The sequence below is a fragment of the Mastigoproctus giganteus genome, chromosome 8 (assembly GCF_048544385.1).
Source record: "Mastigoproctus giganteus isolate SK-2022 chromosome 8, ASM4854438v1, whole genome shotgun sequence".
Lineage (NCBI taxonomy): Eukaryota > Metazoa > Arthropoda > Arachnida > Uropygi > Thelyphonidae > Mastigoproctus > Mastigoproctus giganteus.
The window spans coordinates 195,925,364-196,213,721 of NC_143582.1; the positions used below are offsets into that span (position 1 = coordinate 195,925,364).

At 37.5% G+C, this 288,358-nt stretch overlaps 2 protein-coding genes across 6 annotated transcripts; one reads left to right on the forward strand and one right to left on the reverse strand.

Moving 5' to 3' along the window:
* Window positions 1-66,836: 66,836 nt before the first annotated feature.
* LOC150082143 (ETS homologous factor-like) lies at window positions 66,837-166,079 on the reverse strand. Of its 4 annotated transcripts, none has more exons than XM_090379129.1 (9): window positions 165,953-166,073; window positions 92,159-92,264; window positions 78,316-78,472; window positions 76,838-77,095; window positions 75,114-75,245; window positions 74,369-74,482; window positions 73,491-73,568; window positions 73,185-73,380; window positions 66,837-70,380 (listed from the first exon to the last, which is right to left on the reverse strand). In XM_090379129.1, exons 1-9 carry the CDS (start codon window positions 166,039-166,041, stop codon window positions 70,287-70,289), a joined length of 1,224 nt encoding a protein of 407 aa, XP_090235255.1. In that variant the 5' UTR covers window positions 166,042-166,073; the 3' UTR covers window positions 66,837-70,286. The 4 variants fall into 4 exon arrangements, with proteins under 4 accessions (XP_090235255.1, XP_090235256.1, XP_090235254.1 ...); XM_090379128.1 differs by lacking the exon at window positions 66,837-70,380 and adding an exon at window positions 71,545-72,065; XM_090379130.1 differs by lacking the exons at window positions 66,837-70,380; window positions 75,114-75,245 and adding an exon at window positions 71,541-72,065 and having other exon boundaries at window positions 165,953-166,079.
* An 83,510-nt stretch (window positions 166,080-249,589) lies between these two features.
* On the forward strand, window positions 249,590-275,177 carry APC4 (anaphase-promoting complex subunit 4). Of its 2 annotated transcripts, none has more exons than XM_090380008.1 (3): window positions 249,590-249,769; window positions 254,100-254,343; window positions 273,009-275,177. In XM_090380008.1, exons 2-3 carry the CDS (start codon window positions 254,106-254,108, stop codon window positions 275,150-275,152), a joined length of 2,382 nt encoding a protein of 793 aa, XP_090236134.1. In that variant the 5' UTR covers window positions 249,590-249,769; window positions 254,100-254,105; the 3' UTR covers window positions 275,153-275,177. The 2 variants fall into 2 exon arrangements, with proteins under 2 accessions (XP_090236134.1, XP_090236135.1); XM_090380009.1 differs by having other exon boundaries at window positions 254,103-254,343.
* The last annotated feature ends 13,181 nt before the right edge of the window (window positions 275,178-288,358 follow it).

Below are 288,358 nucleotides of genomic sequence, written 5' to 3' on the forward strand. Positions count from 1 at the left end.
AGCAGTTCAGCAGTTGTATGCAAATTACCAAATGATGAGCACGATTGTTACGCTGGATTGGTTTCATAGAGTGCAACAGACAACGAAATGGCCAGTAGACAACATCGTGATGATTTTACCCAGGGTCGAATAATTGGGAAGCTCGAGGAAGATCGAAGTACGAGGAGTGTGGCTGCAGAATTCGATATCGCCCATAGCATCGTCTCACGTGCGTGGTCGGCCTTCAAAACGACAGGTACAGCTGTTCGAAGGACCAGTGGTGGTCGTGCATGAAAAAAAACGCCTAATGATGACCGCTATATACTCCTCCAGGCCAAGAGAGACCGACACCAGACAGCAGGATCCACTGCAAACCAGCTGCACAGGGGCAGAGGACACAGGATGCAGCGGTGGTTTCCTGTGGCCAGGCGACTCCAGAAAGGTGGACTGTTTGCCCGAGGGGCAGTACGCGTGTCCCTTTAACACCTGTCCATCGGAGACACCGTTTACAATGGTGCATCGAACAGAAGGACTGGACAACAGCACAATGGGTTAAGGTACTCTCTACTGATGAGAGTAGATTTAGTTTAGCAGCGATTCTGTACGTCAGCTAATCGGGGGAGAGGTTGTCACAAGGTATCACCCTGCAAACATCACTGAAAGTGATGGATCGATATGGCTGTCGAGGTGTTCTCGTCTGGGGAGGCGTTATCTTGAATGGACGTACACAACTCCAGATACTGGAAGGCGATACTGTAACCGGTGCACGCTACTGTACTGAGGTAATCCTTCCCTATGTGGGTCTGTTCCGAGATGGATGATAACGCCAGACCCCATCCCACTGCAGCTATTGATATGCTTTTGGAAAGTGAGGACATTGTTCGTATGGATTGGCCTGCCCGTTCCTCAACACTGATCTAAATCCCATCGAACACATATGGGACAATCTGGGCAGATGCCTAGCGGCACGTCCACACCCACCAGAAAATGCTCACCAGCTGAAGATGGCGCTGACAGAGGAATGGACGATGTCAGCATTAGTAGAGGCATATGATGCAAGAAAGCAAGCTTATACAGCATCAACCAAAAAAAAAAAAAAAAAAACACTTCCACTTCACTCCTCAGTTCGTCCGAAATACCTGACCAGCTGAGTCTTAAATTTATTTAGGCTATCAACTTCCGCTGGCTAAAGGCAAATTTCCGCACATCTAACCTACATCTGTCTTTCCTCAATCTGAATTTATGCTTTCTTAGGTAAATATTCAGAACAAGAGGAAGAGGCCCATTCACATTGAGCATGCTCAAACCATTCAAGGCTTTATACACCTCTATCAGATCACCTCGCCGGTGCCTAGTCTCCAGACACTGTAATTTGCAAAACTTAAGCCTTTCTTCGTAAGAGCAACTCTTTGTTCCATTCACTAATCTTGTTGCCCTTCTCTGTACTCGTTCCAACAGCTCTACATCCTTCTTGAAATGAGGCCTCCAGACCTGTATACAGTACTCGAGGTGTGGCCTGACCATTGCCTTATACAAGGGAATAATAAAGTTCTTATCCCTGCTAGAAAAATTCCTGTATATCATTGACAAGACACCATGAGCTACTCTTGCAGCCCGTCTGCACCGCTCAGAGAACTTCATATCTGCCTGCACAATTACCCCCAGGACCTTTTCATTATCTACCACTGTCAATGTGGTACCACAGAGTTGATATGTCACTCTGGGGCAGCTGTTACCCATATGTTGTACTTTACATTTGTCAATGTTAAACTTCATTTGTCACCTCTCAGCCCATCTGCTCAACTTTTCTAGATCCTGCTGCAGCAGCGTACTGTCATTAGTGTCCTTAACAACCCTACCAACCTTCGTATCGTCTGCAAACTTGGACATTAAGCTTGATATCCGTCATCAATACTCAGGGGCTCATATCTGGTGAGTATGGGCTTGGCACACCCAGGTTCCTGAGCTGGATATCATCACTCTTCTCTTTCTTGGTGATTCCCTTCTCTCTCTCTCTCTCTCTCTCTCTCTCTCTCTCTCTCTCTCTCTCTCTCTCTCTCTCTCTCTCTCTCTCTCTCAGGGTAATTCAGAAATTTTTTTGGCTGGAGCAGCATAAGCCTCAGGCTTCCTTGCACCATGTAGCTAATAATAATAATAATAATAATAATAATAATAATAATAATAATATCATTTATAAATACAGAAAACAACAATGGGCCAAACACTGAACAATGAGGGACTCCACTAATAACATTAGTCCACGATTAGCAGTGTCCATTCATTACCACTCTCTGTCTTCTCCCCCCGAACCACCACTTTATCCATAGCAGCAATTTGCCTCCAATGCCACACTGCTCCAATGCAGCAGTCTTCCATGTGCAACAGTATCAAAAGCCTTTCTAAGATCCAAATATATAATATCAAAGTTATTCCCTGCATCCAGTTCTTTTATGACTGCATCAGAGTATCCAATCAAATTGGCAAGCAAGACTTTCCCTTAAAAAAAACCAGGCTGTGTCCGAGCTATAACTGAAGTCTTGTCTAGATGATCCTGCAGTGCTTCTTTAACCAGTGCCTCCATTAATTTTCCTGGAACAGAAGTTAAACTCACAGGTCTATAATTAATTGTGAGCCTTTGATCCCCCTTTGTGAATCGGGGTCACATTTGCACGTCTCCAGTCCATGGGTACCTCCCCTGAGTCCAAGGAAGCTCTCATAATTATGGCTAAGGGTTTGCTTACTTCCTTTGCTGCCTTCTTTAATATAACAGGATAGATCCCATCCACCCTAGGTGCCTTTCTTCTGTTTATCTTCAACAATTTCTCCTCCACTTTACTCTCAATTATTACAAAATTATCTAGCATAGTGACAGAGTTGAATATACCTCTGGCATTTCCCTCGCAGAATAACTCCTCATGTGTGAATGTCGATGCAAAATATTCATTTAGTTTGTTAGCTACCTGAGCAGGATCATCAACAGTTGAACCATCGATATCACGTGGACCAATCTGATTCATCCCCTTTCACCTAGAGTTTATATAAGTAAAGAAATCTTTGCTGTTTTTCTTTGCTTCCTTTGCCAAAGATTACTCGTAATCTGCCTTCGCTTGCCTAACCTCCTTTGTAACTTGGTTACAGATCAACTTATATCTATCATAGGCTTCTGTGTCACATGTGAATTTATATGTATCCCATGCATTTTTCTTCTCCGCCATATTTCTCATTAGTTCATCTGACATCCATTTAGGCTAAACCTTGAACAATATTTCTTAGTTGGTATGTAAAGCCTAGTAGCTTCCAAGATAAGTGCTTTGAATGCTTCCCATTTTGAATTTGCTATTGGTAACACATCAGTTGGTCCCACTGTATAGAATTTAAATACTGTCTCAGACTATCGTAGTTGCCTTTACGAAAGCAAAAACTCTTCCCTTTACCCCTGATGGTAGTTACCTCTTTGAGTAAATCCCACTTCAGCACACTGTGATCATTGCCACCTAGTGGATCCTTTATCTGCAGATTCTTAATGCGTGAAGAATCACTACTGATAATCAGATCAAGAGGATTACTCCCTCTAGTTGCCTCCCGAACATGCTGATGTAGAAAGTAATCATCCAATAAATCCACAAAAGCTTTGCTAGTGTGTGAGTAACCAACCCACAAATTCCAGTCAATATCTGTGAAATTAAAATCCCCCATTATACGACTCTCTGATTTACTGGCCCACTCTATTTCCCTGTACAGTTTCTTATTATACTCATCAGAGCCATTAGGCCTATATAACACACTCCTACTGTCAATTTTGATCTCCCAATGCTTATGTTACACCAAACTGACTCGACACTGCACTGTCCAGCGATGTCGACTGGCTTCACTTCCTTGGATTTCATGTGTTTCTTAACTAATAGCATAACCCCTCCTCCCTTCCTATCCTGTCTATCCTTTCTGTACACATTGTACTCTCCAAATTCCAGTTCTGCATTCCTTATATCTGTGTGACACCACGTCTCTGATATCTCAACAATATCTGCCTTTGGTGTTTTGAGCAATATTCAAATTCATCAAATTTATTTACCAAACTCCTAGCATTGGTGTACACGCAAGTATACATGCATCTGTTCCTATTCTTAGCTACCCTAACACAACCCATTTGTTTACTTGTATCGCAATGACTCCTAGCAGTCTCTGAAATATTCTGCATCTGAAATATCCTGCCTTCCAGGCTGCTGCTCATTCCAATAGAAGCAGTGCAAGAATCACTTTCAGCTCTGCCAGTGGCTACTGTTAATGTATTAGTCCTTGTTTGACCCCCAAACTAGCAGTTTTCCCACCTAACACTGCCTCGATATCATCAGCAAATATTCTTACACCTTTCTCTTTAAGTGTATCCCATCCCTGTAGAAGCAGTCTCTCCTCTTAACATGTTACCGCAAGAACCTATCACTAACATTGTTCTAAGTATGGATAGACGGTTTAAAGTCTGCATCGACATTAGGGCTAGCCATATCTGCTACTGAGGACCACCTCTTCCCTTTGTTCCATATTTGGCAGTGATGCATCTGTATCATGGCAGCCAGTGCTATGTTGCCATTTTTGAATAAAGTCCCTCTGTACCGTTTTGTTTCCATTGTTGTGTCGGTGTTGGTTCCTTCATCATTTCTGTACCTCACGACGTTTCTTTGTTATGCCTTTTCCATATCCAGGCCACTCCAATGAGAAGCTACAGATGAAAACCTGACTGGTCCTTAAGTTTTGCACACCAGTGTATATCAAATTTTTCGATATTGGGAAACAAGCAATTATTGGATCTATCAATATATATGGTGCCTGCAAAATGCGTATATCGACACCTGAGGAGAGATGCTTAATGGCGCTTTGAATACTTAAATTGATACCTAGCTTCGAAATTTTGTCTTCAACTCTTAATTAGGTACATAACTATAGTAAACGATATTTAGCACTTGTGGTAATAGAGTAAGTATAAGCATCATTCTCCCCACATCGGGTAGAAATAGCTCAGGTTCGAATCTTGACATTGTCACCAAAAATTTTATGGACATTTTTTGTAATGTGGCTGAGTTAGTCGAGCTCCCAGAAACTCCGATTTTTCGTCCAGAAAACAATTAAATCGGTTACAGAACACACAATTCCCTCGTGGGTAGAACAGTTGGTAGAATTGCTGTCCTCCCCATTCCGGGTGGAAAAGACCCGAGTTCGAATCCTGTCAATGATGCGAATAATTTTTGTCTTTTTCACAACGTGACTGAGTTGGTCGATCTCAGGCAACTGTAGCATGGTTTTCTCTCTCCGGTAGACTCGGGTTTTTTATCCCGCAAACAGCAAATCTACTGCGGAACCCACCAATTTACAAACATATTATACGGCTCAATATGGCCTCAGTTGCTTTTGCGCCTAAAACCCTACAACAACTAGCACCGGAGCGAAAAGTTCATCCGCACATGATTTCTCAAGTCTATACTCTATAAGGTACATTTAATCTCTTAGCGACATCCGACTGCTTGATAAAAAAAATCAGACTTTACCAGATATTACTGCCTCAGCCATGTTGTGAAACAAAGCCCACAAAAATTCTTTGTGTTGGTCTTGACTCGAACTTAGGTCTTTTCTACCCAGTGTGAGGAGGATGTTGATTCTACCAAATGTACTCTATGCACGAGGGGCCCTGATTTTGAGCCAAGTTCTGACAATCCTTTTTTCTTGAAACATAAAACCCTAACTCCACAAATTTTAATATTTTCTTCTCTGTAAAGTGTCTCACATCGCCAGTATGTTGCTCATTGGAGCTGCTGTGACCTTTATTTGAGTCACAAAACAAAAATATTTGTAACACGGTCCTTATCTTGCAAGTATCAGCAAATTTCGACCAAGCCCAATCTTCAAGGTCCACTTCTATTTTATTTCCTTTGTTTTCTGGTTCAGTACAAACAGACGGAAGTTTGTTCCAGCAATCAGCTACCCGCTGGCTAAAGGCAGCGGGTAGAAGTTTTCAGCGCTTCTTTGTGCCAATGCAGATGGAACTCATCGGCTAAAGTGTTGTGATCACAAAACTAAGAATCCAAGCGCATTAAAAGACTGTATGCACATATTGCCTGTTGTCTACTACAACTCACAAAATGCTTGGTTCACACTAGAAGTTACACAGAATTGGTTCCATAACCACTTCGTACTCAAAGTCAAGAGGTACCAGAAAGAAGTGTTGAAATTTTCAGATTATCAGTTTAAAGCACTTCTAATCTTTGACAATGCCCTGCACATCCAGATATTGAAAATATATCCAGTAACGAAATATTTCCGCCAAACACAACTGTCTTAATACAACCCATGGACCAAGGCATAATTATGGCCTGCGAGAGGCTCTACAAGCACAAGTTCCTTGATGAAGTGATTGTGGAAGACAGAACTGGTGAAGGTAACAATACAAGAGGAAGAAGAACTCTGGAAAATATCAAATCATAGAATATCAAATCTGCTATCTTCAACTGGGCCAATGCAGGGAGGGACACTAAAAAGGAAACTTTAGTGAACAGCTGGGAAAAAAACTGTTGCAAAATACAAATGGTGATATTGACTTTAAAGGATTAGAGCCAGAGTACTTTCAGACTTTATTGAGGGCAACTGGAGAGATTAAAATAACGCAAGAAAATATCCAAAATTGGCTTGAACTGGAAGATCCTGGATTTCAGCTTCTGATAGAGGAAGAAATTGCTGCAGATGTTATTAAGGATTCTGCTGTGGAAAAAGAATCAGATAATGGACTAGATGAACTACAAGAATCTACAATTAGTAAGAAACTTCTTAGCTCCGCAAGAGATGGCATTGATGCAGTAATCAATTATGCGGGCCCTCTAGAAAATAAAAAATTACAGGGGTATTATGAACACCTGAAAAGTAAGGGAGAGCCTAATTAAAAAATAGCAGCAGTGGTCTGTTCAGGCAAAACTTTACAGTTTTTTCATACCTGCATCGTTACGTCCAAAAACAAGTACAACTTCTGAGTCTTCTATCGATAGATGAATGTATTGTCTTTTTAGTTTTTAAATAAAGACTCTACAATGATATTTTTTATTTATTTTCATCAGCACTACCTATATCATTAAATTTTCCTTTTATTTGTGTTCTAAGTTTTTTTGTGTTTTAGGGCTTCTGTTTTGTTTCACTAATCCGGACTATTGCTCATTCCGGATGACCTCTCCCCCAATTAATCCGGATTAGCGAGGGTTTATTGTAAATTAATATAATTAACTCAAAGCACACAGACTTTTCATATAAAAATTCTTACATTATTAACATAACGGTTCATATGAAAATCGACATTATACAGTAGATTTATTTCGCGTTCGAGACCCAGCAACTTCCATCGACTATATTTAAATGACGATTTATCTCAGTTCTGTATATGTCAGATATTTGCACTTGGGGTTCCCGATCAGCGGTTCACAAAATTCAATCAGACAGTTATTGAATGATCAGGTGATTTGAATAGAAACCCAACATCACAAATGACATCCATTCTGTCAACTTAAAGTGCAATAATAAAATCATTAATTGAAGAAGAAGATTGACTATCATCATAAAACTCATTACAGTATATAGGAGCTCTCCTTATTTCTGTTATATTTGTCACTGGAGGATTACACATTAGAGTCTTTGCCTACTTCTGTAAAAAATTCAATAGGCTCCACCTATACTGCTTGTATTTCTTTCCACCAGCATGCTTGAGAAGTCCAGGACATGGATGCAGATATTCATCGATTTATCTGGTAGAAGAAGTATAGCGATGACTTGCGAAAGCAAGCCATCGCAAGCATAACCACTACAGAGCTGGGGATTTGCATCACCATGTGATTAACATTAACTTGATGTGATTTTATTTCTAACTTCTTTGTATAATTTCTATTTTATTGTTAACCTTTCTAAATCATGTAAACAGAAGGTTCACTGTAACGTTTACTAATAATACATACTCTTATTTCCTAGAGGTCTAGAGACTCGACATTTATGCGATCCCCTCTAACCATTATTATTTTATTTTTTTATTATGTTTTCTTTTTTTCGATATAACATCGCCCATCACTGGCCACTGACCATGAAGGGTGGTGGTATTGCTTTTCAATAAAGGCTTATTTGTTTAAAATTAAGTATAATATTGTAGCTACAAGAATCCAAAATGACATATAAAAATATAAGTATGATTCAGCGATTCGAAATCTGCATGTAAAAGGCAAAGCAGTGACTTCAGTATAATTGCACTCCAGTCAAGATGGTCCCGCATTACTTCTTTAACCAGTGACGCCATCATTTTCCCTGGAATAGATGTGAAGCTAACAGGTCTGTAAATACTCATGTCTGCCTATGATTCCTCTTTATGAACTGGGAAGATATTTGCACATCTCCAGTCCATAGGGACCACCCCTAAATCCAGGAATGCTCTCATAATCATGGCTAAAGATTTGCTTACCTCTTTTACTGTCAACTTTAATATAACTGGATAGACACATCCCGGGTGCCATTTTTACGTTTAGCTTCAACAATTTCTCCTCCACAGTCCTCTCAGTTACCACAAAATCGTTCAGCTCCCCGCCAAAATTTGACCCACTTCTGGCATCCCTATTCCTAAAAAATTCCTCATGTGTGAATGTGGATGCAAAATTCATCCACATTCACAAGATCAGAGTCATCCACAGTTCAACCATCTCCATCAAGTGGATCAATATGATTTAACGCCTTCCTTCTACTGTTTGCATAAGTAAAGAATTCTCTGCTGCTTTATTTTGCATTCTTTTCCAGAGTTTTATGTAAGTCTTATAAACTTATGTAAGTGAATCACAGATCCAGTTCCCGAATTTCAAACAAGGTCATACGAGAAGAATACTACTCGCCCATATCTCGCTGTTAAAATGAATAAATGAATATAACTGTTATAACTACTAAATATAATATCCAAAAAAGTTTATAATATTAAAAAATATAAAAAAAGTTTATTTCATAATATGTAAGTCATTTTATGCAATGCCTAAATTCTTCCCCTTTGCCAGATACTGAATATTGCAATATAATATTGCAATATTGCCCCTTTAAAAGATGAATATTGCAATATTGCCCCTTTAAAAGATGAATATAAGGAACAAGGATCTCACCGTAATGCCCCTCGGCAGTGAGGAGATCTCTGGCCATCAAAAGGTCGGCATGGCTACTTAGAGTAATTCCAGTCTACAACATTAAATCCCACCTCCAAACATGTCTCCTTTGGTGAAGTTAGCTGAATGGATACTGGTTTCGCCTTGCCTTTAGATGAAAATAATTCTAAAATCCAATTGAAGACTACGTCACGAATCATCAGTGAAGTGCACCATTGCCCATAACTCCAGGATCCAATCAATTATGCTGTCCGCCCCAAATGAAAGGGGCTCTTTTGTGTATAGGGGTCAAAGAAACGTGGACTGTTGGTCATTGTGCATGAAGACTCCTCTTGTAGAGCGAGTTGCCATGCTGTTTCTCTATGACGCCTCTGAGTTCGACTGGCTTTAATTGCTATCAGAATAATAGTTAGAGCCAGACAACGGTCATCATGAGCAAAAGTTACAAGAGAGTGACATGGAACAGGTCTTCGGGACTTACTCGTAGTTTGTTATTTTTTAACTGCTTTCACATTTTGCATTCAATGCAGTAGGTTGTACTCAGCTGTCTAGTCACTTTGGCTTGATTTTGTCCTTCCCCATCTTTCCAGGTGCTCTCCACCTCAAAGAATCATCAAAACGATTTGTGGCAATTTCACAATAATGGCTAATTGAAATTGGGGTAAATACGCACTGTTGTGATTGACAAAAGTAGCCAATTTTTATCTGATTACCCAATTTGCATACTGTAACAGATCGAGCGTAGCTTTGTTTACGGAATCAGACAGGGATTTTTTGTTTCGTAAATGACAAATATTTATTCTATTTTTATTTGTATTTAATTTTTTTGTGCATTTTTGCATTTTTTCCTTTGTTTTCGAATGAGAGCGTATAGGACGCAGAAAGAGTTATGCGACAATCGCGTTATACTTTTATCTTTCTCGCCAAGGGTTTCAGTACTTCTCACAAAGTTGGAATGCATGAATTTTCCTGATGTGATTGGAGACAAGGTAAACATCCTGTTTCCTTGTTTCCAAACACATTAGTGAAAGGTAAAGGGAAAGTAAGGAAAGCGACTTCCTACTAAAAACTGATTAAATACTATTAACTAAATATTATTTCCTCTTTAGGAAGTCAGTATCTTTTGATACCTGGCATAATAAAATCAAACAAGTCAGTTTTGAATGGCCAGTTCCCAGTTTCAAATGGAAATCGCAACTAAGACCTGTCAGATATAGCATTTATATTATCCCGTAACCATAATTCACTTCAAACTTTAAATAAATAAAATTATATTTTAAATATTTATATTTAAAATTTTATCTATTTGAATTATCTGAAACTGCTCATCGATATTTGCACATTCAGCATAAAATAAAATTTTAACTAAAATTTCAATTTAAACCTGCAGTAGTGGCACTCCACCTGTGAGGTCCATCTCGAAAATAATGAGCTCGAGTTAATTAGTATTAATAGTGTAAAATGATGCAAAAAAGCAAGCTATAAGTTCCCTCTAATAATTTGTCTTGTTCTTCCTTGATTTATCTTGTTCTTCCTTTTCTTGTTCTCTGCCACTTCCAAAACAACAGAGGGAAGTTCATTCCAGCAATCAACCACCCGTTGGTTAAAGGCAAATTTCCGCGCATCTACTCTACAACCGTTCTTCTTCAATTCGAATTTATGACCCCTTATATATGTAGTAGTCTGAGCAAATAGGAAGAATCTCATTAGCACTGAGCTTGCTCAATCTGTTCAATGCTTTAAACACCTCAATCAGATCGCCTCAGCAGTGCCTAGACGCCAGACAATGTAATTTGAACAATTGAAACCTTTCTTTGAAAGAGCACCCTTTGTTCCCCTCATCAATCTCGTTGTCCTCTCTACACCCATTCCAGTAGTCTACATTCTTCCTAAAATGAGGCCTCCAGACCTGTATACAGTACTCAAGATGCGGCCTAACCATGGCCTTGTACAAAGGGATAATCCCCTCATTATTATATTCTAAAAGGAATATAGTTATCCAAATAATAATTATGAATTAGAGAGAGACTCCTTTACAAAGTAAAGCAAACTTTTATGTAATTTATGACTGTTCCAGAAATTAATAAATAGGGACGTAATCTTTCAGCGAGACCATTGTTTTCAAGTGCGAGAAAAAGATTTTCTGACACTTATGTTGTGCAGGAAAAGATTTTTATGCTGTTAAGCATAAAGTATAGTACAGTAGACTGTCTATGGTAAATAACTGTACTAGGAGATTAACATACAAACATCAATAATTCTATGGACATTAAGAGTCTTACAAGAGATGTTTTTGAAAGATTCAGTACTATAGTACAGACACAGCATGGGTTTGTTAAAGGGAAGTCTTTTCTGATAAATTTGATTGGATACTATGATGTGGTGACAAAGTAATTGGATGCAAAGAATAATTTTGATATCGTATGCCTGGATTTTAGGAAAGCTTTTGATACCGTGGCACATGAAAGACTACTGTACAAATTGGAGCAGCATGATATTAAGGGCAACTCGCTACAGTGGATGAAAGGATAGTTGAGTGGGAGGAGAGAGAGAGTGGTAATCAATGGACACTGCTCTTCATGGCTAATGTTATTAGTGGAGTCCTCCAGGGTTCGATGTTGAACCCATTGTTGTTTTCGGTATTTCTCAATGATATTGATGAAGGTACATCAGGCTTAATGTACAAGTTTGCAGACGGTGCGAAGGTTAGTAGGGTTGTTAATGACGCTAATGACAGTATGATACTGAAACAGGATCTAGAAAAGTTGCGCAGATGGGCTGAGAGGTGGAAACTGAAGTTTAACATTGACAAATGTAAAGTACTGCATATGGGTATCAGTAACCCCAGAGTACCGTATCAACTGGGTGGTACTACACTCAGGGTAGTGGAGAATGAAAAGGATCTGGGGATAATTGTGCAGTCAGATATGACGTTTTCTGAACAGTACAAAAAGGCTGAAGAGTAGCTCATGGTGTCTCTTGTCAATGATATACAGGACGTTTGCTAGCAGGGATAAGGGGGTGATTGTCCCCTTGTATAAGGCAATGTCAGGTCACACCTTGAGTACTGCGTACAGGTCTTGAGGCCTCATTTTAGGAAGTATATAGAGCTGCTGGAACGAGTACAGAGAAAGGCAACAAGATTAGTGAATGGAACAAAGGGTTGTTCTTACGAAGAAAGGCTTAAGTTCTACAAATTACAGTGTCTATAGACTAGGCATCTGCAAGGGGGATCTGATTGAGGTGTATAAGGAATACTGTAGTTTAAGTGGCAATGTCAGGCCACACCTTGAGTACTGCGTACAGGTCTTGAGGCCTCATTTTAGGAAGTATATAGAGCTGCTGGAACGAGTACAGAGAAGGGCAACAAGATTAGTGAATGGAACAAAGGGTTGTTCTTACGAAGAAAGGCTTAAGTTCTACAAATTACAGTGTCTATAGAATAGGCATCTGCAAGGGGGATCTGATTGAGGTGTATAAGGAATACTGTAGTTTAAGCAAGCTCAATGCCGATGAGATTCTTCCTCTTGCTCAGATTACTCACCTGAGAGGGCCTAAATTCAAATTGAGGAAAGACAATTGTAGAATAGATGTGCGAAAATTCGCCTATAGCCAGCGGGTGGTTGATAGTTGGAACAAATTTCCATGTCGTAGTGGAGATCAGCAACTTAAATAAGTTGAAGGCAGAACTAGACAAACATTTGGAGTGATGGATAGGTGAAATGGGAAGGGTTTTTTTTTTTTTTTCAAAGCTTGTTTTCTTGAATAGAGACTAGACACCTGCTTTCTTGCATCATATGCCCTACTAATGCTAATGCTATATTTTTCGTTAATAGTGTAATAGCAGTGCAACTCGCTATGCAGGAATACATTTTACTGCTGTGAGTATAAAGAATAGTATAATAGGCCATCTTGGTAAAGACCTGTCCCAGGTGAACTGTTAGACTTCAATAATCTTACAAGAGATGTTTTTGAATGATTTATTAATATTGTTTCGTTATTATTTTGAATAATCAAAACGAAAACACAGAAAGCAATATTCACTCAGGAAAGAAGTTTTTGAAATTAAAATTTCGCGAAATTACAGTGTGCCAAATTTTAAATGAATTTTAAAGATATTGAAAAATGTATGTAAATAATTCTTCATAAAACGTTATATAGTTTTAAAAATTTTTTAAACATTTTTTAAGTGTTTTTAAATATATGCGATGTGCTGTGCAAGTTTAAAGTCTCGCGCGATTAACAATTTTTAAATCTGGAAAAGTGGAAGAATCCAACAGCTTCATCTTTGTATTTTATGTCTATAATGTTTTTAATTTAATTTTCAAAAGAATTTTTTTATGTATTTTTGAAAATAAAAGTGCAAAACACCTATTTTTAAAATATTTAAACTCTTTATTAAAAACATAAAACATTCAATAAGTATTGCAAACTATTAAGAAAACATGAAAAATTGGTAAACTCCAAGCAGAATTTAAAAACTCATAAACTCATTCCAGAAATTAAAAATGAAGTTTAGACATATCAAGTGTAGTGCCACTTTTTCAATTAGCGGCTCTAAGAAATATTTCTAATAAATTCTTTAAAATTAAAAGAAGAAAAAAAAAAAAGAAAAAAAAAAAAAATATATATATATATATCATTTTTCTTCAACCATTTCGATCCACTGCAGGATGAAGGCCTCCTCAATGTTTCCGGCAACTGTGGTCTTGTGCTTTTTGTTGCCATTGTACACCAGCAAATTTCACAATTTCATCGATCCAACTCATCTTTGGTGTTTCTTGGGCGTTAAGAGTCAAGTGGTATCCACTCCAAAATTCATTTAGTCCATCTATCGTCAGTTCTTCTTAATATGTGACTTGTCCATTTCAAGTGCTTTGCTCTTTCAGTGATGTCACAGACCTAGGTTTGTTAGCGAACCCATTCGCATGTTTTTCGGTCTCTTTTAGTTATGTTCAAAATTCGGCGCACCATACTTCTTAGTGTGATCCTCAGTCTTGTAAAGCTTTGGAATTCAATGTCCATGTTTCAAAACTATTTGTTAGGACAAACAAACAATTATATTTTAGGGTAACCCAGAATTTCTCCAATATACCTATATATGTATTGTGTCTATAAATTGCGTCTGTTCTCTAGTCGATTTGCCTGTTTCGCTGGACGAAAAAAATCCCAGTTTCTGGGGTAAAAAAACCTTGCTATTTACGCCTGAGACCGACTAACTCAGCCACGGAGTGAAAAAAAAAAAAACCAGTAAAGTTCCTCGCGTCATTGACGGGATTCGAACTGAGGCCTTTTCCACCAAGTGTGCGGAGGACAGTGACGATACCATTGTACTACACGCACAGACCATATGTTAGGACATGGAGAATACGATGATTAAAAACTTTTCGTTTGAGACAGGGGGCAAGTTTGTCTTGAAGAGCTTTCCAAATTAAACTTTCCAATTAAGCTTTCCAAATGCTTATCATCCCAATTTTATGCGCCATTCAGTTTCCATCATTATGTTTCCATTTGTTGAAATTTCTTGTCAAGATAAACATACCTTTCCACTTCTAGTTCTTATCCATCCGTCATGATTTTCTTTTGTCTAATAAATTTGTTGAACATAACCTGTTTTCTTGATAGTCGTCTTCAAACCGACCTTCTTGCTTTCATGCTGCAGTTCTTCAATGTTTTTATACAATTCTTTCGGATCATTGGCAAAGGGAATAATACCATCTGCAAATAGCAAGTGATTCAGGTAATCTCCATTTATCTCGAGTCTATTATACCAATTTAGCATGAAAAAAATTTTTTCTAAACAGGCAGAAAATAGTTTTGGGAAATTGTCTCCTTGTCCAATGCTTTTTCTACGTCGATCTGAACTTTATCATTGTTGACCGGTATTGATGCAGTCGCCTTTTCATATATTGATGTAAGTTCTGTCTAGACCAATTTGATTGGTTATTATGATGTGGTTACAAAGGGACTGGATGCTAAAAATAATTTTGAAGGCTATACATAATGGAAAGTTGTATACATTATGTCGCTCTATAACTTTCTGCACTTTTTGGATGTGATCCATTGTACTAAAACCGCTTCTGAAACCTGCTTCTTTGCGTTGTGTCTATTCTTCTTGAAGGTTTCTTTATTTGTGGGTAGTATTTTAAATCTGCGTTCTTACCTTTCTTGTGCAGTAGGTTGGTTTCTACATTTTTTTCTATGGGACAGGTACTTTGCTAAGTAGAAAGCATTTCGGGTTTCGGGAATAGTTTGGCTAGAGCTTTACATACTGGCTGGCCTCCAGCTTTCACCGTTTCCACAGTAACTTTGTCAGGTCCTGCTGCTTTGCCATTTTCATTGATATTGTAGCATCTTCTACTTTTTCCACCAAAAGTTCTGGTACAACTTCTGCATCTAGTGTTGGATCCAGTCGTTGTCATTTATCCGTATAGAGTTCGATAAAATTCATACACTCGTTTTAGTATTTGTTGTTTGAATTTTGTCGTCTTGCAGCACACAGAAACGAATGGACAGTTCTAGTTCAAAGTTTTGACGATTTTTCAATAGTTGGTTAGTGTCTGTCTGTCTTCTTCACTTTAGTTGACTTGGCCAATTTCTTTCGTTCTTTCTTGCAATCAATTTTGATTTTTGTTCTCAGTAACCGATGATCGTTTCCAACATTAAAATAGTTCAAGTTTGAGGAGTCAGTGAATATTGTTTTATTGTTTGTCATTATGAAGACCACTCCATTAGCACTTCCAAGAGGGCCCTTCCACGTCCACTTTCGTTGGATATTTTTCTTGAAGAATGAGTTCATGATGAACAAATTTTGTTCCTCCGCAAATTCAATTAGTAGACTGCCTCTATCATTTCTTTTCCAATTCCATATGACCCTACAGATTATTAAATATAATAATATAATATACAATTTAATTCTATATTACTAAAATATAAAATTCAAACAATATTCTGTTTATTAAAGATTTTATATAATTTTTATGAATTCTTCTAAAATTAATGTATAGAAATACAAATTTGACTTCATTTAATTAATTAATGTTTTCAGACATATCAAGAGTGGTAAACTTTTTTTTTTATGTAGCGTGCATAAAAATGAGGTCAATATTATTTCTGTATGTCATAAAAAAAATTTATTATTAAAAATATTTATTTAAAATATAATGATACATTTTATTTTAAAATAACATGAAAAACTAAGAACTTGCACAAACTCGTTCAGGTATTAAATACACATTTGCCAATTTTCATAAATTCTAATGCTTTAATTCGTTTTCGTTTTACATTTTATAGTTTTCATATCCATTTCCGGTTTATATTTTATAGTTTTCATACAAAATATAAAACGTTTCCGTTTTATATTTTGTATGTACTACTAATTGAAGTTAATTTTAATGGGTTTTTTTGTGTATTATTTTAGATAAATAATTTTGATAAACAGAAATGTTATTTTGTATTTCTTAATTTCGTTGATGTTTCTCTGAATTTCTGTAAAACAATCTATTATTTATGAAAACACTCTTCATATTTCAGAAAATATTATAATTAAATGACAATTTATTGAGCGTAATTCCATTGCCTTCTCTTTAATGGCCCTACAATTTGTCAAACGTAATTACTAAATTCGGTGATGTTCATGTACTCTCTCTGCATTGTAAACTCTTTTGCTTTTATGTGGTTGTCGTCTTGAAATATAAATTTATTTATTATTTTTTATTTGTCTTTTAGGACATCATTGGGAACGTGGGAGAGAGATGTAGATAATTGTATTACAGGGCCCATATTGCCATTAAGCAACTGAATGGTGTATAGTGGAGTCGAGACATTCGAAGGAAACCAAGATGAATGATACACCGAATGATAGTAGAGAGTGTTTTGACATTTGTTGTTGCTATTGTTGTTGTGGTTTAGGAGCATCAGCGACTAAGGTCATATTACTCGATGTATATTGTCTGTAAATTGCGTGTGTTCTGAGGTCGGCTTTCTGTTTGCTGGACGGGAGAAAAAACTATGCTGCCCTCGACTGAGGCCGACTAACTCAACCACGTTGTGACAAAGGCCCATAAAAATTCCTCCCATCATCGACAGGTCATTTCCACCAGGTGTGGGGAGGACGGCGATCCTACCAACTGTGTTACCCACGAGGACGTTTTGATGAATGATTAGAGAAGGATGGGCATTGAGTGCAAGGCAGAAGACGCGTATAAGAGCTGTGAAGATGGATGGTTTACGATGGAGTCTGCGTGTGTCTCGCCTTAGCATTAGCATTAGCATTAGTAGAGGCATATGATGCAAGAAAGCAAGCTTATTCAGCATCAGCCAAAAAAAAAAAAAAAAAAAACACCACTCCCATTTCACCCCTCCGTTTGCTCGAAATACCTGTCCAGTTGAGCCTTAAATTTTTTTAGGCTATCAACTTCAACAACAAGTGATGGAAGTCGGTTCCACCAACCAACCACCCGCTGGCCAAAGGCAAATTTCCGCACATCTATCCGACATCCGTCCTTCCTCAATTTGAATTTATGCCCTCTGAGCTGATTATTCTGAGCAAGATGAAGGATCCCATTGGCATTGAGCATGCTCAAACCATTCAAAGCCTTATACACCTCTATCAGATCACCTCGCCGGTGCTTAGTCTCCAGACTCTGTAATTTACAAAACTTAAGCCTTTCTTCGTAAGAGCAACCCTTTGTTCCATTCACTAATCTTGTTGCCCTTCTCTGTACCCGTTCCAGCAGCTCTACATCCTTCTTGAAATGAGGCCTCCAGACCTGTATACAGCACTCAAGATGTGGCCTAACCATTGCCTTATACAAGGGAATAATCACCTCCTTATCCATGCTAGAAAAATTCCTGTATATCATTGACAAGACACCATGAGCTACTCTTGCAGCTCGTCTGCACTGCTCAGAGAACTTCATATCTGCCTGCACAATTACCCCCAGGTCCTTTTCATTCTCCACCACTGTCAGTGTAGTACCGCAGAGTTGATACGTTACTCTGGGGTTACTGTTTCCCATATGTAGTACTTTATATTTGTCAATGTTAAACTTCATTTGCCACCTCTCAGCCCATCTGTTCAACCTTTCCAGATCCTGTTGCAGCAGCATAGCGTCAGTGGTGTCCTTAACAACCCTGCCAACCTTTGTATCATCTGCAAACTTGGACATTAAACTTGATATCCCATCGTCAATATCATTCATAAACACTGAAAACAACACCGAACCCAACACTGAACCCTGAGGAACTCCACTAATAACATTAGTTCATGTTGAGCAGTGTCCATTGATTACCACTCTCTGTCTTCTGCCACTCAACCATCCCCTTATCCATAGCAGCAATTTGCCTCCAATGCCACACTGCTCCAATTTGTGCAGCAGTCTTCCATGTGCAACAGTATAAAAAGCCTTTCTAAGATCCAAATATATAATATCAAAGTTATTCCCTGCATCCAGTTCTTTTGTGACTACATCATAGTATCCAATCAAATTGGTCAGGCAAGACCTGCCCTTAACAAAACCATGCTGCGTCTGAGATATAACTGAATTCTTGTCTAGATGATCCTGCAGTGCTTCTTTAACCAGTGCCTCCATTAATTTAAAGAGTTCGGAATGAGACCATCGTGGAGAGATGGAATTTGGAATGTTGATCTTTGCAGTGGTATGGGCACGTCCAACGGATGTTCCAAGAGAAATGGCCAAAGAGAGAGTGATGAATTGCTCGCCGACGGAAGAGGGGACAGCCTCAACTTACGTGGAGAGGAGGAGGAGGACTTATGGAGGCTATCAGAGCGAGAGATTGCATAACAGTTCCTGGGACGGCCGTTCACAAAGGAGAAGTTGATTACAAGGCAACCACTAAGCAGTGGAGATACCTTCAAAAATAAAGGATATCATCGACAGGTTAAAATTATTGCAACGAGGGGTAAATGACTTGTTATTGTGTTCACCATTGTTAAATGAACTGCATTTAGGATGCAGATTGAGATGGTGCTTTTTGAAGATGATTTCTTGTACTCAAAACTTCTAATAGTAAATGCATTTTAAATATTGAGAAGTACAGATATCTGGCAGCTGTACCATAGCGCACAAATTTTAAGGAAAAGTGGATGATGGAGGAGTACTTAACATTCCAAGACAGCTGGATTATTAATTGCAGTACTATGAGTTTCTGATATTGTACTGTGCGCCTCTGATATGGGACGGCAGTACAAGTTATCCGGTTAATTTTTTTATTGATTGGATATGATGATAAATATTAGAAGAAGAAGAACTCTTTATTATATACAAAAGGCATATTGCTGTATACAACTCCCTTCACGGCTACAAGCCAGGGGTTTACATAAAAGAAATTACACAACATAATAAACAAAGATGGAAAAAAAAGTAAATAAAATAAAACAGCATTATGACTCCAGAAAGGTCTAAGCACTGTAGTGATAGATCCATGCAGTGATGGATAGGTCCTCGGGAGCAGATTCTAGTATCCTCTGACGTGGTCCTGGGAAAGAAGTCGACCGAGTACTTTCTGCCTATATTTCTTATCGACTGCGAATTTGTAGGGGTCGCCGTCCAAGGAGTGTATGTCTTGCAGCATTTGCACGGGTAGCCGATCAGATAACTTTATCTGGTTTGGAATGACCTGAAGAATTGGATTAGCCCTCAAGCTTGGGACCGGGATCCTCCAACCGCAGTTAGCCCAGAAATCTGGTACTGAAATAATGCCGACCATCATTTTGATGGCAAAGACGAGTCTTCTCTCGTGAATGATGGCAGGAAGACGCCTGCTGTTGAGAGCTGCCACCATCTGGGTGGTCCTTGGTGCAGGGAAAAGCCGAAATTTCCATAGGCCCACTTCAGTAGCCAAAATTCCCCCTCGAAAATCCGTCTAAGATGGGTTGTAGCAGTTGAAGTCCAGACTTCGATGTGTAGATTGAAAAATCTAAGTTCTTAATCTTAATCTAGATTGAAAAAAACTATGGGATTTCCCTCTTTGGTTCCACATTATGTTTTTCTTAATGTGTCTTTCTTTTATTTTGAAGGAAATCAATGGAAAACCTAAAAACTGAAGAGGTTTTTAAAACGATCCATGCACAGACATCAGAAAAAAAATGAAACCCAACTTGTTAGCTTTGTGCTGCCATCTACAGGTATTCACTTTAACTATTAGTGGTAAAAGCATTTTATTTTTCCCAAGGAATGCAAAAAATCAGTCATGCTGTAGTAAAGTATAATCAGTTATACTACAGTAAAGTAAGGAGACCTATATTCAATGGGTTCTTTCCCTGCGCGCGCAGTATTCAAGATACTGACGTCATCATAGCTCTGTTGGAGATACAGAATGTATGCAGCCCAATAGCTCAGTGGATGCTTTGAAACACCGAAAGATCAAACTGATGTCAATTTGTTCATTTCACGGTGTAACAGCAGGATTAATATCACTGAAGAAGCGGAAGAGAAATCATTAACGAAACGTATGATTTCTAGACTGTCAGTAATACAGTCTAAACTTTACACATCTGAAATACTTTCATATCAATAATTTAGATAAAGATAACTTACGCAACATGCCGTTTAAACATTATATTAGTGAGAAATCATATTAAGTGTAAAACACGAAATCGCATTTAAAACATTCTTTCGATTTTTGATTAAAAAAATTAGTTTCGAAATTAAAATGGCGATATTATATCAAGTTTAAACTAGTAGCATAAAATTACTAAATATAAATTAAAAGAAGACAAATGAAATTTTATTATTTTCTTAAAAATCAGACAAAGAAAGAATCTAATGAAATTTAAGTGTCAAAACTGCAACGCTAACTCACACTGGGTTGCCAAAATTTGATCGAAGCTACAACAGGTCCCGGGTAGCCTTGAGTAACTAGAAATATTTTGATGATTTTATCTTTTGAAAGATCTGACGAAACCAGATGTCGTTTTTTGTCAGAATAATTACTATTAGGTAAAACAGATTTTATGGACAATTTCCAGATTTTATTTTAAACATGCACGGTCGTAAAAACTGAATTAGCCTAGACTTCATTCTGTTTCACAATCAAAAGATTGATAAAGTGATAATTTTTCAATCTATTAGCATTCATAATTCCGATAAGTAAAACAAAAATGGAAAGATCAAATCGAGAAAGAAAGCTACCCAATACAAAGATTGGAATTCTTGGTGAAAAGAATTGGGAAATTTAATTGAAATTAACGTATTTATCACCAAAATAGTGACTAAGATAAATGGTATTTGGTTTCTACAATATACGAGGGTTCTTTGATAATTTTCTAGCTCAAGAGTTATCATCTGATGTTGACTTAACACTATTTTTCGATGTAGTCTCCTTGCAATTCAATGTACCTTTTCTAGCGATGCTCCAGATTCACGATCCCAGTTGACTCGCTGTCAACTCATCATCTGATCCAAATTTCTTTACAGACAAGTTGGTCTTTAGTTTCGAGAATAGGTGGAAATCAGATGAGGCTAGATCTGGAGATTATGGTGAGTGAGATAATAATTCTTAGCCAGCTTGATGAATTGAAGCTATAACAACAGCCCATTTGTATACAAGTGCATTGTTCTAGCCGAACAAAGCACCTTTAATTAGCCTTAATAACCTCTTTGACTTCATTGAGTCTGGTAATTTGGTTACTAAGTTAGCACAGTATTGTTAGTTTATTGCTTGTCCCTTTGGAAGATCATCTACCATTATTGTCCCTTTTGAATCCCAGAAAACAGATGCCATGACTTAGTCTTTAGAAGTTGCAAATCAGCATGCTTCCGTTGTTTTGATTTCATTATGGCTTCATTAGCTCCAAACTAAAGCTTGGAACTTAGCCTGTAGTGATAATAAAGTGATCATCTGCATAAAGTATGTTTGTGACGACCTGTGATGACTTCATGTTGGAAATCGCTAAGCTCAATCCCTCGATCCATCTACTGTACGTAGATGGATCGAGGGATTGATTTAATCTGCATACTTACTTCTATCGTAAATGCAAAACCTATCTCTAACAAGTGGATGGAGCTGAAGATTCATTTTTTATCAAATCCCAGTGGAGGTAAAAGGGGTATGTATACTTTGGCAACATAATCCTGATTTCATATACCATACAGTATATGACACACGACTGATGCAAAAATAAAACAGATTTTATATTTACAAAAACACACCTGCAAAACTGTTGCTGCCGATGTACAACTATTCCATCTTCTCTATACTTAAGCTACAAAAGGTAATTCTTGCTCCTGAGTGCTCGTACACGGGAGTGTTGCCACTACTTTTTAAACAGCCTTCGTGCAGTTAAACGATAAATTTAAAACGTAAACAAATTCTGATAACTTAATGGTCACTACCTCGTATAAATTAACATGATCTCGGAACACTAATCAAGGACCGGCTACCAATTTAAAATATAAATGCGTATTTTAAATAGGTTTGTAGCTCTAACAAAAATTTATTATTAACACCTTTTAGAAGCATTTGGCATATGTGCACTCCCTTTAGAGTTACTCCCTGTTTATATGAAAGGATAAAAAAAATAATTATTCCAAAGCTAATTTATTCAGAGACATGAAACAGAGATAGTTGATAAAAGTTTCGGCAACACCCTAAGGTAGTTAAAAAACACTTGCATGCTAAGGTTGTTACTTAATAATAACAGAATAATGAAAACAGGGGGAAATTTATCGCTTGTTTAACTTAATGCCAAAACGGTCAACATCAGTATTCGTAACGTAACTTTCCACAAGGGCGACTATTCAAAAAAACTCGATTTGTTCGTAATTCAACACGAGCCACAAAGTAACACCTTTCGTAAATCCTTTGATTGCTATGATAAATAAAGCTAATAAATAAAAAATAAAATTTTAAAACTTTGTTTACCATGTAGCAAACCTTCATCTGCTCAGACAAAACGAGACTAACAAGGGGAACTCTGGTGATTAAAAAACACAATACACTCTCGTTACCAGATAGCTATTGAAATGTTAAATTCAATGTTAAATTATAATATAAATAAATATGAATACTATAGAAATGTTAAATTTAAAAAAAAAATAATACAAATACTGTACGATCATTTTAATATATAAAGAAACGTTTTATCACTCTGTTCCTAATAAATATGCCATTTGCATAAACAGTTCGAGTTAAAACTGTTTGAAATTCAGATCTCGTTAATAATTTTTTCATCTGTCCTTTTACTAAAAGGAAAATCTCTTAATTTGTCATTGAAGAATGTTTTTTCCCCAAGCTACTACGTTTGGATAAATAAAAAAATATTATCATCACGAATCGGGCGATTATTATCAAAAAAAATTTGGGAAAACAGTAAATAATAAAAAAAAAAACACTTCCTGAATACATAACTACATTAATGCTAAATAAATATATAGCGCCATCTATCGAAACTTCTATAATATTAAAATAATGTTAGAAATAAAAGGATGTTTAAAAAATATGCATTGAATAACTAATAAAGTTTAAAATGTACACAGTTATTTAACTAAGCCCACATTTTTAATTTTATTTCGGTAAATTCTCTAGAATCCAGCACTCTCGGGGATTGAGACGTGCTTGGTTTTAAAATATCCAAGAAAGGTACTGGACAATTTTAGAGGATAACATTTTAATAAATATTAAAAAAAGAACTAAAATTATTTATATCTGTGAACATTTATAATGACTGTCTTGTTCTTTCATCTGTTTTTTGCAGGCAGTAGGATTTAAATCGCATGATAATTTTCACAGGATAACAAATTTACCTTTATAAAGAGTTGTCCTGGTATTGCACTACTTTCAATAGTTTTTATCTAAGCTCTAGCTTTGAAAACTGATTTCGTATACCGCATGACACACGTCTAACAACTTCTTTACAACTGTTTTGTCTGCGTGTTGGCACTAGAGACCATCTGCTATTTAATGAGGGACCAGTTAGTGCTGGAACAGGCTGTCGTAGTAGTGTCATCTTATAAACAAATAGCCAATTAATCTTTGGAGAGGCTGTTTGAATATAGTGCAATATGAGGGCAACCAATTGCAAATGCAAGTTTTTTTTATTGTAAAAATTAAGACTATCTATGCAGCTACAAATTTTTAAATAAAAAAATATATATTTCAGCTTTCACGATGTGTTGGAAATATGCAATCTTTTGAAAAATATATTATTGGCATTATTATATATTGTAATATAACTAGTACACACAGCGACCCCTGACGGATGAATGAAAAAGTTAACGCAGACGTTATTTTAGATGACATTTCGAATATTGTAAATAAATAATTATTTATTTATTTTATTTATTTACAATGTTTTACGCAGATATTTTATTATGATAAAAACAAATATCCTCATATTAAAATGTATGAATCATTTATATTTTCACGAAGTTAAAATGGACACAATGATACATTAATCCGTCAGAGGTCGCTGTGTGTATTCGTTGGATTCTTTCCTAAAAATCTCTGATACAAATCATTTAAAACAGCAAAAAAAAAAAGACATTACTTTTTTAATTAAAATATTTAAATCAGTTAAAACTTTCAGATAGTAGGCCAACCATTACATAATAAGAAACCACCGAGGGTTATGTGAAAATGTGCAGTAATTATTCTTCAAATAGCTGATCCCCTGTAAACCATCTTTACTTTCTCCATACCTTTTCTTTTTCAGATATTTATAAACGTGCACAATAACTGTCCAGGCCTTTAAATCGATAATCCTCAAGAATCGATAAACCTGGCCGCCGTAATCAATAAGTGCATTCATTACGCATGCGTCAATTGTCTTTCGTGCTGGCTACTATACATTTTTAACGCAAAATTGAAAATTTACTTTCCAACATGATTTTAATCACTTATTATCCGGACATGCCTCTTATTTTATAAATAAATAAATATATGGCATCATTATTACAATCTTTTAACTATTAATTATAACTGATGATTCGAAATGTGAAATGATTCTAAACATGTATTTAGAAATATTAAAATTTAAGACAGACTTAAATATCGTTATTCATAATTAACATAAAAAATTCTATGAAGGGTTCGTCGAGGGTTGTATAAATTGTCTATTAAATGGGCCACCTGAGAATTACCCTCGTTTACTGTGTCTATTATGTCTATACATTGCGTGTGTTCTCTGGTTAGTTTGCCTGTTTTGCTGGATGAAAAACCAGAGTTTACCTTGCTATCTTCGTCTGAAAATCCCTCGTGGGTAACACAGTTGGTATAATCACCGTCCATCCCACACGTGGTTGAAAAGAGCTGAGTTCGAATCCCATCAACGAGGAATTTTTATTGGTCTTTTTCACGACGTGGCCGGGTTAGTCGGTCTCAGGAGAAGGCATCATGGTGTTTTTTTCTCTCAAAAATTAGAGTTTTTTGTCCATCACACAGAACTTATCCTTAACTGCTTTAGGGTTTAGCATGCACCTACCTGAATACCTAATTCCCAGAATTCAAAATAGCCAAATGCATGGAACGAAATCTGTAATAAAGTTTAAACCGCATGACAGACGCCCACCACCTCTGAGTTTGCGTATTAAAAGCCTCTCAATAAACATGAGCAAACGCATAATTAGATGGTGAATCGTGTTTTCCATGGCATCGCCTGAGCAGTTTCAGACCTATTAAAGCCAACACAGAAACCTCGTATACACCTCACTTGCCATAAAATACTTCAGGGTACGGTTAGTATGACGTCATAACTAACTGAGCAACCAACACGTAGGACGAGAAAGGGTTTAGCTGTCATGTATGTACACTGGATAGTGACAAATTCTCTCTGTTCCGCTCGTAGGTGGTAATGACTACTTCCGCTATGCTTACAGTTCCAAACAATACTTAAGGTCAAGGTCTGTTGAACTGTAGTCTCAATGAAAGGACTAATCAAATACAGGAAGCATTAAAAAACGTTAGAAGAAAAAAAAAGTATAAGTGTATATAAATAGGAAAGGAGAAAATCAGTGAAGTGCAATTTCTGAAACAAGATCGGTTTGCTTTTCAAGGGCCAATTTACAACAGACATAAATTCGATTAATACGACGTTACCTCCATTTGACAAAGGTAAGACCTATTAAAGCCAACACAGAAAAAAATGGTTGATTTTCCCAACGGGCTAAATCCTGACAACACACTTCGGATCTGCGCAGATTCAAATCCTACAACGAATACCGAAATATCCTGGTATCCATCCTACTGACATGGCTGTAATTATTTGTAGTCATGAACTACCTCTTGTCAGTAACTGCAGACTCCAACAGTGTTTTCAGTTTATTCTGAAATGTCTCAGCCAGTACATTTTGTATTCCTTGGTTCACATAAATAATAATGTACTGGTTGGCTGTTACAAAATACACTCAGTGATCACTGAATTATGACCATTCCATCCATAATGGACTATACCGTGTAGTTCACGATATAAAAAGCCGACCAGCTTCCTACGATAGAGAAGCGGTAATTTGCATCTTGTACAGATTCGTACTTGTAATACAGTACACTTTCTTTTTGATCAACTGGTATTTTTGCACTAACTTCTGATGTCATTTCCTGTCGACCTGACTCGTCCCCATGAGTGTACTCCGAGTGGGTGACCACCCTGCATCCTGCAATGATGTGCTGGATTGTCTCTGGGGGAAGGTGGAATCTTCGACATGTCTTCTGTCACTCCAGTGTCCTTGGCGATCTATTTTCTATAGTTTTTGGTGTTTTTTTTTACCTGATCTTAAATGGCCTGGAACTAGAAGATTAAAGATTATTACTGTTTTTTTTTTTTTGGAAGTAATCCTACAGGTGTTTAATCACTCTGTCGTGTTGTTTGATAAGGTCTTTCAAACTACTTCCTCCTCCTCCTCCTTCTTTCCGGACTGTGATCAGTCTCTCGACAGCCACCTTAGGCTGGTGTCAGCGGCTCATCGTCATCATTGTCCTAATATGATCGTACTACGCCCTATGATCCTGAAGGACAGTGGGGGATTGAGTAGATGTTCATGGCTTTGACTGTGTTCCTTCCGTTTAGTTTGCTTTTAGTAAGCTTCTGAGTTTCTGATGGCATTTCTCGGTCAGGAAGGCCTTAATCTCGTTGTTTTCTGGATGTTCAGCTTGCATCATTCCCAGATACTTGTAAGTATTTCCCTCTGTCATGGCTTCGATCTGTCTACCGTTCTTCATCTCGTAGTTTGATCCTCTCTGTCAACCAGCTATGGAGCACGGAGCAGAAGGCCTTGCTGTAGTCGATATAAGCCGCGTACAGGTTGGGATGCTTCTTGTAGGCTTGCTCCATAACTGCCGCATCGATGATCATTTGCTCCTTCCATCCTTTCCTCATCTGGTTACATCCCTTCTGCTGCTCAGCCATCATGTTCTCTCTCTCTCCAAGTGGTCTGATATCTTCTTAGTTATGCAGCTAAGAGATTGTGTATGTGTAATATGAGATTGTGTTAAAAAATTGTCATATCAGGCCACCCGAATATTAATTCATCTGCCTTGACGTGTGTCTTATGTCTATAAATTGCATGTGTTCTATGGTCGATTTGCCTGTTTTGCTGGACGAAAAACCCTTGTTTCCATGGAGAAAGACCTTGCGATCTACGCAGACTGACTAACTCAGCCACGGGGTTAAAAAAGCCCATAAAAGTTCCTCGTGTCGTTGACGGGATTCGAACACGGGCCTTTTCCACCCTGTTGGGAAGGGGGAAGAACGGTGACGATACCGGTATGATACCGCTCAGACACTGCCTTATCATCTGGGTGAACTGCTCCACTATATGTCTGGTGTGCAGACTTTTTGTACCAGCAGTTGTGCATGTTATCTATCCCTGGAGTTCGCCAGTTGTCGAAATTCCTGATCGACTGTTGTACTTCTTTCTCCCAAATTTCCCATTCTGTCATCTCTTGTACATTTTGGTTTTCTTCCTTCTTAGATCTATCAAGGGAGGAACTGTCGTTATGGTTGATTTATAGATTTCTTAGGCGCATCGGCAACTATGGCCATAGTGCGCAAGCCGTTATGGCTAACATTCTCTGCTCCACAGGGTTCCATGGAACTCCTCGACTACCTTCTTGTTGGGGAGGGAATTCCGTTGCCTTCCTTCTCCTCTTGTCTGATTTTCCTGTAGAAGGTGCGTTGGTTTTCATCAAATATCCTGCTGTCTGTTTTCTTCTTGGCGCTCTCCCTGTAACGGTGAAGTCTCTTGCTGAGTGCCAAGGGTTTCTGTTATCTCACTAGACATTAAAAAGTTTTCCCTAGTGATATTTATTCCAGCCAATGGGAAAAGAGGGCGCAGCAATTACGTCACTTTTCGAGCCAATGGGAGAAGAGAGGTTGGGGAAATTACGACACTACAAATGCGCGGGTAAATACTTTCATAGGTCATTTCCTGATTAGATTTCGATCAGTTATATTAGTATCTCACATTATATCACATTATAATGTGAGATTGTGGTATATTACATTATATTAGTATAATGTTATTATTATACAAATAATAACATTATACAATACAAAAATAATACGACTATTTACAAAAAAGACATTAATATACAAAAAAAGGTTACAATGGAACGTCAAATGAAGCCGGCGTGGTCATGTGTTAGACAGTGAAGCACGTGCACGAGGTTGGTAAATGTTAAATGGAACACAAATGGGTTACTGGGCAGAATCAGATGCTAGCTCTTGACAATGTAGAGCGCATATGTGGGATGCATGCCAACGTCCTTCCCATTGCAAGACAACTGCCTCCGTAACGTTCACTAACCTCGTGCACATGCTTCACTGTCTGACACATGACCACGACCAGCATCATTTGATGTTCCATTGTAACGAGTTTTTTTTATATTAATGCCAGCTGATGAAGGGACCCGATATAGTTTGAATATTTGTAAATAGTTTAGTATTTTGTAAATATTTAAATATCTGTATAGTTTGTAAATATTCCAGTTCTCAGACGATGAAGAAGCACTGATGGAACGAGATAAAAGAGTGAAAATTACTGATGCCTTGGAAATCATTCAAAGTATAATGAACGAAACCCATACACGAAGATGTTTAAAACTCTTTACAAAGTGTATGAATCTGGCTAAGACGAAGAAGTGAGTTTAGAATTAAGAAGGGGGTTGGCGAACGAAGCTAGCAGGGGGAAAAGCACCCTAGTTATTATTATTATTATTATTATTTTTATTGCTCCTTATATTATTTCTCCCTGATTAGGGTTCCACCTCGTCACGGGTATTGCTACCAAGTACACAGGGTGGGTGTTGTTATGTCTGGTGTTACTGTTGGTCAAGGAACTCTCTGACTATCCTACAGGTGTTCAGGATTGCGACTTTCTGGAATTCCTTGTAGGTGTTCGCTGGGAGACCTATTGCAGCTAGGCTGTTATGTAGGGTCTTTGGCACCATACCTGTGGTTGACACGATGATCGGAATGGTCGTTACTTGTTGCATATGCCACATCTCTTTGATCTCTTGTCTTAGGTTTGTGTACTTCCTGATTTTTTCCCCGTGGGTTTTCTGTAGGTTGCCAGTGTTGAGTACCGCTATGTCAATCAGATAGGTAGCCTTTCCCTTCTTGCCCATAAAGGTTATGTCCGATCCGTTGCGCTGGTTCGTCTTGTCCGTTATTATGGCGCGGTCCCAGTACAGATTGTGGGTTGGGGTCACTAGTACGGCTTCTAATACGGTACACTTTCTTTGATCAAGTGGTATTTCCTCGCTGGCTGCTAATGTATTATCCTGGCTACCTGGTCGTGTCTACGAGTTTACTCCCTCTGGGTGATCACTTTTCATCCTGCGGTGATGTGTTGGATCGTTTCTGTGGCCAGGTAGCATCACCGACATGTGTCAGCAAACACTCCGGGCTCCGTGGCAATGTATTTTCAATAGTTGCTGGTGTTGATTACCTGATCTTGAATGGCAAGCACAAATCCTTCAGTCTTAGAGAAGAGTGTCCCGCTTGTGAGACATGCATTGGAAGAAATTTTATCTATGTAATCTTGAAGGTCACTGTTGTGTCTATCATGGAGTGTCTTCTTTGACCATCTTTCTAGTTTTGTTTGTGCCGTCTGGTTGGGAGGGGGACTGTTCGCTTAGGCTGAGTGAGGTATACCACTTATCTATCTTCCTTATGGTCTGGTGGAGTGCTGCTGTGTTGTTCTCGAAGTAATCCTTCAAGTTAACTATCGCTGTTTTCCGTTGCTCTATCAGGTCTATCAGGCCCCTTCCTCCCTCTTTCCGAGCTATTGTTAGTCTCTCCACTGCTGACTTCGAGTGGTGTTCACGGCTCTTGGTCATCATTGTCCTTGTCTTTCGCATGATATCCTCTAGCTCGGTGTCAGTCCAATCTATGATCCCAAAGGAGTACGTTAGTGCTGGAATTGCTTAGGTGTTTATGGCTTTAACTGTAGATTTGCTTTTGGCAGGTTTCTGAGTCTCCGGTGGTATTTTTCGGTCACGCAAGCCTTAATTTCCTTGTGCTGTAACTGCTGAGCTTGCATCATCCCCAAGTATTTGTAGACCTCTCACCCTGTTATGTCTTCGATCTCTTTACCAGTCTGCAGCTGGTAGTTTCGGCCGACTAATTTCCCCCGATGCAATCCGTGGGTCTCGCATTTGTCAATGCCAAATTCCATCCTTATATCATTGCTGAATTCTTCATTGATCCGAAGTAGTTGCTGGAGTTTCTTCTCGGTTGACGCGTAGAGTTTTATGCCAACCATTTACATTATGTGGGAGAGGATGTACTGGTTCTTCCTTCCTTATTTGAAGTTATATCCATGTTGTTGAGCATTGTGGACAGCTGGTTGAGTGCTAGACAGAACTTATTATTATTATTATTATTTATTGTACGTCTTTTGATGAATAAATTGTATTATTATTAAACATGTTATCCGAAAAGACTGGTAATGAAATATCTATTATGTGAAATTCATAAAAATGGGTAGTTGCTGTGCAAACCTTTATCATTATTTTTGTCTACCGAAGCCTCTGACTATGACAAATTTCATTCCTGTGTTATCTACCAACCGTATTATGATAAACAATTATTCCAAGTTTTTATAATTCAGAATTTCAGTTGCCCACCATTAACTGGTCTACCTTCACTTCGAGTACTTGCATTTCCTTGAATTTATGAGAGAAAGAAAGAAAATTTTAATTAGCTGGCCATTTCACCAACAAACACGAATCAGTTTCAGTGTCATCTCTTTTGGGATCTGATCGATGTAACCAATCTCGACCTTGTATTTCGTATTCAAATTTTATTTCCGTTGATCAAGCTACCATCCTGTTTATTAAACCTTGTACAATCTACATGCCAAAGCAGTTCTTAACTAAGAATGATTTCAGGAAAAGATCCTCTAGTGAATGGTAACCTCCTATCTGGTAGAAATATCGAAAGGGAAAAGCTTCTAAAAGAGCATTAAATGCATCAATTTCATAATATTCTTCCTTGTTATATAATAAACTTGCAGAATTAATTCATTCCAGTTTCATCTTTTCTTATATTCTTGTCAAATTGACGTAATAAGAACGTCAAAAGTGGATTAAACCAGTTATCTTACAGATTTTTGTTGCAGATCTGAACTCACAGCGAAAATTATGACTAATGCAGAGAAGGATAACATTAGGTTTTTAAAAAATAAACACGAACCAGTTAATGTGTCTAAAAATTTCGTATACCAGTTGGCTGGATGAAAAACCTCAGTTTCCAGGAGACAACATATTATTCTATTAAAGATAAAAGACAGTATCAAATATTGTAGAAGTGTATTAGAATTTAGGATAGACTAATACAAGTGTATACACTTACCAGCCAAAAAATTATAAGCCTTAGTTCAGTTTAGTTGTAAAAAGTAAAGTGCAGCCATTATCAACCCACTGCAGGATGGAAGCCTCCTCAACAATTCATGTTGAGGGAAATGGACCATAATCTACCACGCTGGTCCAGTGCGGGTTGGCAGATCGACCGTATTCAGCAGCAGGGGCTTGAACCCCGGTCTACTCAAAGAGTGTGTGCTACTGCACTCCCGCTCCTGCCCACTCGGTACAGTTTAGTTGAATAAACACCAAATGTACTCTCATTTCTACAGATAAGGCATTCAATAAATTCCTCATTTCCGGATCTAATATTCTTAAGAAGTAGTTCAGAAATCTTAAGGATAATCCAGCCAAAAATAATTTATTCTCTTTGTTACAGTATCTATAATCAGTATTTTGCATCATATTTAATAAAAATGAACATGTCTGTGAATACGTAAACCATGTGACTCCATCAATCCATTTATACATTACAATAACAAAAATTTCCATTCGTTGGAAACCATTTATCAAATCTTGCTACAAATGCAATAATATTACTAATCCCCCCCCCCTAACCCCCGGAAAATACTGATACGCTTGTAGTTTGGATCCAAGTATCGTAGCTCGGTTTGCTTATTAGATAAACTTAAATCTCTAAAGAGGTCATTTATTTTGCTTGGGCAACCAAGTGAAGCTAGTTTGACTCAAATGGTTGCAATTCTGGGTCAATATTCGTATTTTCTTCAATATCAATTAAATTATAATCTTCAGTTGATAATAACAGTCAAATTTTCTGTGTTGATAGGGACTCGGGATCACAAACACTGAAGCTCTTGTTGCTAGTGGAAGATTGCGAAAAATCTAAGAAAAATCCAGGATTTTGTGTTATATGAAAAAATAATACGCAGATCTACCTGGCCACTTTATTAGAAACATGATGTTTTGTGCTATAAAAAACGATATAAAGTCATGTGTCTTGAAACGTATCGAATCAATTTACTGGCAATGGGGAAAGAACAGGATCTCTCTGACTTCCAAAGTCAGAGAGATCTTAACAATTCCCTAATGTATACAGGGATGGACACAATAATCGAAACTCCTGTGATAAGAGTTATAGGTATGCACCAATAGTTGGGCCACCTTTTGCTTTTAAAACAGCTTCCATTCTGCGTTGAATAGATTCAAATAAATATTGAACCATTTTCATGGAGGAAGGTTTCAAGTTCCTTCAGCGGTGAAGATGGAGAAAATCTGTTTCTCGCTCTCCTTATTGTTAAAGTCTGGTGATTGTGCAGGCCATCGGAGATGCTTAGCCTCAGTTTCACGCTCCTCAAACCAAGATCAGACACATCTGGCTGGACACGTGTGTATTGGAGCATTATCATCTTGAAACATGGCATCAAATGTGGGAAACAATATTTGCATCATTAGCATTAGCATTAGCATTAGCAGAAGCATATGATGCAAGAAAGCAAGCTTATTCAGCATCAGCCAAAAAAAAAAAAAAAAAAAACCCACTCCCATTTCACCCCTCCGTTCGTTCGAAATACCTGTCCAGTTGAGCTTTAAATTTGTTTAGGCTATCAACTTCAACAACAAGTGATGGAAGTCGGTTCCACCAACCAACCACCCGCTGGCCAAAGGCAAATTTCCGCACATCTATCCGACATCCGTCCTTCCTCAGTTTGAATTTATGCCCTCTGAGGTGATTATTCTGAGAAAGATGAAGAATCCCATTGGCATTGAGCATGCTCAAACCATTCAAAGCCTTATACACCTCTATCAGATCACCTCGCCGGTGCCTAGTCTCCAAACTCTGTAATTTGCAAAATTTAAGCCTTTCTTCGTAAGAGCAACCCTTTGTTCCATTTACTAATCTTGTTGCCCTTCTCTGTACCCGTTCCAGCAGCTCTACATCCTTCTTGAAATGAGGCCTCCAGACCTGTATACAGTACTCAAGATGTGGCCTTACCATTGCCTTATACAAGGGAATAATCACCTCCTTATTCCTGCTAGAAAAATTCCTGTATATCATTGACAAGACACCATGAGCTACTCTTGCAGCTCGTCTGCACTGCTCAGAGAACTTCATATCTGCCTGCACAATTACCCCCAGGTCCTTTTCATTCTCCACCACTGTCAGTGTAGTACCGCAGAGTTGATACGTTGCTCTGGGGTTACTGTTTCCCATATGCAGCACTTTACATTTGTCGATGTTAAACCTCATTTGCCACCTCTCAGCCCATCTGTTCAACCTTTCCAGATCCTGTTGCAGCAGCATAGCGTCAGTATTGTCCTTAACGACCCTGCCAACCTTTGTATCATCTGCAAACTTGGACATTAAACTTGATATCCCATCATCAATATCATTCATAAACACCGAAAACAACAACGGACCCAACACTGAACCTTGAGGAACTCCACTAATAACATTAGTCCACGTTGAGCAGTGTCCATTGATTACCACTCTCTGTCTTCTGCCACTCAACCATCCCCTTATCCATAGCAGCAATTTGCCTCCAATGCCACACTGCTCCAATTTGTGCAGCAGTCTTCCATGTGCAACAGTATCAAAAGCCTTTCTAAGATCCAAATATATAATATCAAAGTTATTCCCTGCATCCAGTTCTTTTGTGACTACATCATAGTATCCAATCAAATTGGTCAGGCAAGACCTGCCCTTAACAAAACCATGCTGCGTCTGAGCTATAACTGAATTCTTGTCTAGATGATCCTGCAGTGCTTCTTTAACCAGTGCCTCCATTAATTTACCTGGGACAGAAGTTAAACTAACAGGTCTATAATTACTTGTGTCAGCCTTTGATCCTCCTTTGTGAATTGGGGTTACATTTGCACATCTCCAGTCTATGGGTACCTCCCCTGAGTCCAAAGAAGCTCTCATAATTATGGCTAGGGGTTTGCATACTTCCTTTGCTGCCTCCTTTAATATAACTGGATAGATCCCATCCACCCCAGGTGCCTTTTTTATGTTTATCCTCAACAATCTCTCCTCCACTTTCCTCTCAGTTATTACAAAATCATCCAGCTCACTGCCAATGTTTACTTTACCTACATCATTCTCCTTCCTGAATAACTCCTCATGCGTGAATGTAGATGCAAAATACTCGTTTAGATTGTTAGCCACCTGAGCAGGATCCTCAACTGTTGAACCATCAATATCCAGTGGACCAATCTGATTCATCCCTTTCCTTTTCGAGTTCAAGTATGTGAAGAACTCTTTTCTGTTTTTCTTTGCATCCTTTGCCAAGGATTTTTCATAGTCTGCCTTTGCCTGCCTAATCTCCTTTGTGACTTGGTTACAGACCAACTTATATCTATCATAGGCTTCCATGTCACCCATTAATTTGTATGTATCCCATGCATTTTTCTTCTCTGCCACATGTCTCATTAGTTCATCTGACAACCATTTAGGCCTAAACCTTGAACAATATTTCTTAGTTGGTATGTAAAGCCTGGTAGCCTCCAAGATTAGTTCCTTGAATGCTTCCCATTTTGAGTTTGCTGTTGGTAACATCATCAGTTGGTCCCACTGTATAGAATTTAAATACTGTCTCAGACCATCATAGTCGCCTTTACGAAAACAAAAACCCTTCCCTTTACCTCTGATGGTAGTTACCTCCTTGAGTAAATCCCACTTCAACACACTGTGATCACTGCCACCTAGTGGTTCATTTATCTGCAGGTTCTTAATGCATGAAGAATCACTACTGATAATCAGATCAAGAGTATTGCTCCCTCTTGTTGCCTCACGAACATGCTGATGTAGAAAACAATCATCCAATAAATCCACAAAAGCCTTGCTAGTGTGCGAGTGACCAATCCACAAATTCCAGTCAATATCTGGGAAATTAAAGTCCCCCATTATAAGACTCTCTGATTTACTGGCCCACTCTATTTCCCTGTACAATATCTTATTATACTCATCAGAGTCATTAGGCCTATAGCACACTCCCACTCTCAATTTTGATTTCCCTATGCTTATGTCACACCAAACTGACTCGACACTGCCCTGTCCATCGATGTCGACTGGCTTCACTTCCTTGGACTTTATGTGTTTCTTAATTAATAGCATAACCCCTCCTCCCCTCCTGTCCTGTCTATCCTTTCTATACACATTGTATTCCCCAAATTCCAGTTCCACATTACTTATATCTGTGTGACACCACGTCTCTGATATCCCAACAATATCTGCCTTTGATGTTTTGAGCAATACCTCAAATTCATCAAATTTATTTACCAAACTCCTAGCATTGGTGTACACGCAGGTATACATGCACCTGTTTCTATTCTTAGCTACTCTAACACAACCCATGTGTTTACTTGTACCGCAATGACTACCAGCAGTCTCTGAAATATCCTGCATCTTGTTTTTCAGACTTCTGCTCATTTCAATAGAAGCAGTGCAAGAATCACTTCCACCTCTGCCACTGGCTACTGTTAATCTATTAGTCCTTGTATCCCCCCCAACTAGCAGTTTTCCGACCCACCTAACACTGCCTCGACAGCATCAGCAAAACTTCTTGCACCCTTTCTATTTAAGTGTATCCCATCCCTGAAGAAGCAATCTCTCCTGTTAACAAGTACAGTCCAGGCTGAAAAAAATTCTACCCCTTGAGCCTTGCACAATCCCTCCAGGGCCGAATTGATCGACAAGGCTCTCATCATATACTCCCTCCTATCGTGTCTGGGCAGAATTGCAGACACTTTCAAGTTCAACCCTAATTCACGGCTTTTTTTCAACAGTGACCTGTACTTGCTAAGTAATTCCGCCGGTCTCCTACTCTTAATATCATTAGTGCCAACGTGTACAACTATATCACCTTTTGTGCCCTTAAAAGATGATATCCGCTCTACAACGTCATCAACCTTTGCCCCTGGCAGACATACCCTGGTCCTATTCCATCATGGGATGAACGTGGTCACTCAGAATGCCAAGGTAATCAGTGGCAGTAATTTTCTGTTCAGGGTGATGATAGGACCTAAATAATACCAAGATATTCCTGTCCAAACCATTGTTGATCCTCCTCCATGTTTACGATGGGCACAAGACATGCCCTGTTACTATTAGGAATTCCGCTCAGTCTACTATTACTTCGGTAAACTATTTCATAAAGTCCAGCTAAACATATGTGTAATAATATTGAGGCCTTTATGTTACTCTTTGGGGCCAGTGCCTAATCTACGAAGTACACTGGGTTAGATCAAAAAGTTCAGTGAATATTGCAAACAAATTAATTTTATTCAATGTTTATATTGTTAATATTCTCCAATATGATATCTTTTTTCAACCACACACTTCTTTCATCGTGCCTGCCCACTGATCAAAACAGAGATTTTCTTTTGTGAATACTTTTAAGGCGCTCCATCGCGTTTGATTGGAGTTTTGGCCCCACTCAAATCGTTTTCCTCTCATTTCCTGTTTTGATTTTTGTCTTTATTGAAAGATATCGCTTACAACAGTTATGATATTTCCTGTTAAGTGAAAGCACTCCTTCAGGATTACTGTTAATGCCAGGATAGAGACATTATCATAAGCTGATTCTGCATTCAAAAAATGACAGTATCTGTAGTTTATTTTTTATAGTCCATCCTCCTGGACCTCTAGAATCCAAATATTCAGGACTGCCTACCAAAGCAGTATGCATCAGTAAGTTTCGCTTTCTTCTGAGCAAAGATTTAATATTTTTCTTTCTCTTTATGTAAAGGTTAAGCTTAATACATAAAGGCCTTGTATTACTTCCAATTCTTATAAAAATTGCAGTTTCTGTGTTTCGCAGTTCTAAATTTAGGTCGCTTAGTAGATTTAGAAACTCCAGCTTCACGAGGATTATATTTAAATACTTGATCATTGCTACAGACTCGGTTAGAAGTACCACGCGTATAATTACGTGAAAGGCAGTGGAAGAAACTCTATTTATGTTAGATTATCTTATACCAGCAATGCACGAAGGTCAGTAGTGTTCGAAAGAGCTGTTATAATTAAAAACTCAAAAATCTTAGAGGAAGACTTTCGGTGCTTGCAGCTGATCAAAAGATAAGTGAAATTGAAATCCTCGGAGTCAAAATTACCCCAACATTTAACTATGATCCAATGTCTAACGGTATAATCAGTGTCTAAATTTAGTTCAAGGTCGAAATGGACGCTGTAATTTGAACGCTTGTGGGCTGGAATATCCTTCGCGCTAAATGACGTCAGGATGTTCCAATCCAGCGTTTCTACGTGGAGGCGAAATGTCTGTCCCACGTTACCAGCCCATTACGCAATTTTTCATGGCGTAAGTGATGTCAAAGGTTAACTTTAGGAAAAAGTAAATAAATAGCGAATGGAGAGGACACATTAAAAAATGTCCGTCTTGTTACCTGGCTTTAACTCTTGCAGAGAACGAACTGGAAAGCTGATTGCGACAGATGCTTTATTGACAAGGTCTGAACAGGTTTTAGACGTAATTGCTTGCTAGGAATATGCCGGTTTGCTGATGAAACACTGCTCTCAGACACGCGATCTATCGCGAGTAATAGAGCTTCGAAATTGTGGGCATGTTTCAATTGATTTAAATGCTTCCTTAATGCTCGTACTCTCTCTCTCTCTCTCTCTCTCTCTCTCTCTCTCTCTCTCTCTCTCTCTCTCTCTGTTTTCGGATTTCCTTGTTTATATATTTTACACGAACTTACCCCAATCGCATTATACTCTGGACCTTGTTAATATAGAAGCTTAGAAGTGGCAAAATCCAGAGGAGAACCCTCGCGGGTGACAAAATTAACACAGACTTTTCCGTGTTTGGAAAGGAGGGTTGGCATTTTATTGTTTGCATCCAGGTGTTTAACATTCTTACACAACTGAAAGAGGTCTCAAGGATATTGGTGAGAATACTTCAAGACGACAATTATAAGCTTTCTTTGGCATAAATTCAATAATGACAGATTACGTTATTTTCCATTTTTGGGATTACAATGCATACAGATGAATCCAATTTGAACTGCAATACCAGAAGGAAAAGTTAAAGTCAACAAGATACAATTCCATATCTTGTTGATTTGTGAAAAAATACAAATAACTGGTACTACAAGATTCTTTTTATTGACATAGGATCTATTTTGGGAATTTTAGGCCACAGTACACCACTTTAATCTACGATTAGCCTACAGTTTATTATTTATATACAAGGGTGTGTTTGTGGGCCGATTTTCAAGTTGTGTGTGCTGAAAAATGAAGGGAAGTCACTCAGAAGGGCTGATTCCAATCCCGACTGAAGAAGCCCTCAAAATTTCTTTCATTTCCGGTGGAATTCGAACCCAGAATTCTCTAGACGACAGAAAAAACATACCGGTCTTCCACATATTTTCTTTACATATAATATCTGTATCGACGTTTTCTATGGCTTCTCAAATTATCCATACTATTAAAATAGGGCAGCAGACTTCAACCCTTCTCCTCCCCCCACCAAAAAAAAAACAATAACCTTCTCTGGAATGAATTCAGAATTTGCTCTCAAAAACTCCGGCTTTTCATCCCACGAAGTCAAACCAACAGAGCTATAGAGCAAATTTTAAAGTATTTTTCTTCTCTAATAAATACAATTATTTACATCTGATAATTCTACTACAAACTCTATTATTTGTAGATGGTCGAATATTTATTGCAAAAACAATAATGGAATAAATGGCTGCCTAAGTTATTAATATTGGGAGTGTGCTGTATACATTTCATAATTGAATATATTTTTATATAAGTCTTGTTATATAAGAAGGTGTTGCGTTTTTAATTAGAAACATTGCACAATCTTGGTATCGAAGTTGGCAAGTCTGACGTAATCATTAATGTATTTCTAGGTTTAGAAGGAAATGTTTATTACGTCTAGCAAAAGTCACTGATTAATACACTCATTAGCATATGTAAATATCTCCATTAGAATATTTTTGTAGCTTTCTTCTGATTCCTAGCTTGTTCTGTGTGCGGTAATTTATAAGATAAGATCAATCGTATCAAAACCCCTCCCTAGGTAAAGGAAAACAGAGAGCGAATATTGGTGTTCCTCTTCAGATTATACTTAATGTAACGTAAATTTTCCTTAAGTTTTTGTGAGATGCTTATATATTATAAACATACAGGAGTGGACAAAATAAGGAATCTTTTTCCACAAACAATCCTTCCAAGTAGAGGTACATGAGGCACTTCAGATCACAACTCAGTGATGGTCTCTTCTTCTCCAATGGAGCCTTCGTCTAGTGGTCATTTTAAGCCTCGCGTTGGCTTGAATTACAAAAATGCAAAATGGGTTGATCTGCGAGATTTTTTATTCTTTTTATCCTTGGTTGTATTACTGTTTCAAATCTTCTGATGTCAATATTTGCTCAGATCGTGTTCATGAAATTGGGATTAAATCCTTCATTTTCACTCCTAAAAATCTCATAAAAAACAAAATCTCGTACTTTACCTAAACCTTGGTGCCCTCGTGGACAGCAGAGTTGGTAGAATCGCCGTCCTCCCCCACACCGTGTAGGAAAGACCTGAGTTCGAGTCTCGTTGATGACGTGACAAATTTTATAGGTCTTTTTCACAACATGGCAGAGGTAGTCGGTCTCAGGCGAGGGTAGCATAGTTTTTTCTCCCAGAAACTCGGGTTTTTCGTCCAGCAAACAGAAAATAGACTTCAGAATACATGGAAATTTAACTCCAGATTTGACCATTCTTCCTCGGGATGTTTGTCAGTTGATGTTTGTATATGTTTGTAAAGCCGAACTGCCTTTTCAACATACCCCAGACATTCTCAGTTGGATTCAGATCTGAAGAAGATCTGAAGAAAATGAATGTTTCTTCCTAAATGAATGTTTCTTCCTCGGAAATGTTTCTAGAATCATTCACATACAACTTTTGCCCTGTGTGTGATTTCATTGTCGTTTGAACGAATCCACTCCAATCTCGGTAAACTTAGCCTATATGACAGAAGGGTGTTTATTAGCGGTAACACGACCTTCTAACGGTATGAGCGGACCCGGTCCGTACCAACAGAACGTAGCCTATACCATGGTACCACCTCCAGTCCCTTGAGTGGTAAACACGAGACAGTCTGAATGTATGGCTTTATGAGGTTTACGCCACACTTTCACTCTACCAAAGTGCAAATCACTCGTGAGACCGTATGATCATTTCCACTGTTCCACAGTCCAGTCATAGAGTTGATTGCACCACTCCAGTCGAATTTTTCGATTTTTTAAAGTAAAAAGTAGTTTTCGTATTGGCATGTGACTACCAGATCCCAGATTCTTCAACTCTCACTGCCTAGTTCGGTTGAAAATGGGTCTTTATTTGCCTGATTTGAATTTTTCAGTCATTTTCTGCACACTAGACCTATTCTGACGCAAAATTCGCTTTAGATTTCTGCAGTGTCTTTCTTGGAAGATGTACTGACTTTCCTCCGCATTTCTTTCTTCAATTCTCATTTTGTCTTTCACTTATTGCATACTTTTAAGATGTTTGCTTTCGACATACCACTGATTCTACCTGTCTCTATATTTTTTGCTAAGCGTGCTCTAACAATAACACCTTTCCGAAAATAGGAACGATCAACTGTCGTCCAGATAACCCGATCGACTAAAAAGCCCCAGGACAACGTACATTGTGGCATAGTGTTTGGGGATAAGGCGCCACCAGTGGTCTCCCACAACTGCGCCATCAGTACTCTTGTGAAGTATACAGAACTGTGTAAATGGCAGAAGTATATGTGTGTGGCATGTGGACATGTGCTGTGTCTTATGTAAGGCGGTCCCTAAACGTTACTTCAACTCCACCATGGTTCTCTGCGATCATATACAAAAGTGTGTTGGGCATGTTGCACATATGTGCAACATGCCCAACACACTTTTGTATATGATCGCAGATATGGGTTCTGTTGTTTGGTGGCAGGCTACGTAGGGTCCCACTAGAGACCCTACGTAGCCTGCCACCACCACTAGGGGGTGAGCCTTGCTGCTCATCATTCTTTGGCTGGTCTCCGCCAGGGTGGCCTGAGCTTTCTAGACGGAGTCCAGAAAAAAAGTGTGAGCAAGAGTGATAGTGGAGGAGTAGGAGTCAAGGCGGGAAGGAATATGGAATGACGAGGAAAGAAGGCGTCCTCTAAATGAGGGAAGCAGAGAAGAAATGGAGGGTTGTACGCCCCTGGTCTGGAAAGCCCACCCAAGCCGAGGGAAAGTAAAATTTTGCAGGACATGTTCAGGTAAACCGTTATAAAAGCCGTATGGCCCAAACTAATGGCGAAATCACTTCACCGTGATAAGAAACCAGCAGGAACCTACATGAATATTACAATATTCTTCGTGTCATTGTTCAGCACCTTGTTGAATCCATGCTATGTAGTAACGGGTGATGATTTGGGCCAAAGAGGGTCCAAGATGCTGTTAGCTTATGGTCCTAATAAAGTGTGTAGTCAGTGTATTTTATGCTTGTTTTTTGTCCAGGTTTTCCCCCTTCTTCCAGCAAGGAAACGTGACAGAGATGTACAGTGCTTATTGTATCACCGTATTACATGCCTCATGGCTAGTCGATAAATTTACAACGCCGTACAATTTTGGTAAGCTTTAACGTCTTCAGTTGACCTTCTGCAGTTGTCACAATGACGTCTTCTTGAATAATGACGCGCTCGACTAGTAAAAACTCTAATTATTGATTTCTCAGAACGCTTTCATAATGGTTGTTATGGCACTACAAGGTACATGCTACACTTGACGACCTTCCTAGCAAACATGTCCATCCCACCGAAAGAAGAAAGCACAGATGAAAAAATAAGTGCTTTAAGAGTCCTTGAATATTGCCAGGCTCTTGTTTTGAGAGATGAAATGTTCAAGATAGAGTAACTACTAATCGAATGGTAGGATAAGTTTGTTTTACGTTCGTTGAAATAGATAATTACATATAAAAGCTGAAGTCTCTTTTTAAATGAAGAGAGCGGGCTCTGTCAAATAGAAAATCCCACCAACTCTGAAATCCAATCTTTGTACCTAGTTTCCGGGATGAAAAACCACGCTACCCTCGCTTGAGACCGACTAACTCAGACACGTTGTGAAAAAGACCAATAAAAATTCCTCGCCTTATTTACGGGATTCGAACGCAGATCTTTTCCAACTGTGCTACCCACGAGGGCATCATTGATTGATAACAGGTTGAATTGCAATGGATTAACAATACCTGCCATAAGACGAGCTAACGTGACTTAAAAATGAATGTTTCTTCCTAAAACCATTCTCCAACAATTGTGCAAGGCCTGAAGTTCTTTTCTTCCATCGATTAAGTAAGAAAAACTTCAAAAGGACCGATATTGAAATCATTCGATGCAGGCAGTCTGGACATTTTGATTGATAAGAGATTGTATATTGATATAATTGTTTGAACACGTGTAGCAAATACAAATACATTATAAATTTGCTTATGGGTTGGATGAGATGGCCTAATTATGTTTTACTTTGCTTTCTCACCGCCAGGAACGCTGTGATAACTTTAGATAAATGAAAACATGCACTCTTGTAATTTGTTGTTTCTTTTCTTTATCTTCGTTTTATCTGATTTTAATGTTTTTTTATTTTATAACAATAAGTCATTTATTGGGTGTGCACTTTTACCCTAAGTGGCCACATTATTAGGTATATCTGCCTGATTTAAATAGTTCCACTTCACCCCTCAGAACGACCTTGATTCGTTGTGACATGAACACAGCGTGGTGTTGAAAGCGTGCCATAATAATGGTAGACCATATTGACTCCACTGATTCCTACAATTGTTGCAAATTGGATAGATGCGGATCTCTACTCAAAAGACCTCGTTTCACCTTATCCGACAGGTGCTCAATTGAATTGAAAACTGGTAACTGGAAGGACATTGTAGTACGATGAATTTCCTGTTGTTGGCATCAGTTCTGTAGAATTCTGGGTCTTGTTACAAGGTGCATTATCCTGTTGAAACACTTTTCTTTTACCTTGCGCAAGTCTTCTGTCTCCGTTCGCCTCTCGCGCCAATGAACTATTTCTGACCATAAGAGCGCCTTTGACTGGATGTTGTTTGATTATTGGACCAATCTGGATACACCCAAAACACAGTCTTACATTGCGAAAAAGCCACAAAAATTCCTCGCGCATTGATGGGATTCAAACTCTGGTCTTTTCAACCTTGTGTGGAAGAACGACAAGAAATTGGATCAAGCGATTATTTGTATGTTTCCTTAGGACTAGTACGGGAGGTGGACCACATATTGTCATTGGCTAACGCTGATCTAAACAAATAAGACAGTTATCCACTTCTGTAAGAACCTATCTATGGATATTTTCTGTAATACCTATGGATTCATAAATCTGCTCCTGCCGGCTAATCTGCAATGTTAGCGACAGTTCTTTATTTAATTATTTTTTTTTAAATCTCAGATTTTACTCTACCCTTGAACCAAACTGAAAGTCGATTGACCTATTTTTTAAGCGTGATATTTCTATGGATAGTTAGATTAATTAGATCACTGACTTCTTTAAAGTATTCGTATCAGCAAAGAGATTAGAACTAAGACTACTAATTTCATTTCTTATTAAGACCCGCCCCATTAGCTGTTCGTGGATAAGGACTAGAGACACAGAGGAGAAACTCTTCTTTCATTCGGAATGAAGACGAACAGTGATCTGTTTAAATTTAACACCCTCTGAAAATATAGCGTTCTGAAAGATGGATGAGAATATCTCTAAGATAAGACGAGCTTCTTATTAACATTTTGATACTGTGCATTTGCTGTAATAATGGAGGCTTATTCAAATCGAAGATGGCAAACAAGCATCTCATGTATGTACATCCCAGATGCAATACATCTAGGAAGCATCCAGATGCATTGCATTTGGGAAGTCCATACATGTCCTAAATCTATTCCTGAAGTGGATCCCGCATGTTGTTGTTATTGTGATTATGCAAACTGCAATGTTGAACTGCAGTTATGCAGTTCAGCATCCCTCTGTGACGTTTAAGTAATATATCAAGAAATATGCTACGTTATTAAATAGTCTGCACAAGTAGCACAATGGTCTTCCCCACACCAGACAGAAAAGGCACTGGTTTAAACCTCGTTAATAATATGAGAAGCGTTTATGGGTTGCCCTCGTGGCTGCACAGTTGGTAGAATCGCCGTCCTCCCCACACTGGCATACCTTCCAGCCTTCTAAAGAAGGCAACTGAGGTGACTTCGAATCGTCTAATTGCCTCCTTATTAAAATAGAAATTATTAAAAATAGAAATATTATTAAAATTAATAATATTTCTATTTTATATTACTTTTTTTATTATTATTAAATTTATTTATTAAAATAGAAATTAAGACAATTCTTGAAGTAGTTCACAGGTGGGAAACAAATTATTCACAGTTGATAACTATAAGATATCAACTATATCTTATAGTTGAGTTTCTCCAAAAACCTCACGAATTCGAAAAGTCAAAAGTATCACAAAATCCTAGGTGTGCTCAGTGATATGGGCTAAGGTACTTGAGGACATGAGAAGTACATCGGGTGTGTACATTGGGTGTGTAATTTTCGCCTGGTCTATTGGTAAATTTTTCGGATGAAAAACTAAATACCGGGAAAAAAATCATCCCAAAATGTCCCAAATATAATATGTAATTTAAATTAGTTTTTTTTTTATTCAATTCATGTGTCTAAGAAAGCTATTCGCCCTTGGTGTTTTTTCCCAAGACCTATCAATTTATGTGATCAGTTGAGTTCCCATGAATAGCAATTCGGATCGCCATAGAGGGTTAATGTTCTTTCATGACCCGATATCGCTCCGAGTGAAAAAGATTAATGAAGTAGACAAACAGCGATGGAAGATATGAAAGGTGGGAGTACCAGGTCATTAATTTTATGCATTTTAAATTCAAGAATCGGTTTGCCACATGTGTGCCTTAGATTACTCGTTGATCTTAGCAATCGGTTCTTATAGTTGAACAACCTTTAAGAATAAGAAAATCTAGTCGCGTCCTGTGGTGGTGATATGAATGTTCATGGATATTGATAATAAAACTCCTTAATTTTAAAATATTTACGTTTCAGGTCTGAAGTTTGTAAACTCCAAGAATTAATATATTAAATTCTTGGTTTGTAGTTGAGATTTTTAGAATGATTTAACTTTCTGGAGGCCACAAACTTTATTTTTTTTCTTTAGCTGAAGCTGCTTTAAGGTCCCCTTCAGCTTATTTCCCCTCCTCCCTGTCCCTTGGACACAACACCACTAATTCCCTCTCCCACTCCGGGCACATTCCTGTCCAGTTTTTACCTCCTCTTGACCTTTTCGGTAAGGTAATACAGTCAACCTTGACCTAAATATGTCATCATCACTAACTAGTCAGGTCACTGCACTGATAAAGACCCTCTGTGAGCGAAGGTGGAGCAGATTTTCTTATAATGGAAAATGGCACGTTCTTTGATGAGTATAAAACAATTTACTGTAAAAAAAATCGGTTTTTCTTGTGAACCTTTGAAGCAGAAAACAAAAGAAACAAATAGCGTCTTAAATCGAATTATACATTTACTTGAAAAAAATGTAAAAAAAAAAAAACTTATTTGGCAACGTATTTCAGCTTAAAGATTCTCTTCAATAAACTTATTTCTGGAACTTTGAGTGCCAAATATGGTAGACAATACACCTTACAGAATCAGAAACATTCCACTCAAAAATGAAACTAATATCACAGAAATTATCACGATATACTGAATAAAGTTAAAATTTAGTTCTATCAAATCAAATAGCCACATTTTATGTTCTCTAAGATGGCTTTCCGAAGAATACCACACAAGGCCATCTCGACAGGAACAGTATCCTTGCTGGATCACAGCATGGGTTCGTGAAGAGGAAGTCCTTCGTTGGATCAGGGGTTGGCTAAAAGAAAGCAGATAGAAAATAGTGGTAAATGGACTTCCTTAGAGTGGACCAGTTTAGAAAGTGGAGTCCCTCATGGATCAGTACTGGGTCCTCTTCTGTTTCTTATCTTCCTTGATGACAATGGCGAGTATCCAAGGGAAGTTTTTTCAAAGTTTTCTGATGATTTTAAGGTAGGTGGTTAACGAGTAACTAGTCCATGTCGCTTCAACATGATTTCAACAAGTTGGTTAATATTAATGTTGTTGTTGTTATTGAGTTTTAGGAACATCGGAGACTAAGGCCATGTTGCTGTGTATATATTATCTGTAAATTGCGTGTGTTCTGAGGTTGGTTTTCTGTTTGCTGGATGAAAAGTCCGAGTTTCCGGGAGAAAAACCATGCTACTCTCACCTGAGGGCTGTTTAACGTAAACACTGCGTTACATTTCAGGCCCATTCGATGTTTATTACTGTTCACCCAATTGCGGACGGACGGACAAAAAGGACACAGCAAAGGCAATAGGTACAGAGTCAGATATACAGTATGAGAAAGTGCCTAAAAAATGGCAATCGAAATTTAATGCTTCTAAATGTAAGAATTTGCAACCCTAGGGGGTGCAAATGCAGATCAAGCCAAGCAGCATACGAGTGATTATTTTTCAGTCATGTTTAAAAAGTCATCTTTGAAAAAGATGGCTTTTCACATATCTTATTAACATATCTTTTCAGAATCAATCTCTCAACGAGAGAAGGCTTACTGGATATTCATGAAAAATAACCCCATTTAACTGCAGCCTCCAGCGTGCTTTGTAAAAATAATCCAAATTGTGTGTTTCTATTTCTAACATCGGTTAATGCTCACAGAGGAAAAGTGAGTGCCCATTACTTTTCCTGAAAATGTTTTGATTAATGCTTCATATTTCGTCATGTTTGTTATTTGAGAAGCTGTAGTGTTTTCGTGATTTGCCCAGGCGAACTTTTGCCCTTGAAACCCTCAGTAAGAAGAAATAACCAAGGTGACAGTGAGCTTTATCAATTATTGAAAAACAAAACAACAAGTAAATATTGACTTCGAATGCGTAACCTGTATTTTTTCTTAACACTCTTATTTCTCAATTAAGCTAAATGTTCGTGGCATCCTTTTATTCTTGCTCAGACAACACACGAAAGGTGGCGAAAATTTAAATTGTGGAAGGATGGCTGCAGGAGAGCTATGTGAAATTTGCTTTCAGCTAGAGGTTGAACGTTCTTAAAAATTACACGACTACGTTAATTCACTTAACTATTATCTTCACTGAGGTCCTCGAACCACTCGTGCACAGTACGGGAGGGGCCGATGACATGGTGCATTATCGTCTTGGAAGATTCCATTTCTCTCTAGGAAAAAAATGCAACATGGCAAGGAGCACACGGTCTCCTAAGAGCTGCCGGTAGGTCTCACCAGAAACGTTGGTCCATGTGCACCAGGAATCCTAGTTCTCGCCAGCAAAACATATCCTTTATTAAGCGACCACTGCCACCTGCCTGGATAGTGGACACCATGAATGATGGGTCCATGAATTCGTGTTGCTTGTGCCACACAAGAAGGCGTACACCGGCGTGTTGCACCAGATATTTGAACTTATCCGACCAGCACACACACACACGTTTCAGTCCTACAATGTCCAACCAGCACGTGCGCATCGTCATTTGGGACGTTCTTGCATCCGTCATATTGTATTGCGATGTCAACTGTCCCACAGTGACCTGCCGTTGGACCTGTACAACGCGGTGCACCCTTCGCTCACCACCTTGCCTAATTCTTTTACAGTTCTGTAAAAAAACTGAGTATAAAAAAACAGTTCCGTTTTTTTATACTCAGGCACTGCCCTAGGAACAGAGGAATTTAAAAAACAGAGAAAATACAAGAACGGCACCGTATTTAGCAGTCATGTGGGAAAGAACCACAATTAAATGAAACGCGTGTACTGTTTTACTCTCGCGTTTCTCGTTTGCAGTGCATCTCTAAAAATATACTTCTTTCATTCTCTTTAGAATATTTCCTAAATAACTTTGGACATTGATGATGAACACGGTGAACGTTTTCAAGATATTGTTATCTTGAAAAAAGGTAACAATATCTTGAATTTTAAACGAATTTTGAACTATCGATTCCAGTAGCTTCTGAATCCGCCCTTGGATGACCCACGATGCATTCCTAACACATGTGGCAAGCTAAGGCTGGCCACCCCTGAATCAGAAAATATTTGCAAGAATCAGGGATTTGTTTACAAAATATCATTGACGTAGAATATAAATTATAATTGTCGTATACTTCTTATAACTTGGTAGTTGTCCCAGACATCGAGGAAGAATACTGATTTTAATCTACGCCATTAGGTCTGTTCAATGTCATTTGTTTCGAAATGCCTGAGGTTGTTTTTTTGTTATTTTGAAAGAATTAAGATTCAGCCCTCTAGATGTGGCTGACGTCAACAAGTGGATTATTCGTTTTTGATAGTCTCATTTTTCACCCGTTTTCCTTAAACCCTTGGTTTGGATTTCCTAATGGCTCTCATTAAAGTTGTGTTTTTCTCTTTTGAGGTAAAATTTATTGGAAAAGTTCACTAATCTATTGTCGTAATGTTTCTGCAGTGTATTAATCTTTATAGACTTATACGAGTACAATACTTGTCAGTTATGTTTTCTTTAAGACATCATTGATTGATGCTACAGTCTTCCTTCTTTTGAAACCTTGAGCCTTCTTAAGTGGTTACGCTACAAAATTCTATTTCTAAAACAGATAATATATTGGAAAGTCCAGGAGTTTATTCATTGTTTGAAAAGGGGTGCCCTAAATCGACTCTATAACGCATGCGCGCGCGCGCACATTCTAGAAATACAAGGTATCCTTGACCTACAATGGACACAGTTGCGCGTAATTAAATAGATCTTATGAAATGAAATTGGAGATCATTTTTAAACTACGAAAGTTGAGGTATTTTGTACTTTCATTACAAACTGGACAACATATTTGGAAATCCATCTGTTGGTGTAATAATAATACAATAAATTGCTTCGTCTTACTATGGGAGGTATTGAGCAATGTTGGATTTACCACCACCATCATCATCAGACCGGTTTCATCTCGAACGTACAGTGGACTCCCTGTGAGCTTAATGTGGCTGAAAGAGCTTCTAATTCCAGTGTGTAGAAACTTAGCGTGGTTGACTTTCTTGCTTGCCGACCTTCATTTTGCCAATACGGAAATATTCACTGACCTTCTCAAGGTTAAAAACCGAACTATTAGTAATGTCAGTCTTTCTAACCCACAAGTATTTCATAACAAGATTGTGCGACTGTAATTGGATGCCTGACTCGAAAAAAAAGTTGGGTTGATTCTCAACAGAAATGTGGCGATAATGATGCTTAAAAATTAAGATTTAAATTATGTGATATTTCTTCTCTCTCATAATCGAGTGCGAAAAATATATTCTATTCATAATACATCACGTCTATAAGAAAATATGATTCTATTTAGGCTACACTTCAATATAAATGATAGTTTTAATGTCTACGTGTTGCCATAGAGGTCAATTACTATTTGATGAGAGACCAGTTAGTCCTGAAACAGGCTGTTTTAGCAGTCTCATCCTTTATATAAATGGCCGATTAACCTTTTGGTGAGGCCAACTGTTTGAAAGAAGTGCAATACATTTTTTTTAATTTTTCTGCTGTGAGAATTAAGACTATTGCATTAACCATACAGTTTAAATCTAGATGAAAAGTTGCTGTTGCCGGACTTTACAGAATTTATTGTATACCGAGTGGGTTTTGCATTAGCAACACTCCCTTTGGTAGGAATGGGTTAATCTGTGACGCTGGTGAAGGCTCAAAGTCGGGAATGGCTCGTATAAGACTGTATTTCCTCAGGTGGCGATCAGATTGTGAGCATCTGCGAGAGAGAATGGATCCGCTTCGAGATCATTCAAACTTCGAAGGTGGAATGAGTGTTGGGACAAAATGTGCAGGTACCAGTATCGCGACAACAGCCAACATGTAAATGTGGACATGTATATATGTCCACATATACACATGGCACTTGGAAAGTCTGTTCAAGTCCACCTCGTGTCTCTGTGAAGAACGGAATCACTGTAAAAGGGCCATAAATGTGATTGGTGTAAGTTTGTGTGTGAGTAGTGTGTATGTTCTGTTGTTGTGTTCTGGCCACTTGGCTACCCAGAAGCATCAGTCGCCAGGAGAGATGATTCTGAGTACTCGTCTACACCACGGGAAGGTGGCCCAGTCCCAGTACAGCACGTATACTGTCTCAAAAAGAGACTCTGACCAACGTGGCATTGCTAGAATATAGGCCAGGATCCTCTGGGGACACACTCCAGAGATGGAAAAAAAAGCCGCTGGTGCTGGTTATATAAAAAAAAAAAAAAAAAAGGAAAGGGAGAGTGGAATAAAAGATATACTTATCATAAGATCAGTTAAATTGTTATATTCACGAACCATTAAAATAGTAAAGTTAGTTTTACCACATTTATGCTTCAACAAAGTTAATAACTTACCCAACACTTATCTTCAATAAGTACTTGCTTTGCCATCCAGGACAATTGAGAAGTCATATTGATGTCCTTTAAGATTAGTCCAATGACTATTTTTCTGTATACGAACCACAGAAGCAAAAATAGCTAATTTTGATACCGTTATGCTTAAATAAATTCATGGGCAAGCCAACATTACATAGAAATAATCCCTGAGTGTCCTCTGAAAGTACATATTTTGCCACCACGATAATTGAAAGGCAAACTGATGTCCCACTCACACGCGTGCGTGTAATGCACTATTTTGGTACCCCACTCCAGTCGATTCTCTTTCTGTGAGCAAAGACCTCGGAGGAAAAGTTCTGAAAAGCTCAAACATGGGGTTTTATTTTGTAGGAGCAACTCCTCGCGCCCAGGAGAGAGAAATATTGAACGTCACTTCGGAGCGTTATCCTAAGATCGTCGTAGATTGCACAGTTAAACAGCAGATGACTCCAGTCTTCTGTATTTCCAAAGCGACAGAAATCTGTGTAATGCAAACCAAGTTGATGGAGTTATTGATTGAGAGAGCCGTGTCCAGTTATCCGAAAGGAAGATTCCATACTTAATGAGCACCTTTTGTGTTACTTCTATCTTTGCGGAACTAAATGTACCATGTGCTCAGTGTTCCCCCCCCCCCTCCATAGACATCCCATGGAAGAGACAGATCTCTCTAATTATTGTTCCTGGAGTAAAACCGATTTCACCAGCGTGATTAGCGCCTCCGAAAACCATAAGAGGAAGTAACCCCGTTTTTCTAGGAGCACTTTCATACCTAGGTGTTTCCACCCCCCACAGCTGACAGACAGAGGGGATAGCCCAAAACTCCCATAACCAACTGTGTACCTTCAAATTAAACCACGGACTTGTGGTGGGCATCATTTGCCATCATTTTCAGTGACCTATCCTACCATACATCCGATAATCCGAACTGTACCGGTTATCGGAATTTCGTGAAATGGAAGGAAGAACAGGAAAACACAATGATCCCCAGGGCCAGAGTGACGACCCTGTTATTGTGGAACCCCATGACGAAGAGGAGGACCCCCGTTCTGGATTCCAACTCACCAAGCAGAAAAATCGCAATCAGCTGATCCCCAAGTTTGGGCGGGAAACACGTTCCCAGACAGAGACTAAAGAACAGCCAGAAATAGCCGCATCACAAAAAGACCCGAAAGAAGACAAACAGCAGGACTCACTCCTCGACCCTGCCATACTAGAGGGTACTATATATGAAAAGACGCTCTTCCTCAAAACCGCACTTGAGAACATTTTCAAAGAAAACTCAAATAGAGTGTCAGCAGCACTCAGATCTGAGATTGTCACAATCTTCCACGAGATGGAGACAATCCTACATGATGAACACCTTGACAAAGAGAGAGAGCAACCACCGAGCTACAGGCCTATATGGAATGCAGGGTTAGTCAAATGCCACAGCGCGCCCCGACATATTCTGATGCGCTGAGGAATCAACCTGCGACAACAATGGCTATCAGAAACACCACCAACACCAAGGAAGACGCTGCTCCCTACATCACATCTTGTGGTTCTTAAACCAATCACTACTGACACTCTTAAAACTAGCGAAGAGGTAAAGAAGAAAGTCATTGACTCTCTGACGCAAGAATTCAAAACAGCCAAGATTAGAGATATCAGGAAAACGCGTAACACTGGGGTAATAATCGAGACGGAAACAAAAGACGATGCCAACTTGATCATAAATAATGCCAAGATACCGAGGCTAGGACTCTCTGCTGAGCTGCCTAGAGAAAAAGGCCCCTCAATTGTTATATTCGGCATAGACAGGGATCTGACCCCCACTTCCATCTGCGAGGAGATATACACAAGAAACCTCCAACAACACCTACCAGACAGAGACCACGCGTCTACTGGCGCCTAAACACCAAACCAAGAGCGGGAATGGCAGCTCAATAAACTGGGTGGTCGGACTGGCCCCCGAGGCATGAAGGGTGATAACAAAACAAGAGAGAATATATATAAACTGGAGCTCTCACCGCTTCAGGAAACACATCGCCGTCCCAAAGTGCTTCCGGTGTTGCCGATTCGGCCACACCACCCACACGTGCGTCCAGCAGGAGCCTATCTGTGGGCACTGTGCTGAGAAGGGGCACAACTACGCAAACTGCCCAAATAAAGAAAGAGACCGAGCCTGTGCAAACTGCAAGTGGCAAAAACTCCCCCACACACACTCAGTCAGAGATAACAAATGCCCGGTATATATTAAAGCAAGACGCGCCCAACAATTAAGAACTCATTATGGGGACTGCCTAAAAGTTAAAACACCACTAGCATTAAATTCCTCTAACTCAACGCTCAACAAGCAATTGCTGTAGCGGGACAGATAAGGCAAAAGGCTGAAGAAGAAAACCTAGACATCCTCCTGCTGCAAGAAACCTAAATCTGCGCCTGGGCTGTCCGGAGGTACCCACTCAGCTATAAGATTATTCAGGTGGACGGAGCAACCCCATGGGCTGCTGTCGTTGTAAGAAACCAGAACATAACCGTCACCAGGATTTCACACCTGTGCCACGAGTGGGCATCTTGTGCACACATCGTTAGTTCCCTAGGAGAACTTTACGTCATCTCCTTGTACTGTCGTCTGGAGGCGGACATCGTCCCATACATCCATTATCTACACAAAGTGCAAACTGAACTAACAGCAACTAAGATCCTCATATCTGCTGACATGAACTGTCGTTCACCTCATGTCTGCGTGTGTAGCACAGTGGTATCGTCACCGTCCTCCCCACACCGGGTGGAAAAGGCTCGGGTTCGAATCCCGTCGATGACGCGAGGAACTTTAGTGGGCTTTTTTCACTCAGTGGCAGAGTTAGTCGGTCTCAGGCGTAGATAGCAAGATTTTTTTCCCTCAGAAACTGAGGTTTTTTCATCCAGCAAAACAGGCAAATGGACCATAGAACACACGCAATTTACAGACACAAATACGGGTTAATGTAATCATTTACGGGTAACCCTAATATAGTAATATAGTAATAATATTAATTGTCGTTCACCTCTGTGGCACAGCGAGACCCAGGAGCGTAGAGGCTCTATAAACGGGCAGCAGATGGAGGAATTCCTAGCCAACATTAGCTTTGTCGTGATCAATTGTGCCAACATTCTTCTCACATTTAGTTCGACATTCTAAGAGGCCACCCTGGATGCCACCATGGCCACTAGGTGTCTAGCTGGTCACCTCGACGATTGGATGGTGCAACAGAATTGGACTACTTCCGACTGCAGGTCCATCACCTTAACTATACATAGGTCACTCCATCGAATCCAGATAATCAGCTACAAGCAGGAAAGACATGCTGTCAATAAAGCAGACTGGGATAAATTCAAAGAGGCGATCATCAGAAGCGCACACAACTTGTCATCCAACCAGCTGCAGAAACAGACCCCTGACCAATATCAATGCGCTGTAACCAATGCCATAGTCAACGCAGCTAATCAATCAATCAGGAGGAGGACCTCCCAGCCTGAAGTTGTCCAGTGGTGGTCGCAAGAGCTCGACCAGCTTAGAAGAGCAATAAACCAGAAGAGACGCGCCTTTCAAAGAGCCAGACGGACCTGGCCACCCCCCTGAGACGGATACTCTCAGGCAACAGTACAGGGAGGCCAAGAACACCTATACTGCGATGATCAGGCAGTGGAAAAAGCTGTCCTGGGAGCATTTGGTCTCTACTGTCGGCAACTCTGGCCCCCTGGAGCATTATCTACCGGATAACCACAAACAAGCTGCCTAGGGGGGAGGTAATCCCTTCCACCGTAACCACACAAGGTGTCATGACCAACAACTGGCATGACACAGTTAATAACATACTAGACACCACTTTCAAAACAATCGAAGGAAACAACACCCCTGAACAGCAACTGCTATGCCAGGCCAATGAAATATACAAATCTCCCAGAACGGAGGAGCCCTTTACCCACCCAGAACTACAAACTGCCATAATCAAGATAAGAAATAGGAAAACCCCAGGGCTAGATATGCTTGAGCCAGAGCTGGTTAGGAAAGTGGCTGAGTACATCCCAGACCTGCTCCTGGACATTTACAACCACTGTCTCCATTCAGGCTGTTTACCTCTGGACTAGAAAGTGGCAAACATCAAATTGATCCTAAAAAATCCATCGAAACCACAGCATAAACCGGACTTCTATCGACCAATTGCCCTACTGTCTGTGCTCAGCAAAGTACTGGAGCAGCTGCTCAGACAGAGCATTGAAGTGCACTACACCACTGCAAGCTTAACAGCAAACAAACAATTTGGATTTAAGCCAGAAATTCCACTGTCGACGCACTGGAATCCATACTTAACATAGCGGAGAGCTGCCGACAAAAATATTTTCTCCTCATCTCTATTGACTTTGTGGGAGCGTTCGACGCACTTCGGTGGCCGAGCGTCCTCGCAAGACTCAGGGCTGCCCAACTGCCGACAAACCTCTGTGATTGCGTAAGAAGCTATTTGACCAACCGACGGGTCCTGGTACAGACCCCCCCCCCTATTGCAAGGTTAACGGACAAATACACCGAGGCTGCCCACAGGGCTCTGTCTTAGGACCTCTCCTGTGGAACTATGTACTGGACGAGTTCCTCTCCCTCGACTTAGGGGGCGTACAGGTATGGCCTATGCAGACGACCTGTCCCTAGCCCTTACTGCAGATTCAAGAGCCCAACTAGAAACTCTCGTGAATGCAGCAGTAACCACACTGCGAGAATGGACGGAAAGGCATCGACTCACCATATCGGCCACCAAGACCAAATCCATAAATAAGATTATTGTAAAGTTCAGCGGTACACGCAGGTACCACGACCCTACAATACCCTTCACAGCATCATGCTGCCAGGCGTTAACAAACGGCAGAGATAACCTCGCCGGGATTATAAAGATTAATTATAGGCAGATTATATATATATAAAAAAAGTTCTTATAGCAGATAACATTGACTTGGAAGGAAAACTAATACAAAATAACAAAAATAATACAAATTGTGATAACAAAAGATATTTTCCTCGAGTCCGGTTTATGAGAGTTTCTTGCCCAGCCAGAACGATCTGAATCAGTTGGTAGTTGTGGAGACGACGTGCAGATCTAGGATGACCCGTCTAAATTTTTTATCATCTATAATTTTAAACAAGTCCGCATCCAGGGATTGAACCAGATGGAGCTTCTGATAAGGGCGGAACCGATTATTAAAATGTAGCCTCGAAGTTGGGTGCTGAGACTCTCCCGGCAATCATTTTTACGGTGAAGATGAGTCTTCTCTCGTGCATTAATGCTGAAAACCTGGTTAAATTCAGTGCTTTAGCCCTCGGTGTTGTGCGCTGCTGTGGCGGGAGATGACACTTCCAGGTTGCCCACTTCAGGAGCCAGTATTCGGCGGCTTTTAATGGTTTAATTGTGGTGTCTGCAGCTGAGCCCCACAACTCCACTCCATACAGGACACCTCCGAAAATCATCATCCTGATATACATTTTTATCAGGTTTATGTTGTGAATGTGTAGTAAGTGGTACTTGGCAACCCACCGTTTCTTGTTGAATTTAGCACAGAGTTCTTCTATATGATGATGGAATCGTAATTTTCTGTCGAAGATTACATCCAGATCTCTTTGCTTTTCAACGCAGGGGAACGGGACTCCGTCAATCGCAGGATGAATTATGGTTGGTATAGGTTTAAGTGAGAATACCATGATGGCAGATTTCTCAGGGTTCATTTGCAGGTCAAAATTCGTGAGGTACTGCTGTACTTCGGATAAGGTCTTGTTGATGGTTACTGTTGTATATTTTGCTTCATCGGTCGAATTTATTTTTGTGAAGATTTTTAAATCATCTGCATATGATATCATATCTGTTCTATTGTGTATTAGCAGGTAGATGATAGCTGTGAAAAGAATTCCAGACAGGACTCCTCCTTGTGGAACGCCTGCTTGTATTTGTCTAGTCTACCTTTCCTTTCCTATGTGCTTTTGAATGATTCTGTTCCGAAGAAGGGATGTCAGAAACTTCAATACTGGGCCTGTGATGTGGTAGTAATTTCGAAGGAGTTTGAGCAAGTCTGGGATGTGAACACTATGGAACGCAGCTTGCTGATCAAGATATGTGATTGCCATTTCTTCTTTCTCCTCTAACGATCCAAGGAATGGCATTGGTAGTCGTAATCAGGTTACTAACTGTTGATCGGTTTTTGCAAAGAATAAGGCCGCTGTAGCCTAGTTGTCAGGCGCGCGCGTGCATAAGTACACGTGCCGTGAGGGACCGGTGTTCAAGCCGGTGACTACTGAATACGGTGCTTTTTCTTGTATTCTATCTATCTTGTGAACTCCTCTGACCGTTTGGTCGTCCCGGAGTATAAACAGAAAATTTATTTAATTTTTAATTTGCTGAGGCCTGTGAGGGAGAATGTGCGTGGTAAGCGTTTTCAGTACTGTTTTTTCAAGCAATTTCAATAGACACGAGGAACGAGAGATGGGTCTAAAGTACCTGGCTTCAGTTGGCTGGGAAGCTTTTGGGAGTGGCCTAACAGAATACAAATTCCATATTGGAGGAGAAAATTCTCCTTTTAATATGCTATTAAAAATTATTAGGAGGGGATCACTTAGATATGGGTTCAAACATTTAATGATAAATTGTGGTACTTTGTCGATTCCCGCTGTACCAGTTGCAGGCAACTTATTAATCGCAGATAAAAGGTCTTGTCTTGTAAATTCGATGGTTTCAAGTGCACATCTGGGCACATCATCATCAGACATGGAAATATCACTGGGCTCATGGTGGTTTTGCTGAACTCTTGCAATAAAGTCCATCCATATTTCAGGATCAAACTGTGGAAGGAGTTCATAGTATATCTTACTTAAGGGCTACCTAACCTCAACTAGACCGCCGCAAATAAGAATCAACAATAGAACAATTAAGCTAGCCACAGAACTAAATTACCTGTGAGTTATCCTGGACCGTAATCTATCTTTCACCCCACACCTAAAATATATACAGGCTAAGATGAAAAAATACTCTGCCATGCTTGCCAGAGTCACAAGTCGCGACTGGGGCCAAAAAAGGCGCACCCTTACGATCCTTTATAAAGCAGCCATTATCCCAGCAATCACATACCCTCACCCGAGCATCCAAGACAGTCTCAACCCATGCACTACAAGCGATCACGGGTGCTCTCCTTCCTTGATCTTGAGGTGACTCGCACCGGCATGCTTCAGCAACTCAGACGTGGCAAAGCCACAACCTTCCAGGACCACACTACTTAACATCAATATGGCAACAACGCTGGACGATGTCTGACAAAGGAGACGTCACCCGAAGGTTCCTCCCAAACTTGCAACGAGTATACCCAAAATATCCGTCATGGCTCTGCCCTTGTCTCCATGTCACCTACCTTCTCACTGGACATGTGAGAACCCAGCATGTGCGTGTGTGTGGCTCCCTTGAAATTTGGAACCACCTGCTGCACGAGTGTGAATTGTATGATCTTCGGGGTCACTTCATCACACGAGTCCGCTTCAACCCTGAAAACCAAGATCACTAGCTACTAGAAGACGAGGCAATCTACAATGCCCTCACTAACTTTGCACAGTGCTTATTTCCAAGACGAGAGACTCTACCTATGCCACCAAACACAGAACAACCAGAACAAAACAGCATACATACTGAAACTGACTTAGTGGTAACCTACAAACTGAGCGAACAGAAGCGCAATAAGCCCTAACAAAACCTAAAAACATATGCTGCAAGAATGAGTCGGAGACCACCTCGAATTTTACTACAACCTGATGCACCAAGAGAAAGTTGCACCAATCAGCTGTGATTAAACCTCACTTCTAAATATTGATCCATGGACGGGACATTGATCCCATGAGAGAACTGAAACAACGAATGACATCACCTGCATGGACCGCAATCGGACCTACACCCAAATCCTGGCTGATTGTCCGGATTTCCTACTTGCCGCTCTATGGACAGAGTCACGACCGACGAGAACAAACCCATTGAACAACGACCAACGGACGGGACTTGTGTCCCATGAGTGAATACCTAACCAAAACTTACATAAATCACTACCAAACCTAGACCACAACCTTGGATGGAAACATCCTCGCTGGACCTCCTGGGCTCCTGGATGGCACAACCCTGTTGCCTTGGCACCTGGCCTGCAGCCTCTTGCATCCACGCCCTATTGGCAATCTGGGCCAGTCCCATTGTCTGGCCTACTATTTTTCCCTCTCCCGGCGGAGGGAGGAGGAAACGGTTTTGCTGTCTACTCCCCCTTCTGCGACCCCTTTTTCCCTTCTGGTGGGGCATGGGCATGTCCCACTATAAACTGGAGTTGCCTTCCCTTTCGGCTCCATATTTCTATCTATTCCCCCCCCCACAGTCTTCAGCCTTCTACCCACTCTATCTGATAGCAACGTGAACACGCCCCACACAATATAGTCACCAATCTAAATTAATTTCGCCGAATATTTTGGACTTCTCCTAGCTGCAAGAATGAGTCGGAGTCTTAGGCTTCCGCGACGCGTACGCGATCATAATTTTTTTTTAAGGTCCTAGCCACTTAGGACCTACCAGAGTGAACATCTGGTAGGTCCTACCGTGGCAGGACCTACCAGAGTGAACTATATACTAGTGGGTAGCTGGTCTGCCTCCACGGGCGAAAGTGGGGCAACGTCGAGCCTCAGTAGAGGTCTGGCGGCTAAACGACCAGAAGAACAGCGGTACACAACACCACACATGTTCAGTATCCATACACTTTTAAATCTCTCTTTTCCAGTCAACTGGTTCACCCACAATGTAAACTACACGGAGATTGGGGAAACCCCGGGTGCCGTTTTACTCTAAACACATTTTACACTTAATGAGCACCAGTCTGTGCACGGTAGCACAGTGGTATTGTCACCGTCCTCCCCACACCGGGTGGAAAAGGCCCGGGTTCGAATCCCATCGATGATTCGAGAAACTTTAATGGGCTTTTTCACTCCGTGGCTGAGTTTGTCGGTCTCAGCCATAGATAGCAAGGTTTTTTCTCCAGAAAACTGGAGTTTTTCGTCTAGCAAACATACAAATCGACCAGAGAACACACGCAATTAACAGACATAAGGCAAAACACGGCAGATGAATTTAATTATTCTGGTGACAAATATAATAGTTTGGTTTTTTTTTTAGTTAATGAGTACCGGATTTTAAAAGAGTTCATAATTTAGCCAACACTTATTTAGATTTTTTTTTTTATTTAGAAAAGGTCACAGTGGCAGGAATTTCCTTGTTGTTATTGGGTTTTAGGAGCATTAGTGACTATTGCTTCGTATATTTGTCTGTAAATTGCGTGTTCTGTGATGGATTTTCTGTTTACTGGATGAAAAACCCGAATTTCAGGGAGAAAAACATTCTACCCTTGCCTGAGACGGACTAACTCAGCCACGTTGTGAAAAAGGCCCATAAAAATTCCTCTCGTCATCAACGGGATTCGAACCCAGATGTTTTCCACCCGGTGGGGGGAGGGGGAGTACGGCGTTTCTACCAACTGGGCCACCCACGACGGCAAGATACTGTATTTGTTTTTTTGTGCCGAAAGCAGAGGCCACGATAGATGACAAACAGATCCAAAGGGAGGGACCGCGCAATAACTTGCACTGCAGCCGTGGAAACTGTTTTACAGACTCTGAGAATATAGAGGAACATGCTCCACTGGATGGAACTCAGTTTTAACTTAATTTTGGAATGGGTGGCCCAGTGAAATCAAGTTCTTGCCATGTATGTGACTACAGGTAGGAAAACATTATAATAAAGAAAGAGTGACTGCCTAGAGAGACTTCATTACCCCCCCCCCCTGGAAATTCTAATAATTAATCCTGTGAATTCTTTTGATTTCAGTACTTATATGAATCAGATGAGTATAGAAGGAGGACTTATGGTGGTCAATAATCACCCTAAAGAGTTTAGCCTGAGTGAATACTGGGAGCCGCTTGCCAAAACGTTTGGTTTGGGGAAGCCACATGAGATCTAACTTGGATTTAAAAAGCATCATATTTGTTTTCACTGGATTAATTTTAAGTTTGTTAGCCAATGAGGTGGAAAGGTAAGATAAAATCCGCTTTGCATTCACCTCTAACACTGCACAATAACTGCTCGAGACCACAATTATCACATCATCAGCGAAAGCAATAATTTTACAATTCTGGAGAGAGCGGCCCAACACTAGCAATGTCCAAAAAACCCATGAGGAAAAAATTAGGAAGTACACGAATCTGAGACATAGGTCAAGGAGATGTGGCATATGCAAGAAGTAACGACCATCCCGATCATCGTGTCAACCACCGGTATGGTGCCATAGCAGCCTAGCAGCAATAGTCTCACAGAGAACACCTACAAGGAACTCCAGAAAGTCGCAATCCTGAACACCTGTAGAATAGTTAGAGAGTTCCTCGACCAACAGTAACACCAGAAATCACAACCATCCTATGTACTTGGTAGCAGTACTCGTCACGGAGTGGAATCCCCCAATCAGGGAGAAATAATATAAGAGCAACAATAATAATAATAAGGAACTCCAGGAAATCGAAATCCTGAACATCTGTAGTTCAGGACTGTGGACAGATTGTCAAAGAGTTCCTGGGTCGACAGTAACATCAGACATAACAATCATCCTATGCACTTGGAGCAGTATCCGTCCCTGGGTGGAATTCCCATCAGGGAGAAATAATATAAGAACAAAAATAATGATAATTTTATTAGGAAAAAAATTACATTACATTGTACGTTACACTGAGGAAAATCGTAAAAAATTATCGAGAAATCGTAAATAATTGCAGATGATACGAAGAGTGGTTGATGATCGTAATCAAGATATACTGTTGCAACAAGTTCTAGAAAATTTCAAAATATGGGCTTTGAAGTGGCAATTGAAGTTTAACATTGTTAAACGCATGTTACTAAGTATGGGACTAGTAACTAAGAATAACATACCAACTGAATGTGCAGTTCCACATTCAGAGATTATTGTGCAGTTAGATATGAAGTTCTCTGAGTGGTGCAGACAGACATCCGGGACGACTCATGGGAGGTTTTGTCAATGATATACAGGAATTTTGCTAGCAAGGATAAGATGCTTGTGCTGTCATATACGGCAATAGTAAGCCCTATCTTGAATATTGCATACAGGTTTGAAAGACTCATTTCAAGAAGAATGTAGATCAGGTGGAACAGATGCAGAGAAATTCAAGGATATTAGTGAGGGGAACAAAGGGATGCTCTTACCAGAAAGGCTTCAGTTCTGAAAATTGCAGCGTCTGGAGACTGGATACCAGCGAGAAGATCCCAATTAGATGTTTAAGGCTTTCAATGGATTAAGTAAGCTCAGTGCTGGTGGACACCAGATGAAGGAGCATAAGTTCAAATTAAAGAGGGATGGTTGCAGGATTGGCATGCAGAATTTGTCTTCAGATAATTGTTCTATCTCATGTTGCAGGAGTCGATAGTCTGAATAATTTCAAGGAAGATTGGCGGAACCTTTTTTTTTTTTTTAACCTGCAGCAATATCCTACAGCACCGATAACACCAAAAGTTCTGGGACAGTATGATTAAAGTAGTTGGTCTAAGTGAATTTATAGGTGTATGAAGAAAAACTGTTGTTTAAATGGAAAACTAATGTTCCATTCTACTGCTTAGTTTTATGTCCAAGTTATTTTATTTAAAATTTGGTGGATACCACCACCCAGAATTGGGGTGGTGGTATCTGCCAAAAATAAATACGCACTAACTTGTTCGATTAGTGAATTTTCATTAAACTCATTACCAAATACTCAGTTGAAAGAATGAACTCCAAAGGAGTTCATCCTTCCAACTGAGTATTTGGTAATGAGTTCAATGAACAGAATGTTAAGCAATTAGAAATCCTTAGTTTAAAATGTTTCCCACAGGCAGAGTAAAATATTTATAAATTCTGAAATAGTACTTAAAAACCATCTTTAACTTGTGTATCTTTTCATTTTTATTTGTGTAGTTAATATTTCCTACCCTTAGGTCATTTTCCCCTCGTAAGACGTTCTAAACCTACAGTCCCTTGGAAAACTTAATAGGGTTCTATTGTATTTATGAAATTAATATGGTACGTCTTGGCTTGTATTTAAATCCTGTACATTCCAACATCCAATATTCAAAATCCGTGTTTGGCTTTGTCTTTGTTAGGGCTTTTAGAATTGCGACGTTTTTACGATGGATGGAGAGCTAGCCCAACCCCCAACCTGGAGGGCCAGGACCTCTCTCTCTGTCTATCTAGCTCCTCCCTATAGATCTGCCAGGTTTGGGTGGCCCAAGAGATGTCGATAGATGAGACAGCTGTCGAGATGAATTTTTGGAGAATATCAGCTAAATTAGAAAGAGTCACGAATGAAGATATAAGAAAAGCAATGGACGCTCAAAAAAAAACATCAAAGACAGAATAGAAGAGAAAAGATTGGAATGGTATGGATTGTGTTATAAGCATGGGGAGAGAGAGGCTACCTAAAAAAGCAATCGGATCAATACCACCTAGAAGGAAAAAGAGAGGAAGACCTAGAAGCACATGGATGGAGGGAGTGAGGATGGCTATGGAAAAGAAGAAATTGAAGAGTGGGGACTGGGAGGACAAAAAAGAGTGGAGGAACAAAATTAAAACATAAAAAAAAAAACAGTTAAGTCGAGGATAACCGTTGACACAACAGAGAAATCCAAGAAGAAGGAAGAATTTGGTAGATTTATAACATTTGTAAACTTGGATTACCAGAGCCCATATTTTCTTTTCTAAATACTGCCAAACAACATTATTAGCAAAATAATGTTGTTTGGCAGTTTTTATCATATTTGTGCTAACAAAAATCAGCAATAGCGAGGAAACTATAACGAGTCGCCTTGGTATTGTATTACTTCAAATAAGCAGCATTTCCTGGTTGAGAGACCATTCACAAATTTCGTAACATAAGGATGGAGCGGATGGTACTTATGTTACTTAATATTATATAAAAAAAAAACAAAATCTGGAATTTACGATAATTCTTTCGTAATAATCAGAAAGGGAAGTCAGTTTTTGCTGTGAGGAAGGAAGTTCAAAAATTAAAAATTTCTCATTATATAATTTGTGAATGACTCCCGAGATTGGAAGATGCTATTTATTTGTAGTACAAGTACTGAGGCAACTTGTTAAGAATGAGACAAGTATGCCATTACATAAAATAACGTTTTCTTTTATTTTTTAATACCAATTTTGGTTTATAAGCCTAGAAATAGGAAAATCATTCATTTGTATGATTTTCCTAGTTCTATCATTCACTTATTCGTACTTTAAGTAGGCATAAAACTATCTAAGCTCTTTTATTTTCCAGCTTATCCTACTCGCCCTTTTTCGTATTCACTTGGTCATGCACGCAGCCGTTTAATTTTGAAATCTTTTGTTGCGAAACGATTACTAATGCACAAGAATTTCTTTTAACGTTTTGGTACCTCTGTTTGCGTAATGCTAATGTTTAATTGTGCTTGTTCAACGTGGCTAAAACGGAAACAAATGATTACTATAATGAGATTGTCGTCCGGGGCACAAAATTCATTCTGAAAAAAGAAATCATAATAATAACATCTCCTTCTTTAAGATATCTTATCTTTATAGTAGCCTTAAGAGGGTTTCATCGTAGTCCAAGGTTCCAATGTTCAATATACCGAAGCTTGAGCCGCCTTCCCCTCCCCTAAACAACACTGATTGCAAATCTGATAGGTTCTAGTGAATATTTGTGCGCAAGGGTTAGTAATATGAGTAACATATAAGTCATATTAAGAGATTCAATGGGAAAATTGTTCTGTCTTCGGTTTTGTCTACAAATACCACTGGTGTACTTCTGAAATGAACGTAAACTGATTTTATTTCGGGGTGGGGGAAACGGTTTTATGTAATATTCGCTCCTCAATACGTGCGTTTAGCTGAGCTAAACTCTGTTAGGGAACAGGTTGTGTAGTATATACTCATGCTCCAATCGTTGTGTTATTATTATTTCTTCAAATAAAAAATTTACATTCATTTAAGAAATATAATGATATCGGTTTTAGGCTAATCTGAGGACGGGGAACAACTTTCCCATTTAGAAAAAAAAAAGCAGTTGATTAGGCAAAATTCAAATGTAGACATTTAAAATCAAACAGTAATACTAGACTGATTTTAACATTAAATTCATTACCGTTTAACTGAAACACTATATTCTTCTGCTGGTGTATTTGTCTTGTGATTGAAGCTGTCTTAGCATATTATACAGTAGGTTCCAAAATAAATTATAACGAAATATTAATACGTATATTATTCATCAACATAAAAAAGAGAATGAGTGCAACAGAAAATTCTTAATAGTGAATTATACGTTCCATATATTTTCCAGGAGGTTAGACGACACATATTTCATAACCATTCTGAGGGTTGGAAAACATTCTACAGACCATTAGTTGGGAAGGCCAACAGCAGATAAGCGTGAGGCTCTTGTTAGGCTAACTAAACACCTCATCCAAAACGAGACCGGTTTTCTTAATTGGTTTGACATCTCTGTGTCTACTAAAATATCCAGTTATATTTCGATATACTTTATTTTGTCACTGACTATGTGAAAATTTTATTATCATTTTTTTAAATAACGTAAATTAATAATCATACTGAAGAAACAGAGGGTAATAAAGTTAAATATATTTCAATGTTTAGAGTTCTTGGTAATGAGTAGACATTAAACTGTTTAAACTTCGGCTATACCTAGTGGTGTTATTTTTGCTGATAACTCCAGGAATTAGACGATAATTATCCCTATAAATAAGAAAAACAACAGTCTTTGAATCTGAAATATATTTTTATTTCACTCTATCCAGATAATAAAACATATAGATGAAATGAGCAAATTATGGTTAAAAACCATGAAACTATTTACAGGTGGACTTTAACTGGCGTTGTAATGTGCACACAAAAAAGGAACCAAAACACTGGCCCTTAATTTAGTCAACAACTAACATCACCACATTCAGTCGTCAATTAAAACGATGTATACAACACCTATTTGGAATGAAAAAATATATTTCGACAATCTTCTTATAGTATATTGAAAAGCTATATCCCTTGAGAATTACTAATTCAATAATTAAAAGGATATTCGAACATCCTCTTATTTTTAATTTTGGTAAGAAAATATTTTATTTTATTTATGTTAAGATACGAATCTTTAACAAGGCATCGTCATGAAGCAAGGCACATTTTTTAGGATGATTCACAGTAGCACCAAAGACTTTATTTACCATTATTATCTAATAAAAATCATAGGTAACTGTACATATTGATTTCAGCTCAAAAAATAATATACTAACATTCTGGTGATGGTGCTGTTCAAGTTTCAATTTACTCTTATCTCTATGAAGTTTTTTTGTTTTTTTTAATAAGAATAAAAAGCGCTTTCAGTAGAGAATTAAAATGATACAATACTGGATTAATAATTATAATCAGGAGTGTATGCAAAAATTCTATTTCGGGAAGGGGAAATAATTGATAAAAATATGCTTTTCAAATTTAGATGTGGTGTTAATTTAAAATTCAAAAAAATGACAAAAATCCATTTCAAGTTACAGCTCAATTTATTCCCCCTAGTCTTTAGGTAGACCCCTGATTATAATGTACAAGAAATAACACAATAAGCTCATATAAAATGTTTAGACACCACCTGATTGTTTAATAAATTACAATTTCTAAGCCGAAAGAAATGAATCTTATAAAAGGAGAACACTTTAGATTTATTACTCAATTAAATGAATCAATACGAAGGCCACATTTTTTTTTACTGCATGACTATTTGTTACTTAAACGAGGGCCGTGCAAAAGGGGAGGAGCGCTGGATGCAGTCATCCGGGCCCAGACAAAAAAAGGAGGGGCCCTAAAACATTTCTTAAACGATATAACTATAACGACAGAAAGAGAACCTCCCCACACCAACCATACACTCTGCCCAGGAAACCATTGCACGATCCTGCTTATAACAGATGTATAATATCAATGAATTAATTCCAAATTATATAAGAAGTAATCAATTGATATAATACTTTACAACTGGTAAGCATTATATTATTTTTGCGGTATGCAAAAATAAAATTTATAAATTAAATCCCATAATTTTAAAGAGATGCGAAATTCTAGGAAAATTTTGATTAAAAAAATACACTATGCGTAGTATTTAAATAACAACACATGTTCATTTATTTAATGTTTGTTATAATTTTAGATATATAATTATTATTTTTTATATTAACAAATTTCGTATATGGAAAGTAGGTGGCGCTTATAAAAACAGTTTGTCTTTCACTGACTGGTTACTTCGAAAATGATTCAACTCAAAATTTATAAATTAAACAAATCCTATAATTTTAAAGGGATGGCGAAATTCTAGGAGACTTTTTTGATTAAAAAAATACACCATGCGAATTAATTAAATAACAATACATGTTCATTTATTTAATTTTCGTTATAATTTTAGTATATGATTATTATTTTTTATATTAACAAATTTCATATAATTTGGAAAGTAGGTGGCGCTTATACAGTTTGTCACTGACTGTTACTTCGAAAATGATTCAGCTTAAAATTTATAAATTAATCAAATCCCATAATTTTAAAACGATAGTGACATTTTCGGGAACTTTTTGATTAAAAAATACACCATGAGTATTAATTAAATAACAATACTTGTTCATTTATTTAATTTATGTTATAATTTTAGATATATGGTTATTATTTTTTTATATTAACAAACTTCATATATTTTTGAAAGTAGGTGGCGCTTAAACCAACAGTTTGTCTGTCACGGACTCGTTAGAAAATAATTCGATTCAAAATTTAGAAATTAAACAAAATTCCATCATTTTAAAGCAATGACAAAATTCTAGGAAACTTTTTGATTAAAAAAATACATTATGAGCATTAATTAAATAACAATATATATGTTCGTTTATTTAATTTTTGTTATAATTTTAAATATATTTTTATTATTTTTTATATTAACAAATTTCATATAATTTGGAAAGTAGGTGTCGCTTCTCTAGAAACATATTGTAATCTGTTTCTGAGTTAAATGACTTTATCTAATTTAGAAAAAAATAAGAAATAATAAAAGGGAAACAAATAAAAGAAGATGTAATATTTCAAGAGAGGAAAATAGTTTCTTAATGATTATCACAGTGATAATAATGATATGACTATCGCCTACCATTCCCTTCTTAGGAAAAGACAATTTATTGCCTGTAATCCTCTCTTATCACACGAATAACTTCTGTAAACCATCCCAACAGAAGAGCTCCGATATTCGCGCTAAACATTAGTAAAAACAAAATTGTATTTTTAAAAGAACTGAAGATAGATAAGAGAAAAAGTCAGAGAATTTTTAGGATGGGCAGTGTCACTTCTTGAGGAGGGGAGGCAAATAGAGAACAAGTTGAATGATTTTGTAGTTTGTGATTATAATGTTTATAGAAACTTTGGCACGGAAATTTAATCTATTGACTTGATTGATGAGGTTCAATTATGAAGAACTTTATGACATTTATTGCGGAAAAAGGCACTTGATAATTTCAAAAGTAAGTTGGGATAGCTTTAACCAGAAAGAAAATATTGCATCTCATGTATACATATATATGTGTATGTACAAAAAATATACAACGCGCTGTTTTTCTGAAGAGATCAGTCAAAGATTCTACAGAGGAAGAAAACAAACAAAAAAAAACCGGTAATGGCCAAGCACCAATATGAGAAATGGATGACGTCACAGTTCATGACAGCTGAGAAGGTGAGTTTTTTTGCAGGCCTGGATGTGCTTAAAGTTGCATTGCATAAACAAATATATTTTATATCTTTAATGTAATTCTATTTACATTACAGATCGAGTCTGTCTATATACTTTTAAATGAGACTAGACTCGTTTATATAATTAAAGACTTTTTAGCGCACACATACAACGAATCTTCGCATTACCACACCTTTGTCAAGTTTACTACTAGCCTATACAAAAAAAAAAAAAAAAAAAAAAAGTTGAAGATACCCATAATGCCCTGTTAACCAACGTTTCATATAATTCGGAAAATAGGTGGCGCTTATAAGCGCAGTTCGTCTGTCACTGACCTATTAGAAATTATTTATGGACGCATGTCGTGTGTGTGTGTGCTCAGGTCGGTTTTTTCTGGTTGTAGAAGAGAGGGAAGAAGAAGGATTAGACAGAGGAGTTTATCGTTGCGTCTCAAGACCGAATGTATTCCCAAAAAAGACCACATTGGTCCCATTTTTCAACAGGACAGCGTCCACATCAACTCAGTCACTACTTCACGCTACAAAGGCTAATTAGGAAAAAAAAAAAATCTGTGAGCAATTAGGAATGCAAAATTTAAATACCATTCACGAAATACCTTCATTATTTATATATATAACCTCGAGACAATATATACATAGGCATTTCTGACACGGGGACGGCCAAGATACATTTTCAAATGACAGTTACAACCGATATATTTTAATCATATATTCTATAATTCATCACGCATTGATATACAACTAGGAGATAGTTTAAAATAATTTGCAATTAATAATCTCTTTATCATTATACAACAAAGTGAGAACAAATAACAATACTTCTGTAACAATAAGATTTCTGTACACAACCTGTCTATGAACTCTCCCTCCATCAAGGTGCCATAACCAAGGCACCCCTTTTGGTCCTGTTTCACAATGATAAGATCAGTTGGTTTTCGTTACTATTTTTTTATTTATTTTTTATTTTTATTTATTGGTTTAAAGTTGTCTGGCATGGAATTCTCAACCTCTACTTTTACTGTGGTCTCCATCCTGTTGCATTTGGTCCAAACTTGTAAACCAGCCTTCTTCCAAAAACCGGTAACAGAACCTGGCTTTTGTAGTAATATCTGAAGTTGGAAGAAGTCAAGAATTATCACAAAGATTTTTTTTTCTTTGTTTTTGTTTCTTTCAATACAAGAAGGAGAAAAACAGAAAGTAATATTATCAATGAGTTTAATGTTTAAAAATACTGGATTTGCAGTGAAAATTTCGTCAGAATTGGTATTTATATAAAAATGGCGCAAGCTGGTTTTGACGAACATCGATTTCAGGACTATACACGAAACTCCTATACACAAAAATAAGCCTACTTCAATACTGGAGGAGTGCAGACCCTGCATTGTAGACGGCCCATTTTTACTTTCATTGAAGACTCCTGGATCAGATCACGATATACTTAGGAAATAGAGTACTATAAGGAAAATACAGTCTTTTCTAAAGTACTGTCACCGTCACTGGAGGAATAACAGCATCGCCAGATGGTCGACGATAAAATATAACACAGAGTAGCGTTATTTTATAGAAATGCCCTTCGATTTCCTGCTACGCCACTGGCTAAATCTACAATGCAATTTTTTAAAAAATGCGTATAAGTGCTATACACATTACTTCAGAACCAGTCGTTGGGGCAATTTCCTTGATTCTCAGCTTTCTTTGGGCAATAAACAATCGCTTTTTATTTCGGTTCACTATTTTCAGGCGTCCTCACGGACTTCTTAAGGCATTTATAACTGCTGTGCCTTTTCTTGATGTACATGGTAACTAATGAACGAAAAGGATTAACTATGACGTCGGTTTATCTATCATACACAGTTATAAAATGCACTTCTGTTTTTATATTTTTGACATTTCATTAAAAAAACTGAATGAAAACGTGCTTAAAGTTATTTTTATTTTATTTTTTTAACAACGCAAATCCAGTATTTACAATACATTTCGTAATAACTAAATATACGGAATTATACTTTTATCTAAATTATCTTTTTATATGCTCTTTATTTCATTTTATACAGTGATTTAAAAGTTTAACAGCAGCATAATTGATAACCCAAACTTTATATCTGATTAACAATAACCAAAATCGTATAATACACATGAATATTATTGTTTTTTTAGAAAACAATTCCACTAAACCAAGGTTTTGATTAACTTTAAAGCGATAATAACACCTCATTTTTATAATTACATGAATTTAAATATTTTACAAAGGGGGGACACTTAAAATCTGTAATTTATAGTTTAAACTTGATACACAAATGACTATTTAATAAAATATTCTGAGCAGAAATTTTAAACCACTAAAATATCTGAACATCTTGAATTAGAACTTCCATATAATAAAGTTCTGGAAGATTTTGTAATTTAATAGTCATTTTATGAGAACCATCATTTTGTCTGTCACGAATTTTAACTTTTTAAGCAGGTATTAATTGAAAGAAGTTTGGTTTCATTTTGAGTTTTAGACCCAGTACCAGTGCAAGATTAAAGAATTAGTGTTACAGATCAGTAGTAGGTTAGTGCACGTTTTAAATTAGTCCTTATTAGATCATGCACATGTTTTAAATAGTTAACAAGTCAGACTAATCATCACAGTTATTACCACCACCACCAGGATCACCAATCACCAGACTGGACCATGCATCATTCATTTCACCACCACCCTGTTGCCCGAGGACCAAACTTGTACACCAGTTTCTTTGGTAAGCCTTCATTTTTAGGGACAGGAACTAGTATGTGACTTGCATAGTATGTCCTAGAAGGAGAAGGATAAAAAGGTTATGTGAAAAGGGATTATCCTCTCGCTGACAAGTGACATAAGGATTATCACCAGTTAATGAGGTGCTACTTTGGGAATTCAGGTTCTATAAGGTAATTTATAAATCAATCAAATGATAAATCAAAAAATTCTGTAGAATCCCATTGTAGCGATAATTTTTCTTTTTCTCACTAGATGACACTTAACATTGAATTTAACCAATGATATACAGTGGAGTCTCGATAATCCGAGGCAAAAGGGATCAGGCCAGCTCGGATTACCGGAACAGTAAAATAAACATGTTTGTAATTTTAATAAAATTAATAAAAACTCTTTAAACTAATAAAAGGAAAAATAATAAATTATGTACTAGTTAAAAAAACATACCCTAAATAAAATAAATAAGATTAACCTATCGCGATACCATTTATTCAATAGTAGTGCAATACCGAGGCAATTCGCGGTAAAGGTGAAGTTCGTTCTGCTTTAAGCATTAAGACCGCTGATTCAACCACAAAAATCCAGAGGACAAGAAGTCCACTTATACTTCATAATTTAGAAAAAGCTAAAACTACGTTAGCTATTTTTTTAATTTAGAAATTGAAATAACTTCCATTTTCTTTATCAGGAGAAACCTTGAATAAAAGGGAGCTCAGAAAACCGAGACTCGGATTATCCAAACTTTGCTGTATTGTAAAACAAAAAATATATATATTGAATAATCATCACATGTATATAATATAGAACAAGCTTATTTTAATAAGGGAAATTACACTACAAAAATGATGCACTAAAGCTATATAAACAGTTCTGTTTGTTTAACTTAAAATACGCTTCATTCTGAAAGTGCTCGTTAACATGCTAGCTAAAAGGAAGACGTATATTAAGGGAAAAATAAGAAATAAGTTAATAAAACTTTAAAGAACATGAGCTGGAAAAGTAATTACAAAAACCATACTTGGAACTCGGATTATAAGGTTACTGGGGAGAGAAAGGGGTCCTATTTATTACATTTAATGAGACATATCCAAAACACAGGGCTTTTAAAAATTACATCGAAAACTTTCATTACTGTTAGTATTACATGTTAAAAATCAGATTCAGAAAAAAACTTACCTCATTGCCCTACTGAGTTTCTCGTAGGTCATTTTATTATTCTGCTTCCTTTCACCCCACATTTTGGCAACCCTGTCTGACTGGACAAACTTAAAGATACCTTCTTCCCTTCGTTCCCAGCGGATCAAACTTGGATTAGTGGCTGGATTAAGTAAGAGGTCACGTATAAACTCCCATAATTTCCCCGTGCCTTTACCTGAAAATATAATTATATATATATAGGTTTGTAAACGAAGAGGAGATTAATAAAGAGAAGAAATGAAACACTTTAGGCATTATTTGTTAATAAGTGATACAAATATTTACCTTGCCGACCTCTTGTCTTTGTCTCCCCTTTGATTGGTCTACCTCTCCGACCTTTTTTATCATCTGTATTATCTAGATCTAAAGAAAAGATCAACAGAGATAACATTAAATTTATTGATTTACCTTAATCTATCTATGATTCAACAAATTACTTGCTAAGAGTTTTAATACTAAAACCAAGCCTTCTTTATACCAGATTACGTATAAAGACGATTTATTTTTAATACTAAAATATACCAGATTACATGTTTCCATTTCAGTGATAAGTTAATGTATACTGTTAGATCGATACCGAGCAATCCTTTTAAAAATTATAGTGAAAAATATATATTTAAAGATTTTATAAAACCGGAATAAAAATTCTTTATTAACATACAATAATTTTTATTTTTTTAAAGCAAAATAAATGTTTTTTCGTAGAACTAAGAAGGTATTTAAACTAAAAATGACCAACTCGGATTAGCAATCACTACTAATGTACCACACTTTGAGGAAATTGAAACGTGTGTTTTATGAACTCCTAAGATTAACACAGCACTGTTTGAAAAGGTCCACAAAATGTCCCTTCCCCCCTACCCTCACCTTTTCGCAGACTTCAAAATGAAAAGCGATAGAGGCACTATAAACAGCTGATGACGTCCGATATTACTGTCAGTAAATATGCTGATCATAAAAGATAATAAGATTCTTAAGACTTTAATCTACAGTTTGAGGTTTAACTATTATTTCCTTCTAACTTTTCCTCAATTTTGCTAATATTTTCTTTTAAGTATTTCCTCAAATACATTAGCTCTCAAAATCGAAATTTCTTTAAGCCATATAGAAAAACTAACCAAAATATATCATAAATAATCTATACTTCTACTATTTCTACATACCTGTGGTTTCAGTCCCTATATGAGATGTCAGAAAAGAATGATTATCCCCAAGTGCTTTTTCATTTACTGTACTTAGTGTGCTACTGGTGCTTTCTCTGTCTTCTCGGTCTGACTCTGTAAAAAGATAACTATCATTTAACAGCTGACGTCAATAAACATCTATTATTTATTACATGCTTGAGATATTACCTTAAAATAACAGAATAATTAATAAATATATAATATGACAAAGACCTACTCTTGACTATAAAACAATCAGCATGGAATAAAAAAGAATGCTAAAATAATAAGCATTATTAAATTACAATATAATTATAATAAATTTAATTCTAAGAGATAATTAATTTGTGCAATTACATTAATATCGACTATAATAAATGTACTACTACAAGTGTTAATATAAATACGTCATTCATAATTATAAAACTATCATGGCTTGTCATTGGTCATCCACTAGTGACCTCCTGATATGCAACAATGATTATGATTGGACAATTAATTAATGGAATTTCCTTATGTTCAATTTAAAAAAAAAATACTATTTTTGTTGGCTGATGAAAAAAAAAGGGGTAAATAGCAATCCATCATAAATAAGTGAATATTTTATCATTTGTTATTCTTTTAATAATCAAGCTTATTAATTTAATCATAATATCAAAACTGTCAGCATTAAATCATGCCAAGATAGCAGCATTTTAAAGCAAAACAGCTTTAAAAAAAAACAAGGAGGGAAAAATACACTAACCATTGCGTATATCAGGACCCATTAGGGTTGGCCACTGGGAGAATGGATCACTGGTCCAGTCTGACAGATCTGGAAAGGTATTTTCGGTCCTGAAGAGAGTAGAGAAGTCTGTTGCCACGTGCGAAGACTGTTCTGTGTGAAGCAAGGAATTGTGGGATTTAGTTTTAACTTAACTATGGCTGTAAATATACGTATATTATAATAATAACCTGTAATTATTAATTCTAATTAAAAGTTTACCTGCATGCATTAAATATATAAAAAAATAAATGTAGATAATATAATATAAAGAAATACATTATAAATAAATGCCATAGTTCCTTTAATAAAAAAGTATGAAATAAAATGAAAGAGAGACTCCATTTGGATACATCGGGATAACTTTAAAACATTTGAAAATATGTATAAAATCAAATTACGCGGTTGTAGAACTGGAGATGAAACTTATGAATTTCATGAAATCACATTTGAGGAATTAAAAATTTACTGAACTACATGAAAAAGGGTAAAACATATTCTAAAACAGTGACTACGATTTCATTTTTTTCCACGTCGTGTGGAATGGGTTCGAATCCAGCTCAATTTCTCACTGTATCTGAGTTAGTCGATCTTGACCTTGAGTCACATTCTTCTCAGAACTCGCATTCGTTCCTCAAGCCGACGATAGAACAAATATTTCTGTAGTAAAAAAAAGATTTGGAGACGTGGTATAGTAATTTAGGCCTTGATTTTACCCACCTCCTAACCGTTCAAGTACACTACCCGTTTTTATAATTCTTAAGAAACAGTCATATTCAAACTATACATTAATATAAAAACAATAACTATTTTTTGATAACTTAAATTGATCACCGGATATGATTATAATGCCTAAACTGCATCCCAAGTGCACAATCTTGAACTAATTAGAAACCAAGCAAAGCGGAAGACAAAATGAAAAATCAAAAGAGTAAATTTTTATTGATCATGCGATCAATACGCACGTTACTACAGAAAAGAAAAACAAAATATATTTGCATATTAAAGTGGGATACAAATGAACAATAAATTACTGTATTTCCGGATGGCCGGAAATAAATACAGCAATTTATTTATCCTGAGAAGGCCAGCGGTGCTAAAACTTTAAGAAAGCAGATGCAGTTGATTGAAAGTTCAGCAAATCGCCAAAAATATATCCGTGAAGAAGTAAGTGGTTGGGAGGAGACTAAATTGATGCAGCAGTCTCTTCAATCATTATTATCAAGATAATCTTAATTCCAGGTGCGAACCTAGGAAAGGAAACGCCTAGAAATACATATACTGAAGAAATCGTTAGCTTTAAGGTAAAGAATTCTGTAACTTTGCTAAGAAGAGATACATACAATACAGAACAAAAAGGGTTACGTAAAATAAAATTCATTTTCTTAAAAATAAAATTCAAACAGCCGTTTTCTAAATCATATTTACAAAACTTAAAAATGAAGATTACTTTAGTAAACAACCTGCATGAAGAAACACCAGATAAACAAATTCTAAACTGTGGAAAAATAAATACCACACCAAATGAAACCAAAAGCGAAATTTCATTTCGATTAATTTTGAAAAGATTGGAATGGTAATTTTAAAGGACACAAATCGAAAACAAAACAAAATTATATATATGTGCTATGGTAGACTCGTTTAATATCCACTCGCACGGGTTGGGAAATATCATTAATCAGCAAAAATCGGTTTATCCAACTTACTGTGCTGAGATGCATAAAGTTGGAAGTAATCGTAGATGCTCCCTCCGTATTGTTCGTCAATGGAATAAAAATCTTCACGACTTAACCGTAGAAGATCCTGACCTGATAAGCTATTTAGCTCTCTCATATTAACGTCCAAGAGGTCAATCCCTTTTTCTTTAGACCAGTGGAATATCCAGTCCAGAACATCTGTGGGAGCCCACTGACTTGGAGGTTTACTTTGAAATGAATTTTCAGGATCCCAGCCGAGACCTACATCTGTTTAGGAAAAAGATATATAAGTATTATTAATATTTTTTCATTAAATGACACAATATGAAACTAAACATAAAATACAATTTAAAAAAAGACTGCTTCTCCCTCCAAAAATGCGATAAATAGTACGATCAGAAGTGAGTGTTTTTATAAGTACGTATGATACAGGAATTTATAAAACAGTTATTTCTAACGCAGTAAACCTGAACGATTTGTTACTGTCACTTGTAGGAAGGTTAAAAAACGAAAGTTACACGGCTGACTAATCAATAGTCAATCTGACCCTCTCCTCATTTCCTCATAAAATTTGCATACGTCCTTCATAAGGGGCATTCACTTTTAAGATTACATTTCACTTCCTCGTTGATGTCTTCAAAGACAGCCGCAGTGTCTCCTACACTTCCTTCTTTCATAACCTGTAGCAGTCGCTTGATGTTAATTTGAATCACACCGTTATGCGTAAACCCAGAGCAAGTTTCGTTCGAAATATCAATATAGCGTTGTCCAACTCTTAGTCATAGGACCTGTTGAAGACAATTGGCCAATCTTCTTTTTTTGTACTTCTTTTGTACGGTCCTACCGTACAAAATCCTTTTTGACGCTGCTCTCAGGGTAGTAGCACTTTTGTAATTCATATTTATTTGAAAGGTAAGAAAATCCGTCTTTTCCTGGACTAGAACAGAAAAAGAAAAAAAAAAAAAGGAAGGAAGGAAGAAAGGAGGAAGTAAGTTATACATTAAGAATAACAAAGCGTATATCGATAGCTAACTCAATTCAATTTTAAAGAAAAAAAATAATTAAAACATATTAGACTTATGTCTGTTTGGAGAATTTATTACCTTTATGCAGTTTATAAATATAAAATAAAAGCATTTTATATACATAAAATTAATAGTTGTTAATTTTATGTATATAAATTTATATTGTTATAAAATTATTAAAAGTATTATTAATAATAAGGAATATTTATTTCTAGCATTTCAACATCCCTTGAGTAAGGATGTAATTTAAAAAAATACAAAAATGACTAGACATATCGAAAAGAAAGGAAGCTTCAGAGATTATCTGAAGAAATACCACACGTGGACACGTCACCAGAATAAAGGAACAGTGAGAGTGCATGTATGGAGTATGTTAGAATGACAGAAAGTAAGAAAGCAATGATTTTTTAAAGGTGTACTGAGAATAGACACTGTTCAGAATCAAAGCTGGCTAGTACTCACCTTCTGTTGGGAAGCCATTCTGGAAAAGCGGGTCAAGGACAGTAGGAATTGTGTAAGACATTGGTGGCGTGGAATAGCCTATAGGCTGCAGATTATGGTAGGAGACGTCTTTCTTGGAACTGTTTGTGTCGTAGAAAGGATCGTCGATATAGACGTACTGTAGAAACAAAATACAATAACATATAAAGGCCATCTGCATAAAAAACAGCTGTTCACAAAAAAGTTGTCCTCAATATATTTCATAAAATAGTGCCTCGCTCAAAGCTGCAATCTAAAAATGTGCAGTAGTCAACATGCCCATATTTCAGTAAAGAACAAAAAAAAAGAGCTTTCTATTATATATTTCTGAATCTTAATTTACATGACATAAAAAAACCTTTTATTTATAATTTATGTTAATTAACAAGTTATATGACATTATATTAAAATTACCGAAGATGATATTAATTTTCCGATTTAAAAAAAAAAAGTGAATTCCTCCCGAAAAAATGAAGTTAATATAAGCACAATCAAATTATTCTTTTAATCAAAACATTTTATAAACTTATATTTTCTTATAAAAAAAAGATATGGTTTACGAGTTGTACTAATGTGTACTGAGAATACACTTTTAAGTTGAAAGTCTTGAGTTACTACAGTTTTATTTATTTATTGGAAATTCTGTATTTCTTTAACAAATAATGGATGACAATTATTCTTATATATACAGCATATAGCCTAGCCAAACACTCAAAACAAAATATAAATACGAAAATAAATGAAAAGGCATTTATGTAAACAACGGATATCCGGTATAGTTGATGTGACGTCATGCAAACAATGTCATTTTTCACAACATGCTCTTTATTCCTACAGTCGATTAAAATAAGAAATCAGAAATTTGTTAGCTGCATTAATTAAAATATTGTACTTATTTTTAAAACAAAATATAGTTAAATGCTGCATTTCTAGCGAATAATATACGAATTACTAGTAAATTTATATTTAAAATTACTAGCTCAAATTTAATTATACATCTTGCTTCTCTCTCACCTTAATGAACAGTAATATAATTACCAAAACTGTTTTTTCTTTCTCTGAATTAAATTCTACATATACATGTGTTCTTTAAGGTTATGAAATCGAAAATATTTACAACACCCTGCCTGAAAGAATGCTTCAACTTTTCTCTTTTGTTTAACAGATTAATATGACAACCGATAATTTTGAATTATACAAAACATGTGATAAACTAGAGCTGAAATGGTATTTAGGTCAGGGTAATTAACCGTATTTTTCAAAAGATAAATAACCAGATTTTCACAGCGGTGTCCATGACGGTTATACACTACTAGTTTTGATTTTCCTTCGGGGCATTCTCTGTAGTAATAATATTTCGTCCTCTTAACTCCATTATAAATATATACATCTATATATCGTCAGTTTGGTGTTAAGTCCTAACTAGTGTCGTAATAAAATTAATGGAAATCCGATCTGTACTTTTTCTCTCATTACAACTGATTAATAATAAAGGCATTACAAAAATTTGGCGTTGTGCCATTTCGATTAAGAGAAGCTATCCACTCGTAGGTTCACGATTTAGTTCTCAATACCACGTGTACCAGAAAGATTTCCATTTTCAGGTACAATGGAAGTGATCACTCGTCGGCAATTCAACCAACGTCTCTGGATCGAATATTTGAAAAACAGCCAAGTATTTCAATGTCACAAACCTGTTGCATCTACGCGTGCACAAAAGAGAAAGAAAGAATATTGTGGAATTAATGATAGATCACTTTTCTCTTCGAAATAAGCATCTAGTGATTTGTAAATATAAATTACCAACAGGATGGTGAAATAAATAAGTCAATTAGGAATTTTGCAATGTTGAATATTTAAATAAATGCTGCAATTCTCGGAATTCTGAATAAAAAGCTGTCAGATATCCAGCAGTACTGCATGAACGAAACTTACTCCAAAGAAGTGGGACTCTGCACCAATTATCCACATGGGTGATCATGTGGGCAATCATAAGTTCAGATAGGAAAGGACTTGAAAATAAAATGCAATTGTCCTACTATCCAGCGTACGGTATTCATAAATAATAATTATCAGAGTAATAAGCGCCAATGTCACTGTCACAATTTTTAAATAACTGCACTGGCAATTTCAAAAAAAAAAAAAAACAGGAAAAACTCAGAGAATTATTATTTTGCTCTTTTCGTCAGAATACAGATAACTGAATTAATCCCTTAATCAAACACAGTATGTCACATCTAAGCAACAGCAAATGAAGTTGATGCATCAATGCCAAACTGCACATAGTTGATTATAATAATACAGTAAAGAAAGAAAGAAACATTATATGCGATATTTTGATAATGCATTTGACAACTTTACTAATATAAAATGAGCCCTACGAAGGCACTCGCTATCAAATACAGTAATCTGTAATTATTCTAACTGATTTATTTCATTCTGATGTAAATGTCTCTTAAAATGTTAATCTTTTTCCACCCATATACTCGTAAACAGTGGGTTATTCAACATTAGCAACTGTCTTCTCGCCATTGATAACGAAACATTAATTATGAATCATTTTCATAATTAATTCGGCCTCAGAAATTTATTCGCTCTTTAAGTACGTATTCCATATGCCACCTTTCTTTGACTTCCTGTCTTAGATCTGTGTATTTCCGGATAATTTCCTCGTATTTTTTCTGGAGGTTGCTGGTGTTGGACACTGCTATGTTGTGCAGATAGTTAGTTCTTTTCTTCTGGTCGATGAGGATTAAATCTGGTCTGTTGTGCGGGATCGTCTTGTCCGTTATTATGGCACGGTCCCAGTATAGTTTGTGAGCACAGGTCTTTAATATAGCCTCAGGCTCGTACTTATAATACGGTACACTTTCTTTGATCAACTGGTATTTTTTCGCTAGCTTCTGATGTGTTATTCTGGCAATCTCGTCGTGTCTATGAGGATATCACTCAGCATCTTGCGGTTAGGTGCTAGACTGTTTCTTTGGCTAGATGACATCATCGGCATGTGTCATCTGTCATTGCAGGTTTCTTGACGATGTATTTTATGTAGTTCTTGGTGTTGATTAGCTGGCGAGCATGAAACCTTCGGTCTCGGGGAAGAGCTTCCAACTCATGAGACATGCGTTGGAAGCCATCTTATCTATGTAGTCGTGATGACAGGCATTATATTGTCTCCAATGGAGTACTTTCTTCGCCCATATTTCTGATTTTTTTTTTTTCTGCTGTCTGTGTGAGTGGTGTCTCCTTGTTAAGGTTGAATGACATGTGCCGTTTTTCTATCTTTTTTATGGCTTCGTAGATTGGCACTATATTTTCCTGGAAGTAATCCTGCAGGTTCTTAATCGCCTTCTTTTATGGTCACTCTCTCGATGGCCGACTTCTGGCTAATGGTGGCAGCCCTTGGTCATCAGTATCCTGGTCGATCTCACAATCTCCGTCAGTTCGGTGTTGGTACAATCTATGATCCCGAAGGAGTACATCAGTAGTGGGACTGCGAAGGCTGTGACCATGTTGCCATTCAGCTATGATTTTAGCAGGCTTCTCAGTCAGGGAGGCCTTGACCTTCTTGTGTTATTACTAGCGAGCCTACATCACCATCGGATATTTGTAGGTCTCTCCCTCTGTTGTGGCTTCAATATCTTCACCGTTCTTCAGCTGGCAGTTTCAGACGACTGGATTTCCCTGATGATATCCACTGGTCTTGCATTTGTTTAGACAAAACTGCACCCATCCTAATGTCCCTGCTTAACTCTTCGGTGATGCGGGAGTTCACCGAAGAGTTAAGTTCACCGTAAAGTTTGATGCCATCCACGTACATCAGGTGAGAGAGGATGTACAGGTTTTTACTCCCTTCTTTTAGGGTATATCCGTACTCGCTATTGTTGCTGATGGCGATCGGTCTGGACGTGATGTTCTCCACCTTGATGATGGTCCTCCATTTCGCCATGGTTGCTTCTAGAAAGTGTGTCAGTGTCGGGTTGGCTTTGTAGATCTTTAATGTCTCTATCAGCCAGCTATAGTCTAAGGTCATGCGATAGTCTATGTAGACCGTGTACAGGTTGTGGTACTTTTATTAATTAATAAATAACAATAATAATAACAATTATTATTTTTCTTATTATTTTTCAATACAATGAGTGTGTTACTATGTCTGTGTCATATTTTGTCGATTCTACGTGTATTAGACAAGTAAAAACATGAGTTAAGGTTCTCAAATACATACTGAATACTACGTATAATATCTTCTACATATCCTCTTTGCCTCTGTAGCTGTTTTCGAGATATATGTATTTAAAAGAAAAGAATTGTTTCAGTCTATTTCGAGTCTCAGTATATGTATCACATAGTGTAAATTTGGAAAAAGCCATCCAATCACAGTTTCGCTATTCATTTATTCCTTGAATTAGAACTGAGAACCCTGTTAATTTGAGTAACCTGAATCTCAAATGTAACAGTTCTATTTTCGTGGAAAAGTAATCTGATAGAATTGTACCCGTGGTCTATTCGTAATAAATGAATGAATCAGCTGTATTGAAAACACCCTTTCACATATAATCATTATGCGTTCATACAAGAGGTTTAAGTTACGAGTGTGTGAAAACCTTGTGCTGTCTTTAACTAAAATAAAAGCAAAAAAAAAAAAAAAATCGGCACAGTTCAAGGGCACCGTGTTTCAACTTTCAGCAATGGCTTCATACAAATATGCTGTACAAGTTGACCTAACCGGGGACGTATCGCTGGGTACGATTTAACTTACTGATTTTGATGTTTTAATTTGGTAATAAACGTGATCAATTTGTATGTGTTATTGGTGATCGAAGTAAATCGCAGAATGCCATAGCGGTTAGATATAAAGGTCAAAAATAAGATTTCATTTTAACATTCAGTTGCTGGTTTATTTAATCAGTAAATTCAATTCTTGGTGGTGTACTTTTTTTATCTATATCATATTGTTCAATTTTTCTGTCAAAAGAATCAAGGAATAGTCAGAAAGAGGACACACACACACACACACACACACACAAACCTCTTATCTTACTGTTATCTTATAACAGTTGAATCAGCAATACTTATAATATCCTGGTTTGATTTGTATAAACGCATTAATTACTTAATTTCTAATTTAAAAATTAATTCATTAAAACATGGTAAAGTCGATTCTGGTCGAAACTTTTCGAAAATGATACTTAATTCATCTTTGTAGATGAATTTGTAGACTAGGCTACTAATGTGAATAAATATTCAGTTATAATTGGCTTGCCGCTTTCCGTTTCCTGTCACGTGTTATATAGATTTCCGTTTCCTGTCACGTGTTATAAAAGCATGCAAAATATATACGAAATGTTCTGACAGCGGTATTACATTAATTAATTGTGAATTTTTTTTTTTTATTAGTTAATACACTGTATTACTAAACATTACTTAGCAATAAGCAGCGAAACAGGAAGATGACTAAGTTATAGAGCATGGTCAAAAAGAAAAATTCATGAACTGGAAATTAAATCAAGATTTTTCATATCATGTTAAGAATAAGGAAGGTCAACAACAAATAGCACTAATATGCTTTTTTGGTGTTTTTTCCTTGTATTTAAATATTCCGCATCAGTTAATGTTGGGGTTTTCATGCTAAGTTTCCATTTAAAAAGGTAAACAGTTAAAATCTGTTTTTAATAAGCTTTTAATGTTCTTAATGCTCACAGAAACAACCACGCCTTTACTGCAAGTTGCCTTGGTACTGCACTATTTTCAAAGAAATTACATCACCAAGAGTAATCTGCTATTCATGTAAAAGTTCAAAACCTGCTTTGACAGCCTGTTTAGGGGCTAATACCACATCAGACATCATGAACTTTTCTTGCTGTAAATAACAGTACTATACTAATTATATAAATGTTGTATATTAATTCCTGTAGTAACAATTTTCGGTTTTATATTTAGCTTTATTTTCTTTTAAAATCTATTAGTCTAGCACTTAAACCCGCCCAAAACATTAAGGAATAAACTTCAAAGAACAAGAAGGGGAAAAAAAAAAAAAAAAACTCGATTAAAATTAAAATGTCATTTTCCTTATCTTGAAAGGAATATTTTGCATTTTCTCTCTTACTTCCCTTGCTTTAATGTCCCATTGTGTTTCGTTTACATTTTGCTATAAAAGATTTCAAGAGTAATAAAATATTGCCTTCAAAATAAACCTTGCAAATAAAAATACGTAATATTTGTAGACACAATTTTTGTATCAAGACAACCTTGATTATCGCCATAAAATGTTTCGTATTTCCGTTACTAATAAAAGAATTCCTATGAATTCAAGAGAAAAACTCCCTGGTCCTTAAAAAAAAACCTGAAGATTATACCTCTCAAAAAAAAGTGATCCACCAGCACTCCTAACTACAAACCAATTTCTGTTTTATGCGCTTATTCTAAAATATTTGAAAAACATAATATTTGAAAAGTTATAGTCACCTTAAACCAGTCATTTGCATTTTGGAGAGTCTGTTTTCCAAAGCTTTGACGCTGTGAATAAATAAATTAGGATCAGATGGTATTGGAGGATCTCTACTATCATGGATTGAAAGTTTTCTTTAGGATAGAACTGGCACAATATGTAACAGTTAAAAATGAATTATCATGTCCATACATGCTGCATTCGGGGTCTTTCAAGGATCTAATCTGGATGCTCTATTTTTTACAGTTTATAATGACAAACCATCGATGTATTAATAGAAAGGTGAAATGGTTGATCTATGCTGACGGCAGACTGTGCATCAGAAGTCTGGAATCCACATTTCTCCACACAAGTGGAAGATGTCGAAGTCCCAAAGGAGATTCATCAAATACCTTTGTTATGGGAACAAGATCACATACCACACCGAAGATTACATACACATATGCGATGTCATTAAACTCAACTCCTGCTACAACAAAATTAAAATATATACTGTCTTATATTTCTTTTACAAACTCTTCAATGATCTGTTTTATTAGCACTACATTACTTGATGAGCGAGCTAATTATGGAGGATACAGCCCCTTAACTTGAATAAGAAAGCGAAGGCTAAACAGCTTTACTTTTTCGGGGCTCTTCCTCCTCCTTGAAGAGAACCAGGGGTATACAGCCCAAGGCTCATTTCTCCAGCTCTATGTGTCACAAAAATATAGTTTCACGTTGACCTTTGAAAATAACCATTTTGGTAAAGTCCAACTTGTTTGTAATTCTCAATATTATTATAACTATATAATAACAATGTGTTGGTGCTGTTTAATAATTGTTAGATTTTTGCAATTGGTTAAAAAACGAACTGTAAATATAAATGGTAAAGGATCAGCTCTGGTGACCAGTTACAGGAGAGAACTGCCATCTTTGACATTTTATCTATTTTGGCTCCAATCTAAAACAGGTTGGAGGCATCGTAAAAAAGACAATAAATTCCGAAATATTTTTATTATTAACGTTATTATTATTATATTGAACTAATTCTAAATTCAACATTTTTAATGATTTAATATTTCTCGTTATATTTAAAAACTGCTCAGTTGCTATATAATTACCAAATTCTGTTCTTCACTATTGCTGTATAACGCATAAGTGACCTGGATCATGGTAATGGTCTCTTTCAGATTGTAAATACTTTCTGAATCTGTAGGGTTCGCCTCAATGATGTAGGAATCGAAATTGAATCGCTTTTGTCTACTAGCTGAGTATTTCGACCGCCCCCATTGTGGCGTGGCAGTAGATAAGAATATCATAAGCAGTTTATCAACAACTAGCTTGATGTGACATTATCAGTAAACGGGTTTAGTGTGATACAGATCTTTCTCGATACACAATGAAATCCATCTGTGGACGTTGAATGTTTTAATTTTATTTATTTATTTTATTTCTATCTTTAACTATTTGGTAAAATAAATTCCTCAAAGTAATAAATATAAATGAGCAAGCTTATAACTGAAAATAGAGATAAAAAATAATTGACCTATGCAGCAGAATATTCGGAAACTCGGGTTTTTCGTCCACAAAAACGCAAAACAGAAAATCGACCACAGAATACAAGTAATTTACAGCAGTATACACGGAGCAATATGTTCCTCAAACCCAACAACAACAGAATATCCGCAAATCTCGTAAGTCAAACCCAAATATCACAGACAAATCGATAACACATACCACTGCATACTCACTGGCCAAAACATTAGAAACCAATATTCTGTACCTATATGGCTACTTCTTGCTCAAATTACAGCCCTTACACATTGACATGGATTCCACTGGGTGTGCGAGGCAGTCTAGCTCCAGGTTTGACCATCCTTCGATCAAGATATTTGTCAGCTGTTGTATTGAGGTCGGTTAGAAAACTGAGAAGCCGAACTTCCGTTTACAACATATCCCACTCATTCTCAATTGGATTCAGATCTGTCTGAAAAATTAGGTGACTCAAGGAAGGCGTTGCAAATATTAAGAATTTTCCTAGAACCATTCAAGTACAAATTTTACATGGATAGTTGTGTTGTCATCTTCAACGAATCCACCATTCAAGATGACAACACCCATAAATCATTGACTATGAAAAGATGGTGAAGTTGGTCGATAGACAGAAAAAGTTCAGCATACCCCGTACCCTGATACCACCTCCAGACCACACCTTGGTCCTGCCATTGGTGCAAAGAAGGGTAAATTGAGACTGTCAAACCACATGATTTTTTTCCACTGTTCCACAATTCAATCTTCTCCGTAGCTGAGTTAGTCTTGGCGACATCACTCGACTCGAATCTTTCGATGTTTTACAGAAAGAGGTAGCTTTAGTATATGCACAAGACTAGCAAATTCCACTCTTCAATACCTGCCGCATAGTTCGGTTGAAAATGGGTCTTCCTTTGCGTAAATTGAATTTCTCAGTCATTTGCTGTATGGACGGGGGATTTAGGTGCATTAGCAACTTTGGCCATATTGCACCATATGTAATATGTCTAAGTTGCATGTGTTCTGTGGTCGATTTGCTGTTTCTTGAACGAAAAACATGAGTTTCCGGGAGGTAAAATCTATTCACCCCTCGCCTGAGACCGACTAATTCAGTCACGTTGTGAAACAGACCCATAAAAATTCCTCGCGTCATTGACGGAATTCGAATTCGGGGCACAGTCATGGAATGCCTCCAAGGTATTCTTGAATGGAGAGTTCAGAGTGTGCAGGGGCATTCATCATACAAGCGCTAATTCCTTGAAGCCCAATTTTCCATCCAGTTTCACTGAACAGCATCGTTCAGTCGTAGTAAAACTTGTAGTATTCCTGGTTCACTGTTTGACCATGCGGGACAAATTTATAATGAACAATGCCCTATGAGTCAAAAATTATTATAAGAACCATCTTCCCATTTGATCGAGATTAACTTGCTTTTTTGGGTGATGAAGAAAACGAAGTCTTCCATTGAGAAGAATGGGCACTTGTTTCTGGATGATCGCCAATCGTGTGGGTATGGCCACTAATAATGGATGAAACTTAGGTCAGCAAGTTGACGAAGATTTTGACAAGCGAAGCACAAACTTGGCTAAAACGTGTCGCATTCCCAAATCGTGTTAAAATTGATTGATATGTACAATAAAGAATACTGATTTCACGATCAACTTGGAGGATAATTAAATTTAGATCTCGAACATGATAGACTGAATGACTAGTTTTTGAAATTGCAGGGTGGCCAAAGCGAGGATTATCTTCGACAGACAAGCGGCCTTCTTTAAACTTTGCAAATCATTTAAAAGTCTTCGAAGACGCACAAGCTTTCACAACATCTTCTGTGAAAGCAGTTTTTAACAGTTACTATTAATAGTATGTAACAAACAGTCTGCACCCTGATTCTGTTTGTCGCAGATTATCAACACCCTACTGCAGTGTTTCTCAATCTTTTTACTCTCGTGGCACATTTTCCAAAGAAGAAAAATTTCGCGGCACACCTACGTAGTCATAGAAGAAGAAAGTTCTAAATTTCGCGGCACACTTAGAAAATTTTGCGGCACACTAATGTGACGCGGTACACCCTTTGAGAAACACTGCCCTACTGCATTTAATTTTAATTCCTTTGTACCACCAAGTTTCCGTTTTATTATTCTTATCATCATTAGCACGCCTTCCAGCTTTAAAATAAATTTATTTTATACCTACTTATGATTCTCTGAGTTAGTTTGTAAGTGAATGTCGAAGCAGCAAGACACTGAAGAAGTGTTAAAGAAACATACCACGAAACGTCTGTTTTGCATATATATTACTCATTTTCTTAATCTTAAGAGTGTAGATGGTACGTGTCTATTGTTACTGTTGTCCGAGCAATTCTAGTTTTCTTTTCCAGGACAAAAAACTGGAGAATCGCTTCATAGGCGTAGGCCCAATCTATCACTCGAACACGTAACTGCTTTGAGTTCCGGAACTGGAGTGACCCTTAAAAGTATTGTTAAATGTAAACTAGTTCTTCGTATTGTTATTCAAAATAGTACTGTGCTGAACATTTTATTAAACATCCGAACAAGTTAGGTATTGTGAAGCTGTTAATGAAAATCTCGGAGAACGCTTTGAAATTTTGATTAAACTGAAGTGTGGACAGCAATGAACCGCATTAGCTGCTGCAGTGTGGAAACTTACAGAGTTCTGTAAATGGGTAATGTAAGTATTTAGGTGACCTGTTTTCTCTTGGGGTGCCTGGAACCCCTGCGACTGCCGAATGTCCCAAACCCAGTTTCCCAAGTGGTGTATCAAAACAGTGATATAAATCATAGTCCACGCTCCTTTGTTGAAAACATTTGTTTCGCCACATTTAAGATTTATTTATCAAGTAAAACGTAGAACTGAATGTGCACTGTATTTAATATAAGCTGTTGTGGTCTGCTATCAACAGCAAATCACAACTTTTCTCATACAGTAATTAATAATTACTGTATGAGGGAGTAAGTAAGTTCCGAAATAGGCTTTCAAAGTTTCATCTTTTAAAAATAAATGGCACATTAAACTTTTTTTGGCGATGCCATTCATTTAAAAGTAGTGCAATAGCAAGGCAACTCTTGATAAAGTCCACAAAAATACAGAAGAGGACACGAAAGCCCTTCTGCTGATATTGGGAAATATTATTGTTTATCCTTTGATGCTCATACACCCATGTTAAAAAATAAAAGGTTCTCTATTAATGATTAAATAATTAATGACAGTAATAATTCACTAATTATTTATATATGATTAAATTAAAGATACTTATTCTTTCTTTCGGTTCTATTATACAACTCAATTAAAAAAAAAAAAGGAAATCAATCGATGGAACAATCTCCAGCTGTACACCAATGTTTGCATTATTATTAAGCTAAATAACATCATTACAATTTGCTGACCACTGGAATTTCATAAAGTGTGTTATAGGGGAGCCAGAAATTCGACACACAACTCCATGTGTCTAGCTCAAGGTCGCACAAAGTCTGGAACTCGGTGTACGTATTCGATGCTGGGAAGTAGAAAGATCTTCCATGATGTACACTTTATCCCATGTATCACTTCAGTTTCGTTTCGGACAACTAAAGATATTTTCTCATCATAGCAAATGAAAATAATATAAATTTTCACTTTGTTACTGAATGAATTTTGGAGAGGAACACTGCTTCGTAGTTTATAAGATTCGTAACTATTCTGATACATCGTGAAAGCAGCTAACAGATGGAGAAATATTCCATAAAATGTACAATGTATACTATAATAATTTCATTATAGTATGCATTTCATTTAAAAATGTATTTACACTTTCATAAATATGTATATAAATAAATTTAATTCAATTTAATTCATATAAATATTCAGGTACCCACGAGAGAATGTAAATAAATAAATATTTTTGAACAACTGCGATGGAAAAAAAATTGGATGTCTAAAAGCAAGCCAGAGCCATGTTTTAAAATAAAAGGTGTTTGTTAATATATTTTCAAATTTATTTCATTTTAGTATACTGTATTCATAAAAATACAGGAAATTAATTTGGCACTTTCCATTTGAGAAATTTTGTATTTCAAAGAAAATGACCAATTTTTAATTTTACTTACTACGTTATACAGAAGATTTACTTTTTTATCATTATTTTTTTAAATATTTTCATGCAGGTAATCATATTAGATCCAGATTCGAATTCTAAACCCGAATCTTACGTTCATTCTTTCTTGCTATTGTATTTTTTTCCTCCATAATTTAAATTGAATTTATTTATGTTATTATAATTTTAACTCTTGCCACCAGACGGCACTTGGTATGGCATTTTTATCAGCATGTCGAATTTTAAAAGGCTAAACCTAGAAAGGGAATGACTACCGGCTGCAGCTGTGCAAACACTGCAACCAACGTTATCCTTTCAATGCTTCTTTACTACCATTTCAAGACTGGTTCTGGTAGCTCACTCATATGCAAATTACGTATTCGGATCTGTATGCCACCATAAAAATTTCACAGCCAACTGTTGGGCTTCCTTAGTTAACGATAATAATTATTTTTCACACAATGTAGCCCACAATAATCTATAAATTCTGATTAGTTTTTGTTCCGTTACAATTTTTAGTTATTAGTTTTTTTGTTGTTGTTTGTTTTTTTCCCTGATTCTCGGGCTCTCGACCACAGACGACCCCATGCCTATTACGGCCCTACCAATATTAAGATAACTAAACATCATTCTCTTCTCTATTACATTAAATCACAAATATTTCTATATTATTACTTATGTACATGAAATAACCGATTATTTTGCTAAGGAAATCAAATGGCTTTCAAGTTTTGTCATATTTGAGAACATTTAAGTTTTTTTCCCTGATTCTCGGGCTCTCGACCACAGACGACCCCATGCCTATTACGGCCCTACCAATATTAAGATAACTAAACATCATTCTCTTCTCTATTACATTAAATCACAAATATTTCTATATTATTACTTATGTACATGAAATAACCGATTATTTTGCTAAGGAAATCAAATGGCTTTCAAGTTTTGTCATATTTGAGAACATTTAAGTCACATGCCATTTTTGTAGTTTAAAATGCGCAAAAGGTTCGATATAAAAAAAATTGTATCTAACATTTCGTTTAACTTCTACATAAATAGAGAATTCGGATCACTTTATTTTCTTTAAAAATTGAAAAAAAAAAAAAAAAACTGAAAATTTAACTTCTAACAAGATGTTGTGCACAGAGTACAGATTTGTATAGTGTACAGAGAACATCTTGTCAACATCTGCCAAGATGTTCTCTGTACACTAAAAATAAATATAAATCATGCGAGAGAAGCAATTAATACACGATGCTTGGCCATCTATATTCTATAATAGTCTACAGAAAGATGCTAGAATCATTTTTCTACATTAAAAGATATATAATTTTCCCATAAGAATAATAATTTAAAAATTACATTTAAAAAACTTAACAGTTTGAAAATTTTTAAGAGTAAGCGCTAAAAATCTTCGTGCACCACATAAAAATAAATATCAGGCACTCAAGGAAAGCTTTCAGCTATGAAAGCTTTAGATGTACAGAATAAAGAAAGACTATTAACTTTCTTTATTCTGTACATCTACCTCAATGAACAGTGCTTTCAAATTATATTTATTATAACTTTCAAGGAATAATAATTATTTTAAATATTTCTTTAAAATGTAAAAATTCTGAAAACCCATCGACAGCAAACACGTGGAATCTGTGCATACCATACAAAAATAAACAAAAAGTATTCAAGAGGAGAATTGAATAGCTACAGTCCTCTTAGCAGCCACGTGTGTACTAGTGAGGGGGTTCCACTACAGGAAGAATAATTAAATGACTTACTTGATCCGTTGGTAGCTCGGGGCCCAACATCATTCGATGATGCGGATGTGTTGGCGGAGGAGGAGGTGGAGGAACTGGCGGAGGAGCTCCTTGCTGGTAGAAGTTTCTAAAGAGGAGAAAAAGCAGTACTTAATCCAGTGCCACAAGAGACTAAGCATGCAGTGTGTGTGCGCGAGAGAACCCGATGTTTTCTGCACGCTAACTCGACTATCAGTGGACGCTCTCCCCCAAGGTCGCAAACACACTGATCAAGGTAATTTGGTCCCTCATTGCCACACACACACACACAGTCGGCAAGGCCTGTTTTCCCTCCCTCCAGTCTTACCACTCGTTCCACTTCAGCTCTGACGTCAGTGAACAGCACACCCGCCGGCGTTTTCAAAATTAAGCTCGACCGGTTGCACACCTGCAGAGACAAAGTACCGCCAGACCTGCACGTGTCGACAAGGCTCCCCTCTCTCTCTGCGGTTACTATGGAGACCATGTTACGTCACCAACATGTTAGGTTGCGCAGTTTCTTTCAGCTTCAGAGAATCGTGTACACGCGCACGCACACATCCACACTTCGCACAAGTACAATGCGCTGATTTCTTGAAATTATTTACGAAGCAGTTCAGCAAGTCCTTATAAATAAAAGTTTAGCTTAAGTGTAGGGTAATTTTGCAATAACAAATATCCATCAACATTAATTTTCAAATGACAAGAAACCCATAAAGGTTCTTTTTTTCGTCTCGGATTAAAGAAAAGCAAACGTTGTAAACGTGTGCGTGAACAATGCGCATGCGCCATAATTCTGTTCCTGTACGGAAACTCAATTTTACACTTCAGTACATAACAATGGCGTATGTACACTGTTACTTAGATAACTGCATTTTATTTACAGAATGGGTGACACTTTTTGTAGTAATAAAATTCCAAAAAATAATTAAGATTTATATTCAGCGAACTTTTATTATTATCATTCCTGGATTTTATATTTATTTATTTACAAAGTCGGTTTATATAAGAGAAAAAAAAATTAAAACCATTTTAATGTATGTTATCAAACTTATAGTTTATTTATTCACCTTCTTATTATCAAACTTAATCATATATTAATTAGTATAATTACCATGACGTTAGATCATATTATTTAATAGTAGTAAGTTGGGTTTGTTGAGCTTTTCATTGAATTTTGGATTAATTATTATTATTATTATTACTATTCTCCCCCCCCCTGTACAGTTGTTGACGTACATAGCAAATAAATATCGAATATAGGAAACCTATCGAATTTCCAATATTTTATTCCTTGTTATGTAATATCCTAAACTTCCTTTATTATAAAAACAAGCAGTAAAAAGTTCTTTATGATATTATATCATAAATCGAAAGTTCTTTTAGAAATATCTAAACAGGGAAAAGATCTGGAAACTTTACAGCATTATAAATCAAAAGTTCTTTAGAAAACACTGAATGTTCTTTAAAATAGTTTTTATAACATAAAACAAATCAACACTCATAGAATTTTCGTAAAGAATTAATATATTAAGGATATATTATAAAATGTTTTTATATTTTAGTAAAAGTATAAAAGATATCTTAATTGTATACTTTTAAAAAGATATTTTTCACGTACGTGGTTTATTAAGGATGGTTAAACCTACATAAATCAAAAATACAAAGGGAAAGAATACAAGCCAATTTCAATTCAACCTTCTTTAGTTAATGATATTTAATAATGATTTTTTTTCTTGTTTAAGGGTTCTTTTACTCTTGTTTAAGGGTTCTTCGTGGTATTAAGAATTACATTACAGTAAACTATGAGAAATTCATTCTCCCTTAGTATATCACCATCGTAGTTGGAAGCTCAAAATAACCCACAGATGAGAACAGAGAAGCTTTGAAAGTGCTGTTGATAAACGAGCTATGATGAAAGTACTATTTGTACAGCTGTGGCAGTTAGGTTGAGCACAAGCTGTAACATGTGTTTGCCAGATTTTGATATTTGCAATGAGAAATTGCATATCAGGTATCTATAATTTTTTTTTGTATGTAAGACTAGTGTGGAGGTTACAAATTAGGATATTGTTAAATAGTATGTACTATTATATATATTATATAACACATACTCACAAACAAAGTCCTGTAGTTCAAAAATTAATCTCCAGAAAGCTTTTATTTCAATGTATTACATAAGAAGAGTGCTACGTTACAAGTGTTGCAATCATTTCAAAATGAACAGGTATCAAATTTGCCTTTAAAAGTTATAATAAATCTGTATACTGTATGTTTGTCCTGAGCTATTTCCAGTTCGACAGAGAAACCAGTCGCGCTATAGAGAGGTTCTTTCAACAGTAGTTTATATTAAGAACTTTAGCTTGTTATGAATCTAAAATATTAATTTGTTAATAAACTATTTCTCTGATAACAAACCATTTTTTTTCAAAACCACAAAATAAAATGTAGATGTTAAAATTTTACAAATAAATTTTAAAATATGCTGTAATGCTTGGTAATTTTAAAAATAAAACTTGAATAAGAAGGGATAGGTCAAATTCCAACATGTCTGAAAGCGTTTGACTTTTAGAATTACTAAGGACAGAAAAAATCCAGACAAGTTATCAAACAATAGCCAGATAACATATCAAACTGTGTTAACTCTGGGCAAAGATGCTGTGAACATCAAAATAGATAACAAAGCGAAACTATTTATCTTGGGTTTGTTTAACATGCAAGGGAAAAAAATGCCTAACTGCATTATTTGTTTACCCTTCTGCCAACCTTGAAATTCTTTTTACCATTTTCGATAAACTAATATTATTCCTGGAGATCGCTTAGAAGAGACTGCAACTGGAATAATGGAGATACTTCCGATGACTGTTAAATAAATCGCATGAAAGATATTTATTTATTTTTTTTATGGAATTATCTACAAAATAGCACGAGCAGTGCTTAACCCCAAAGTGATATTACTCGTCAACTTGGATAAATACTGGGAGATATCGCGGTATACTACTTGTATTTTAACCTTCAAGATTACTTTAATGGAAGCCAAAGACCGCATCTTACTGACATAAAGAACACAAATCCATGATTAAGAGGAAAGTTTAGGAATAATCCCAACAACTGGTCACTTAATTTTGATTGCATTGTGTCCTTCAAATGTCTGATTTGTATACTGCACGTGTGTCCAATTAGTTTGCTGTTCGGGGGATGAAAAACCATGTCTCAAACAAGACAGATTAGCTCAGCAGTCATAGTATGTCAATGTCCCCTCCTCCCTCCCAAAAAATAGGAATAAATCCGTCCGGATCAATGGAAATTCTTCACTTGGGTCAGCGACTGGAATTAACCCGAGACTTTTCTACTTTATTCACAAGGTATAGAAAAGCAATCGTAATAGCTGTTAACACAGCGACTGCAATTGCTTTTAATATTTCAAAATTGTAATATTTTAATATTTAAAAATTCTAATTGTAAAATTGTAATTTTAATATTTCAAAATTCTAATATGTCAATTTTTGAAATACTTTTTACCGTTTTATCACTTCACGAATAATTCATTTACTTATTGTAATATTTTAATTCAATTAATAAAAAATATATCTATATTTATTTTTTGTTAAAATTTATTAACGATTCGAAATTTGTAATAATTCAAAATACTGTAATTATTTTTAAAAAAAAATTAACTATAAATTTCCCGCTAGATGGCAGTCAGCACTCTTATTTTATAAGTGATGTTATTAATTGACCAATTAAATTCCTTTTTGTTTATGAAAGTTCTGTGACGTAAAATATGCAGCTTTTTATATACAAAATTACCATCGCAGATAAGAAACTGCAGTGTTTCGTGCAGATAAAAATGCTAATCAATATTATTCCGATTAATCCCTGTAATAGTCCCAAATAACCTTGATAAGTTAATCCTGGACGGCATTTTGCACACGACACATAATATGACGAGGCAAAACGCTAGCCAGATGCGATTGCACAGTCTGAAGGTCGACTACACTGTGATGCAGTTGTGAGTGACCTTGATAAGCTTCCATGGAGCAGACTAAAAACTGTATTTAAAGAATTAAAAAAAGTTTTCTATAACTATAAAATGGTTGTTCGTGAATGGTATAAAACGAGACTTACAGTAGAAGAAAATAATACAACAAGGGATAGAAAGAACTGATAGAGAGAGTATTCTATATGTATAGTATCATCCATGCATATTAATGGGGGGGACCAACCTCCTTGGCTGGAGATTTAATAAATATTTAATTGACAAAAAGCCTGAACTATGACGCAATTACGTTTTTTTATTCTCCATTGGAAAAAGCAAAACCTAGTACGAAACTCTTCTCTAAAATCTTTTATTTATTTTTGGGTCTCTTGGAGTAATTAGCAGAGGCATATGATGAAAGAGAGCAAGCTTATACAGCATCAGACAAAAAAAAAAAAAATCCCATTTCACCCATCAATTCGCTCTAAAAGTTTGTCCAGTTCTTTCTTTGAAAATATTTAAGCTATCAGCTTCCACAACGACAGATGGAAGTTTGTTCCAGCAATCAACTACCCGCTGGCTATTCTACAACTGTCTTTCCTTAATTTAAATTTATGTCCCCTTAGGTTCGTAATCTGAACAAGTGGAAGAATCCCATCAGACTTCAGCATGCTCAACCCATTCAAGGCCTTATACACCTCAATCAAATCACCTTGCAGATGCCTGGTCTCTAGCCACTGCAATTTGCAGAACTTAAGACTTTCTTGGTAAGAGCACCCCTTTGTTCCCCTTGCCAATCTCGTTGCCCTTCTCTGCACCCGCTCCAGCAACTCTACATCCCTCCTAAAATGAGGCCTCCAGATCTGTACGCAGTACTCAAAGCGTGGACTCAATGTAATAATCAAGGCCTCACCATTGCCTTATACAGAGGTATAATCACCTCATATTTTAATATTTAATATCTAACAAGATCGAAGCTTGAGATTAGTCATATGTGGTTTCCAAATATTGCGGTAACCGATTTATCAGTCCTGACTACTAAAATAAATTAAAATCCAAGAAGTCAAAAAATAGCCATGCTGCTGATTTTGGTACATAAAGTCCGTCATGTGTAGGATGAAAGGTAAGTGGATATACTGACAATGATTTTTAGCCATAATTTTTGGTCAGAATCATCAATCATCAACATTGAAGTCTTGAAGAGAGCAGGAAGAAACTGTGAATTGTTGAGTTTAGTGGAAAACTGCCTACCTGGGACACATCCTTAGAAATAAGATATATAAACTGCTCCAAGTAATAATAGAGGGAAAGAGAGGAGTGAGGAGGAGGAAACTTTCATGGCTGAAAAACATCTGCAACTGGACTGGCAGATCAGCTGAGGACCTTTTCATCTCGCCCAAAACAGAGAGAGATACAGCATGGTGATCCCTAACCTCTAATAAGGAGACGGCATCAAAAGAAGAAGAGCCATAATTTTACAGAATACTCTATATTCCGTAGAATATATTGAAATATACTTATATTTCCAAAAGTAACCGAACCCCTACACGTTTCCAAGAACCTTTTACTGATGCAATATTTAACGTGTTCAGTAGACTCCAAACCAATATTTATTAACAGAAAGGGCGGTTGGTTGTTGAAGGGTTTTAGGTGCATCCTCAACTCTGACCATATTGCGCCGCATATAATATGTCTGTAAATTGCATGTGTTCTGTGGTCCATTTGCTGTTTGATGGACGAAAAACCATGCTACCGTCGCCTGAGACCGGCCACGTTGTGAAAAAGGCTTATATAAATTCCTCACGTCATTTTCCATCTGAGGTGGATGTAGATCCATCTCAGATGGAGGACGGTGAGTGTACCAACTGTGCTACCCATGAGGACAGAAAGGGTGGTATTTTGGTCATTCCCCTTCAACAGCGGTCAGTTCAACTATTGATTACGGGTGTGTTGACAATATCCGAAACCGAAGTTCCAGTTTATCTCGAAACTGCTCAATGTGGTTAAGTCTAGCCTCTTGGCAGACCAATTAAGTTTTCGTGCCATGTCTTCAAATCAAGTCACTACAAGGTTGTGCAGTATGAACGGTGCACTGTCCTCTTGAAAGGGATAAGGGCCATCGTCATACTATTATCACAATGTATACAGGAAGAGCGGAATAGTCCATAATGCCAATGTATCACGTACTATTCATCATCCCAGGAATGACAACCAATAATCCAAACTCAAATTAAGAGAAACAACCTCTCAGTATGTCATCCCACAATTGGGATACTCTTGGAAATATAGCGCATTTCTATTTAAACGCGTTATTAGAGTTTAAGGGTCTAAGCTTTCAGTATACCGGAAACACAACCAAAGATGACGACATCGCGTACTGACAGTTAAAGTTTCCTCGATTAATGTCATTGAGACTCACATTGAATAAGGAAACTTGACAGGTACTCGATAAAAGCAAAAAAACTAAAGTTGATATCTTAAGTTCTTTTCTAAGGTAGACAAATAGACGATTCAATCGGCCAGCATTCAAGGACAAATCAGCTTCTTCAACCTATAAAGATCAAGACAAACGTGATCAGAAAACACATTTCGAAAGAAGAAGCCAAATATTTATTCATTAGCTGAAGACAAGGTCAAAAGACTATCAGAATCCAATCGAGATATATAGAGACAGATATTCGATTTTCAGACTAATAAAATTATCTCAATGCAATCCAAGATTGTGGAATCCAAGGTTACTTTCAGAATCTGTTTCCGTAAACATAAGAAAAAATTAAGAAATAAGCACTGCAGTGATTAGACGAAAAATTAAAAAAACTTCCTCCTATATTTTTCACAAATGAATTTTAATAAATGCGACCAATCCAAGTTGACGGAAGAGCCATAAAGATGCGGATTTTCCTCTGCTGGGGAAGATCCGGTAGGTCATATTAGTCTTCCACTTTATCCAGTGATAAACGGAAAGTTGGAGGTAGAGAATAGCGGTAAAAAGGTCAAAACGTTTTTGAATTTCTGTTGATGGTATCACTACGGAAGTTTAAATGTGTATGTCAGGGAAAGGAGTGACCCTTAAAGTGAGATGCTGAATCACAGACCCCTAACTACAAAGGTCCAAAGTTCTTCTGCCCTCCCCCACTGCATTCTCAGTGATAAATGGCTTTAAACTCATATGTATCTTAATGAGTTTGACCCATCATTATTTAAGTATGCTTAGAATAGGTGGACAACAAAAAGCAATACGTGAAGCCTTGGAAGAAAGGTAATGTCTACCTTACAGCTAGATTTAAGTAAGTTGCGGAGTAGTATTTACATGCAAAAACTACCTTAGCAGTACTCACTTTTTTGGATGTTTCTTAAACTGAAATTTCAACAATAACACAGAATTCTTATCCAACCTGTTTATCTAGCGAGTTCCTTCTCAGGAGTTTGAGTGTGAAACTGAGAATCGAGCATCACACCTGAAAAGTTTCTCTAAATTTCCCATATTATTACATCAGACATCATATCTGAATGTTCTTCGAAAGTTATACTTCAAATTTTCTGATGTTTTGGTGTATTTATTTCGGTTGATGTAGTAAGTTTTATCAATATTTTAATACTGTTGGACAGAGATGTATTGCAAATGGCACCAGCAACGACCATGTTGTTTGATTTTATTATTAAAGCAGGTTATTATTATTATTATTTATCCTTGATGAAAGGGAGGGTTTCGACCCAATGACGGGTACTGGTATCAAATACATAGGGTGTTTATTATGTCTGACTGTTGGTCAAGGAACTCTTTGACTATCCTAAAGGTGTCCAGGATTGCGATATTCTGGAGTTCCTTATCTCTGGGAGATCTGTTACTGATAAGCTCTTTGGCACCATCTCTTTGATCTCCTATCTTAGGTCCGTGTACTTCCTTATCTTTTTCTAGTGGATTTTCTGGAGGTTGCCAGTGTTGGGCACTGCTATATCGATCACATAGGTAGCATTTTCCATTTGGTCGACTAGGGTTATTATTATCTGTTTAATAGGTTAGAAAACCACGAGACCATGACTACCCAAAGCTGAGGGATGGGCATAACTTTCAAATTACCATTCTCTATACTTTTAAAGCTCTAGTTACCCCTGCTTGTGATCTCCCTGTCAATAGTGGTCCGTTAGATTAGGAATGAGTATTCCTGTTATAACGGGCTTGTATAATTACATCTGATTTGCATGTTTAGTCGTTTAAAGTATATGTTCTGGAATCATTTTCGGATTTGTCATGTTATATTCCCCCAGAGTTCTAAATTTCACTTAAATATTTACAGTATTTTGAAAAATAATAAAAAAGGGTTAATACAGCTAGATTACTTAATAAAATAAGCTTTTTTTTCTAAATATATTTATATAAAAAATAATTGAAACTAAATTTTAAAAAAATTAAAAGTCCTTACTCAACTTTATTTACAATTGCATTTGTGTGTTTAAGGTACATAAAAACCTTAATGGATTTCTTCTTCTTATATTTAGCGACTTTTAAAATGGTTTTGACATTATATGCAATAAATACTAATGGAGAACAAATCAAATATTCATATCCCCAATAATAAGTAATTACTCCAATTTAAATACGAATTGGAAAAAAAATAATCAACTCCTGTCACTTGGTATCAAATAAACGTGCTTGTAATATCATCATGAACAAAAACTTTGAGACTCTGGAAGAAAAAACCAATCTACCCTCGCCTGAGACCGACTAACTCAGCCACGTTGTAAAAACGCCCATAAAAAATTCCTCTCGTCATCGACGGAAATCGAATTCAGGTCTTTTTCCACCCGATGTGGGGCGGGTAGTAAGAAGTAAGAGCGGGTAGTAAGAGTTCGTTTCCTTTATATAGGAAACGAACTTCCTTTATTTTTCACCTTCAGGAAAAAAAACACTGATAGAACCATTATTGAAATTATCCTGTCAATTGCTTCGTTCAGGCTAAAATATTTAACAACTGAAGTCAAACCTTCTCCCTTTCTAAGAAAACCTAATACTGGATCGTTGTATCCAGAAAAATTGACTTTCTTTTCAATCTCCCCCCCACAACTTTGACATAATTGGACGACAAAAATAATGTAGCAAAAATTAAAATCTTATTTTGTATTTATCAAAATTATATTTATTAGTCCCGCACACACCAATATTTCCTTCTTTTTTCTTGGAAAAATTTTCTTTCATATGTATTTGATAAATACATATTAAGATTTTAATTTTTGCTACATTATTTTTGCGGTATTCATAATTTCCCCCACCTTCTTGCCTTCAAATAAACAGAAAACAAGTTATGCTAACTATCTCAAACATTATTACAGAACACCCTAGTGAAGACAAACAAAACATGTTAAACTCCAAATTGCTTAGTCATCCCTTACAGTTCATAAGAAAACCTGAACAGTTATTTGGGAAATGTTCTCTGATAATCGACTTTGACTCCCAGTTTTTGCGTCTGAAATAGTTGATTTTCCTACTTTTCAATTTTTGCAATAATATCAGTTTTGAAAGTGATGGATAGCCCTATAAAATTTATGGTTTAAGTTTCACGCAAACAGAATTCCCGACATCAACAAACATCTTCCCAATTAAGTAAACAGATAATCGGATAATCTTAAAAGAGAAAGAAAATAAAGAATACTTGTTTGCAGATGGTGCAGCACCAGAATAACTAAGACCACGTTATAAGACATGGTCTTCTTTTCTTTTACATAGGTTATAACAGAAAGATGAAAACCGCAATATCCTTTCTGTTTTACTTTAGATAATTCTAATAAGTTAGCTTTGTTTGCAGATGAAGATGTAACGCAATCATCAGTATATAACAGGGACCGCCATAAGCGAGTTGTCAAACGCATTCGAATTGACCGTGGTGTTCTAATTCGTGTGACTGCTAATTTCGATTCTCTCGTCTTGTAAACTCCTCTGACCCTACGCAGCTGTCCTCTAGTACAAAGTACACCTCTAATACAGTTTTGCATTAGTTGGGAGCACATATGTTTATGAAATGAATGAGGAAGTTTTTTGGAGCTTATGTACGTTAAGCGCCAATGAAACTAAGGCCAGGAGGAGTCAGTATATGTCTCTAATTGCATGTTTTCTTCGGTCGATTTGCTGGACAAAAAAATCCGAGTTTCCTGGAGGCAAAAACTATACTACCCTCGTATGAGACCAACTAACTCAGTCACGTGTGAAATAGGCCATAAAAATTCAACTTTACGTTTAGTGACTTATCATGGATTTCACCACTTATATAGTAGTTCAGTGTATAATATTCGCATTTGTTTTTCTTGTACTCTGTTTATATTCTCAAGAAGTCTGCACTAGGAAAAACATAAATGAGATTATTAATTATAAAAAGAGCACTGAATACAAGAGAGATCTCATGGTCACATTCTAAATATGATTTATTCTACGATATACCTAAATTGCAATAAAAAGGTCCGTATATAATTTACTCCTTAACGTAAAATTCCGTTCCTCCCTGTCATGTGGACAGCATTTGTATTTATAACTTCCGTATCGAAGGAAAATCATTATGCACTCAGCACTTTACCTGAGGATTTATGTATTTATCCCATGATTTATTATCCTTTAATTGCTGGCTCAATCACTACCGTGTCACGTTATGCATTTGGAATGAAATATAGTGCCAAGCCAGATAATTCGGGAAAGAATGACACTAAAATTGTAAGGCACACGCAAAAGTTGCTGTGATACCGCAATAACATGAAACTAAATACGAAAAAAAAAAAAAAAAATTATTTGTGCTTAAATCTAGTTTTTAAAAATGCGACATAAGCGTTTCGAGAAAATCTGGCCTGTCAAATACGTCATTTGGCAAGACAGAGATGTTAAGGATAAGGTTTTTTTTATCCTTAATTCTTATCCTTAACGTGTGGCCTGCTAAATACGTCATTCGGCAGCCAAGACTTCTATGTATTGTAATATGGTGTTCTGAAGGAGTTTTAATTTATAAATAAAAATTTAAAGGCTTTATTAATTAACTTATTAATTACGTGATTTTATTTTAGTTACTTAATTTTTGTTTAATTCAATACTGTTTTCTCGATAAGATCTTTTCCTAGTTTATAGATTTAAACCCGAGTTGGAATTTCAAAAGTCGGAATTGCGATACATTATTAAATATTTAGGAAACAATGAAATAGGTAAACTTGAAATTCATTTAATGATTTAATCAAAAATTTTACTTCGTGTGTGGGGGAGGAGGAAGGGCGGTATAATTAATAAAAAACTGTAATAAGAATAGTAACCATAAATAGTTAGCTGAAAGTATACTTATAGCTACAATACTCTATTGTTCAGTAAGATTCCTACTGAATAATTCTCCAACCTACGTGTTTCTAAAGGTCAAGGAAATGCTGAGGTCACCTATACTTACGGCGACCATATTTTCTGAAACAAATCGAGACACGTGATCTGGACATGTCGCTGCCTATTACCGGCGCTGCACCCATGCATACATGCTACTAATAAATGTTTCTCAACTTGTGATTCTCCATCTTATATCTTATTTATACTTTAATCATAATGCTTACTGGCTCGATTCATTCCGTTACGATTTGTTGAAATATGGGAATTTCGGGGATATTTTAATAGTTTACTGGGACAACGGGACTGGATGTTTATAATCGGCACTAACCATCAGGGCTAGATTTACGTATAAGCTAAAGCTACAGCTTAAGGCTTTGCATTACAAGGGGCCTAGCTCCATCTTAAAAAATCCTTTTTAAATATAAATATTGTCACAGGTGAACCATAAGAGTGAGAGAAGGGTCACAACAACTTTGAATCCGGCCCTGCTAACCCAGGATGCTCAGTCGGCGTAACTATACTGTATGAATCAACTGAAGATATTCCACGTGGTTAAGTATTCCACCAGCAGATGGCGCCACAAAACGTAATGTTAATTAATGTAATTGGAGTAGAACATTTAATATTGTATGATATTTAGCAAAGCAGTCGGTTCAGTTTTGTTTCAGATATGCAAAAGCGCTTTCGTAATAGGTGCCTGCCGAATTTCGTAATGTAAACATCCCCCTTTTCTTTCTCTCGTCATGGTTAATGTCTGTACAACATCACAAGTCACGTCCAATTTCAAGGTCTCTGCTGACACATTTCGCAGCCATTTATCACGCGTAGTAAGGGTCTGGTTTCTCCAAGATCTTAACCTTGACTCAGCCACTTCGAAATATATAACTGCACAGGAAAAGTTAGTTTTCCGACTTATATGAAGACGAAAGTTCAACTGCCTCACTGTTAATGAATATGGAATGAAGAATTACATAAACTGCATTTGAATTTCAAACGTTAGAGTAATTGTTAAAATAAATATATTTAATTTTTAAAACCGCACATTTTTATCATGACTTCTGAAACTAACTTATCCCTATATTGATAAATTAGTTTCAGAAATCACAAAACTCAAACGTAAAATTGTATTAATATTTAGCAAAAAAAACATCTCACAATTTTATATTATAAGATTGTAACTAAAGAAGGTTAACTTTCATTATGTTTAAGAGCTCGAAAACTAATCAAAGAAATCATCATTAATACACAATTTATAATTTTTTTTACATTTATAAATTATACTTCTGCTTTCTCATAATTATAGAGGGCACTCTGTATGCACACTCCGGAAGTCACATGACTCAAACGTCGAACTGTATTAATATTAAACAAAAAACATCACACAATTTTATATTATAAGATTGTAAATATAGAAGATTAGCTTTATTTATGTTCAAGAGCTTGAAAAATATTCAAAGAAATTAAATAGCATTAATATACAATTTATATTACATTTATAATTTATACTTCTACTTTCTCATAAGTACTATAGAGGGCACTCTGTATGCACACTCCGGAAGTCCCATAACTCAAACGTCAAATTGTATTAATATTTTACAACAAGCATCTTAACTTATATTATAAGATCGGAAATAAATAAGTTTAGTTTTCATTATGTTTAAGAGCTTGAAAAATGTTTAAAGAAATTAATTATCATTAATACGCAATTTATATATATATATTTTTTTATATTTATAAATTATACTTCTACTTTCTCATAATTACCATAGAGGGCACTCTGTATGCACAGAGTGCTACACAGAATGTCCTTCAAATGTGACAGAAGGTATCCGAGTGGCTTATTTTGTCGTAACCTTGATGCTGTTTCTTTGTACTCTCTTTATAGTTAAAACAACTGGTTTGCATCCTTTGTGCGTGTGACTATCTTGAGAAACTATTCAAGGATTAATCTGTACACGCTGAAGTAAATTAGTAGTAATAGTAATGACATTTTCATTATTCTTCGTCGATCAGAACTTGTTTTTCACAACGTTACAATTATAACATTAAAAATTCAACATTAAACATATTGAATAATCTCATTTTGGATAACTATCTTAAATTATTCGAAATAAATAAATTATAGCGCAAAAAAAAAGAGATTTTTAATCTTTTTAAAGAACTGAACGTAATCCCTATAGTGAAACTGATTCTCGTATAATATATATTTAAAAAATTTTTTTTTAACTTTTAGACTTTTTTTAGTAAACAGAAAACATAGATTGTTTAAATATTAAGGGGGGGGGAATGAAAGAATCTGAATCAGATAACATTTACAATTTTTAAATATTGTATATTTTCTGGAGGGAGGGAATTGAAACTCAAGAATCAGAAGAATAATAAAATATAATTTTTTCAACATTTTTTTTTTAAATCTTGCCTCATTGTGAAATATTTCTATACAAAAATATCTCCATTTTTATTTCATTTATTTATTTATTTGTGAGGTTGTCAATATACGCACATTCGCCATATTTGTACGCAAATTACGACCAGTTCGTGGATTTTTAATAAAAAAATATATAAAAGAGGAAGTTTATGTATCTGGTGGTCACGATCTAGATGATAAACATAAATTAATAAACAAATACAAAGTGGGTTAGTGGCCTCTAATTACGTAATCCATAATACGCGTGCGTGGGCTTGTCAAGGAGAGTTGAATGACCCACATTCGTTGCCCACAAGGCCAAAACAACAATTTACTCAGAAATCAGAAAACAAAATTGTACTTTAGTTCCTTATAACAAATGGGGGTGTATCTCTATAGCATATTCGCAATATTTGAACATTAATTTAAAATATTAGGCGGTTCAAGTAAAATTTACTTGAACCGCCTGTTTCCCCAGACTTTGCAGTGGTAGGAAATCGAATACTGTATATCAAGAAAAGCAAAAAACAAAGAAGAGACAGAAATCATAAATTAATGGTGACAAGAGACAGAAATAAATTTTTGTCTAAATATATATGACAATAAACTGGGCCCAGAATAAACCGGAAGGCTATTCCGGTTCGTCATACAAATCGACAATGTCATGCACATACTTCATTAAAATAAAGACATCTTCATACAATTCCTCCCTTGAAAATAATAGACATTATGGCTCAGAAAATTGATGCGATATCAACGATGGTTGGCAAACAAAAGATAATGGCTTTGTGCAGGAGAGATAAGATAAGCTGGTGCAGCCAAATCTCCATAGTATTAAGAGTAGATTAGCAGTATTACGACTTATCCGTGATTTAAATCAGGAGATGGCAACCATCTTGAAAGATCTCAATCGTTTCCTAAATCCTGTCCTTAAAATGTCTTTAAAGCGCCCTCGGATTATCGGGAGACTTTATTATATATGAATCCATTGCTTAACGAATGCTGCATGATACGTCTTTTTTATTCAAGAGATCGAGAATCACGTGATTAAGTGCAGCCAAATCATGCACTGACGTCACATATCTTGAACAAAGTACAGTTAACTCCATTATTCCGACTACGAAGAACTGCTCCTAAATCTGCCACCAACTTTGGGAAGGGGAAAATACTTCTTTTTTTCTGATCAATGGCTCAAGTACCCGAGCTATTAATATTTTGAATAACATAAAATATCATTCACGCGTTATAAACAACATCACAGACAGAGTACTGTCATAATGTCGTTATAAGAGACATACGTCACTTCTGTCAAAATAGACACGAATCATGAGATATAACGCAACACCGGTGTACTGTTGATAGTGTTTAACAGAAAAAACAAGACAGAGAATTTAAAATGGAAATATATTTTTGTCTTTGTATTGTACAAAGCTTACTCTTAATTGGAAGAGAATGTTTTGTCTTAGCTTCAATTCTGTCCATTTATGAATGCAAGACCGAGTACAATGACGAAGTTGGGTTATTTATCTTTATAAAAATAATGCTGTTATTTTTGCTTCGTAACGATGAAAGTGGGAGGTTCAATGCGTCGATTCTTAACACAGTCTAATGCACAGGCATGCATCCCCCCCGCCTCTAAAAATTGTGCAATTCCAAATACAATACTCGTTTAACTTACCATTTACTAAGTCATCATGACAGCAACTTTAATTTAGTGGATTATTTCAGCGATGTTTCCCCCCATTTTCCTGTCAGATACCAACAACAAAAAGTTACAGAAGTCCAGTAGAAAAATTGTCATGGTATTGAGTATTAGAGAGGAGAGATTATCTGAGGATCAATGTGCTGTTAAAAAAAACTTACAGATTTAAGGTTATTTATCAACAGAGAAATGAATTGCAGAACAACTCTACAATTTGTACGAAACATGTATGAATTATAAGATGTTGCCTTCAAAAACGATAGGAAAAAAATTTAAACATAACGAAGCATGTACTCACAAACTGGAAAATTGGGATGGATGGACTCTGATTTGAAAATTTATAACCTTCTGCAAACAATCGCTTGCAAAAAATAAACTTACCTGAAAAGGTAAGTTCTGGATAACCCCTTCGCATCTCAGATGCAAGGCACTCAAAGAACGGACCCAAAGTTTTTGCCACGCAATATCAAGGGGTTGTACTAAGTCTAAAGAGACGACATAAAACTCATCAACAACAAAGATGAGTTACAATATAAAGTGGGCATGGAACAAAATCCCAACTTCAGCATCCATTAAATCTTGAAGAAAACTTTGAGCCGATGTTGACAACACTAATCAAAGTCCTGAACCACATGAAGAACACATTTAACTGTTTCAGGAAAATTGAAAGTTTACAAATATTTACAGCAAGAAGATATTCAACGGATTCAATAATGTTTTCCAACGAATGTATGACTATTTATTGAATGTAATCGTGTCTGATAAGAGAACTTATTCTATAAACAATTTGGTGTACTTGTTCACAAAAGCTTTTTATGATAATGAAACATAGGACAAATTTAAAAGATTAATAATATAATATTTGTTTAAATAAAATAGAAACAAAGTATTAGTTTTTAAGTTTCAAATTTAAAAATCATAAATATGCAGTACATACTGCAGTGCATGCCATGATATTTAACAAGTATAGGTGCATCCAGGACTACACAGCCTTCAGTGAATGACTGCTTTATCAGCTGTGTTGCGTCAACATTGTGGATCAGACATGATGGCGGAATACTCAGTGGTTGCTGGGGGGGAATTCTATAGCTTTATCAAGGGATTCTATGTAGACAGTTTGAATAGGCCATGTAGATGTATGTTAGTTGACTACCAGCACTGATACATGTACCAGGCGAATCCAAAGAGATAGGGTCTACTTCGTTTTCTTTTCTACTCTACAAATGGTGTCAAATGGGTATTCACTGTACTATAGTATTTAAGTAATCATGGTAATCCATCCTCTCCGAAGGAGAAAAAAACTTGGATCTTTTTGGTTCAAGATACTACATTCATGTGCAAAAGTTTAGGATGTTACACGTTTCCAACTGTTTCAGATTTTGCTCAGGAATAAATGAGTGGGAGTATGCTGCATTTTCTGACGTTAGGTAGCGCTACTTTCTGGATGACAAATTAAATATACATTGCTATCATTTCGTGCTACGAGCTCTTTCCTGTGCAAACTGTTAATAGCTTCATAAATTCTAATTTAACGGATAATATTAGAAACAGGTAGAAGCACAGCGAGCCAATAGAACTTGGTTGATTGCTGCCGGATTTTTTGTTTGGGGATTACTTACCCTTGATGAAAGGATATTGTCTGAGAAAGATGACCATCAAGTCATGCAGCATGCTTATGTTTGTAGGACAGGAATCATCGCCTTACCTCATAATCAATTTATAAGATTTCATATTTCTGCATTATCCTTAAGCTATATTAATGAAAAAGAAGGTGAGCTGAAAGAAGTAAAGAACCAAAAATTGTAGATCATCTAATCATCAAGGAGTTCTAGCTGACCTATGAAAGGACAGAAACGTTCTTTGATTATTTTAGGCCATCTGTTTCCCCCCCCCCCCCCCCGATGAGTGGATTAAGAAACCCAAGCAATCCTTGGGTTCTTTATGTATTCAACTAGCCATTTTCTTTTTTTTTTTTTTTCATTAATTTCTCCAATATTAAAATTAAACTGCATCATATCGGAGGACAATAGATGGAAAACAGTTTCCTGCACAGAGTTGAAATTTGGAATTTACGATTTATCTGAAATCAAAACCAGTAATCATCGGGATACGATGCAACTATGTTGCTTGAGGAGCAGTGGAGTGCTCCATCCTGCATGGAAACGATCTCGCTTGAAAGTTAAATATAACATACTGAGCGAACGGTTCCCAATAACCGTCATGGTATTTTTCACTACCTCAATAGGAATGGGACCTTTTGTGGTCCCATTCCTATATGAAAGGGAAATGGACCTCTTCAGCCCACAGAATGTTTCCTATGCTCCATATTGCATACCTCCATTTTAGCCAGGAAATGAAGAGTAAAGTCTTTACTCTTCATCTTGGATCACAGTACTGTATAGTGTTACTTCCCCAACTTCGCATTTTTATACTCTGTGTCGCAATACAAACCATATAAAGGCCAGAGATAGTGTAATGTAGTGCAGTGTAGTGTTGCATCTCTGGCATTTAGCCGCGGACCCCTAGTGAGACACAACGTTGCCTGTCCACCGCCAAGAGTAGGCAGCCGGGTATAGTAGGGAATAGATATACAGTAGTAGTGTCCTGATGGGGACGAACCCTGGACTGCGACTGAGCTTGCCAGGAAGGGACCCAGAGGAGAAGGAGAAAAAAACTTTGTAAATTTTTTATTGGAAAGAGAGTGCGGGGATGATAGTTCAAGAAAAGGGGGTGTGGTAAAGAAGGTGGATGGTGAGAAGACTATCCACATAGAAATAGGAAGTTAAAGGGATAGAGGATATCCGTGTGGAGGAACCCCTCCTCCACAGGGAGTTATTGTCAGGAGCACTAAAAGGTTTGTAGTGGTGGCTCCACCTAAAAAAAAGGTGAACCCCACCATTACATAATATGGAATGGAATGTGGGGGCGGGAAACAGGGATTTATGGGAGAAAAGTCATAGGGGCCGGGCGCCCTACGTGGGAGGAGGAGATCGCGCTGTGGATACACAGTGCTTCTTTGTATGCAATGCCACACTGGCCAGACCAGCTAAAGCCAGTGTCAGCAGTTCCCACGCTATGGGGAGAGAAGAGGCATGGCGTCTACATGGCAGGGGGGTTTCCTGAGCAGTTCCCCCACTGCAGTCCAAGCTAGGGGCCTGTCAGAACATCACACACTCTACATGTACCCAGCCCATCTGTACACCTGTCATACTTAGATATACACAAGTACTTTTTTTATTGAAGCATTAAACCCAGGGGCTCACATCTGGTGAGTATGGGCTTGGCACACCCAGGGACCTGAGCTGGATATCATCATTCTTCTCTTCCTTGTGATTCTTTTCTACTTCTAACTCTTTCTCTCTCTCAGAACAACTCAGATTATTATTACAAAATTTGTATAATAATAATATTTTGCCATATTACACCAATGTATTATATCCATACGAATGTGTGTTTTAAGCCACGATTGAAGAGACTTTTTAAGGGTTCCAAGTTGACTTTCTCCGCCTGTTCAATAATTACATGCTTTTACAGTTCTTTCACGAATAGTGTCTGATTTGCACATTTATTGTGTGCCTCGCCAATTTCATCGTGGTGTTAATTTTCGGAACAGTTTTGTTTTTATACTTTTCATTTCTATAGCAGCTGGGTCCATTGCAAATTTTATATATGTAGCTAGAATAAGGATCCTATCCAAGAATGAAACCAAAAAGATGAATTCCAAGACGGTAATAGGACTATTTCTACTTGGAAAATAGTAGTGCCTGTGGAAAAAATCAGACTGGTAAACTCACATGTGGACTGGATTCAATAAATTTCAGGTTACTCAGTTACCATAAAAATATCATTGCTGGACCATTGACATCGCCAACGAAACCAGTTGAGTCTAATTAAGAATGAAGCACTATAAATAACTTTACCATGTAGTCAGTCCTGTGATTAAAATCGGTTACTATCGCGTGGTAAAATAGAACGCCGACTGATCATAAATTTCTGTTGGTGAAAACACAGAATACGAGATTTCAATCTCAATATCCACTGACCTGGTGTTCTCTGTCCCCCTCTTTACCGGATAGTAAAGTGTGTCAAAAGCATGTGATCAAGCAGCAAACTCTTAACTTCAATTTTTATTTTTTAATTCTGTACGTTTAGCCATGGCAATGACCGAACAAGAAAGGGGTCAAGAGTGAGAACAGCAGAAGCAGACTGGCTGTCGAAAATAAAATTAGAAAACAGGTAGTGCATGAAGCTAATAAAATATAAGTAATTGGATAATCTTTCTAAGTAAAGAAAAAGTAAGCTTTTAAAGCATGACGTAAACGATTCATGAGGAGACAGAAACACATTAAAAAATAAATAAAATAAAATTACGAAAAACAGTAAGAAAGTGTTACAATGTTTGAGGATTTCGTATAAGTTTAACCCCAGGGACTCACATCTGGTGAATATGGGCTTGGTACACACACAGGGTCCTGAGCTGGATATCATCATTCTTTTCTTCCTTGGTGATATTCCCTTTTATTTATCTCTCTCTCGGGGTAGTTCATTTCTGAACTACCCCGAGAGAAGCTTCCTTGCACCATATGGCTAATAATAATAAATTGTCTAAATCCTTATAAAGTACTGTATAATATATATCTTAATAATCTCTGTTTTAATATATCTGTAACCCAAAAATGTCAATTTTTGTGAGAGGGCGCAGTATGTCAAACGTGACGTCACAAGTGACATCACTAAGAATTTAGCAAGATCGGTCAAAACAGATAGAATTTATTGTTTTATTTTATAATATTCTAATAATTCATTTACCCATAAGTCAACTTTAAATATTAAAAAAAGTAGTTTATTTCAAAAGTAGTTTCATCAAATTGTACCAATAGTATTTTTAAATTTCGGTACCATTAATTAAAAAAAAAAAAACAATTTTTTAATATTGCTAAAGTCTTTTAGGACAGAGTAAAATCCAAGTATTAATTTTGAGTACCAGTACCACTGGTACGCATATAGTAAGGCTTGCCTGACATCATTCATGATTGAAGTTAATCGTACATTGGAACCAACTTAATTGGTTATCAATCCTAACTTTCTTTGAGGACTATTATTATTTCAGAAGGATTACCAACAAAGCGGATCTCTTTTTTATTGTCAAAGTATGCTATAGATAATATTAATTATTATTAATATTAATGTTAATGATGATATTAATATTAATCATGGAAGAAATTACTTATCTGTGTGTCTCTGTCAAAAGAAGTCACAAAAGCAAGCCTGCCTCTTTGAACTGTTATATATAAATGAACATCCTTCAAGCCTGATGACAGGCACAAAGCTACCGCTTTAAGAGAAGTGACCTCTGGCTTGCCAATCTCCTTTTGAGCCGGTCATCTAATATCAGACTAATCCATCAGGGGATATCTAGTGAGCGATCAAGTCAACATGTCACTGTCAGTTTCCTGCATGTTGAAGAATCTGTGCACAACAGGAACCAAGATACTTGCCTCGGGCACAAAGATGGAAGGGGCGCAAAAGTTAAGAGATTTGTTGGCCTAAGTTCATACAGTATACTTCATTGGAGAGGGAAGAACATTTGAATAAATGTGTTTTTCCTTTCTGAAAGAAACCGACTCTTTTTTATGAATAAAAAGACGTACAGCTCACTTTATTTAAACAACCCACTTAAGAAGTGTATTTATTATTTCTCATAAATTTTCTTGCTGTGAGAGGTGCGCCTACGTGCGTGGTATAAGGTGCATCTTTAGTGTTAATTAGATATACCTGTTGTCTGATCTAAGTGACCCTTAACTAGACTTACTGGTAATAAAGTATCTGACAGCCGAGTGGTCAGTATCAAGGTGCATAAATACAAGTGCTTTGGGTGACCGGGGTTCAAGCCCCCTGTGAGCGTGTGGTTGTCCCGGAGTATAAACAGAAAATTTGTTTTATATGTACTGGCATGGATACTGTAATTCAGTGATGTAGGGGGAAAGAAAGGGAACAGAAAACCTAATAGAGAAAATTGTTTTTATAATGGTGGACACATAAATTAAACTTCGAATTATGATTCCCAACACATTGAGTAGTCATTAACTGAAACACCTAGTGAAGCTTGCATAAACTGGTTAAGATTATATCAACTAATGAGGAGTGTTAAAATAAAATTCATAAACTCGTTTTTAAATAATAGAATTGCAGTAAAAACTAAAATTTTACGTATTATTTTGAATCCATTTCTTATTATGTCTATACATATTAATATCTATCAAATATTTATAATTATATCCCTCATAAACAATAGACTATTCGTGAGCACAAATGTTGACAAGTGACTTACCTAATACACACCCTAGCGGTATAGCACGTGCAATGACCAACGCCCTTATTCCCTATTGCTTGAGACGTTCATAAAACCAGGATTGATGAAACGAAGGTAAAATTAATACTTTTCATTTGGCTTTGATACAAACACAGAAAGCCGAAAGAACTCAACGTCCACATTGAACACAGAATTTTCAAGATAAGAAACCCTTGCAGCTCCAAGGGCTTATTTATAACGTCGCCAGTTCATGGAATCAGACTCGCAAGTCTGCGAACCTCGAGCTACAGTGTACATGTGTGCTAGCGATGGGAAAACCGCTTAGGGGGAAAGTCGTCACTGATCTTCTCTCTGATTGGTTGGTTGCACGCCAATGGGGTAGTGTGGAGTGGGTTGCGAAATAGTCTGGCAAGATACGATATCAAGAGATAAGGCCTACAGACTGCAATAGTGAAACTAACTTTGTTTTCTTTTCGAAAAGCTCATAGAATATTTGTTCGTTTGAACAATAATCACAATTAACTAATGTATAATTTATATTTTTAATATATTAATTAGTTAACTTTATTTATTTATCAATGGGTCTGCTTTTAACAAGTTTCTGAATGACCCTCCTCATTGAGAGAAATTGCAACTTCTCCACATCATCGATCATTATTTTTTGAAAAATAATTAGAATAAACACAATGGGCATAATGTGGCCGTCTATCATAAATCATTCCTCCCAAGTATTTTTATTGGCATTCAAATTAAGAAAATAATAATAATGATCAATAAAAATAATATTAAACTCGCTTTACTTCTCCCATCGTTTATTTTTAACAAGGATACTCTTTGAGACTAAATATGGCGCTATCTATATACCAATGCACTCCTGTAGTGCAACAGAGAGAAAAATGCAAAGTAGAGAGAAATGTTTATATGCGTGTGTGTTGTTGTTGTTGTTGGTTGAATTTTAGGTGCATCGGCAACTAAGGCCGTGTTGCCACGTGTATATATCGTCTGCAAATTGGGTGTGTTCTGAGATAGATTCTCTGTTTGCTGCACTAAAAACTCGAGTTTCCGGGAGAAAAAACCGTGATACCCTCGCCTGAGACCGACTAACTCAGCCACGTTATGAAAAAGACCCATAAAAATTGCTCCCGTCATTAACGGGATTCGAACTTAGGTCTTTTCCACTCGGTGTGGGGAGGATGGCAAGTGTGTGTGTGTGTTCGTTCATTTGTTCAAATATGACAAGGAATATTAAGCCATGCGTGTGACAAAACTCTCCTTGACTTCCAGAGTGACGTAAGCAAAGAATTGTCCTCACAAACACATATTCCCAATTCATCCCGTAGGTTCTCAGTCCAATTGAGATCCGAAGATTGGGCTGGCCAGGACAGATGCTGGACGTCTTCCTTGTGACCTCTCTTTCTTTCCTTCGATGTTTTTGAAACTACTCTCTCACATATTTGGCACGGTAGATGGTTGAATTGTTATCTTGAAAGTACTCCTCTCTATGGAGGCGTAAACATGGAACATTGCCAGATGTACCCGATCCACGTCGATGTTCAGACTTGCTCTGAAGTTAGAGTGGCCATACAGTGGGATCAGAGGATCAAGAGTATGCCAAGAGAACAGGCTCTACACCATTACACCTTCCCCAAAAAGTATCTTCATATGTGCACTCTTCCATTGGTGATGAAAACTAAATCGCGATTGTGACTTGCCTCTGGTCCTCCTGCTTCCGTCCTCTACATTCCTGGCAGCAACGCAGCCATATTTTTCTTTTGGTATCCGAGATCAGTGGCTCAAGTGAAGGTCTCCTCCAGTAGTGCATTCTTTGTAAGTCTTAGCATGATGCCTGGCAATGTTCCTGCATTACTTATACTTGATAATTTGCTTTTATTAAGGGGAAGGGATCTAATATCGTCGGTCTGGTTCTCACTAAGGCTAAAAGGACATAAAAAAAACTTGAAAAATGCAGGAACCAGTAGTGGTTAGTGTCATAAAATATTGTCCAAAAAGATTTTTGTGGTCAAAGGAAAATATGATGGTTTCAGTTTTAAGAGAGGAGACTGTAGTGGATAAATGTATTTCCTGTGCTCTGTTAGCTAGAGAGTCAATTATAATACGACACGATTGAACGTCAGTTCATTACGGGATGTATTCAATGGATTTATCATAAAAGCTATGACTTTGTTCCATTGGAGAAGTTCCACAAAATAAATATACCAAAATGGATTACAGAAGAGGTTAACGATTTCATTGAGCAAAGCATGGGACAATTCCTTGACTATCATGAGGCACCATTTATAATTATAAAAAATATATATATAACAAAACCACAGATGGAATCGGGAAGAGCATGCGAAATTATAGCAGAGTTAAGAATAGTGACAAAGTATTCTACTTGTACATGAATACAAAAAAGGAGCGAGTGAATCGGAGTGGAAGAATCATAGTTAACCTTGAAGAAGTGGCAGACCTGTTGAATACAAGTAGGTACTTTGCAATGATCTGTACAATTGAAAGCCCGTTCGAACCACTGGGTCATAGTGACAAGGAGTTAGATTGCCGTTAAGGAAGTAATATAGGGTTCTCTGAGTAGTCTATTGGAATGGTTACTTGGTCAGTTGGTGGTTAAGAATAGGATACAGGACCATCTCGATAGGAACGATAACCTTAATGGATATCGTGAAGGGAAAGTTTTATCTGAGCAGGCTAGTTTATTAATATGGTGGCTATAGAAAAATTGGCTACAAGAACCAACTTCAATATTATTTACCTTGACTTCAATAAAGCTTTTGATACGGTTCCTCATGAAAGGCTATTATATAACGTTCAGAAAACTGCGATTACGGGTTTACTGAAAAATAGGATGCAAAGGTGGTTATAAATGAACAAAAGTAGCAAGTCAAGTCGTTCAGGGATTAGAGCAATGAGACCGCATTCAGAACATAGTGTTCAGGTCTGGTATCTTCACCTGAAGAATGATATAGAACCTGCAGAATGGATTCGAAGATGGAGAACCAGATCGGTGAGGGGTGCTACACCAGTGATCTACCAAGACAGTCGTGGTGAAGAGAGTTTTATAAGCTTTAAACTGGAATTGGACAGTCTTTCTTCCTTTTTGTGGACAGACAGATATGGAGTCTGAATCTTTAACCAATTATCCATTGGAGAGACTCATTTGATATGAAAACTGAATTTTCTGAAATAAAAACAGATACAAAGTATGTCTGGTACCGAAACTAGTGTTACTGGCCATTTGCAAGTCCTTACGAGGACCAAAGTATGCATTGGTTTGAATACGTGGAAATAATGGATATCGACATTGGAATTGATGGCTAAAGTAAACACGAACTGTGGATTCGATTGCGAAATATAAAGTCACGTTGTAAACATGTTATCTTACCTGCAATTCTGCCCAAAATGTGGCTTTTTGATATCGATTGACTTGAGAAATTATGCAAAGTTTAATGGGAGTAATTTTTCTCCGAATGGCCTGCCCTCTATGGTAGAAGGAACTTGCCTAGTAAGGGTAGAATTCCTGTGTTCTGAGCAGGTGCAATGTCTTGGCTAATGATAGAAGGTGGCTTTAAGGGTTCAAAGAAACTGCTAATTGGGGAGGGAATGCAGTCATTGGAAAGTTAATGGCGCGGACCACTCTATTGCACTATTTTGTATTGAGCTGTTTCTCATATGTTTCTATATTATCAAAATGTAACCCCCTTTTTATTGATACAATATGTAATAACTCGTCAGCCTACTGTTGGTCTTAATTATTCTTAATTGCACTGTATTATTGTCGGTCGACTCAGACCCAATGTTTGATAACAGGAAGGACCATGGTCGCCCTGGCAAGTAGATGAAGTCTCAGCAATTCCAAATGTGTTCAGCGGGATTAAGATAGGAGATCTGGTCCGGCTAATGAAGCTTTTGAACCCATGTATTCAAACCAAGCCATTATGACATGGTGCATTGTTGTTGAAACAGAAAAGAGTCTCCCCCCCTCAGTTCTTGAAGCCGATCGACGAAAAGTGCACTGTAGTTAAAACAAAGTTGATAATCCCTCTCAAAACATTTCCTGAGCCCTTCTTAGAACTACCAAACCGCCCCGGAGACGACCCCAATCAGACTAATAGGTTCTTTGCAACTGTATTCGCATACCAAATATAGCTAAAGGATTTGAAGGAACTTTTTCAACTGATCCTCAGCGATAGATGAAGGTCATTCAAGGTCTTCCTGCATTTATTTCTAGTAAAGTAACAAAATTAACACGTTGTTCGAAGCGTGCATTGCGGGCTAGCTGCTAATCATGAAAAAAGGTGATCACCGGTTAGCCCAGGATTCATTTCTAACAATCAATAAGCACACCGTAGAAGTTCAGAGGTGACATTTAGAGATTTATTGATAGATATATTAATACAGTAATCTCGCCATCATGAGAACTGTGCACAAATGGAAAAAGTACTTCTAAAACGGCTGTGATTTTTTTTTAATGGACGCAGATGTGAAGCCAACTGTTATGTCGAACTGAACATTCAGCAAGTTAAACGGCTGGTCATCGCATTACCATATATGATACGAGTGTAGGCAGTTATACCCCTCGCAGAGCATCATCCACCCACGCTTGAAATTAGACAAGGTGAGCTTGGGGTGGGCGCCAAGAGACCTGTCAGAAATGGGGGTGACAGGCCTTGACCCATTCCCCTTACTCTGCCAGATTTATCTCAAGGATCATCTCGAAGGACGCAAGTTTCGAAGTGGCGAAGTCAAGACTGATGTACTCTACTGGCTACGTACCAGTCCCAAAGAATTGTTTGCAGAAAGGATTAAAGCAGTGGTTGATGGGACAGATGTTTCCACAGAGCAAGAGAAAACACCGGACAATAACAACAGCTCCATTGCTTAACGTCCCTTAGAGACAATTATAATGTGTCTCAGACTAAGTTAAGACTGACGTCATCATATAATGTCATGACCGAACAAAGCACACGAAAACAAGTCGATTATATCCTTCTGTGAAATCCAGTGAGGAAATTTGCTTCGATCTGTCAATACGTTTCACCTTAACCTTGGAATCTTTACTCTTCTTCAAAGTTTTAATTATATAATGAACAAAAATGAAAATATCTCGCAGTCTATGGTGGATTTAGAATATTTTTAACGCCCATTTCAAAAGTGCAGCTGGATTTTTTTCCCAGTACTGAAGTAGGAAAGATATTTTATATTAACTTTTTACTTGTTTGGTTCTGTTTTGTCCTGTCTGATGATACGAGGGATGATTATTTAATCCGCGGAGTGGTGCAAGACCTTATCTTAATTGCCATCATCTGAATCTTCCGTGGATTTCTTCTCGAAATACTCTCCTTTGACCTTTACACACTTTTGCTACCCAAGATGCTTCTTAGATGATTAGATGCTTCTTGCAAGCCATTTTTCGAAAGACTGCGAAGTGCTTCCGTTGTGGCTCTGAGAGAATCGTTGTGTGGGACGCGAACACTTGCCTTTCAGAGCTTTCTTCAGACGTGGAAACAGGAAGAAATCATATGGGGGCTAAATGTGGCGAATAAGGGGGATGTGGCAGAACCTTGGCACGTATGGCAGTGATCACTTCCTGCACAATAGTAGCAGTATAAGGTCTGCCCTTGTCTTTGCTTGAGAAACCACTTCACACCGGAAAGTTCGGTCACTCATTACCATGCGCTTTATTCATCTCTTTAACTGTTTCCGATGCATTTAAGCTTCGTCTGACACAACAACGAATCAAATATCGCTGTTCAATCTGTATGTCCGACATGATTGCTTCAAAACGATAGTCAGGCCTGCTACCTAGTGTCCTGGGATTTGAGTGGCTAGGACCTTAAAAAAAATAAAATAAAAACGTAGGGTATTCACTAGATTCTGCAAGGCCTAAAAGTTTGGTACTTAGTTTAATTCAGACATTGTTAGAGTTAGAGAAGGCTTCTCCAGATTGTCAGTGAGGCAGGCCCATGCCTCACCAGGAGGAGAACGGGGAGGCGGCGGGAGAGGGAGGAGACAGCGGAAACTGGCTCCTCTCCCGCCAGGGGGAGGGGAAAGATAGGACCACACAAGGGAGTGCGGTCAGGAAAGCCAATTTGGCCATACAGCAACTCTGCTTCTCTCTTTTGCCGTTATGCTATTCCTACCCGGGTGATCAGAATTTGGAAGTCACTCATGGGACCAGATTCCCGTCTGGTGTGGTCAGGGCCGTATAGGCTTTGGTTGCACTTGAGGTGCGGTCTCATCCATTTGTAGGTGAAGTCAACTTCACCTGTGTGGACGCATTGTTGTAGGCGAGGACTGAGAGGTTCTTTGTCCTCATGCCGGTGTCCCCCCCCCCAACCGGTTGTCACTTGAGAATGGAGATCAGAGCACTGATATAGCTCAGTGAAAGACAAAGTTCAATGAGGGTCAATCTTGCGGTCGTTCGTGGGACCTTTGTCCTTTCAGTTCATTGGTGTATTGTCAACGAGGTAGGTGCACTTTAACCCTTAGTCCTTGGGTTTATAGTTCTGCTTTGTGGTTTTCTGCATCATCAGGTAGCAGCTTCTGTCAGCTCCATGGTTCTTTCTCCTTTACTTGACTGTCCGTCCGTGTGTTGGTAGCGCGTTCCGCGTGTTGTATTACGGGCCCGCACGCTGTCTGCTTCTTACAAATAGTTTTTGTGCATATTTGTTGAAGGCTTTATATTCATCCTCGGATTCAAGGAGTTGGTGTTCCCGGCTTTTAGGCAGGTACATGATTTGCGTAATGAGTATGCATCTTAGGTCTTCGTATAATGTGCATTCGAACATCAAGTGTTTCCATGATTCTTCTTCGCCACAGGTTCATGTTCCATCTTCAATAATCCCAAGTACTGTAAGTTTGGCCTTTATCGGTCCGTGCCCCGTCATCAAGGTTGTATTTAGCTCTGGGGAAAACCACGGAAAGATAGGACCCTAGACAGAGTGTATTCCCCCCCTGGTCCAGGGGGGAATACACTCTGTTTACGTACGGTATGAATTTTTTCGTAACTTCTCCCTTTGTGGATGCGGACCAACGGTTCTGCCACACGTGCTGTGGCAGAACCGTTGACGCAGAAGCGACTGCTGCGTCAGCAGTCGCTTCTTTTCTGTATTTCAGCTATTTGCCGGGTCTGTGGTATATCCAATCAGGTTTGTTGTTTTCCCTGTGGAAAAGTGGTATAACATATCGCAGGGCACGACCTCCAGGTCCGACGGCAGGGCATCAGCACGGACCTGCAAGGCGGCGTGCTCACTGTCCTGCAGGCTCTTGTTATGGCAAGGAGTATGGTTCGCTGTATATTTATTATTATTATAGAGTTGCCCGTATTTGTGTCTGTAAATTGCGTGTGTTCTCTGGTCGATTTGCCTGTTTTGCTGGACGAAAAAACCTCAGTTTTTGGGGGGGATAAACCTTGCTATATACGCCTGAGACCAACTAATTCAGCCACGGAGTGGAAAAACCCATTAAAGTTCATCGCATCATCGACAGGATTGGAACCCGGGCCTTTTCCACCCGGTGTGGGGAGGACGGTGACGATACCACTGTGCTACACGCACAGACTGGTTCGCTGTGTGTCGAGAAGTTTTTTATTAACCACGGTGATCACTTTCTTGTACCAGATGGGTGCTCCGTAGGTGATCACAGAAATGAAAACCGCCTTATAGTACAGAGACAGGCTGCGTCTTTTTAGCCCCAGTCTCGTCTTGACACCCTGGCAATCATGGCTGCGTATTTCCTTATTTTTTATTTTAAGTATAGGAGTGCGGTTTAAAGGACAGATTGTTGTCTATGATAAGTCCTAGATATTTCATTTGCTTCTTCAGCTTTATCGTGTTCCCTTGGAGCTTAATTTCGGGTGGTCTTCTAATATCAAGCGTGCCCTTCAGTAGGATTCAATACGTCTTCGTCGATAATATCATTAGGCAGTAAGTCGTTGTCCATTCCTGCAGGATCTCCAGCGCGTGGTTGGCCAGGGCCTCCAGTCCTACCCTTGAGTCCGCTGCCATGGTCAGGACTAAGTCATCAGCAAAGGCCTGGGATACAACTCCCCCAAGTCCATTGCAAGAAATTCATCAAAGACTATGTTTCACAGAAGCGGTCCCAGGACCGATCCCTGCGGGCAGCCCCTGTTGATATTCTTGGTCACTTTTTGGAATGGCGTGACTACCTCTATCCTCCTATCCTTCAGGTAGGTCATTATGCTCTGGTAGAGGTTAAGGGGGGGGTCTCAGCCATCTAGAGTCTGGCGAGGCCGCGAGGTCACCAAAGTGAGTCGAACGCCCTAGCGAAGTCGACCAGGACGGCGAGGAAGTATTTCTTGGTACATTGCTGTGCCTCAGTCTGAAGTTTCTAGATGGCTTCAATGGTTGACAGACCAGGCTTGAACCCGAATTGATTAGGCTTTGTGAGGAGTTTCATTTTTCCTTATTTATTGGGATAACAAGAAAACTTGTTATCCCAATAAATAAGGAAAAATGAAAAGGAAGGAACATAGCGTGAGAAGTAGGGGTAAGGGAATGGATGAGAAAGAGAAAGAAAGCAAGGGGATGAAGGAAATTGGCATCCCCAGAAGAGGATGAAAGCAAGAGTTTAAAGAGTAAAGAATATAACACACTAGTGGACAAAACTTACGCAGTTCTGTAAGACCACACGAGGCCAAAAGTAAAGCTAATATATAAAGTGAACAATTTAACATTTCTCTCGACTAAAGAAGAATAGACAATTCACTTTTTACAACAATAAGTAAATACCAAATTTGGTTATGAAAACTAAAATCATTTTTGGAGATTAATTTAATTTAACCCTTGCAAGAAGGGTGCTTAATTAACCCTATCAAGTAGGCTAACCAACACACATGCACCTTAAAGAGAACATAAACTTACAGCAAGTATCCTTTCCATGCTCAGATTGTCAGGTTTCACCATATTGCCCAACAAATCAACATTTAACACAAACAAATCAAACCTTATCCTAAGTTTGGTCCTTACAATCAACTGAAGACCAAAACAGAAAAAACGTGTATTACTCACACTAAGCTAGATACAGAGACCTAAGGATCCTGTCTCATCTACAACTGCCATATCTAAGCTTGGACAAACCAATCATCAATTCCCACAATACTTCTGTGAGCCAATGTCGCATACATGGAAAAGAAATCCAACCATGTACAAATCAAGTCTCATATAGAGTAGCTAAGTATCAGCAGTGCAATCCAAGTTCAATAAACTTAATACTCAATAACGTAACACTTTCAAAAACAATTAAACCAATCATCTGTCTGATTCAATCCTAATATTACAAGGACCATAGTTTAACGTTTTGCAATAAAGCAGAACTTCAGATCAAGCACGGCCAGTTCTGCAAAGTATAATTCCAGCACCAACAGTTCAGTTTAAATATAAAATTACAGAAATTAAAACAAGCGTGTCCGACAATCAAATGGACTGGACGAACTTTTTAGTCGATTTATTAACCAACTGTTATATCAAATTATCTTCTATAAGTAGATTATAGACCTAGTCAGGATCCTTAGTTTATTCTAAATTGAGATAGCGAGATTTCGAAGCTAATCAATACTTACGAGTCCGTAGAAGTACCGTTCGTGAATTCCCGCCATTTTTACACGATAGCATAAGCTTAGTGTCGTATAGTGCATAATATAATATTGTCAATTAATCAGTAAATCTATTAATCTTGATAAACTTTATTGTCAATTAAATTGTACTTTTAACTCTCTCTCTCTCTATATATATATATATATATATATATATATGTAACGACTTAATCTAACAAATAATTAATACATAACTATAGTGGTACACGTGATACGGAAGTTGTATAAAGGGAACTCGTAGAAAACACTAGATACCGAAAAAAAATATATATAACATAACTGTTTTGGGATATAACTTAAGGATTTAATTTTTGTTTTGAATTTTATTGAATTAAATCGGAATCATGACTCTGACCAGAGCAGCAAAGCAAAAGGCTCAAGCTAATGGGAGTGCTGTGGTTCAGGGGAGAACTGAGGGGGGCAGTTGCCCTCTGAATCACAGTCTTTTAAAATGCACTGTTTGCTTGATGTTTGCGGAGCAGTCGGGTACGGGACATGATACTGCCAAGGGGGATGTCTTTGTGTGAGCACGATGTAAGGAGTGCAAGGAAATCAGGCGACAACTCAGCGTTGTTATGGGCCTTTATGAGAGCTTGAAGGACAGGGTGGATGCCCTCGAAGGAAATAAATTGAGGGGCCCATCAAGCTCTCAGCTGCCCACATCAACGCCAGAGCTTGCACTTGGTCATCAGGCAACACAGAAGTAGCCCCCTAGGCAGAATGCGCTGGTCCCACAGAAACTAGTAGTTGTTGGTGACTCTATTGTCAGGGAAACGGGGAACATCCTTTGTAAAAAGGATAGGTGGAATAGGACCAGGGTATGTCTGCCAGGGGCAAAGGTTGATGACGTTGTAGAGCGGATATCATCTTTTAAGGGCACAAAAGGTGATATAGTTGTACACGTTGGCACTAATGATATTAAGAGTAGGAGACCGGGGGAATTACTTAGCAAGTACAGGTCACTGTTGAAAAAAAGCCGTGAATTAGGGTTGAACTTGAAAGTGTCTGCAATTCTGCCCAGACACGATAGGAGGGAGTATATGATGAGAGCCTTGTCGATCAATTCGGCCCTGGAGGGATTGTGCAAGGCTCAAGGGATAGAATTTTTTTCAGCCTGGACTGTACTTGTTAATAGGAGAGATTGCTTCTACAGGGATGGGATACACTTAAATAGAAAGGGTGCAAGAATTTTTGCTGATGCTGTCGAGGCAGTGTTAGGTGGGTCGGAAAACTGCTAGTTGGGGGGGGGATACAAGGACTAATAGATTAACAGTAGCCAGTGGCAGAGGTGGAAGTGATTCTTGCACTGCTTCTATTGAAATGAGCAGAAGTCTGAAAAACAGGATGCAGGATATTTCAGAGACTGCTGGTAGTCATTGCGGTACAAGTAAACACATGGGTTGTGTTAGGGTAGCTAAGAATAGAAACAGGTGCATGTATACCTGCGTGTACACCAATGCTAGGAGTTTGGTAAATAAATTTGATGAATTTGAGGTATTGCTCAAAACATCAAAGGCAGATATTGTTGGGATATCAGAGACGTGGTGTCACACAGATATAAGTAATGCGGAACTGGAATTTGGGGAATAAAATGTGTATAGAAAGGATAGACAGGACAGGAGGGGAGGAGGGGTCATGCTATTAATTAAGAAACACATAAAGTCCAAGGAAGTGAAGCCAGTCGACATCGATGGACAGGGCAGCGTCGAGTCAGTTTGGTGTGACATAAGCATAGGGAAATCAAAATTGAGAGTAGGAGTGTGCTATAGGCCTAATGACTCTGATGAGTATAATAAGATATTGTACAGGGAAATAGAGTGGGCCAGTAAATCAGAGAGTCTTATAATGGGGGACTTTAATTTCCCAGATATTGACTGGAATTTGTGGGTTGGTCACTCGCACACTAGCAAGGCTTTTGTGGATTTATTGGATGATTGTTTTCTACATCAGCATGTTCGTGAGGCAACAAGAGGGAGCAATACTCTTGATCTGATTATCAGTAGTGATTCTTCATGCATTAAGAACCTGCAGATAAATGAACCACTAGGTGGCAGTGATCACAGTGTGTTGAAGTGGGATTTACTCAAGGAGGTAACTACCATCAGAGGTAAAGGGAAGGGTTTTTGTTTTCGTAAAGGCGACTATGATGGTCTGAGACAGTATTTAAATTCTATACAGTGGGACCAACTGATGATGTTACCAACAGCAAACTCAAAATGGGAAGCATTCAAGGAACTAATCTTGGAGGCTACCAGGCTTTACATACCAACTAAGAAATATTGTTCAAGGTTTAGGCCTAAATGGTTGTCAGATGAACTAATGAGACATGTGGCAGAGAAGAAAAATGCATGGGATACATACAAATTAATGGGTGACATGGAAGCCTATGATAGATATAAGTTGGTCTGTAACCAAGTCACAAAGGAGATTAGGCAGGCAAAGGCAGACTATGAAAAATCCTTGGCAAAGGATGCAAAGAAAAACAGAAAAGAGTTCTTTACATACTTGAACTCGAAACGGAAAGGGATGAATCAGATTGGTCCACTGGATATTGATGGTTCAACAGTTGAGGATCCTGCTCAGGTGGCTAACAATCTAAACGAGTATTTTGCATCTACATTCACGCATGAGGAGTTATTCAGGAAGGAGAATGATGTAGGTAAAGTAAACATTGGCAGTGAGCTGGATGATTTTGTAATAACTGAGAGGAAAGTGGAGGAGAGATTGTTGAGGATAAACATAAAAAAGGCACCTGGGGTGGATGGGATCTATCCAGTTATATTAAAGGAGGCAGCAAAGGAAGTAAGCAAACCCTTAGCCATAATTATGAGAGCTTCCTTGGACTCAGGGGAGGTACCTATGGACTGGAGATGTGCAAATGTGACCCCAATTCACAAAGGAGTTTCAAAGGCTGACACAAGTAATTATAGACCTGTTAGTTTAACTTCTGTTCCAGGTAAATTAATGGAGGCACTGGTTAAAGAAGCACTGCAGGATCATCTAGACAAGAATTCAGTTATAGCTAAGACGCAGCATGGTTTTGTTAAGGGCAGGTCTTGCCTGACCAATTTGATTGGATACTATGATGTAGTCACAAAAGAACTGGATGCAGGGAATAACTTTGATATTATATATTTGGATCTTAGAAAGGCTTTTGATACTGTTGCACATGGAAGCCTGCTGCACAAATTGGAGCAGTGTGGCATTGGAGGCAAATTGCTGCTATGGATAAGGGGATGGTTGAGTGGCAGAAGACAGAGAGTGGTAATCAATGGACACTGCTCAACGTGGACTAATGTTATTAGTGGAGTTCCTCAAGGTTCAGTGTTGGGTCCGTTGTTGTTTTCGGTGTTTATGAATGATATTGATGATGGGATATCAAGTTTAATGTCCAAGTTTGCAGATGATACAAAGGTTGGCAGGGTCGTTAAGGACAATACTGACGCTATGCTGCTGCAACAGGATCTGGACAGGTTGAACAGATGGGCTGAGAGGTGGCAAATGAGGTTTAACATCGACAAATGTAAAGTGCTGCATATGGGAAACAGTAACCCCAGAGCAACGTATCAACTCTGCGGTACTACACTGACAGTGGTGGAGAATGAAAAGGACCTGGGGGTAATTGTGCAGGCAGATATGAAGTTCTCTGAGCAGTGCAGACGAGCTGCAAGAGTAGCTCATGGTGTCTTGTCAATGATATACAGGAATTTTTCTAGCAGGGATAAGGAGGTGATTATTCCCTTGTATAAGGCAATGGTAAGGCCACATCTTGAGTACTGTATACAGGTCTGGAGGCCTCATTTCAAGAAGGATGTAGAGCTGCTGGAACGGGTACAGAGAAGGGCAACAAGATTAGTAAATGGAACAAAGGGTTGCTCTTACGAAGAAAGGCTTAAGTTTTGCAAATTACAGAGTCTGGAGACTAGGCACCGGCGAGGTGATCTGATAGAGGTGTATAAGGCTTTGAATGGTTTGAGCATGCTCAATGCCAATGGGATTCTTCATCTTTCTCAGAATAATCACCTCAGAGGGCATAAATTCAAATTGAGGAAGGACGGATGTCGGATAGATGTGCGGAAATTTGCCTTTGGCCAGCGGGTGGTTGGTTGGTGGAACCGACTTCCATCACTGGTTGTTGAAGTTGATAGCCTAAACAAATTTAAAGCTCAACTGGACAGGTATTTCGAACGAACGGAGGGGTGAAATGGGAGTGGGTTTTTTTTTTTTTTTTTGTTTTTTTTGGCTGATGCTGAATAAGCTTGCTTTCTTGCATCATATGCCTCTGCTAATGCTAATGCTAATGCTAATACCCGACGCATCCCTAAATCTTTCATTAGATTATGTGTACTGAACCTACAGACAGTTAAACTTCATGAGCAATCTCAACAACCGTCATTTGCCTATCCTTGTTGGAGAACTTAGTAATCCCTTTCCATGTCAATTCGTGAGCAAGTCATTGCCGCCACAATGGATACTGGATTTTATCCAATGATCCTCCAATTGTCCTGGCCTTTTGAGGTAAGTCCATTTTAAACTCCCTGGCCACTTTAGGACAATGAGCTAATCGTGGTTCCAGTTGGTGCCAGAGATCAGTGGCTTCCCTGAAAGTCTTCTATTCCAGTGGTGCCTTTCTTGTCGGATACTTTTAATGCAACAAAATGAAATATGAAGTTCTTTGAGCGGTGTAGACAGGCAGCCAAGGAGGTCCATACTGTCTTGTCGATGATTTGTTGAACAACAGCCTGTAGAGACAAGGAGGTTATAATTCCACTGTATAAGGCAATTGTGAGACCACATTTGGAATACTGCGTCCAAGTATGGAGACCATCTGAAAAAAAGACATTGAGCTTCTTGAATGAATCCAAAGAGGGCAGCCTGCATGGTGAGTCTGCAAAAGGGCGACCGCATGAAGAAAGATTTCGATTATGTGAGTTAGAGAGTTTGGTAACCGAGCACCTTAGAGGGGACCTGATTGAATGAAGGTGAAATTTTCACTGTTATAAAGGATTCCAAACTAGGGGCTGTAAATTAAAATTATGGGGGAAGATGTTTAAAGTGGATTGTAAGAAGCTTTCTTTTAACCATCCCTTTGATTGATTTATTATTTTATTCTTTCGTTATTTTTATCTTCAGTCTTCAAGGATGGTCAGAAAAGTGGCAACTACATTAAATGTAATGCAGCAAAATGCAAGGTCTTACACATGGGGGATAGCAGCCCCAAAATAACTTATACACTTGGCAGGATTGAATTAAAAAGAGCAGAGGAGAGAAAGAAAGGGATCTCTGATATCGATAGATATGAAGGTCTCTGAGCAGTGTAAACAGGCGGCCAGGAAAGTCTATGGTGTCCTGTTCATGATTAATCGAACAATAGCCTGTAGAGATAAGGAAGTCATAATACCTTTGTAACTCTAAGACCGTAGTTTGTTATTATTTTTAATTAATATCATTTTAATTATCTTACTATTATTTATTGTTTAATTAATTATTTTTTTAGCCGCTGCAGCAAAAGCCTGTGGCTTCCCTACACTATATGGATAATTCTAACATTGTATAAGTGCAGTTGTGCGCTCTGCCATAGCATCTGCTAAACAGACACCAACAATCGTACCCCATCAGAAGTCTGTGTGATCCTGCTTATTGCGATGAACTGATTTGATACAACCATCTCAAAGACAAGATGTTTTCCAGCTGTTTCAACCCCCCCCCCCTTTTGACAGCCCATTAGGACAGCCCCTTAAGCAACTTCATGAAAATAACCAGTAATCTTAAACTAATATGACACGAATGCAAAACAAAAACAAACTTCGCTTTATTAAAACATATACTACGATTTCTCTACATGGTGTTTTTTTCTCTCTTTCATTTAACGAATAATTTAGATTATCAGGCAGAAATTGTATAAAAGATAATCAAAGGGTCACGCAAAAGTGATCTGAGAAGGGGGGGGGGTATCCCTTGAAAAAAACTGCGCTGTATATTCATTTAAGCAGAACCTGTTATATTTTATATTTCAATGCGATTACATAATTTTTTAAGATGTTTTAATGTCTATGAACATTTTATGAAACTAGTCGAACCCTCCCTATATGCACCCCCATCCAAATGACAGTAAAATAAGGTATCTGGCCCATTAACACAGCTCTCAGATAATACGTACTTGTTTATCCTGCTAGTTGAAAATAAAAGATAAACTTTTAGTGCATTAACAGATAAATCGGATTGCACAATAAGCTTTTATTCAAAAGCCCCCAATAATTCTAAAATAATAATCATTGTCACCGACTTTAAAACAGAACACGCGCAAGATCACTGCACTGTAATTAGATTACGTCCTGCCCTTCGTTATTTAACTAGGTTCACCTATCACCAATGACTGATTGGCTTATAGCCGATCAATGATCTATAATCGCTTACATTAATATTTATTTAAAGAAGGAATACACAAAAGCTCACTAAACTAATCTATATTAGTAAATATTATAAGTATTAAATATCGGATAATAAAAATGTTCACTAAGAAGGTCAAGAATCGCATTACTTGTAAACGACCTTGCTCCATCTTTTTAGGACAATGTTCTTAGAAATATCATGCCTTGAAAATGTGGAATAAAGTTGTCTTGAGAGACTTGCATGGGCAGAATTCACTGTATTACCATCAAACACTGTTCCATGACCAATCACTGGCGAAAAAAAATTAGAAAACAATTTAAAAACATGATTTTAATCTTTATTCACCATCTAGTAGGGCCAATTACAGCACGTACACTTCGTGGCATGGATTCTTCTACGTGTCTGAGGGCGGCTAACTACAAATTTGACCATTTTTTCCATCAGGCTGTTTGTCAGTTGCTGTGTTATGGTCGGTGTAGAACTGAGAAGCCGATCTGTTCTTTTCAGCATATCCCAGATCAATTCTTAATTGGATTCAGATCTGGAGAATTAGGCAACCACGGTAGATGTTAGAAATCTTGGGAATGATCGCAATCCAACTAAAAACGAAGCACTGTACAGTGAAATTGGTTCTATACGACGGAAAGATATTCGTTAGAGTTTATACGACTTTCCAAAGGTATGAGCGGATCCAGTCCATACCAACAGAACATACTCCATATGATACCACCTCCAGTCGCTTTAATGGTAAATACCAGACAGTCTTGATGTATAGCTTCATGAGAATCATACAATTTCCAGCTTCTTCAACTCCTGCGTTGGAAATGGGGCTTTCTTTTTCTAAATTGACTCAATTTAGACACCGCCAATGATTTCCTTTGTTTTCTCAACTGTGGCTCCTGCTAAATGTGCTCCAATAATAACACCTTTCTGAAAATCGGAAAGATCGCTTGTCTTCCCCATTATCGGATGGACTAAGAAGCCCAAAAGCGTCTAGAAGGTACTTGGTATCAGATAATACATTATCTGATCCAAAGAACTTATGACAGTACCACGTGACCACTTACATTTGCATGATGTACGTTTAATCTTCTGCTGATTCAAATTGCAAAAGGTTTTTAATTGTGGCCATTGACCTTCATTTATTTGTATGTTTACAAGGAAATGAATAAATAATGAGCAATGACAGGCACAGGTTGCAAGGATTACTACTCGAATAGGCTTTTAAGTAGAAATAACCTTTTAAGAGTAATATGCATAAATATTGACATCGATTTCGTTTTATTGCAAAAATTCAACCCGAATTAAGACAATCTCGCGTATTGGTTGCACGAAGTAACTAATTTCTGTCGTATTTTACTTCCTGCGTTATTTCCCTTTAATGCATCCCGTTTAGCGTTAGTTTTTATCTAATTCTCCTGATGAAAGTCCTTCCTTCCTAGAAGTGTTTCCTAATTGCAAGAATGAATTCTAGAATGAGTGCCAAACTACAGAGGTCATTCTTTTATAAAAACTAGCAGAACTATCAAATATTTCTTTTCTGATTCCAATACCTTGAGGTTACCAACATTTTGGTCATATGACAATGGACGATCACATAAAGCTCAACATGTACGCAATAAACCATCCAGAAACTGAACTTGGAAGTGATTGAGCATCCTCCATCCAGTCCGGACTTGTTGCCTTGAGATTCTTCACTCTTGCCACCCTTCACTCTTTAGGCAAAGAACATATTACATGTGCGTAGAATTAATGACCACCTGATTTGCAATAGCATTAACACTATATATTTCTTAATTAATTCAAGGAAATTCAAAGAAAAATTAATGTTGGAATAAACCTATAGTTAATCCTCAACACAAAGAGCGGCTTACTAACGAGTCTGTAGAAATATTTCGAAGTTTAGAGCTTTTTGAAGAACGTTCAAAGAACCACGTACTATATACCGAATTTAATAGGACATAGAAGCATCTTGTGGGATGCAGGTGGATTCTTGCTGTTCTAGATCCTTCACTTTGAACATATATATTTCATATTAGGGTTACCCAAGAGACTTATCCACCCATGTGTATTATGTCCATAAATTGAGTGTCCTCTAGTCTTGCCTGTTCCTCTGGACGTAAAATCCTGGAGGAAACACCTTGATCTTCTCGCCCGAGACCGACTATTTCAGCAGGAATGAAAAAAGCTCATAAAAGTTCGTCGCGTCATTGAAAGAATTTGAATTCGCTTTTCTATTCGGTGTGGGGAGAACGGTATCACAATTACTGTTCTACTGCAAGTACACCTTGTCTGAAGATGGAACGAATTGGTAGGTGAAATTATAATTTGTGTGTTGCTCTTTGGCAAGATTCGGATGCCAAACGGGAGAGCAGTCGGAATAATGATTTCAGCAACTTTATCACTAACAACCAATTACAGATTTCTTGCATGTAGTAGTGGCATGTGATACAAAAAAAGCAAGTGTATGAGCTTATGCAGCATCAGCCAAAAAAAAATTTACAAAACAGTTCCCTCTAAATGTTTGTCCAGTTCCTTCTTAAATTTATTTAACCTATCAACTTCCACAACGACAGATGGAAATTTGTTCCAGCAATTAACCACCCGCTGGCTAAAGGCAAATTTCCGCACATCTATTCTACATCTGTCTTTTCTTAATTTGAATTTATGCCCCCTCAGGTTCGTAATCTGAAGAAGTGGAAGGATCCCATCAGAGTTCAGCGTGTTCAGCCCATTCAAGGCCTTATACACCTCAATCAGATCACCGCGCAGGTGCCTAGTCTCTAGCCGCTGCAATTTGCAGAACTTAAGCCTCTCTTGGTAAGAGGATCCCTTCATTCCCCTCACTAATCTTGTTGCCCTTCTCTGTACACGCTCAAGCAAATCTACATCCTTCCTAAAATGAGGCGTCCAGACCTGTACGTAGTACTCAAGGCCTTATACAGAGGGACAATCAACTCCTTTTCCCTGCTAGCAAAATTCCCGTATATCATTGACAAAATCCCATGATTTGCCCTGGCAGCCTGTGTGCATTGCTCAGAAAACTTCATATCTGACTGCACAATTACTCCCAAGTCTTTTTCATTTTCTACCACCTTAAGTGTAGTACCACACAGTTGGTACGTTTCTCTGGGGTTACTTCTACCCATATGCAGTAATTTGCATTTGTCAAGGTTAAACTGAAGTTGCCACTTCTTAGCCCATCTGCCCAAATTATCTAGATCCTGTTGTAGTAGCACACTGCCATTACTGTCATTAACAACCCTGCCAACCTTTGTATCATCTGCAAACTTCGACATTAAGCCTGATATACCTTCATCAATATCATTGATAAATATACAAAACAACAGTGGACCTAACACCGAACCCTGTGGGACTCCACTAATAACATTAGTCCAAGAAGAGCAGCACCCATTGATTACCACCCTCTGTCTTCTCCCACTCAACCATCCTTTTATCCATTGTAGCAACTTACCCTTAATACCATTCTGCTCCAATTTGTACAATAGTCTTCCATGCGCAACAGTGTCAAAAGCTTTACTGAAATCCAAATATATGATATCAAAATTATTTTTTGCATCCAGTTCCTTTGTAACCACATCATAATATCCTATCAAATTTGTCGGACAAGACTTCCCTTAACAAACCCATGCTGTGTCCGAATTATTGCTGCAGTCTTGTCTAGATGATCCTGCAATGCATCTTTAACCAGTGACTCCATTATTTTACCCGGAACAGAAGTTAAACTAACTGGTCTGTAATTACTCGTGTCACCCTTCGATCCCCCTTTGTGAATTGGGTATACATCCCTGAGTCCAAGGATGCTCTCATAATTATTGCTAAGGGTTTGCTTAGTTGCTTTGCCGCCTCCTTTAATATAACTGGATAGATCCCATCCACCCCAGGTGCCTTTCTTATGTTTAACTTCAACAATTTCTCCTCCACTTTGCTCTCAGTTATTACAAAATCATTAAGTATCCTGCTACAATTTGATAACCTTCTGCCATTTTCAAACCTTAATAATTCCTCACGTGTGAATGTAGATGCAAAATACTCATTTAGTTTGTTTGCTATCTGAGCAGGATCATCAACAGTCGAACCATCGATGTCAAGTGGACCAATCAGATTCATCCCCTTCCTTTTAGAGTTTATATAAGTAAAGAAATCCTTGCTGTTTTTCTTAGCATGTTTTGCCAAGGATTTCTCGTAATCTGCCTTCGCCTGCCGAACCTCCTTTGTGACCTGATTACAGATTAACTTATATCTGCCATAGGCTTCTGAGTCGCTTGATAATTTATATGCATCCCATGCATTTTTCTTCTCTGTCACGAGTCTCATAGGCGCCTCTGTAGCCAGGTGGGAAGGAGCAGCAGTGCGTAGCACACGCTTCTTGATTAGACCGGGGTTCGAGCCCGTCACCACCAAATACGGAGGATGCGGAAAGGTCAGGGAATGACCACCGCATATCCCGGAGCAATATGGCCTTAGTTGCTAATGCTCCTAAAAACCAAATAACAACAACAACAGCGAGTCTCATTAGTTCATTTGACAACTATTTAGGCCTAAACCTTGAACAATATTTCTTAATAGGTATGAACCTTTTAGTAGCTTCCACGATTAATTCCTTGAATGCTGTCCACTTAGAATTTACTGTTGGTAACATCGTCAGTTGATCCCACTGTACAGAATTTAAAAACTGTCGGTGACCACTGTACTCACCTTTACGAAAGCAAAAACCCTTTCCTTTATCCCTGATGGTAATTAAATCTTTAAGTAAATCCCACATCAGTACACTGTGATCACTGCCACCTAGTGGTTCTTTTATCTGCAAATTCTTAATACACGAATGATCACTGCTGATAACCAGATCAAGAATATTACCCTCTCCGGTTGCCTCTAGAACATGCTGCTGCAGAAAACAATCATTCAATAAATCCACAAAAGTCTGACTAGTGTGCGAGTGACCAATCCACAAGTTCCAGTCAATATCTGGGAAGTTAAAATCCCCTATTATAAGACATTCTGATTTACCAGCCCACTCTATTTCTCTGTACAATTGTTCATTGTACTCATTCGAGTCATTAGGCCTATAACACACTCCTATTCTTATTTTTTCTTTCCCAATTCTTATGTCACACCAAACGGACTCAACACTGTATTGTCTACCAAAGTCAATTGGATGCACTTCCTTAGATTTTATGTGTTTTTTAACTAACAGCATAACCCCTCCTCCCTTCCTATTCTGTCTATCCGTTCTGTACTCCCCAAATTCCCATTTCTGCATTCCTAATATCTGTGTGACACCACGTCTCTGATATCCCAACAATATCCGCCTTTGATGTCTTGACCAACACTTCTTCTTGTCTTCTGGATTCAAGGCAGTCAGCGTCCAGGTTTAGTACACACAGTTTCTGTTTAATGAAATCGTTTCACAATAGAGCATACATTGTGGAAAAGTCAGAGTTGACAAAAAAGTAACTTTCAAGAAAACGAGGTTGATACAAGATCATTGCCATCTTGGCTCACCTGTTTGTTGTTAATATTCGGTCAAATTTACACGCTGCGCCATCTATTATGCAATTTTTAAACTGTATTTCCGAAACCAAGATTTTATCTGATTTCTGCTATAAATATTAAACTATCTGCATATACAATTTGTATTCTCTAATATTTAATAGAATTTGATATAGGTTTATGTAATTAATAAATAAGTAAATTTTATTTTTTATTTACGTTAATTTTGGTCAAAATAGATTTGTTTAGAAGAATCATGAAGCTATCCAAAACAGAAGTTGATGAGGATAATAATTTTGGACGCCCATACCCATTTCTCGCATTTATAAATGTTAAATAGGACAATTTGGTGCTACCTCCAGGGTGAATATAGCACATGTCAGCTACATTATACCGTATAAATCCCTCCCACTTGTGCCATCTGCTTCTACTCTATGATTTCTGCAACCCGCAGGTCAAATAGCGCTTGGTAGAGCGCTAGCGCGCTATATTAACATATGTTCTCGTACACGTACATGCAGATGGGCGTATTCGTCTCTCAGAGTCCAGTACACTTTTATCTTTGTCACTAGCAACGTGTTATTAGGAAAGATGCGCGTTATTTACAGATGTCACGTGCATTTTATATTCTCAGCTGACTGTAGTTCGCTCTTCCTCTTAGATGAAAATAAAATATAAATATCCGCTCAGTATTGCTGTAGTTAGTACATTACTGTATATACTAAGTGGCCATTTTATTAGGTGTACCTTACACCTATTTTTTTTTTTTTTCCTGAAATGGGACGCTCAGTATTAGCATCACTCACATGTTATCAACATGCATAATAATCAAAGAGACACTCCTTCACCCTTATCACTAAGGGATATCGCATTTGTTCGTTGTAGGGTTTTAGCGCATCAGCAATTAAGGGCATATTGCGCCGTATATAATAAGTGTAAACTGTGTACGTTCTGTGGTCGATCTGCTGTTTGCCGGATGGAAAATAGGAGCTTTGTGTAGAAAAAAACTATGGTACCATCGCCTGAGATAGACTAACTCAGCCACGTTGTGAAAAAGACTCATAAAAATTCCTGGTGTCATTAACGGGATTCGAACTCGGGTCTTTTCCACCAGGTTTGAGGAGAACGATGATTACACCAACTGGGCTACTCACGAGAGCGATATCTCAGTCGACGATTGGACCAGGTTCCACTCTTGTCTGCAAAAATCAGGAAGGTATACATTTACAGTAGGTTCAGGAACATCAGTACTGGACAGTAGAGGATTGAAAATGTTGCGTGGTCTGACCAATCCTGGAACCTGAATTGGTCAGACCACGCAACCTTTTTCTATTTTGCTCTGATGGGCGGATCACATTATGACGAAAACCGCTTGGGACCATGAACCATCCTGTCAGATATCAAAGGAAATTTCATGTTAGAGTTACCTGAGAACTCCATAAATTGCTTGTTTCGGTGGACGAAAACCAGATTTTCCGGGAGGAAAAACCTTGCTGCCCTCGCCTTAGACCGATAAACTAAGCTAAGTACAAAACAGGTAGTAAAAGATTCGAAAATATTTCTCCATCCAGAGTGGGGAGGACGGTGATTTTATTCACTGTGCTACCGCGAGGAATGCTGCGTGTCAACAACGCAAGTGATGATGTAATGGGGTGCATGGCGTGGGGAGTTTTTGTGATGCCAATTCGGTCCCTTGATACCAGTGTAACAACAGAGATGGCAGAGGTTATCTCAAAATTGTGTCCGACCAAGAGCATTCCTTCATAGCTTAAGTGGATCCATCTAAGAATAAGTTCTTCCAACAGAATAATGTGCCATATTACAAAGTCAGAATTGTGCAGTACTTATTCCAGGAACATGAGCGTGAATTCAGCCTGCTGCTGTAACATCTCTCCATCAGGTTTTAATCCAATTCATTATCTGTGGGACGAAGTAGAACCAGCTCTTTGGAGTAGAGATTCCTAACCATCAAATTTATAAGCACTATGAGAAGTAGTTGAGTCAGCATGAAACTGCATTCCTGTGGTACGCTTTCGAGACCTTTTTGAGTCTACGCCACGACAAAGGGATATACAGTAGTTGCAAAACACGAGATTATTAATTTACTAATATATATGATATATACTAATAGAGAGTAGGGTCAGTATTGGTCTGTATGGCGATCTAAACCCTCCTGGGAATACTCCTTATCAACTTCCAATAGGTGTCAGCTAGAATTCGACTCCTGAAAATCAGGAGGTAGGTGCTCAGGAAGAAGACTATTCTAGCCACAGACTAATTTGGCTTTTAGCTCGTCTCATGGAGTTCGTTAAAGTTGAGATAGCTTATGAGTTGGCTGGTCCAACTTTTCGAAATCATTGGCCACAAACCAACCCCTTATGACCCTCGCTGGATGACTTAAATCACTATAGTGCTGATATTGACAAGACTCGTGTCCATAGACTTCCCACAACGTCCAGGTAGGTTGCCATGGTCTTCCTGGTTTCGGGCACTACCGCCAACGGACCAAGTCCAAAACAGTTGAAACAGCCCCATGCTATCAGACAGCCTCTACAAAATTTCATGGTCGAGACAATACAAGAAAGTCTTCTATTTGCATGTTCAGCAAGATTTTTTGCTTTATAGCTGTTCTTCTGGAGTCTGAACGATATGTACGCATTTGCGAGAAACTTTTGGCACTGTACCTAGAGTAGGGGTGTACCAATACTTTTGGTCGTGTAATGTATATTCTTTGTGTAATGGATACTAAAATAATTAGTACTGCTATACTGAAGGATACTAAAATATTAAGAATGGCCATTTCCAATAAGAGTCGCTAAAATTCGTTTATCGATGTGTATAAATACATTACTCTATGGACGTCATAAAACGTCATGGGTACGCAAGTAGTGACGCCATTAACTTATCCATAACAAATACAGTTCCTAAAAAAAAGTCAATTTACGCATGTTTAACAGCCAAAATCGCTGGAAAATGCTATCAGACACTTAACGATAAAGAATCAAAAAGAAATCTGAAGGTTGTGGAAATCCCGAAGATATACAACTTCTAATTTCCTTTTGATCGCGAGGATCTACATCAGGGCAGTATATTAAAGATACAATGCGATGTTCTGTATAGGCACACGAGGTTACGAAAAATAAATAAATAAGAACAAATTAATAAATAATGAAGCTTGCGGGCCGTTTTGGATATTCGTATAACACATGATCTGCGATGCAGACGATAAGATGCCCTGTGCAGACGACTAAAAGGGATGTCCAAATGATGACGTGGAACTTCCGCTTCCGATGGAAAAGGGGAGAAAAAAAAGAGAAACATCATTTGGTTGTGGCGGACGTTAGCTGGCGGAAGGTGGTAAAATGTTTGATAAGCAATGCGCAACCACACACGTGCAGATAAAGGATGCTGAATGACGAACCTCTTAATTTAGAAAGTAGAATATTGTGTCATCCTAGTAGGTCCACTACTCAACAGGAAACGAAACTTGCGTATTTGTATTTTCCAAAATGAAAGGTCATTGAGAGAAAACTGCCAATCTCAATTTTGTTATTATTGAGGAAGTATGGGACCTTTCATAGAATTGTGTTGTTGAATGTCTATTTGATGATGACACGGTACTGATTTTTAAATGTATTTTAATGCTGCGATTACAAAAATGTTTACCAACTGACACCTGTGATGTCTTTGAAAAAGAAATACGAAAATCCCATTTCATAAAAGGTTTGTAGTGTCAAGGTTGTTGGTTAACATAGTGCCAAATGTCATTCAACCATTGGCCAGGATATTACGTAGCACCGATTTGATGGAGGAAAACGTGGGATGGGTACATCTTGGTTTCAGAAGAGGAAGGAAGACGGGGAACATGGGATGCAATAGGTGCAATGTGAAGGTTGACAGAAAGACATCTCGAAGTGAACGAAGATGTGTATTTATGTTTTACAGATTTAGAGAAGGCTTTCGATTGGATGGACTCCGTTAAATATGCTGGGAATTACAGAAGTAGTTTGAAAGATAGAATGATTAGTAGATTACTGCAGAAAACTTTAGCTATTTTATGTCGTGCATGTCTTAAAAGAGTATTAATAATCCCGAGTCAGAGCTTGTGAGAAATTAACTTTGGAATTCCAAAAACAAGTGTCTAATCCATTGATTAAGAAGTTATGTACTTTAGATATACGGTTGGAGATTAAGATAAAAGTTTGGCTCCTCACATATGGATGTGTTGCAGTTCATATGTCCGGTCCTTGAGGGTGGTTATATAATTTGGATTCATCGACGCTATTTGCTATTCTGAAGGAATGGACTCGAATGAACAGTGATCATTATTTCTTTCAGACTTGCATAATCTGGATTTTCTTGAAAGTTGAAAGAGCCCAAACAGTATCCGAATTTATTATCTGCTATTCGGCCAATACTCAATGAGAAAACCTATCGATACTTCCGTTACCAGAATTATGGATTTTGAAATAAGATCAAGTGATGATTAACCGATTACGGGACCTCAGTTTATAAATCGACTTTCAGGTATCAAATTAGAAACTTATGCAGAACAAGATATTTGAAGTCATGTTCAACCCAACTTAAAAGCAATGTGGAGCTCTTTTCAAAAGGTCATTGACAATTTCTGGGAAAAGAAGGGGCAGAAAATTATGGTGGTAAAAAAATGGACTGCAATATGTCCCTTAAAACATATGGATACCAGGGATGCAGATTGTAGTAGGGTTTTTTTAAGGAGCATCAGTGAGTAAGGCCATATTGCTTCGTGTATACTGTCTATGAACTGCATGTTGTGTGGTTGATTTTCTATGTTGCTGGATGAAAAACCATGCTACCCTCTCCTGAGACCCACTAACTCATCCACGTTGTGAAAAAAAGCCCATAAAAATTCACGTCATCAATGGAACCCGAACTCAAGTCTTTTCCACCCAGTGTGGGGAGGACGGCGATTCTACTAAATGTGCTACCCACGAGGGCGATACTAGGAAAGGTAGAATCAAAATATGTTGCCCATCTATTGCTGGACGTTGATCAAAATAAAATTTTATTCGTATATAAATCTTTTATTAATTTTCTCTTGAAAAATGGCCAGTATATAAATATTTCAAACTCATATTTAAATTTGATACTTTTAAATTTACTAGAATCGCCTGTTTTTCTTTAAAGGAGAAACAAAAATCGTTTTGTTGTCCAGCTTGATGAAAACTGTATTTTTTGTTATTATTAAACTCCAATTAAATCAACTAATGCAATACTTTTTTCAAGGACGTATTGGCCGGGTCTTTCAATACCGGTTCCACCTGCAATACGCAATAATAATAATAATAAAAAATAAAAATAAATTCAAATTACGCCACTAGTGGAAGACAAGAGTATAAACCCATTCTCTCTCTCTCTCTCTCTCTCTCTCTCTCTCTCTCTCTCTCTCTCTCTCTCTCTCTAGCATGTTAATGAATTACAAGACGTAGTTAAACCTCAAAATGACACCAAACAGGATACGCTGATGGTAGATCTGCAATACTCTTACTACTGGTACACTGTCCTAGTTAGCAGCACCTGTTCAAATAAATTGCCTTTTCTAAACTACAAAAGTTGCGAGCGCAGAAAACCTACTAATGCTACATCGCATTTTCTAAATTATAACGTTAAGTATGAAAAGTATATTCGCCTTTCACTAATTTCACGCCCCTTTCATACTTGGAGGAAAAAAAAAACAAAAATAATGCGATGTTCTTCTCAACTATAAACACAGGCAGTCGCCATCTTGTTGAGCAATGACATGGGTTACTATGACAACTAATAAAAAATTCCCATTTTTCCTGAAAGTGTGAATTAATAAATTTTCTGCAGTTCTATTTTAGGATTCAGGGAAACTTTGGACACAATGTACGTGAATTTTGTATAAATTGAAGCATTATTATGTGTTTATTGATCATTGCGAAATATATTTTAAACAAATGTCTACAATTATTCATTATTATTATTATTTTTTTTGGTGATACTAAACGTGCATTCCATTTATCCTATTTGTCACTGAACTGGGATTGATCACAGGTATTGTTTTTTTTTTTTTTTTTTTTTTTGAGTTTTCTTTAATTGAAGAAAGCTTCTTTTTCCTTAGTAGGGGATTTAGCTCCTTCTTGACACAACTGCATTCCCTTTTAGCATTATATCTACGATTATAGGGCCACATATGCGTAGTGCTGTCTCTCGTGCGTTCTTTGAATTTAACTCTGGTACACTCAACCGGATTTCCTATGTAGGCGGCCCTAACTCCGGTTCTAGTTCGAATATAGAGGAGAGTCTTTCCGTTTACGTCCATAAGAAATTAATGAAATAAAACAGAAATTGATAGATCGAATGTACGAGGTTGATCAAAAAAGCGCTGCGATGGAATCCATGAAGACAGATATTCTACTGAGGGGATTTAATCTCCTTCAAAGTGGGATTATTGGACTCTTTATTTCACTGTTCCTGTTTGCTTTCTCAAACTCAGATTTTGGTAAAAAAGACTAAAAACTGCTCTACGTATTTTAAGTTTTCTACCTCTTCAAGTCTTTAGAAGTATTTTTTTAAAGTATAATTTAACGGACATGCGTATGGTCTGTGCCCTTGGACATGGTTAAATGCAATGAATGAATTAAAACATGTCTGGACTTGTCAAAAAGCATCTATCCAGCGCCCTTCGTGCTACGATTTGTAGCATTCGATCTCAATACTTTTTAATCGATCCTCCTGTACACTCAACCCGTAAATCCCAGAAATTTCCATTTATTTATCTAAAATAGTCATTGAACTTTGAATATTTACTAAACACAATGACGCAGTCCAATACGTCATATCTTTTCATAGTCAAAGACAACATCACATGTTAATGTTTATGTCGACTTGTACTAAAAAAAATTTAGTATTTTCAGATGATAAAAATCGGTTGAGTAAAATTAAGTTATTCATTCATTAATCAAAATTCTCAAAGAACATCAGACAGTTAATGAAATGTATGATCTATTGAAAAAAATGGTTCCGATCTCTTCATTTGTTTTGAATTTTTTTCCACTTTTAGAAATAAATAAATTTTCTGTTTATATATACTCCGGGACAGTCAAAGGAATTCACAAGATAGAAAGAATACAAGAAACAGCACCATATTTAGCAGTTACGAGCTTGAACCAAGGTCACTCAAAGCACGTGTACTTATGTACCCTCGCTTGACCACTTGGCTACAGTAGAAGTCTGGAAGGGCTACATCTGGTGCATTAGGTGGAAGAAATACGTGCAAACACTATTGCATTTGCTAATGCGATGTGTGAGCAGGAGCATTATATTGGTGAAACAAGACAACTTTTATTACAATTCCCTCTTTGTTTGGCTTTATAGTAACTCATATGTAATAGGTTATCGGCATCCCCAAGGACTGACAGGTCCCTGAGGCTGCCGGATTCAATAAACATTAAGAAGAACAACGAACTAATTACATCTATGAATTTTCCATGCAGTGGTCTTAATTCTCACAGCAGAACAAACTTGCCTATCTAATGAGTTGCCCTGGTATTGAACTACTTGGGGGAAAAAAAGCTTAAGTTTATTACAACTTTTTTTCTGGGTGTTGTTACTAGAGGCCACCTGCTATCTAATGAGAACCAGTTAGTCCTGGAACCAGCTGTCACTGCAGTCTCATCTTTTAAACAAATGGCCACTTAACCTTTGGAGAGGTCATCTGTTTAGAAGTAGTGCAATACCAAGGCAACTCGTTGCAAATGCTTTCTTCTGCTGTGAGAATTAACACCATTGCATTATCTATGTATTTTAAGTTCTCCTGGTCGAAAAAAATATATTAAAGGACAAAAATAGTCCCGCAAGAATCTTATAAATAAAGAAATGTCACTCTTTTTGTCATGGATTCTTAAAGACAAACTCGATCGTTGATACGAGTACTGATTTTCTTCCTCAATACTGAAAAATCTCTCTTAATCTTCTTACATTCTTAATCTTCTTACATGTAAAATTATGAGGGAATAATGGAATAATACCTTCTATCCTTAAGCAATCTTTCAAAGTACAATAAAAATAAAATTATAGCTATTAGCTCATATAACAACCATACTTATAGTTTCTAAGGCATTTTTGGATTAAGCTGGCGCTTCTAATCAGAATGGATTTCCTTTTGTATTCGCTGCTGACTACTTTCCTTCGGTGTGATTAAAGAAAATTATTTTTCCTTTTCCTTTTAATTAGCCTTATAATATCTCTTTCGCTTTTCTTTTCATCCCTTTATTTCCTTATGCTCATTAATTTTTCGTTTCATTTTCATTGAGTAATTTTTCTTTCTTTTCAAATTATATATTTTATCTATCACTTCCCTTAATAAACTTAATTCTTAGGGAGGGGAGGGGAGGAGAGTGATTTTTTATGGTGATCCCAAACAGGAAAGGTATTAGAACCTTTAGAGTACCCAGAAGTGAATTTAGTTTCGATGCACTATTTCCATAATCATAAATATAATTCATGACGTCAGGCGCATTGATACACCTTTATGCTATAAGTTTGCCAAATGGCCTGCAGTGACAAATAAAAAAAAACCTTCCGCATATGGTAGTTGGAAAATAAGTACACACCAATATAATCTTGAAAATTTACACAGACGTGTGTATAATGAATAATAATAATTTCAATTCAAAATACATACAGCACTTGTCGTTTTAATATCAAACAGGTGAGTAAAAAACACACGCCCGCATTGAGGGCATTACCAATAGGCTAATTCTCGTAAATTGTAAATACATAGATGCGATATACCGTGTAGTTATTTAAGTTTTATGTGAGGGCACGCAACTGGAGATAAGAGCGCTCATTATATCCCTTGACCTTTAAAATTCATATGTGGGTCTTTGAACTGAGTTGTAGATCATGTGATGCATTTTTAAACGGTGATTACTAGTGCGTGCTGCTAAACTACTATTTGGTATTCATGTGGTATATGCTGGTTAGAACGTTGGCGTTTGTAAAGCCTACATTACAAGCATTATGATAAGCAGTCCACAAGGTGACAATTGTATACTTCCAGTAAGGTCACCTCTATAACAGGTAGGCCCAATAAAACATGGAAGGGGAGAGGAGAACGCTTTCTTGGAGATGCGATATCCAAAAGGACCTGATTTCTGTAACACCAATTCCACTATTCAGAATGCCTCGAGTGTAAGAAAGGTGAAGGGTAATTGCATCCATTTACCCAAATGGATGTGCGTATAAAAATCAGGATATAATATAACCGCATGGAAACTAGTAGGACACTAGTCATTCCTGTTGGAGCAGTCACTTTCTTAGTGTTTATTATTTTTGACTGATTTTATTTTTATATTAGTCTCACTTCGTGCGAAAAGGCCATATAGGAAGTGTGACAATAAAGCAACCAGATTAACACTTCCCAACGTCTGAATCAAATCTAAAACATTTCTAGCAATAATATTGTAGAAGCTCTTTCACGAGTGGCTTTATATTTCTCTCACTGTCTTCTGTTGATTCAAAATGAGTTTTTTTTTTGAATAGTCTTTCAGTTTCGGGAACATGAAAAAGTCGTATGGGGCAAGATCAGGCAATCACAGTTGATATTCTAACACTGGTATTTTTTCAGTCTTTGTACTATTTTTTTGTTTTAGATTCTATTTGAATTGTGCTTATTGTTGTTCACGTTATATTGAGATACTTTCCTTGTTTTTGTTTGTTAAATAATAAAGTAAATAAAAATAAAATAAATATACTACTTATTTTCATATACTGACCAGAAATATAAACATTGGTTCTCCTAACTGGTAGTATTTATGAATTTCTATCGAAATTTATGATATTTTATCACCATTTACTAATGTTATCATATAAGTTTAGTGTTATGAACTTGTAAAAGACTCTGCTTATTGTGGAGAAACAATTTTTGAGTAGTAAGAGGGTTTTAGGGGCATCAGCGACTAAGGCCATAATTGAGCGTGTTCTGAAGTCGATTTTCTGTTTGCTAGACGAAAAACACGAGTTTCCGGGATTAAAAACCATGCTGCCCTTTCCTGAAACCAACTAACTCAGCCACGTTGCGAAAAAGACAAACCTGTGCCCCCTCTACATCGTTCCATCACCGAAAACTTGTAACAATTTCGTCCAGTTTTACAAAAAAAATTTCTTGATTCTGTTTTCTAGTAATTTATCTCTTAGTATCTGTCAGTACAAAAAAATAAGTCATATATCAATATACACCATGATTTCTAGGCGTATGAACAGATATATTCGCATTCTGTCTTTGAGTTTAGGTTATTTTATAAAAAGGCTCTAATTTAAAAAAAAGAAAAAGTGTCTGAATAAATTAATGTTTAAAATATTTAATAAATTTAATTATTCAAATATTTTATATAAATTATATCTTTCTAAATAGTTTATTTATAAAGAATGTAAGGGGAGGGGTTTCTATTTCTATATTGTCAGAGAAGAGTCCAAGTGGTTAACGTGATAATCATGATTAATCTATCAATAATCATAATTAATCGATATCATTGAGGCTACTCGTGTTCCTCAACATGTAAATTCAGGCATTTTGTACCTTACAAAGTCCAACATGATAGTATAGTTGTTTCGCTACTTATCACGTGGTTAGGAAGTCTAGGTTCGAGACCCATCCTAAAAACAAGGGAATTTCTAAAGGTCTCTTCAATCAAGGCTATAGATTGCCCAATGTGGGAGGAAAAGAATTTTCACTGCGAATTATTTTGGGTTTTTCAGTCCGCACAACATGCAAATTGGCCCGCAAAATTATTGATGACACAAAGATGGGCCATCGATAATTTTAGGCCAATTTGCATGTTAATAGGTTTTAACCTATCAATTATTACATCTTCATGATTAACCATTCTAATTCATACTTTGTGAGTTTCGATATTTGATGGGTAAACTGTTCTGGAGACAAATGAGATTGTAGAACAGCAAGAACGATCATTACCCTACATAGAGAACTTTGACGCATCTGCTGTGAACGAACATAGTCATGACCGATAATGCGGTCATTGGAAATATAAATTACTGGAAACTCCTGTTGGCTATATAAACAAGTTTGATGAAACAGCGCCATCTATTAATAAATAAAGGAACCGTGTGAGATTTTTTTAAAAATACAGGTGTAGGTGATTATAATTACAATAATAATATATTTTACGTTTTTTGTGAGCTTGGTAATTTGTATATTAGTGTGATAAGACCTAGACAGGTCTCTGGGAATATAACAGGTGTCAGCGCGATAAATTAAAGGTAAAGTGAATATCAGATAAAGATTGGCCTTGGGTTACAGACAATAATACAGGTAGAATCACCGCTATTATTTTTATTTCATTAATTAATGAGAGGGGGGCTTTTGACCCGGTATAATGAGATAAGCTAACACGTCACGAACTGAAAATATAAAAATATTAATTGTAGGGATATGATTTATTGTTTTTGTTGTAGGTTTATTGGTATATTGGAAACAATACTACGGGTTATTGACAAGGAAGAACAGGCCGTGAGGAGTCAGCGTGTGTTTTTAGACTAGTTTGTCTGTAAGCATCACTTCGCTTTTAGCAAATACTGATATCGGATGAGAGTAGATATAAAGTGTACAGTTTCGAATACTCGTTATCTGAAGTTCCTTGTCTGCACCTCTTGTTAAACATTGGACGTCCCAGTCTAGTTCCACTGACTCACCTTTCGGGAAATACACGGACATGCTGTTGGACTGTATTGCCTCATACACTGTGTTTCCAGGCAATGTGCCTTGGATTTTCCGCATCAACCAATAACAGTTAAAGGGTAGTTAGTTCCTTGTTTCGCGAGAAAATTATGCGCTACCCACCCACTGTAACTTATTACTCGTAAGAGTGAAATCAAGCTGGTGAATACTTTCACCTTCTGCTGTTGGCATATTTAAAGAGAAGGCATATTTGACGTTACAGGGAAACGTTATAGATGGAGAAAGAAATCCATTAGAAAGGTTCTTTTTTTTTTTTTTAAATCGCACAGATTGTTGTGATGATAGAATTAGTAAAGGATTTTGTGAGTTTGGAGTTGGACACGTGTTCGGACTGGTTTGGAAGAGAGTGGGGAAATTACAGATGTCATTTCAGAAGAACTGTAGAAGTATCTTAGAAAGGTCACGCAGCAGAATCTGAATGTGTATGAGACAGAGGATTAAGAGACTTTGTAAGACGTGGGTCATTGATTAAGCGGACTGTTCTCTTTTTAACAGAGTCTAGAAGCTTGAGAGTGGTATTATGGACACCATCCCAGATGTGGGAACAATATTCAGTGGTAGAGTGGATTTGAGATTGTACAGAATGATAGATCTTTAGAAAATAAAGTAACGTCAAGAGCGAAAGAGATAAGTAATCTTGTCTAGAAATCTGAGTGCCATCGAAGATGAGCACAGGAGCAGTATAACTCTTTTTGAGAGAAGTAAGATATGATCGAGTTTTAGGACTGAATTTAACTATGTTTTCTTCCGCTGATTGGAAGGATTATCTGGAGATTGGCATTTAAGGAATTGGTGGTGGACATTCAATGCAATAGGTTCTCAACAGCAAAACTATGGATAGGATTTGCAGTCAGTGGAAGAAGGTCATTAATATAAAAGAGTGCAAGAAAGAACTGAACCTAGGGTAACATCAGAATTAGTGGAGAAGCTAGAAGACAGAGAGCCATCGACCATCACCCGCAGTGATAATCGATGAATATCCAATTGCAAAAAGCAGTCGATATTTTTCAACCACAAACCAGATAAATAAATCATTATTTTTAAGGATGGAGTAATAATATTTATAAGTTCGAACGTGTCATCAGCGGGAAGGCAGTACGGTGAATAAAAAGATGACTAAGTGCAAGAAAACAAAGAATATTTATAAATGATTATTGCTCTGAGTGGACCAAGATCTAGAGTAGAATGCTACAGGGTCCAGGAAAAGGTGCAGTGAAGAGCAACAGTTACTTATTGATATAAAATATTCTTATAAGATGCGAGTTGTTGTGAGTTATAAAGTCTCGAGATTTGATGTCTGCGCAGGGACTGATCTGAGGGGGGGATATTTTTTTTCCTTTCGGGAATATGCACTTATGAGGAATGACCAAAAAGTTCTGAGAATACGCTGTATTAAATGTATTAATAAATTATAGAATAAGTTATTTTTATAGCTTAATTCCTTATAAAATAGCATGAAAAAATTTTATGTCAATGTCTTTGGCAGTTTCTAAAATTAACTTTTTTTTTGTGGTGGTAGGTGGAAGAAGAATGAATACCCAGTAAATAGAGCGTCGTTCGATTATCAAATTTTTCACCAAAGAGGGAAAAATGTGTTAAAGACATCCATAAAAGAATGATTAGGGTGTTTGGGGAAGTATCCCAGTTATGCTACTGTTGCAAGTTTGTCGGCAGAGTTCAAAAGAGGATGGAAGTCAGATGAGAGTGACCAAGGTCTGGTCGGCCATCTGAAGCAATCAATTCTGAAACAATTACCATTATCGAAATAAAGAGTTTAAAAAATGGACGAAGTAAAGTATCTGAACTTTACTTATGAAAGCATTTTGATAATAGCACGTGAACATTTGGGAATGTCCACGGTTCGTGCATGATGGGTTCCAAAAAACTTTACATTCGTGATAAACATCAGAAGTTGAAGTCATCAAAAATTGTCATCAAAAATTCCTGATAATCCAGATAAAATTTTATCCTGTTTGGTGACTGGAGATGAAAGTTTACTACATTTTTGTAATCATGAATCCAGATTAGAAAGCCTGCAGTGAAAGCATAAAGGATCACCAACTCCGAAAAAAGTTTCGAACCCGACCATCAGCTGGAAAAGGATTAACCTCAGTTTTCTGAGGCATAAAATTATTGTTGTTAATTGATTATCATTTTCCCTGATTATTTATCATTATCCATTCCACAATTTTCCCTGACACAGAGGTCTCTAATTACTCATTTCACCCTTGGAACAACTACCTTTGTAAACTCGGTGCGACATTTGTGCATCTTCAATTTGTGGGTATTTGTGCATCTCTGACTTGGACCCGATATGGACCTGAATCCTTATGAAAGTTTCAGTGGTGCGTAATGTGCAAATTGGGAATCGAAAGAGAAAAAATTGCAGTAATAACATATCGCCAATTGACTTTCCTGATTGATTTAGAAAAAATAAATAGATTCAGGTATAAAACATAAACTATAAAACTTATAAATTGCAATAATTTATAAATATAAAAATTAAACTAAAAATTACAAATACAGCGTATATCATCTTTACAAACCATACATTTAAACTTTTAAGAAATTAAAAATATCAAAAAAATGATTAAAATCCTTTAATGGACAATATTTGGATAGTCGCAGTATAAGACGTCTGATTACGCAGAAAATAGAAATAGTTTTTTCTTGATGTAAGACAATATTTAGAAGGCTGTCAATCAAAGGATAAAAAATCAACGGTTAACAGCAGTTGATTATATATAAATATATTAAATCTGAATTTAATAGTTCTTATTTTTATATAAAAAAGACAACATACTTTTAATAGCCCTTTGATGAATAAAATTTAAATTTCATTTGAATACCAATGCCTAAAGCCACCTTAAGACTGACTTCGGTATTATGCAGTATTTATTAGGGCTCGCAGGCTACCAGTAACCTGTAGGTCAACACACGAGCACGCTATATTTAAATTATGGTTTCTCTGAGACCTTTGCTCTTTTTTATGTAACCGCCTTAATGTAGAAATAGATATTGCACAGGTCAGAGGAATAGATTGTGTGGGAGTTTTATTGGCCAAACCACACGTAAGATGGTGTGAGTAATGATGTATAGGTTGGAAGCAAATTCGAGTTTTCTAAAAGGAAATTTATTTGCTTCGTATAGAATTTTAAACACATTTCTAGGTTCAGTAGATCTTCATGTTCACTGATCTGGATTTGTACAGGTTTGGAGCTATTTGATCCATATTTATTTCCACTTAGAATTTATTTTCTTTCTTTTTTTAAATATGTGTAGTTATGCGTTAAAACTTAATCGTACATCAGTGCGTTTTCACCTTTCTACTTATTTTATTTTATGTTTATCAGTCATCTTGTTGTTCAACTGGGCATGTTTGTGAAAGCAGGTTAACGAAAATAAGTCGGCCAAGTGACAGGTTTGGTTTTTCCAAAAAAGCAGTCACTGTACTGATGGCGATGATTTGGATTTTCCGTGTTTCCTTTGATAAACGCCTTCACTGTTTTAACTGATAAATAACTGTCTATTAATGCACACAAGGCACGCATTTTGCTCGTTTATCTGTTGTGATAGTTTCGTTTACTTTACAGATTAAAAAAAGAAAAAAAAAACTTAAAAATCTTTGACTCTACTTATGGATTTACCTTATATCAAGGTCTACTTTATTTGCTTAAGAAATAACAGAATAGAAGCTGATAAATTTGGAAATAGAAAAGAAAGGGAAAAAAAACCTGTTTATGACTGGTCAAAAATCAAAGAAAAAAAAAAACTTTTCCAGAAATTAATTCTGAAAATTGAAAGGACATATAAACGCAAGCTTTTTTATTTCTTTTAAATTTTCAAATATTTTCTGAATTTTTTTCCTTTCAGTACGCTTCATGAAGGAAATATAACTTGAAAAAAATTATTTTTTCATTTTATTGCTATAAGTAGAAATAATTTAAAAATTACTTCTGTTTGTAGCTTCTGTTTATTATTATAGATTATTTATTAAAGGGAAAAATATATATATTATAATTATTATCATTTAAATGATCAAACTTCAGAGGGCGCTACTGATTGCTCAGAAATAAATATAAATGATAAAACTTCAGAGGGCGCTACTGATTGCCCAACATGGAACTTAAAAAAAAAAAAAAATGTATAAACTTGTTTCTAAAACAACCGTTATAACCTTTACGATGAAAGCTGAATTGTTTCTTCTAGATGACCTTTTTCACAGAACTGAGGTATAACATTTCTCCATCTGCGTGATTTGACTTGTTTAAATACGTACAAGAAACCCGTTTAATGATTTATTTTTTGTTTGTTTGTTATATTCTTCACGAAAACAAGTTATTCATTTCAAGGGTAATATTTTATTTTATTTTTTGTTTTCTCCTTACGAATAAAATTCCCATTATAAAAAGCTTCCTTTGAGAATTGCAAAAAATTGGAAAGTCGAACAGTTCCCCTTGTTAACAAATGACTAATTAGAAGTGGGAAAGGTTTCAATTTCTAAATTATTTAAAATTTGCATTAAACGGTAATAAACGAAATAAAAATAAATGTATTTTGATACTTTAAAAATATAGTAATGAAAATAAATAATATTTTATTAAATTCAAAATTTTATAGAATTTAGCTAAATCGGAAGTTAATGGAAAAGTACACACATCCAAGAAAAATTTCCAATGAGAAAGTTATTGCTGACATATTTTGGTTTCAGAATATATTCCGATTTTTTATTAAAAAAATTAAAACTGCTGTAATCTGAATTAGCTTTTTTTATATTCATTTTTAAAAAAATATTTATATATAGAAAAAAAATTCTATAATATTATTTTTTATATATTGCCATTGCTTGAAAATTCTTTAGTGGTAAAAGTAACTTCAGTTGGGCATGCGCAATAGAGAACAATCAATACCACATTTTTATTGGTCCTAGGAAATTATTTTTAATTATTTTTCAGGACTTTCATAATTTTCGCTTTTTTTTTTTTTTGTTATATATAAATTCACTACACTTGATGGTCTTTTACCCGAATAATAGCCAAATAAATGGGCAGGACACAGCTTGAAGACATGATGACAGATGGACTAAGAAAATAACAGAATGGTACCCATGAGGAGCTAAAAGAAAACCTGGAAGACAACGTGCAATAATAATTGAGACACAGCATGAGTTTCTTAAGTCTTGTCTGACAAATTCGATTGCTACTATGATGTGGTTACAAAGGAACTGGATGCAAAAAATAATTTTGATATTATATACTTGGATTTCAGGAAAGCTTTTGTAGAAGTGACAACTGAAGTTTAACATTGACAAATGCAAAGTACTGCATATGGGTAGAAGTAATTCCAGAGAAACGTGCCAACTGTATGGTATTACACTTAGGGTGGTAGAAAATGAAAAAGACCTGGGAGTAATTGTGCAGTCAGATATGAAGTTTTCTGAGCAGTGCAGACAGGCTGCCAAAGCAGCTCATGGGGTCTTGTCAATGATATACAGGAATTTTGCTAGTAGGGAAAAGGAGGTGATTATCCCTTTGTATAAGGCAATGGTCAGGCCACACCTTGAGTACTGCGTACAGGTCTGGAGGCCTCATTATAGGAAGGATGTAAGAGTTTCTTGAGCGAGTACAGAGAAGGGTTACAAGATTGGTGAGGCTCAATGCTGATAGGATTCTTCCTCTTGCTCAGATTACGAACCTGAGGGAGCGTATTGAGGAAAGACAGTTGTAAAATAGATGTGCGGAAATTTTCCTTTAGCCAGCGAGTAAATTATTGCTGGAACAAACTTCCATCTATCGTTGTGGAAGATGATAGCTTAAATAAATGCAAGGAGTAACTGGACAGATTTTTTTTAGAGGGAATGGATATGTGAAATTGTTTTATTTTGGCTGATGCTACATAAGCTTGCTTTCTTGCATCACATGTCCCAACTGCTACTACTACAACGGAGATGGATAGATAAAATTCACTAGTTCGTGGGTAGTAAATGGATGGCCATTGCCAAAAACAGATGGAACTGGGATACTGCTGGAGTGTCCTTCATCCCGCAGTGGCTTGAAAATGGCTGATGATGATGATGATATACCCGAATGTTAAAATTAGACATTTTGTTTTGTATTTAAAAACTTTTCGTTCGGTATTTTTGTTTGGTAACACAATAGGACCCCTTCGGACTTACAACAAGACAGGTAACACTTTTATAATTACAGTATTAACTTCCCTATTTCATCCAAGAAATAGGTTTTATTTATTTATTGCTAATATATTTGCCTTGACAGCTAAAAATATCGAAACATAGCATTCTAAAAATAAAAATAAATAAATAAATACAACCTCCAGAGATATGGCCGGCCATGCTACCTCCAGCATGTACCTTAATCGCACCACGGTATTGCTTGTTCGGCGTCGTCACCACAAGTGATCGATGGGTTTTTAGATCTAGGAAGTTGAAGGGTCAAAGAAAGAGGGTAAACTCGTCCAAATGTTTTGAAACCCCGACAATTCACAATGTCTTCCCATGCTTGGTACAAATGACCTGTTCTCAAACACGGTGCACATTGGAATGCTGTAAGTACTATCAGCGGTGCCTCACTTTATCTTTTATTGTGTGTGAAGGAGATCGTATTTCAATGGCCGATGAGTGTATAAAAAATTTAAATGAAAAATTGGATGGATTAATAAAATTGAAGGGATCAATGGAATCATTTAAAATTCATAATTTAGAAATTGCATTTGGATGTAATATTTGCAAGTAATATTAAAATTCAATCAGGAACCAGTTTTATACTGTTACATCATCAGAAACAACGTCAAACACATGCTGTGTTTGTTAAGGGGAAATCATGTTTGATCGGTTACTATGAAATGGCCACAAAGAAATGGATGCAAAAAATAATTTTGATATCATATACTTGAATTTCAAGAACGCTTTTGATACTGTTGCTCATAAAGGACAGCCGTACAAATTGTATCAGTGTGGCACCAAGAGCAAGTTGCTGCTATGGATAAAGGGATGGTTGAGAGGGAGAAAACAACGAGTGGTTAATAATGGACATTGCTCTTCGTGGACTAATGTTATTAGTGGAGTCCCCCAGGGACCCATTTTTGTTTTCTATATTTATAAATGATATTGATGAAGGCATATTAGGCTTAATGTCCAAGTTTGCAGATGATACAAAGGTTGGCAGAGTTGTTAATGACAGTAATGGCAGTGTGCTACTGCAACAGGATCTGGAAAATTTGGGAAGATGGGCTGAGAAGTGGCAACTGAAGTTTAATATTGACAAATGCAAAGTATTGCATATTGGTAGAAGTAATCCCAGAGTAACTTACCATGGTACTTCACTTAGGACAGTGGAAAATGAAAAAGACTTGGGGATAATTATGCAGTCAGATATAAAGTTCCCTGAGCAATGCAGACAGGTTGCCAGGACAGCTCATGGAGTTTTGTAAATGATATACAGGAATTTTGCTAGCAGGGATAAGGAGGTGATTATCCCTTTGTATCAATCAATGGTCAGGCCACATCTTGAGTATTACGTACTAGACTGGAAGCCTCATTTTAGGAAGGATGTGGAGCTGCTGGAACAAGTTCAGAGAAGGGCAACGAGATTGGTGAGCAGAACAAAGGGATGCTCTTACCAAGAAAGTTCTACAAATTGCAGCGTCTGGAGACTATGCATCTGCGATTAAGACTTTGAATGATTTGAGAAAGCTCGATGCTGATGGAATTCTTCCGCTTGCTCAGATTACGCACCTGAGGGGGCATAGATTGAAATTGATGAAGGACCGTTGCAGAATCGATGTGCAGAATTTTGCGTTTAGCCAGCTGGTGGTTCATTGCTGGAACAAACGTCCATCTGTCGTTGTGGAAGTTGATAGCTTAAATAAATTCAAGGAAGAAGTGGACAAACTTTTGGAGCCAATGGATGGGTGAAATGGGGAGGGTTTTGTTTTATTTTTGGCTGATGCTGTATAAGCTTGCTTTCTTGCATCATTTGCCATTATTAAATAATAAGTGCCGTGAAAATAAAAGAGTAATCTTTGTGGGCCTCAAATCAAAGAGCTTCTGCAAAATGAAAACTTCTACATATGAAGAAATGAAATGTCTTATGTCTCTGACACGTCATTTCTTGCAATCATGTTTAGACTTGCTTCTTTCCTGAAAACCCTGGCACAGTTAGTGACGAACGATTTCATTAAGTCAATGCAACTTAATATATATATTTTTTAAACTAGTGTACGTATTATCTTAATTACGTGTGCAAAGTACGTTGAATTTAAACTGTAAAATAAATAAAAAGTGGAATTGTAACCAGTTTCGGAATTGTTTTGTAATGAAATCGTCTTAAGCAACTTGTACTATATTATCAGCAGTCGTATTGCGAAAACACGTGCTAGAAAAAACCGAGAACATATTTGAAATCAGAACAAAAACTGGTTTATAAAAATGTGTTTACATCTTCCATGCAAAAAAAAGTCTCATGTTGTTGATCAGTGTAATCACAATTATAAAAAAGAAAAAGAGATGAAAAATCGAACTCCCGACTGGTGTTAAGCGAAGTATGATCTGAGTATGAATCTTAGCCATCTTATAATACTAAAACAAGTACATTTGTCCTGTTAGATCTATGATAAATTCGAAATCCATGTATAATTAGATTAAAGTTTTTATCTGTAACGATTAATCCTCGTGGATAGCACGATTGGTCAAATCACCCCTCGCCACACCGGGTGGAAAAGACCTGAGTTCGAATTCCCTCAATGACGCCAGGAATTGCGCGAGTCTTTTTCACAACGCGCTGAGTTAGTTGGTCTCAGGCATGTTTTTCTCCCGGAAATGCGGGTTTGTTGTCCAGCAAACAGCAAATCGACCACAGAACATACCTATTTTACAGAGATATTACGGTGCAATACAGCCTCAGTCACTGATGCACTTAAAACCGTACAAAAAAATCAGTTACGTCTACTACTTAATCATTTATCCCTATTGCGTCATAATTTATGCCTATTGCGTCATAATTTATATCTATTGCGTCATCATTTAGGTCTATTGCAGAGCAAATCAACTCGTTTTTCTGAAGTACAGTATTAAAATAGTATTAACTGGTATATTCAGAAAATCTTTGCGATGTCTTCATGAATTTTCCACAGCTCAAAAGGTAAGCAGACTAAGCAGTGGCTTTTAGTAAAGCGCATGACGTCATCGCGGTCCTTGAATGCTTCCAGGGATTTTTAAGATCATGAATTATCTTCCCCCATGTCCCCACGGTCCCTTTAGGAAGGAAGATGAGCAAGATGGTTTAGACAAAGATGCCAACGCGCTAAAATTAAAGGGTGGGGGAGATGTTTACCTCGTGCTTTTCCACAGTGAATAATTTTTAAATGAAGCTGTTTATGAAGGAGGAATTCGCCCTCTTATTTTATTTTTTTCCTTCCCTTTTTATCACTGCTATCAGCGACCTAAATCGGAAGATGCGACAAAACCCAAGACGGATAACTAGAGGGTGGGAGACACCGTTATCACTGCCATTAGTTCACGAAGCACACAAGGTCATGGTTGCAACCTCACGTTCTTCTACAGTGGATTCACATGACCGCAAAGCAATTGAGAACAAGAAAACGTACAGAGATGAGGGGAAACAAGCTGAGTGTGGACTAAGATAAATACACTTATTTACCATAAGTAGCCATTCAAACAAGAACCATTGAGCCAGTGGAATTTGTATGCACTCTGTGGACCTACAAAAAACAAAAATTTTTTGCATCCCTCATAAGAATAGATGCAATCGCGAGGGGTAATTGCAGGTTAGAGTACACTTTAACGCTTTACTCATCTGTAGAAATTTCCATGGACTACTTATTCTGGTAGATATTAAACGATCTTGACATTATGAAGCTTTGTCGAAGTGGTGGAAACCACTATGCGTTTGGACACCAAAAGGTGGTTCTATTTAACTTTAGGTTTTTTTGTATCGTACTTAATAATAACACCCCTTAGGGTTATCACTTACTGATGAATACTTCTTTTGATAAACTTTTATCACTATATACAGTGCCCTACCATTAATATCCGGACACCTGCATATCTACAGCCTTTATTTACAGAAAAAATAATAAGTGTGGTGGAATCTTAGCCCTTATGACAGCATCTAGTCTCCGCGGAACACTCTCCAACAGTTTTCTGTAAATGTCTTCCAATATTTTGGCTATTCGGCCTTTAAAGGGGTGACCAGTTCAGTTCTGATTTTTGGACTTGGTTATAAGGAACTTTCATTTGCATAATTCCTCAAAGAAAGAATAGTTCTAATAATATAGTCAGTATACCCATAGAGAACAAAAGCTCTTTATCCTTTTAGCAAATAAAAAATATGTTTAGAGCAGTGTTTCTCTAAAAGTGTGTCTAAAGGCTAAGGTGTGCCGTGATCGGTATTTCCTTCAGAGATTTTCAATGACTTAGCTAAGGTATTACTCTCACTAGGGGAACTAAATGTTACATTTACATTTTGGTATGACTTCCTGCAGAAATGCGGCCCACATCTCCCAACGATAATCAATCTCTTGTCAAATGCGCTGTAGTATGGCTGGTGTAACTGCGTCTATCGCTGCAATGATCCATCTCTTTCAATTCATAGAAAAACTTTATATTCCCTTTTTAATCATATTTTATCCTTGATATGTCAGAAATGAATCTTCGTTTCGTTTTCATCTTGCATAACTCCTCCACAGGTATTCGTGAGAAGGTTTGTGACTGGCTTGATTTCAATATCCCCCGCGTGTTGAAAATTCAAATTAGAAAGGGGGGGGGGTTATATATTTCAGGTTTCATCATCATCAAAATGACAGAATAATCTGGGAATGAATCAAACTGTTCTGTCAGACACTTATAATCAGGGTCAGATGAGGCATGTTCGAGGATTATTTGCATATGGCCCCTTGCCAATATGTTAAATAACTTCATGGGAATTTCCGCTTTGGTCCAATGTCCAGACAAGTCCTCTTAACATAAATCAAATGAATACTTCGATATTTGAAAATAATCCGATTTCTTTTCCAAGGTTCAAATATTCAAGCCGATCGTACTTAAAATAGAATGAGAAAAAAAAATTGGATTTAAAATAAAATATAAAAACAAAGGCTATTAAAAATTAAAAGAAAACAGCTCCTAATCCTAACCTACCATTTTCGAGTAAAACTTGAAACATGAATAAAATTTTAATTGCCAATTAAATTAAAATTAAATTACAATTTTATTCAGAAATAATTGGTTAGTATTTTAGAGTTTTTTTTTTCGATGAAACTTGTTTATAATATCTCTAACATTTAATCTACTTTTAAATATTTTAAAAGGTTTTTTTTTTTTATTTCAAATTACTTTTGTCTTTAGTATTAAACTTGTTTCTTGACCTGATGACGGGTCAAGCATATGGTCCAGAAACGTAGCACATAACCTAGCAGATTATTATACTAGATGCAGGAAATGCTCAAAGTGGGAAATTGTATTTTCGTGACAACGCTATAATAACATATATGGGTAAAATAATAAAAATAGGTGTGTTACTTTACTTCTGGTACACCAGTGTAGTTTTATTAAATTTGTTTGATTCTATTACTCTTTTCGCATTTGAAGTTTGCTGTTCGAATAAAGAATATAAATGCAAAAGTCGATGGGATAATAAAAAAAAGAGAGAAAGGCAAGTTTTTGTGGAAATTAAAAAAAAAAAAGGAGTTGAGGAAAGAAATGAGGTTGGGACTATTTCGGTACCTAAAATGAATGGATTGGTGCTGAGTGTGGGTGTAAATTGTTGATTGATTGCGTTTACGGTTTTCACTAAGTCAGTAAGCATTTTCGAATGCTGAAAGCATGCAAGATTGAAGGCTTCATTTTGGCTTCTACTATGACGTCACACTGGCATAAAATTAGTAAAACTGCTCTCGAATGCTCGCGCATACCAAACTGGAACCAACTGTTTTTGACAGCAAACGTGCTCGGGATTGTAATCATATGATCGACGATGTGCTGGCGACAACACAAAGGAGGAGGAAGGGGAGGCGTAGAAGCACGGGCTTGAAGCGTGTTTTACTGAATAGAGAAGAGGGTAGCGTAGAAAATCTTTAATAGTATATACGCATTTGGAACGTGACGATACAGCACGTTCAGAGCATGCAGCAAAATATTCGTGCAGTGACATCTACCGGCAAAATTTCTAACTGGTGGTACGTAAACTTATTCAGTAAATGTTAGAGATGTATTTGCTCTGACGTCATCGCATGATTTGATTCTGTTTTCGTGTGTTTTACAAATATAATGCATTATTTTTATTAAAAGATTTGCAAAGTGAAATTTAAGTTAAATTTTTAAAATTTGTTACTATTTTCTTAATATTATTAGTTGTTAAATAGTAATTTATTTAGACACCTTTTCTTGTCTTCTAAGTATTGGATGAGTTCTAAATAAAGACAGATTGAAGAAATTTATTCTGTTTAACTCGTCTACAACGCTAAAGAATTTGAATTCGCGCAAATTCCAGGACAGACCAATTGATAAATATGTTTGTCCATATAAAAGCTTTTTCTTTGAAATAGTGTTTTATGAAACTCAACTAACAAATAGGAGCATCCTGCTCTTAACGCTCTCTAACATTTTACCAAAGTTTATCTTTCTGGTGGAAATTTGCTTCAACTACTAAGAAAAAAAAAAAGGCCCACAATTCCTCGCGTCATCGACGGGATTCGAACTCCTGGCCATGTAGTCGTGATGAGTGATAGTGTTTCTCGCTGCGCATTACCTATACCTTACTTAGCAAATAATAAGAATAATTTTATTTATGATCCAGGCGCTCCTGCCCTAACTTCCATCTAAAACAGTTTTGGTTCAAATCCCGCCTCCACACGGAAGGAATTTTTATGGTATCTTTCACACAGCGGCCAGGTTAGTCGGTCTCGATCCTGATTTTTGATATCGTAAACATTCTGACTGATTCCAGAGTACACGCAATTTACAGATGCAGTACACGGACACCTCACAACCCTAGTTCCCTCGGAGAAAATACTAAACAACAAATAAGAACCTTCTCGTGTGACTTATGAACGCAAGAACATCACTAGGCATTGCAAGTGTTTGAATTTGTCTCCTAAATGTTTTCTGTTGCCTGAAAATAGGACTGGGCCTATAAATCTATAGATACGAATATGCCCCCCCCTTATATATTATTATTTATAATTAAATATTAAAATTTCAGCGCTTTTTGCAAGTAGGATTCTCAGTAGTTGCATTTCTACTTAATCCATCGGCTCTGCTAAAAACCTGTTTTAATCACTCTGTCCAACAATATAATTGATTTAAGCTATTTTAATTTGCCTCCTATTAATTTTATTTTGATTTATCCATTATCTGTTTCAAATTGTAGCACTTCACGCAGCACTTCCCCGTTGAGATAAAGAATTGATTTTAAGTGGTGCAATACCGAAACAACTTGTTAGGAAGGCGGAGCGTCCCAGATATTCTCAAGTGGATTCAGATCTGGAGAATTAGGCAGCCAAGGTAGATATTAGAAATCTTGGGAATGTTCCTCCAAACATTCGCATACAATTAATTGCGTTGTTGTCTTGAAAGGATCCATCGCAATCCGGTAAAAATGAAGAAAGATATTCAACAACAGAAAGATATTTATTGGAGGTAATAGGACCCTCCAAAGGTATGAACGAACCCAGTCTGTACCAACAGAATATGTCCCATGCCTCTCCAGCCTTTTGAGTGATGGACCCGAGACGGTCTGGATGCATGAGTTCTTGAGGTTGACTCAACACTTTCATCCTACCATTGGTGCAAAGAATAATCGGAACTATCACTTGTCTTCCCCATTACCGGATTGACTAAGGAGCCTCAAGAAAGCGTACCGTATTTATCTGATACAGAAGAATTTGTGACCATACCATGTGACAAATTATATTTGCATATATGTTTAATTATCTGATGATGTAAATTGCAATAGGCTTCTAATTTTTTGGCCGATAACTGTATATAAGATGCCATCGGTAGTACAATAGTTATAACCATCGTCTTTCCATAGTGGGTGAAAAACGCCTACCTTCGAATTCCATCTATAAACGCGAGGAATTTTTATAACCCAGCAAACAGCAATCTTAACTAAGAATTTCTTGTTAAATTATAACTATTACCACGCTATTACAACTTATTCCGTTGCATATCCAACGTTATACATCTATGGCGGAATTGTCCAGAATGTCAATGTATCGGGACATTCATTGTTCCAGGGAACAACGGTCGAAGCCCAAACCACGAAGAGTCCAAGTCTAAGTCCAAACCTTTTTCTCGCATGTAGATGATGGATATTATTTTTCACAGATCGTGTAGGGTTGTCCGGATACGTTTGGTAATAGAGTGTATATGAAATCCACGAAGCATATGCAAATTAAGGCAAATGTATTTGCCTTAATTTATTAGTGCAATAAAGGAGTTATGTGAAGAGTGACCTTTTGAAAGCTGGTTAAGATCCGAAGTTGAAACTAAGCCTAATGGACAGTACGTGAGTACTTGATGAATTGCCCTCTTTGGGTATCTTTAAGCTTGGACTCACTTGTCGTGAAGAGACAAAGAGATAAACAGGTATTCTCTTGCTCAACTGTCATCGAAGCTACGTGTTCAGAGATGAGTTGAAAATTGCTGCCTGCCAAACCCAGCCAGGAGATAACTATCAACAAGTATTGTGAAAACGAGGAAAGGTGAGGAGGATATTTATCCAAGGAATCACCGATGGTGAAGTGCATCTGTCCGGTTTGCCTTTGTATCATTGTGGACACTCATTGTGATGTGAACAACATGATTGGCCTCGCGTGTCGAGGTGAACAGATCCCTTCTGCCTTCACTACTTCTTCTAAGTGGTTCTCCAAGTGGACAGATTTCTTACTTTGTGTAGCTACCGTTAGTGCAAGGTGCATTGGGAAGTTAAAAACGTTTTTTTTTGTCTTCTACAAACACTTTTAAATAATTCGATAATGAGGATAAATAGCGTAATAATGAGCATCTTAGTTTTTTTAGTCTCTTTCTTTATCTCTATTTATTTCTCTTTCGTTCTCGCTCTCTCGTTCTTGTTTTTAATTTGTCTCTTTCCTCTTTCCACCTGTCTTTCTTTCGCTCTCCCTCTCTTTCTCCCTCTCCCTTTCGCTCTCCCTCTCTTTCTTTTTCTATTTCTTCTTTTCTTTCTTTCATTTTTCTTTATATATTAATTTAAATCTCTCTCTCTCTCTCTCTCTCTCTCTCTCTCTCTCTCTCTCTCTCTCTTTTACCTTTTCTTTGCCTGCCTTATCTCTCTTTCTTTCTTTTCCCTCTGCCTTTTTTCTCTCCTCTATCTTTCTTTATTTGTTTGTCTTTCCTTCCTTTTCCCGTCCTTTCTTTCTTCTCTATCACTCTTTCTTCTCTCTCTCTCTCTCTCTCTCTCTCTCTCTCTCTCTCTCTCTCTCTCTCTCTCTCTCTCCCGTCTTTCTTTCCACCTTTATTTTTCTTTCTTTCATTTTCATTTCTCTCTTTCTTTCCCTTTCTTTCTTTCGCTATTTTTCTTCCTCTTTATTTATTTGTTTTTTTATTTCTGCCTTCTTTCCTTCCTTCTTTTCATTCTCTCTCGCTCTCTTATTTATTTGATTTTCATTATTTCTCTCTTTTTCTCTATCATTCTTTCTTTTCCCCCTCTCTTTCTTCCTATCTCTCTCTCTCTCTCTCGCTCTTCTGTCTGTCTTTGTTTCCATCTTTATTTCTCTCTTTCCCTTTCTTTCTTTCCTTCACTCTTTTTCTTTTTTTCTTTCTCTCTTTATTTATTTGTTTTCTTTATTTATGTCTTCCTTCCTTCCTTCTTTGCATTCTTTTCTCTCTCTCTCTCTCTCTCTCTCTCTTTGGAGAGAATCATTACTTGAAGGGCTCATTTATACAAAAAGCAAGAGGCAGGGGGGAAGAAAGAATGGAACTAATGATAACTTTATTTAAAAATACGAAACAAGTGAATAAAATAAAAGGCAGTTTTTAAAAAGTAAAAAATATTAATGGAAATTCTTAATTTTATTTAAAAAATTAAATACACCATTTTAAAATCATGATCATGAAAGAAAAGATAATAAAACTGTATAATTACAGTTTTATTATCCTTCAGTCTAAATTTTAGCTCTGGAATTAAGTGACAGAAAAGAAAAAGAGAGAGAGACGGGAAAGACAAAGAATAAAAAAGAGAGAGAGAAGAAGGAAGAAAAGAAAGACAGAGGTACAGAGAAAGAAAGAAAAGCGAGAATAAAGAAAAATAAGTACAAAGAGACAGAAAAGAAAAAAAAGAAGAAAGCGAGACAGAAAAAGAGAAAGAATGAAAGAAAAAAAGAAAAAGAGCGAAAGACAAAAGAGAGAGAGCGAGAAATAGAGAAAAGAAGAAAGAAGAGGAAGGGGAAAGAAAGAAAGGGAAAGAATTGCAAATTGTATAAAATATACTCATCTGAGTCTTCAGTTATGAAGATCAAAGTGTTGACAGAAATGGAATTGCAAATAAATTTTCTGTTTATCCTTGGAGATGACCACACGACCAGAGGAGCTGACAAAAGTGGGAGAGATAGATCTGCAACATTTAACACCGATGGGAGAGATAGATCTGCAACATTTAACACCGATATGGCAACGGATGTCAGAGTTCAATATACGAACCATTATTACTAAAAGGGTTGGCGAAGAGAAAAATATTGCGTAACACAGAGACAGCAAAACTTCTGCTTACTGAAAAGCAATTTCTGAAAAATGTAAAGCACAGATAGTGTCAGTATTTATTGTCTTTCTGGTTTTGTTCAAAAGTTTCGCATTTAATTTTAAATAGATAAGATAGCTTTAAAAACATTATTTAGTGATGGATTACCAGATGTTACACGCGCAAATGACGAACCACCTGTGTACCATTTTCACTATCTGTGCTTCCAGATAGGAATATTAGTCACGTCATAAAAATAACATAGCCACAAACATTTCCATTTTCTCTCCTGAGTCTGCGCACTTCGATTTTTCAAATTATCTTTATATTAATTACTCCTATAAAACGCACGCAGCAGATTAGCTTTGTGTATAATGATATAATTAATAATAATAATCAATTAATGATTTAAACGTATTTATAAATATTTAACCAATTGGCCCCTCTGGGGCCAAATGCGGCACTCAACTACACTTTAGTTTCCATGTTCAAAAAAACCTAATTCCAGAGCTAAAATTTAGACTGGAGGATAATAAAACTGTAATTATACAGTTTTATTCTATTTTCTTTCATGATCATGATTTTAAAAAGGTGTACTTAATTTTTAAATAAAATTAAGAAATTTCCATTATTATTTTTTACTTTTTAAAAACTATCTTTTTGTTTTATTCACTTATTTCCTATTTTTAAATAAAGCTATCATTAATTTTAAATTATATTACTAAATTGACCTTTTATTTGTTATTTCGTATAATCGAGTTTGCGGTTAGAGCAGTATTTGACATTATTATTATTATTTTTTTTGGCTTTCTCATAAAAGGAAATAATTATTGGAAAATGTAAATTAAATATAATGAAATATAAAATTGCGAAATAGTCAGTTTTCGCAACGTTGAATGATGTATTGGAGTAGGAAAAATGTAAACTGACATTTACAGATAACATTTAAATAATAAGGAAATAAAGAAACTAAAATGCTACAGTTAAAAAAAAAAAGTGGAGACTTGATGGAAAAAGTTATAGAAAAAGAACCATGAAAAAGAAACATCAATAAAAATGACTGGGCTCGGATTGAAGTTAAAAATTTATTTATTTGCGTACAAATTTCAGTTACCAATAGATAAATAAATTTAAAAATTTCTGTTTATACTCCGGGACGACCCGAGTCAGAGGAGTTCACAATATACAGAGAATAGGAAGAACAGCACCGTATTTAGCAGATAGGGACTAGAACCCCGGTAACTCAATTCTAATCGAGGTGCAGAAACATAGTGATCACATCTCTAATAATAATTACTATAAAAATAAAGACATAACAATCGAAAGAGAAAAGTAATTTCTTAAAAGAGATGTTAAGAGAAATTAATGTTTATTTATCGTAAAAAGAGGAACAAAGGGTAGCTTATAGATTGTTTTTGCGATGCCTCAATTAACCAGAGGTACCACAAAAGGGGTTTTGCAAGGAGTGGAGAATCTATAAAACCGAGGACTTTCTACAGTTGATGAAACACATATTGAATATGTTTTCAGTTAAAGAATCCTATTTTAAAAAAATCAATCTTAATAAATACTGCATTTGAAATTATTAATCAAGCAGATAAACATACGATTGTTAGGCTATTTTGACAAACCCGAGCAAGTGCTGACATTGTAATTAGGATCTGCTTGATAAATGTAACCCCAATAAAGGATAATTAAAATAAAAATGAAATTCAGAAAATCGTGTTAAAACCACTCAATTCTTAAAAGATATCTCACTTCTCTTCAACACTAAAATCATATAACCTATGAGTGTATAGTTATATGATTTTAGGAGGAGGGGGACTGAAACATGAGCAATGTATCACTCCCCCCTCCCCTTCTCCTGAAGATCCCCAGTTTCCCTAAAAGCTTCGTTTCCTACTGTTCCAAAACGTCACTGCCATAGCTTGTCAAAGATTTCCCCCCAAGCTGGAGGTCTTTGCACCGAAGAAGAGTCATTAGGCCTTTGAGGAAGCAAAAGAACGACATGAACCTTACCGGTGAGTGCCCGTCTCGGCACATATGGCAGGTGGTTGTCCCGCGGAGGCTGCCCCAACGTAATATCCCTGGGTACTGCCGGAAAACATGGTCAAAAACTCCACGGCTAACTTGTGTCTCTAGAACTCGGTCCACGTAACCAGGAAAATATGCTCACAACAGCGGTCCGTAATAAGATTATGTAGTCTATTTCAGCGCGAGAGGCAAGGATAACCAATCGGCGGACGCGGCACCGTCAAACTACCAATGTTACGGTCTGACCTTCGCGATATACTCACTGGCATATGCTTCACATGTGCGCCTTGCGCGTGCAATAGCCATCCCCACCGAGCCACTGTTTTGAAAATTTATGCGGGTATCTCTCTCTCTCGGTAGATATTTTGCGAGTGGCTCGATTCACGAGCGGGGGTTAAAGGGTGAAGAACAGCGCTACGTAAGCTTTGCTTTCCCCCCATCTTGAGCTGTATGCTGTCAATCAACTGTTCTTGTCTAATTTTGAAATGAGATTAATTAAAAGAGTTAAGCAATTTGCGAATAATCTTATTTCTATTAAAACCATGCAATGGCAGTACCATACCAGTGAGGTTCCTCTTGAAAATTTTCGTACAATAAGTACGAAAATTTGGTTATAGATCGCCATTAAACCCATCATATCGAAAATTTAAATTTAAAACTGGACGAGTTATGATCAAGAAGTTTGGGAACTGACTTTGTACCTTTAAAATTGCTGTGTGGTAGCAAGTCTCGACTTGTTACAAGATGTTCCGGTGACTCATATAAACATGGTAATGCATGAATCTTTTTTTTTTTTTTTTTTTTGGTAGTTGTTGGCGCATCGGCTTCTGTGGCCATAGTGCACCTCCCAAGTTTTTTGCAGTACTTTGATCCAAGCCCGAGGCGGGATTCGAGCCCGCGACCTTTGGGTTGCCAGGCAGGCACTTTACCCACCTGGCTAGCCCGGTCGGCAATGCATGAATCGCCTATTTATTAAGATAGTCTGAGTTATCGGGCATTGAACAGAAGGTGTTTCGTCCCATTTAAAAATGAGTGATTTTACTGAGCAGACAATTTAAATTAAATCATTTCAAATTATTGAAAAGTAAAACAGAAACTCACAAAATGTTAAAGACGTCTTTCAGAGAAAATGCTGAAGTGTCGTGGTTCGCAAAGGTTAAAGAGGGTCGTTTGTCCATCGAAGACGATCCTCACTATGGCCTCCACCAAATTTCAAAAAGCAATGTTTCAATCGATCGGCAATGATCGAAGTTTAACCATCCGGGAAACTAAAATGAAATTGGCATTTCTTATGGGACATATATTTGGGAATGCCACCAATTTCGGACAAGTTTATGCTCACTTCTTCACTGGTTATTCTTCACATTACTCTCATCTTCACTGATTAATGATGTTTAGGTATAGGGATAGGTATAGGTTTGTTGAGGGTCAGACGGCTTCGAGGATTTCTTCCATCTCCGCGTATGTTCTGTGTATCGAGTGACAGTACCCTGTCTATGCCAGAGGTTTAAAAAATATTGTATAGGTCATGTGGTATGTAGTTTGTTGTGCCCATTTTTCATCCCGCCTGTTGGCCGCCGGGCCCCTAATGGGACCCGACGTTACCATACCTAGCGAAGGGGTCCCGGCCGGATGTACCAAGAGACTAATTATACTCTGGCAGGTCCTGCCACTTACTTTCCTTGGATTTCGGTGGCTAGGACCTAAAATAAAGGTTGGAGCGATCGCGGTTGATTTAGGTAAAACTGCATTTAGAAAGCGCTGCGTGGGGTTTTATGCTGAAAGAACTGTTTCTAGAGAGCCTAAAAGGTCGGGCTTTTTTTGATGTGATTTAAATTTGGAAATGTTGGGCAGTCGCTGTACAAGAGAAAGTGTTGGGAGGTGAGGTGAAGACTGAGGGATGAAATAGGAAGAAGAGGGGTCGGATAGGAAGGTGACCCCCCATTTTCAGTGAGGCATGCCCATGCCCCACCAGAGTGAAAATATGGGGAGATGAGAAGAGAAAAAAACTCTCCCCCCCTCCCCAGGAAATAGGAATAAAAAGTCCGCACAAGGGAGTGCGGTTTGGATCGCCAATAGGCCATATCACTTATTGTTTCTCGGCTGTAGTCCAAATGGTAGTGTCAGGTCCATTGGTGTCACCACTGATTCAACGACAAGGTCTTGTGCTGGCAAGCCGGGGTTTGGGGTTCTGTAATTTTTATTATCAGGCCTTTGTCGTGCAGTGAATTGGAAGTTTCTTCCGTTTCCTTTCAGGAGTGGGAATTCTGGATTGGTGTTCAAACTGGGTATCACAGAGTGGGGGATTGCTGCGGGATAGCGTCATACGTTATGGTAAGTTTTATTTGTGTGTCACGTTCTTGTTCGACCTCCTGCAGTCCTTCTAGTAGGGTTGCCTTTGGTGTTTCGGATATGATCTGACCCAGTCGTCTGGCTATTACAATTTGGCCTTTGTCAAACTCGCTTAAGTGCGCTTCCATTCCCATCTGAAGATCAAGTAACACTGATTGACGGAGCTCAGTATCAGGGGGTTTTTATACCGTGTCCCGACCCGTGCACACGCCATAGTTAGCATTAGCATTAGTAGAGGCATTTGATGCAAGAAAGCAAGCTTATGCAGCATCAGCCAAAAAAAAAAAAAAAAAAAAAAACCACTTCCACTTCACCCCTCTGTTCGTTCGAAATACCTGTCCAGCTGAGCCTTAAACTTATTTAGGCTATCAACTTCCACGACAAGGGATGGAAGTCTGTTCCACCAACCAACCACCCGCTGGCTAAAGGCAAATTTCCGCACGTCTATCCTACATCTGTCTTTCCTCAATTTGAATTTATGCCCTCTCAGGTGATTATTCTGAGCGAGAGGAAGAATCCCATCAGCATTGAGCATGCTCAAACCATTCAAGGCTTTATACACCTCTATCAGATCACCTCGCCGGTGCCTAGTCTCCAGACACTGTAATTTGCAAAACTTAAGCCTTTCTTTGTAAGAGCACCCCTTTGTTCCATTCACTAATCTTGTTGCCCTTCTCTGTACTCGTTCCAGCAGCTCTACATCCTTCTTGAAATGAGGCCTCCAGACCTGTATACAGTACTCTAGGTGTGGCCTGACCATTGCCTTATACAAGGGAATAATCACCTCCTTATCCCTGCTGGAAAAATTCCTGTATATCATTGACAATACACCATGAGCTACTCTTGCAGCCTGTCTGCACTGCTCAGAGAACTTCATATCTGCCTGCACAATTACCCCCAGGTACTTTTCATTCTCTACCACTGTCAGTGTAGTACCACAGAGTTGATACATTGCTCTGGGGTTGCTGTTTCCCATGTGTAGTACTTTACATTTGTCAATGTTAAACTTCATTTGCCACCTCTCAGCCCATCTGCTCAACCTTTCCAGATCCTTTTGCAGCAGCATAGTGTCAGTAGTGTCCTTGACAACCCTGCCAACATTCGTATCGTCTGCAAACTTGGACATTAAGCCTGATATACCATCATCAATATCATTCATAAATACAGAAAACAATAATGGACCCAACACTGAACCCTGAGGGACTCCAATGATAACATTAGTTCACGATGAGCAGTGTCCATTGATTACCACTCTCTGTCTTCTCCCCCCTCAATAGTTCACTTGCAGTTGCTTCTATTTGCATAGCGACTCGCTGGTCATAATGTTTTGGCTCATCGGTGTATGATCCTGTATTACATCTTTTATCAGCGAATCCATTATTTTTCCTGGAACAGAAGTTAAACTAACTGGTCTGTAGTTACTCGTGTCACCCTTCGATCCCCCTTTGTGAAATAGGGACAGATTCATACATCTCCAGTCCACGGTGACCTTCTCTGAATCCAAGAATGCTCTCATAATCATGGCTAAGGGTTTGCTCACTTCCTTTGGCCTCTGTTAACATAATTGGAGAGATCCCATCCACCCCTGGTGTCTTTCTTATGTTTAACTTTAACAATTTCTCCTACACTTTGCTCTCAGTTATTACAAAATTATTCAGCTCCCTGTTAGAGTTTGATAAACTTCTGGCGTCCACTACTCTATAAAATTCCTAATGTGTGAATGTAGATGCAAAATACTCATTCAATTTGGCAGCTACTTGAGCAGGATCATCAAGTGGACTAATCTGATTCATCCCCTTCCTTCTAGAGTTTACATGAGTAAAGAAGTCTTCGCATCCTTTGCCAAATATTTCTCGTTATCTGCCTTCGCTTGCCCAATCTCCTGTGTGATTTTATTGAAGAATCACTGATGATAATCGGATCAAGAGTGTTATTCCCTCTTGTCCCCTCTCTAACTGTTACAGTAGAAAACAGTATCCAATAAATTCACAAAAATCTTACTAATCTGTGTGTGACCAACTCATAAGTTCCAGTCAATATCTATAAAGTTAAAATCCTCCATTGTAGGACATTCTGATTTATTGGCCCGCTCTATTACAGTTTGCTGCATTCATCTGAGTCTTCAGTTCTATAACACACTCCTACTCTCATTTTCCCTTTCCCAGTGCTTATGTCACACCAAACTTACTCAGCATTGCACTTTTCACTCACGTCAACTGGATGCACTGCCTTAGATTTAATATGCTTCTTAAGTAAGAGCATAACCCTCCCTCTCCTGTCTTTTCTGTATAAATTGTACTGTCCATATTCAAATTCTGCATCCCTTATATCTGAATGATACCGCGTCTCTGATATCTCAACTGATATCTTCTCCAAGGTCTAAAAAAGCAAAAAAATCTGGATACAGGAACAATCCATCTGCAACTTCTGCTTTCAAAAGTTTAAGAAGCATTTGAACCGGTTTATAGAGTGTCAAGGAAACTACTTTGAAGGAGATTCATTCGAATAGCCAGTAAACGTCACCATTTCCCAAATACTGTATCATTTCAGTCCCTGAACCGTTTTATTCAGCTCTTTACAGTCATAACCTTAGCGTGACTCTTCTGGGATGCTTGTACCAGCGTGCCAACTATTCTAAGGTTTTCCAAGGTTATAATGAACATTAGCGTCTTAATCCCAAAAAATATTCCAGATACAACACGGAAATAGAAGCATACAACTCCCCCTCCCCTCCCCCGATTCCTCCTGAGATGTTTCTAAACGAACGATAACATAACACCACACCCATGCTTGACGTCAACATATCCGTTAACCCACCAACTTAATCACATTATCTTTCTTTCTAGTAGTTTCCTCTCTGAAGAAAAACCTCTTCCCAGAAATTTGAAACGTCTTCTGTATTCTGTGCAGGTAGTAGAGAATAAACAGTTTAGTAAATACAGAGTTGCTTTTAGATACCATGATCGGCTTCTTACCTACTTGATTAAGCTTTCCTGATATAAATCTTATTCTCTGAATACATCAAGAAAACTTCCTTATGTTTCAAAGACCTAAACTTACTTCCGTGACTCATAAAACGATCTTCATATCTCTTAACTGGAGGAAGTTTAAAGTTCACAGAAACTTTATAAGACACAACGTTCCTTGTTTGTGCAACATCCTATAAATTAATGGGACATAAAGAGAAAGTATTGCTGGACGAGGCCTGCGTTGTTTGATGGGTATCAATAATACCTGCGTAGAACTGAGTTAATCAGTCTCACACTTAGGTTATAAGATATGAAGGTTTTTATTGCTATAAACTCAAGTTTTTCTTCCACCTCAATCGTCCAACACACTTTTTCTCACAGTAATCTTTCTTTCGCACCATGTTTAAAACCTGTGTTCGGCTCTCATTCGAATCACAGGAACCTTTATCAGTTCTTTTTCATGCCTTGACTGAGTTGATCAACCTCGATCTATATTTTTTGAGTTCGAGATCGGCTTATTTTTTTGATTCAACGAAGCTGGGATTTTCATCCCGAAAATCTGGAAAGCCAGCAATAGAATACACGCAGTTTACAAACAGGATATACCGATACCTCATGGTCTTATCAGCCTAGGCGCATATTCTAAATGACCAACCCATAGCAATGCTAGGATTCCTTCACGAATTTTGCCTTTCGGGAGTAAATACACCATAAATCTTTCGCGTTGATCTCATTTAACCCGATCTCCCATGCTGGCAGAATCTAGATCTCCTTAGAATTCGCCAAGTGCAACTGCAGACACTCGCATAATAGGGTATCGTGTGAACTGCCCTCCACCTCCTCCGCTATATAATTCTCCTTAATTTTTTCCTTCTCGCGAAGATTCCGTGTTTACTGGAACTTACAAAGCCACAACAAGGTGTCCACCTACCAGGTAAGCGATCCATAAAGCACGCCAGAAGTACGTAACATATCTTCGCAGAAAACGACCTTTGACCAACTTAATGACATGAAATTGGGACATTCCCAGGCGGGTGTAACCGAACCACAATTACGAGTATTCTTTTCTCTTCCTACAAATGCTGATTTACATTCGAAGGATTAGACTCAAAGGGGTAAAACAGTCGGGAGGTTTAAAGGGGGGGAGGGGCTATAAGCGGTCAGGTTACTTTTTGGATTCTATTCTGGACGCACAATATAACGCTGAGCCATTTGATTAACGAAAACCTGCATTGTTATTAGTGCATCCCACCTGTCCACTTGGAAACCTATAATTACGGCTGATGGTGTTATAATGGTCGAGGTCCGCTGCCATTGGAATATGTATGAGAGGGTGCTCCTTTACCACGCGCCTCCGAAATGGCCTTCATTATCCTTGTGACAAAAATTTATTACGAAAGATTCCTAAAAGCAACTTCTAGAGGTGGCGCTGTTGTGAACGAACGCACGCTGCACGAGGCAGCTTAAGTGACCTCCGAAAGATAGGTGCATAGTCCGACACGCAACGTATGCATTCTACGTTTTGGATAATCCTTTGATGGTGAAAGTGTGGAGTGGAAGTTCGTGGAAAGATTTCAGATTATTTCTTTTTTTGGTCCTTAAAAAAATAAATGGTTTGAACGATATCCATCTTTATTGGTCAGGGAATCGAGATTTTTAAAAATTATGGTGCAGTCATTGCGTATTGTAAGCTTAAATATGTCATTCGCATGACTATGTAACTGACAATGAGTTGCGTAACCTTGGAAACAACCGATTGCTTACGTTGCCCTTGACAACTGTTGAAATAGACGATCATTGTTTTCTCATGGTTCGAGATTTCAAGGTTTTCTCAGAAATAAAGAAAAAAAAGTAGAGGGAGCCACAGTAACGGTCAAGGTCTTTTGGGAATTTCGTTTCAAAATGCTGATTACAAAGTTACTGTTCATAATACCTGAAATATGGCTTAATTAGATAATGACGTTTATGTTGCAATGATATGCACGCTTAGCTGAAGAGAAACAAAACAAAATATAATAATAAATAAATAAATAAAAGTTGTTCGTAGACTATCTGCATAAAGCAAATTCAATTCCTTTTAAATACTGTCATTTCTCGGGTCCAATCTTTAAAAACCTTATCAGATTATTCTTACTTTATCCTTTTAAACTATCCAGCTGCTTTTGCCTACTGGCAACACGAATGCAATAAACTGAGTGAAATTGAGTGTCTTAAATACACTAGAAATGACTTCCCACAACCCAAATGGACGTTCCCATCGGTAATAACTGAATCGAGAGTCCGATACAGGATCATCTCGAGTCCACCCTTGTAGCTCTACCGAATTACTAATGTCTACACGTTCCCGATAATGATAACAACATTTCGAACCACCCCTCAGCGCCCATCAGAGTCTAAGTTAGTTGATTACGGATATGACCGACTCACGACCAGCGCAGCCGAACAACACTAATGACAGTAATTCCATTAGGAAACCCACACCGTTATCGCTAACTCCCCCCACCACAAACTCCCCCACCCGTTTCCACCGCGAAATATATCGACGCTCATTGACGGTCGGCGATGTGAGTAAGCTGCCCTTGACCACGGCTTGCTTGCCCTTCATAACTCGCGTTCTGTGTCCCGCGTGCCGTAGCGGTTAGCAAGCGGAACTACCCACATGCGAGGGGTTAAAAAAAAAAGGGTTTCGGGCTTCCGCTCCGGATTGTTCCAAGGGCAAAGATAAAAGTTCGGAAGATTCGGTCTTTTTGGAGGGATGTGATGTGTGCGGAGGCTACCGCATCGTAAACCAATCAAAGAAATGTGATTTCCGTGATTGGTTCTCTTACGGATTACGTGATTGGGATAAATTACGGAAATGTTCACGGAATCGTGAGGAAATCGCTTGGTCTCGTAAGTGCAGGCGGCAGATAAACATCGGTATCTTTTTGTTCGATTATTGTGTTTAGGGAGTGATGCAATGAAATGGACTCAGGAAGAAAAGAGTCATTCCCTCTCCACCAACTCAGGCGGTGGGGGGGTGGAAGGAGCACGAGAGAGAGAGAGGAGCTATGTATGTACAATATAGAAGTAAGATAGAACAAGAAAATGATTATTTAAGAAACCCTGGATGTAAGACCCAAACTACTCACACAAGACAAACAAATGTAAAATTTTACTGACGTTTTACTGCTCATGGATATGGTGAATTCGAGACCACAGTTTCCAGTGAACGTTGTCTCATTTAGGGATTCCACCTCGTTTTCTAGGTTGTCTTGGTGGTACCATTTTTGCACTTGTTTTAAGCACGTGCTAAATCATCTAACTTATTAAGTTTTCCTTCAATTAAAAACAAAAGTCACACTAGGATTACCCGAGCCCACCCTCATGCACCCATATGTATTACTCCATAAATTGCGGGCGTTCTCTAGTCCGTTTGCGTGTTTTGCCCAACGAAAAATCCGAGTTTACAGTAGAGAAAAACTTGCTATCCTCAGCCCAGAGCCGGCTAAATTAGCCGCCCTAGGCAAATCATGAAGTTAGCGCCCCCAGACTCCAAGGGAAGTATAGGCTGAAGTCAATACTGCGCCCTAGGCGGCTGCCTAATTGGCCTAATGATAGCATCGGCCCTTTCTCGGCCACGGGGTGAAAAAAATCCATAAAATCTCCTCGAATTTTGAGGAGATTCAAACCTGGACCTTTTCCACTCAGTATGGGGATGATGGTGATTATAACCACTGTGCTACTGCGAGGACAAGTTGTTCTTCAGTAGTAAAGATTTCTAAAAAGTACATAAAAAAAACAAGAAAAAGATATTGGGATGTTGATTGGGACCTCGATTTTCTTCAGGAATATGGCCAAAACATATGGCTTGCACTTCTCCGACTGTTCGCCCTCAGGCCTGATTTAATCAACAGGGACTTACACTGTATTGTGAAAAGTAACAATATCGATAAAAGGTTCTTTGAAAAGTGCATTCCAAAGAACGTTTTATTGATTCAATATTCAATAATTGCATCACACACTGCATCTTCGTATGCAGATACTGAATTCGGTTCGTTTCTAGTTTAATATATCGATCAATTCAGGTACTGATTTGAGGCACGTTGGCCTTGGCTGAAGCCGACTTTCAGAACTGCTTTGGTTCTGGGCAGGCTAATTAAACTTTTACACTTCAATGCATTCAATCATAGTGCGCAGCCTGTGGTTGAATGGAACCACAACCTATTCAAATTAAGAAGATGGATGCAGCTGAATATTAGCTATTAAGGTGGTTAAACAAAGTTACCCAACAAACTATCTCCAGGGCAATCCTACAAACAAACTTAGATGTTAATAGATGGCAAGGAACAAAACTTACCACGATTGATAAAAAGATAACAAAAGACACTGATGTTGCGGATCTCGGTTACTTAAAAATAAGTAGACGAAGATTAACTTTACATTATAAATCTTAAAAGAATAATTAAGAATTTTTTTTGTATTTCTTGTCTAGGTATCCGACTTAGAAGTCAGCTTTTAAAATTGTCACCAAATTTCGTTAATTAGTCCGTGTGCCTCTGGAGTCTGCAAATTTTGGAACATTTATGTCAGAGCGCGAATCTTTATCTGTGCGCACTGACAGTCAGGGCTAGTTATTGTCAAATAGCTCCATGTCAGTATATTTAGAATGTGTGCATAAAAGTTATTTATGGACGAATAGTTTCGAAAAACACTGGACAGGAGAATAAACTTGGAAGCGATTGGTTGGGTTGAGTTGAGTTTAGAATTTTCGGGGAAAGTTATGGACGAAACTAGGCACGTTTAGAGTAGCTACTCTTCTATTTGATAAGATAGGGTTATCGCAACTAAGTGCTATTACAGATGTTGGTAAACACCATCGTAGATAGTACTTTCTACAATAGTACATTGTTATCGAAAGCAAAATTAAGCGGTTTCAGTATTGCAGAATTAGAAGAAAATGTTTGTTGACATTTGAAGTCATCTCTAACCCAGGATGAAAGGAATGAAGGTTCCCAATAGTTTGACAAGATTGCTAGACGTCTAACTGACCACTAGCAAATCACGGGGTATAACCTCGATTTGACTATTTCTGTGGAGAACTTGGTGGGTAGAAGGGGCGTTATGGATATTCACATACGGATTGAAAATGTGGAACCTTAAAAATTATGTTGCATGTGTGCAATTTTGAAGCCCTCGTGGGTAAGATTGCCGTCCTCCCCCAGACTGGTAGAAAGATCTGAGTTAGTCGGTCTCAGGTGAGGGAAGCATGGTTTTTTCTCCCGGAAACTCGGGTTTTTCGTCCAGAAAACCGACCACAGCACACACGCAATTTGCAGACAATATATGTACAGAGACCAATATAGCCTTAGTCACTAATGCTCTTAAACCCACAACAGCAACAACAGAGATCCTGTAGAAATTTACCATTATTATTAAATATAAATTGCATATTTCAATGCCCAAAACACAAAACACCAACGATATAATATAATAATATTATTATTAAATATAAATTATACATTTCATTGTCCAAAACACAAAATAGAACTAACAGAAAAGCAATGTCATTCATCCACTCACATTAATTCTCATTCTGATCACGAAATAGGTGGCAGTACCGAAGAACTAGCCCAGTCACTTTCTGAAGATCATCACATTTCTCACTGACGATAATAGAATTAGCAGTTTAAGTTAAGACTACTGTCTGTTAAAACTCCTTTATTATGAAACACTGACGAGCCAGAAGAAATTGTTGGTCAGCCACGAAATCTATCTGCAGAACGGGTTTTGTCAGATGGGCAGGAATTAGTACCTCTGAGAAACCAACGTGCACAAAAAACTTTTCTTCTCGGAGATCCTGTTCTTTGCAATTGATTTTAAAATCCCACAACGATATTCAACACGCCTTATTACCTAAAAGCTCAGACAATCACTTTTCTTTCAATGTCTTCCATCCTCTTGGCTTCATTTTCAGGAACTTCTTCCTCTTGCAACAGTGATTTGTGATAAGGGCAGGACATTTAAATTCACAGAAAAACTCGGTACTTTCAAAGTCATAGTCAAAATGAAATCAAACAAGTTGCTTTTTCCATGTTTTCCACTGGTGGTTGTTGTTGTTGTTGTAGGGTTTTAGAAGCACCAGCAACTAAGGCCAAATTGCTCCGTTTATATCTGTAAATTGGGTGTGTTATATGGTCGATTTTCTGTTTTGCTGGATGAAAATCCACGCTACCTCGCCTGAGACCCATTAACTCGGCCTCGTTGTGAAAAAGGCCCATAAAAGTTCCTCACGTCATCGACGGGACTCGAACTGAGGTCTTTTCCATCCGATGTGGGGGGGACGGCTATTCTATGAACTGTGGAGGACGGCGATGATCCTGCAGATTATTAGCTGCAGTTGCACTCAGTCACTATACTAACTGCAAGGGTATATAATACTAATTCCAAATTGACATTGACATTAAATTTCGGTTTTTTTAATTTTAAATAGCAAATTTTGGTTCCAAAAAGCTGTTTGCCTTTTTATTTTTTATACCAAATGTCGTATTAAATTAAAACTACAAAATTATAGAGAGAACCATTAATTTTAAAACGGCTTGAAAAGGAAATAATGAAAAATACCAGGAAGAAAGACTCCTCTTTGACTAGCCCAGGCGTCACACATGCTAATTCCACTTTGTAAAATCACCCACAGAGAAGATTCATGGTTTTGTACCCTTTTCTTCTATACAGAATATATCTCACGCTGAATTCTGCGGTCTAAGTACTCATTCATAACCGCAACCACCAGGTCAGAGTTCAGAGATATAAGTTGCCGCTTCCTCCATCCTATCTTGGTGCTTCTAGCAAAGTTTCGGTCACGGAGCGTCTTACGGACAAGCACTAGAGGCGCTAAAGGTGGTACGGATGAACTTTAATGTTGAGATTTCAAGAGTGCACCGATGAAGCATTGCGGTTAGTAAGGAAACTGCACAGTTTCTAACATTGTGAACTGCGCCACTTAAAAATGTCACCAACTCAATAACTACACACCCATAGTTGGAAAGCATGTACTGTAAATTGATTTACCAATTCAGGTGGTTATGGCAACTCCAAAATGACTCCGGATTTCATTTCTTTTTTAGGTCAATTTTTTGAAAAAGATATTTCGGCATTTATCAAACGTCAAAGTATCTTCATTGAACCTTAAGTCATTCCAGCAGTGCGAGAAAGAGAGATTTCCCTTATCCATGACATTTCTTTCTCTCTTGGTTGAGAAATAGATCCATCACTTGCCAGGCTACCAGAGAGAATGTGTAAACAAAATGAGTTATGGTGAATAATTGGATAAAAGACACCTGTAAATTGTATGTTTTGTGGTCCATTTTCTGGACAAACAATCAGAGTTTCCGGGAGGGAAAATCATACTAGCCTCGCTTTTGACCGACTAACTAGGCCACATTTGAATAAAGCCCATAAAATTTCCTCTCGACTTTGACAGGATTTGAACTCAGGTCTTTTCCACACCCACTATGGGAAGGACGGAGATTCTGGTACCCACGAGGGCAATATATATACATTATCAGGCCCCATGTACTTGTATTATATGAACATTATGATACTGACCATATGTCCTAAAACATTTATTTATAAGCTTATCCGTCCAAAATTAGATTAATCCAATTTACTCATAAGCCTATCCATCCAAAATGAGATTATCGCATTAATTTTGTTTGTTTTAATCCAACCTCTGTTTTATAAAGAACCCAACGTTTTTCCAACAATTGTTCTTTTTAGGTTCGTTAGCATATATGCGTTAAAGCGCCCAATGTCTTGACCCTTCCCGACGGATTTTATATTTGGGTCTTTTAGAAAGATTCGTCTAGCTATTTCAAATTTTATTAAAATCGGATCAATATAAATCTAGCAATTGTTATTATTATTTTTTAAGCCCTCGGAATAATTCAACTTCCAGCTGATAGACTGGGTCTTCTAGGAAGATTTGTTTAACCTTTTCAAATATCATTAAAATCGGACTAATAGAAATCCGGTAATTATTATTTCTTCTTTTTACTGGATATTACATCTGTTGCCATGGGCTGATTGATAGAATGAATAAACAATGTAGCGGATGCACAGAAATGAAATTTTCTGGGTTGACGCATAAAACTCATTGCTTTTCCTGTTTTATGTTATAAATCATGACTTACTGTTTTCTAACGAGTCTCAAATGTAACGCATTGAGTACGTTTATCAACTTGTTTTTGTTTTTATTTTTAGGGCAACACGAAAGAAAGAAAGAAATAATGGGTATACAAAAAAGTAACGGAATATGAGAAAAAATGGTGGACTGAATGTATTTGACAGAATGACAAGTTATTTTCTAAATGGAAACGTGCGGAGAATGGGATGAACGAAACCAATGAAACGATCGAATGAGAATTTAGGAAAGAATCACGTATTTCACATTCATTTGCTAGAATCTTTATCCGCTACCATCTCAGAAAGGCATCGATTCGTGCGTCCTCCAGATGTTCGGTAATGGCAGAACTGCAGGTACTGCTAGGGGCTGTCCCGTTAACCCTGTTTTGAAGATGGTGACCGCCAAGGGAGCGTAATGGGTTCACTGGCATCACTCGCGCTTACGTAAAAAAGGACTCGATAATTGGCCGTGGTGCCATGTGGAGGATCTGTTCTCATTGAAGTAGGGCTGGAATAAGTTTCTGATCCTGAGTTTATAGATATAAGGCTGAGATTCTGAGAAAAGTGGGATTTGCATTTTTAAAGTTGTCGTGCTCAGTGCCTACTCGTATTTACAAATTTCCATTTTAAAAAAAATCAAATCTTCATTTAAATGTACTTTTGTTTTAACCTAATTGTCCACTTAAAAATGGTTTGAAATTGGCTTCGAAGCATTTCAGACTTCGGACTTTTATCATTTCCAGTTTCATCCAACAAACGGTCAATCAAGGAACCCAGTTTGAAAACCTTTAGAATTTGTTATTATAATTATTTTTTTCTTTTTACAGTTGACAGTATTCTGGTTCTCTTCAAGAAAGACTATTCGGCGTGGATTCTATAAGGTGTTTTAGTGCGTTTTGGTTTAATCGTAACCATTCTTCCAGCAAAATTCCACATAGTTTTGACAAAGTTGAAAGAATACGACTTCATTGCCGAATAGCCCTCTCTCCAGCATATCCAACGCATTCTCAATAAGACTGAGATCAGAAGAATGTGGGGAGCCAAAGAAGATGGTGGAAATGCGTGTCGTGTTCTCCGAACCATTCTTGCACGATGCGCTGTTGCATCGTCTTCCATAAAGCGGCTATCACCTTCGGGATAAAAATGTAACATTGCAGGGTGGCAGATCTGATACAAAATTCAGGTTCTCCCTGGATGACATTCGTCTTCCACCGGTATCAAGACCCGGTCCGTGTCAACAAAACATTTCCCATAGCATGATATCTCCTCCAGATGCACAAGGCAAGCAGGGTTCCTCGCTTCGTGAGGTTCTCACCACACTCTCTGCCTATCATTAGTGAAAAACAAAGTATATTGAGATTCGTCTGACCACATGACTTTCTTCGTTTGTTCACTGTCCAATCACGATGTTCTCGGCACCACCTCAAGCGGGTTTTCCTGTTTTGACTTCTGAATAGGTGGGCCACTGCCAATACCAATACCAATTTCTTCAATTCCCTGCGCATGGTACTGGTTTAAATAGGGCAGTTCTGGGCTTGTTGACACTTCGCCACGAGTTACCTCGGTAGTGCACTAATCTAAATCGAACTGCGTTTCGACCCTTTTTTTTGGGTCTCATTGGTGGGTAGTTAGGCACCTTGAAGACTTGAACAGTCCAGCAATTACATACATCCACAATATGCGAGATCGGGTGTGGTACAGAAACTAAAATGAACTGAAGTAAATTTAAGGCAAACTACTCATGCTACAAAAGTTTTAAAAGCACATGCAGGTTCATATTTAAAACTCGTTTAACGCAACACTTTTGTCTTAAATTTGCTTCAGTTCTCTTAAAAAGAATTGAAGAAATGCTGTTAAATTTGTTCGATTATCAATGAGATTTTCTGGAATCCAAGTTTTAAGTTTGATTTCTTCTGGAATGATTCGTACATAATAACACATGGAAATTCAGACATACAACATTTTCATAAAATCTTTGTATTGCCTTTATTTTACTCCTTTCTAAAGCAATGCATAAATCGATTCAACATTCAACTTTTACAATAAATCAACACGTGTCGATCCACAAGAGATCTATTTTATGTTACCAATCTTTGGATTTCCATGAGATGTCTAAACTCATTGTTTAAACGATGGGATAGTGCAGGAAAAAGTTGCCCTTGAGCATGTCTTGAACGGACAACAACATTACTGAAATCATAGAGATCAAACAATGTCCTCGACCTTTTTTGATAACAAAAGATTTCCAACTTGAAATCTGGAACAAACTTGATAACAAAAAACACTAATCATGTAGCTTATCATGCAATAAAAACAACCCGAAATCATTTGTATTTTCACCGCCCATCTCAAGATCAAAAGAAGCTACAGTAATTATTGTGATATGATTAAACCTTTATGCCAAACAGTAAGTGTACTTCTATGGAACAATTACCTCCTCGAAGCAAGCACCCCCGTCTCTACTCGTTGACACCCACATGGTCACGGACTGGTGGCACGTGATCCAGGCCACTGATGCTTTCCCTATATCAGTTAAAGCTGATTAGCATGAAAAGGCAGGTACCGGGAATGAGAAATAGCCATCCCAGACCTGTAAGCCATCCGCGCGCCATAATTATCCATTTTTCAAAAATGTAGGTCATTATAGAAGCGCAACTACTTCATACTCTTTTAAAGAGACTGCTTTGGTTCTTTAAAAAGGTCCGGGAACCTTCGTTCGAGGTGAACTGATCTCTTTGTGAATCGGTAAGGGCACATTCATGGTTATTTTTAATTAATTGTAAATAAGTCGGCTTGAATGCTAAGGTTAGTCAAAGCAGAGAGCGTCCCATTTTCGTGATAAAATTGGACTTTTGTGATTAAATTACAGAATTTTCAAGAGGCTTCCAGAGGTTTGATGAGAAGAATTGTTGCCAGAAGACGGTTTCGTAGGCTAAGAATGCCGGAAGTGGCTTCTTGGTATAAAAGTAAATACAGTGATATTGGAACGCAATATAATGGGCTAATATTGGCAAGATTTTGCACACAAAGGAAGGGCAGACCCCATGGGGTTCTGTGTGTAAAATTGTCATGGATAAGACAAAAGTAGAGCAAGTAAGTAGCAAGGAGACCAAACTATTGGTTGGTATGACACAGCAGAAAAGACATTACAGAATTTGTTTCCAGGAGATTCTGAAGAATTGGAAGACGAATACCATAGGATAGTAAGAACTAAGAATGAGTATATCGTGTTTAAAAATGATATAGAGTTTACGCATGGTCAATGAACTCGACGATGCAATCAAGGTTATTAAAGTTAATAAAGCCCCGGGAATTGACAGGATTGAGGTAGATGCAGTGAATAGGTTGTTTTTTAGGATAACACCGCAAGATTTGAGGACGGAATGTCTGAAAGAAGGCCGTTTCCAGAAGGTCGGAAATGTGCCATGCCGAAGATGTTGGTCGAACTGCAAATGATATTGGTTCATATAGACCAATTGCACCGTTATCAGTTGTTGGAAAATTGTATGGGCTGCTAGTCAGATTTCGGTACTTTATGGTGACCTAGGGTTTTGAGGCAATTACGAATAATGCACAGTTCTATGAATATGTACAAAGTTGTGAAGGATTGCTTTTCGAACAGAACAGTCATAGTTCGAGAATAAAAGGGAAACATCTAAATATGCTGTATGAATGTTTATTTGATAATTCTGCGATAATTTATGCGGTAGGAGCATGGAGACAGAGTTGATAAAGTCTCAATCAGAAGGCAGTTGTTAACTGAACAGAGACCACCCTTATTGAGTATCATTAATGTGAACAGAACTTTGTCGAATGATGCTTTACATGTTTTATCCAGAAAGATTCCATCAGATTTGTGAATGGCTAAAATAGAATAGAGGTGGGGAAGTTGGAGCATATCCTGTCCATCAGGATAGCTAGGAATAAAATTTCTTTAAACTATGGCAAGATCGTTGGGATAAAGCAGATCAGAGATCAGAAGCAGAGGCTGATCCTGGAGGAGTTTTGTTCTCCCGGAAACTCGGGTTTTTTGTCCAGCAAACAGAAAATCGACCTCAGAACATACGCAATTTACAGACAATATACACGAAGCAATATGGCCTTAGTCGCCGATGCTCCTAAAAAAACCTAACAACAACAACAACCCTAGCTCGAATATTTCAATATGGCTCTCATTCACAAAAAGGTTGTATATCTAAAAAAAAATTAGAGGTCAAAAGTGATAGTCGTATATGAAAGCGGTGGTTACAACCTGGGTGCCTTCGCGAATAATATAGTGAATATAATCACCGTCCTTCCCATACGGGATGGAATAAGCCTTACTTCGAATCCAGTCAATGAAAAAAGAAATTTTATGGACTTTTTTCACAATGTGACTGAGTTAGTTAGTCAGTTTGAGGGGAGGGTTGCAGGATTTTGAACGACCACAGAATACAGCAAATCAGAGACCAAATATACCGATACCCATATGCATATCTTTTCTATACACACCCCTATTGGTACTGTTCTTCTGAATTGACCAAAAACTGGATTATATACATAAAATTGTTACATTTACGATCAACTGCTAGTCCATAGGATGCATTTCCACTTCTTCAATATCCACTTCGTGTTGCTTGTCCATGAAACCATCCAGTGCGATCTTCTGCAGGTTTTGCTGTAGCTATAGGCGATGGTTTTCTTAGGCAACTCTGTTTGACACAGTGTTCATTAGCATTTCAAGGAGTTTCCTTTAACATTGTCTTATGGAATAGCTAAAGCCCGAAATCCAGCTGTGATTGTTGTTGGATCTTCGTAAACTTATTTCTGTGGCGTTTGCTGAGATTTTTCCAGTTCCCTCTTGTTCTTGAAACCATTCCGAGAGCATGCATCAACTTTCCAGGAATCATTTGTGGTTCTCCTTTATTTCTTCCACGAGAAAGCTTTATAATCACAACAATTAGGAACATGAAACCAGTTAGCGATCGCACACTAACCTTTATTGAACCGAAATTGAACTCATAGCTCAAGTAACTGATAGAAAAGCCTATATCAGACTATCCTGGGGATAGTTTGGCAAGAAAAGAGAAAGAGATCCTCAAGATGTCCCACGATTTGTGTCTCCCCTTCTCATAGAAGAGAACAGTCGTTTCAAATGGCATCTTGAACATGACAACTGAACGCAAGCGTAATGGTACACTAAATAAAAAGAATGAAATTTCTGTTTAAAATCCAGGACAGACCACTAAATAGAGAAAGAGTAGAGAGTATAAAAATATCGTCATATTGAACAGTCATGTCAGTTTGGCTATTTGGCGACGACGGCCATCCTATGTTCAAAGATTTTGGGTAGGCAGAACCAGAGAGGAACTGGGAATGCTATGAAGTATAGGGACGAAACCCTTCACCCATGTTACACTTTGTATGCAGTTGCTTCCATTTCTTGGTAATGGAGAATGATGCTCTCCCTCATGAAATGCAGCTGATATTCTTTGGATTAGGAATATTTCTCGAATGGAGTACCACCAAGGTTGCCAGGCCTGAATCCGATTAAGCATTTATAGAAGGCTCTGTGGAGACAAAATTCGAGTTTTTACCGTCCCTCCCCATCCCCAAAATGTCCTGCCGGAAAAGTGCGCTTCAACACTACCAGGACTTTTGAACAATCTCATTAACAGCATGAAGAACTTATGCGTGGAGCTAATACCCTCGCCGGTAGCGAAGTGGTTAGCATCTCTGTCCTCCCACCACACCGTTGTGAAAGAACCCCGAGTTCGAATTTCATGATCACGATAGCAATTATCGTGAGCTTTTAATGGAGCGAGGATTGCACAGTCTTCTTTCTCAGAAACTCGAGTTTTTCTTCTATCAAAACAGATTATATCAAGTTGTCTGGGCTGCAGATCTTTATTATGGTCTGTGAGTAGACTCTCAGTGAATTGGATTGACTCATAACCCAGTCTACTGATGGCAGCATTAGATGGAGTTTCAAGTTTCTTGAATATAAATAGAGATCTGTCACTTCGTCGACCTAAGGCCATACGGGTAATGATTTCAGCAGTGCTGACGTGAATCTATTCTTTGACAACTATGCAAAGGTCTTGGAACGCAAAAAGTTAGAGCTCCACAACATTTATAATATGTACAAAACAGGCACCCCCCCACCACGCAGGTTATGGCTTACAAAGAAAATAATAATAATAATGGCCAGTTCAATGAATAAGAATGGCGTGGTTGTAAAGGGAGCAGATTTTGAAGTTTATTTAACACTTTGTAAAACCTGTTAAACTCAGCATTGATAACGAGTTGTTCTTGATAATCATGAAATGTAAGTAAACTTACACATAATGAACTCTTTGTTATGACGTCATTGCTTATCATGTGGTCATTTTTACCCAATTATCTTTCACCTAAACTCTTTATTCATAACTCATTTTACGTTTATAAATCAAGAAAAGGTGTTTTGATAAAATTTCATTTATTAACTAAAAAGTTTAAAGAATTTACTAATTATTTCAAGAAAATAAATTAAAATTTTATTTCTTAAAATGTTTCTTAAAATTTTAAAAGTTATTATATAATAAAAGAAGAGAGCAGTATACTTTTTATTGGAGACAATGAATCAGTCATCTACCCTCTCTCTCTCTCTCTCTCTCTCTCTCTCTCTTTAATCGGTCCAATTTGATTAATTCAAAGCTGCACCAGAAAGGTACCAGCGCTAAGTAAGCTGGCGCTTCCTTATGATGACGAAGCTTAACTTAGTGATAAATACCACGGATACGATATTAAAATGGCTGTGTCGTTGCTACTGTAGCTCCAAAGCCACTTCTCTGATGATCACTTCAGATTATTTCACTCATTAGCCGTCTATTGGCGATTCAATGTCACCGCTGAGAGTCTACTGCGGGAAACTCAACAGGGGATCCTCTTACCGGTAGACTACGAGACGTTGACCTTTCTCCTCACTACCTGCTCCTGCTGCGAGACGAACCTCCGTCTGGATAGATGAAAAGTTCACACTGTTAATATCGAATCTCCGTTCGTAGTAGCCAAATCCTCTAGAGAAGGAGAAATATCGAAGTGTGTGGGATGGTTAATAATTATAAATATTTGGTTTTCCCTCACAAATCACTAAGAACAGCTAACGGCATCCTGCTTGGCAGGCGTGGCTTTTACTACTTAGCACATGTCATCGCAGGGAGAGTCCAAATGTTTAAAGTAGGGAACCCAGTGCTGAAAACAATGATTTTTCTATATTTTACATATTTATAAGTAGCCGGGGGGGGGGATTAGTAGATTCGCCACTATCTAGCAGTTTTTAAGAGACAGGACTTCCTTGAGCATAGAAAATATTTGTGACGAAGTCGAACTATGTTATTTCAAAATACCATGTATAAGCAGGCGCAGCGATGGCTCTCCAATTAGTTCTGTTATAGGAAACCTACTCGAGTCTAAGATTTTTGATGGGTCTGTTCCCCCCATGCGTGCATGGAAACGATATGTTGACGATATATTCGCCATTGTGTGGAGGGGAAAGAAGATGAGGTTCTCAGTTTTCTTAATAGCTTCTCCCCTTTTAGTCAGTTTACCTCGGAGGTGGAAATGGATGGTACCTTCTCTTTCCTTGATATGTTGGTTTATAGAGATGTCCCCAAAGTAAAAACGAGTGTATATAGAAAGCCCATGTGCTGGGGGCTAAATAACATGGCACAAGCCAACAATCACAAGAATAGTGTTATTAGGGCCTTGTTGTATCGGGCTGGGTCCCACTGTAGTGCCTCCGATTATATTATTTCTGTTTTAATAAAGTTTCAGTTGTATGGTTGGTGTATTATATTGCAGTTATTATGAATCATCTACAGAAATGTCGAAAATATTTATTGCTAAAAAAAAAATCACAATTATCTTAATTGACTAAGGTCTCTTAAGTTATATGACAGCCAAAGGTGTATATCCTATCTTCTCACAATTTTTCAGCCAGTGGGACTTAAATTGTCTAATCAGCAAATTGTCTAATAAAGCTCACAGCAGAACAGCGAGTTGCCCCGATATTGCACTGCTTTTAAACAAATGCCATCATATCTCCCAAAGGATTCTGCCTTTTATTTAAATGTGGATTATCTTTTAATTGAATGATAGATTAACCTCTTGGCGATGCCATTTATTTGTTAACCTCTTACCGATGCCAAACATTTCTTCAAAGAGAGCTGATGGCCGCCTTCTGATCATTATAAAGGATCTTACAGAAAATATTGACATCACGAAGGCCTCTTACAACATCACTGCATCTTTTAATGTTAGGATCGGAATCCTCTAGCTTTTATTGACTCTTCCGATTTCATCATGATGTCTCTTAAACTTTTGAAGCTCACAATATTTGAAAGGAAGATGATTAGCACCATCATCCCTTTGTTCAATTTGCGTTTATGCCCACAACTCAATGGAATCGTTCGTCTTAAGGCCTTCTCTATGAGACTCCAGCAACTCTTCAGTGTCTACTTCAAGGTTGTGTTTCACAGTGTCTAAAATTTCCTTTGCGAAAGTTCTCACTGGAATAAGGATGCTATATCCCTTCCAAACCTGCATGAGTTGTTGAGTTCTTCCTGTCAATAGTAGCAGTGGTCTGAACCATGATTCTTCTCAAATGATACTGCTTAACGGTAAAAATACAGTTAAGCAGTATTATTTGAGAATACCTTGATCACAGAGTTAATCAATAATTGATCTCAAAAAACATTGTAATACATTACATAAACTGAAGATTAAACTTATTTTAAAGTTTTATTAATAATCATTTCTCTTCAATTTTAATGTAATGACTTTTCTGCTGCTTTCTTGCTACTATTAGTCGTACTACTATCACTCAAATATTGGCTTTTCCCTCTATTAAGTCATTTTTAGGGATGAAGTAACTGAAAATGGCTCAAAATTAAAAATAAATACTGCATACAGACGTTTAGCACTACTTCTGAAAGCAGGCTGATTGTGTAATATGTTTTAAAATGTGTGTGTGCGTTCTTTTTATTCTTATTTTGTTTGTTTACTAGTTCTGTATTACATTGTATATGAAAATTCCCCCTCACAAATTTTTAAATGTGCCCCTGAATGTATCGATTATCCATCCAGAAGCTAACACTTGACCAGGTTGGTTCGTTTGATGCCAGCTGTATTGGCTTGCTTTTTCCTGATAGTGCATAAAATATGAAGAAACCAGCTTATGAGCGATGAACATTGACAACTTTTGTCAGCATGGACACATTCAAATCCTTTAATGGTCTTACTGGACAATTAAAACTGTCCAATAAGATGTATGAGGTAATTCGAGATAACATTCAAGAAATCCACTTAAATTAAAATCACTTAAGACGTAATCACGGCAGATCATTCAAATAAAATTCAAATTTTGGAATAAATAGTTGGGACATCAGATAAGGACTTCCACTGGAAATGGTGAATAAGTATTGATGCTGGATGCTCAACAGGGGCGTTAACTATGGTAGTCTGCTGTAAGCAACATGGAAAAGTGCCTCAAAAAGCCGGTACGTTTTTCATGGTAGCGTAACCCCCCAACCTGTATCCTCGCACGTTAACCAAAATCTTTGTAGACTGATCGCATCATTTAAAACAGGAACAACAAGATCGAGATGCAAAGTTTGATTTTAATGCGAATCAAGTCTAACTGATAAACAACGCCCCAAACTTTTAATGTATTTCCCTTATATATATAGATAAACGTTTATTTAAGGATGGCCAACGAATTTTGAGTCTACCTACAGTATCATATGCTATATCTGACACAAAAGGAGAACGTGACTTCGGGCCTGCTCCCTCGAACTGGTATCGGCACAGGTCGAAGGCTAATAGCTACGAACCTAGGAAGTAAAGAAGGAGACAGATGGATTTACGGAGGGTCGCTTCGTCGCTAGAGAAGTCCTATCATTAATCACCGTATACACGAGCGTTTTAGAAAAAAAAAAAAAAAAATTAAGGTGATTTCTGAGAGGCGTTACGTATATGAGATGAGGGCAATGGAAGTCTAAAAACAGACAGGCTTTTTGTTGTTGTTGTTGTTGTTGTTGTTATTATTACCGTTAGCCAGTGAAGAACCTAGGTCGCATACTAAGAAATATCGCATTAGACATTCATATGTAATAAGTTGGTCAGACAACAAGGATCGGATTTGCAAACACCCATAATGTGTCGAAATTCCATACGAGAAGATGAACTTAAGGCAGTAATGGATAATGTACAAAAGTGTTGTAGCTGATCATCTTAGTAACTTCTAAGAATATATATTTATCTTTATTTGTAAAAATTATAAAACAAAAAAAAAAAAAAAAATATATATATATATATATAAATACATTTTAATAAATAAATGAATAATAAATTTACTTTTTTCTAATAATTTGTTAAATATAAAGATTTTATTTATGAATAATCTAAATACACCTTTTAAAAAACAGCTAATACAGTATTAAAGAAACAGCTAATATTAGCTGTTCTTTAAATACTGGTAGGCCTATTTCTGTAGATTAGGCTGGTTTAGGCCATATTTCCTTTAGTTGATTTAAATTAACAGATTTAAATTATTTTTAAAGTTTATTTAAAGTTAATTTAAAGTCGTCCAGGTTGCGAGATGAAATGAGGAGACAGCAAGAAACTTCGGATAGGCCTAAGGGGCAATTTATAGGGGTTGTATAAGAATTACCAAAAAGGTCAGCAGAAGTCGATGGAAAATATGATCACATGACATCAATACGGCGCATGTTCCCCTCCAACAGGCCTCACAGCGGTGAACCATGCTCGATATAAGGGCTCTAGAAGATTCTGTGGCAACAAATTCCATTCTTCCATCACTCCAGACCTCAGCTCACCGAGTGACCCAGTGAGCCAACACATGTTCGATCAATCGCATTTAAGTCTGGTGATTGTGCTGGCCAAAGCCATCATTGGATATCTTCAGTTTCAAGATATTCCACCACCACTTGAGCTCTATGTGCAGTGGCATTGTCGTGTACGAAAAGAAAATCTGGTGATCTTGGGCGGCTGTTCTTGTAAGGGTTCCTTTCTCCTAAACTGTTTCCATAGTGCTGAGACGACACTGCGTAACACATTAAGCCAATTTACCACTTCCTGTTGTGGTCTTTTTTATTTTATATTATTATTTTTTTACAGAAGATTTTAAACTGCTGTGCATATTGCAGTGGTCTTCTTAGACCACTGCAATATGCACTCACAATCAGCAAACTCCTTTATTAGGTGTTGCACTTCTTTTAAATAAGCAATATTATGTATTTTATAACGTATGTCGAAAGTATGTCAGTTTACTTTAAACTACTTTTAACAAATTGATCATATTCTTTTAAATAAGTGGCAGATTATCCTTTTGAGGATACCATTTGTTTAAAAGTAGTGCATTACCTACGTAACTTGTAGTATAGGAGTTCGTTCTGTTGGGAGTACATAATAAAACAAAGTTTTCTTTTGAAAATGTTTTGAACAAGTGGCGAAACCACCACATTGCAGATGTCTGTCCCCCGAAGGGGACAGAAGATTCAGGGAACCTGGACCCTTTGGCTGGCATGATCGTTAAAGAGCACGAGGGAACCCATTTGGGAACCTCCTAAGGGCTCAGGATTTGTACAATACTGTAGAATTACAGGCGGATTTCTCAACGCAGAAGTCGAAATCAAATAAATTCGTACTTTCTTCGTTCGATTTTCGATCGCGGGGATCATTTTGCTCCACTGAAGACCGACGCTGAGTAGTGGGGCTGAGGCTTTGGCTTATGTTCAACTTAGGGACAAATACTGTTTTCCATGGTTCTTTCTAAGTTTCTAATATCTTTTAACTTGTATGGTATCATCTAAACAGGTCATTCCATTATACTTTTAAGGACAATTTTTTGGTTAAATGATATGTTAAATGATATTTAACCAATGGCGCCAGCGATCTTTCCAAATGTGGTAATGAGAGTCTCGTATTTTCTGCGAAGTACACGCGTAGTGGCCAATATACATCCTTAAACTCTGCATAGATCTCTGCGTGTTCTAAAAACGTGAAGAATAAAAAAACAACACGATCTGAACTTGAACGTCTGGCGCGTATGAAACCCCCATTCCATTGCTCGCTTCCCCAGGAAGTAACCAATAAATGTTTCTGTCACATGATTACGCCAGGAATAAATCCAGTTATGGATAACATCCATTAAGTTGTTGGAGTAAGTTGTTTATGGAAAACGAAAATTCAACCGATTGATTGATTGAATTTTTTTCTCACTTGCATCATTTTCCTCTAACTTTTGTTTCAGCTGTTTCGTATTAGTAGTGGCAAATTATGCAAGAAAGCAATCTTACACAGCATCAGCCAAAAAAAATCCCATGTCATCTATCTATCCCCTCCAATAATTTGTCTAGTTCTTCCTTGAATTTATTCAAGCTATCCGCTTCCACAACAGATGGAAGCTGTTCCAGCAATCAACCACCCGTTGGCTGAAAGCAAACTTCCGCAACCATGCTTCCTCAAGTTGAATTTACGTCCCCTCTGTCCTTTCTCATAGTCTGAGAAAGAGGAAGAATCCCATCAGCACTGAGATTGCACGATATATAATCGATGGTGAATTGAATCTTAATATTAGACTTAAAACTTCCATACACGATTCAAGCTTTTTTAACCAGATTTCATTTAACCCTTTTAACAAAATTTCATTTAACCATTTTAACTATATTTCGTTTAACCCTTTTAACCAGATTTCTTTTGACTATTTTATCTGCTATTTCAATTTTTCCATTTACATTTAATTTTCCTTAGTTCTGGATAAATGGCAAACGTTGTTTTAAAGAAGACAGTAACTGATTGCATCCGCAAGAAAAACAACTCTAATCTTTTGTCCTCTTTTTTTTTTTTTATTCTATAGCTACAGAGAAAGTTGTGTGTAGTACATAATACAGTTTGTACAACATTTTGTATTTGTCATTTTCAGTATTAAACAGATGGCTGGACGCTCCATGATATATTCCCTTGTCAAGCAGCTCTTGACAGGTGAAAGATGTTGCTCTTAAAAAGCACTCAGGAAAGCGAAAACAAAAATATTACTGAGATATACAGGGATTAGTCTCAGATTAGTGATGATAATAACCATACGATACATTTCATCAAATGACAGATAAAACTGGTTAACAGAATAAAAAGCTTTTACGATTATTTTTCATATGGAAATACGGATTGGCAGCTCCTTGTGCTATTCAGTTCTGTACTGCCAAAATGTGCGAGTGGACTGCAGTTCTTATCTTCGTGAAAGTGAGCCAGATGGACTTCAGACATTGTCTTTTAAATGGCTGTACCTCATTTTCTGTAGATAGTGTAAATTTTATCTATAATATTGTATGTACAGTATTGTAATATACGGCGGGATGCCATAATTTGGCAGAGAACGCCTGATACAATAAATAAATAAAGATGTCTGATGGCATATTGCTGGTTTGTCGATTCGTGTAACTGTTGAGTGATGTACACCCCATTCAGTCGACTGTCGGTGATATGATTATGAAATTGAAGCCTGACGATACCATAACCATCCAACACACAGGAAGACCAAAAAATGCTCACTTTCACAGGGTACTTGGAAGGGTAGCGCGATAATCTCATCACACATTCATGCAAAATATCAAACAGATATTCGAGGGGTTAACGGGGATGGACTGAGGTGTTTACGAATATGCTACGTACAGAGCTGACAGCCTTCGTTTTCATAGGAGAGCGGTGGCGCATAAGCCAAAAATCAACAACCACAATCAGCGATCTCTCCTTCCATGGTGCAACAAACGCACCGGCAGACAGAGCAACGAAAATTGGTTCCGTGGAAGGAGGAAATTCGCTGCATCCTACTCTAATCAGATGGGAGGGGAGAAGTGGAGGATGTCTGAAGAACGTCCGCTTCTGGAGTGTATTATGCCAATAGTAAAATTCGGAGCAGTTGGGGTTACGATGTGGAGTTGTATCTCGTGCTATGGTCTAGGACTTTTGGTGTTTGTGCAGGAGGAAAGGAGACCATGTTCCCTGATAGGTTCTTGAAGTGAGTGGCAGTGACCTCAACATGTAACCAATATTTCTGGATACTTTTTTTGGACGGTAGTGTATAACCGAATTTAAAGTCTGTTATTTAAAATATATTTATGTACGATATAGGAGGAACAACATCCACTAAACTTGACGTGATGTGTTAGATCATGCTCTCCCTCTCATGAATTTTCATGCTTTTAAAAAATGTAGAGCATTACTTTTGGGAGTTCCCTCGTGCTGCACTACAATACAAAGTGTTTCAAATTTAGCCTGCAGGAACCAAGGAGTACCAACCGAGCGACTCCTGTTCTTACTCAACCAATAAATCTTATTATCATCGCACATAACAACGCTTTAAGGCATAAATAGTTATTAATTGATTCTCGTATTTCAAGCCTAATTTTCGTGTTTTCATATGTTATTTAAGCATAAATTTCTTTTGAAAATCTCTGTGCTTGAAAGACTGCACCAGCAGCGTTTCTACAATTTTAATGGTTATCAAGTTATTTACAATTCGTTTTTCACTTATTTTTGAAAAATAGTATATCTACTGAATACAACTTGATGTATTGTATTCCTGAATACAATTTATTGATGTCAATAAATGTTATTCTGATTTCACCTGACTTCTGAAGACCTTAGGAATGTCTATAAAATATAAAAGACTGGTGGCCTCATGTCGAATTCTTGTAAACTTTTCCAAAGGCACCTGTTTTTTTTTGTTTTTTTTTATCTTTTGAGTAATTGTTCCAAAAAACGAAGTGTAGGGGGTCAGGACTGGAGTGACCTTCCTAGATTTAGTAGGTATAACCCTTCTGACTGAAGGTTGTTCCAAAGATACCTTAAACCCGTTTTTCTTACTTCTTAGCGGTAGCTGCACGTGAATTTTAAGCAGCATACTGCAACATTAGGTTTACGGAGATAACTGTTATTGACCCCATCTTCATAATGAAACGAACAGCGTGACGGAGGTGAAAAGTTCCCTACCTTCATGTGCAGATCATCAGCCTATTTTAAGACCAATCCTCACCCCCTCAATCTGTGTGGTTTTCTTTTTTTTTATGAGAGTTGATCTCAATTTTATCAAAGAAGGAAAAGAGCAACGTGAATTAGTAAAAATCTTTTAGGTTCATCTAACATCCTTTCAAGTACCTTAGGGTACTTGAAAAGAAAGGGATATTCAGAATGAAAGAGGAAAAAAATTACAGTTTTAAAATTATAATTTTTTTTGTATTTAATTTTATCTGAAATACATTACCGATTATATTTTATTATATATCATAATTTGTATGAATTTCTAGTTGCAACCAAATCAAAATACGGACCTTCTCTTTTAAAAAATAAAAATAAATAATAAATAAATAATAATAATAAATAATTTTAAAAAAATACTTCTTTTCACATGATCTCGTAGGCAAAGGCATGGAATGGTATTTGCGTAATGTCCCTTTGCTAACATAATGATAAATTTAATATACTATACAGAATTTTTTGCATTTTTATTTAAGCATTTAAATTAATTTCCTTAATTTCCAAGCATTTATGAATACGAATTTTTGAATAATAATTCATTCATCCCATAATGGAAGTATCAACAATTATTAAAATCGAACTTCACAGAGTATGCGCAGAAAGAAATAACTTCCGCTTCCATTACGTTAAGAGTGTGCAAATACGCTTGCAATTATTTTAAATTTAGAATCATTTCATATATATATATTTCATGATGATTAAGGAAAATGCTTAAATGTTATCGAATATGAGGAACTCTGTCGCATATTTTTGTTGGTTAGGAAAGTTTCATCACAAAAATCAGACGGACTATTTTTTCGAGCGACAGAATAAGAGATTTAAATACTGCAAAATTTAATAATATTAAATTATATTTAATATTATATTAAATTATTATAAAATTAAAAATACTATAAAGAATTTTATTCATTTTTATTTAAGAATTTAAACTAAGATTTTCAAGCATTTATGAATACGAAATTTTGAATAATAATTCATCCAATAACGGAAGTATCAACAATTATTAATCTCAAACTTCAGAGTATGCGCAGAAATAAAAAAAAACTTCCGCTTCCGTTACATTAAGAGTGTGCAAATACGCTTGCAATCATATTGAATTTAGAATGATTTGATATGTATATATATATATATATATTACATGATGATTAAGGAAAATGCTTAAAAGTTATTGAATGTGAGAAACTCTGTCGCATATTTTCGAAATATTTGTTGGTTCGCAAAGTTTCATCACAAAAATCAGACGGACTATTTTTTCGAGCGACAGAATAAAAGATTCAAATACTGTAAAATTTATTCTTACTTCTCTTGGATGTTATATATAAGTAATATTTTTTCCTCTTTGATGCTATTTAACCGGTTTAAATTTTTTTAATAAAACAAAAAAAAAATGGTTTAAGTTTGTGAGACTGCGAAGGTGAAAACTACTGGAAAATAAATTTATATGATTTTTTTTTTTAAGGTGAAGAAAATGTTTCTACGTTTCATCACTACAATTATTTAATGCTTGAATCAGGAGTGCCATTTAAAAGCGAGAGATCCTAAAATTATACTTCCTACGAATCTTTCCATTTTCTATGATTTAAGATCTGCCTTGCTAACCTTGAGAGTAACCGGAACAACAGACAACGGGCTCTATTATCCATATTGAGCGGAAAAACGTATGACCAGACTTTCATCCTTCACTCTGTGTTAATGTTTTCCCATCACGTCTTCTTCATTACGTGGCTGCCTAAATGGTAATCTACGCCATCCATCCGCTTGTTCACAGTTCATCTACCCCTACGCTAAAAGGATGTCCTTCCAGGTTGAAACACCTGTACACACTAATTAGCATCCCTAGTAAAGGATACGGTGATTTCTTTGCAGATAACAGATGTCTTGTTATGTATATTCTTAATGGGTGCCTATAAAGATAGATTGTTTTTCTTTTCTCTCTGCTCGTGTATATTACCGTCAGAGAAAACAATTATCAATTATGTTAATAAGAAACTTCTTAATTGCATTTCATGCCATTCATACTTTGAACACGTGAGAAATATTAGTTTAATATTTATCATAATGACGTGTACAATAAGCGCTCTTTATCGTCATTTCTTTCTCTTTTTTATATTTTTGAATTAATCTATCCACCTGTGGAAAACACAAAGTTGGTTGGACAATTTCTTCTTGCCCCACTTTTCATAGACACCGATTATCCAAACATATTGAAAATCCGATTATCCGAATACATAAAAAAGGTGGACAGCGCAGTCTACATGCGCTATTTATATATCATCTATTTTACATAAATTAAAATATTTATATATATATATATATATCATGGAAAGTGTTTGTTGATGTTAAGACTTCTGTTTTTGTGAGACTTATGAGTTTTCCTTTTAGTAAGAACTTGACTTACAATAATGCATTCATAATCGTATAATCGTACATAATGAATTAGCCATCTTCTCCATCAGAGAAGATGGTGTTCGTTCGAAGACTTCAATGATTCGTAAAGTTCAAAGAGGGGGGCCGCTTGTCCGTCGCAGTTGATTCTCGCTCTGGCCGCATTGTAACTTCAAAAGCCAATGATTCAGTCGTTCATGTTCGTGATCTGATCAGCAGTGATTGAAATTTAATTATCCATCAAGTTGATCTTGAAATCGATATTCCTTATGGGACATGTAAATCAATTTTAACACAAGATTTGGGAATGCGTTTTAGCCAAATTTGTGCCTCGCATATCAAGATCTTCGTCAGCATGCTTCTACTGACCTATGTTCTTTCCATCAATAGTGGCTATACCCGCACGAATGGCGATGACCCAGAAACGAAGGTCCAGTCTTCCCAATGGAAGATACCATCTTCTTCAAGATCAAAAAAAGCAAAGATAATGTCGATCAAATGGGAATTTGATCGAGATTATCTTGGAACTGATCAAGGATCCTTGGATTCGAGTGCGATTATATGGGAATGTTAAAATGTGATCGTTCTCATCGTTTTTTTTTTTTTTTTTTTTTTTACTCACAGAGTATTGTTTGTTATGATTGTTACAGTTGTTTCGGGGAATTGACCCTTGCTGCGACACTTTCTGTTCAAGAATTTCTTGCGACGTACTCTCACTTCAGCCCTCATACGCCATACTAGATTTAGCTCACTATGTTTTTAATTTTCGTTTCCCAAACTTACAGCTTCCCTTGAATGGTCGCAAATTTGCAACGACTGATGATATTAGCCAGAAAATGACACAGGAACTGTTAAAAAAGCTTGAAGTTCAGCCTGCTTTGGAAGCAGTTTGTGTCAAGAACACTACTTCGAAAGAAACAGCCAACCGAATAACCGCTAAGCTTCATTTCCAATATATTAGGTCAGTCTTTGAACCTTTATTATTTCAAATTTAAAGAGAAAATATTTGTTCTGTATATATACGAAATTTCTAGTAATCTTTAAAATAATAAGAATAAATAAATTAATTAACGATTTCTTCCTAAATCGAGGAATGAATTCGTGTCGGTGTCCTCTATAACGCAATGCTCAGTTCTATTAGAAATATTTAATTAAGTTCATTTTTTTCCCCAAACCGATCAAAGAAAATCTGCCAAAAATTCTCATTTACGAGTTTTTCTTACATCCGTCTTTTACTAATCCCGAAATCCATCACTTTGACAACTAAAAGCCACTTGCTGCGTTGGCCTGGCTTCGTATAATAGAACAACCACCCTCACCACAAATTTGTAGTTTCTTCAACCACCCTAATCGATCATCTTTGGGGCCATTCTTTCTGTGATCGGCAAACAAGTGACCACCCGTCACACTTCAAACGTAAGTTGATGAAGATTCGTTGTCATGACAGCCGTATAAGTAGAAGCAGTAAAACTTTGATCGATCACAACACTTGTATGTTTTAATCCCAGCACGAAGTTGTTATACGAAGTCTGTTGAAGTGGAATCTGGTGGTTTGTTGACCTTACGACCTTCTTAAGAAATTACCGTGCCGTCACTTTAGGTCCTTAATCTTATACCCTTCTGGTTTCCTTTCATCTCCATTCCACACCATAATAAGGAAAGGTCACCGAGAAAATCTGATACGCCTTGCTTGATAAACAATTTCATCTGCCACTGTGTACCACTTAACACGTTCAGACACGAAATTCTAACCGAGGATATTAATTAAGATCAATTTGTTTCGAATGAAACAAATTAATCTTGTAAGCAGTTGGGTGAAAGGGTCAAAATTTGGATGCCACACAGAGAAATTGAGAAAATTAGTCAATTGAGTTTCAGTAATTCCTGCCGTGGCTTCTTTGTGGTGTCTGTGTTGTTAAGACAAAGATGGATTAGAACATCGGTGCTTAAAGGTAGAGACTGGCTTTGGTAGTCATTTATTAAGAAGATTGCTCTACCTCACACGATGTAATTTAAAAAATAACCATCATTTGCATATTTGCCTCAAGATAAACAGAACACGAATCTATTGATGTAAACACAATGCCATAATTTCTTCCTACTTTTACTTTTTAACATCTCGAATGATAAATAATTATTTAGAGAGTTAATCATTTGTCTTTTTTTTTATACCTTCTTTAAAAATTAATACGATTTTAGTCTGGATAAATAAATTTTATTTAATGTATTTTGCTTTTATAACAGTTAAGATAAAAATAAATAAAATATCAGAATATTGAAATTTAAAGACTGAAACGCGATTACAAAAAAAAAAGAGAAAAAAATATATAATATACTCAGCGCGTTACATTTCACACAATTTTGAATTTTATTTCTTAAATTAATTGGCTCTGTGATTTAATAAAATAAATAAATAGGAACACGTACCTCAGATCATACCATGTACGATCAACATTTTCGTAATGTACTTTATTTAGTTCGTCGTGGACTTTAATAAAAACTGAAAGATAACGCATATTGCACGTTTCTGCAAGGATTAATATAATATGCAAATAGTAATTCATATATATATATATATATATACAGTAAACTTATATTTTTGAAAAAGGAGTGTTCCAAAATACCGAGTGGACAGAAATCATGAGATACCTACCTAGTAACGAGTAGGCCCACTTTTCGCCCGAATAAAGGCAGTCACACAGCGAGGCATTGAGTCCACAGAGATGCATCTAGGCGTACCAGAGGTTCCAACGTGTGCCAGTTGAACATTCCCCAAACCATTACCGACCGTCCACCTGCCTGTACGGTTCCTTGTTGACATGACGGGCGCATAGCTTCATGCGGTTTCCGCCAGATACGCACCCTCCCATCCTCTCGAAATAACTGGAAACGGGACTCATCGGACCAGGAGACCCGTCTCCAATCATCCAAGGTCCAGTGCCCAGTTGAGGCGTAGAGTCCTGTGTCGTGGTGTTAGCAATGGGACTGTGGTGAGTCCCATAACCTATTGCGGCTAATGATCTCTTGATGGTCTTGGTGGAGACGTTTCTGGCACCTTCCTCGTTGAAGCTGGCAGTGATTTGTGCCATTTGAACATTCAAAAGTTAGTTTGTGGTACGTTAATAGCAGTTATCTTAAATAGGAGTATTTTAACAATAATGAAACGATAATATATAAGAATATGAAACAGATATATTCTTCTCAGAATGTAGAAGTAAATTTTGTCCGAATTTCATGTATGGATTCATTTCGAGCCATCCCAGACAGTTGATGGGAGAAATAAGAGAATCACCGTAGAGTTCAAGCATCCAAAATTAACTCAAGGAGCTGTTCCATCAAAATTTCAGAACTGTCCAAGCTATTTGTCATCACAGGCATTTACAAGAGTCAGTCCCGAAGAAAAAAGATGTATTAAAAGCAACACGTAAACTTCAAACATTGAAAATGAGCTAAATTTAAAAGTAAAATAATTTCTATTCAATTATAGTAATCAAATTATTAGATTTAAAGAATAAATGTATACATTAGTTGGATTACAAATTACGTGTAAAACATTACAAATATGATAAAATAGTTAATTATAAAATGTGTTGTCTTCATTTTTTTCAGAATGTTATGATTACAAAAATTATCACACTTAAGTATCAAAGCTAATATTTTTTATTTATTTATCTCATTTATTCATTTATTTTTTCATATTGCCCCTAGCAACATATATTATCTTTCTATTATGCACAGTCTCTATAATTAAAGCGTAAATTATTTAATTAAAATTGCATATTTTTATCTGGTTAAAAACGTCTGCATGCATCTGAATAAGCTTTTATCCTTTCAACTTAACGTTTCTTTTCGCTTGCCATCTAAATTTTTACTATTTCAGGAATCTTTCTTGTAATAATTTCACTTTAAAATATTTATAGGTCGATTTACTAGTTTGGAGAAAAACGTTTTTTTTCGAAACTAGTAACTAATATTACTGGAGCAGAAAGCGTAAATTTTTATAGTTATTTTTATTTATTGCGCAGCTTTATTTTAAACACTGTATTAATTATTGTAAAGAAATGTTTTTTTATGCGCTTTCAATTTTGTTCCAGTGCATAAAAACGTCCTTTTCAAGTGAATTTTTATAGTGCTTCTTGCTAACCATTCGATTATGTCTATCACTATTTCCTTAGTTCTTATTCCAGTTTTCTAACCCTTCATTTTATCCACAAGAGACTGTAGGAGGCCCTAGTTAAAATCGCGAGCTTGGTATATTTTATTCAGTTTATTATTTTTTACAGAAAAAAAATCATCTTTTTTCCTTGTACAAAAACAGTTATGTGGACAATCTTGCAATAGATTGCCAAATGTTTCATATATACAAACTCCAAAACTAATCCAAAGATAATAACAGAGCTTATTAAAAAAAAATCAAGAACTAAACTAAAGATAAATAGAGTTAATCTAAAAAAAATCCGGATAATCCAAAAAATTCAAAACTAATCTTAAAAAATCCAGTGAAAATCCAAAGCTAATCTAACAAAGTCCAGTGATAATCCAAAACTAATCTAAAAACCCAAGGCTAATCTTAAATGTTCCAGTGATAATTCAAAGGTAATCTTAAAAATTGCAGTGATAATTCATAGGTAATCTTAACAATTGCAGAGATAATCCAAAGGTAATATTGATAACCGAAGATAATCTAAACAATTCAAAGCTAATCTTAAAAAATTCAATGATAATCCAAAGCTAATCTTAAAAATTAAGTGATAATCCAAAGCTGATCTAACAAAATCCAGTGATAATTTAAAGCTAGTCTAAAAACCCAAAGCTAATCTAAAAAACCCAAAGCTAATCTTAAAAATTGCAGTGATAATCCAAACGTAATCTTAAAAATTGCAGTGATAATTCAAAGCTAATCTAAAAAATGCAAAACTAATCTAAAAATCCAGTGATAATTCAAAGCTAATCTAAAAACCCAAAGCTAATCTTAAAAATTGCAGTGATAATCCAAACGTAATCTTAAAAATTGCAGTGATAATCCAAACGTAATCTTAAAAATTGCAGTGATAATCCAAACGTAATCTTAAAAATTGCAGTGATAATCCAAACGTAATCTTAAAAATTGCAGTGATAATTCAAAACTAATCTAACGAATTCCAGTGATAATTCAAAGCTGATCAAAAAACGCAAAACTAATCTAAAAATTCCAGTGATAATCCAAAGGTAATAATAAAAATTGCAGTGATAATCCAAAACTAATCTTTAAAAAATCCAGTGATAACCCATAGCTAATCTTAAAATATCCAGTGATAATCAAAATCTAATCTAAAAAAACTCAAAGCTAATCTTAAAAATTGCAGTGATAATCCAAAACTAATCTTAGGAAATCCAGTGATAATCCAAAACTAATCTTAGGAAATCCAGTGATAATCCAAAACTAATCTTAGAAAATTCAGTGATAATCCAAAGCTAATCTAAAGAATTCAAAGCAAATCTTAAAATCCAGTGATAATCGAAAGCTGATTTAAAAAACCAAAGGTAATCTTAAAACTTCCAGTGATAATCCAAAGGTAATCTTAAAAAACCCAGTGATAATCCAAAGCTAATCTAAAAAATCCAGTGATAATCCAAAACTAATCTAAAAATCCAGTGATAATCCAAAGCTAATTTAAAGAAATTCCAATGCTAACAAGCGAAAGAAAATTCAAGGTGGATACGAAACTGAGAGGTACAAAATGCCCAACGCCAAAGTAGTGGCATTATCTTATGTTTTGGGGAGAAAAAGTAGGAAGACGAAGGTATCCCTTGGAGAGTGTATACCTCATAACTTCCTTGGTTTCCCAAAGTTTAAAATAGGAACGCTGTAGTACGAATTAAAGCAAATAACTATGGCACTAAATTAACCCAACCCACACAGAATTGGTTTATCGCACGACATCTCGTAAACCCAAGCAAGGTGCAGCAGAACTTAGAAAATGGAGCACATTTACTATCGTTGAGATCTGCACAGACCGAGTTTTCTACCACTTCGCTTCTTTTATTCGAGGGCGCATCTCTAAAATTAACAACGTATGTTTTCGTAAAATGTTTAGGCGCGTGCGCAGAACTGGGACACTAAGGGCCTTTTATAAATCCAACTGCCCAAATTAAAGAAATTACAGGGTTATATTTTATGGCTTCGTTCTCATAATGATTACCCAGCAAAAAGAAAAGAAAAAAAAAAGGTTAATCTTGGGTAATTTGGGATTTCAGAAAGGTCCGAAGGTTAAGGGTCAATATTCCTGTGTAGTTTTTGTTCCTGTTTACGTTTTGCGATCTAGTTTACCATAGAGATTACTGGACTAGTATGAGATAGCGATGACGTCATTGGAGCAGTATAAGACGTTGTTTGAGAGGCTAAAGAAACGCTCAAAGACATCTTGCAATGAGATCTTAATGGCAATTGTGTAATGGGAAACCCAGATTATCAAATTAAGTCAAACATTTCTACAGGATTCATGTTTCTAGTGTAGATAAGTTAATCAAACCATAATGTTCCGGGAAGTGAAAACCAAGTCATTATTCAGACCGTAGTTGTCTTTCTACACTGTCCTACCAAAATATTAGAGCATGTCATGGATAGCTAGTTGATCAATCCTTGCAATGTGCTCAGTGGAATTTTCCCTGGATATTGAAAAGACCAATCCTTGCCACAAAAGACATTGCCAACACCAGAATATTCAACAAAGATTTTGACAAAGACACTTGGAATCTGTTGTTCAGTATGGTTTCTGCGCCGTTTATTCGTTATTAATTCACTAAATATATAAATCGTGAATTATTACTATTTGTTTACTGTATATTAATCAGAGAAATATTTCATTTATTAATTACAGAGCCTGATTTTGAAGAGTTCGCTTTTTGTCATCAGTTTACTAAATATATATATCATGAATTATAACTATTTTTTATTATATTAATCACAGTAGAAACATGAAATACGTGTGTGAAATTTCAATTGTTATTAAAATCCGGATATAATAAAAAGAAATTGAAATAAGTACACTGCATTACAAAAGTGTTGGCAGCATCTACGATCTAAGATGCACATTGCTATGAGGTGTGCAGTAAAGTGAAAACAATTATTGTTATTTAGTTAACGGGTTAGTAATTAATTGTTAACAAAATAATAGTTAATAACTTTTAACTTATAACAATCGCAGGAACAGAAAAAAAATTAATTACTTGAAGAATTTATGGTTTTCTTCCTATTACTTCCTCTCAAATAGTGTTAAATGTTTATTTTCTTTTATTTCTTGACTGAATGTCTAATATACGTATCGAGCCCTCATTAGGTTCGGTTACTAACTTGTAACAGTTTGTAAGAAGGGTCAAATGCATTTTTTATAAAGTATTTCAGGTGTACGTTTACTTTTTTATGTACAGTCGATGTCACTCCTCCTCAGAGCATGCCAGGTTCGCACCGCATTTGAAGTCAGGTTTTCTATCGTGTGACTTGTCATTGATCATTTTTATTTGATTTTATGCCTGTCTTCCAATTTTTAGCGTGTGTTTTTAAATAAATTATTTCTCGTTTACGTTTTTTTTTGTTTTTTTCAAATGTTATGGACAGTTAAAGTATCAGGTTAGACGGGATTTTGTTTCTTTTGAATATGTTAAGCACTAAGAAACGTTTGTTTACTTCATAGACAGCCGGCCCTGATCCTGATCCTTCTTCCGACCTTCCTTGTTCTTGTTGCTGCAGGTTTTTCCAGTCAATAGCCACTTATTACAATGAACGAGAAATGAATTTTCTTTCCTTCCCTTCAAACAAAAATATCTGATTCGAATTCTCTGAATTGAGAACAGAGCTTTAAAAACAATTCTGTATCACCCTTTTAAAGTACAAATGTGACATTCGAACACATTTAAAATTGTTTTCTGATGATTTATTGTTTGGCCAATGAGTACACTCATTGGCCAAATAATCAGAAAATATTGTAGTTGATGTCAAGAGATAATTAACACTGTAGGATCACAAGTTCCTTGGTGTCAGATAAATACTGTACGCTTTCTTGAAGACAACTGATCTTTCCGATTTTCAAAGACCGTTATTGTTGGACCACGTTTAGCAGGAGCCACGATTGAGAAAACGAAGGAAATCACTGAATTCATTGAATGGAAGAAGAAAGGAGGATGCAGTTCTAAAAGGAAGAAATGCGACAGGGAGTCGGTACTCCAAGAATTTATCGGACCATTCATATCTTAATTTTTAAAATTGCGATGGATTTTTTTCAAGACGATGAAATCTGAATGGTTCGAGGATCATTCCCAAGATTTCCAACGTCTACCCTGGCTCCCTAATTCTCCAGCTCTGAATTCAATTGAAAATGTCTGTTGGAATGGGTAGTTCGGCTTTGCAGTTTTCCACTGGCCATGGTACAGCAGCTGACAAATATCCTGAAGGAAGAATGGTCAAATCTGGAGGTAGACTCCCTTAGACATCTAGTGTAATCCATGCCATGAAGGGTACAGGCTGTAATTCGGGCAAAAGTTAGCAATACTTAATAAAAGTTTCTAATATTTTGGCTACTGAATGTAGAAACTATTATTAGTGATAATTTTAGGTGGGAATGTAAATTATTACTGAGAAACAGTCACAAATTTCAAGTGGATGCAAATGAACTGCAAGGAATTCGGAGTATCCTTCTATAACAACGCACTCCAAAACTATTTTTAATATCCATAAGTAGGATTTTTCATCCTGTGATTGATGGCACGTCTTGCTCTGCAACATTCTCTCTATTCATCAGCAGCATGGATAAGGAATTCATGCTGTTTAGATAATAAATAGGAAGTTCCCGTAGAAAGAACCACAATTGTGCTTTCAATTTATTTAAGGAAAACGAATGTTAAAGGAGAGCGTTCTTCGAGATCTTTTCCAATTCAAAGCAGTCAAGTTTCGCTGCTTACACGCTGTCTGCTTAAATGCTGACAGATTGCTACCAAGAGTTCTCTTTATCAGGATAATCCTCCCCTGGTAATATCATAAATGCACGACTTAGAGCGAATGACTTTTCTAGTTGTATGGGTGCCCATAACTGGTATCATTTATGGTCACGCATTTCCTTTAAGCAATCTAATTAAATTTTTATATAACTCCTCTTTGTTTCCTCTTAAGACAACTTATTGGATTTATTAATTTAGAAGTCGGTTCGATGTCAAAGTCTCTTCGCTGTAGTTCTTAACAAAAACCTTACAATTAGAGATTAAAATCCTTTTGGTGGCCGTGAATACAATGACCCTCTATCAGACTGTGATCTTGTATACCTAGGTACTGAATTACTCTGCGTTCGTATGAGGGTTACTGCGTCACGTGCGCTCCACCCATGGGCGTCTGTAAGGATATATTCAGAGCTTTTCCTGTCATAAACTATCCAAACCGTCAACCATGAGAATATCTGAGCATCTCGTTTCCAAAGTCAAACCAAGCGGTTGATTATCAAATTGGCATGTTTAGAATTTCAGGGGAGGGCAACGTTGCCCGCTTTTCTTCTTCCCTACAGGTGCCCATGTTTTTACTGAAAGTGGTGGTAGAACTCTAAAAAATCTCTAAGTTCCCTTTATCAGAGTTGTTGATGAGAAAATGGCCACATGGTGAGTTCATCAGTAATCGCACACAGATACTAGCTGAGTCTGTGTGTAACTAGAAAATTAATTCCAGCTGGAATTGGGACATACATTACCAAGGAAAATTACCTCACTGTTAGGAAAATTAGGTCAGAGAAGGTCGAGTTTCAAAGAAAGGAATTCAAAAAGTAAAACCTTCCCATATCACTTTCCCATCCTCTACAATAATTTGTCTGGTTCTTCCTTGAATTTATTCAAACTTTTATCCACTTCCACATCAACAGATGTGTTTGGTAAGGTTGGATCTTTTCGTAGCTATCCCATTAATTTAACAATTGATCGTCAATCGAGGTAAAAAAAAAAATGGCGACAACATAAAATATGACTTAATGAAATTTTAGATATATGGTACACATGGCAACTAAACTGATTCCATGAACAGAAGGTAACCCCGGCAGTTCTCCCACTTTCGCGCTACTGGATCTTCCTCCAATCAAAGCTGGAAGAGTAGAGGCAGCAAGAATATTCACTAGCTGATTCCAGTGTCTTCTAGAATCTAGACCATTACCAATAGATTCAATCTAGTGGAGGTTGTGAAAGCCATTTTAGAGTCCTCGAAATATAAGAAATGTTGGCTCTCACCATAGTGCCCATCTCACCATAGGACCTGATTTATACTTCATGACAGAATAGATGCCCAAACTTTGTTCTGAAGTCCAAACATGGTTTTGAATTTCAGCCTTCTGCTATTATAAACAGCTTACTCGTCTATAGAGTTGTGGGTGCGCTCTTTGTGGATTCCATTAGCTATCTGAGGGAGTTTAGCTCCATATTTGACTATTCTTCCAAGAGAATATGTGTCAGCCGCTGTATTATGGTCGCAAGACAACTGCTCCTTCTATTATATCCCAGACATTCCCAGTTGGATTGAGATCTGGAAAATTAGGCCACTAGAATAGATGTTAGAAATCTTAGGAATTATTCTCGAACCAACAATAACACCTTTCTGAAAATGGGAAAGATCACTCATCTTCCTCATAGTTGACGCAATTTGCAAAAAGTTTCTAATTTTTGGACTAGTGAGTGTAGAACAACCAAATTAAAACATTATACGATACACGTGACAGAAATCTTAAACGATAAGTGAAATGGCTCGCATGTTTTCATAAAAAAGAATCACAGTTTAACAAGTGCATTGTAGTCAAACAACGCTGAATCATAAATACAACCTTCCGCTCATCCAGTTCTTTCTTGAAATACTCAATGAGAGTATCAAAAAAGAAAACTGGAAGCTCAGCTTCATTGCACATTTGTAAATCTGCGTGCCTTCCATTAAGCACCCAGGGAGTGTAGATAGCAGTACTTCTTTCCACCTCTGCTACTTATAATCAACTGTGGTATTACAAGTGACAGCGAAATCCATTTATCACTTTAACGCTCGGTCCATTCATCTTTTTGATGTTTGTTTGTCTGTTCCCGTGGCAACATTGTCTGCCTTCTCAAGCCTGTTGTTATGTATAACTACACAATCATTATGTTCACCATTCCTCTCGGTCATTTCTCCCTTCTGGGAAAATAAATAGTGTTTTACTCTTCAGTAAATAAGCCACCAGTCTATAATACAACCGTCAAGGTCTTGTCTTTTCTTCTTACTTTCTTTGTGTTCGAAATAAATCACAATTTACCATTCTCGTTTTTTATAACTGTCATTTGTTAGCAATATCCGTTGGTTTCTTGTTAAAATATATGCAAACCACAGCTGTTTATCATAAATAAAATTTCGCTCTGTTTTCTAGAATCCCGTTAATGGTACGAAGAATTTAGTCGCTCTCAGACGACAGTTGCATCGGTTTTTTCCTCTGAAAATGGAGTTTTTCATCCAGAAAACAAACTACAAATTGACGCCTCATAACCTTAGTTTCTCTTGTACTTCACACACATCTAACTTGACCTAATTATGGACGTAACCATAAGAAAATTGAGTTTTCTGTCAAATGTGTCAATCAATACCAGGAAGTAAATCACTATGAGTTTCATTGGTCTTGCACTTCAAATACACAGCACTTCTTTCTAAGAATACATATGTTGTTATTTATTCAAGTAACGCTTTAATCAAATAATTATGACAATACCCAAAGGTATTGGAGGCTATTGTACTCCAATACCTTTGGGTGTTGTCAAGTTGGGTATCGCGTGTCGATTGAAGGTTAAGGTAGAAGATCAATTTTTAGGAAATCAAGGTTGTTGTTCCAAAGAACAAAATTAGAAGGGTTAATGAGAAAGAGAAAAAGTCAATTTGGTGAGTTCGTAGCTGAGGCAAGTATTCTGGATTGGTTTTGGAGAAAAAGGTGGAATTAACCCTTCTAATTTTGTTCTTTGGAAAGGCATGCAGCAAAAACTGAACGTCTATGAGAAAGAAAGTGACCATGGTTCAAGTCCAGTGACTGGTAAATAGAGTTTACGATTGTATTCATTGTCAAAATGATTAGTTGTAAAAATCTTCTGACCTAGTTGTCATGCTAGGATGTCTTAATCAAGGTCTAGACAGATTTTAGATGGTCCAGAACATGCTCATAAAACGACCGATGAAGATAATTAGTTATAGAAAGAAACTGGCATCTTGAATTGGATTCTTTTTATTTCAACCAAGGTACTAATACCATGCGTTACCAATGCATCGTGTCTGTAAATTGATGTAATCTATGGTTTTTATGAAGGGATGAGAAACCCAAATTTCCGAGAAAACCCAAACTTTTTCCGGAGAAAAAGGCCTAGTTTTAAAACCTGTTTGGAAGGAATTTTTAATCTATACCTTTTCTACAAAGCGTGGAAGAACAAAGATTATCTTTAAATATTCTTCTGAGAATTCCTTGTTTAGATCAATAGCCTACCGCTGACAGATTAAAAGATAAACTGTCATATTAGGACCTTCCGAAAAAGAACTCATCTGCCAATGTGTATCATGTCCATAAATTGAGTGGAAGGGATTCGAAACTAGGCTTTTTCTACCCGGTGTGGAAAGGACGGTGATTATAACCTCTCTCTACCCACATGAACTTAACAGATAGACCAAATTGAATGTCCAATTTTATTACTTAGATTAACATTTAATCTCTCTTTATTAACCACAAATTCATTAATGGCAGAGTCCATAGAAACATTATTACCAGAAAAGATAAGATTGAACAGTCAGTAATTGGCTAATAAATATACGATTCATGAACACAAAGATATGAAACAAATATAAAAATTTAAATCGTGAGGATTCTAAACCCACGGGGCGTATTTTAGAATAGGAAGTGTCTTACAAAGCAGAAAAACTGGAAACTATTGACCATTGCTTATTACGTTTTAATTTTTTGTTTTTCTATTTATCTTTCAAAGTCATAGCCTCAAAGATCCAATGTCTTATCGGGATGCCTAATCTTAAAATCAAGAAGGGGAAATGGTTGCAGAAAATATACCTGCAGGGAAAAATTGATGAACAATTTTATTACCAAGGAGACCACACAACGAAGTCTAAATCGATGCTATTATCCAGCATGAATCTTTGCTCAATTAACTGATAATATCCGTGATATTTTGCTTTTAATGTGCAAGCATATTAAGCATTAATTCTATTTTTCATAGTTAAGACTGTTTACCAATAAAACAAAATACTTAAAAGGTCAGTCATTAGAGAAGTTGCACATCCAGCTTCATACCAAAGCGTTTCCAAACATGACAGAAGTCTGGCCCCTTCGTCCCTTAATTATGCGTAACTTGCGATGGGAGGCGGAGCGAACTTCCCCCTTTTTCTAGACTTCTTCTTCTTCATGAGCAGAGGATAAAAGGGCCGGCAGCGGATGTCTTGAAATGAATAGACGTGTCATGCGAGAATGATGGATTGAGTTGCTAGGTGACGTGCCACGAGTCCGTAAGTGTTGCTGATGGGAGTAGACTGCTAACGAAAACAGATAATTTGTTCGCAGATGCAGAGGTCAGCTTTTAAGTAAAGTGAAGATAGTTGAGCACTGACCACCTCCGGTTCTGCATATTCTGAGGTGTCACAGGAAATATAGAATTTTTGTTCGTTCCAAGCAGCTAAGTCTACAATTCACTTGGTGGTGTCAGAACAGTCATAAGGTGATCAAGTCCTTTTGGTTATCACAGCTGGCATACGATAAGCATACTGAAGTGGATTTAATTTAAATATTTGCAGATTCATCTAGAATGAATCTGCAAAAAAGTCTATTATAGATGGATTGGAAAAAAAAAGTAGCCGAAAAAATCGTTTATCTTATCAGGATGTCTCATTAACGTAAGATTTGAATTTTTGTTGGCCAAGTCCAATTAGAAGTCCACAGAATGTGCCGGTAGATTGTCCAATATCTTTGATAATCAGTGATCTCCTGATTGTTCTGACCAGTGTATTTTTATTAAGAAGAGAAATTGGTCCAAAGAAGTGTAATGGATGCGTGAATTCTATGTGAGATGAAGTATATTGGGTTCGGCGAGACGAGTTGTTTATTTTTAATATTTATCGAGGAAACTAAGGCCATGAGCGGCCTGGAATGATATTAATTAGAGATTCGCCAATGAGAACTGAAAGGGTCGTGAACCCTAAAAGGGTCACGACCCTTTTGCAGATCACAAAAGGGTTTGTGAACGCTCAGTTTCAGATGAAATATCAACGAAAGGAGAAAGATGGCGTGCCACATTGTATATGATGAAAGTAAATAGATTTCTCTTATAAAATGAGATAATCCTTATTAAAGGCTTAATTGGATGTTAGAGATTTGTCTCCTTTCTTAGGAACTGGCTAGATTTCACCAACTCTTCACAAAGAAGAAGAAAAAACGTGAAATGAACGCACAAGAAAGGGTTAATGTTGGAGCACAGATTTTTAAAAACACTTAAATGTGTTCTTAAAAAGTGTATCATGTTCAAAGAAATAAGGGGAAAGTATTAAAGTCACTTTAATAAGTACATGTACAAAGTATAGACAATATTTATCGATACAACGGTCCACAATTAAGGTCCAGGACAGAGTCCATTACACTCATCGTAGCATTGTGAATATAATCATCGTTCTCCCTACAGCGGTCCCAATACGGGGTGGAAAGGGCCGGAATCCGATTTCGTCGATCAGGCGAGGAGTATTTATGGGAATTTTTCACAATGTAGCTGATTTAGTAGATCTCAGGCAAGATTTCGTGGTTTTTTATCCCGGAAACTCCCGTTTTATATACGCAATTACAGAAACTAAACACCACGCCTCACAGTCTTAGTTGCTTTGGCGTTTAACGCACATTCTTTCCTCTATAAGTCATTTGCGTATCTTACGTCGTTCGCAGGAGATCGGTTTGAAAAATATTTAAAGATTTTCAGTTCTGATATCTGGTTTTCTTTAAATTGACTTAGTCCTGGAACCATCAAACGTTATCTCTTACACTTTCTAATTAAGTTATAGCGCGTAATGAAATCATGTTTTATTTTCATATTCTGACCCGATGGCACTGAATCATGCATCATACGCTGCAAGGACTTGAAGAAACGGATATATCTTTCTGTAGATTTAATTAATCGTCTTGTTGTAAAACCAGAAGGTATTTGTCTCTTAAGGAGCAAAAGGTTTTCATCGACATGTAAAAAAAGTGGTTAATTAGCAGGGCTGAGCTCAGCACAATGTCGAAGCCAACTAACCCGTAACGAGATGGGGGAGGGGGAAGAAAACGTGTTACCGACAAACATTACACCTCGTTAAGTCGAGTAAACGGAACTTTCACTAACAAATCACAAGTTGTTGTCAATGTCCATACAGGACTCTCGTGAGACCGCATATGAGGCATGCTGAGCGAGTGTGGCTCCTTGAAATACCAAAGACTGATGGTGGGAAGAGAGCGATCATTAAACATTGAACTCTCGTGGAGTTCCAGCATTAACCAAAGATGACATCACCACTGGGGGTCTCCCCGAGAACTTGTTCGAAGCATTAGACCGACCAAATAAAGATCAGGAAACCAGATAGCAATTAGATCTTTGGTTATTTATGCGTTGTATTAAAAAATGTCGCGCATGAAAGGAACCAATACTTTAGAATTGTTTATGTTGATTGGGTTTAATTGCAAGCATATAAAACAGGTTGTGCACCCAACTTGAATAGTATCAGTATACCATGATCGAAATTGAGTAATAAATGATGAAAATTATATTCACTATCTTATATAAAATATTCAAATCACGACTGGAGTCGAACAGTAACACTGGGTTCTAACGTTTAATGGGAGGAAACTGAGAAACTGTGTAGTTCTACAGTTTTATCTACATTTGTATCGTATTTGCTCAGGTTCGGTTTAATACAATGAAGTTCGAAAGAACAGAAGAGGTTTAAATTAAAATCGATTTAAAAGAGGAGAACGTTGCTATGATAGATGTTTTAATAGTCCTCATCAGTTAGCATAGTTTCCTGGAGATCACCTGCTGTTTTTTAAGGGTAAAGAAGAAATTTGTTGTAAACGCTAAGTTCGTTCTGCTGTGAGAATTTAAGGCAGTTCTGTTTATCGAAAAGTTTATATCCTGAGGCCACAGATATACGAAAGAGCACTAGAAATCCCCCTACTTCTCTGATTAGTTCTTCTAATGTTATTAGTGGGGTCCCAATGGGTTCGGTGTTAGGCCCATTGTTGTTTTCTGTATTTATCAATGATATTGATGAACGTATATCAGGCTTAATGTTCAAGTTTACAGATGATACAAAGGTTGGCAGGGTTGTTAATGACAGTAGTGGCAGTGTATTACTGCAACAGGATCTATAAAAGATGGGCTGAGAGGTGGCAATTGAAGTTTAACATTGACAAACATAAAGTACCAACTATATGGTACTACACTTAGGGTAGTGGAGAATGAAAAAGACCTGGGGTAGTTGTGCAGTCAGATATGAAGTTTTTTGAGCAGTGCAGACGGGCTACAAGAGTAGCTCATGGAATCTTGTCAATGATATACAGGAATTTTGCTAGCAGGGATAAGGGGGGGCGATTATCCCATTTTATAAGGCAATGGTCAGGCCGCGCCTTGAGTATTGCGTACAGACCTGGAGGCCTCATTTTAGAAAGGATGTAGAGTTGCATGAGCGAGTACAGAGAAGGGCAACGAGATTGGTGAGGGGAACAAAGGGGTGCTCTTACCAAGAAAGGCTTAAGTTCTGCAAATTGCAGTGTCTGGAGACTAGACTGCTGCCAGGTAATCTGATTGAGGTGTATAAGGCTTTGAATAGGTTGAGCAGGCTGATTGCTAATGAGATTCTTCCCTTGCTCAGATTAGGAACCTAAGGGGGCATAGATTCAAATTGAGGAAAGACAATTGCAGAATAGATGTGCGGAGATTTGCCTTTAGCCAGCGAGTGGTTGATTGTGGGAACGAACTTCCATCTGTTGTTGCGAAAGTTGATAGCTTAAATAAATTTAAAGAAGAGCTGGACAACCTTTTGTGTTTATGTTGTTTCAATTATATGACTTTATTACCTTTCTGTTTAGGGTAATAATGGGTTTAAACGGCTTTATTAATTGTAATAAATAAAATTATAAAATGCACTTTTTTAAATTATTTTTCCATTGCGTACAACCACTCGCAATGGAAAAATATTTTGTTTGTGAAAAGGGAAGACCCTTGATTCTCGATAATCCGAAGACCGGGTTGATCCTCTTTACTTCCGATTAACAAGTATCGACCCGGTCTTCGGATTATCGAGGATCAAGGCTCTTCCCTTTTCACAAACAAAATCGACTTTCTGTATCGGTTGCTTCTACAAAACTAATAGGTGATTGCAATGTTTCTTCTATAACTCCCAGATCGCTTCTTAAAGAATAAAATATTACAAAAATAAAAGGAAATCAGAACTGAAAAAAAAAAAAACTTAAAAACCCTAAAAGTGATTAATTGTGTATATTAAGTGTTTTGGCGTGACTTATAGCTCGCACTTTTCATTAAAATTTTTTGGTGTTCCTTCTATCCACATTTCCGTGGTTTTTCGCATGATCAGCAGCCAATTTCTCCACGAAATCTCCAACTGCTCACGATTTTCTAACCTGCACTTAACGGACGAGGACTACAGGCGACTTTGTTCAGCCACAGGCCTAAAAAAGAAAAAAAAAAAGTCGAACTACACGAGCTGACAAATGTTGCTGTCACTAAAACACGTCATACTGACATGACTGATAGATCAACGCTGGCCAACGGACCACTCAAAAACCTCCAGTGCTTCTTTTTATTTTGAAAATCCTCCTCTGGAGATATCGGCCTATGTAGCGTTCATGGGCCATCTTTTTCCCGCTGATTTGTAGACGCGACTTTTCTTTGATTTGTAATGACGCTGTCCCGAGATGTAATCCTTGATAGCAGAGAACAACTCACCTTGTATACCACCACGCAGTATGATGCTGTCAGTTATTGAAGTGGCGGTAAAGTTAAAGCATTCATGATTGTGACCCAAATTTGTTGTTTCTTTGACCTGTGGAATATCATTATTGGCAACGATCACCAAGTCTTCTTCAAGATCGCAGTCGATCTGATCTCTTTTTTATTAGATATCTTTAAGATGAGTTCCATCTATATTGTCTTCACTATATCCCTCTGTATGTAATAACTCGGCTCCTAGTATGGATGAAATTTAATATTAGGATTTTTACTTTTAGATTTTAAAATTTATTCACTGCTTTGAGAACCGTTTTTGCTTTTATAGTCCTCATCAGTTAGCACAGTTTCCTGGAGACCATCTGCTATATTTTTTTAAGGGTAAAGAAGAAACTTGTGGTAAACGCTAAGTTCGTTCTACTGCGAGCATTTAAGGCAGTTCTATTTACCGAAAATTTTAGATCTCATTATTAAAAAGATTTGTGGAGCTTTGCCAATTTTCATTAAAATTGAACCAACTGAATTCAGGCAATTATTATTTCTTTGTCCATCCGCATGTAATAACTCGACTTCTACTAGATGGATTTTCATGAAATTTTATATTTCACTCTGTTAGAAACATTTTTCGAGCCCTCCCAAATTTCATTAAAATTGGACTAATAGAAATTCCGAAATTATTATTATTATTTTCATACATATCACATTACTATCCATATATAAACTAAGTGAAATAAAAAGGAACCTTTCATAGATGAATGACCCAGTCTGCGCAGTCTCCGAAAATCCCCAATAGAGCGCCCTCTATATAAATCAAAACGCCATATAACGAGAGTTAATAAATTATTATCATATTTTGCATATAATTAACTTCTTTCCCTGTTGAGATTAATTTTTTTGATATTAATCGAATATATATATTTGATTATTTTCTCTACCATTAACAAATTCTCAAATAATTATAAGAAAATAATGAGGTAATACTTAAAATCACATATCATAATAATTCTTAAATCACCGAGTTATTCGATTATTATTTAAAATAAAGTTAAAAATTTCTTTTTATACATTAATATTCACAATTAAGAAAGAAAAAATTTCAATTTTCTTAAAAAGTACATTTAATATTAAAATCTTATAAAAACACCTATTAAAAGTTCAAATAGAATTAAATACATTGGAGTAGAGAGCTGAGCTCGGTTTTCATGTTTCATTATAAATCTGAAGAACTTTTTATGAAGGATTCATAGGAACCATCAGCATGGATTTCGTGGAAAAGCAAAAAAAATTCGGTGCATCAACCCTTTTGTTCTTTCTTCTGTTTTTTCAAGATAAACAGAGCAGAATACGGAAGTCTGTTGACTAAAACAAGCAAAGAGTTGGCCATGTACCCCCTTCATTCGGCAGAATCTTATTATCTGGCAAACCGGCAAGTCACGTACGGCTCATTGCTCGCGTCCACCACTGACGACACCGTATTATTATGCTGATCACCCAAATTAATCATATAAGACTTGGGCGGGTTGGTGATAATTTCGTAGCAGACGAGACATCAGGCTGTACCGACTTTTCGACCTTAATCTGCGTGGGGTCAGTTTAGGTCGTGCGCAGTACGTAATGATGGCAATTTATTTGCGTAAGAATTTTGGGGAGTTCTAGGCTTATTAAGAATTTCTTATACAGACAAAAAAGATGCGTCCTCTTGTTCCGGAAATATATGGCCCATGGAAGGTTACAACCTTCGAGAGACGTATGATAAGAATAAAAATTAGAGGACCCCTTTGTGTGTTATTTTATTAGACACAGCTTTTCTTTTCTATTTTTTTGGAAGTTGATGGTGCGTTATTAGGATGAGAATTCTCAACACCTGATTCTCACATTCGTAAATACTTTCTTTTAGTGTGTACAGTTACAAAAAAGAAAGAAAGAAAAAATTTCAGGGTGAAAATCACTCTGAAAATCGTGGAAATTTGTTTTATGGTCTGTCAGCGACACCCAGCGGTGAAATCTTAAGTGTGCACAAAAATATGCAGAATAAATATTATTAAAATATCAATAAAACTATTCACTAATTGTAGTCAGTTCTTTCTTACAGCATGTATTTTTTTGATTTGCCATCACTGCTTTAGTTAATGACTGTACAGTGGTTAACTGAAATTTAAAATAATAATAATAATAATAATGAAAAATGGGACTCTGAGTTTATTTTCTCTGGAAGCTTTGCCAAATCCTTTGTGAAATATTTGCGGTGCAGTCCGGGCAAAGTGGCTCATAGGTCAGAGGTTATACTATGCTCTCTGACCTTAAATCTTCATAAGGATCGCGAGAGTGGGAGAAGGGGAGGTAGGGATCAAGATGGTGTGTCATAGGAATGTTGGAAAACCACAGTTTATCACCGAAAGATTTCACTAAAAAATTCATGCACAGATAATGGAAAATGTGCCGATGTCGCATTATGCTGCAGTGGCAAATCATCCACAGTTCTTAATTATATACATATATAATTTTTTTAAAAGATTTCTCATGTTGTTTGGGACTGAGTGATCTTCCAGTTCCCTCATACAGCACTAAATCTGCAGAGCTGTTTCACTAGCTGGTTTTTTTTTTTTTTTTTTTTGGCTTTAACCTAATGGAGCGATTCCCAATATATATATTTTTTTTTTCTTGGAGAATCTCTTAAGTAATTATAATTTTTCGTTAATTGAAGTTTTTGCGGTGAACCCACTTGACTCTAACAATAATATTATCTGCAGTGAATTCTTTTTTATAGTTTAGTAAATTTTGAAAATAAAACATTTTCAATCTGGCCAGTAAAATTTAAACTGCACAGGTAATGTAATGGTCTTAATTCTCACAGCAGAACAAACTTGCCTTTGCAAGGAGCTCAGGTATTGCACTACCTTTAAACATATGGTGTCGCTAAAAGATTAACTGGCCATTTATTTAAACGACTGCCGTGACGGCCTCTTTTATGACTAACTGGTCCCTCATCAGTTAGTAGATGGTCTATAGCAGCAGCACGCGTACAAAACAGTTTTAAAGAAGTGTTCGTTACAAAAACACTTATTATCTGATAAACACAAGATATTGTTTTTATTTATTTTAAATTTTAATATTATTGAATATAAAATAAGTAAATAAATTTTGATGAATAGATCAAAATGTATGTTCTATCATTAATATTTATTTATACGTTTTATAGAAAAAATATATTTATATTTAATAAAATAATAGTAAAAGATAAATGTACAGTACGCAAGATAAGATATCTTACCTACTGTACGTATACCTTTTAAGATATTGAATAAACCACTGAATTCGATTTTGTCCCAAAGATTATCTGCAAACCCTTCCATCAAGTATTATTACTGCAGCTCTGCCCACCTCAATAGTTACTGCCATTACTGCACCAAGATTCCATCTATATGCTAATCTCCAGGTGCAGCTCGTTCCCACCCCACTTCCTTCTTCATCGCACCTTGCTACCGTATAAATCACCAAAGAACTTCAGTCATAACACAAGTTGTGGCTTCCTGGACACTTGAGAAGTTCACCACCCGGAAGTACGTGTAGATGGTGAGAGGAAAAGTCCTAAGTGTTGGTAATTTAGCACTAAATACTTTCAACGCTAAACAGGAAAAACAATTTAACTTGTTTACTCAGCGTGCTTGATGCTTCCAATTTGGATTTGTGCTAAATTTTTAACTGTTTGATTTTGAATATTTTAATATTAAATTAATTTCAATGATTAAAATGTTATATAAATATCATTTAATTAAACTAAAGTATCATTTAATTTTTCTAATTTTCAATTATTGGATGCCAATTTATTGAGTTAGGTCTTGAATTATTTGTCTTGTCTTATTATTGAGTTAGGTCTTGTGGGACCTAAACACTGGGACATAAAAACCGAGAGAAGTGTGTTATGAACAAAATGATTGTAATGGGTATAATAAGCAACTGTACAGGAAAATAGAGTGGGTCAGCAAGTAGAATGTCTTGTCATGGAGGATTTAACTTTCCAGATATTGAGTGGAACTTATGGGTTCGAAGCTTGCTCAATAGAAAACATTTTGTTATGGAGGCAACAAGAGAGAGAAACAGTGTTCTGAATCTGCTTATCAGCAGCGATTCATTTTGTATTTTAAGATATTTATGTAAAGGAACCACTAAGTGGCAGTGATCATAATGTGTTGATGTGAGATTTATTCAAAGAAATATCTACTCTTAACGGTAAAGGGACGGGATTTTGTTTTCTTAAAGGTCATTATTAATAGACTCAGACATTCTTTAATCTCTTTTCAGTAGGACCAACAGATGTTGTTAAAAAATGTAAACGCCAAATGGAAATGCTCAGAGAAGTAATCATGGAGGCCAATAAGCATTTTAAACAAACGCAGAAATGGTCAAGATTGAGAACAAAATGGATGTCAGATGAACTGAGAGCTAAAACTAAGTGAACAGGATGAAAAGTGACAGCTGAAGTTTAACAATGTGCTGGACAGTAGTAATCCCAGTATAACACACCATATTAGCAAAAAACTCAAAGATTGTTTAAAAAGGAAAGATCTAGGGATAATTGTAGTCTGAGATAATGTGATGGTAGTGGATGGTAGAACAGCCCGTGGGATTCTGTTACTGATATAAAGGAACTTTATCAGCGGTGACAAAGAGGTAATTATGCCATTGTATAAAGCTGTTGTTGTTGTAGTAGGGTTTTAGGAGCATCAGCGACTAAGGCCATATTATTCTGTATGTACTGTCTGTAAACTGCGTGTGTTCTGTGGTCGATTTTCTGTTTGCTGGAAGAAAAACCCTAGCTGACGGGAGAAAAAACCATGCTACCCTCGCCTGAGACCCATAAACTCAGCCACGTTATGAAAAAGACCATAAAAATTCCTCACGTCATGGACGGGGCTCGAACTCTTTTCCACCAGTTGTTGGAAGAACGGGGAGTGTACTAACTGTGCTACCCACGAGGGCTTGTATAAAGCAATGGGAATATTGTTACAGGTTCGGAAACCTCATTTTAGGGCGGACTTTGATCTCTTGGAAAAGAGTGCAAAGAGTATCCCCAAGATTAGTGCTTTCCTAATGATTACAATATACCTTAAATGTCTAAGCTAGTTAAAATCGCTGTTCCAAAAAAAAAAAATCCCTTCTATTTACTCTTGACAGAGGTTATTTCTTTGAATAAATCTCACATACTGTGATCACTTCTGCCAAGTGGTTCCTTTACTAAAAGATTTTTCATCCACCACATATATTTACTGAGCATTCGACTTTATTGTGTAAACTATAACACAGCCAACATAATTTTTGGTTCCATGTAGACTCTCTCAAGCCTTGTAATCAAACTCTTGCTTCATAGACTAAGGCATATCCTAGACCGAGGCATGTGTTAAAAGAATGGGCAGTATCTTAATTCTAGTAAACGTCTAGTAATACTTCAGACCTCAAACTTAGCCGAAGTAATTAATTAAAAGGAATGCTGGAGAAGTTACCAAAATGTATATTTGAGAAACCTGATCTCTGTGAACACAAGGAAGGAAATGGTATATAAATATAGACATAAACACAATTAATTTAGTGTTTGTAGTTGTAGAGGGAATTGATATTGTTAATTGAGAGAAATTTTATGGAAGCGATAGCATGCATTAACAGATTAAATGACAAAAATGAATAGATTAAATGTAAATGAATACCAGTTATGTATATCCTTTAAGTAGTTTTGTATAATAAATGACTTTGTTTTTGTGTCATTGCTCATGAGACTGGACAGTTCACATATATAATATACGAAAACTGATCCAGAGATTATAGATTACTGGCAAAATAAATAAGTGACCTAGACATCATAGATACGGATATTTCCATAAATTAAGTAGTTTCTCAAAGTTAAATCTAAAAGAAAATGGAAGAAAAAATATCTAAAGCCAGTAATGTCTAGAGCAGTGTGATTTTCTGAATGTAATTTTTCCAGAGATGAGTCACATAAGGCATCACCTATGGATCGATACTGATTGATTCATATTGCCGTTCATCAAGCAGGTGAAGGGATTCAAAATAGTTTAGTTTATTAACCGATTTCTCTATTTCCAATGCAGATGTGGCTGAAAAATGCTATCCAGGTTAGAAACACTTGTCTAATATCCTTGTGAAAACTATCCCTCCGTGCCTGGATTAACAATTTCCTTAAATTTGTTATGGTTTCAGTTAGTTGAGGCATTGCTCTAAGTTTCCTCCCCATCATGTCCCGTACAAATCAAGGGATCTAGCAAGCCAGGAAAACATGTCGACATTGCAGGAAAACTGTCTGACGTTAGCAGAATAGCTAGAGTTGTTTTCCTGTTGGAATAAGCATAGTTTCAACGTAAGGTCAACCTTCGAGATGATCTTGAGCAAAACCAGTGGCAAACAACTATCAAAAGAGATGACATTCCACATCACAATTTCTGGTGTGCAAATTTTATGTCTTAGTTGAGTACAAGAAGACATCTCTTTTTCTAGGAGGTTGCCGGTTATTTATCATTTAAGAAAACCCATCGCCATTCTTCATGCCGACTAGTCAAAGATGTCCCAAAGATGAATTAAGATGATCACTCATCCTTCTCAAAGAAACATATCTGCCATCCGGCCTTCTGGCAAATCATTCGATTCTGACGCTCTGATGTCTGTATTGTACGATCCACTCCTTCCAAGTGATAGCTGCTTCCTGGTAATTAAAAGGCCAATCACACAACAGAACTCAACACTACTTATGCACAGATAATTAGCATGGCAGTGCTGCTACTGATGCCGATACGAGAAAAACTTCAGGAACTGCCTCAGGTACACATATCCATTACTGCCATCATCAACCGTTTTAGGATCTCATCCGACTAGTAAAGATGCTTTTCTGGTGTGTCAAAAAAATTGAAACTATTACAAGCTTTTATAAATGCAGAAAAATGAACTCAGAGATTTCGGTACGATTCAGTTTTGATACACTCTATTCTTTCTAACAAAACTGCTGTTTCTAGAGGTGAAAATCATATATTAAACTGATGAATAAATGAATAAGTCATGTCTACTTACTAAGAAGGGAGCTACACAGACTGTTATGGCTCTCTAACTTCTAAAACCATTGCTAACTAATCTCTTCCTTATGTCGCCAATCGCTATCAAAAATATTAAGTACAGGAAGATCGATATACGATAATCTTGCTTTAATCCATGATCTCATTTATACGCAACAGGAAGTCCTGAAACTCATAATTAGTCTCCACCAGGAAAAGGCCTTTGACAGGCGTAGTCACTCTGTCAAAGGCCTGTTTAAAGTTCTAAAAGCTTTCGGATATGGCCTCTAACATTATCCCATGAATCTTTCTTCTACAAAAGAGAAGCCAAATTCTGGCCAAAACATAACAATTAACTTGTCCACACGTACCACTCTAGAGTGACAAAATGATGATGCCCACTTTCTAGACAACTGCACACATTAGCCATTGAACTATTGTTTAAATATATTGACACCAGCGACGAACACTACTACCGAAACCACACGTTAAGACAAAACTCATTGGGCACACGCATATGATGTCACCAATACATGCAATGAAAAAGAATTTGAAACTATTCAAAAGCCTTATAATATGTAATGGTCAATATTGCCTAATGGTCAATATTAAACTAAAAATGAAGTAAATTATCTCAAGTTTAATTTTCTGGGAGCTCAGTATTAATTGTTTGGCCCGGGCACTAAATTAGCTAGGCACGGTTCTGCATCCCTGAGACCTTTTTACAAATCCAATCTTTATGCGGAAATTTTTCTCTACACTATTTTCCTTTCCCTTTAAAAAACACAAAAAAAAACGATAGCAAAATCACCTCTATTATTAAAAATCTCATTGAATCAAATCTGAAATCTGTAGGCTAACCCATCAACGCTGATCAGTCTTAACAAGTCTTATTTTAAAGACCTACTTTCCGCTAAGATTCATTACAGCACCAGAAGAATGTCAAATATAGCACCCTTGACGGGACACCTATTGGTGTTTATTTACTAGATGAGACTAGAGAGGACTATGGAGCACTGGAGATAGTCTGACACCACAACTGGGATGAAAAGCCTCGCTAGATTTCCCAGTGTAACCATGAAAGCAGAATCGTGACACCGAGAAATCAGTTGTAACCACCCATCACAAGAGCGTTGCCAGACATCAAACAATACAGAAAATTCATCTATATTTATTTTACAATTCATATCAACAAAAAAAAAAAAAAAAACCACTGTTCCACCTCTGCCCTCGTAGGTAGCGTAGTTAATAGGATCGACGTCCTTCCCCACCTGGTGGAACAGACCTGATTTCGAATCTCTTCAAAGACGTCAGGAATTTTTATTCCATTTTCACAACGTGGCTAAGTTAGTCGGTCTCAGGCCAGGGAAGCATGGATTTTCTCCAGGAACACGCGAAATTTACAGACAGTATACACGGAGCAATATGGCCTTAGTTGCTGATGCTCCTAAACCCTACTACTGCACCAACATCTGGCTACAAACGAAAAAAAAAAAAAAAAAAAAGTCCTTAGCGAAGATTCCTTAACTCTCAATAACTTTGTGAACTGTTCATTTATCTAGTGGGTATAATGGAAGAACCAATTTATTAAAATTGGTTCTTCCATCATACCACATATCGATGTTGTATGATGGAAGATGTGGTATATTGGTTGTTATAGGATTTTAGACACATCAGCAACTTAGGCCATACTGCGTAGTATAATATATCTATAAATTACGTGTATTCTGTGGTCGATTTGCTGTTTTCTGGACGAAAAACCATGCTACTCTCTTCTGATGTCGATTAACTCAGCCATATCGCGAAAAAGGCATAAAAATTCCTGGCGTCATTGACAGGATTCGAAATCAGGTCTTTTCCGCCTGGTGGGGAAGGACAGTGGTTATATCAACTGTAAGGGCAGGTTAGCGTGTGAAGATAGTACTGCTAGCATTGTGTGAAGAGTGAAAGTTATTCCACATCCTACGAAGGATGTCAGCTGGGTCAGTAAATGTGTATGTGTGCGTTTAAACTGTTTGTTTTTGTCTACCTCTAAGGAATTAGGAAAATTTTGGTCAGCAAGGTACTGTCATTACTAAACGATAGCATCACAGTAGTTTCTTGGACAGCCACATTGCACTACGGATAGAACTAACAGCGAGTCTGAAAGGAGAATGATAGGGGGGTCTACTCGGTCCTCACGCCTCCTGGATATGGAGGTACCCATATGAGAATTGCTGAATCCAGAAATCAAGCCGCTAGTAAGGAAAAACTTAGAGGTATAGATAGAAGTATTTTTGTAGAGCGACATGCGCAAGGGCACTGGCTAAGACTAGTGAGCAGAGTGGCGAGAGAGGTGGAAGGAAAGAAAGGGAAAAGTGCGGGAGTAATGATATATAGCCACAGTGTGGGGTAGCCACCATGGCTAAGTAGTTGGTAGTCGTGGAAAAAAAATTGTCATATTAGGGTTACCCGAGAACAAATTCAACCACCCATGTGTATTACGTACATAAATTGCATGTGTTCTCTGGTAGATTTGACTGTTTTGCTGGACAAAAAACCTTCTTGCCTGGGACTAACTAACTTAGCCACGGAGTGAAAAAAAACACTAATTGAAAAACTTCCTTGGTTAGGCATTGTTGTTTGAATTTTTTCACCAAGGAAATTAAGGTCACAAGAAGTCAGAGTATTTCAGTTTGCTTGTCCTCTGGATGAAAAATCTGAAACCTCTCCCAAGGCCGATTAATTTGGCCACTATGCAGAAAAGCTCATAAAAGTCGCTCTCATGTAGACGGCAGTCAAGCTGAGGCCTTTATACACAATCTGAGAAGACAGCGATTATAAGATTAAACTAGTGTGGGCACATTTAGATGCACTTGCCAACCATAATACTGAAAAGGGTAAGGAAATAACAGTAAACAGGATTCAACACAGCGGAGAGTATAGTTATCGCAATTAATATACTATTTCAAAACATTTTTCAAGCTTCCATTTTAATTTGCTCTCAAATATTTTTATTGTGTTTCAGAAGGCAGTTCGCGTATCTTTTAAGGATAGAAGCCGCAAAGGATGTGATCAGCTCCGCTGATTACTCTCATCAATGGATGTTCACTTACATCAGTTTATAGGATGAAACCCCGTATGTTAATGAAAAATGGCGTCACCTGGAGACTAACTTATTCTCACTTCAACAGGGATGATGAGTGTGACAGGCAGTGGAAGAGGAAGAGTTTAAGAACTCATTTCCCGGGCTTGTTTAGGCAGGTGGTCCAACAGTTCAACGGCTGTCGCCCGAGGAGCCATACGCAAGCTTTAATTAAAATTATTTTCTAACAAATTACCAACCGTATGAGAGGGTCAACGTCTATTATTCGACCTTTGTCATGCAATTGCATGAAAGGTCAAGAGGAAGAACTAAAGCAACCAACCAAAGGCGGGATAATTGATGGTCGTTGCTGAAGAGACATGAGATTAGGTCAACATAAAATGAGTTAGGTTATCTGGAAAATGAGTGCATATACCAGCAGCAGATGAATCCAAATGTTTTTTGTTACATGAAGATAGATAATGCAATAATTTAAAGAAATTATAGTAGAAAATAAACCACCCAAAAATTGTAACGGGGTACAAAACGATTTTCATTATTGGAGATCAAAAATGCATTTTTAAAAATAAGATAAATTTCTTTTTTACTCATTTGATCGTTTCTAGGAAACGATCGAATGAGCACATAGAAACGTTAATTTATATTTACATCCTTATTATAAAAGTAAAATCACCAATTTATTATGTACATCGGCATAGATAACTTGAAACCTCAAAATTAATTTCATTAATCATAATGGAGGATTTGATTATATTTCGTTATAAGCTTTTTAAATAATAATAATAAAAAAAAACTACTGCACGTTGTCGGCTTTTCATGTTTCTAACCATAAATGAAAAATGTACACTGAGGGGCCTGTTTATTTATTAGACACATCGACCTAACAGCGAGTAACACTTGCTTTAGCACTGAAACCAGTCACAAGTTGTCGGATATGGACATGACTACATGCTGCTCATTTTAAACTGACAGGAGTGGGACCAGATGAATTCGTTCTGCTGTTATACCTCCATCCATTATACGATTCGATGCATTGTACATTAGGATATATCCCCAACATCACTTGTGCTGTCATCTGACCAATTGTGGCCCGTCTGTTAGACTGCACGATTCTGTTTACCCTCTGTCATCCTCTATCAATCGAGATACGGGATGATAAGGGCCGAAGGGTAATAGTGCCAACTCTGATTATGAGGAATTATAAAAATAAAATGTCCATTTTATAACTATATTTATTAAAATCAACCAGAAACCTTTAAAGTAATGAAAGAAAATGTGATAAAAATTATAATTAATGTAATACATTTTAAAAAAAAAGACCAAATACACAAAAAATGCAATAGTTTTAATGCTAATAGCAGAACGATCATTGTCTTTACAAAGAGTTGCCTTGGTACCACTTTCCACCATACGGATACCCATAATGGTCAATCCATTAATATATAATGGTATAACATTGCTATGGCAGCCTGTTTAAAGATTTACTTGTCTTTAATCAGATATCGGAGAAAAGGGATCTAGCGATCGCCCTTTATCTTTGAAAACTGAAACCCCTCATAGCAGTTGAGTCAAGAGAATTGGATTCTTTGGATATGATGTAGACACGTCGCTCTATTTTATAGCAACGGTCCTTGAATTCTCATGTCCAGTCTGGGTTCAGCGTCTGACTATTCACATCGTTAAGACAGAAATGACTCAAAAGAAACTGCTAAGGTTCATAATGATGATAGATAACGGCACTAATTATCCCCAGAAACAATTATAATTCTCATTTTAAACCACTCTCTCATAATGGCAATTTAAGAATCTAAATTCCTGCACAAAATTCTCCATATGTACTTGCTCTAATTCAGCATTGCTGCCATACATTTCTTTTAATAACCCAGCTTACAACTCAAGTGCTCTTAAAACTTTATCTAAACTTCAGAACAGATTATAAAAAAATAATTATTTTACCTGCCATTCTAGCTGACAAAAAAAAAATTGATTTTCCACACGTGTTATTTATTTAAAGCAGATTAAAAATATATCTGTTGTTAATTTATTAAAATATTTTATTCCAAAGTATTATCATTATTTTTATTTACTTAAAAATTGTTATATATTTTATAATTTAAGTACAAATATATACCAATATGTCAATAAAATAATTGTGCGCAAATTTGTATCGTTTTGGCTACAACAGAATTGAAATTTATAATTATGAACGTGAAGTATTTTTAATACTAAAAGACAGGGGGCGCTGTGATCACTAGATCTGTTTGTATAATTGTTATTTTATTTTAAATCATTAAACAAAGATGTATCCGAAAGGGCAGATACTAGAATTAAGTATTTAATGTTACCACCTCGTTTATTTTGATTATTACAAAAATGAAAATAAAACTAAAGTAACAAACAGAAGAATTCGTATTTATTATCCATTAAATATGGCAATTACTATATTTTTATTTTTAAATATAAGCAGAATTTCAAAAGGGATTGGCGAAAGAGTAATCTTTTTGAAGCATTATTCTAAATAATTTCTATCAAAATAGATAGTATCTTGAATGAACATCGACAGCATGGATGGCTATGCACTGAGAGATTTAATGAGTTGTTGATCGTTTTAAATTTGTATTTTATTATATAAAAAATATTGGAAAAAATGGGGGAAGAATTACTCCATCGTCAGTCGCATATTAGGACATGATTTCCAACTTCAGATCTGTATTTGGAGTGACAAAAGCGATTCCAGTTGTCAGTTAACGTCACGTGGATGGCTAGAAGTTCACCTCTCGCATTTCAAGAAGTTATTAATCGATAAAGTGCTTTCCATTCCGGTACCGCTAGTTCATGCGTGTACTGCGTTCTCACTGGAAGAAGCACAAACGGGGAGGAAGCAACTGATGGACTGACAGCAACGTTAGGCCGTATCCCGCTGTTCCGACCGGCGTAATTTTAACGGAGCATGACAAGCGGCGCTTCATTCGCTGCTGCTATTTAGAAGCAAGAAGTCAAGGTCAAGGGTCGCATCGCACACCGTACGTACTCGGAGTTGCGGGAGACGAATAGGCGGGATCGGTGACATCGCAGTCCTGAACCGGAGGCTGACCCGTGTCAGTCTACCGGTTGGTGGTGGTGATGGCCTGGACAGGAATGTCGGCCACGGTTCTTAGTGGAATCAGCCCTGGGAACTGTTGGCTGCTGGATGGCTAATTTAGAGGTAAGCCACGACTTCCCGACAAAAAATAAACAGGTAAATAAAAAAAATAAATAAGAAAAAATAAAAATAAAACCGCCTTGACACGAAGGGGTGGTTGTGGCCTCCTTTAAGCATGACAGCAACCTTAGCTGCAAGTGTGGGAAGTTCGGGATTTTTAAAGCCGTGGTTTTTGCTTCTTGTTCTATGTCCAAAGGGGACGACTAGAGAACCCCCCCCCTCACCACCAAGTGTAGTAAAAATATCTGCCGTAATATCTTCTAATTCTTTTTTAATTATGGTTGCTGAATGGAACTGTTTACAGATTGGAAAGAATCAACAAGGAGTACGTGAACTTCTGACTTGTTGCCAAAATGGAACTAGTAAAATAAGTTTGTTATATCTTGGGAATTCTTCTTCCGTTCAGCATTTAAGCTTCCAGCCAGCCTAAGCTCATTTTGCCTTTTAGTACCCAACCCCTTATTTTTTATTTATTTTTTCTAATCTTGCATATCTTATTCGGTTGATGCGTTCGGTCTTCTTTTAACCAATTGTTTATGGATACAGTTCAGCATTCAAATTTTACCGTAGAACTCCTAATTTTGTTTCAATGATCTTTGTGTACTCTTTATGTAGTACCTTCATTTCTGTGGTTTCATTTATTGGATTAGTTTTTGTGTTTTGGCTCAGCTTTCGCATTCGTATATCAAAATATTACTTAAAACTACTTTATATATTCTTGTTTTTCTTACATTCTTATTGTTCCGAATAGTGCTATTTAAACATTGATTAAATGATTGTTGTAGGGTTTTGGTTGCATTAGCGACTTAGACCATATATATTATGTAAATTGTGTCTTTGGTCGATTTGCCTATTTGCTGGAGGAAAAACACGAATTTCGGGGACGAAAAACCATACTACCCTCACCTGAAACAGAATAATTCGGCTATTGTGAAAAAGACCCATAAAAATTCCTGGAATCACTGACGAGATTCAAACTCAGATCTTTTCCACCCGATGTGGTGAGGACGGTGATTATATCCACAGTGCTGCCCAAGAGGATTCTATTTAGGCGTCCAGCATTGTTCGCCTGGTTTATGATTTCATCCACTCTTCATTGCTACTGTTAATTTCTATGCAAAAATATTTAAATTTAATTACCTGGTCTATTATTTTTGCATCTAGTTCCAATTTTCCCCTTTAATGGGTCCTTAGAAACTGTTAAAGATTTTGATTTGTTTACTGAAATCCTAATACTATATTTTGCAGCAGTTTATTTTAATGTGCGGCAATATACACTGAGTGATCACTGAATTATGACCACTTATCTAATACTTCGTAGGTCCTCCTTTTGCCCTCATTACAGCAGCTATCCGACGTGGCATTCATTCAACAAGATGTCGGAAGCGTTCGGGAGGTATGGCCAACCAAGCTACGTATAATGCGGTCAGCAATGCAGGTATGGAGGTGATTGGGTGTGTCCAGACGCCTGATATGCCTTTCCATAGCGTCCCACAAGTGCTCTGTGGGATTGATATCGAGGGAGTTCGGAAGCCAATCGATATGCTGGAAGTCAGAACTGTATTCCTCAAACCATTCCTGCACAACAAGTGCCCAATGGCTCGGCGCATTGTCATCTTGGAGGACACCATCGTCATTCGGGAAAAAGTGCAACATAGCGAGGTGTACACAGTCAACAAGCAGTCCACGATAGCGGAGACCACTAATACGTTGCTCCACATGCACCAGGGGTCCAAGTTCCTACCAGTGAAACATGCCCCACAACATACAACTGCTTCCACTGGCCTGCACTTTTGATACCATGCATGATGGATCAAGAGCCTCATGTTGTTGATGCCTAATCTGTACACTACCATCCACGGTGTGGAGTAAATAACGTGGCTCATCCGACCACCTTCCGTCAGTCTTCTAACGTCCAACTTGCATGCTCTTTGCACCAGGCGAGTCTTTTACGCCGATGAACCTTGGTAAGGAGAAGATGCCGTAGGGGTCGTCTGCTGGTATAGCCCATACGTGCGAGCGTGCGACGCATGATCATGCCAGATATTGTTCGGGGTTGGCCCATGTATTGGGTAGTCAACTGTTCAACAGTGCTGCACCTGTTCGCCTGTACGAGTCGTCGGACCCAGCGCTCGCCTCTAACATCAACCTTTCGCTGACCTTTGTAGTTTTGCCGTCGGGTCGTTGTTTGACCATTTTTACACCAGTCATGGTACAATTTAACTACGGCAGCTCTCGAACACTCCACCAGTTCAGACTTTTGGGAAATCGAGGCACCAGTTCGCCGAGCACTCACAATCTGTCCTTTATCAAAGTCCGATGAATCCTTCCTTTACCCATCACGCTTGGAATTTTACTACCTACTGAACCACTGACACCTTATCTATGCTACGTAGGTCGACTAACTCCGCACTCTCGTACTTCACGTGGTCAAGGGGTCGCATTCAGTTTTAATAGGGGTGGTCATAATTCAGTGATCCCTCAGTGTATCGAATAACCTTCTGTTTGCTCAAGAAGAAGAACTGAGTCAGCTGTATGATTTGTATTTTATTCCCTCTCTTAGCACCTCTTCTTAACTTCTAATTTTACTTTTCTAAGAATTTCGTCCATAAGTTTTGAAGAGGATCGAACTTAATCACTTTTTCTTATGCCTTTTCTAGCTGGTACTTCTTTAAATAGTTTTAACTGTTTGTTTTTCTGTTCTCGATGATCTGTTCTCGGTACCTCTGCGCAGTTACGTTGCCCCTATCAAAAACATGAAGATGGAGGATGCGGCTGTTGATCATTATTCCGCTCACACTAGAACACCGCCTCCACCGTAAGCATCCCTTTCTCTGATGTTGGATAGATGCTACCGCATTCCTCGTTGTCTCCAGATGAAATAACGTTTAGAATCTGTTTGTAGGTTAAAACAGAACTCAGAGAACAGAACTGTACCCAATTTGGTCCCTCTTCGTCGCCCCCATCTTTTGCAGCACTTTCTTATACCATTTTTGTAAAAGATTTCACTTTGCTCTTGAAAAGATACTTCTGTAGCAGAAACTCCCTCTGCATTGCCAAAAAAAATGCGTTCCCCCCAAAAATGATTTCAGCTATGGAAAGAGGAAGGAGTCAGAAGGTACTAAGTCAGGGAATGGCAAGATATTAAGTCCTAACTTCCGGGAAAGACCACTGGTTATGATAAAAATGTGAGCTGGTACATTTTCGTGAAGCAACAGCACGCCTCTTCTGCGTCGCTTTTCCTTAATTGCCACTCTCATGGGTAGCACTGTTGGTAGGATCACATTCCTTTCCACAGCGGGTAGAAAATACCAGAGTTCCTGTCCCGTCGATAACGGGAGGTTTTTTTATGGGCTTTCTCACAACGTGGCTGAGTTAGTCGGTCTCAGGCGAGGGTACTATGGTTTTCTCTTCCGGAAACTCGGGTTTTTCGTCCAGCAAACAAAATCGACCTCAGAAAACACGCAATTTACAGACAGTATACACGGAGCAATATTGCTTAGTCGCTGATGCTCCTAAAATCTCACAACAACAACCTTAATTGCCGCATGCAATTACTTCAGTAAGTTGCTATAGTAATGTACATTTATGGTGGGACCCATCCCCCACGTAATCTGTGAGAATAATGCCCATCTCATTCCAGGAAACTGACAGCAACACCTTCCCTGAAGATGGTTGCATTCTGGCCTTTTCTGGAAATTGGTGATGGTGGATGAGTCCATTGTTTTGAAACTTGTTTTATTTCTGGGTCAAAGTGATGTGTCCACAATTAGTCACCAATCGGGGGAAAAACAGGTCAGGATCGTTGCCATACATGGCGATTAATTCAGCAGAGCACGCCTGTTTTTTTGATTTCTGAAGACATGTAAGCAAGCGAGGAATCTATCGTGCTAAGACATCATTCATATTCAAATCATTGTGATTATGCTTTTCACTGATCCACAGCTTATCTAGTCTCAGAAACTATCTGTTTAATTGTTATCCAGCGGTTCAGAGGATCAGCGGTTCTATTTCAATTTCTCCACGAATTCATCTGTGTGAGATGTGGATGGCCACCCACTTCTTTCCTCATCATGAACACTCTCTGGGCTGCACTTCAACTGTCACCACCAATGTTATACAACGTCATACGATGGACAGATATCTCCTATCACTGTAGCCATCTCTTCATGGAAAGTCCTTGGCTGTTTGCCTTCCAAAAACATGAATCTGATAATGGATTGTTGTTCAACTTTATCCATAATGACACTGACACATATTCAGCTCTGTAACAAAAGAAACATGAGCGTTAGAGCAATGAAACTCCTGGCGTATTACTCGATAAACAAGCATTACAGTCAACATTCATGGAACACACAGAAGAAGGTCAGGGAAAAACTTTGATACCCCATCGTATTTAGAAGTAATTTTTCTCTATAGATGTCGCTGTCTAAATCGTTAAATAGCTAATAGTTAAAGAATTTTACTAGGAATTATTCCTAAAATAATAACATCATTAAATCTAAAAAACCGGAAGAAACTTTTCAGCTCTGATAAAAATCTGCCTCCATTTAGTTGCATCAACGATTAGGGCCATTGAACAAGATCCTTCCATAAATGCGTTTTTATTTGTTTCTTTCTGTAAAGAATTCGGCATCTGAAACACAGAAGGGGTAAGCGGGGGATGGAGCTGTTAGAAGTTATCCTGTTGCGTGACAGTGTTCATTTACACTTGGCACGAAATGAAGGGCATGATTTTAGACAGGAGAGTGTTGTGGTTGTGCCCACAAGCAATCCGTGAACAAGATGTGAAACTTATTTTAGAACAAAGGTCATCCAGTAGTCATTTACAACAGATTAAGGTCTCTTGTAACGATAGGGTGTTCGGGGGACTGCCAGGTCTTGTTTTTCATAGCTCAAACATCCCTTTTATTTCCGTTAATTTATGGTGACTGATACAGAGTACGAAGAGGGATGTTTAATTAGATGTAATTATTTCGTCTGTTAAATATCATTTTGTTTTATCTGAGAAACAATTAAAATACCCATTCCGGGATGAAAATACTCCCAGAAATTTTGTATTTGAACATTAGAATGCCTTGTTTCACTTATTAGAGAACAGATATAATTACTTGATGAAATTAGGTTTGTCCCCTCGGGGATTGTCCTTCATTGAAACCTGTCAACTGTATTTTTATCATAATACCCTTCAACCCCAATAATAACTGGGGTCATAGGGTATAATTATAAAAATATATTATTTATATACTCTGATCCTTATTATACATTACTCTAAGGTTATCAGAAAAGTAGAGACAATGTGTAATTAATTATAAAATAAGTTATCTTTGATGATGTCATCCTATTGATACAACCCCGACTATGTCCATAAAGCCCTCTGTTCCTGGGTGTTTTGTTTTTTTTTTTACTTTAGATCATGGAGGCGGTCACAGGGACATGATTTGTTTATACTCAACCACACTGGTTCCCAAACTTCTGCCACATCTAGATTTAACATTAAGAAATGGACGCAGTGTGTTATATTTGAGGCTCGTTCGATTTTTATTTTTTAAATTAATGGAATTAAACAGTTTGCAACAACTAACGCAAAGTTTTAATTTGCAACCATGTTGCTGTTGTTATAAAGCCCTGTACAAAGAGAGGCAACAAGCGTCAAGATCTGTGGACCTATGTTGAATGAAATTTCCATAAACATGAAACTTGTAGCAACAAGAGGAAACCTTGTGTCCACACAGAAGAACATGTTTCTGGCACAAAGCGTCCAGCAACTAGTTGCTCAGTGTTTCTCAAACAAAAAAACAAAGATTTGTGGATCTACTTATTAGTTGACATTTGGATAGTGCATTTAGGGCACATATGGTGTGAAGAAGAAGTTATAATAGGAGAGACTCAGCTAATGACCGATTTGAAACTTGACCATCAATTAATAGTTGGTGGCCACCTGAAAAACTTCCTCCGAATATGAGGCTCCAATTTGGAAACATTGATAAACAAAATTAGGCCAATTATCTAAAAGAAAGATACAACTGGAGACATGCTATATCTACTAGAAAGCGCTTGCTGGTCACATTGAGGGTCTTAGCTACAGGAGATATCTACCACTCCATGATGTACCTATTTAATATATCAAAACAAGATATTTCTCTTATAATACCGGAAGTATGCGACGCTATGGAAGAAATGGTAAGAAAATACCACGAAACCTTTGTGTACATATTTCCAATTCGGAATAATAGCAACATAGGTTTGAGTGCTTCGTTGTCTTCAACAACTCAGTTCACCTACGCACCATCCGCTCAAGGAATACTTCAGATCATAGTAAAATTGGTGAACTCAATACTAGACTACCTACTACAACTCAAGAATGAATCAATGTTTGCCAATCGAATGAAAAATAATCAAAACATAACGAAGGTTATAATGAAGTATAGGAGAAGTGCACGATCACACCTGATGATTTCATTGCATCATCGCTTTAAAATAACGCAATCCAAACCCAACTCAGAAATATCAAAAAAGCATTAGTAATTATTTCATAAAACAAAATTCTGTCAAAGAAGAAGGTATAAAAGGAAGGTGTCATAATAATAAGTAAATTAACAAGTATGAAAAGGCTGTTTAAGCCTTTAGAAATTTCGTTTTTTAGAAATTTCTCCATTTATCAAAAGTCTTGTGCTACTAAGTATATATAAATTTCTCAGGACTGTAAACAACCGAGATCCTGTGTTCGTATCCTTAATTATAGAGAAAAGGTAGTCGTGGTGGATTCTATGAAAAGCCTTTTCTAGGTCAATTGCTACTAACCCTAAATTGTAACCCTTTCGTTTCCGATATTCTAACAGATCGTTTAATAGCCAAGAAGCTGGTTGACTTCATCATCGGTGGATGGGCAGGTACCCTGTTGCAATAGTGACAACCCAGTTATGAAATATACACTGTGCTGCCACTTTATTAGGTACACCCCTGCTGTGCACACAAATGGTTTGTCTCACAACGTTGCAAGTCACATGACCAGTTGTGGATAAAAATGCAGTAGAACCACCTTTCTAGTATCAGTTAAGCGTACAAACCGTAGCAAGAATGGGGAAAAGGAGTGATCTAACGGACTTCGAACGTGGCATGGTAGTAGGCGCAAGACGTGCTGGAAAACGGCAACTCTCTTGAACTTTTCACGCACCACAGTTTCAAGGGTGTATCGAGAATGGTGCAACGAACAGAAAACATCCTCTCAACGGCACTCCTGTGGAAGAAAATCGCTTGTTGATGAGAGAGGACAGAGGAGGATGGCTAGAATTGTAAAAGCAAACAGACGGGTCACAATGCCGCCCGTAACGTTACAACCTTGGTGCGCAGAACAAAATATCGCGAAGGACCACTAGTCGCACTTTGTCGCAAATGGGCTACAACAGCCGACCATCGCGTACCTTTGTTATCAATGAAGAACAAGAGAGCACGCCTCCTGTGGGCACAGCAACACCAGCACTGGACTGTCGAGGATTGGAAAATAGTTGCTCGGTCTGACGAGTTGAAGTTCCTGGTGCATCATGTTGACGAAAGGCTCAGAATTTGGCGAAAACAACGTGAATCCATGGACCCGTCATGTCTGACGACTACTGTGCAAGGCGGTGGGGACAGTGTTATGGTGTGGGGAATGTTTTCTTGGCACACGTAGGTCAATTGATACCCATAGATTCATGTCTGAATGCCACATTGTACCTAAACATCGTTGCTGACCAAGTGCATCCGTTCATGTTGACAGTTTATCCTCAGTCAGATGGTTACTTCCAGCAGAATAATGCGCCGGTGCACAAAGCCCGAATCACTATGGAATGGTTCCAGGAATATGACAATGACTTTTCTTTGCTGCAGTGGGCCGCTCAGTCCACGGATCTCAATCCTATTGAACATGTTGAATCCTATTGAACAAGCAATATGTTGAACATCTTTGGGATGAGCTGGTAAGAGCTCGCTGCAGGCCTACACCTCCGTCGAATCTCAAGGAACTGCTTGACACACTCATATCTGCATGGTACTCCATTCCTGCACAAATGTTTTCAGCATCTTGTTCAATCAATGTCTAGACGAATTCAGGGTGTTTTGAAGGCTAAAGGAGGCTCAACACACTACTAGGTAGTTGTACCTAATAAAGTGGCAGCACAGTGTAACTCCACAATATGAGAGATGCTTGATGATGTGCATGGTTTAATCTAAATATAATTCTTGACTAAATGTAAAAGAGTATGAAAAAGGCTGTTTAAGCATGGGTAATGCATCTCCATTATTTCTACTACCTAGGTAGTATGTATGCATCGTTTGATTATATCTCATATTGTGAATACCTTCACAACGAGTCGCCTAGGTATTGCCCTACTTCGAATAAGTAACGCTTCTCTGGTAGAAAAGACTACTGTTACTTATTCTCTGCCCATCCACCGATGATGAAGCCAACCAGCTTCGGTACGGTGCTGTCTGAGAATAAGTAACAGTAGTCTTCTCTACCAGAGAAGCGTTACTTATTCGAAGTAGTGCAATATCTAGGTAACTCGTTGTGAAGGTATTCACAATACGTGATATAATCAAACGATGCATGCATACTACCTGGGTAGTAGAAATGATGGAAGTGCATTACCCATGCTTAAACAGCCTCTTTGATATTTAGTAAAGAATTATATTTAAAGTAAATTAACAATTTATCATTTTAATCCACGCGTTACCACACAAAATACGGTAATGTTTTTGCAGATTTTCCGATCTGCTCATTGCAACGACCATTTTCTAATAAGTCAGTTAACATTACATTTATTTTATATTGCTTAGGATGTCAGTTGCTTCGTAGGTTCCACTTTGGCAAGAAGGGTAACGTTAGCAATAAATCTTCTGATGCTTAGAGGTGTCAGATGAAAGCAGTCGCACAGCGATTCATAGTATACTGAGCGATAAAATAAGGAAGGTGAGATAGCGGACGAAATTTTTTTTCGACTGCTTCTACACTACTTTATGCGCGAACCGAGAACATTTCATTACTGCGCATTCTCCATACTGTCTGTCGGGTTTGAGGAGTCTCTCCTCACACCCTACCATTCCATTCATCTCAGAGGTTCTCCATAAAAGTGAGGTCAGAGCTCCTGGAAGGCCAGTTCATCTTTTCAACACTCGTGTCCTCAGTCCAGTCCGTCATAGTGCCAGCAGTATGACCTGGAGTGTTGTCCTGCTGGTACAAGCATGGGCCTTTCCTGGCCAGCTCCGTAACGTATTATTCTCCACGAAGTCTGGATAGACTTCACCAATTGTAGTTTTCCAAAATAACCAATGGTCCCAGGTAAAACCATGAAAAACAGCCACAGGCCATCGCGCTCCTCCACCAAACTTCATTGTCGAGACGATACAATCTAGCTGGTAGCTTTCTTCGTGCATCAACCACACCTAGGTATGACCGTCAGACTGGAAGACCATGGGTCGTGATTCTTCACTTCAAAGTACGGCTTTCCATTGGTCTACGGCCCAAGAACGGCGGACATCCAAAGCTACACGGCTTCTGGCATTAGTCGGAATGATTAGTGGGTTGTGGACAGCTGCATGACCGTGGTAACCTATACACAACGTCCTGCGCACTGTACTGGTACTGACATGACTCACTGAGGACCTGTGTATGCCGCGACAATGTCGACCTGTGTTCCGAGTGGACGATTCTTTGCAGGGTTCTCCTGTCACTTCGGAGGGTTTTCGGGTCGTGCCTCTAAATTTCACATTACAGCATTGGGGTTGGTGCCATGGAAAGATTTCCCAACAAAATTTCAAAATCTCTAAAAGTTTTAGTTAAAAACTATTAGTAAAGATGCTGATGCCAAAAATGTATTTGCATATTTTTGCAAAAAGTCAATGTCAATTTTTGTAAAGGAATAAATTTCATTTCACAGAAAATGTAAAGAAAAATCAATATTATCAAATACGATAAAAACAGAAAAAACTACAATTAAAGTGACTCCCTTCTGATTTTTCCTGCTGTAATCGATATCGGCCAAACATCAGAAACCAAAAAACAAAAAAAAAAAAAGTCTGCTAAAGATTTAATCCAGCAATATTTTGATTAAAATCTTGTTCTACATTCAGCGCCTGTTGAATTCTGTGGTTGGTGTGCTTATTTCATTAAGAAATCTTGTGACCTAGCAGTGTATCATTTTATGCTGACTGCCCAGGTAGGGAATAAAGGAGCTATAACCCACACATGATCAAAATATGTGGTTTAATTTTATTTTTATTATTATTTTTTTACTGCTGCATGATGATTAAAACTTAATGTTCTCCGAATCACTGCTTTAGCCTCTCCCCTCATCCCTTGTGGGTAGCGCAATTGGTAGACTCGCCATCCTCGACACATCGGGTGGAAAAGACCTGTGTTCGAGTCCCGTTGATGACGTGAGGGAATTTTTATGAGCCTTTTTCACAACGTGGGTTTGTTAGTTTTTCTCAGGCAAGAGTGGCATGGTTTTTCCTGCCGGAAACTCGGGTTTTCCGTCCAGAAAAACAGAAAATCGCCCACAGAATACACGCAATTTACAGACCATATACTACTAACAGCCTCCCCTCCCCTCCCCGTTTAGCAAATCCAGGAACAGCCATTGTTCTATGGTATATCTGCACCAGGGTCCTTAACTCATGGGGATCCAAAACGGAAAGATATCAGATTATAGGCTATAAAGAAACGTTGCATCAACAGGGCCGTCTTTCTGGTGTTTGTAGTCCCTAAGTACTCTTCATCAGAGGCCTCGCTACATTATATCAAACATTAAACGCTCGTGGTAGTACAGTTAATACGAGCGTGATCATTTAATTCGCGGACTGGTGCAAGATCTTATCTTAATTGTCATCATCTGAATATTCTGTGGATTTCTCCTTCTCGAAATACTCTCCCTTCAACTTTACACACTTTCGCCACCGTTGTACCCACGCACTGAATGCTTCTTGCAAGCCATTTTTCGAAAGACTGTGAGGTACTCCCGTTGTGGCTCTGCGAGGATCGTTGTATCAGACGCGAAATGCTTGCCTTTCAGAGCTTTCTTCAGACGTGAAAACAGGAAGAAATCACACGGGACTAAGTCCGGTTAATGAGGGGGATGTGGCAGAAGCTCGGTACCTATGGCAGTGATCACTTGCACAATATTAGCCGTATGAGGCCTGGCATTGTCTTGATGGAGAAACCACTTCACACTAGAATATGGCCGTCCTACCAAGACACTCATCACCACACACTTCCTTCATCTCTAAACGTTTCCGATACATTTAAACCCCATCTGACACAATGTCGCTGTTCGATCTGTATGTCCGACATGATACTTGCTTCAAAACGATCATCAGTGACACGCGGCCAAAAAGCTCTCCTCATGCAATACTAGCTCGACAAGTACTGGCATTCACACACAGTCTGCTCAGTGGCGATCAGGGAAAGCGCCTCTAGCTGCAGTTATGAAAAGTTCGCGCAGTAAACAAAATCTTGCACCAGTCCGTGAATTAAATGATCACCCCTCGTATAATCATCCCCACACCAGGTGAAAAAGATCTGAATTCGAATCCCGTCAATGACGCGAGGAGTTTCTATGGGTCGTTTTCACAACGTGGCTGAGTTAGTCGGTTTCAAGCGAGGGTAGCATGATTTTTCCTCCCAGAAACTCTGGTTTTTCGTCCAGCAAGCAACAAATCGACCAGAGAACACACGTAGTTAAAATACCCTTGCGTTAAACGTAAGTTTTTATTTTTAAAGTAAGTGGAAACCGTTTCTACCTGGTATTAAAATCTATTTAATTTATCTTAGAAAGCTGTGTTTAAAAATTAGTTTGTAAATGTTATTGTTTGAATAAAATCGTTAAATTCTGTTTGAATAATATGATTCCCGTTTTTTTTTTTTTTTTTCGTAGGCCTGGGGCACAGTGCCTAATGGAAAAGACGACCCTGCGCACTAGAGTCCAATCTCTGTGACTTAAGAGAAAAGCAAAACAGTAATACAGAAGTACTGTTTTGTTTTGTTCTTCAAGTTGAACCCCACGAATTTCTGTGAATTCGACAACCGTTTTTCCTTAAACTGTTTCAAGAAACATTGGCAAAGTAATAACAGCATATCCGGTTCCAACTGCTGTTTGATGTGTAGCTTCTGAGAAGCTCAAAATTTATAACGCAGATGTTTCTATAACAACGAGATCTTTTATTTGCTAAAAATCACTTGCCATAAGAATACAATAAAGAATAGGATGAAGATGCGAGAATCTGAGGATCGTTGCAAACCTTTTCAAAGAAACCAATAATTTGTTATTATTGTTATTACTAGTCATATGGTGCAAGAAAGCCTGAGGCTTATGAAGCACCAGCCAAAAAAAATTCTGAGTTACCCTGAGAAACAGAAGTAGAAGGGAATCACCAAGAAAGAGAAGAATGATGATATCCAGCTCAGGACCCTGGGTGTGTCAAGCCTATACTCACCAGATGTGAGCCCCTGAGGTTTTTTATGCGATGTTATTAAAAAATATTCTCAAAAAAGTGTCAAAAATGCACAGAATTCTCTAAAAGTCATTGTGTTAGAGAAAACATTACTGAAGCAATGGATTATTTCCTGGAAGCTCGTACAAACTTTTTAATAAGATAGTTCTGCTTATACTCCAGACCAGCGAGGTAGGATCACAGGATTTTACAAGAAAAATAGAGCGTCTTGTAGCAGTCGAACCACTGGTTCGACTGCTACAAACGCATGGTTAGTATGTTCTCATGCTTACCACACGATTACGTTAGCCTGTAAGTTTACTCGGATTATGTAATTAAATACCGAATAAGCTCGGAGAATGCAGTTGCAACTGATAGGTTCAATCATGAAATCAAGATCATTATGGGAAAAACAGAAAACATCCCCTACTTCGGTGGAGAATTCATCAGCAATTAGAAATGCGCCTAAATACCTTTCACAAATATTTATAAGAAGGCATATAAGTGGACTTCAAGAATCTTATTAATCAATTAACAAAACTCGTCGAACCCAAGGACCTGGGCAGATTTGGGACAGCAATCGGACTTCAAACCTTACTACAATTCAATCATCTTAGAACGAATTTTTTTCGCCTTGGACTACGCCCTGAAACGAAAGCTAAAAGGAATCTCAGATCAGGGTACCCTTGTGCAACATGTGATCAGTTTTACTTCATGCATCGGCGATTCCGACGTCGGCTTATTCTTCTTAAGAAAAACGTGTCCTGTGGTGTAAACAATGGCTGATGAAGTGGGTCAATAACATGATTGCAAATTATTCTTCTCTGAATGTAAATCTTGAGCTGCGTAACTGTAACATCAAAATTCTATGCCAACTTATATTCACACGGATAGATGCCCTTTCGATAGCTACAATAATCTCCCCCAAACTGAAGAAAATCCTAAAGTCAGCCAGTAAATATCCTCAGAAGCAAACTATGGATTTTTTGTCATTGGATTTTTAGGAGCATTGTCGAATAAGGCCATGTTGTTCCGTGTATACTGTCTGTATATGGTATGTTTTGAGGTCGATTTTCTGTTTGCTGAACGAAAAATACGAGTTTCTGGGAGAAAAAACCATGCCTGAGATAGACTAACTCGGCAACGTTGTGAAAAAGACCCATAAAAATTCCTCCCATCATCGACGGGATTCGAATTAGGGTCTTTTCCAACCGATGTAGGTAGGACAGCGATCCTACTAACTGTGCTACCCACGAGGGCACAAACTGGGGCATTCAGGATCGTAAACACATGTTTCCTCACAGATCTATTTAAAAACTTGTGAATCCTTGCTGTACTAGTTTATGCTGGGTAAATAAATAAAATAGCAAAAGTTTAGTAAGATTAACAGTCATTGAAAATGAAAAAAAAAAACAAATATTGCCACAAAAGTATAGGAAAAGCAAATTCTTGCAAGGTGAAATTGCTAGTCTGTTTGAACAGGTAAGAATAGAAGAGGGGTTGCTGTTTCAAAAATATTCGAAGGTGAATCAAAGGAAAATTATTTTGTGACATAATTTATTGTTTTCTTATCACAACAGCAGCTATAGAAACATGAGGTTTATATGTTTTTGTCTTTTACGCCTGTAGGGACTGTACCAGCTTTTATAAATCTCTGGAGAGAAGAACAAATATTGAAATATTTACGAACTGATATTGAAATACTGTATTGTAGTGAACCCCTTCTTGGGGTTATCGTGGTGCCATCTACTGGTAGCTAGGAGAACTATAGGTTTTCGACAATAAACATAGAAATAACGGTTCCCAGATTTATGTAATGGTGCTCACCGTCCAGCAAGGCAAGAGGTGTCCAAACTTTTTTGGTTAGGGACCAAAATCGAATTATGCATTTTTCAATTAAGAATTTTTTTGTTGATCAACGCTTATATTTACAATATAAGCTTTCTATATTTAATAATCAAAATGAAAAATCCTTTACGATTATAACATGATACTAATAATATTGTCAAGTACTGTATTTAGCAAGATACATCAAAGGAAAGTCATACAGAAAAATTAAATATTATAAAAAGGTGATAATTTCGAAAGCCAATGTAAAGCTTGGTCAGTGTATCTCTGAGAAGATAGTTTATATCAAGATGGCAATCAGCGACAAGGGATCTTGTACAACAAAACGTGTTTTATGCTGGAAATATGGCGGTATCTGTCTTGACACATGCCTCTTATAAGTCGGACAAAATGACTTGACAATTTTCTTTCAATCTTCAATTACATTGCATGTCAGTGCACTCTATTTTCAACTTCTTAGGTACCTCATCAAAAACTGTTTTCATGAAGTCTTGAATCGAATTATTCCCCTAATATAAACAAACATAAGCATAACATTTTCTTGTATGGATTCAAGGAATCAGTCTACTGTACGGTATGATTCTAATAGGATAATGTGGTGACTTGTGGTGCTGATTGCTAGTTGGTTGAGTTGTAGGATTTTAGCGCATCAACAACTTAAGCTCATATTGTACCTTATATAATACGTCTGCAAACTGAGTGTTCTGTAGTCAATCTGTTGTTTGCTGACTGAAAAACCAGAGTTTCCAGCAGAAAAAACCATACCACCCTCTCCTGAGACCGACTAATTCAACCACGTTGTGAAAAAAGACTCATAAAAATTCTAACTTAGCTCTTTTCCATCCGATGTGGGTAGAACGGCATTTATACTAACCATGCAACCGTGACGGTGGTGTCGATTGCAACTTCCTGTGGATGATCTACATTGTGTGGTATCCCTGAGCTGATTTTTTTTTTTTTTTTGATTTGGTAGTTGTTGGCGCATCGGGTTCTGTGGCCATATTGCACCTCCCAAGGTTTTTGCAGTACTTTGATCCAAGCCCGAGGCGAGAATCGAACCCGCGACCTTTGGGTTGCCGGGCAGGTACTTTACCCACTCGGCTAGCCCGGTCGGCCCCTGAGCATTTATCCCTCAGGAATAAGGGTAAAGAGGGGTTTTTACTTTCGTAAAGGTGACTACAGTGGTCTCAGTCAGATTTTTAATTCTATATAGTAGAACCAATTAATGATGTTGCCATCAGCAAATTCTAAATGGGTCGCGTTCAAGGAATTAATCATAGAAGCTGCTAGGCTTTTCACAACTAAGAAATATTCTTCAAGGAATAGGCCTAAATGGATGTTAGATGAACTGGTGAAACGGATGGCACAGAAGAAAAGTGCATGGCATGGGACGCATATAAATCATCGGGCGACACAGAAGCCTAAGGTAGATATAAATTATACTAACCATGTGTGAGTCCCAGGCAAGCGAAGGCAAATTAAGAGAGATCTTTGGCGAAAGATGCAAAGATAATAGCAAAGACTTCTTTATTTATTTAAAGAAGGAAGAGGATGATTCAAACTGGCCCACTTCATATCCATGTTCGACTGTAAATGATCTTGTTCAGCTTGGTGGAAAACTGAATAAGCATTTTGCATGAGGAATAGAAAATAAACTAACAAGGCACTGCATTCACAATTCTTTAGGGAAGAGGATGCCAGAAATTTATGAAACTCTGACAGAGAGCTTAATTATTTTGTAATAGGCGAGAGGAAAGTAGAAGAGAAATTGTTGAAGTTAAGCATAAGAAAGGCACCTGTGGTGGATGGAATCTATCCAATTATATTAAGGGAAGCAGCAATGAATATAAGAAAACCGTTAACCATAATTATGAGAACATCCTTGGATTCATGGAAGGTTCCCACAGACCGAAGATGCGCGGATGTATCTCCAATTCACAAAGCGGGATCAAAGGGAGCACGAGTAATTACAGACCTGTTAGTTTATTTTCTATTCCAGAGAAAATAATGGAGTCACTGGTTGAAGAAGTAACACAGGACCATCTCAGGAGTGCAGCTATACTTCAGTCACTTCATGGGTTTGTCAAATGGCAATCTTGTATGATCAATCTGATTGAATAGTATGATGCAGTAACAAAAGGAACTGGAAGCAAAATATAATTTTGATATCATATACTTGAATTTCAGGAACGGTTTTGTTACTGTTGAACATAAAAGGCTGCTGTACAAATTGAATTGCACAAAAAGACGACTGCTGTACAAATGCCTTCATCAATGATATTGATGTAGGCATATCAGGCTGAATGTCTAAGTTTGAAGATGACTAGTTGGCAGGGTGGTTAATGACAGTATGCTAGAATAACAGAGCTAGAAAAGCAGATGGATTGAGAAATGGAAATTGAAGTTCGATATTAATAAATGCAAATTACTGTATATGGGTAGCACAGTTGGTACATAACTCCAGAGTAATGTACCAACTGTGTGGTATTAAAGTAAGGGTAGTGGAAAATGGAAAAGACCTGGGGGAAATTGTGCAGTCGGATATGAAGTCTTTGAGCAATGCAGACAGGCTGCGAGGACAGCTAATGGGGTTTTGCCAATGATGCACAGGAATTTTGCTAGCATGGGTAAGGAGGTGATTATCCCATTGTATAAGGAAATGGTCAGGGTCTTGATCAATCTTGAGTACTGAATACAGGTCTGGAGGCCACATTTTAGGATGTGGAGCTCCTGGAACGAGTACAGAGAAGGGCAATGAGATTGGCGAACAGAACAAATGGGTGCTCTTACCAAGAAAGGCTTCAGTTCTGCAAATTGCAGCTTCTGGAGATTAGACACTTGCGAGGTGATCTGATTGAGGCGTATAAGGTCTTGAACGGATTGAGCAAACTCATGGTGATAAGCAATGGTGATGGGATTTTTCCTCTTATTTATTCAAATTGAGGAAGGTCAGTTGTAGAATAGATGTGAGGGAGTTTTAACTTAACAAGAGGGTGGTTGATTGCTGAAACAAACTACCATCATTGTTGTGAAAGTTCGTGATTAAAAATAGCAATTCTGTAATTTTAAACTCAGATGAAATGTAACTGTCATAACCCTGTTTCCCATTAAGTATTTGTGCTTAGGGTTTGTCGATCGTGAGGGACTGCAGATCCCACTACTCGCCATCACAATGGAGGTATCTGTAGACAGAGAAAAAGGTAAGGGCCTTAAAAAAGTTAAAAAACTTAAACTTAAGGACCCAAAAAAAGTAAAAAAAAAACTTAAGACATTCCCACCTTAAAATCTGCCTCGTTGGTTTGTTCTTGTTCAAAGGCAAACAAATACATGAGACTTTGATATATAGGGTCATCGAAAAAGGTGTTTGTGATTTCCCTTTTAATTACCTTCGAAATATTTGATCGATTGCTATGATCGTAGCAGCAAACTGTGGTTTGCTGCTACGATCACTACGATAACTCACCAAGTTTTATCTGACACCTCAACAATGACCTTCGCTGCGCCGTGAATGTGCGCAGAATTACTCCTATGTGCACCGCCTTAGTCAGTGTCAGTAAGATGGCCGTGCAACAGAAAGCGCAGTGTGTGTTGTGGTACGCTGAATTTCAATACCGACGTACATTGCACTGTTATGACAAATTTAAATTCAGCGTACCACAACACACACTGCACTTTCTGTTGCATGGCCATCTTACTGACACTGACTGAGGCGGTCCGCGTAGGAGTCATTCTGCACACTTATGGCGTAGCTAATGTCATCGTTGAGGTGTCAAATAAAACTTACTGAGCTACCACACTATTTACTGCAACGATCACAGAAATCGATCAAATATTTCCGAAGATAATTAAAAGGCAAATCACGGACACCTTTTTCGATGATCGTGTATTTTGGCTGTAAATTTCGTGTAATTTTATAATTGATTTTCATATTTGGTTGGATGAACGCCTCCAGTTTCGTAGAGAAAAGGCATACAATCTTACTCCCAGACCAACTAGCTCGGCCGTGAAAGCACAAAAAGAAAATTCTCGTCTATATGGGACTAGCAGCACCGTGACATATTTCATATGGTGCAAAAGGAGAACAATATTAATCACTGCGCTAACAGCTGTGACATTTACATATTAAAGGAAAACTATGGAGATGAATTGATGGCAATAGAGGAATTAGGCAAAAAATTTTAAATCAAGTAGGTGATACCTACCAATGATGGATAAAAACATTCAGCCCAATCAACCAGGAGACTGATAAAAATGTTTAAAAGCAGATCAGATAGTTGGCCTTTCAAGTTAGAGGAGTAATTACTATGGGATTGATGGCTGAAGAGTTAAATTCCAATAAAGAAGTACTCATTCCGAAAGGAAACTTGAACAAGAGGAAGGTTGTGCTTCTCATTTAGAGTGATAATCAGAAACAGTAAAAACTTGACATTCATTTGACCTTTCACGAGAATTTAAATAAAATAATACAATGATGAAGACAAAGTTAGGTAATGAAGGCATTGCATTATATTTCGTGTGAAACTTCCATTGTGTTTTCTTAAATTATTTTCTCCATTCTCTGCGATTAATAAAGAAAAAAAAACAACCTCTAATCAAATTTCCACAAATTCATTAGTTGATATACGAGGTGCTAGCCAAAAGTTTCTGGACTGGGGCAAAAAAATTAATTTAGCCTTATTTTGGATTGTTCCCTTTAAAGTAATCTCCTTCAGAGTTTATGCTTTGATCCCAGCGCTTCTCCTACTGTTTGTAGCATCTCTAGAACTCCTGTTTCGCAATGCTGTCCAACATTTTCTGCGATTCAGTTTGAATTTCGGCGATGTCTTAGAATCTTTGACCTTTTAATTGGATTTTAATTTTGGAGTACAGAAAGAAGTCATAAGGATTATTGCAAGGGGGTTCGGAACAGAATCTCATCGACCGTTATTCTAGGGGGTGGTATAACGATGCTGATATGTGTGATTGGCAGTAATTAAATTAATAAAACACACAATATTTGTTCTGATTTATTGAAGTTCTGGGGGAGAGACGATCGCCATGACTATAGCCTCCATATCCGTCACGAGCTCGGAATCTGTAGTTTCACCACTGTCTTATACCTTATACTTGCGGGCTTAGCCAACTTTTCTCGCATGCAGCTTACAATAAGTTAAAGACAAATTTCACAACCTAGGGATTTACAACAATATTGCATACCGGCAGGGACATAAATAAGTATTTTTCAAAGAAGGAAAAAAATTCCAATATGCTGAGGGATTTTTTGTTCTGATGACAAAGTTCCAAATAAAGTTCAAAACATCGTTCTCACAACTAATTAGTATAGTAATCAATGTTTTAGATGGATGAGAATATCTAACTTTTATTTAGAATTGCAGTCAATAAACTAGATTATCGATGTGTCGAGTAGCGTGTCTTTCCTTATTGTATGTCCGCCAGGACAGTATAGTAGTTCCAACAATTGTCACTAGTTTGAAGAGGCCTGTGATTTCTGTCGACGACTGAAGAAATTTCAAAAGTTCTCTTTAATTGAGGCAGTTGCTAGCCAGTCTCAAGCAAAGGGAGTAGGGCTTTTCAGCCCGCAAAACATGCACACTTTGTACACAGTTGCACAATATCGTCTACGTCTCTGCTGCTCATAAAACCTAACAACAGCGACAGCAATCCATATTTTATTTTGTTAAAAATAAAAATTCCTTTAAAGGGATGAATCACTCTTTTTTTTTTTTTTTTTTTTTATGAAAACTCCAAACACGAAAGGTATCAAAACCTATAGTACTTAGTACCGTGCATGGGTTGAAGGAGAAGTATGGGGCAAGGGGATGCCGGAAACTTTGCTCTAGAGACTAAACATGGGTTTCACCACTTCAAGCCTCCAATAAGCAAAGTGGTGGAATTTCACCGGTTGATGAAAGTCATCTACCACCTACTCTGATGACGTTAGGAGATAATAATCTCATAATAGCAGCAGTGTGTTATGCTTCTATAAACGAATGATTCTGAAGAGATAGCATTAGTAGGGCAAATGATGTAAGAAAGCAAACTTATTTAGCATCAGCCAAAAAAAAAAAAAGAAGAAAACATCCTTCCCATTTCACCCATTCACTCCAAATGTTTGTCTAGTTCTGCCTTGAACTTATTTAAGTTGCTGACCTCCACTACAATAGATGGAAATTTGTTCCAACTACGTATCAACCACCCACTAGTTAAAGGTGAATTTCCGCACATCTATTCTACAATTGTCTTTCCTCAATTTAATTTATGCTCCCTCAAGTGAGTAATCTGAGCAAGAGGAAGAATTCCATTAGCATTGAGCTTGCTCAATCAATTCAAGACCTTATACACCTCAATTAGATCACCTCGTGGGTACCTAGTCTCCAGAAGCTGCAATTTGCAGAACTTAAGCCTTTTTTGGTAACACCAACCTTTTGCCCCACTCACCAATCTCGTTTCCCTTCTCTGTATTCGTTCCAGCAGCTCTACACACTTCCTAAACTGAGGCTTCCAGACCTGTATACAATACTCAAGGTATGGCCTGACCATTGCCTTATACAAGGGAACAATCACCCCTTATCCCCGCTAGTTTATATATTATGACAATTAAGTTTATTTCTAGTTATTATTCCATTGCAGGGCGACCGGGTTAGCCGAGTGGGTAAAGTACCTGGCCGGCAACCCAAAGGTCGCGGGTTCGATTCCCGCCTCGTACTTGGATCAAAGTACTGCAAAAACCTTGGGAGGTGCAATATGGCCACAGAAGCCGATGCGCCAACAACTACCAAATCAAAAAAAAAAATTCCATTGCAGTGAAACTTAATTTTAAACCGGAGTTTTTACATTTTACGTTTTAAATAAATGGTAATATTTCGATTTTTTTCTATCACCAGGTGATATTACTGTGCAACATTAGATGTCGCTGCTTGTTAGGCGGCGTATTATCGTTTGAAAGATTGGTGTGATGTTTTTTTTTTTTTTGACTTTCAAGCTGAAATTTTATTTCAGTTCTCTAAAAATGAAATGTTGACTTTTATGAATCATTCTTGCATAGTTTAATCTGCAGCACATTTTTCGAATTTAATATATTAATGGCGTGAACCTGCCATAGAGAAATGATTTTTCTTAAACCTAGTGAACGTGAGAATTGTTTTTGCTAGCGCCATTTGATTCAAAGAAATTCTGACTTTAAAACACGGAAACCTGAACAACGTTAAACATAAGGTTAGATTTATTATATAAAAACATATTAAGGATTTATTATTAGATCATTAACTTTTCCTCCCTTACGTGAATGCAGGTGAGAGGGACAAAGCTCGCATGGCTATTTGCTCACAGTAAGGTGATATTTTATTGACTAGTTGCATTATACAAGATGTGTAATGTTTGTTATTTTTGTAAAAAAAAAAAAAATAATATAACAACGGGGCAGAAGCATTGTGCCCAGTTCATAAGCTTCATTTGTGTTATGTTACATTAAGCATAAACAACTTATTGTTGTGTTCCTTAGAATCTTCTAGTTCTCTGCCCTCAGGGAGGTTTAGGTCTTCACTGACGCCATACTTCTCTATCTTGTGCTTTCCTTTTAAGTCCTGCATAATTTCCTCTTCCCATCCAATTCTCCTTCTCCCAACAGCGCTCGTCCCACACATCATTTCTTCAGTCACTTTGTTCAACATGCTCTCTCCCCAATACATATCCTATAAAGTTCTTTTGTCTTCTTAGTTCTTTTATTAATGCTCTCTCTTCACCTACTTTCCTCAGCACTTCGTTATTACTCACCCTATCCATTCATCTCCACACCCACATATCGAATGCTTCTAGCCATCTAATCTCCTCCTTTCCCAGTGTCCATGTCTCTGAGCCATATAGTTCAATAGTTCATATTAATGTTTTATATTTGCTTTATTGATTATCCTTCTTGATTTCTTCTCAATTGTTCTTTTCTATTACTAAATGCCTCTTTGCTCATTGCAATTCTTGTTTTTATTTCCTCCAGGCCTTTTCCATTTTCTGTCATTATGCTTCCCAAGTATCTGTCCACCTGTTCCAATATTATTTCATCTAATGTTACATTGATTCTTCTTCCTGGCGACTTTTTTGAAATTAACATTATTTTGGTTTTCTTGCTGTTAATCTTCATATCTGGTGAGTATAGGCTTGGCACACCCAGGGTCCTGAGCTGGATATCATTATTCTTCTCTTTCTTGGTGATTCCCTTCTCTCTCTCTCTATCTCACAGGATAACTCAGGAATTTTTTTTGGCTCTTGCAGCACAAGCCCAGGCTTCCTTGCACCACATGGATAATTAATAATATCCAATGAGCTCTGTAATTCTTCCTCATTATTAGCAATAATACCTTAGAATATCACCCATTTATTCTAAAATTTACATTTGGATATTTTTGACAATAGTAAACTGTGAAGGAAGCAGAAAGTGTAATGACGTTAACTGTATTCCTTTATGAAGTTCACGGAAACCAAAACCTACTACAGGTCTTGCAGGTGGTCACAATTGACCGGGTAACAGTTGCTCTTATTGATATTACATAATGCAGGTCTTTGATTATGTAGCTGAATGATTCCTTGTTGCCTATTTATGTTATACTTCTAATTTGTTAACAAGAGAAGTTCACTCAAGAAGAACTTCAAAAAAAGGATTTTCCCTCGTTAAAATAGGCTTAAATGTTATCATTTTTATTTTTTTTCCAACAAGGAGATTGTGCAACCCCACTCTAGAACATCACCGACTGTACTATAAGTTGGTTTTTTCTGTAAACCTGGATCACAATAAGAAATTGTGAATTTTTAAAGTTTACTTTTCAAGAAATATGTAATGAAAAAAAAAAAAAAAAGAGATTTATTTGTAATTAAATTATCTATTTATTTCAGAAAGGGCATATAAAAAATGTTAACTACAATAGTGGAATGTGTATTTGTAGAATCAATGTGGAGAGAATACACACCTCTTAATAGCCCTTTAGCATACTCATATGAAATTAGGTAAATTTTGCTTTTAACTAAACTTGAGAAGGACATGTGAAGTACTATTGAATAAGAAAGATTTTGGTTATAATCCAGATTATGGGTACAGCTCCGGAGGAAGTGGCTTCTTTTGCTTGAATCCATCCTGAATTTGGCCATGCCTGCACAGTGACAAGGTGGACCCATAATCTGGAGTTCAACCAAGATTTTTCTCATGCGAAGTATTTTAATTAGATTATTGCTATACAAAGGATAGTTGGTACAGTTAGACCTCAAACAATCCCAACAACAAAATAAATTGAACACATTTGACTATCAAAATCCAGTTTTAGTCCTAGGATTTTGGGTTCTATAAAATTATATACAAAGAGAAGTTGACAATACGTCACATGAATCCAGTTCTGTATGTAACAGAGTTGGAAATTTGAGCTTAAAGTTTAATTCCGACTTATCCTTAAAAATAAGACATATCTACTATATATAGGATATACAGACGTTTATGCAAAATAAACTAATTGTTACAATATTATATTATTGTTAAAATATAATTCTTTAACAGAACTGGATTCATGTCATATATTGTCAACTTCTCTTTGTATATAATTTATCCTTCTAATGTACAGAGTTACAAAATAAATTATCAATGCATGGACTTACTGAGAAGGGTTCTAAATCATGACCATGGAAAACCAAACTGTATCACACTGAGGTACTGTACTTAGAGAAATATCTGGAGGGCTTTAAATACCCTGGAACCTGATAATAGTGATTAGGGAACCAACCAACGGGAACAAGGGGATAAGGATGATGTCACTAAAATACTCTCAGACCTATATGACTACAGTTGTTTCGTATCCCTGGAAAACAGAATAGGAACCAGTGGAACCAATTCTGTTTTCAGTTCTTCGTTCATTCCGCTAGTACCAATTGTCCTTTGCAAAGGACAATTGGTACTAGCGGTACTAGCTACTAATAAACTAATTAAAATACTCCACATGGAAAAGTACCTTATTTTAAATCTTTCTTACTTAAATTTTACTTTTGTTTATAATAGTTAGTTTATAACTCAGTTGGCGCCTCCGTAGCCAGGTGGGAAGGAGCAGCAGCAGCAGTGTGTAACACACTCTTCTTGATTAGACCGGGGTTCGAGCCCGTCACCACCAAATACGGAGGATGCGGAAAGGTCAGGGAATGACCACCGCATATCCTCGAGCAATATGGCCTTAGTTGCTAATGCTCCTAAAAACCAAATAACAAACAAACAATAACAATATAACTCAGTTGTTAAAATTTCAAGCTGACAACCATGTTTTATCAAGATTGTAAAACTGTATTATGATAAAAATTATTTGCAGGAACCACTAGGCAAAGCTCTGCTTATGTGTTACTGTTTTCCATTGCTGCACTTAGTTTTTATAGCAATATTATCTGAGTATATAATTAATATTGCAACAAAGTTATTGAAACTACCACCTCCATAACATTAGGCAGAAGTTTATTCCAAAAATTAATTACTCTTCGGCTGAATGCAAATTTCTGCACATCTGTTTTACAACCATCCTTTTCCAATTTAAATTTATGCTCCTTCCGTGTTTCATCTCGGAAAGGATAAAGATGCCATCAATGCTTAGTTTCTGTTTTAAAGGTTTATATGCTCAATCCACTGTGAGAGAGGTTTTAGTGAAAGGAATGATATGAAGAACAAATTTAATTTTATTCAAAGGCATTTTCGTGGTCATGACCCTCACGGACAGGACAACAACCCTCTGTTGTACATAAATGTAATTTTATTAGAGAGTGGTGGATTTGCTGACAGCATGCTTATTATTATTAGCCATATGGTACAAGGAAGCCTGAGGCTTATGCTGCACCAGCCAAAAAAAAAAAAAATTCCCGAGTTACCCCCCTGTGTGTGTGTGTGTGTGTGTGAGAGAGAGAGGTAGAAAGACATCACCAAGAAAGAGAAGAATGATGATATCCAGCTCAGGACCCTGGGTTTGCCAAGCCCATACTCACCAGATGTGAGCCCCCGGGCTTGTAAGTGAAGTGATTCAGTAGCACCTATATACTCATCTCCTAAAGATTTTTACTGGTGTCTGATTTTTATTAATTTTTCCATTCTAATAGCAGATATATATTTCTGCATCTGCAAGGATGGGCTCGGTTTCGTAATAATTCATGAGGGGCTAGGAATTTATTATTGCAAACAGAGAAGACAGCTATATTTATTAAAGATCAGTTTTTTGAATTTGTATCACATTTTAGGATCCAGATTATTTGAGACTCTCATTGGTTCATATGCTTAAATTAAAATGATACCCATTCAAAATCTCTCCTTTTTGTTTCTCTCTCTCTCTCACACACACACACACACACACACACAGACTGGAAATTCCAAGCTGACGTTTGAAAATGACATTACTAAATATGTACTGTATAGTATATTTTCATATTGGTAATAATAGTACTGTTTAAATTCAATAGTAATTATATTTAATTTAAAACTGTCCAGGAAAGCAATATTTCTTTCAATTTTTTTCTTCTTTTTTTTTTTTTTTGTATTTATTAGCAGATAATGTCATTTCGACAACTAGATGAGCGGCACGTATCTGCAGAGGTGGCTCTCATGGAATGGTCACCAAAAATGGACCTTATTGCACTTGCTGGTGTTCAAGGAGAAGTCATGTTACATAGGTTATCATGGCAGAGGGTGTGGGTACTCCCCTCCTGTGGTGGAAAAGACAGTGAGGTCAAAGTATGTAATTTGGCATGGAGACCAGACGGTAAAGTGTTAGCAATAGCTTACGATAATGGTAAGTAAATAAATATTCCATACAAGAACAATATAAATGTTGAAGGGCTTATAATTTGTCAGTATTATTAAAAGTTTAGAGGTAATGGTAAGTTAGGTTAGTCGGGGGGGGGGAATTACTTTCTGCAGTTAGATGTTAGCAGTATGTTGTATGGTTGCTATGTGACGTGTATGTAGAAAGGCATAATCAGGGTTCACATTTTTAATAATAGATTGTTTATCTGAAACTTTGCTTGTGCTTACTTTTCACCTGTCGAGCAGAACTTGACAGGTGGTGCTTGAAAATATCACCTGTGCATTAATTATTTGTTCAAGGTTAATGGCTAAAAGATTTAATACCTTCCTAAATATAGACAAAGTTTTGCTTCAGTAATTTTGGACCACAAGCAGTTATTTCTTGCTTGGAATTACATGTTGAAAGAATCTGTCACATAACATGTGACCTTTAGTGTTACTGTTTTTGTCTGTCTTAACTTGTAATTTTTAGGGTCTGCTTTTTCTTTGGCTGATTCTGTATGAGCTTGCTTTATTGCATTATTTGCCAATGCTAATGTCAGTACAGTTCATGGTTGTCCATGAGCATGTTTCATATTTTGATTTGTTTTATAGTTTCTGTATGAAAATTTATATTCTGTTCCTATATATACTTACCTTTTGTACTGTGTAAACAATGAGTGCAAAAAAAAAAAAAAAAACTATGGTGGTTCATAAATAGAAAGCATTAAATATTCAAATAAAAATGTAGGCATTATAAAAGTGAAAATTATTTCCAACATGAATCCAGACATTGAAAGAAACTGCACTTTCAAAAGAAAGTTGGATGAGCTGATGAATATACCTTATATTTATTCTTTAAAAAAAAACCAGTGCAGTACAATAAGATTCCCTCTCCCATTCTGATTAAAAAATTAGCCATGTTTCAATAAATTTCTATTTAATCACCTCTGAGTTTTATTATGTTATTTACTAATCATAGTGTAATATATATTGCTAAAAATGTGACTTATGTTCCACTTTTGAATAACTTCAAAAGTGGAACATAAGTCACACATTAGAGAGGATGAGCTATATCCAGATAATTAGAATTTTACTATATTAGCATAGGGCCATTCCATTAGAACAGAGTATAGTATTCGTTACAATCAACCTTCCTTTTTTTTTTTTTTTTTTTCTTTCCTTTGTTCAAATCTCATTATACACAAAATGTCAATTCCTCCAGAAATCCAGATCTATAAAAAAAAAGTAAATCAATTTGTCCTTATTTAAAAAAATAAATGTATATAGTAAATTTTGTAATGCTCTTAACAAATTTATTTTCTTTTAATTTCTCGTATTCGAAAAAAAGACTACGTATGTCCAGTGAGTATAATTCTCATCAATTGGGAAAGACAACAAAATTTTGATTTAAAATTCTGCCTTTGGTGATCTCAAACTCAAGACGGGAGTTGGAAGGGGGTGGGTAACTCTTGTTGATCAATGGAAAGATTGTGCAGGGTTGAAGGGGTAGAATTTTTTTCAGCCTGGTCTGTACTTGTTAACAGGAGAGACTGCTTCTACAGGGATGGGATACACTTAAATAGAAAGGGTGCGAGAATATTTGCTGATGCTATGGAGGCAGTGTTAGGTGGGTCGGAAAACTGCTAGCTTGGGGGGATACAAGGACTAATAGATTAACAGTAGCCACTGGCAGAGGTGAAAGTGATTCTTGCACTGCTTCTATTGGAATGAGCAGCAGCCTGCAAAACAAGATGCAGGATATTTCAGAGACTACTGGGAGTCATTGCAGTACAAGTAAACACATGGGTTGTGTTAGGGTAGCTAATAATAGGAACAGGTGCATGTATACTTGCATGTTCACCAATGCTAGGAGTTTGGTAAATGAATTTGAGGTATTGCTCAAAACATCAAAGGCAGATATTGTTGGGATATCAGAGACGTGGTGTCACACAGATATAAGGAATGCAGAATGCACACAGATATAAGTAATTTGGGGAGTACAATGTGTACAGAAAGGATAGGAAGGGAGGAGGGGTTATGCTATTAGTTAAGAATCTCATGTAATCCAAGGAGGTGAAGCCAGTTGACATCGCTGGACAGTGCAGTGTCGAGTCAGTTTGGTGTGACATAAGCATTGGGAGATCAAAATTGAGAGTAGGAGTGTGCTATAGGCCTAATGACTCTGATGAGAATAATAAGAAACTGTACAGGGAAATAGAGTGGGCCAGTAAATCAGAGTCTTATAATGTGGGATTGTAATTTCCCAGATATTGACTGGAATTTGTGGGTTGGTCACTCACACACTAGCAAGGGTTTTGTGAATTTATTGGATGATTGTTTTCTACATCAGCATCTTCGGGAGGCAACTAGAGGGAGTAATACTCTTGATCTGATTATCAGTAGTGATTCTTCATTCATTAAGAATCTACAGATAATGGAACTCCTGTAGCCAGGTGGGCAGGAGCAGCTATGAGTTTGGTAATGCTAGGAGTTTGGTAAATGAATTTGAGGTATTGCTCAAAACATCAAAGGCAGATATTGTTGGGATATCAGAGACGTGGTGTCACACAGATATAAGGAATGCAGAATGCACACAGATATAAGTAATTTGGGGAGTACAATGTGTACAGAAAGGATAGGAAGGGAGGAGGGGTTATGCTATTAGTTAAGAATCACATGTAATCCAAGGAGGTGAAGCCAGTTGACATCGCTGGACAGTGCAGTGTCGAGTCAGTTTGGTGTGACATAAGCATTGGGAGATCAAAATTGAGAGTAGGAGTGTGCTATAGGCCTAATGACTCTGATGAGAATAATAAGAAACTGTACAGGGAAATAGAGTGGGCCAGTAAATCAGAGTCTTATAATGTGGGATTGTAATTTCCCAGATATTGACTGGAATTTGTGGGTTGGTCACTCACACACTAGCAAGGGTTTTGTGAATTTATTGGATGATTGTTTTCTACATCAGCATCTTTGGGAGGCAACTAGAGGGAGTAATACTCTTGATCTGATTATCAGTAGTGATTCTTCATTCATTAAGAATCTACAGATAATGGAACTCCTGTAGCCAGGTGGGCAGGAGCAGCAGTGCGTTGCACACGCTTCTTGATTAGACCGGGGTTTGAGCCCGTCACCACCAAATACGGAGGATGCGGAAAGGTCAGGGAATGACCACTGCATATCCCGGAGCAATATGGCCTTAGTTGCTAATGCTCCTAAAAACCAAAAATAATAAAAAAAAAATCTGCAGATAAAGGAACCACTAGGTGGCAGTGATCACAGTGTGCTGAAGTGGGATTTACTCAAAGAGGCAACTACCATCGGGGGTAAAGGGAAGGGTTTTTGCTTTCGTAAAGGCAACTACGATGGACTGAGACAGTATTTAAATTCTATACAGTGGGACCAACTGATGATGTTACCAACAGCAAATTCAAAATGGGAAGCATTCAAAGAACTTATCTTGGAAGCTACTGAGGTTTACATACCAACTAAGAAATATTGTTCAAGGTTTAGGCCTAAATGGATGTCAGATGAACTAATGAAACATATGGCAGAGAAGAAAAATGCATGGGATACATAAATTAATGGGTGACATGGAAGCCTATGATAGATATAAGCTGGTCTGTAACCAAGTCACAAAGGATATTAGGCAGGCAAAGGCAGATTATGAGAAATCCTTGGCAAAGGATGTAGAGAAAAACAGAAAAGAGTTCTTTACCTATGTAAACTCTAGAAGGGAAGGGATGAATCAGATTGGTTCACTGGATATTGATGGTTAGACAGTTGAGGATCCTGCTCAGGTGGCTAACAAACTAAACGAGTATATTGCATCTACATTCACACATGAGGAGTTAGTAGTAGTGGCATGTGGTGCAAGAAAGGAAGTGTATTAGCTTATGCAGCATCAGCCAAAAAAAAATCACACCATTCCCTCCAAATGCCTGTCTAGTTCCTCCTTAAATTTATTCAACCTACAACTTCCATAACGACAGATGGAAGTTTGTTCTGGCAATTAACCACCTGCTGGCTAAAGGCAAATTTCCGCACATTTATTCTACATCTGTCTTTTCTTAATTTGAATTTATTCCCCCTTATGTTCGTAATCTGAACAAGTGGAAGGATCCCATCAGAATTCAGCGTGCAAAACCCATTCAAGGCCTTATACACCTCAATCAGATCACTGCGCAGGTACCTAGTCTCCAGCCACTGCAATTTGCACAACTTAAGCCTCTCTTGGTAAGAGGATCCCTTCATTCCCCTCACCAATCTTGTTGCTCTTCTCTGTACACGCTCAAGCAAATCTACATCCTTCCTAAAATGAGGCCTCCAGACCTGTACGCAGTACTCAAGGCGTGGCCTGACCATTGCCTTATACAGAAGGACAATCATATCCTTTTCCCTGCTAGCAAAATTCCTATATCTCATTGACAAAACCCCATGACCTGCCCTGGTAGCCTGTCTGCATTGCTCAGAAAACTTCATATCTGACTGCACAATTACTCCCAGGTCTTTTTCATTTTCTATCACCTTAAGTGTAGTACCACACAGTTGGTACATTTCTCTGGGGTTACTTCTACCCATATGCAGTACTTTGCATTTGTCCCCCTCGACGTGGGCACCTGTACGTGGTGAGGGGACCTCCCAGTGACGCTGCTGGACTTCCAGACTAGCATCACTGGGATCCAACGCCCACAGCCTAGGTTCCGGGCTTACATCAATGGAATCCGGCGTGTTTGCCGTGCGCTGCGACCCGTGGAAATTCGGAAAGGGGGATCCTGGTGGTTGAGGGGCCCAGCTTCAATACACCACTTTGGCCCCTGCTTCGACAAGACGGGTGGTCCTGGAAGGCCCGGCTAGGATCAATCGGCTAGTAGGTTCGCCTGCGAGGGTCAACCGTGTCAATGCCACGCCCCTACCCTCATGGTCCGAGGGACAGGATTCAGGCTGGCGGCGGTGCGGGTATGGTGTCTGGGTAGCCCTGGCGTCCCACTCCCGAGCGCATTTATTGCATGCCGGGTAGTGGGCGTCCCTTTGGGCTCCGTGGTGGGTGGGGAGCCCGGGCACTGAACCACTTAAAAAAACTCATGAATCCTGATAAACTAACTTCTTCAGGGGCCCCAACCCGGTCCCTATCTGCAAACATAGATGAAGATCCAGATAGTACTATTAGTACAAAGAGGCAGCGAACAGAAGTAACATCAGGGCCTGTACCCAGGTTCCTAATTATGCACTCAACCGGTGAAAAACCGATTGGTAAAATGTCGCCCTTTTTCATTCAAAAAGAGTTAGATGGGATAGCAGGTTCCCCCAAATCAGTTAAGAGGCTCCGTTCTGGAGACCTCTTAATTGAAACCAAAACTGACAGGCAATCAGAACATCTACTCCGAACAACATCAATCGGAGGAATCCCTATAACAGTGACACCACACAGAACACTCAATTCATCTAGAGGTGTCATTTCGGAGTGGGACCTTCTCGACGTATACGAGGAGGAAATCTGCTCCGAATTAAAACCACAGGGAGTCATTGCCGTCAAGAGAATCACTGCGCGAAGGGATGGAAAAATTGTTAAAACCAGGAGCGTTATCCTGACTTTTAACACTCCTAAACCTCCTGATGAGATTAAAGCTGGATATATCAACTGTTCAGTGCGTCCATACATTCCGAACCCTTTACGGTGTTTCAAATGCCAGAAGTATGGACATTCTCAAATGGCCTGCCGTGGAGTCCCTGCATGCGCTCGATGCGGTGCAAAGGACCACGAAACAACAGCATGTTCAGCCGCAAAACCCACCTGTATTAACTGTGAAGGCGAACACCCGGCCTATTCACGAGCATGCCAGAGGTGGAAAGAAGAAAAAGAAATTCAACGGCTGAAGGCAGAGCTAAATATATCATACCAGGAGGCAAGGAAATCGGTCAAACCCCTGAATATCAACAGACCTACCTACGCCCAGAAGGTAGCAGGGAGATGTTCCGTCGGAACTCAGACGGACATGACCATTCCTCCAAAGGAGTCTTTCACTCCCATCGTGCGGTATCTATTAAGTTCTCAAAAACCTGCACAGAAGGACCAATCAGCTGCCACTCCAATATCGGTACCTCCTAACGCTCCACAAATAACAAAGGTAACTATGAAAGAAAAGAATAAGAAAGGGGAAGTCCCGCCTAGCACCCAAGAAAAGATGGATGTAGAGCAGAAGGAGGTACCCGAAGAGTCAGTCTTGGAACTCTTCGCGGAGGAGGAAATGGACACGGGACAGCGTCCATTCTTCCCCAAAAAGGACAAATCCAAGACTGATAAAAGTAAGCCCTCAGCACCTCGGAAGCCGCCTGATGGACCCACCAAGCCAAAATAATGGCTAAATTCCTACAATGGAATTGTCGTGGATTCCGGCGAAATATAGATGACATCAAGGCCCTCCTGCAAAAGCACGAGCCAGTTTGCTTTTGCTTGCAGGAGACATATCTAAAGGCAAATGATGATCCAACCATGCACAACATCACAGTTTTCCGAAAGGATAGAATTGCGGATGGCTCTGTACATGGGGGAGTGGCTATCCTTGTGGGTAACCATACCCCAGTGCAGCCCTTGCTAATTACAACCAGCATAGAGGCTGTTGCAATTCGCCTTTCAGTGGGATTCCTATTAACAGTATGCTCTATTTATTTGCCACCTGGGACTGATATCTCCCAGGCAGACCTTGATGATCTTCTAACGCAGCTGCCTCCCCCTTTCTTACTTCTTGGGGATTTTAATGGACATAACACCCTGTGGGGTAGTGCTAACATCAATGGAAGGGGACGAATCATAGAGCATATGCTCAATGACAATGACCTTTCCCTTCTAAATACTGGAACAAACACCTTTTTCCACATGCCTACCCGTACTTTTACTGCCATTGATCTCTCTATCTGCTCCCCTTCTCTACTCCCTTCACTCACCTGGGAAGTGGAGGAGAATCCATACGGTAGTGATCACTTCCCCGTGATAACCTTGCTACACAGTGGGAGACCATGTCTTCCCTTCAGGCTACCACGGTGGAAGATTGATCAGGCTGACTGGACTGCCTTCCAACACCAGGCAAATTTTGATCTTAGTACAGTCAGTCAAGAGCCTATCAATGATGCAGTTAAGTACATCACAGAAAATATTGTCCAAGCAGCTGCGAATGCTGTTCCAAAAACATCTGCCCGGTTTCCACCATTTCCTAAACCTTGGTGGAATTCACAATGCACAGCAGCAAAAAAGGCTCAAAACAAAGCGTGGGGGATATTTCGCCGATATCCTACCACGAACAACCTTATAGCCTTCAAACGTGCACGAGCCAAAGCACGTTACATCCGTCGTCAGAGTCAAAAGGAATCGTGGATCCGTTTTACATCATCTATTAACCAGTCTACCAACTCTAAGGTAGTATGGGATAAAATCCGGAAAATGAAGGGAAAATATACATCCCACCCTTCTTCAATCCTAGATTATAATGGATGCGCTATTGCAGATCCAACTGCAATAGCAATTGGGGGGATACAAGGACTAATAGATTAACAGTAGCCACTGGCAGAGGTGAAAGTGATTCTTGCACTGCTTCTATTGGAATGAGCCGCAGCCTGGAAAATAAGATGCAGGATATTTCAGAGACTGCTGGGAATCATTGGGGTACAAGTAAACACATGGGTTGTGTTAGGGTAGCTAAGAAAAAGAACAGGTGCATGTATACTTGTGTGTACACCAATGCTAGGAGTTTAGTAAATAAATTTGATGAATTTGAGGTATTGCTCAAAACATCAAAGGCAGATATTGTGGGGATTTCAGAGACGTGGTGTCACACAGATATAAGAAATGCAGAACTGGAATTTGGGGAGTACAATGTCTACAGAAAGGATAGACAGGATAGGAAGGGAGGAGGGGTTATGCTATTAGTTAAAAAACACATAAAATCCAAGGAAGTGAAGCCAGTCGACATCGCTGGACAGTCCAGTGTCGAGTCAGTTTGGTGTGACATAAGCATTGGGAGATCAAAATTGAGAGTAGGAGTGTGCTATAGGCCTAATGACTCTGATGAGTATAATAAGAAACTGTTCGGAGAAATAGAGTGGGCCAGTAAATCAGAGAGTCTTATAATGGGGGATTTTAATTTCCCAGATATTGACTGGAATTTGGGGGCTGGTCACTCACACAGTAGCAAGGCTTTTGTGGATTTATTGGATGATTGTTTTCTACATCAGCATGTTCGGGAGGCAACTAGAGGGAGTAATACTCTTGATTTGATTATCAGTAGTGATTCTTCATGCATTAAGAATCTGCAGATAAATGAACCACTTGGTGGCAGTGATCACAGTGTGCTGAAGTGGGAGTTACTCAAAGAGGTAACTACCATTAGGGGTAAAGGGAAGGGGTATTGCTTTCGTAAAGGCGACTACGATGGACTGAGACAGTATTTAAATTCTATACAGTGGGATCAACTGATGATATTGCCAACACCAAATTCAAAATGGGAAGCATTCAAAGAACTTATCGTGGAAGCTACTAGGCTTTACATACCAACTAAGAAATATTGTTCAAGGTTTAGGCCTAAATGGTTGTCAGATGAACTAATGAGGCATATGGCAGAGAAGAAAAATGCATGGGATACATACAAATTAACACGTGACACGGACGCCTATGATAGATACAAGTTGATCTGTAACCAAGTTACAAAGGAGGTTAGGCAGGCGAAGGCAGATTACGAGAGATCCTTGGCAAGGGATGCGAAGAAAAACAGCAAAGAGTTCTTTACTTATGTAAACTCTAGAAGGAAGGGGATGAATCAGATTGGTCCACTTGAGATCGATGGGTCAACTGTTGATGACCCTGCTCGGGTAGCTAACAAACTAAATGAATATTTTGCATCGACATTCACACATGAGGAGTTATTCAGCGAGGGGAATGCCAGAGGTGTATTCAACTCTAGCAGTAAGCTAGAGAATCTTGTAATAACTGAGAGCAAAGTGGAGGAGAAATTGTTGAAGATAAACACAAGAAAGGCACCTGGGGTGGATGGGATCTATCCAGTTATATTAAAGGAGGCAGCAAAGGAGGTAAGCAAACCCTTAGCCATAATTATGAGAGCTTCCTTGGACTCAGGGGAGGTACCCATTGACTGGAGATGTGCAAATGTGACCCCAATTCACAAAGGGGGATCAAAGGCTGACACAAGTAATTATAGACCTGTGAGTTTAACTTCTGTTCCCGGAAAATTAATGGAGGCACTGGTGAAAGAAGCACTGCAGGATCATCTAGACAAGACTTCAGTTATAGCTAGGACACAGCATGGTTTTGTTAAGGGGAAGTCTTGCCTGACCAATTTGATTGGATACTATGATGCAGTCACAAAAGAACTGGATGCAGGGAATAACTTTGATATTATATACTTGGATCTTAGAAAGGCTTTTGATACTGTTGCACATGGAAGACTGCTGCACAAATTGGAGCAGTGTGGCATTGGAGGCAAGTTGCTGCTATGGATAAAGGGGTGGTTGAGGGGGAGAAGACAGAGAGTGGTAATCAATGGACACTGCTCATCGTGGACTAATGTTATTAGTGGAGTCCCTCAGGGTTCAGTATTGGGGCCTTTATTGTTTTCTGTATTTATAAATGATATTGATGATGGTATATCAGGCTTAATGTCCAAGTTTGCAGACGATACGAAGGTTGGCAGGGTTGTCAAGGACACTACTGACACTATGCTGCTGCAACAGGATTTGGAAAGGTTGAGCAGATGGGCTTCGAGGTGGCAAATGAAGTTTAACATTGACAAATGTAAAGTACTACATATGGGAAACAGCAACCCCAGAGCAACGTATCAACTCTGTGGTACTACACTGACAGTGGTAGAGAATGAAAGGGACCTGGGGGTGGTGGTGCAGGCAGATATGAAGTTCTCTGAGCAGTGCAGACGAGCTGCAAGAGTAGCTCATGGTGTATTGTCAATGATATATAGGAATTTTTCTAGCAGGGATAAGGAGGTGATTATTCCCTTGTATAAGGCAATGGTCAGGCCACACCTAGAGTACTGTATACAGGCCTGGAGGCCTCATTTCAGGAAGGATGTAGAGCTGCTGGAACGAGTACAGAGAAGGGCAACTAGATTGGTGAATGGGACAAAGGGGTTCTCTTACGAAGAAAGGCTTAAGTTTTGCAAATTACAGTGTCTGGAAACTAGGCACCAGTGGGGTGATCTGATAGAGGTGTACAAAGCCTTGAATGGTTTGAGCATGCTCAATGCTGATGGGATTCTTCCTCTAGCTCAGAAAAATCACCTGAGAGGGCATAAATTCAAATTGAGGAAAGACAGATGTAGGATAGATGTGCGGAAATTTGCCTTTAGCCAGCGGGTGGTTGGTGGGTGGAACAGACTTCCATCCCTTGTCGTGGAAGTTGATAGCCTAAATAAGTTTAAGGCTCAGCTGGACAGGTATTTCGAACGAACAGAGGGGTGAAGTGGAAGTGGTTATTTTTATTTATTTATGTTACTTTTTTTTTTTTTTTTTTTCTTTTTTTTTTTTTTGGCTGATGCTGCATAAGCTTGCTTTCTTGCATCAAATGCCTCTACTAATGCTAATGCTAATGCTAATTCTCTTGGAGAAACATTCTCCAAGATCTCTGCAACATCTTCGTATTCCCCAGAGTTTCTGGTCCTGAAATATAAAATCGAAAAACAGGCACTTAGCTTTAAATCTAAGAGTATTTATCCCTACAACGGGGATTTCACTATTCTGGAACTGAAAAGGGCCCTCGCTCTTTCCAAAGCAAGTGCCGTTGGACCAGATGGCATCCATTATGAAATGATTAAACATCTTTCATCAAAATCTATGGATTGTCTGCTCCTTCTGTATAACAGAATCTTTACTGAAGGGCAGTTTCCGGACTCCTGGCGAAAGGCTATCGTTCTTGCCTTTCCTAAGCCAGGAAAGGATCCAAAAGTCACCACCAATTATCGTCCTATTGCTCTGACTAGCTGTCTGTGCAAAATCCTGGAGAGATTGGTTAATTCTCGTTTAATTTGGTATCTTGAATCAAACGACCTTCTCTCCAACATCCAGTGCGGCTTCCGAAGGAACCGGTCCACTTTGGACCATCTTATTAGAATGGAAGCATCCATCCGGGATGCTTTCCTAAAACGCGAACACTTGGTGTCGGTGTTCTTTGACTTGGAAAAAGCGTATGACACAACTTGGAGATTTGGCATTTTAAAGGATTTACATAACCTAGGCCTTAGAGGGCATCTCCCCTTTTTTATTCAAAACTTTCTTGCCAAACGATCGTTCCAAGTTCGTGTGGGATCCTCACTCTCTCGCTCCTTTAACCAAGAGGAGGGAGTCCCACAAGGATCAGTATTAAGTGTCACGCTTTTTGCCATCAAAATAAATTCCATCACAGAACAACTTCCTCCAACTGTAAACAGTGCCCTCTATGTTGATGACTTTAGCATTTTTTGCCAGTCATGCAACATGAGGGTTATTGAAAGACAACTGCAGAAAGCCATCAATAGTCTGAATTCCTGGGCACTTGCTAATGGCTTCAGGTTCTCGCCGGAGAAGACCGTTTGCGTACACTTTTGTCGCAAGCGTAATCTTCATCCTGAACCTGAATTAAGGCTTGGACAAAATGCTATTCCAGTAGCAGCGAACACAAAATTCTTGGGACTCATATTCGATAAAAAACTCACGTTTTTGGATCATATTCGTCAACTCCGCACAAAGTGCACAAGAGCCCTTAATATGCTCCGCTCGCTGTCCTCTTTATCTTGGGGTGCGGACCGATGCACCCTGCTACGGCTGTACCGTGCACTTGTGCGATCCAAATTAGATTATGGGTCCCAAGTATATAGTTCAGCCAGAGACAGTGCCCTCCGATGGCTGGACCCTGTCCATCATCAGGCTCTACGTATCGCTACTGGAGCATTTCGAACATCCCCTGTCCAGAGCTTATACGTCGAAGCAAACGAACCACCATTATCGCTTCGTCGTAAGCAGTTGTCTCTAAAGTACGCCTTAAAACTGAAATCCCTGCCAGACCATCCTACGTGGCCCTTCGTTTTTGAGCCACGATGGGAAAACTTGTACAACACCCGTAAGACTGCCAATCGTCCTTTTGGTATTCGTTTCCAAGAGCTACTCAAAGAACTTAATATCAAGGTAGACAAGGTTGCCCAAACATCAAAGCAACCCTTTCCACCCTGGCATGCTCGTGTCCCGACATGCGACTTGTCGCTTAGAAACTGGGGAAAGTCGGACACTCCATCCTGTGTCTACCTGCAGCTTCATTCAGCACACCGAACTGAATATTCCGACTTCGCGCCAGTCTACACAGACGGTTCGAAGTCAGAATCATATGTGGGATCTGCTGCTGTCTTTACAGACAGCACTATATCAGAGCAGATTCCCTCTGAATGCAGCATATTTACTGCAGAGCTGCACGCAATCGAGTTAGCCTTGGATCAAATTAGTAAATGCCAATACCAACGGTTCATTTTATATTCCGACTCTCTTAGCATCTTACAGGCTTTAATATCCGTGAGGTATAATCCTCATCCAGTTCTGTCTAGCATTCAGCAGAAGATTCACGTTCTTCATGAACGTGAATATGACATCCGCTTCTGCTGGATTCCCAGCCACATTGGGATTAGGGGAAATGATTTGGCCGACGCCGCTGCCAAATCAGCAATTCCCAATAATAACTGCTGCCTGCTAGTCCCCTATACGGACTACAGGCAAATAGTACATCAAAAGTTACATTCCCAATGGCAGGATTCGTGGAATAGACAGGCTGCGAATAAATTATATCATATAAAGCCTGTTATTGAACCATGGCAGTCTAGTCTGCGCAGGAACCGTAAGGAGGAAGTTGTTCTTGCCCGGACCCGCATAGGACATAGTCATCTGACACATTCGTTTTTGCTGAGGGCTGATGACCCTCCTCTGTGTGAGTCCTGTGGCACAATCTTAACAATCAGACACATTTTAGTTGACTGTACCAGTTTTAGAAATGCTCGTTTTACCGCTTTTAACCATCTGACTGAGCCGTATACACTCAGTCAGATTTTATCTGACAATGACCATGTGTCTGCTGTTTTTAATTTTCTAAAATTAGTAAACCTTTTTACTCATATTTAAATCTTATTATTTTAAGATTTACTACTGTTACTTGATCTGTTACAGCTTATACTTGTTTCTATAATCTGACGTAGTGACCTAATTCGGTAGGTCACTGAAAGTATTTATTTCTTATGACAAGGGTTTGGCGCATTATAGCCATAGCTGCTGATGCGCCAATAAAAACTCAATCAACCAACCAAACCAACTTTGCATTTGTCAAGGTTAAACTTCAGTTGCCACTTCTTAGCCCATCTGCCCAAATTATCTAGATCCTGTTGCAGTAGCACACTGCCATTACTGTCATTAACAACCCTGCCAACCTTTGTATCATGTGCAAACTTCGACACTAAGCCTGATATACCTTCATCAATATCATTGATAAATATACAAAACAACAGTGGACCCAACACCGAACCCTGTGGGACTCCACTAATAACATTAGTCCACGAAGAGCAGCACCCATTGATTACCACCCTCTGTCTTCTCCCACTTAACCATCCTTTTATCCATTGTAACAACTTGCCCTTAATACCATTCTGCTCCAATTTGTACAATAGTCTTCAGTGCGCAACAGTGTCAAAAGCTTTCCTGAAATCCAAATATATGATATCAAAATTATTTTTTGCATCCAGTTCCTTTGTAACCACATCATAATAACCAATCAAATTTGTCAGACAAGACTTTCCCTTAACAAACCCATACTGTGTCTGAATTATTGCTGCAGTCTTGTCTAGATGATCCTGCAATGCATCTTTAACCAATGACTCCATTATTTTACCCGGAACAGAAGTTAAACTAACTGGGGTGATTACTTGTTCACCCTTCGATCCCCCTTTGTGAATTGGGGATACATTTGCACATCTCCAGTCCGTGGGAACCTCCCCTGAATCCAAGGATGCTCTCATAATTATGGTAAGGGTTTGCTTAGTTGCTTTGCTGCCTCCTTTAATATAATTGGATAGATCCCATCCACACCAGGTGCTTTTCTTATGTTTAACTTCAACAATTTCTCCTCCACATTGCTCTCAGTTATTACAGAATCATTAAGTACCCTGCTACAATTTGATAACCTTCTGCCATTTTCAAACCTTAATTCCTCACGTTTGAATGTAGATGCAAAATACTCATTCAGTTTGTTTGCTATCTGAGCAGGATCATCGACAGTCGAACCATCGATGTCAAGTGGACCAATCAGATTCATCCCCTTCCTTTTAGAGTTTATATAAGTAAAGAAATCCTTGCTGTTTTCTTAGCATCTTTTGCCAGGGATTTCTCGTAATCTGCCTTCGCCTGCCTAACCTCCTTTGTGACCTGATTACAGACTAGCTTATATCTGCCATAGGCTTCTGAGTTGCTTGATAATTTATATGCATTTTTCTTCTCTGTTACGAGTCTCATTAGTTCATTTGATAACCATTTAGCCCTAAACCTTGAACAATATTTCTTAATAAGTATGAAACTTTTAGTAGCATCCACGATTAATTCCTTGGATGCTTCCCGCTTAGAATTTACTGTTGGTAACATCTTCAGTTGATCCCACTGTACAGAATTTAAAAACTGTCTGAGACCACTGCACTCACCTTTATGGAAGCAAAAACCCTTTCCTTTACCCCTGATGGTAATTAAATCTTTAAGTAAATCCCACATCAGTACACTGTGATCACTGCCACCTAGTGGTTCCTTTATCTGCAAATTCCTAATATACGAATGATCACTGCTGATAACCAGAGCAAGAGTATTACTCTCTCTGGTTGCCTCTCGAACATGCTGCTGCTGCAGAAAACAATCATCCAATAAATCCACAAAAGTCTGACTAGTGTGTGAGTGACCAATCCACAAGTTTCAGTCAATATCTGGGAAGTTAAAAATCCCCCATTATAGACATTCTGATTTACTAGCTCACCCTATTTCTCTGTACAATTGTTCATTGTACTCATTCGAGTCATTAGGCCTATAACAAACGCCTACTGTTATTTTTGCTTTCGCAGTGCGTATGTCACACCAAACTGACTCAACAGTGCACTGTTCATCTATATCAACTCTTTGCACTTCTTTTGATTTTATGTTTTTTCTTAATTAACAGCATAACACCTCCCCCTTCCTATCCTGTCTATCCTTTCTGTACACGTTGTACTCCCCAAATTCCAGTTCTGCATTCCTTATATCTGTGTGACACCACGTCTCTACTATCCCAACAATATCCACCTTTGATGTCTTGACCAACACTTCAAATTCATCAGATTTATTTACTTTACTTCAAGCATTGGTGTACATGCAAGCATACATGCACCTATTCCTAGAAAACATCCCATATATCCACCTATTTCACGATGACTGCCATCCGTCCCTGAAACCCCCAACACCCCTCGCTCCAGGTCACTACTTATTCTAATAGAAGTTGTGCAAGAATCACCTTCACCTCTACCTGTGGCTACCGTTAAACTATTAGTCCTTGTATCCCCCCAAGCTAGCAGTTTTCCGACCCACCTAACACTTCCTCGATAGCATCAACAAATATTCTCGCACCCTTTCTATTTAAGTGTATCCCATCCCTGTAGAAGCAGTCTCTCCTGTTAACAGGTACAGACCAGGCTGAAAAAAATTCTATCCCTTGAGCCTTGCACAATCTTTCCAGGGCCGAATTGATCAACAAGGCCCTCATCATATACTCCCTCCTATTGTGTCTGGGCAGAATTGCAGACACTTTCAAATTCAACCCTAATTCATGGCTTTTTTCCAACAGTGACCTGTACTTGTTAAGTAATTCAGCCGGTATCCTACTCTTAATATCATTAGGGCCAGCGTGTACAACTATATCACCTTTTGTGCCCTTAAAAGATGATATCCGCTCTACAACGTCATCAACCTTTGCCCCTGGTAGACATACCCTGGTTCTGTTTCACCTATCCTTTTTACAAAGCATGTTCCCCGTTTCCCTGACAATAGTCACCAACAACTACTAGTTCCTGTGGGACCAGTGCATTCCGCCTTGGGGGTTGCTGCTATGTCGCGTGATGACCAAGTGCAAGCTGTGGTGTTGATGTGGGCAGCTGAGAGCTTGATGGGCCCCTCAATTTAGATCCTTCAAGCTCTCATATAGGCCCATAACAACTCTGAGTTGTCGCCTGATTTCCTTACACTCCTTACATCGTGCACACACAAAGGCATCCCCAATGACAATATCATGTTCTGTTCCAGAGAGTTCGGCAAACATTTCACAAGTTGCACATTTGTTTAGGCTGTGATGCGTTGGAGAATCGCCCCCCCCCCTCAGTTCTCCCCCGAGTCACAGCACTCCTACCACTTTGTGCCCGTTGCTTTGCTGCTCTAGTCTGCGGCATGATATTTTAAATTAATAAGATCAATAAATTTCATTAATGAAATGTCAATACCACGCTATCTAATAGAAACAGTGATGCGTATTACGCTATATAATTATACATTAGAGCTACCTAGTTAACACAATTAAAAATTTGAATTTCCTACCACTCTATACAAAAACTCTTTATCTAAATAAAGATAAAAATAACCAGCGTAACTAGAACTATAAGACTACGTATAAAGTACAATATAAAATAACAATTAGGTAAATAAAAAGGCAAACACTTGCCGCTTTTTCGGAGCCTGTAATTATTCAGGAAGGGGAATGCCAGTGGTGAAGTAAACTCTGGCAGTGAGCTAGATGATTTTGTAATAACTGAGAGGAACGTGGAGGAGAAATTGGTGAGGATAAACATAAAAAAGGCACCTGGGATGGATGGGATCTATCCAGTTATATTAAAGGAGGCAGCAAAGGAAGTAAGCAAACCCTTAGACATAATTATGAGAGCTTCTTTGGACTCGGGGGGAGGTACCCATAGACTGGAGATGCGCAAATGTGACCCCAATTCACAAAGGAGGATCAAATGCTGACACAAGTAATTATAGACCTGTGAGTTTAACTTCTGTTCCAGTAAAATTAATGGAGGCACTGGTTAAAGAAGCACTGCAGGATCATCTAGACAAGACTTCGGTTATAGCTCGGACACAGCATGGTTTTGTTATGGGAAAGTCTTGCCTGACCAATTTGATTGGATACTATGATGCAGTCACAAAAGAACTGGATGCAGGGAATAACGTTGATATTATATATTTGGATCTTAGAAAGGCTTTTGATACTGTTGCACATGGAAGACTGCTGCACAAATTGGAGCAGTGTGGCATTGGAGGCAAATTGCTGCTATGGATAAAGGGATGGTTGAGGGGGAGAAGACAGAGAGTGGTAATCAATGGACACTGCTCGTTGTGGACTAATATTATTAGTGGAGTCCCTCTGGGTTCAGTGTTGGGTCCATTATTGTTTTCTGTATTTATAAATGATATTGATGATGGTATATCATGCTTAATGTCCAAGTTTGCAGACGATACAAAGGTTGGCAGGGTTGTTAAGGACACTACTGACACTATGCTGCTGCAACAGGATCTGGAAAGGTTGAGCAGATGGGCTGAGAGGTGGTGGCAAATGAAGTTTAACATTGACAAATGTAACGTACTACATATGGAAAACTAACCCCAGAGCAACGTATCAACTCTGTGGTACTACACTGAAAGTGGTAGAGAATGAAAAGGACCTGGGGGGTAATTGTGCAGGCAGATATGAAGTTCTCTGAGCAGTGCAAACGGGCTGCAAGAGTAGCTCATGGTGTCTTGCCAATGATATACAGGAATTTTTCTAGCAGGGATTAGGAGGTGATTATTCCCTTGTATAAGGCAATGGTCAGGCCACACCTTGAGTACTGTATACAGATCTGGAGGCCTCATTTCAAGGATGTAGAGCTGCTGGAATGAGTACACAGAAGGGCAACAAGATTAGTGAATGGAACAAAGGTTTGCTCTTACGAAGAAAGGCTTAAGTTTTGCTAATTACAGTGTCTGGAGACTAGGCACCGGCGAGGTGATCTCATAGAGGTGTATAAAGCCTTGAATGGTTTGAGCATGCTCAGTGCTGATGGCATTCTTCCTCTTGCTCAGAATAATCACCTGAGAGTGCATAAATTCAAATTGATGAAAGACAGATGTAGGATAAATGTGCGGAAATTTGCCTTTAGCCAGCGGGTAGTTGGTTGGTGGAACAGACTTCCATCCCTTGTTGTGGAAGTTGATAGTCTAAATAAATTTAAGGCTCAGCTGGACAGGTATTTTGAATGAACGGGGGGGGTGAAGTGGGAGTGTTTTTTTTTTTTTTTTTGGCTGATGCTGCATAAGCTTGCTTTCTTGCATCATATGCCTCTACTAATGCTAACTCTTTCTCTCTCATACTTCTGCATATAGAAGAATATTTAAAAGATTATAATATTTTTATATTAGATTTATAATATTTATAAGTGGATTTGCACATAGAAGAATTGTCAAGTCAACAATTTATTGAAAATGAAATACTGCAATAAATTCAGAAATGTTTTAGTGACTACTGTTTCTTAATTTTATAAACTGATAAAAATTTTATGCATATTGCTGTAATATAATCAATATATTTTTATTATATTGCAGGGAAAATTTTACTTTGTGATGTAGAAAATGCAGAAGTACTCCATTCTATGAATGTTAAAGCCACTGTGACTGCCATGACTTGGGTTGCCAAGGTAACTACTTCTGAAGCCACAGAAGAAGCAGAATCCTCTTTTTACACAGACTACTCTGCAAAATTTCTTCCTAAACTTCCTTCTTTAAGTAAAAGTTATGGATCTTTAAGTAAACATGTTGAAGAAAATGTGGAAGATGTGAAAAAATTGAAAGATCAGACAGACTTGAATATCTTAGCAGTTGGCACTAACCAAAGTAAAATTCATCTTTTTGCTTTTGGAATTTTTTTTGCAGGTGAGCTGTGTATAACAGAAGCTTGTGGCAATCCAAACAAAGTATGTTCACTCATTCTACCTGATGATTTTAGTACATTAATTGTAGTTGTGGACACAATAGATGGCAGTGGAAAATCTCATTATTCTCTTAAGGCTTACAATATGCCACTTCTTCAGAGTAAGCACAAGGAACTTAAAACCATTGCTTCAAAATATGGCAAAATAGCTTCTTTATTAGGTTATTTGTCTTCTACTGTTCGAGCAATATCAGAAGCATGGGAAGATATTTTGCTCGAGATAGATACCAAGTTGATGAAGTATGCAGAGGAAAAAAGCAAAGTATCCACAGGCAGTATAAGCGATGATTTCTTAGAACTCTTACTATTTGGTACTGCTTCAGATAACTTAGAGAAATTTTTGCTACATGACTTGACAGAAAAAGGTCTGAAAAAGCTCGGAAATTCTATTGAGTTATCATACTCAAATATTCAAAAGTTAGTCTTAAAACACTTGCAAAGTGTAACTCAAGCATTGTTTTACCACCTCAGTGATATGAAAGGAATGGCTCTGTGGTATGAAAAGTTTGGTATGTTGGGTTTGTCCATAGAGGCAGTCAGTCAAGCATTGGCTTCTGTTGGTTCTTTCTTGATGAAAGCTACTGAACTTCAGCAGGTGATCGACACTAGTATGAAAAATTTTAAAGCCTTTTTCCGCTGGTTATACTGTGTAATTTTAAGACTTTCTGATGACCCCATTCCTTCAGATATAACCAAAGTTACACAACAAGATTTAAACTTTGTGGCAGAATTTTTGAAGGAAAATTTTACAGGAGAGGGTGCTTCAGACAGAACTACATTTCAGTTAGAAAGGGTCGGCCAGTATTTAAAAATGGAAAATCTCTCTTTTCCTCCCTCAGTTTCCCAAAATCCATGGGTAATTTTTTTAAATTCTCTTCCTCATATCAGAGATTCTGAACTTTTATTTAAGCATGATCCTAACAAATCTTTGGTTCAGCAACATGTAGAAGTTCAAGAAGCTGTAGAAAATGCATTTAAAGGATTAGCATTGATGCTTGGAGAATCTGTGAATAAATCATATGAATACAGTATGTTTCATACAGACATTGGCTCTTCTCCTAAACTGTGTCATGTAGCATCTCTTCAAACTAGTCATATGTTTAGTTTATTCACTACTAAACAAATACCCTGTCCGCAGATGTACATAATTAAGCAGTCCTTGTCCTTAGGAAGTACCATCGAGGCTGTCTCTCTGGTTTTTGGTGAAGTTTTACCTGAGCCTAAAGATGATTTATGTGGAGATCAACGCATATTTCATGAGATCATGGATTTCCAGTTCTATGGAGAAGAAACTATCTCTATACTACTGATAGAAAATACCAGTGAACATCCAGAACAACACATACCCATTCTCTTGCAATTATCACTCGAATCCCTTTCTCAAGAAATGCAAAAGATTCCAAATGAGCAACTAATTGCACTAAATGTTCCAACTGTTAATGGTAACACTCTAATAGACAGAACAAATTCTAGACGTTTGGAAAATATGAAGGGTTGCAAGATTGCTGTGAGTGGCTCTAGAAAAGTAGCATGTGTGCTGTTTGCTTCTAGACGAAGAGTAAGGCTCTTTGAGATGGATGTTGAAGAGGAAGAAGAAGAGCAAGATGAAACAGATCAAGAAGACAGTGTTATGAAAGATTGTGCAGATAAATGTGATTCAGCTAATGAATCGGGATTTCTGTTAAGACCTAGCACCAGTAGTGGTAGCAGAGGAGAGGGTGATAAAGAGAATGATACCACCCTGAGTGGTTTCTTCTGAAGGAACACTAAAATAATTCATAATTCTGGGCATTATAAGAATTGTCTTCTTAAATATATTTATATACATGCATAGAAAAGGTTCTTGTGCAAAGTATTGTAAATATTATGTATATAAAATATTGGCAGTTATGAAAAGAAATATAACTTTATTTGTCATTATCCTTCTGGAAAAATTATTTTCTGGTTGAGATTGGGAAATGTGGAGCTCTGGGATTATGCCTGTGAGACCCCAACATTTTTATTTAATTAAAATGTTCATATACAGTTAAGTCCATTATTATGAGTAGCATTAAATATAGGGGAAATACTGTTGTATTGATGAGAAAAATGTGTAAATATGTTGCATTGCTATTATGAGTGCAGCAATAATGTAATTTTTATTGTGTTTTTACAAATATGGTACATTCATGGAGGCGCAACCTTTATATCTCAAGGTACTCAGTGAACACATCTTCACCAAGTATGGCGGTCCACTTGATGGCTCGTGTTTATCTTTTGCATGGCTTGCAAAATTTTGACTATGCCACTGCAAATGCCATGATGTTTTTGCTCTTTAGCATTATAGAAACAAGTTTGTGTGATGGAGCTTGGGAAAATGTGACTTTTCGAACCTCTGTTTTCTATTTTGTATGCCAGTACCCAACATTTAATCATAACTGTGACCAAGTTTATTGTGAAATGAGCTGTGCATTTAGAAATGCATTACCTTATTTATAACATAAAATTGGTCATCTGTAGTCTGGGTCTCAGGTGTTAAATGATTCAGCATTTTATTTTTAATGTCAAATTGTAGTTAGGATTTTTTTTTTTTTTTTGGAGGGCAAACTCCCAACTATAGCTTACTCAGAATAATGGGTAGAGCAGCATTTATGAATTCTTAATGGTCTTTTCAGAATCAAAAGTTGTGGAAGATTTTTTTTTTTATTCTAGTGAAAAATATTAAATACTACAGCAGGAGTATCCAGCCCATAGCTCATGAGTAACACATTGTAAAATGCTTTGAAGTTGCACAAGTTTGAAGTTGAATTGTCCTCAGATAATTCACATTGTCTGAGGACTCACAAAAAAACTTTGTCCCATTACTTTGCCAAAGAAATGCAAAAATTTTCATTAGATGCACGAGATGCTGTAGGTTTCTTTTTATCTTTTGAAATGAATTTCATCAAGTGAGTGAACCCCCTCTTGGATTTCACATGCCCACCCAGGAGGGGGGGAATCAATCTGCCATAATGAAACAAATGGTCATCACCCAAATTATAAGCACTGCCTATTTAGAACTTTGTTTAATAGGATCGGTTTCACTTAAATCTGCCATTTTCAAACAAAATGCCTGCCACACAAATTATAAGCACCCCCACACCCACTCAAGAACTTTTGTGTTTGTTAGTCATTCAAGATCTTACTCTGACTGGGGTGTTTTTTTTCTTTTACTTTTAAGTAAGGATATAGTTAATTTAAAACTACAATCATAACAATACAGTGTAACATATATCTTGAATCGCAGCCTAACAAGATGTGCAACATTTGCTGATCTTTCTAGAACAAGACATGATACATCCAGAGGGATGTCTTTGCATGTTGTGTGTTCAGTGTAGAGAGTGAAGAAATTAGGTGCCAACTCAGCTTTCTGATGGGCTTTTATGAAAGTTTGAAGAGTAGGGTAGATGCCCTCAAAGGAATTAAAATGGGGCTCATCAAGTTCTCAGCTCAATACTTGTGCATTAGGCAATCTCCAATGTACTGGTCCCACAAGAGGTAGTTATTGTTGATGACTCTACTGTCAGGGAAATGGGAAATATGTTGTGCAAGAAGGATAGGTAGAATAGGATTGGGATATGTCTGCCATGCATGGGCAAAAATAGATGACATTGTAGAACAGATATCACCTTTTAAGGGCACAAAAGGTGATATTGTTGAAGATGTTGGCTCTAATGATATTAAGATCTGGGGACTTACTTAACAGAGCAATGTTGGAAAAAAGTCATGAGTTACGATTGAATTTGAAAATGTCTGCAATTCTGCCCAGACACAACACGAGGGATTACATGTTGAGAGCCTTGTCAATCAATTTGGCTCTAGAGAGAATGTGCAAGGATCAGGGGGTAGAATTTTTCTCAGCGTGGGTTGGTGCTTATTAACAGAAGAGACTGTTTTTACAGGGATGGGATACAAGATATTTTCAGATGCTAATGAAGCAGTGATAGCTGGATCGGAAAACTGCAAGCTTGTGGGGGGATACATAGACTGTTAGATTAACAGTAGCCACAGGCAGAGGTTAAAGTGATTCTTGCACTGCTAAGAACATGTACACTGATTGGACAGAAATCATAGGATATCTACCTAGTAACGGGTATGCCCACCTTTTGCCCAGATAAGGGCAGTCACACGACGAGGCATTGAGTCCACTAGTTCACAAAAGCGCTCCACAGGTATTTTCCATCCATGCTTGCTACACTTGCTGTCCACAATTTTATCCCGTTCCTGTGTGGAGGGTCCAAAGCTCGAACAGACCTTTCCACAGCATCCCAAAGATGCTCCACAGGGTTTGTTTCTGGTGAGCAGGGAGGCCATTCCATGGTGGTAAAATCTACAGAATGCTCTTCGGACCATGTTCTAGTCACCACAGCTCTGTGGGGAGGTGCATTGTCCTGCTGGAAGAGTCCATTGCCCTGGTGGTGTACGATGATCATGAAAGGATGCAGATGGTCTACAAGGATGGACATGCAACCTGGACCATTCAGAGGTACGTCTAGATATACCAGACCATTACTGACTATCCACCTGCCTGAACAGTTCCTTGTTGACATGACGGGTGAATTGCTTTGTGCATTTTATGCCAGATATGCACCCTCCCATTCGCTCGAAATAACTGGAAACAGGACTTGTTGGACCAGGAGACCCATTTCCAGTCATCCATGGTCCAGTGCCAATGTTCTTTTGCCCAGTTGAGGCATAGAGTCCTGTGTTGTGATGTTAGCAATGGGACTCTGGTGGGTCAGCAGCTCCCATAACCTATTGTGGTTAAATGATTGCATGATGGTCTTTTTGGAGACGTTTCTGGCACCTCTCTCTCATTGAAGTTGGCAGTGATTTGTGGCACTGTTGCTCTCTGGTTGGCTGAAACAATGCAAGACAGACATCAATGGCCACATTCATCTACCACCTTTCTCTGCCCACAGTACTGTCCACAATGAAATGTTATTCCGGAAATGGCTTATTTCCAATACACTCTTGATACTGTCGAATGGGGATAGTGCAATTTCTGTACCATCTCTGCGATAGAGTGACCCATGCATTGGGCACCCACTATCATCCCTCTTTCAAAGTCAGTTAACTTGCGACGTTTATCCATACTCAAATTACCATCTATGTGAATGCAGTGATCCTATTACCTGTCAAGTAGTGGGTTCGTCCACTAGTGAGAGGGGTGACAGTGTCGCATTGCCCAGGAACCAGGTATCCTACGAATTCTGTCCTTTCAGTGTACACTAATGCTAGGAGCATTGTAAATAAATTTGATGAATTTGAAGTACCGATTAGCATTGTAAATAAATTTGATGAATTTGAAGTACTGATTAAGTCATCAAATGTAGACATTGTAGGGAATAGTGAAGATAGCAAAGAAATACTGTTCAATGCTTAGACCTAAATGGATGTCAGATGAACTATAGAGATAAGTGGCAGAGAAGAAAAGTGCATGCATATTAATTAGTCTGTAATAAAGTCACAAAAGAGGTTAGGCAAGCAAAGGCAAATTATTAGGACTTCTGTAACATATTAGCAGTAGAAGGAAGGGGTTGAATCATATTGGGCTATTTGCTGTCTAATAGTTTATCAAACTCCAACGGGGAGCTAAATGACTGTAATAACTGAAAGGAAAGTAAAGAGAAATTGTTGAAGCTGAACATAAAAAAGGCACCTGGGGTGGCACCTGGGATTGGATAGGATCTATCCAATCATAGGAGAGGCAGAAAAGGAGGTGAGCAAATGCTTAGCCATAATTATGAGAGCATTCTTGCATTCAGGAGAGATTCTTATGGATTGAAGATGTGTGAATTTATTCCCAATTCATAAAGGGGGATCAAAGGGTGACATGATTAATTACAGACCTGTTAGCATAACATCTATTCAAAGGAAAGTAATGCAGTACCATCTGAACAGGAATGCAGTTATAATGCCATCAGAGCATGGATTTGTTAAGGGGTGTTCTTGTCTGACCAATCTGATAGGTTACTATGATGCAGCGACCAAGAAACTGAATGCAAAAAATAAATTTGATATACTTGGATATCAGGAAGGCTTTTGATACTGTTGCACATAAAAGTTCTGTATAAACTGGAACAATGTGGCATTAAAGGCAAGTTACTGCTATGGATAAAGGGATAGTTAAGTGAAAGAAGACAGAGTGGTCATCAGTGGACACTGCTCTTTGTGGACTAATGTTATCATTGGAGTCCCGTAGGGTTCACTGCTGGTCCCATTGCTGTTTTCTATATTTATTAATGATATTGATGAAGGTATATCAGGCTTAATGTCAAAGTTGCAGATGATACTAAAGTTGGCAGTATGGTTATCTGTAATGGTGGTATGCTTCTGCAACAAGATCTAGACAAATTAGGTCAGTGGGCTAAGAAATGGAAGTTGAAGTTTAACATTGACAAATGCAAGCTACTGCATTTGGGAAGCAGTAACCCCAGAATAACTTACCAGCTGTGTGGTACTACACCCAGTGTTGTGGAGAATAAAAAAAGACCTGGGGGAACTGTACAGTCAGATATGAAATTCTCTGAGAACTGCAGACATAGTGCCAGGACAGCTCATGGGATTTTGTCAATGATATACAGAAACTGTTAGTAGGAATAAGGAGGTGATTATTCCTCTGTGCAATGCCATGGTTAAGCTGCATCTAGGGTACTGTATACAGGTCTGGAGACCTCATTTTAGGAAAGATGTAGATCTTTCCTAAAAGAAGGGAAGAGAAGGGCAACCAGATTGGTGAAGGGAACAAAGCAGCAGTCTTACCTAGAAAGTCTTCAGTTCTGCAAATTGCAGTGTCTGGAGACTAGGCACCTGTAGGGTGATCTGAGTGAGGTGTTTAAAGCCTTGAATGGATTTAGTAAGCTGAATGTGAATGGCTTTCTTCCTCTTATTGAGATGACACACAAGAAGGGGCATAAATTTAAGTTGAGGAAGGATGGTTAGATATGTGGAAATTTGCCTTCAGCCAGCAAGAACTAGACAAATTCTTGGAGGGTATGGATGGATGAAGTGTTTTTTTTTTAATTTTTGTCCTGATGCTATATAAGCTTGCTCTCTTTTATTATTTGCCACTACTACTACTACAATGTTCAGATAAGATACCTGCAACACAAAATATTAGCTCCAGTCACTTAAAATATTTGTTTACAGTTGGATCCAAGCATACACATTTATAGTGCATACAAGAATGCGCTAGGCTTTCAAACTTTTTTGGCTGCAGAACCCTTTCACAAATTTAAATCTTTTGCAGAACCCTTTCACAAATTTAAACCTTTTGCAGAACCCTAATATCTTTAAAAACAATATTAATTAACAAATTAAAAACAATTTATTGCATGTACTTTTCTGGCCATTTCAACCCAGGCCTTTTCTGCACCACACCTGCATTGAAATATTGTCTAGCTAGAAGAAATTTTATGGGCTTTTTGGTACCATTACCAAGTCAGTTGGTCTTGGAAGAGGGTTGCATGGTTCCCTCTCTCAGAAACTCATTCTTTTATTCAGTAAAAAAGAGTCAAACTGATCAAGCAATCCATGCAATCTATAAATATAATATAGTTGATGCCAAACTTCATAAGCTTCCTTGAGTGCAAAAACAGATGGTATTCTGTTCTGCCATCTTGAAGTGAACTCCATTATTGCACATGTTGAAAAAAAAAAAAAAAAAGGCTCCATTAGTTGCACTTCTTGTCATAGAAGTTATCTCTTGTGTCAATAAAACTTGCCCAGAATAAAACTATATTTAATCTCAATGCTGCTTTCAGAAATTATGTAGATTGGTCAATAATTCTGTTTAGGTTGGTGACAGTGTATACAACCAAAGCTGATTGCCTTCATATATCTTCACTTTCAAAGCACTCTGTTCCTTATCTGTAGCAATTTGCATTGGCATAATATGCAAGAAAGCTTATGCAGCATCAGCCAAAAAAAGAAAAAAAAAAACCTCCCATTTCACTCATCTGTTCACTCCAAATGCTTATCCCACTCAGCCTTAAATTTATTTAAGCTATCAACTTCCACAACGAGAGATGGAAGTCTGTTCCAGCAATCAACTACCCACTGGCTAAAGGCAAATTTCTGCACATCTATTCTACAACTGTCTTTCCTCGGTTTAAATCTATGCCCCCTCAGGTTCTTAATCTGAGCAAGAGGAAGAATCCTATGAGCATTGAGCTTGCGCAACTTGTTCAAGGCCTTACATACCTCAATCAGATCACCTCTCATGTGCCTAGTCTCTAGGCACTGCAATTTGCAGAACTTAAGCCTATCTTGGTAAGAGTACCCTTTGTTCTCCTCACCAATCTTTGTTGCCCATTTTTGTACTCGTTCTAGCAACTCTACATCCTTCCTAAAATGAAGCCTCCAGACCTATATTCAAGGTGTGGCCTGACCATTGCCTTGGACAACGGGATAATAACCACCATGACCTGCTGCTCAGCAAATTTCATTTCTGAATGCACAATGACCCCCAGGTCTTTTTCACTCTCCACTTCCCTGAGTGTAGTACCACACAATTGGTATGTTTCCCTTGGGTTATATCTAACCATATGCAGTACTTTGCATATGGTCAGAACTTCAATAACAATAGTCAATGTTAAACTTCAGTTGCCACTTCTCAGTCCACTTCCCCAACTTTTCTAATCCAGTTGCAGTAGCATGCTGTCTTTAATGTCATTAACAAACCTGCCAACCTTTGTATCATCTGCAAACTTGGAGATGTTACCCTCATCAATATCATTGATGAATACATAAAACAACAATGGGCCCAGCATTGAACCCTGGGGAACTCCACTAATAATATCATTAGTTCATGAAGAGCAGTGTCCATTGATTATCACTCTCTGTCGTCTCCCATTCAACCATCCCTTTATCCATCGTAGCAACTTGCCTTTAATGCCATACTGCTCCAATTTGTACAGCAGACTTCCATGTGCAACAGTATCAAAAGCTTTCCTAAAATCCAAGTATATGATATTAAAATTATTTTTGCATCCAGTTCCTTTGTGACCATATCATAATATCCAATCTAATTGGTCAGACAAGACAACCCTTTATCAAACCCATGCTGTGTCTTAACTACTACTGCAGTCTTGTCTAGATGATCCTGCAGTGCTTCTTTAACAAGTGACTCCATTATTTTCACCGGAATATAAGTTAAACTAACAGGTCTATAGTTATTTGCGTCACCTTTTGATCCCCCTTTGTGAATCGGGGATACATTTACACACCTCCAGTCCATGGAGACCTCCCCCCAAGTCTAAGGAAGCTCTCATAATTATGGCTAAGGGTTTGTTTACTTCCTTTGCAGTCTCCTTTAATATAACTGGATAGATCCCATCCACCCCAGGTGCTTTCGTTATATTTAACTTCAACCATTTCTCCTCCACTTTTCTCTCAGTTATTAGAAAATCACTTAGCTTTCTGTTAGAATTTGATTAGCGTTTGGCACTCCCCCTCCTTGAGTAACTCCTCATGTGTGAATGTAGATGCAAAATACTCATTCAGTTTATCAGCTACTGAGCATCAATAGTCAAACCATTATGTTAAGTGGACCAATCTGATTCATCCCTTTCCTTCTAGAGTTTACATAAGTAAAGAACTCTTTGCTGGTTTTCTTTGCATCCTTTGCCAAAGATTTCTCGTAATCTGCCTTCACCTGCCTAATCTCCTTTGTGACTTGATTATAGACTAGCTAATACCTACCATAGGCTTCTGTCGTCTGATAATTTATATGCATCCCATGCATTTTTCTTCTCTGCCATGAGCCTCATTAATTCATTTGACATCCATTTAGGCATGAACAGTACTTCTTAGTTGGTATGAAAAGCCTAGTAGCCTCCAAGATTAAGTCCTTGATGGCTTCCCATTTAGAATTAACCATTGGTAACATCATCAGTTGATTCCACCGTATAGAATTTAAAAACTGTCTACGACCAATGTAGTCACCTTTAGGAAAGAAAAAGCCCTTCCCTTTACCTTTGATGGTAGTTGCATCTTTAAGTAAATCCCTCATCAGTACACTGTCACCCAGTGGTTCCTTTATCTGCATATTCTTAATGCATGAATAATAACTGCTGATAATCAGATCAAGAGTATTACTCCCTCTTGTTGCCTCTCGAAGATGTTGCTGTAGAAAACAGTCATCCAATAAACTCACAAGTTCCAGTGAATATCTATAAAGTTAAAATGCCCCATTATAAGATATTCTGATTTACTGGAGAACACCATTTCTCTGCACAACTGCTCATTATACTCATCAGGCCTATAACACACACCTACTCTCATTTTCCCCTTCCCAGTGCTTATGTCACACCACACTGACTCAATATTGCATTGTCCACCAGTGTCAACTGGATGCACTTCCTTAGATTTTGTTTCTTAACAGCATAACCTCTCCTCCCTTCCTACCCTGTCTGTCCTTTCTGTACACATTGTACTCCTCAAATTCCAATTCTGCACTGCTTATATCTGTGTGACACCATGTCTCTGATATCCCAACAGTATTCGCCTTTGATGTCTTGACCAGCACTTCAAACTCATCAAATTTATTAACTATGCTTCTAGCATTTGTGTACATGCACCTGTTCCCACTCTTAGTTACTCTAACACAGCCCATATATTTACTTGTTACACTAACTCCCAGCAACTTGCTTTCCAGGCTGCTGCTCATTCCAATAGAAGCAGTGCAAGAATCACTTTTGCCTCTGCCTGCAGCTACTGTTAATTGTTTGGTCTGTGAATCCCCCCCCCCCAAGCTAGCAGTTTTCTGACCCACCTAACACTGCCTCAATAGCATCAGCAAATATTCTTGCACCCTTTCTATTTAAGTGTACCCCATCCCTGTAGAAGTAGTTTTTCCAGTTAACAAGCACAGACCACACTGAAATGAAAAAAATTCTACCCCATGAGCCTTGCACAATCACTCCATGGGCAAATTGATTGACAAGACTCATCATATTCTCCCTCCTGTCATTTCTGGGAAGATTTGCAGGCACTTTCAAATTTAACCCTAGCTTGCATTGCAGCTTTTTTTTTTTTTTCAACATTGACATGTACTTGCTTTATCCGAGGCACAGGGTTTATTTCTTCAGTGCATTGTTTTATTATTTATCTGCACTCTTCAAAAAACATGTCACAAAAACTTTGCATTTAATACCACTTGGGCTGTTTCAATCCTTTGTAACCTTTTAAGGACAGCATGATCAGTTGACTGCTGTTTTATCACTTGGTAACAGTGGAAAGAGACCACTCAATTAGGCTTCTTTTTTTTTTTTTTAAACTGTTTTGTTACTTCTAGTGGTTGTTTTGAAAGGAGCTCACTTTGTTATGGAGATTTAATGGCACATAAGCTACTTTGGCTATAATGCTCTTTCTGTTTCTTTTGTGTGCAACACAGAAAGTGAGTTTTTTACTGTGCCCTAGAGCAGCTTTTTTTTTTTTTTTTTTTGCTTTAGTATACATGCATAAAGTGCCTGTTTGTTTTCATATCTATCCATTCACATAAACCCCAGGGGCTCACATCTGGTGAGTATGGGCTTGTCACACCCAGGGTCTGGAGCTGGATATAATCATTCTTCTCTTTCTTGGCAATTCCTTTCTGCTTCTCTCTCTCAGGGTAACTCAGAAAATTTTTTTTGACTGGTGCAGCATAAGCCTCAGGCTTCCTTGCACCATATGGCTGCTAATGATAATATACCTCAACTCCCAGTGGACGAATTTCTATAGAATTTTATATTCTCTTTTAGAAAGATTTGTCAAATTTCATTAAAATTGAACCAATAGGAATATAGCAGCTATTTCTTTGCCTGTCTGCATGTAATAATTTTACTCCCAATGGACAGTGGCAATGCATAGCCATGCATGAACAGTTTTCTAAATTCCTACATGAAGTTAGGAAACTCAGTTTCCTAAATTCATGTAGAAACTCAGTTTCTTGGTTCCTACATGAAGCTTTAGGCTGACCATACAGTTAATTGTAAACACTACTATTAACTTTTATTCAATTGTATAATTCAAGTTTGGCATCAGTACCTATACAGTTGATAAGGGGGGAGGGGGAATTGTTAATCCAGCACTGATGGGGTCTGCAATCATAAGGGCCTAGCATGTTTATTAAATGTATTTTTTTTATTGAAATATTAAAATGTTTTTCACAGTTTTCATCACTTCAGTTGTTAATACCATGAAACTATTAAAAACAAAAAATCACTTCCAAAATTTACCAAAGTAAAAATTTGTGTGTCAGATTCCCAAATATACAACAGAGTAAAAGTTGCTAATCTTGTGCGGCACTCTTCAGTTGAGCCTATAAAACCCAGTGACACTGCCTCAGAGTTAAGCAATGAGATGTTGGGTCTCCTACAGTTTTCATTCTTAGGTGCATTAACATAATGCATCTGTTAAGGGCACCTCCGTAGCCAGGTGGGTAGGAGCAGCAGTGCGTAGCACACGCTTCTTGATTAGACCGGGGTTAGAGCCCATGACCACCAAATATGGAGGTTGCGGAAAGGTCAGGGAACGACTACTGCATATCCCCAGAGAAATATGGCCTTAGTTGCTAATGCTCCTAAAAACCAAATAAGCATCTGTTAAGCCATTCCAAATTTCATTAAACTCTGGCTGATAGAAATCTGGCTTTTTTTTTTTTTTTGTCTGCACATAACTCAATTCTCAATGAATGGATTTTCATGAAATTTTATATTTCATTCTTATATAAAAATGTGTCAATCCTTCCCAAATTTCATTATAATCAGACCAATAGAAATCCAGAAATTTTTCCCCACCATACATGTCACATGGGCATTCACAGATAAGTCTTTGCTTTTTGCTTTTATTATAAATCAATTATTACTCCACTGCATACATCAATGAACTTGTTTATTATATAAAATAGAGCATCTGGGGTTACTTGAAGGTTTTAAGTATCCTAAAAATACTTATCACAGAAACTTGATTACCCTGAGGAAATGGCTTTTTTGCTGGCAGCACAGCAGGAATAGCATTATTACAGCATGTCAGGGCAACATAAAGAGAAGAAAGATTCAGAGCCCATACTGGATTACTTCTGAAGCGCAGAATGTATACAGTAGCAGCATTTCTGGCTAAATTCAGTATATGCGTGTAATTGGGTAAAAAATAAATATTCAAAAATGTCACTAGTATTAAATAATCATTTATTGTAAATGGCAAAATACATCCAAGAGTACAATAAGAAAATTATGAAATGGCATGGCAACCGGCCAATTTTACATATACATTGGTTCCATTTAGACATCCTAAAAAGACTTGGACCCACTGTTAAAGACAGTACATTAATGTCTTAATGGTGGACAATAACAATTGAAATAAGTAAGGTACTTCAAAACAAGTAGTATTGTCAAAGATTTTTAATTCAATGGCAATATAATATACTGCTATAAAAAATTTGTTCTACAAGATTCCATAGCTGCCAGCACAAGTTTAAATAACCATAAGTAGGGGTGGGTTTTTTTTTTTTTTGTAGCACTCTACAGACATCCACATATACAAGTGAAATTACTGCAGCAGAACATACAGTTAATTTCTTATATGAACACTTACTGATTTAAAACACTTATACAAAAATGTCAGAAAATCACTTAGTGGCTGCTACCAAAAAAACATCAGTAAAAAAAAATTAAAATATATTCTGCCTCAAAGATCAGTTGACTTTTGCACTTAACGTATGGATATTTATTAGAAAATGTAATGTGAAATAATTTTGATAATGAGATCAAATTTATTTTTATTTTTTTACTTTAACAAAAAAATTCAGCTTTCCTGAAAGAAATTTAATGCATAGGCGGTCACCAAAAATCATGTACATCTTGCCTTCGAGTACCCTATTCAAAAAATTAACTGAAAAACTGTGTGGGATAAAGCATCAGAAGTTACTGTGCACATGCAGTTTGGGTTTTGTGGGGGGCACCCAAGAAGTATCATTGATGACCTCTAACATCAGATTGAGCTGTGCCTTTCTACTGTAAATTCTATCATTAGTAGACAAGTATTTTGTATCTTACATGCACAAAAATAGTTTTGATCATAATGTAAAATCTAAAAATGATTTGCAATTACACTTCAAATGCAAATGAGCTTATTTAACCTATCCTTAGTAATGTTCCACTGTCAATATGAAGATTAGATCATTATGAACTTAATTAGATATGTTAAGATATTCACTATAAATTTAATTAGGTAGTTCTCATTAGTTCTTCATGTGAAAATTAGTCCTTGATCAGCTGTGTTCAAAATACTGATCAAGATTTTAATGCAAAATATTGTCCAATTAAAAAAAGCCCCCCCACCAGATAAATTATGGTTTACCACCTATTCATTAGAATCCATTGTTTCACTGGTGTATTTTTTTCAATTTGTTTTATTTGAGGGAGCAACAAATAGTGTAAACTGGGCACTTTAAAATTTTATCCTTGATGATCACTTTGCTAATATGAAACAAATAGTAACATCGGTCTTGCCAAAAAAAAAAAAAATTCCCCGACTATCTTCTGCTATCCTGTCTGTCTCGGGGGCAGTGACATGAGTGGAACTAAAGATGGAATCAAAGCTATAGAAAATGAACACATTTAAACATGAGTGCATGAATCATGTTTTTTGTTTTGCACAAACATGGAACTGTAAATACATTTTACTGCTTTATTTTCCCCTTTCAAAATAATGCAGATCAAAAGTGAATACCAAATCACACTGATGTAGTAACTCTACTAGTCCCACACTGGAACAAATATGCTCACTGGCATCTGCAAGATGCCTTTTGTTTTAATTATAAAAAAAAATATTTTTAGCTTTTTTTACTGAATTGAAAATAGCATTCTGTTAACTACAATTTGAAAATTTTGATTGCAAAATATCAAACAAGAAAGAATCAATAGTTTTTATCACCTATATATGCAAAAAGGTTTTTTTT

What these genes read in the sequence shown, in the direction of transcription:
- LOC150082143 (XM_090379128.1), bottom strand. Translation starts at nt 166,041, where the DNA reads ATGTTTTCCGGCAGTACCCAGGGATATTACGTTGGGGCAGCCTCCGCG. An exon ending in GCCGAGACGGGCACTCACCG is followed by an intron (nt 92,265 to 165,952) that starts GTAAGGTTCATG and finishes TCTCCTCTTTAG; the next exon opens with AAACTTCTACCAGCAAGGAG. An exon ending in ACTTTATGCATCTCAGCACA is followed by an intron (nt 75,246 to 76,837) that starts GTAAGTTGGATA and finishes TGCTTCACACAG; the next exon opens with AACAGTCTTCGCACGTGGCA.
- APC4 (XM_090380008.1), top strand. Translation starts at nt 254,106, where the DNA reads ATGTCATTTCGACAACTAGATGAGCGGCACGTATCTGCAGAGGTGGCT. An exon ending in AGCAATAGCTTACGATAATG is followed by an intron (nt 254,344 to 273,008) that starts GTAAGTAAATAA and finishes ATTATATTGCAG; the next exon opens with GGAAAATTTTACTTTGTGAT.